At 42.4% G+C, this 230,793-nt stretch overlaps 5 protein-coding genes across 6 annotated transcripts; 4 read left to right on the top strand and 1 right to left on the bottom strand.

The window, feature by feature from the left end:
* Nucleotides 1–15,462: 15,462 nt before the first annotated feature.
* On the top strand, nt 15,463–105,153 carry LOC310932743 (protein sidekick-2-like; the record flags this gene model as incomplete). The annotated part of the gene is made up of 45 exons (XM_083896089.1): nt 15,463–15,520; nt 61,744–61,903; nt 64,174–64,280; nt 64,500–64,647; nt 67,706–67,839; nt 72,715–72,826; nt 73,244–73,434; nt 73,664–73,747; nt 73,889–74,083; nt 74,565–74,681; nt 74,842–75,009; nt 75,745–75,847; nt 77,420–77,596; nt 77,880–78,016; nt 78,663–78,810; nt 80,173–80,313; nt 80,678–80,859; nt 83,086–83,201; nt 83,407–83,602; nt 83,712–83,810; nt 85,047–85,238; nt 85,445–85,566; nt 85,693–85,802; nt 86,120–86,270; nt 87,296–87,533; nt 87,620–87,735; nt 87,843–88,032; nt 88,537–88,635; nt 90,082–90,276; nt 90,375–90,576; nt 91,465–91,568; nt 91,835–91,905; nt 92,388–92,523; nt 92,684–92,740; nt 93,370–93,471; nt 93,567–93,682; nt 93,788–93,974; nt 95,745–95,882; nt 96,499–96,660; nt 96,773–96,898; nt 96,997–97,161; nt 97,266–97,406; nt 98,879–99,023; nt 101,824–101,953; nt 104,728–105,153. Exons 2-45 carry the CDS (start codon nt 61,767–61,769, stop codon nt 105,151–105,153), a joined length of 6,513 nt encoding a protein of 2,170 aa, XP_083752215.1. The 5' UTR covers nt 15,463–15,520; nt 61,744–61,766.
* Nucleotides 105,154–122,592: 17,439 nt separating this feature from the next.
* cdc42ep4a (CDC42 effector protein (Rho GTPase binding) 4a) lies at nt 122,593–124,293 on the top strand (the record flags this gene model as incomplete). Its single annotated transcript, XM_083896880.1, has 1 exon — nt 122,593–124,293. One exon carries the CDS (start codon nt 122,593–122,595, stop codon nt 123,640–123,642), a length of 1,050 nt encoding a protein of 349 aa, XP_083753006.1. The 3' UTR covers nt 123,643–124,293.
* A 19,993-nt stretch (nt 124,294–144,286) lies between these two features.
* Nucleotides 144,287–147,138, top strand: LOC310932611 (peripheral myelin protein 22-like). 2 transcript variants are annotated; one of them, XM_083895937.1, is made up of 5 exons: nt 144,287–144,450; nt 145,214–145,304; nt 145,509–145,605; nt 145,692–145,832; nt 145,990–147,138. In XM_083895937.1, exons 2-5 carry the CDS (start codon nt 145,227–145,229, stop codon nt 146,145–146,147), a joined length of 474 nt encoding a protein of 157 aa, XP_083752063.1. In that variant the 5' UTR covers nt 144,287–144,450; nt 145,214–145,226; the 3' UTR covers nt 146,148–147,138. The 2 variants fall into 2 exon arrangements, with proteins under 2 accessions (XP_083752063.1, XP_083752062.1); XM_083895936.1 differs by having other exon boundaries at nt 144,287–144,439.
* A 25,944-nt stretch (nt 147,139–173,082) lies between these two features.
* Nucleotides 173,083–187,749, bottom strand: hs3st3b1a (heparan sulfate (glucosamine) 3-O-sulfotransferase 3B1a; the record flags this gene model as incomplete). Its single annotated transcript, XM_083897151.1, has 2 exons — nt 173,083–173,701; nt 187,247–187,749. The coding sequence occupies 2 exons, from the start codon at nt 187,747–187,749 to the stop codon at nt 173,083–173,085; spliced, it is 1,122 nt and encodes a 373-aa protein (XP_083753277.1).
* Nucleotides 187,750–204,851: 17,102 nt separating this feature from the next.
* Nucleotides 204,852–229,450, top strand: arhgap44a (Rho GTPase activating protein 44a; the record flags this gene model as incomplete). The annotated part of the gene is made up of 21 exons (XM_083895835.1): nt 204,852–204,904; nt 214,848–214,887; nt 216,536–216,655; nt 217,344–217,420; nt 217,590–217,701; nt 217,817–217,893; nt 218,003–218,117; nt 218,240–218,308; nt 218,491–218,572; nt 218,826–218,953; nt 219,977–220,088; nt 220,504–220,585; nt 220,786–220,866; nt 221,318–221,431; nt 221,515–221,606; nt 222,292–222,475; nt 223,256–223,276; nt 225,019–225,207; nt 226,278–226,784; nt 228,675–228,826; nt 228,924–229,450. The coding sequence occupies 21 exons, from the start codon at nt 204,852–204,854 to the stop codon at nt 229,448–229,450; spliced, it is 2,934 nt and encodes a 977-aa protein (XP_083751961.1).
* Nucleotides 229,451–230,793: the final 1,343 nt, after the last annotated feature.

Raw genomic sequence — 230,793 nt, forward strand, 5'->3', positions numbered from 1 at the left:
GCTTGTTTGCACGAGGAAGGCCACCTTTAATGACAGGAATGGTTCCAGATGAATACAAAGTGCCTCCTGTGGGTGGATATCACTCTCTTTGTAGCATAGAAATTTCCATTTGATCCCTTGATGAAGGCACAGGCAGTGCTGATCAGCGAATTATTGAGCAACCGACTTCTCTCAGACAGACCTTCAGCTAAATGCGAATGATGATTTCTGTGGAGCTTGTTTGATGGAGTCTCGCTGGAGGTGTACAGGAGGGGGAAAAAAAGCAAATAATGATTGGTTAGTAGGGGTCAGATGTGAATCAAACTTGGTGAAATGAGTGAAAATCAAACAGAACAGCAGCCAGTCAGTTCCTCACTGAATGGGAAAATGGCACCAGCCTTTTCTACTCCACTGTGTGAAATATGCATTCATTACAAATGAGTCTGAAATTTGTCATTGTGATTGAACTTTTTTCTACTCTCTATCAGGAGTACAAAGCATCCTGGGAAATCACATGTTATAATTAAAGTTCCATCACTTCACTTGTAAGGCTAACAGCGCTTGGCGCGATGTCCACAACGTTCCCCACAGAATGCCTCGAGACGATGGCCCAAGATGAGCATTGAGTAACAGTTAAAACAGTAAAAACAGTGAGAGATTTACTGAACCTGTCGGGGCACAATACGGCAGTGCACGGTGATATATGGCAGTGGGGAGGGCACAATGAGAAACAAGCGACTCCAGCATTTCATCGGCACTGGCAAGACACTTATATTTTACCTTAGCCATCCCCCGAGGGCTGTGCTCCAGCACCTCACATCTCTACATCATGCCTATCAACGAGGCGGGAGGCGAGATCTAATTGGCAGAAAGCATGTCCCATTCTGCAGCGACAAAGTGAAAAAGAGAGCAGGAGGGAGGAAAAGGATGTTTCGCAGGGAGGGAGGGGCCTCGGTGAAAGTGAAATAACTTGAGTCGTAGTACTTTATCGTAGGAACCATTGTGCTGTTTGTCATTAAATTCTGTACAGATATCTGAGATGAATCCAAAATAGTTCAGTGAAAAATATTCAACAAGTCAAACAGCCATATATCCTTCTCAGACAAATTGCCAACTTGGTCTGGGATAAAATCCGTACTCAAGGTTAGAAAAAACATTGTCATTTGGGTTCAAATTACCTCACTGACCTTTATCAACCATTGTAGTAGTGAGTAATTGATCAAGATTGGGAAATGCATTGGGGCTGTAAGTAGGAAACAAACAGCTCGTGGCCTCAGTATGGCTTAAGGTATGCAGGAGAATAAACTCTGGTTTGTGTATGCGCCTCAACCCAAATTTAAATATCATTCATCCTCACACAGCCTGATATTTTTAATCAGCGAGGAGCTGAGTCAGACCAGATGAAAGTTTAATGCTTTGCTTAAGGACACCTTTGAGAGTGTTTGTTGACAAGGGTAAGAGGTCTTCTCACTTACCTCGCCGCTAAGACCTCCTGCTTATCTCCAGATTTGTATGAGTGTTTGTAAATCCCACTTCTTTATCTTAGATGCTGCAGTCACTCAAGGACAGACTCTTTAGGGATTTTCGGCAGCACAGATATGACAAAACAGGCCTATAAATGGCCCAGTCTGAGTGGGACTTTCCATTTTAGACAGGCCAACCATGTCCACCGAGATACCAGTGCACGGAGGTTATCAGATTATACAATCACAGGAGTCACATCTCTCTTTACGGTCAACTTTACTTTAACGCATTTCTACCTGCATATGAGCAACTACCACGTACAACACTATACGACACTGCGGATGTGTTGATGCTGTTACAAGATAGATAGATAGATAGATAGATAGATAGATAGATAGATAGATAGATAGATAGATAGATAGATAGATAGATAGATAGATAGATAGATAGATAGATAGATAGATAGATAGATAGATAGATAGATAGATAGATAGATAGATAGATAGATGTTGATAAGAACACCAGGGAGTGTTCTGACTTCACACGTTGAAGACAGTGATGTATCTCTTTAAGTATGCTGTATGTTAAAGTGTCATTTATCAGCTCAGACAACAACACACTCCCCCCTCCCCCCCAGCCTCGAGTTTGCCACCTGGAAAGTGACTATAACATTTCCCTCCTCATCCGTGAAATATCAGGTCGAGTTGATGCTGTGAGTTGCAGAAAAAAGAGTTGCTATGACAGGTTCTTCATCTGTCACCCGCGCACTTTCATTTACTGTTCCAAGTGATGGACAAACGCTGAGAGTGTGCCAAGGGACTGTGTCATCAAGATGTCTTCTTTGAATGAGTGCTTCTGGCACTTGACAAGCTGGCAGGGCGTTACTGTCTCTTCCTTGGCCGCGGTGCAGCACGCCGATCAATTATGATCGGTTTATCAGAAATTAGTGAAGTTGACATGGAGCTCAACTGGGCCGACTCAAGCAGCTGGTTTGTGCTTAATTAACGAAGCACAACATAACGCTAGTGGCTGTGCAAGACCTTATTCCCCCAATTAAGCGCAACATTCACTGTCCTCTGCTCTCGTGCGGCAACAAACAAGTCTTCTGTAAAACCAAAGGCCCGGCTGTCTCACATTGTTACGGCAATTAGATGATGCACTGTCAACAGTTCAGCGAGGGATCTGATCTTCTGAGCTCGACCTTTTCTTCCTGTGAAGTGAATTACTTGAAAAAGCTGCCTTTTGTGTTATTGTATTTAAAGTGACGTTACCAGTTCGTTTGTACCCTGAGAAGAAAATAGCGCAGGTGTGGGTACTCTAATTTCCCAGGTTTTTGCAAAATAAACGACAAAAACATCGCACAAAATGATTAAATCGAAAAAAAAAGAACACGAACGAGGTCTATCCCTAGTGTCCAAGTGTCGATAACTCTGTATTGTTTTCTCCATTAGAGAGTGTTTAGGAGTTCCAAGGAGACAAGACAAATATGCTGCTGCTGACTTTAACATTGCTAAATCTACAGTGTTTGTGGATTTTGTGCTCTACTGGAGTTCACTTGGCATCCAGCACTTTCTGCTGCCCATTCATCAAAAGGACCAGTGGTCTTGTGAGTTAGAAGATTTATACACCATGGTAGAGAGCTGGAGAATTACCTCAGATTTATGAGCACAGACTGCAATGGCAAGACACTGGCAGCTGCTACTTGACATTTGAACAGAGAATGTGAAAGAAAATTGGAGACGGGGGGAAACAGGAAATTGGAACAGCAGTGAGGTGGAGAAGGACCGAGGAAGGAATGAGACATGAGCTGGTCCGGGATGTGGCATGTGATTGGAAAAGCTCATTTCTGGATGTGACAAAAAAAAAGACCATCCGCAACAACCGACTACATCATTAACTCCATTCATTTCATTTTCATCTGTTAAGTTACAGACAATAAACAAGAAGAAGAAAAAAAACCGTGGGCAATAATCTGAGTTTCATAATCATCTGTTGCTTTGGTTCCTTTGACTCCCATTGATTTTTGACTGATAGTTCAAGAACGGGAATTATGTATTTCCCTCTCATTTTCTTAATTGTGAGTTGGAGGAAGAAAATGCAATGAGGTGAACCCTTGAACCTGAAAGGCCTTTGTGATATTAGCTGTAGAATAACAGTGAAATAATACGTAGGTTTTAAAGCAAAGCCACTTGGCATCCTTCCAGTTGTATACGCTCCACTGTGAAATCAATTTTTCATATGATACAGTACGGTCGGATTCTTTCAGCAGTTCAAAGGCTACAGCGTTTGTTTTGATGCCTGGGAACTGTTAATACGGCGCACATCAGTGTTCAGGTATCACCTTTGCAGAGGTCAGGGTAATTACGACATTGGTTTACATGAAAGAAGAAATGTACAATGTGTAAAAGAGAACACAACCTTGTTCGGGGATTTATCGAAATAAAAAAAATGCTGTGTCACTCATAATTATTGTATATATTCTACATACTGTAACATCAGCTTTTATGCACACATAAACGGCTTTGCTTGGAGCGACAAAGAATCATGTGGGTTTCTGCAACAAAACCTGTGTTTTGTGTATTTATGAGCACTATGAAAGGAAATCAGCTCCTGATAAACCCATCACATTGAATATTGTAGAAGCTTTTTGCACCACATTAGGAGAGGTGGCTGTGAATCCACAGGCCTGGTCACAGGGTCAACTTCTTTAAACATACAACCTCTTAAAAAAAAAAGGTCAGTCATTTTGCCTTGCGGGAGGGAAAATAGTGACATGGATGGTTGGCAGCACAGTGGGAACCTGCCCTTCCCACCTGGGTGCAGAAGGCAAACCGAAACGGCTAGAAGATGAGACAGATGTGACAAAAAAGCACAGACAGGTCTTGGCCATGGTGTGCATGCAGTCACATCAAGTCTGAGTGAATCACTGTGAGGTGACACACCACAGAGGACAGTGGGCGTTTTGCCTGGAGGCACATATCCACATCTAAACCCAGAGTCAAAAATCTGACTCACAACTACGGCCTCGGCTCCAGTCTGCCGGTGGCTTTGCACATCACCTACCCAGCTACATCACGATAACCTGCAAGCATCAACGCGTAGAATGTTACTCCCAGTTCCTGCCACAAGTCGTGACTGTCCTGGCATGGATATGGAGCTCCAGGAGCAGTTAGCTGGCATTCATCTACACTTTTTCACCATCTGACTATGACTGCAGCCAGAATGTGTTTACTGCAGCTGATGGGACTGGAGCTAAAGTGGTCTACGGAGAGAGCAAGTATACAATATTCATTGTCACAGATAACAAACAGCAGCATATTTGTGCATAGTAAGTATGGTGACTTGTATCGGAAACAGAAATTGTTGGGTAACAAGATTCTCAAACTAAATTAAGGCCAAAGCCCTAATATTGAAGGTTTTTTTTCCACCTAAAAAAAGTTTTATTTCAGTTTACAAAAGGTTCTCTGTGTCCTTTCAGCATGATTTGAACAGGAACAGGAAGTATAAGTCAATTAAGACATGTCAGGGCAGGTGTGCAGGGACAGTTTTTCTATTCACTATTCAGCCTTTTTTTTGCATTTATAGTCATTTATAATAGATGTAAATACACTTGACTCAAGCTAATTCTTACTTTGCCTTATCTTAATTACTTGACATGAGCTGAGACAGAACTGTGTTGTTGTTTTTTGATATATTTTAATGAGTTGCTGTGTACTATGTGTGTCTCTAATATTGGAATGGGAAAAGATAAAGCTGTTTGTGATCTATGATCTCCTGACAGTGACAAACCCAAAGCTCAATCATAAAGACTTGGCCATTTGGGAGTTGGTTAGGCCTCAATTGTAGACTAACGAGACTGTCAAAGCCTGCGGGCGTCTTTGCTGCAGGTTTAGAGGCTGACTGTATAGACTGATGCAGGCTGTTGCACCAACAAGGAATCATAACTTACTCGCCACGCTTTGTGCCTGAGGGGGAAAAATACATGTGAACCTGAATCCCGTTCGCTCCAAGATTGTCGTCAAAAAGACAACCAGAGGCCTGCTTAGTGGTTAATGTTTAATGGACTTAAAGGACATGATTACCCACTGTATCAAATTTACGGAGCAGCCGTATTCAGTGCCAGCACAAAATGGGTTGACTCCATACTCCTAATGACAAAAATGACCTCTATCACAAGTGCCGTGCGCGCCTGCTTAAGTTATCGCAGCTGTCCAATTTCAAACGTGACACCCTGACGTCACAAGGACACTAATTATGCTCTTGACATAATCACTTCACAAGAGCGGTGCACGATTAGCTCAAGTGGCTTCTCTAATGAAAATGTTGTCTTGCTTTGTTAACCTTGTGCGACTCCAGCACTCAGGTGTTAAACAGAGGAGAATGTGGGTGGCACCGAGAATAAACCTTTCATCTAAAGAGCTCCATTAAATCTCATCAGCCCTGATGCCGTTGTAACTGGGTTATGGTTGGATGTACTTTATGGCCCACTTTATTGTTGCTTTATGAAAATCAATATGTCATTTTATGGTTTATCTTACAAATACCGTCAATAAACTGTTAACGGGTCATCTAATCTTTTGTGGCTGATTACATTAGATAAGAGGGAAGGAGTCATTTTTCAAGCCTCGTTTAAAGGACAGGATTGTGTCACTTATATTTTAATTGTCTCCATTGGGAATAATTTTTTTAATAGCAGTTGCAAGTCATCTGTGAGAAGCATCTGTCACTGCTTAGTGTAATCAGTCGTAAGGGTGTCAAAGCCATATGCTGTGATATATTTGTGTTGCCGTCTCAACAGTAATTAACGTCAGTTACTCGGTGTTCTCTAAACTCGCGCTGTGCGGCTAACAGAAAGCCATAAATGCTTTCGACTCGTCGCGCTTGTTTGGTAAAGATGATGCAACTCCATATTTTGTTTCATTCCCCGCTGAGATTGGGATGATAATAAGAGAAGGGAAGAGGGTGCAGATTGTTTGCCCTCCTAATGTTGTGCACACCTTGTCTTGTGCTTTCCAGACAGCCCAAACAATGCCTGAGCCACATGGGAGAACTCCAGCTCCAACACATTCATTTACATTACACTACAGCCCAAACTCCTGAAAACTACATTAATCATTCTGTCTCTGCTTAGCTACTTGTGCAATTCAATTGGCTTAAGTTTAGCCAGATATTATAGTATAATGGCATGCGTACTGTGCAATAACTCAAAACCATTGATCTGATTACAAGCATTCTGCCCCATAATTCACTGTGTTGCAAATGCAGTTAACATATGGAGAACAATCAGACAACAGTTTTGTCTCTTCGGATTCGACACAGCATAACTGCATGTTTTTGGGGTTGTTGTTGTTTTTTTTTAACATTCAGCCCATTGTTTACACACAGAAATCATTAGGTTTCAAAATCTTCACACTTGACTATGAAACTGAGAAGCCTATTATTATTAGTATTATTAGTAGTAGTATTCATTATTTTTCACACTGCAGCATTCAGTCAGGCTGTAATGAATACCAAAAAAAGGTTCAACCTTTTGAGAAAAGGACATCGAAATATTAATATTTATGATGATATTTCGCATTATTTCAAAATAAAAGTGTTTGTTTTGACACGTAAAATATAAAGTCGTGCTGGGCACGTTAATGGCGATTGTTAAAATGAGTCTCTACAGTAACAGAGGCACACATAGGCAGTAAACAGGTACGCTGGTTATTTGTAGCGCTGCTCTTTTTGTTTAATAAACAGACCGCTCCAGTTCGACTGTAGGCGTGCTAACGGCGCTAAAGAAGCTAACGGCGCTAAAGAAGCTAATGGAGCTAACTGGTAAACGGTGCCTGGACGCCATGAAAAACTGTGTTACTTTAGAGACTCATTTTAACAATCGGGAGTCACGTAAACATGACGTCACGCGGGTCTTTTTCAGGTCAGTCGCCATGGAAACGCACCATCCTTAATGACGTTAAAGTTCCCAGCACTAATATAAACCTATTTGTGATGCAAAATGATTCTATTAATAGACAAAAACCCATACAGAAATAACATTAGGACTTTATATTATGCGGTGTGCTGCATGAAATTGACTGTGGTGCCACCTGTGGCCCGCGGGCCACTTGTTTGAGCCCTCTGCTTTACATAATGTTATTTAAAAAATGTTAGGTTCCCACACACACACACACACACGCACACTCCAAGACTCCAAAAGAGAATTTCACAAGTTAATACCACGAGAGACCTCTGGCTCTTGTATCTCTGTTCATCCCACCTAATCTTTAGGGTGCCTGGGATATTTTATAATGCCATGATATACAGTACCATGGCAGGGTTTATGGGCTCAAGGATTTAGCAGCGTGATTTGATCAGGCAAAAGGCAGAGTCGAGTTGCTATTGGGGAAAATTATTTTACACTGCATGTAAATAGCTGCTTTAATTATCTTCCAGCAGCTGAATATGAAGATGACAAAGATGACCTTTATCAGCCAGTGATCTAAAATTACCACGGATATTCTCTCTAATCTGTTCCCTTTCACATTTTAGCTTTTGTTTCCACTGATCCAAACAAGTCTCGTGATTAATGAAATGCCTTTTTTCGTATGCAAGGAATAATTATTGATCAGAGTGAATCCATTTCGCTAAAAAGAAATCCCATACCTCCACAGTGCAACGTGGTGAACATCGATTGTTTCAATCTTTCGTTAGCTCGAAATAACATGTAATGAAAACACTGTTCTCTGTGTGCCGCGGGGGCCACAGCTCCACTATCCACTATCAGCAAATGAGATGGAGCCAACTAAGTGAGAGTAAGGGCAGGGAAACAAACAAACACAAGCAGTGATCTGTACAAGCAGCAGTTTCTTTTGCAAGCTATTCCTTATTTATTTTTATTTTTTTCCAACCAAGGACTTGTAGAGGAATAAGGAAACACGAAATTGGCAAATCACTGGGCAGAGGTCACTGGGTGTAACATGGGATGCAAGAAAAGTGGCAAATATGAAACAGGGACACGGCAGTCACTGAACAAATGCCAACTTGTCGGGTAACTTGTAAATTCCCGAAAAAGAATTGTTCTAATAAAGACCTAGTGCTGATTTACAGTTTAGAGTACAGACTGCAGGTTGATCTGCAGTGGCCTCCAAATGAAATATGTATGCATGAGTTGTTGGCCTATACCATTTCACACGCTAATGTTTGTTAGCGTAATGGCGGACAGGAATTGCCGCTGGCATGGCACAGAATCAATCCCAATAATACTGCATCTTTCGGGGCAGGTAGTGCCGTTCGTCTGACAACTTGAATGAAATGCACGCTTCACGTCTCCAGTTTAAGGCATTCAATTTCCAGATGCTACTTGGGGCAGAATTCTGCGGTGGGAGATCAATGCAAAATGACTGGAAAATTGCTAATGTTATTTAAATCAAAGTGAGACTGGAGGAGACCAATTATGCCATTGATTCAAGGCACTATTCCTAAGTGAGCCATCCCCTGGGCAATAACGGTTTATTATTTTTAATATTATTATTAATATTCCAAAGACCTTCACAGTATAGTTTTAAAACACCACATAAAGACATAAAAAATTATTTCACCACATGAATTTGATGTTGTGTGCGCGCCATTGTTTTGTGCGAGTCCAATTTGTTACAGTCAAATCCGACACGAACTTCTGGTTGCAAAGTAGAGAAGTGGCAGCAAAAAAAAACAACAATAATACACAAATTGGATGATGGTGTATGGAGAGAACAGATCTGAGAGACAATATATACAATACGCTGCTACCCTCTGATGTGGCTGTGCATCTTGCAGCAGCAGTTTGGTCGTGTTTTGCATGTTTTAATTACCAGCTCGAGTTTACCACTGTTACAGAAGAAGAGCTGTGAGATGATCGGTTGCTGGGAAGAAACACAAGTTACTCTGTGAGGACTTCTGTACACATGAAGCTACTGTATTTACTGTATGATTATATATATATGTATGTGCTGCCTAACACTTATTACAGAGCACTGTCGAAAACAAATACATGTTGGAAATGTAATGATAGCAAAAAAATCTTACTTTTGTGTTTGTAGCCACAGAGATTGGAAGGTACTTTTATTTTGTAGACTCTATGTCTACGTGCTAAATGGCTTGCATGTATAATTGAGGCAGCATAGGGCCAATGTCGAATGAAGCCATTTCAATCAAGGCATTTCAAATCAGGCAAGCTGATGGAAAGAGAACAGCTTTCAAAAGACCTTGGTGCGTTTTCCATCTCCCAGAACAACACCGGTATTTATTCAATTGTGATGTTGTCATTACAGTGCCACATGACTGGCAGTGACCCTGAGAATATGCCGGAACATTCGGATGTTAAAGCTGCAATGTGTAACTGTTCAGTATCAATGAATGTCAGTTACCTTCAAGTCTTTACCAAATGGGTTCACGCAGTGCTGAATAACTCTGTCGCCACACCGCACGCATCTCTGTGTTTATCAGAAGCAGCGTTTTGGTTTTTTTCGTGTTGCCCGGCGACATTCCCACGCCGTGCACAGGAAGTGCTTTTGTAAGTCACGACAGATGGAGGCAAGACCGAAGTATCCACGTTGCAGATTCTACTGCAGTGGCAGAGCCAAAAGGAGGTGTCTGGGCGTGGCTGCAGCCGCTTCACGCTGATTAGTGGCCTCCTCATGCAAACATTTTTCATCACAGCCATCAGTCCTCACTGCAAGCGCTGCACATCACGCCTTCCTGCTAAATGAATGAGCGGTGGAGTTCTGCTGCTAAACTTTCACACAATCTTTTATATCAACACGCTCAGTGCTTCCTCTATCATTCATTTGGGAGTAACACTTTCCGTTTAAAAAAAGAAACAGTTTTCATTTAGGTTTCTATGTGTTTGCAGGGCCCACATGGTTGGTGCAGTGGTCAGCACTCTTTTGGAGTGATCCGGCTTCGCGACCTGGTTGGAACAAGGGCTTTTTCTGCATAGTTTGTGTTGCGTGGATGTGTGGGTTTTCTCACAAGCGGAAACAGATTTGGGGATTAGGCAAATTGGACACTCTAAATTGACCATATGTGTATACCCCGCCTTCACTCTATGTCAGCTGGGATTGGCACCAGCGCCCCTGTGACCCTCATGTGGAGGATAAAGCAGTAGAAGCTGAGTGAGTGAGTGTGTTTGTAGCCTGTCTCACTGCCCTTTCCCCTCGCTCCTCTGCTCTGTCTCTATGAGCACAAAGTCTCACACGTGCACACACACAACATAATGCATTTCCCTGCTTCTCAACCATCACAGCATAACACTAAAGGCCACAGTATACTTCTCCGACTGCGTAATGCGTTATCCGACTGCGTAACCACGGAGACCCCTCGAGCCTTCATATTTCCCCGTCGTGGTGCCGGATACGCACCGCAATTTCTCGCCCCATCAGTAGGGGTCGCTACGCAATGTTGTTGTCCCTCTGGCTACAGTGAGCAATGGCGTCTGAGAGAGAAAGACTGTTATTGTTGCAGCTGAATAAAATTGAAACAGTGGCCGTTTCTAGCCTGAAATAAATATTTTTCTGTGTCCTGGAACGCAGTTTTAAGATAATTTGCAGTGAGGAATTTGCCATTTAGAGTCTAAACGTGTGGTTTGTGTATTAAGATATGACCTAAAAACAAGTTGAAAAACAACATTTAAAGTTGTTAGGACCAGGTCAAAATGACCTCACACAGATATGGACAAACACACACAGAGAAAGAGCTGAGAAGTCAGGGCAAACAATTTACTGTTTTGGTAGTATCCCAGAATTCCTCAAGGGGGCAACAGAACTTACACGCAGGAGCTTTAAAGATCCCATAGAGTGATCCTATCGCACACATATGTGAGTTATTGTTTTTATGGTCAAAAACCTCCTAGTTGCTGTAAATGAGCCGATAGAAATCTCTCCCCACTGAAGCTCTCATCAGCCGCGCTGTTTCAGACCGAAATCTCACGCCCAGAAGACAGACTGTGTTGTGATTGGCCAATACCTGGAAGTGACGTAATTAACAAGCCAGCTCTCGAAGCGCAGCTCCCCCTCTGGAACGGTGGATGCACTGCTACTCATTATCAAAACATTGTTTTAACAATGTTTAAAAATAGCTTGGTCACGACTCCCCGCCGCAGTCCTTTTTACGACTTTGACCCGGAGTCAGAAGACACTGCCGCTCGTGAAACACCTCCACAACAGACATTTTTCTTCTTCTTCTGCGGTTCAATGTACGCAAACGGATGTGCCCGGAGCAGGAGGATCTGCTGTTACGGAGACGGGATCCTTACGTCACGATTCCAGGCTTTTTCAGAGCGCTTGCAGAGCCTGAGATTACAATAAATCCCAGCATTCTCAGCAGTGGCTGAACTGTTTGTTTTGAAACCTTAATGCTTCATAAACAAGCTAATGGTGCAGATACACACCAAAAAACTGCGTTTATTGGAACTTTTTGGAAATATTTTAGGACGCAAACAGTAAAACGTGAATGATGCCTCCAAGACAGCTGATCTACAGAATTGATTCATGTTAATGACTCATGTTAATCCTACGCCGCAAAGAGCATCTGTCTTGACAAGCCATCTTATCCTCACTTCAGCTTCCAAGACAATCGAGGAAATTACACTTGATTGCGGACGGTTTTCGAAACAAGCCGCCGTCTTTTGTGCTTCGCATAAAGGTAAGACAAAATGGACTGAGATGTCTGAAGTCCATTACACTTGTCAAAGTTTACAGAAGGCGAGCTTTTACCAATCTAACCAACGTTTTTCTACAGATAAACTTGTAAAAATGCATTTTTTTTCCAGAAACTTGCTCTGTTTGTCAGTCAATATCACCAAAATAATTTGGTTTGACGGCGTGATACAATTTAGATGATGTAACTGAACAATTTTGCCTTAGAGGTAGACCAAGTTGTCTTTCAACTTGAAGGTTGTGGGTTTGACAATGAATGGTTTGAATGGGTGAATGGCAAAAACTGTGGTGTGAAGCAGTTTGAGTGGTCATCAACACTAGAAAAGAGCTATATAAATACAGACCACAGTTGTGATGTTAGTCAGTAAATGAACATAAGTAACATCCATCCATTGTAAATATATGTACTGTATAAATGTCAGCTGCACACGATGCCGTATTGTTTATTGTCCTCCAACACGTTTTGTAGCATGAGGAATCCTCCACTTCCTTTGCTGCAGAACAGCAGCTATAGACGCAGACAGAGCACCTGCTCTTGTGCCTGAGCACCGTTCCCAGCAGCTTGCTAATGTCAACCTGCCTGATACGCACAGCGGGGTGGGTGCTCCAAGACAGCAGAAATTTTCCACTGCATGTGAATGAGACTGGAGAGCAATCTCCTGGCCTAAGAGCCTCATAATCAGCACATCATTATCAGGAGGGGGCTGGCGCATGGGGTGGCAGTGGGCTGAGGAGAGAGGAAATAAAGGGAGGGAGCAGTGGATGACACCAAACGAGCCCCTGGCAGCAACGAGACATTATGAGACATGAAGAAAAGGGAGGCTCATATTTGTAGAGCAAAGGGCAAGGGGTGTAGATTCACGGTGGGACGATGCAAAGCACAGCATCAACGGGGACCGCAAGTGAGGTGGGCGTGTACATGTTTCACGTTAGGTCCGTCAATATTACTCACACACAGATTCTAGTGGCGCACATACGCCATTAGTTTCTTTTCAGGGAGAAATACTGTGACAGCTCTTTGAAGCTTCCTTTGACCCGCATGTATTTTTCAGTGGAAGTTCAAAAGGAGAAAAGACAACAAAGCTTACATATCGCAGCCCGTATGTATCTTCCCTTATTTTTTTATTCATAAGTGCGGGTCATATTTGTGTGTGCTGCTTATGCCGTGCCTTTTATCCTCCTTCCACTGGTGGCAGAGGAAGCAGACTGATGGGGTGAGTGTTTAAGAAAGAGGTCTAAAACCTGTGGCCCGCGGACCACATGCTGCCCTCCAATCAATTTCATGCAGCCCGCCACTTATAGTTAGTTATAATTATAAAGTTGTGATGAGTTATTTCTAATGCTGGGTGTGTTAAGGGCTTCAACGTTAAAGCATGTTAACGCATGACGCGTTTCCATGACGTCTGAACGAAAAAAAAAATTTGTGTGACGTCATGTTTACACTATCTTACGCTAAACTTAAAGACAGAGGCACGCGTACGCAGTACACAGGTACGCTGGTTATTTGTAGCGCTGCTCTTTTCGTTTAATAACCAAACCGCTCCAGTTCGACAGTAGGCGCGCTAACGGCGCTAAAGGAGCTAACGGAGCTAACTGGTAAACGGTGCCTGGACTCCGTCACGTGCGTCTTTTTCCGGTCAGTCGTCATGGAAACACGCCATGAGTTAACGTGCGTTAACCTAGTGCCTAGCACTAGATATTTCTGTATGTTTGTTTTTTTTAATTATTGTTAATAGACTCATTTGGCATCAAAAAAACGTTTATATCGTAAACTAGTTATCATCCCATATCAAAATAAGCGCTTTTATTTTGAAATTATGTGAAATATCATCATAAATATTGATAATATTGAGCCTGCTTTTTTATCCTGCTTCCCCTGGTGGCAGAGGCAGCAGTCTGATATGATGTTGAAGACATTGGTCTACAACCTGTGGCCCGTGGGCCACATGTGGCCCCCCTAATCAATTCCATGGGGCCCGCCACTTAATATCAAGTTATAATAACTTATTTCTGTATTTTTTTTTTCAACTAATAGATCAAAAATGTGTTGATATTGTAAACATTTCATTCTATATCAAAATAAGAACTTTTATTTTGAAAAGATGTGAAATATGATCAGAACTTACCAAACTAGACACTTGGCTAGTGGTCATTTGAGTTTGAGAGCCCTGGTTTAAGAAAACTAAACTGTCTGTGTGACATTCAGTCAAAGTCTTCTGGATCACTCTTTCAATTTGATGAAGTATAAGCTATTTCCTTGCTATTTATGTGTGTAATGCTTTGCTTTTTCCTAAGCAGCAAAAAAACACGCACACACACATAAAGAGCACCAGCAATTTTGAAACATCTGCTTGTGATCTGTTAATTGTGTCGTCCCCATTTCTGACGCGTCACTCATCAATCACAGCTGTCCAAGTGGGTGTGTCCTACCCCTCTCTGCCGCGCGGTGGCAATAGCGTACAGAGAGCACTTGGTTGAACGCCGTGGTTCAGGTTGCGCGCACTGCCACAGTGTTCCATACGTGAGGATCAATACATTCTTTTCCAAAACTGCTCGGACGTATAGAGAGGCAGAGAGAGAGAGACTACTGACAAACCAGGAGCACACACTAGACTAGAGTACAAGAAAATGTCTCTTTTCAACCTGTGAGGAGAGAAGTCTGTCACTGCTGCTCTGATGGTAATGTAAGGTAAATAAGTAGTGTAGTGAGGAAATAGGAAACACAAATAATTGTCTCTAACCAGTGGACAGACTTGTGACAGTGACGAATCCTGCTGTCAGGTGGACAGCATGCATCGTGGAACTTACATGCAGTCACCATCTCTTTTATTTATTTATTTATTGTTATTTCTTTATTTTATAATACTCATCCCTCTGTGATGCACCCAGGAGCTTAGTCGAGGGGCAGTAAGAAGATGATGTCAATATTCCGTCTCGCGCACTTGACAGCCGAGCAAATTCAATTGGACTGACTCCGCCTTTCTCACGCAAGACTTTTTTTTGTGTGTGTGTGTCTGTGTGTGTGTGTCCACGGGCTTTTTCTCACATAGTACCGCGCTCCTCCTGTGTGCACGCCTGCTGCTCTCTGCTCCGCTTCCTCCACATATCCACTACTCCCCCCCCCCGCCTTCTTTATTCACTCACACACACACACAGCAGCGGTACTGACACACTCTGACACACCGGGAACCAGCACCGGCACCAGCGGGGACTCTTCCTGGGAGTGTGTGGCCCACCGAGCAACATGTCCCCAGCCCGGAGACGGGGAAAGCGCGCCGGGCGCTCGACGGTGGCGCCGCGGACCGTGGGTACAGCTGGAGGGAGTGGACAGGTCGCACAGGTGTGGGTCTCCTGTTGGATTCTTCTCTCGGCTACCTGTGTTATCAGCGCCAGGGCTCAAGGTAGGACACAGAACTCAATTAAAAAACATGTTTTATTCACATCCATTGCTGTTGTTGGATACAACTAGAGGAGCGCACAAGAAAGTCTGTGATTGCAATGTATGTGATGTGAGGCAAAGAAAAAACTGTGCCAAAAGGTACGGCTGTACAAATATGTGCTTGTGTGTGTGTGTGTGTGTGTGTGTGTGTGTGTGTGTGTGTCTCATCCCTGGACAACAACGTGTGTTTTCACCTGCATCACATTCCACAGAGCAGCCTCAAGGCTCTTGTCTCCACACTCTCATCCCCAGTGGATGACCACCATCAGCCCACTGTGTTCAGATCTTCTCCATCATAGTTTCACATCTACACAAATCTAGAGCTATATATATATATATGTATAATATATGTACAAAGTATTTCGTGTTTATATCATCTGTGAGTCCTTTTTTTTTCAAAAATGCCGTATGTAGAGTTTCAGCACTTTTATGCTCACTTTTTCTAAGGGCTCGCAAATGTTTTTGTGCTTTAATGAAATAGGCTGAAAAATCCTGTGGCACGGCTGAGAAACCTCAGAATTTACTGCCTGTAGTGAGCCGCCCCTCCTTTACTGAAGGCCACCTTAATAGCCACAGGCAGTCATTAAGTTGTATGAATATGGCAATGGCAAAGTGAAGCAGGGTCATTATTTAAAGGCTGTATTACATTTGCCTTAATGTCTGCTACTCTCTTTTGCTCTTAATCACCAGCTGTGTGAAAGTAATGTGGTGCGGAATTAATAAATGAAAAACATTTAGCTCTCATTTGTGTCCGGCACAGACATCCACAGCGATAAAGCCGTGAAATATAATAATCATACAAAATAACTGCAGAATTGACGAGGCTCATCACTTGTCAGTCTGTCAGTCGGTGACCTCTACCTCTTGACCAGCACCAGTGTAAATCTCTCGTACCTCATAGGTAATGAGATACACTCCACATCCTTGATGGATTCACAAATCCAGCAATAGAAAATCTTCTTTGGCTTCATAATTCATCATAACAAAATTTTATCTTAGCAGACTTAATGCCTATTCGCATGGAATGGCATATAACTCTATGCCTCAGAATTCAACCACAAGGTCATGGTTTTTTAATGAATACTATTAAAGATGCATGTTTGTCTTACGAATTATCAAATAATTCACTTTTATAGGCCTTAAGGGGGAAAAGTCTCGTATTAGAAGTCGATTCGTGTGAGAAGTGGCTCCTTTATGCACTCCCCATCTTATAATCACAATGCTCTGTGCACCAAAGTGCTAAAACCAGCATAATCCCTTTGCTTGTTTGTCTTCGAACAGGTCGCATTGCTCTAAAGTGCTCCCTGCCTTATCTGAAAAGAGTCTCAGGCGTCTCTTATTATGCAGGGCACACTTCCTTTAGCTGTTATTACCATCCTTTTCTCTAGCTAACATGCCTGAAGTCTGTGAGGAACTGTTGAGCCCATTCTAGGCTACTTCACACGGCTTTACCTTTCCTCCCTAAACAGACCTCTTTCTCATCCTTGCAGTTGGCATTCATGCCCCTTGAATGTTCCCGGCTGCTCATTAGCATTTGTGAGAGATTCACCCCTCTGCCTGCTCGTTCAGTTGAGAAGAGCTTTCCTCTATGGCGCACGGTCGCTGCTGTAGGTTCTTCGGTGAGGACGCAGTTGCAGGCTTTGCGCGGGATCCACTCATCACCGCAGAGAGGTCACATTTCCTTCTGAAGAAGGAGGCAGTGCTCGTCCTCGTGGGGCATCCTTGTTTGTAAATGACTGACAGCGTGGCTGTGCCTGTGCATGAAGTTAGAAATGATGAAGTCGTTCCCCGAGGATGTCATAAATTTGGCGATACACAGGCACATTAGGCCCCCAAGGAAACCAGAGGTGACATGCACTTGTTTTTCATCAAGTTCCTACTGAGGCTCCAGCTGTGTTTAATACTCAAGGCGGCTCTATGGCACAAGGGGATACCTGATAGAGTCCACAGGGGGACCTTTCTTCTGCTGCAGGCTTCTCTAAAGAGAAAGAGCTGCAGCTCATCATCAAAATATAAAATAAATAAATGTGCGGTCTTTCTTTAGCTCATGGCTCCCTCTCCCCTCTCTCCTGAAAGCCCCTGCTCCTGAACTGTCTATGGGTCTTGTGAGTGACTGTGCATCTTGTTGTGCGTTTGCAATAGTATGTGTGTGTGTGTGTACGTGTGTTTGCTGACGCTCATGTTCCTGTCTGTTGAGCTTTAATCTAGGCAGCAGCATTGACATTCAGCCAACCGGCAGCTGCTATAATTTTCTGGACGCACGTTATTATGCGGCTTGACAGCTGTCAGCCATTTCCAAATCTTTAAATCTTATGATAATCCACCGCGCTTATGAAAAAGCATTTGTTTAAAACATCCCGAAATCTGCATGTGATTAAAACTCTCCGCTCTAATGCAAGCACCGGATCGTAATTCATCCACAGTGCATCCCGAGACACACAAACACGGCGCATGCAAACACAGCCTCGGAAAGATAGAAAAATCAATGGGTACAAGATTACACATCTCCATCAAGAGAAATATAATACAGTTTTAATAGAATCAAAGGCATCTTCTTTGTGCCAACAAAGACTGATGACGAATCCATTGGTGCACGCCCACGCGTGCAGCACTCCATCACAAATAATAGAAGGCTTATCCTGCCTGTAACTCCACAAAAGTAGAAGCACATACTGACAGTGCAGCCTGTCACATTGGCCTTAGGCATCTGATTTTTAGACATGATACTAAATCCTGATCCCTATGTGTTGAAATAATAATAGTTGTTTGCCTAAACGTAACCACTTTGATGCTACAAGTCACTATGAGGCATGGTGATGTGGCAGTAGGAGCACTGTAAACTTCACAGCTATAGCATGATTACAGACGGCGAATATTCATGACATATGCCCTGTAGTCCCCTGTTTGGTGAATTGTAGTCAATTAAACATGTTTACTCCTCCAGAGAGCTAACAGATGTCCGCTAAAAAATTTGGACTGATAGCTTGGTTTCTCTCTGCATCATGCCCAGAATGACCAGCTCGTGGCTCGCAGGGCCTCAGGTGAAACGCGGTGGCAGAGCGACTTCCTAATCAGACTCCTCGCGTGTCTTCGCTGCCCGCATCCCGTGTCTGGGCTGCTCGACTGCCTCTCCTTTGGCTGCCAAACCTCCGTCTTCGCATGTTTATTCATTTGGCCACAGGACGCTTTATTCACCAAGATGGAACATATCACAACAGAATTGGAAAACACACACACACACACACACAATACCGGAGCTTATTGCCAGTTACATTTGAAACAAATGAGCAGAGACACAATTTAAAACAAATAAAGAGTGGATGTGTTTTGTTATAAACAAAAGACGACGATGCGAGTGCCTCAATCATGTTTAGGTTGACAAATGATTATGTTCAACTTAATAGTTGAGCATCAAACTGCTGCTGTTATATCAATTTTTTTTTTTTTTTTTGCTTCAGGAGGCCTTTAATTGGCTCAGTCGAGCAGCAAAACTGTGTTTATGGTTCATAATGGAAATGTAATGAAATTAACTTGTACCACAGTGTTTTGGCATACACCCCTTGCCCAGTAATTGGCATTCGCCCATGGGGCTATGGTAATGGCTATGCATGGGACTCAGAATCCTATCTCCCACCATGTGTCTGTCAGGTTGCCATGTTAGAGTAGCTGAGTAAAATTGTTTCTGACCATGTGGCACTTGTCTTTTGCTGTATAGCTAAATACTTGATGATGAATGTTAGAATGCAAATTATTTACCTCACAGAATCAAGATCTGCAGACACGTCTCTGTTCACCACAGACAGCTTCTTTTTTTTTTTCTGTCACATTGGGACGAAAAAGAAACAGTTTGGGAAAACTACAGGCTACTCAAATTAGATTTTTCAGTAATAGCGGCGTTGACTATGGAGACAAGTCCCTCTTTTGGGGCCAATTTTAATCACACAGCTGAGAGAGGTTTCTGTGTCTCCTTGTTTACTGATGAGACTGAGGGGAGAATAACTGCAGGGGGAAGCAGACGGAATTCTTCACATATTAATTCTCCTAAAAGTCTAATCAATCTGACACATGACTGGGAGGCACCTCTTCAGCTATCAACAACACAAAGAAAATGTCTCAGAACAGGCCCTGAGCTGGGACAGAGACTGAAAGAGGAAATGACCTTGGATTCGGGGAGTGCAGATGCAAAGTGGCACTGTTTCTTTCATTTGTCTGATATCGTTTTTGACCAGGGAGTAGCGATGTTGCACGCTCTGCTTTATCAAAGTTCCATTCAATGGCGCCACTTGAAAAGCCTTCAGTATTGTGTCATCATCTCATCCAGGGAAAAGACGGATCGTGCTGAAGCAGTATTCTTGGACTATACATCTGTCTTGGAGCCCCAAAGCTGTTCCGTGTAAACATTTAAACACCAACAAAGGCACCTCACCGAAAAAAAAAAAACTGTGGTGAGATGCTTTTTTTTTACAGCATAATGTGTGCACTGAATCTCTGCTCTCATTCAGCTTGCCCCTCCTGGGGACTGACGAGTATATTCTTATGTTGTGAATAAATGGCAAAAGGGGCAAAAAACAGCTCGCCTACAAACAACAGGGGGAACCAATCCATTTTTCTTTGTGCATTCCCCCCCCCCCCGAATAATTTCACATCTTGACCTTCCAGCCCATAATTATGCTGACCTTAAACCAGCATTGCTACACACAGTGCTGCCCTGCACCACCTGCACCAGCATTCCTTGCAGTGAGCGGCGGCGTTGATAGATTTTGCGAAAAATATCCGTTTTACTCAAAACAGATAAAAGAGAAAGTAAAATACAAAAAAAAAACAGTCCCACAACACAGATATGAAGCAGCAAAAACAGAAATATGCTTTTTCTGGGCTTCTGTTTCTTTGCTGCCTGCTTGTGTGACTATTAAAGATGTGTTTTTCAGTAGCCATTGCAAACTTTTACCTTGCCGTCTGCTTTTTGTATTAGCATCGTGCATTGAATCAGGGGTCAGCAGGTTGGCCGAGCAGGGAAACTTACGCTGTGGCACACTTCCTGTCCACTGGCAGGGTCATCTCTGGAAAGATGCTCTCCATCTGCAGAGCTGAGGTCAGTGCTCTGCTCAGGCAAAGCTTGGCAGAAGGCCTGCCAGTCCCACTAGGGGGCCTGGCAAAATGCTTCAAAGCCGAATCTCAATGCCTTGGGCTCACTATTGATTAGGGCCAGAGCCGATTCTCGTTCTTCATTGTTCCCCTCTTGGCCACATGTGATCCAGTATCGTGTTTGATATCATCTTTTGTTTCGCAGCACCTGCCTTATCCCTCTTTTGCCAAGATAAGCAACACTCCGGTCACGTACTGACAGTGCTCCTCCCTCACTGTAAACAAATGGCCTGTAAAAACCCTGACTGCAAGGGGATGTCAGTGTGCGTCAAAAAACGTTCAGCGGAGATAAATCTTTAGAAATTCCCCACCTTAAATCTCATCCAGTGAAAGAGCTTTTGTTGGTGTGTTGATAAGGAAATTCTCTGGGTGTATGAATGGCGGAGGAGAGCAGTGCACACTGTAATGTACACATATCTTTGATCACTGTCCTTGCCTCTAACATCGACTGACTGTCAGCTCAAACGGGTGACAGTGATCGGAGCTGACAGCAGAACTGAAGGCTTCTGCTCGATGGCTCATGTCACATCTGGAATCCCTTTTCTCGGCCCCTCAGCTCAAGTCATGAAAGTGCTTCAGGTGCGAGGCCAAAAAAGCATATGGCAGGTTTCAACCTTGGATGAAAGACCAACAGTTTCCAACAATGAAAGACAGGCTGCTTTCAACTGCAAAGCCAAACAACATTGAGAGAATTATGTCGTAATAAATCAATATATTTTTTTTTTTTACGTCGTCATATTCATCCACATGGATACATTATACATTCTCTTTTATTTTACTTAACCTTTTTGTTTAATCAGGAAGTCACACAGTACTAAGTTCAGTTTGGGAAAAGCAATTACACTTTTCATCAGTTGCGCAGTTTATCGTGTGTGTTTTGAAATCACTCAGGGAGTCAAAGTCATTAAGCTTTAATGTGTTCTTAAGGTTATTCCATGACCATGTAGCGGCAATTGAAGGCTTCTCTATCAAGTTTCGAGGAAATCTCGAGTTAAGCGAGTTGAGCAGGCTCAGAGTTCACCGTCGAGCAGAATACCTGCCTTTGGTTGACTCTGCACAGTGAAATATTTCTCTGAAAATGTGAAATCTATTCAACGGCAGCAAACAATGGAAAGAGGTGATAGCAGCAGTCACATCCTATCTCAGAACATGGCACTTTTCAAAAGTATTATGGGATTACAACACTCTTGCGTACTTCAGATGCACTGTTTGAGCTTCTAGTTGGTTCTAATTCACCAACCAATCAATCAGCCTTTATTTGAATAGGCACTTAAAAAAACACACACACAATACAACTCAAAATACTGAATAAAAGCAATAAAACACTGCTCCATGCACAGAGGAAAACAATAATAACAAGGACTGAGGAAACACAATTGTCAATCTCATAAATTTGCAATGAGGAACCGCCAAACAAAGATAAAGATTAAACAATATAATACCGAAAGAGATGAGAAAATAATAAGATGCAATTATAGAATATTTAATGTCGAGATATACAGGTATACAATATATTTAATATTTAACATATAGTATAAATAATTGAGGCTTCATATTCCCGACAGAACATTTTAATTATTTGGAAAGATTGCCACTGCTAATAAAGTGCTAATATACTGTATTTGACCATAATGTCCCGGATCGTAACGTTTTAATTTTATGCCACCTAAATAATTAATGAGTGCTATTAAATGTCCCATGTACAATGAACAAAGGCTCCAGGAAAACAGGGGGTGGTCTGGGAGCTAGACAGCTTGAATGATACAAATTATGTAAGCCTACAGTACATACAAAAATCAATATGACCTAGCAGCTTCTATTGAAATCAACAAATTGAAAAACTTGTGGTATTCACTCTGCTCCTACATTCTTGCAGGATTAATAGGACCAGGCCCATGGAGAGTCAGTGTTTGACAATGAAGCATGAATCCGCCAATACTTAAATCAAGTCAGCCATGTGTTTCTGCCCGGAATGATTTAGGATCAGTTTAGGAGAGCTCCTCAGAGGTTAAGCGGGAAGTCTGCGGTGCATTGCCCCTGTGAGAGTAACCAATACTGACAAGGATAAAAGAGATCCTGCGCAGATGCATTTTGCCTATTTATGTTAATTTCCAAAGCGGCTTGACAGAGAAGGCTAATAAAAGGGCCTTTATTGCTGTAATGCATGTTCGCTGATTCACAAACATGTTCACAAGTTGCAGTGTTGGTCTGCACATAAAACGCAGTCCTTTCCTGTAACTTGCGTCCGTAAAGACAGACACACACACATGCAGATTGTTTCATTACCGCTAAATGGAGCTCTCTCTCTCTCTCACTCAAAAGACCAAACCCCGCGTTTGAATGCTGCTTTCGGCACAGCTAATGAAAGTGGGGCACCGCCATGGTGTCTCGTGTGAATAGACAAAATCAGGAGCATTTTATTCAGAGTGAAGCTTCATATTTGGACGGTCCTCTGTGCAAAATACTTTCCAATTTAACCTGTTTCCCTGCCACGCCGCAGTCACTGCCAACCGCAGTGATGTGGCGGACAGAGGGGAATAGAGAGAGAGAGAGAGAGTGGATGTGAGGATGGCAATGGGTGCGGGGTGTGGTACTGGCTCAGTGGGGTATTGATGAAAGAAAGAAAGGAGAGCGCTGCATCAGTGGGGTAGAGATTGCTGTTGTGTACGGTGGCACAAATCCGAAATTCTGAGCAGATCCGATGGTAGCCAGGAAACAGCTGACAGTAAAATGGGGGGGGGATCAAAAGGATTAGTGTGCCCAGTTTAAGCCCAAACAGTAACCCTTCCAATTCTCCCACTGCCAGCCTTTTCATACCTACACCCCTTTATTTCACTGCTGTGCTGTCAGACACAACACATCTCCCCTCCCTCACATCTAATTGTTTACTTTTGCGATTATCGTTCATCATCTTACATTTTCTCGCTGCAAAGTGTCGAATAAGGTCACGCGTTCAACCTTAAAAAACAGAAGCCGGCTGCGCACGCGCATGCGAGCACTGGCTCCACAAAAAGTGCAAATGCCTACACACAGAAATAATCCAGACCAAACAAAGACGTTTTATCTGATGAAAAAGGATGCACATGTCAGACTCAATCAGTGCTGCCTTTTGTGATCTGAGTGAGAATCCCTGTCAGTGGGGCTTGAGACGCAGCCTGTTTAATTCTGCAGGGGGCTGCCATGTCCCACAAGCCTCGGTCAATGTCTCTTCTTGTTTCAGAGCCCGACAGATGTACCTTTACTCACAAGCCCAAGCGTCCCCGGTTGGGGACATGCAATGTACTGCATCAGGACTTCTGACAAACGCAAGGCCGCGCGCCCCCACGCCGCTGATGCACTGGATATGCGAACACACTCTGGACTGACACAGAGCCTTTTCCCGAGAGAGTCAAGCCAAATCGGATCTGCATCACGACCGAGGAACATATGACGGTTCAAAACTGATTTGTGACGCTCGAATAAAGCGCTGGCATGACGGCAGCAACAAAGGCAGTGGTGGCTCTCGCGTGTGGACACATGACGGCTGCAGTGGCTTTGACTGTTGCAGAGGCCTTGGGAAAACATTTTCAATGTCATTGTCTTCGGAACTTTCGCACATTTGCTGGTCAGGCTATTTTAATTTGCAAGTGAGGGGCTCTTTCAAATAGTAATTTTCTTTCTATGTTCTGTGTGAAGTGTTTGAGTGCATATCTTATAGCAGCGCTAGACATGGTCTGTGCCTCTGGGGACAGCAGAAATGGGAGAGTTGGCGGGATTACATCAGTTCAATGAAGTTCCTCTGGCTGAGGTTAATTTAATGAAATTCAATTAAAAACATTTTTTTTCTTTTTCAATTGCTGTAATGACTCAAGGGGTTGCCGTCATTAAATTATGGAGTACGGATTGTGAGGGGGGGGGAGAAAAAAAAATCACCAATCAATGTTTTCTTTTTTTTCTTTGAGTGCTTGTTATGCTTCTCCGCCAGTGCCTTTCAAATGTTTCCCAGTGAATATACTGTGACTGTTGCGACATGAGGATTAGCCGGAACAGTTATTGTGGGATTTTTGAGGGAAAAGTGCACGGAGACCTATAGTAACAAGCACAGCTCTTAGAGGTAGACAATACGCGTAATAATCTCACCACAGCGACTACCTTTTTGCTCTTTTATCTTCCTTCGCTGGTTTTCTTCCTGATGCTCAAATTGTGGGTCCGAGTGGACGTAACATTCGTTTTGCCATTATTGAGCAATGGCGAGTAGCAGAAGAGGAGGCAAGGCAAACGACAGCGAGAGTGCGTAGTGTACCAGGCCCTCTTACAAACACAGGCTGCAGAGCTGACACATGCAAACTCAAAGGGTGGTGGTGTTTAAAAGCTTTAATCACACCACTGCTTGGAGCCCGTTGCACTCTGCATCATTGAAAGCTTGTTTTATTAATGTTGTCCAGAGTGAAGTACGGAGGGATAGAGGGGTTGGCTGGGGGTGGTGGGGATTGCATTGTGCTCTTGATTTAAAACTGGGTGGGGTGGAGCAGAAACAATGGCCATGAAAAAAACATGGCAAGTCAGTGAAAAAGCAGCCCACTTCCATTACTTTGGTAGGCACAATGCCCAAAATGGTGCATGAAAAAGTGGATGCACACAGCAGAGAGAATCAGTCACATATAAAGGGCCTCAGTGATTGAAGAAAAGCTGCAAACAGTATTTTCAATTGTATGGAATTAGATTTGTGTCAATATTTTTCAAAAGGCACTCTTCGCGAAAACAGTTTTTTTAAAGATGCAACTAAAATATCGATTCATTCACTCAAAATACTGTATTTTACTGTTTGAAAATACACTTGTTCTTTTGCGCTCCCTGATTTGTTCTTGGCAACGTGGTTTTTTGTTGTTGCGATTCTGATCATGGGGCGGGCCTTAGGAAGCTGCCTGCTGATTGGCTACTGAGTTTTGGACAGGAAGTAGTCATGGGTTTGGAGTCGATGTCTGCTTTCCCCGTCGACAATCTGACAAAATAATTGCTGTCCCGATTCTCAGAAAAATTAAGTTGAGGGCCAAGTTTAAGGGCTGTATCGCCCTCAATATTGAGATTTTCCGAGACCACCCTTGGGAGCAAGGGCTACCCAGAATGCATTGCTTGTTTTCACATTACAAAGATGGCGCCGAAGGCAGCGAAACGAGTACGCTACAAATTAAGTATTTTCTTTGTAGAGATATAAAAATTATGACAACCATTGTATTATCTCAGTATAGGCCCATATTATGGATTACTGACGTAATTGTTGCGTAACATTTATTTTACGATCTTTTGTCAATAAGCCGTGGTGTGTGGTAACTGTCAGCTGAGTATCATCTTATAACTAACTGACAACCTAATAACTTGACTGACAAACGGATCGTAATAAAAAATCGTGACGTAAATGTAATTTGAGGGCCAGTTAAGATTAAGGGTTGAGCTTGAGGGTTAAGATTGAGGGTTAAGATAGGAATTGGAATTGGCCCTAAGCATCTAACGTTTATAATCTGACAAACGTTAGATACTTTGAATTATAAGTTCCAGACGAACAGCGGCTCCAATCATATCGGTGCTGTTGTTGTCTTGTTGTAATGTTTATTATGTGTTTTATTGTCTTTTACCTCCCTGCCCAGGGATCACTGATGTAAATGAGCTATTTAGCTAAATATAGTTGAGACCCGGTTCTGTATATGGTCCCTGCCAACTAAACTAAACTAATGTAAGACATAGAGAAAAAAAAACCTTGCCTTGTGTTTGACTCTGCAGGATTACTTTATCATATGCTTCATGTGACACATACAAGCCAATCAAGGCAGTGCGTGCTGTCTTCAAGCGAGCGGTTGAAGTTAAATCTCGTGTGAGACGGTCGCCTAATTGCTCTCATTAGCAGCCGACGTTCACACCAGTTATTCTGCACAATTAACCGCCTGCCACCAAGATGTTATGAGGCGGAATATTGCGGCGGGTCAAGGGACAGAAAAGGATGTAATTAATTCTCACTTAAATTAATGATTTTTTTTTGATTTTTTTTATCATTATTATTATTTCAAAGACTGGTACAATGGCATTTCTGTTGAGATTCCCCAAGGGGAGATCACTGATGAGTGTTTTTCTTTTGTGTGTTGTGGAAATGAGGGGAGTGCACACAGTTGATGAAAATCAGGAGCCATTGTTGTTTGACAGTAGGCACCTTTTCAGTGATTGCCTGTGTTATTAATTTGTGAGATGAGAGGAGGCGGCCTCGTCCAGCCTCTGATGGTTACGCGGCGCGTTGAAGAACTGCTGCTATGAATGACACTCAGGACTAATGAATATGAATACATTTATAAAAATAGGCACAGGCTCCCCTCTCGCCGCAAATTGGGAGTGACAGTCACATTGGCTGGGCATGGTTGATGAGAGAGGGAGCTGCTGCCCCTGGAGATGGAGGATGTTGCAGGGATCAGACAAACATCCCCCCCCCCCCCCCACACACACACACACGTATGGTAAGGTCTCCAGCACTTAAGACTGACAATCTTGTCATCTTATGATAGTGTTTACCCACTGGACACAGCCATTAACATCTGTGTGTACTTCACTGGTGCGTTCCTGAAATAATCATATATCCATCATTGGGCTAATTGCTCCATTTGTGCGAGGAAACATCGAAAGGATCATTTATTACGTGTGTGAAATATTCAGCAGGTGGGTGGCTTGAAATATGATTTCTCTTACTTTTGGAAATACACAGGCTACGTATTTATGCTGCGGTGTACAATGTGTGCACGCATTTTACGCTGTTTCCCGTGGAACTCTGTTAATTATTGTCATTAACGGGCCATTCATTACATTCAGACTGATTTGGGGATGTGCCAATAAGTCCGTTTTTGTTCCCCCGGTATTTGTAGTTGCATTTAAGCACATTAATTACCTCACATGCATTAATAATAAACCAGAAAGGCATTTTGTTCATATACAATATACAAGGTTCGATGCTTTTAGCTCAGTTGTTTATTTAATTGATTCATTCTTGACGCCGCTGAAAAAAAAAATCCGTCTCTCCGGCAGCGGTGACTTTGTTCTATTTTATTACTCTTGACTTCACTATTTACTGTATATGTAATTATTCTTGACAATTTAAATAAAAACCTTTCACACGCAGTCCATCTCGGAGAGGTTTGTTTTTTCCGGAAAAAAAAAAGCCATTTAATTTTCATCAAATGCCCTGACCTCAAATGATAAAAAAAAAAGGGAAAAGAGCGACGACTCGCAGTCGTCTGAGAAATATTTTTCCCCGAGTGTGTTCTTCCTGTACAACAGATGAGAGATAATCCAAACAAGAATATGCAAATGTGTTCATCTGTTGCACTCGGTAGGCGACATTTTTAATTGATTAATTGAAGATGTTAATTTATTTGATTGGTTGCGTCTTAATAATCCACAGTGGGTTTCTTTTTTTTTTGCAGGCTGCTCAGTCGAAGTGCAACAGCATGACTGTTTCCCCCCCGCTTACATTATTTTACCTGATTTTTCCTAGCACAGGCATGGATCAAACCCTCACAGATTTGTGATCGTGATGAGTGGGAGACTCATTGGCGTTGACGGACGTAACCTTGTTTTCTGGCAGACACGTGGGCTGCATGGGAGAGTGTGAGTGGTGAACATTGGGCGTGACTGATACCGCGTTGATAACCTTGAGCCAGGTTCCTGTAGAGCAGTGGTTCGGTATTTCTTTTGGGCCCTGAGAAAACTCATTGAGCAGCTGACTTAACTGGGTTAGACTGCACACATGGACGCGAGCCATCAAACTGAACTAATTAACAGCTGAAACAACCTTGAAAGCAGCAGACAACAGAGTGTTAGCAGCATTTGCCCTCAGCCACTCTCATGCCCCCAACACTTTCTGGCGTCTGCGTTATGTGTAATGCTACTCAATTCATTTATTTTGCACTCTTGAACAACAGCTACTTTATAATATTCCCCTCGCGAGCCGAAATTAGGTTTGAAGTACCTTCACATCAAACTGTTCTGCTGAAAATTGGAGAGGCATGAAACACAGATAAAAGCAATACGTTTTGCCCCTGAAAAAAAAAAAACACAACGTGTTAGTTTGTGGGGCCGTCGATTGAAAAGAGACAGAGAGGAGAGACTGGATGCACGGCCATTTTAATAAAAGTGCTCATCACTTTCTCGGCTGCTCGTAAAGAATCTGCCGAATTGGATGACTCACTTTTCACGACATCGCACACATCACATGTCTGCGTTGTATACGTTCGTGTTGTTGCCCTAGAAAGGGGAATGCCTGTGCTTTCAATTTTGTGTTCCCATGAATCAAAAATCACGAGGAAAAAAAAAAGGTTTTATGCTCATCAAATTGTGTCAGATTTGAACTCTCATAACTCTGAGCCACAGGGATCCTGTTTGATTTCCACCTGATTCAGCAACGCTGCCATTTTCTTATGAGGGTAGTTTGGTGCGAGCTGCTGCTGCGGGTCAGGGGCCAATTCAACGTTATTGAATAATAAATAAATAGAAATGTGTTCCGGCTGTAGCTGATCCCTGTTGTTTCTTCTGCTCTCACTTATACCATGGCAGACAGACAGCAGCTGGGGCCTTGTATTTGCTGTAATGGCCTGTATATATGCAGGGTTTCATATTTCAATCAGCGCCACGGCAGCAGAAATAGGTGGTTTAAGATGAAGTTGAAATTGGAAAGTGGCTATCGTGTCCGCATGAGGAAACACATTTGAATCTCAGTGGAGAAGGTGCTTGGCAGCTGCATCCGCAGCCGACTGACAAGTCCTTAAGAGCAGAGTTAAACTTGCAGCCACAAGTGCTCTCCTGCGTCTTTCTAGTCTGAGCCAAAATGATTTTTCCAGCAGAGGTCGCATTGGGGACATGAGAATTTAGGAAGTATTTTATAAAAGCCTCATAATCAATGATTCATCAATAGAGATATTATGCGTTGGACTCTTGAGGTTTTTCGCATCATTAAGTGTCACAGGGCTGTTTGTTTATGCGATAATATATTTGTAATAATAACTGTTTTTGGATACTGTAAAGGAGGTCGATGTGTCTGTTTCACTTTTGCTGGATGTTGAAAATGAGTTAAAGACTTTTAACTTCCTGCTGTCACTTATTTCTGTTACCGTCTCCCACTTCATTAACTGAATATTCATTATGTGGCTAATGGTCGTGCCTTTGAAGAGAGGGAATGATCATATCTAATTTTCTCAGCTGAGAAAGAACATGTCAGCGAGGAGAGCGTGTAGGAGACGAGTGTATAAGGAGATAAAGGGAAGGGAGTGAGAGAATTAGATCAAGCAATGAATGGAGCAGCACAGGGGATGGATGTGTGTGTGTGTGGGGGGGGGGATGCATGGGTGAGATGAGTCTCCAGATTACAATATGATTATATCAGTCCATCTCCCTGATAGCATTGATTGACCTGCACCTGCGTCTCCACAAATGCACCATCTCTTAATGCCAGTTCAGTGCATGAGGGTACTTTTTTCTCTCCTCCACATTGTGCCTCCTGTATTTGCAGGACGATATTATTTTTTTTCTGCTTCCCGTACCCTTTTACTCTTGGCAAGAGGGGATCAGATTATGAGGGTAAGAAAAAAAAAACAAAAAAAAAAACCTCAACCAGTGGCCGCAGCAGTATTTCTTCACCCCAGCAGCTGCAATGCCTGCCTGCCTGTGTTTATCGCTTTATCGATTACCATCACAAGGCAGTAATTTGCTGGGACTTGCACGGACATGATTAAAGATGTGCAAGCGTTGCATGGAGGCTGAAGTCGGCGCCGGGGTGTTGTGTTGATGAACATGCGCCGACACACACACACACGCACACGTAATACACAGATACTAACACGCGGGCAAGCAGGAAGCGTTTAAGGGAGGCTGAGGAGTGCATTCCTGTCATTGTCATCAATGGCTTTAAATCTTCTGAGCTAACCTTTTAATGCTCTCAGATCCTTATGGCTGGCTGGATAATTGATTGTGTTTGGTCTAATGGGATTAAGAGGCAGCAGTGGCCTTGGGCTGGACACAGTGGCAGCGATGGCAGCAGTGGTAGTGAATTGGAAGATGGAGAGATAGATAAAGACGCGAGAGTGAATGAAGTGGGGGTATTGAATTGAGACAGAGGTGTGTGTGTGTGTGTGTGTGTGTGTGTGTGTGTGTGTGTGTGTGTCACAATGAGACACACAAAGAGTGTGATGGAAATGGACACAGAAAGAGTGAGACGCAGTGACAGGAAAGGCAGAGGCAGAAATTGAGCAGATCTGAAAAAAAAAAAAAGAATACTAAGAGGAGACAGGATAAAAACAGGGTGGATAGATAGCTGCAGGTCTGCTTCTCGGTCCATCCCTAATTAGCTGAGAGAGAAAACCAGGGAGCTGATGGTATCCCCATGTGAAAAGCTTGTTAGCGTAAGAGATGCTATCTGCCAGCTATTGGTTTTGGCTGTGTTTTGCTCACTGGGTGAGTCACTGAGTCTGTGGTGTGCAGTGAGATGAAAGCGGGCGAGAAAATTAGAGCCAAGGTGGTGAGGGCCATCCCCCCTCTTATCATCTGGGATAAAGCCTGTCCTATCTGAACTTATCAACAGCCCCTGTGCTCGAGCTTCTTCCCTAATACTCGAACTTGTTTGAATGTGTCAGTTTGCTCGCCCCCCCCCCCCCCTTTCTTCTCTGAATTATTTTTAACTTCCCTCCTCACTTGGGATGAGATAAAAGCAGAAGTTTGTGTGCGAGAGTTGTGAGGGATATGGCTGCATGTGGGTAGTCGTTTTTTTTTTTCTAGAGTTTTTTCACCGACTGCTTGTCAGTCTTTATATTGCAGTCGTGTGTCAGGAATCCCTCGTCTCTTTATGTTGCGCATGGCTCTATCATGAGCGCAATATGCAGTGCGGTGCTGTCATCATCAGTGCCAGTTTTTTTTTTTTTTTTTCATCTTCTTCGTTTTTTACATTTACTCCCTGTCTGGTACTACACGACAACACCTCCCGTTCTATTTACGTACACAACCAAGCAGAGGCTCATAGCATGCGGGTTAACAGGCTCTGTCATTGCTGGATTGTTGGCTCTATTCAGAAGTCTACTCAGCCAGATCATACCACAGATCCAGGTTTTGTCTCTGGTGAATAGACAGACTGCTGCTGCAGCCCACAGCCCTTTTATTCTGCTTGGGCTACATTTTTCTCTTGGTCCCAGAATATGCCAGGTCAGGATAACTGTTGCCCTTTTTTTTTGGTGAGTGGTGGAAGCATTTTGCCAGCTTCCCGTGATGGGCGTATTGAGGCTAGAATGTGTTATTGTGAATATGTGTGTCTGTGTACGCACCGGAGATCAGTGCAAGTGCCACTGAATGAGAGTCAGTCAAGAGAAAGCACAACAGAGAGGGAAGGCAAATGACAAATTTGGTGGGTATAGCGTGAACTATGTCTGCTTATGCTCTGGTGGGGATATGAGAGAGTACGAGTGGCTGCTTAAAACCGTGTTTGCTAGTTAGAGCAAATGTGTCACTCTGACCTGGCTGTCTGCCTTTTCTTGTCGAGGAGACGACAGGTGAGGGGTTGCCATGGTTACCTGGAGTAGGGGTAGGGTTGAAATGAGCGGTTTTTTTGTGTGGCGGCGTTAAGATTTCACATTTAGCACCTTTTTTATGCCTCGCATGTTCCAGTTTTGTTTTGGTTATGCACTATTTTGTTGTGCCATATTGGTGCAACAGGTGTTACTGGTAGCCGAGTGCCAGCCGGTACACATCGTGGGTGTTAGAAAGAGCTATCAGTCAGCCCCTCTCCTGCTCCGTAGAGACTTCCCAGAGAGCTGTGCTGTCTCTACAAGGGCCAGATGCTGCCTTGGTTTGCTCTGCTGCCCTCTTTCCTCTCTTCCCTCATTCCCGGGCCCACATCAAGCACATGCAGCCCATTTCCCCCACAGCTCTAAATCTTTTTAATTCCATCATCTGTTGCCCATTGAGGGTAGCAATTTAGTCTTTACGCAGCATTTTAGTGTGCCATTAAAAATTCTGTGAGGGTTGGTGGCCAGGCCCTGTAGCAGAGAGGTGTCTGGTCTTCAATTTGCATCCCTGTGTCAAACCTTTGCATTGTCATCTCCTGAGACACGTTCAACCATGAAGAAAGTGTTTGAACAGCTCAGACTCAGCACACAGAGAATATATCGCACATGCCCGAGCTCCACCACTGCATTTATGATGACACTATATTGACTGTAAGTATTTTTACAACAACAGAGCAGGAGGAACTGCGCTAGTAATTATCAAGTGGGCATTTTCGTTTCTCTTTCTCTGCAGTTAACAGCCTTAAATACATGTAGAAGTTAGTCACTTCAATATGTGGGGGGATCGTATAATTTGACCTTAATCAACATCTGGAGCGGTAGGTTGTAAGTGCTTCTGCCTGGATTTTACAGACACCAGTTTTGTAATTTCCAGCAATTTCACCATTACTTTTACAGTGATTGGAAACTGGCTGTGCTCGGTTAATGACTTCCCTATACCCCCAGATGGAGAGCAACACCCACACTCAAAACAATGACAGAACAGTGACTTGCAAAATAATTCTGTCTCACATACTGATACCAGCATGAAGTGTTTACATCATTATGGCAGCGGCAGCACTGTGGACTAACCTGAAGCTGCTCAGGCTTAATAATTAAACTGTTTTTCCCTATCTGAATTAAGGGTCTCCTGAGGGTCGGTTTCTTTGGGTTCACACCTTCCAATGAGACGGAGGGTAGAAATCCTGCAACCTGGGCAGCCATTCTCCTCCTCTAAGGTGACAGAGAGAGAGGCTGTGTCCTGTGTCCAAGCACTGACATGAAGACTGATTGGCCTGTCTTAATCAGTGGAGTGTCTTGCAGCACCCGGGTGTCTCTGTGCTTGTTATAGACCTTAAATGTCCTACAACCCTTGCACAAATACGTGTAATATCAACAATTATTTGTTATATTCGATGCTGCACATGGGGAAATTATTTGTGGAGGCAAGACAGCTGCAGACAGGAAGTATGACTGGAAAACACAAAGAAGCACCTGGGGAAAGTTTCAGAAGTAGATTCTGCTGGCTGTAAAAGCCTGGCCATTGTATTGCATCAGGGCAGGGTCACAGTGACCAAATGAAAGATCGGTGTCAAGTGTTCCGAGACATCATAACACGGGCACAATCAGTGAGCAAGTCCTAGCATCAAGATCTGTGCAATCAGCATACAGTGAGTCATTGGTTCATTCTATAGCACATACTCGTATTCACTAAATGCGTTGAACCAACTAGTTTCATGTCCGTTTATCACGTTGCATGTACCAGAATAGACGCACAACAGGGAAGATGTTTACCATTGACAAAACAAATTCGGCTGTTTGATGAGATTATTATCAGTCAATATTTCCTGTCTACCTATTTACTCTGGTATCTCATTGGCAGTGGCATCAGCATGTTTTTTTTTTTTACCCAGTATCTCATAGATAAAGACAAACATTGGTGTTGTTTACTGGTGAGCTGATGTCAACACCAGTAATGCCACGGATACCCACAAACAAAACCACAAAACAATGATACGGGATTAGCAGCCCGCCAATCAGGGACAGCCCAAGGGTAGCAAAGAGATAAAGGTCTGTTTGGCAAATTTGTTTTGGCCGTCTTGTTGACAGCTGTCTGTTAGCGAAACAGACCTAATCCAAGGCCACGTGGCACCTCATGCAAGCCACAGTGACAGTGACAGTAAGAAGCGCAATAACATCGCTCTTGAAACACGAGGTGCTGGATTATTCCTGGTGTGGCAGATCATCCGTGGCCCTCTCACCCATCCAGTCAGCCGCAGAGGTGGATTACAGGCCGCGTAATCTGACAGTGTGTGGTGACACATGGCAAACATAGGATGTCAAGAGAGAGAGAGAGAGAGAGAGAGGCGAAGTGGGATGAATTAGAAATGGCTGGTTAATCCAGGCTATACAGTCATTCATTTCTCAACCCCCACACCAAGCCATGCACAGACGCATGTATGTAGACACATATATATATATATATATATATATATATATATATATATATATATATATGTATATATATATATATATATATATATATGTATATATATATATATATATATACGCAGACATTTCTGTACATGGGCCTGTGGGCTTCCTTGACATTACCTCCCTGACATTACCCCCCTCAAAGCCCAGCCTGGGATTCCTGTCATATTTTTTCCAGGGGTAAGACTCACATTTTCAGTGGCGGCGCACAACCTTTTTACTCCCCTCTCCGTCTCTTCTTCATTACCACGTCAGTCATCGCAATATTGTCACTTTGAATCTATCTCTGCACTGAGCCGCCTCACAGCTAACATCCACACAAACTTGAGAGACCAAGGCAGACCGACTACTTATCAGAACACTTCTCATTTGAAGTTATACCAGCGTTTCACTCAACGCTGCCTCTCTTGACTAAGTTTTTTTTTTTCTTTTCCCATATTATTTTTTCCCTTTTTTTATTCAATGATCCAATTTGCAACATTTCCACATATTAGATGAGCCTGTACATGCAGAACAGAGTACACATGGCCAGGGAATTGAGAAGTGCAAATAATTCCCTCATGTGGAAAGGCTGCAATTAACTGGGGATGTCAGCCTTTGTAAAATATAATTGAGTTCAGGACGAAATGAACGTCTTTAATCCGGCCGACAGAGCACTGTCAATCAGCGTTCCTTGCATCCCCTAAACCAACTGCCATGCTTGTTTATGTCTGTCTCACTACTGAATTTTTGGACACTCATTCTCTGGCAGCTGCCTCTCTTTAATGCGTGGGTGACTTTGTGGCTTTGGATGCTGTAGTATTGGGAGAGACTGGACATCTGTTTTCTCTGTTTGGGCTGGAGATAACATTGTGCAATCAGGCGTAGTGTCTAACACCTGTGTGATTGAAGAAACATTTTCTCCATTACTGAGCGTCGTAAATCGCCTCATGTGACGTGTGCAATGATATCAACAAGGGAATGCGGCTATTAGCATGGCATGGCTTCACCTCAATTCTCAGGGTCAAATAACAGTCTACCATCCGTCTGTCTCTGGAGTCAATAGGCTTCTTCCTCTGTTGTAGATACTGCGTGTGAATTCACGTTTTCTCCAGCACTGCAGTGCTGTGCACGGGTGCCTTCAAGACATCCTGCTGGAAATGTCAACCATTTACAACACTCTAATGTTGTCTGTCATGGAAAAGATGAGTGGTTGACCTTAAAGTCTCTGGATAAACGAGTTCACTGAGAGGAAAATCATTATTTTGTCCTTTTTAATTCTTTCCCACCTTTTAGTGGTGACTGGTCCAGACGCAGATCTATGGCCTTTCTCTGATCAACCCCCCCCCCCCCCAGTACTAGAGAGCTAAAGTGTTGGGAGCACATCTCTCACATCCAGCCCTCTGCGTCTTTGTCTTATGCGTGTCACACAGCTCAGTTTTTGTGTGGCTAATGATTGCTTCTCAAAGGCCTCCTCAGTGATACCCACCGACTCCCAACGGGCTCCAGTGGAAATGGATTAATTACAGGGCGTCTGACAAATGGCTGCCCACAGTCCCGTCAGCTTTGTAAACTCTTCTGATTAATCAGTGAAAGACAGCATCCGGTCACTTAGCACGACCTTATAACCAGCTTGACACGGTAGCTGTGGCTGGAAGGGCGTCCACTCAAGAGATTAATTGCGTTGACCGCTTGTTGTTACTCGCCACTAACTGATGCTGTCTTCACCCCAGACACCTGAGGACTGGCTGTCTTAGAAATCTTTATCTCTTAAGAGTTTTACTTGTTTTGTGTGCGCCCCTGTTGTTCTGCTTTGCTTTCTCCAGGATTGTCAAACAGGTGAATGCACTTTGTTGTTTTGCATTGTGAAGTGACCTGGGAGAAATGTAAGTAGATGTTCTTTTGCAGAGGTGTCATACCACATTAATATGTTTGCCTGTGTAGGAGATATATAAAAAGTGCTTTCGCAAACAACTGATGTGCAAATTTCCCACTGTGATTTGTCTGCCCTGTTTATCATCCGTGTGCCTTCAAAGCGTCAGATAGAAATACGCAAGAAAATGTGCTTCGCTGTCTGTCGCCTGTTTTCTCTGCATATGCATTTAATATATTGAACATGTGCTTCCTTAAATAAAGATAAATATTTGTGTCATCGATTGTGTATTTGAATAAATCATAGAATACAACAGGGAATATAGAACAATACCCTCATGTACCAAACAGAACACATCCTTTTACAGTATACAGTCTGCTCAGGGTGGGGATTTTGTGAAGGGACATTCCCCAGCAGGATTGGATTAATGGAACTGAGACAGGGGATGCAGATGTTGCCGTCTTCAGCACCAGAAAGCCATCTCAAAATCACACACGGAGACAGCATTATACTACCTTTGTTTCATGCGGTGTTAACGAGCAAGGTCGGAACAATATAAGGTCTTCTGAACGGTAAAATATAACAGGCTCTCTGTCAGTGTATGTATGTGGGAGAAAGAGGGCAATGGATGAGAGAAGGTTGGTGGATTGTTGGGCATGCATGATCCCTCTGCACTGGGAGGCAGATCCAGTCAGGGAGCACTGAGCCCTCAGTCAGCACATCACATAAAAGCGCCGCGGCTTTGCAGGATTGCAGAGTTTATTTTTTGCCCCCCCCATTTGTTTTCCTTTTCCTCTCATTTAAGACAGGTTTTCTACCATTGTGAGGCGCACGCTAAAGAGTCCAACATTATCACAGCTGTAATCTGCTGTTATAGTTTCTCTCCCACTAAAGTGCTCAATAACTGCGGGACGAAAAGCCTCGGAAACAGACAGTGTTTTCTGGTGCAAACAACAGGGTGGATCATTATGCCAGCTTAAACCAACAGCTTGTAAATTGAATCCTGTGGCATACAGTCAAGTTTACCGTGTTCAGTGGAGCTTTGCCACTGTCAACCAGCCAGCAGCACCCCAAACTGACCCCGAGGATCAACAACACCTGGCTCTCCTCTTGTTAATCACGGGCATGGAGCCAATCTAAACAACATTGTCGGTGTAGCTATTTCATTTCATTTAAAGGGTGAGCCATCCCTATACGGAACATCATAATATTATTTTTTATACAACGTAAGGCTGTTTGTTCAAGTCTAAAGGTTTGTTGTCGAAGTCAGTCGTCCTCTATTGCACCTCTTTCAGGGTTAGAGTCTAATTCGCTGTTCTTCTCACCATGTCTGCATCAATTTGCTGATTTTGTTCCCTTTGTCAAAGCATATTATTGATGCTAATGGCCTTAGATGCCAGTACACAATTGGTACTGTTAGCCTCGCGGGAAAAAATAAAGTCAAGTTAAACACAGATAATGCAATGTTTTCAGGTGTTTGCCATGTGCGCATTCGGGGGACAAACAGTTGCCTTGTGTGTGCATGCATGCGACTTCACCTTCGCTTCATGGTGGCTCAGTCTAATGCCGCGTACGTGACAAATATCCACTCGTAGCAGAGAAATGATCACTTTACATTGCCAGTACTGAGCAGATGGAGCGTGATATACAGTGAAATAAACACACTGGTGAGAGTAGCACTAGTGAAGTCCAGCCAACTCGGGGGGGGGAAGGGGGTGGAAAAATCTGAGAAAACAACATTTAACAGGGCTTTGGTCAGGGCTGTCTACCCTTTTGATGGACTTAGGTTGGATAATTCGTCTGCTGATCAAAGTAAGATTTGTCCTTAACACCACGTTTATCCGTTTATTACAAACACATCTTTCCATCCCTCAGTCTGCTCCCCACTCTTTATGTGTCTTCCACTCTAACCGTGTTGTGGTCAAATAGGATTATTGAAGAACTGGACCACATATGGCCTGTGCTGGTCCCCATCCCTGTTGGGGGGACGTAATCCCATACACACCCTGTCCTGGTCACACTTATTATCAGATGGCCAGATGCCACATTCCAACACTTTCTAGTACAACCTAGTATAACTAAATCTCAAACTAGAGTCTTCTTTCTCCTCCATTATGTGTGGATGACAAAAAAGGTTTGATGTATTATATATGGAGGATTGGTGGAACAGAACGGACCCACAAGGAGATTACAGTGAGGGAAGTAGAACAACAATGCATGGATTACAGCCAGGATTTGTGTGAGGAACACATGATATCCTCTCTCATCCCTTTATCAGATTGTTTGTGATGGAGAGGCAGTCATGGCACCAGTAGTTGGTCCAGAGAGAGGAGTAGGTTGGAATTCATTAGGACAGAGCTACAAAGAAAATGATGAGAGCAGCTCATAATTCAACAGAGAATCATCTTGTATCATCTGACGAGCAATGTTAGAATGAGACTTTTTCTAAAACACTGAGAGTAAATTTGCCGGGTAGACTGGATAATTGCGAGTCTGTGATTCACTGTGACGTAATTCATCTAGTGCAGACAAGTGCAATGTAATTCACACACAACAGTGCTTGTTTCAGGTTATTTAAAAAAAAAAAAAAAAAAAAAACTATATAAAAGACTATAATGGTGTGTGTTTTTTTTAGATTCCTGAAAAACAACAGTGTGAACTAGGATAACATATTCATGTCAAAGTAAAGCAAGTTCTGAGGTTAGTGACTGTCATCACTGTGATGTTGGAGACACAAAAAGAGGCACACGATCTGTATCGAGAGGAGGTTTAAAAAAAAAAAAAATGCGGGACGTTGCCACAGGTGACAGCTGTTCTCTATTTTCCTGTTTCCCATATCCATAAGCATCTATTTCAGAGTTATTTAACTGTTTACAGAATGTCATTGATAAATTATACTCATCTGTCACTGGGAACATCAGAATCCGAAAATTTGCATTCTACAAAATATTTTCTGATTTAATGTGGAGGTTTTATTATGTATTTCATGTCACTGTTCAAGACAGGTCTTATTTCAACAAACTTTCTCAAGTTTATGTTTAAACAGAGAATTTGAGGCAACTCATTACATTGCTGACTAACCACTAGCATTTTTGAGTCTTACTGTGGGCAGCCAATGGAAAAGTGGACAGGACGGGAATCGGGCTTGTGACTGGCAAGTTACCCGACCCCCATTTATCCGTGGGCGCGGATAAGTGCCCACTTCTTCTGTGCCTGGTTTGTGTGTGTTCACTACCTGGTGTGTAAAAAGGATGGGTTAAATGCAAAACTACCAGAATAGTCCTTTACGGGAAAACAAGATGGGTATTTTTCTGCAGTGAAGTTGGCCACATACTTAATGGGAGTCCTGAATCACAGTGGTGAGGGAGCTATAATTTAACCTGTACCGACAGAAAATCTATTGTTTTCCTCCCATGAAGCTGTACGCAAACACAGAGCAATCAGCAACATGGCCTTTACCTATGGTTATCTTTACTTGGCCAAGGAGGAAAATGAATGCACTGCTCGCTGCCTTATTTATTGTCCGTGACCTGGTGAACCCGACTGAAAAACGGCATCAAAATGGCAAGGCCACAGGTCTGTCACGGTTCAAGCGGAGACACCTTCTCACAGTGCTGTCCTCCCACTCCCACACCAATCCCTCCACCTCTCCTCTACCTCTACAACTGAGGTCTGCGATTAAGAAAGCAAAAGGAATATTAGGGCCAATTCCTATCTTAACCCTCAAGCTCAGCTCAACCCTTAATCTTAACTGGCCCTCAAAACCAAGTGTTGAGGGTTATTTTGTCACTTAGAAATGGGACACCCCTTAAATGCAGATACGTCTTCAGACTGTGGGGGGCAGAATAACGCCAAAGCTGCGTCCAGTCTGTCAACTCCAAAAAAGAAGAAGAAGAAGAACACATTTACGTCACGATTATTTATTACGATCCGTTTGTCAGTCAAGTTATTAGGTTGTCAATTAGGTATAAGATGATACTCATACAAATACCACAACCACGGAAATAAATGTTACGCAACAATGACGTCAGTAATCCATAATATGGGCCTAAACTAAGACAATACAATGTTTTTTCATAATTTTTATATCTGTATTAACAAAGAAAATACTTAATTTGTAGAGTACTCGTTTCGCTGCTTTCGGCGCCATCTTTGTTATGACAAAACACACAATGCATTCTGGGTAGCACTTGCTCCCAAGGGTGGTCTCGGAAAAATCTCAATATTGAGGGCGATACAGCCCTTAAACTTGGCCCTCAACTTAAGTTTTCCGAGAATCGGGACAGCACTTGCGCATTATTGAGATTGAGGGTTAGGCAAGGAATTGGAATCCACCCTTAGAGTGTGAGGAATGGGGATGGAAACACATTGAACAAGAAGATGCCATGACAGAAACAAGCAGCAGAAGCGACCGAGGCCCTGCCGTTAAAGTGGAACACTGTTTCTGCGAGCTGTCTATTCCTCCGAATGTGAGACAGTAAATACCTTGTTTCTATCATAGCCTGCGCGTCATTGTGACCGTCAGTGCCACAATAGAAACTCTGATGAGGGGCACATGCAATTGCTCTCTCTTAATAAAATCTCACAGTTCCCATTACACCACTGCACAATAGGCTGCTCGCCTGGCCACTGATTGAGTTCCTACTCTACCGGAGCTGCAAGAGTCGCAAAGCTATACTCTCCCTCCCACCATCCTCACCCTCACCCATTCACCTTCTCCAAGCCTCCTGTCCGACACCTTCCCCTGCTTAGAGTTTGATTTTCTTGTTTTTTTATTCCCTCACTCAATGCCCAATTCTCTCCTCTCCTCTTTTTTTTTCTCCACCCTTGCAACATTTCCTCCAACAAAGAGGAAAAGAGTGACAGTGACCTGGTTTCTTTGGCTGCTATCGATCTGATCGATAAGTGGCTACTTTTAGAGTGTTATCCCGTCTGATTGATGTTAGGCACACCTTTATCAGGACAGCCTTAGTGGCTGCGGAAAAGGAGTCTGTCAGGGAGCAGTGCTGATTATGAGGGATTTCGGGGAGGTTTGCTGAAACGGTCACGAGGTGGGTTGGATTCGTTTCCTCAGGAAAAGGGAGCAGCGGCTCTCAGAAGTTGATCTTCGGTTGTGGGAAAGGGGATTTATTTGGTGCAATTGCACTTTATCTTTGAGTAAAAAATGTGGCCTTAAGCATTAATACACTCCAGAGTGGTAACATGGCTGACAACTGTCGTATTTAACACGCAACACCTGCCGAACATCAAGAATCAGACAGGTCAATTCAAGGTTAAAAACTATTTTAAAAAATGTATTCAAGCTCTCAACCCAGTTTGAGGACAATATTAAAATAAAAAATATAAGACACGACCTCGTCTGACCTTTGGCGTTCGCAGTGCTCGGGCTGCCGGTGTGTGGTTACTCGAAATTAAAGGATGAGCATGAAGCTGTGATTTGATTTATTAAAGTCTCACGCTCACACCCTCTTTGAGGTCCTTCGCAAGCACAGGTCGCATCCACTTTGTAGTGGATCAAAGAGGTAATTTTCTCCTCCGTGTTGACTTTTAATGATACAATCAAAACCCTATATGAGCGCGTTACACGGCAAACTTATGCACAGACACACATCCGCAGTCTGTGGCCCGCTCACGAGCACACATACGCGTCAGTAAACAGACAAACACACACACACACACACACACACACACACACACACACACACACACACACACACACACACACACACACACACACACACACACACACACGCACACACACACACACACACACACCTCCTCACAGGTGGTAAACCATTAGAGACCTTTTGATTAGCTGTTTTCAAGATGTGAGTCAGGTAAACTGAGGCACTCCCTGCTGCTGTGTGATGCTAGTAAAGGTCAGCAGCTGGTGGCTCCACTTCTGTTTCTGTCTACACCACAGAAACACACACACACACACACACACACACACACACACACACACACACTCACACACACACACACACACACACACACACATACTTTTATTCCCTGAGCAAATCTTAGACACCCCAGGAGTGAGGGCAAAAATAAATAAGTAAATAGAACCACTTGTATTCACTAGCTGGCCTCATGTGGAGCCTGCATATGTACTGTATGCTCGAGAGAAAACATACTGAATTCTAAGTGGATACCTTTAAAAAAGAGCAAAAATGGGCTGTGCAGTTTTGTGCCTTACACCACTTCCTTCAGATAAGAGTATGATTTTCACCTTTCTTTGGCAAGGACAATTTCCCATTTTGAAAGTTGGCAAAAAGTGTGAAAGCGAGAACCAAGAGAAATAGAGGAAAAGAATTATGTTCATTTTGCCACTGTCTGCTCCACTATTGAACTTCACTGAAGCTGTTTCGTGCAGGTCAGTGCTCTTAATGCAGGTTTTCTCTTTTTCTCATACTCCACAGGCCTGACATCCGCTGCCTATGTCTTCTTCGTTTCTTACGGACTATTAGATGAGCAGCACGAGACGTGCTTTGTATTGATTTCTTTTTTGTTTGCTGCTTATATTTCCTGCAGCTGTCTATAATGTGAGAGGACTGATTCCATAAAGATAAGGGCCACATCAGTCAGGTGCCATGCTTTATTTACCCCCTCAACAAATCTGCGCGAGTCTTCACATCTCATTCCCGCAACGCGGTGACAAGCCCGACAGGAGGGGGTCCAGCCTGACACAACGCACCGGCCGACAGCTCATGCTGACAAAAAAGCCACTGTTGCTCTCGCTGACAGGAGGCTATCCTTTCTTACTTCATTGAGATTGGGTGAAGAGGGGACGATATAGAGGTAGGGAGGGTGGAGAAAAAAAATGGTGTAGGCTGACTGGGATGCAGGCATGGAAGAAAAAAAAAAAGAGAGCAGTTTTTGAGCTCCAGACCGTATGTCACCACAACGGCAATTCTCCAGCAACACCCGTCTTCTGCTGTGTGGGTAGACTGTCAGAATCAAACACACACACACACACAAAAAATACTTAGACATGGATATCATTTTCCATATTCACGAGTAGAACCGAAACAAAAGTAATCACTCTACATAAAATAAAATGCAAAACAATGGATTTTAGTCTAATGGCATGTCATCAATTCAAACAAAAGAGCTCATATACGTGTGAGATTTGTTTAGTTTTTTTGTATTTTTGTACCCTGTGAGTCCTGTGTTCATAACAAGCACGCACATCTCATTTACACTCTTGGCTTGACTGACATTGTCAGGACAAACGTAAGCCCGCTCCACACTAGAGGATTTTCAAATCTGACTTGATTTTACAAAAACGTGGGCGAACGCACACACAAGAGACTTTTTAACTGGGTTTTTATATCTGAGAAAGCACAAACTAGACCAGATCCAGTCAAGCATGCAGGACCACACACACTTGGCGTTTAATTAAACGATTTCAGGGACGTGATACCAAGGATTTGGGATCTCGCAGAAACTCATGTGATGGAGGCGTGCATGACGGCGGACTGTTGGCGTCATCAGTTAATAGCTGTTGTGTGGTTATTGCAGGGGTTCTGCTCACGCCCCAATCGCTATTTAGCCGTAAATATCATTGAAAGCGAGAAGACTCTGATGTAGGCCTGTTTGATTAATCGTTTTTAATCGCAATTATTTAGTTAGGACAATGTTGAAACATGAAAATTGTAAAACACTTTTTTCTCACTTTAACTAGGGTATTTACGGTACAACCCCTGCACGTATCTCTATCTGCGCTGTGTTTCCGTAGTGACTTCCGCCTCAATCCTCTCCCCACAGATTGTAAACAAACATGTTGCCGTCGGATTTCGTCGCAAAGGGCAAGAGCAAGTCCGTTGTGTGGAAGTGGTACTGCTTCGACACTTTGGATGAAAAGCAAAAAATACTCCGGGTTGTAAAGACTTAAGTTAGATACCGTTAAATACCACAACACGACTAACTTATTTCAACACGTCCAGAAAAAACACGTAAAAGAATGGCAGCAGTGTGTTTTTACGTGGTGTACTATATGTCAAGATGGAAAGGCAAAATCTTACGGTTTTACATTGCAATAAACATGGTCCTGATATACACAATAGAAAAGGCTGGCTTCCGACATTAGCTTCATGTGCTGGACCCCCCGCTACAAGCTACCAGGCCGAAATCATTTTGGCGAAGTTGTCTTCGGAAATTGGGTTTTGAGGGAAGAAAATCTGGATTTTATGTTTGGGCAAAATTGAACAGCCGGAGTCTGATGGTGTTAAAATTGCATCTGTTAACCCCTCACACCACAGGATAATTTGTCCAAATTAGCCTAAAATCGTAAGGCACCCCCGGTTGTCGGAAAAGGGCCAGATCGGGACTGAAATCTGGCCAATTATCCTCCATCTATCTTCAATAGTCTCCACATTGGGAAGTGTTAGGGTAGAGTGTCTCAGTGCAGCTGGCTGTTTTCACTCACATCACAAAATCAGAAGAAAACAGTGTTCTCATGCTACACTGAAAGCCAAACAGTAATTTGCTGTGTGTGATATGAGTGGGTAAATCTAAGCTGCTCAAATACATTTCAATTCGATTTCTTCATCTGGGCCCGGACCCATTAATCCAATTTAAAATGTGAGCTTATGATAATTACTTTTTTTAGGCAGGACATACCATGATTTTATTTTTATGTTGTGCTATAATGACAAACTGTAAGAGAATTTTGAAAGAAATAATCTCTTTGCTCCAAAAAAAAAAACATGTTGGACATCAACGATGCACGGGAAGATCTAAACGTGGATTGGATTAGAGAGAAATGTGGAGGCAGGTTGGTGAGACGAGATCACCTCGATTGGAGAGGGATTTCTCGCACTTCTAAATGAGATATGGGCGTGTGTTCGGAGATAAGAAGCCACATATGAAAATGGGTCAATTGTTCTGAAGGTTTAAGCTCGTGATTAAGGAGATTATGTTCCACCAGTGAACAACAATGGCAAAGTCAGACAGCAGCCCAGTTGTACTTACCAACTCTGTCACTATAATGTTTGGAGCAATGAGACTTAAGTACTGAAGCTGTGCTTGTCAAACAGCAGTTTTTTGTTTGTTTTTTTTTCTCCTGGAACAGAACATAACAAAGCACGGTGTAATTTGACTCATTCTCGGACCACAGGGTTGTTTTGATGAAATTTTATGTTTCTGGCCCCACCACCTCATCCTCCCTTTTTTTTCGAGAGGAGAGTGATTAGAGCGGGGGGGCACTTAGGCCAGAGCTAGTGGACAGCCATTTATTGATCAAACCTGGCTGTTCAGTCCCAGAGAAGAGGGAGGAGGGTTTTCCACACGGTCCTCGATGCCTCTGTAATGAAAGGGAGGAAAGGCTTTCTGCCTCCTTTGATCCTGCAAGGATTAAAACTAGTGTTACTTATGGAAGTAGAAAGATCAAGGCTGTCTGTTCTGTCTGCGTGATTCACTGCTGGGGGAAAATATACAGCTACCTCGACTTTAACGCTGAACAATGAATCATTTTCTAATCAAAATCATAGCTTTATATTACGCAACCTGCAAATTAAAAGGCCTACAATATAATTGTTTTATTTTTTAATGTTCTCGGTTTTATTATTGTATAATGTTATTCATGAATACTTTTATATGGTTGATGCACTATTATATGAAACTGTAAATTTGACTGGAATTTATCATTTGACCCATTAACAATGTTAAATGTGCTGCTTTCTTTCTTGGCTTGGACGCCCTCGTGTTAAACAAAATGTCAATGTCAGCGAGACCTTTCCGGTTGAAATAAAGGTTAAATTATTATTAAATGTTAATTCATAAAAATGTGATACATACTGCAAACAATCCATAACGTAAAGGTTTAAGTCTTGCATTTATAGCAGTTGCAATACATGGAAAACTGAACTGGAGCTCGACCGCTAAAGAAAATAAATCACAAATCAAACGTGTCAGAAAAAATTTTAATTAGATATTTTCCCCAAATCACACAGACGTACTCAACCAACAAACCATCTGTGATTGCGATGCTTTGATTGTAAGAAATGGAATTTCATAGGTCTCTTGTTTCTATCTTTGATTCTCATTTCCTTCCACAATCCAATCTCTGTTTGCTGCTATTACATAATCCCCGTCTGTCTGCCAATCGGTTATCTTTGTAATGCTTTACCAACATTTCACTAAAAGCAAGAGATCTGAGGCGGCATTTGACAGTCGCTCTGTTTGCAACATGGGATGCAGATTAGAATCAAACGGATCATTTTGATATGCATAACAGCACCTTGGACAGCAATTTGCAGCCAGTCCCGAAAAAACACTAATAAACTTGAAGCCACGCTTTTAATTATTAAAACTGATTTTCTCGGAGAGAAAACATTTTTTGAGCAAGCTGCTGAGGCGGAAATCTTTGATACAGCCTAGAAGCCTTCATAAAAGTTTTAGATGTAGGGAGAGTAATTGACATTTTTCGCAAGTTAGCAGTCAGAACAACATATGCATTGCCAAGTGGGGCCTCTAGTTTTGGTCTGTTTCTCAGCCTCTCTCTCTCTCACACACACACACTCACACACACACACACACTCACACATGCACACTTAATGCCCAGTGCGTTTTCAGTTTGATCTGTTTCATGGATTTCTTACAGCTCTGTTGAAAAATTCAATTAATTGAGCTACGCCGTGAAATATCTATCAAATGAGGAGACGGTCAATTTTCCAAATGTGGACGCTGCATGATGTAGTGCAGATGATTCATGCCTCACACACACGCACACACACACACACACACACACAGGCACGCAGACACTTCAGGTGATGAAGCAGTCGTCAGGAACTGAGGTCAAGCTGGGCAGTTGACAGTGCGCTGTGTGTGACTCGCACAGACGACCGTGCACTTGTTGCAGGCCCTTGTGGAGCCATTGCTTATGTAGCCTTCAAGCTATTTAGAATGCACTGTTTATGCTAACGCCAGAGCACCAGAGGGTTTTTTTTTTTTTTATGTGGTGAGTTTGACACACGCAGTTTTTTTTTGTTCCCTCCACATGTATGTTAGCACAGAAGGGGAGGTGTGGAGGAGTTGTTAAAGAGACACGGACAGCCGCTGGCAGAAGCTGTAGCTCAGTATGATCATTCTCTCTGGGAGCATTGTGCATGGGAGTGCGAAAAACACAGCAAGTGCCATCAGAGAGAGAAAGGGAGAGAGCCACTCTCTCTGCTCTGAATTTCCCCCACTACCTGCTCATTAGGCTGGAGACCAGGGAGCTGCATGAGTCCTGTTAACTGCCTGACTGCCAGAGAAAATGTCTGACATTATCGACTATTTATCTGAAGTTGCTGGACTCATCAATGCACTACCAGGCATCAATACATCAATAAATCAGCGTTCACTCTGGGCGGTCTTGACTTCTATAGCTTACCGCCACCCCGACACACTTTTATATACTCCTTTTTATTCACTTTTTATGTGCTGGGTTGATGTATTTTATCGAGCTAGTTACTACAGAACATAAACTAGGGATTACAACCTTGTGCATAAAAAAAATCTACCCCCAGAGAGAAATGGAAGCAATCTGTTTTTAATATACCCTACTTCTCATTCTCTACAATGCTTCCACGCTTCACGTTTCCATCACTCAGTCTGCCTTCCAATATATGCAGAAACTGAGCAACATTGTTTTTATATTCTATTATCTGGAGAATTTGCCTGGCCCTGTGACTCCTCCAAACCTTCACCCTGCATTTTTTTTTTTTTTTTTTTTACCTTTCTACCTGCTAAGACTCCAGGAGCAGATGCTGTTATCTCCCAGGCTTTCAACAGCCTGTCACATCCTCTAGCTGCTCCTTTCTTCAAAAGCCATCTCCCTCTACCTTTGCTGGATACACTCCCTGCAGTTCCCGCTTCCTGCTGGGAGGCACAGCCAGCGATGTCAAACTTGGATGACTGTGGATAAAAGGGGGGAACCAAGACAAGGGTCAGATTGATGGAAGGAAAGAGAAAGCACATGAGCGAAAATACTCAGTGGCCCTGCTGCAATAAGGTTGATGCTTAATTTTTTCCCTTCTTTTTCTGAAGCTGACTTATTGATTTTTCTAACCTGAAACACAGCCAGAGTAGAACCTTCCATCGTCCTATAGATTGATATCGATTGCCTTGAGGCTTTCTTGTCCTGTAAATATTTGCGAGACTTTATTGATTCCATTAGGGGCTGCTGCTATTTGTGACAATGGTATAGATGGTTGCTGTTGGTAAGATTAAACTAATGCTGGGAGGCCTGTGCTGCTTTTTCTCTCTCTACACATTAAGGTTGTGTTTCACACTTGCATTGTTGTATGCAATCTGTTCTTGCAGCCATTACAAGGCAAATTGTCACCTGTACTCAATTTGTGTTCGAGTTTTTTGAAAAGCAAACTATAATGAGATAATCAAAGCTCACAGCTCTCCCTTGTCATTGGGGAGTTTATGCACTATAGAATGACAGAGGGGAAGTTTGCTGTAAGTTGTCAAGGGCACAGCCTTGGATGTGGCCCTTATTAGTACACTAATTACAGCACTGTGGAAAGACAGCCAAAAGGCTACTGTTTAAATAAAAAGCTTCCACTTGCGATATTCATATTGGGGTCAGTGACGTACGGAGGATATAGACTGTGGGTGTTTCATATAATCAGAGGAAGCAAGGGGCACAGAGAGTGCTGCTTTAGAGCACAGGGGAGCGCAAGGTGGCCCACGCACTTCTGCTTTGTTAATCCTCATCTCCTCAAACCCACCATCCCTCATCCTGCATATTCTACTGTTGTCTCAGGAACACAAAGACTATTTTCAGGCAGCCAATCCACGGCAGAGTGGGAAACTGCAACCCGGCATGCCCCTAAAAGCCTTCATGACTTTTTAATCGGTGGCTCCGGGCTCTGCGTCCAGCAGTTAGCGAGTGGACCCCTTCTGCCAGCGCTCCAATCCACAGAGGGATCAAATGCCCCCCACACCACCCCAGTTGAATCTCAGGCCTGTCAAAGCAGTCAGGAAAGAAGGCGGTGGATGACTGGCATCTATAGATGAGAGAGTTAGAGAAAGACAGACAAAGTTGGCAGGGGAAAAGCTGTTTGGGGAATGAGAGGTGTGGATGGTAGAAGGGAGCCAGGAGGGAATGTTTGTAAAGGGAGAGAGAATTTATGTGAAACTGCTGAGAGAAGGAATAGCCCTGCACCAGAATAGCAGATTGTGAGGTGAGAAGGAGTTTGTTCAGATGAGTTCAGGGAGAATTGTTTGTCTGCGTGTGTGAGCACATGGTGTGTTCAACATAGCATTTGGAAGTGATGGATTGTTACAGCATACCAAACAGAGCGAGAAAGGTGGGTGGTGGATTCTATCGGAGAGATGGAAAGGTTTTGTGATGAATAATAGTCGTGAGTGAATTGGTCATTGTCAGAACCCTCCAGAGCCTATTGAATCAGCAAGGCGAGGGTTTTACAATGAGCTTCACCCATGAAGATCAGCCTGTTTGGTCATAATAGTTGGAAAGCGAGTTGATGGAGGCAGGAGGTACAATACACAAGACGAGCTCTTCACCAATGGAGCAGCATTTGTCTGTGGGGAAATGGGCCACCGGAGAGACCACTGTTCCTCCCACACACTGTGCAGAGGTCAGAGAGCAATGCGGATGCATTTGATGATTGCCTACAAGCACACACACACGTACAGGTCCACGAATGCACACACACACAATACTACTCAGAGCATCGTAAACATGCTGCAAGGGTAGCATGCTGGCTAATGATGCCATGTTGACCTATCACTAATGACCCCCCTCAGCTCAACCAAGAACATGATGAGCTTTGATCTGCCTGTCATTACGTGCCTATGGAGAACATGTACATCTTTATAATCTGAAGATAGAATATAAACATCTTTCTGGAGACACACACACACACACACACATATATATATACATTTCAAATCTTTTCTGTTTGTGCAGATATTCTTCTTAGGAACACTGCATTGACTTCCATTCATTTGGACAACCCAAACAGTGTTATAACCTTAACCATAACGGGTCGTCAATGCCTAACCCCAACCCTAACCTGACCACATTTCAAATATTTCCCCTAATTGCAACCAGTATTTCAGAAATTAGGTTATGCCTAATTAAATCCAGATTTTGGTCTCCATGAGGACGACTGGTTCTGACAAGGTCAGCGTTATCCGAAAAGGTCATAAAGAGTTAACAAATGCAAGTAAACACGCACACAGGCCCTTTGCTCCATGACAGAGATTAAAGATGTCATTTTTAGGCTCCATGATAGGAGAGCAGTAATAAATAAATAAAACAGACCATTTATTAACATCCAGAGTTGTAATCCATTACATTATATGTGTATTAAAGCACATTACTTACCATGGCATGGCGAGCGTTAAAGTGCTTCTAATAGAATTCTTAAGTACCTACTGGCATTTCAGAGTAGCAGCCGATCTCTGCGCAGGATCTCCTCAGCGCCTCACTAATGGGACTGATGTAAATATGTTCATTTGTGAATCTTCCCTCCAATTTAGCGCTCTTCATATTGTAGACGCAGATTATCCAGGGATTATAGGGCTTGAAAAAAACATGCTATTTGGTGTGTATTTATGCATGGCTTACAGATGTAGTAATAAAGAATTAGGTCCCATCATATGTGTGTGTGTGGGGGGGAGGGTTTGAATGTTGGAAAAAAAAATGCCACTCCTACCTCTCCCATTTGGCTCCCTGTCAGTTGGTCATTTAGCAATTTTCATTTCCAAAAGTGGAATTTTATCAGGCGTTTATGATGCAAATCACAGGCTATAACTCTATGTGGCGTGGAGGGCCGCATTAAGCCTTCAAATCACTCATGCTGTTGCTTGGGCGCCAGTAACATTATGCCATATCCGCTTGATCATTTGCACATATTTCAGTGCGTGATTGCAGCCAACAGCAGTCAATGTCTCCACTTTGTAGGCCCGTAGAAGCAGAGACAGTCCAGAGAATTACCAGCATTTTTTTTTTGTTCACTGACATGTTAAAGCACAATGGTGGGAACGTTTCAATAGCTCAGCGGGAGGGAAAAATCCTTCCCAGGATATATTAACCTGATGGGAGATGATGTTCCTATTTAAATTTGTGTCATTTCCAACGAAAACCTGCAGGATATACCTGTCGTTGTGTGAAGACTGAAGTTGCTGTAGCTTTCCAAAAAAAAGGAAAAAAAAAAGCTCTTGCATATGAATAAAATTGTGTCAAAAACAGAAGCTAACCTTAGTTTTTGCTTCACTAAACCGCCTCAGACTTTGCTGTAATCCACACTGTCTTGCATACAAAATGGACATAATATGGGGGTGCACTGGATCAATGCCAAAATCACTGCAGCAATGCTGGAAGCTAGAGTGCAAGCTTAAGAACATGATTAGAAGAAACATCATTAACCTCATATATTAAATAGCATTTTTGGCTCAGGAGTCCGAGTTGCATTTGATTTGAGCCCGTGCTATGATAACTCTATTGATTAAGGGGTATGGTTTTCTTGTAAGGCATTTCACAATTTGTAGATCAAAAAGACACAGTGTTTGAAAGCTGAAATGTGGACTTGTTACAATTATCAGGAATGGAACAGATGGCCGGGGTTTTGAGATGAAGTGGGCTAAGTTTGATGGTGTACATGTAACAGATATGGAGGACAGATTTTCTCATTTGTTATCATTAAATGTGTATTCATCAAGAGAAATACTTATCTTTACAATTTTGGGGTGGTCTGAAAGAATAATGTGTCTAATCACTAGTCATTAATTTAATTTGTCAAGCATGCATAATTTCATATTATTCACAAAGGGTATTATTATGCATTTCCCACAAGTTGTGTTTCTTGCACTTGAACCATCCTACAGGATCATGTGGAGAGAGCACAGCTATTAGTATCTCTGACTGAGAAATGTTCCCGCTTTGTTTGAAGTGTAAGTTCCTCACTTAGCTCCCGTTACTGTATCTGATAATTGAGATGAACAATGTGGTGTGAAGTCATGTACGAATGAGCCAATGCTGCCATTAGCATAATGTCAGGGCGTTTAGATCTTTGTCTGCCTATAGTGTATAGTGCTGTCTGTCTGTCTTCACACAATGCCACCGAGCTATTCCTCCTCTGCCATTCATCCTGTTTGGAGGCTATGTGCTCTTCAGGAAACAGAAACAGACAAAGAACACTCACCTGCACGGATTCCTCAGAGGTCAGTGATGTGGCGATGGGATGTTAGATAGAAGGCTTGGCAGCTTTGAGGTTCTGAAAAGGCAGAGAGCATTTCGAGGGATGCTTGTTTGCGATCCCACCATCGCATTGCGGGTCTTGGTGCCCTGGCATAGATGATGGGAGAAAATAGTGGTCACGGGGTCTCACTGTGATGTCGTCGAGAGAGGCAGTTATGCGACGAGCTCAATTTTGTCATCTTTCACACTGTGGAGGGCCTAAATTAAGAGCAGGGACCCTGTGCTCCCACAGCCTGCTCTGATTGCAAAGGTGGCGATCCTGCTTCACAGCTATCCTGATGTTAACCACAATTAGTCAAAGCAGGCGGCGACGCCTTGATACCAAAAGAAGGTGTTTGGCTTCTGCAAAATAGCTTAATAAAGCGACACTGATCGCTGTTTGTGCACGGTCCTGCAGGAAGGATGGGGGACAGACAGGCTGGCTGTGTAAATGTAATGAAGGGATATAATAATTCTTTTCTCTGTCAGCTGCTCTCTACCATTAGCATTTACTGCCAGCCCCTGCCACTCACTGCTTGGCGCCTCTGCACTCTGCCACACTAATAAGAATCACAATCATCAGCCATTCCACACGCATATATTACAAAGGCAGATGCCCTAGAACCACGTACCTTGCAAAACATTAGCATGCTAGTGATAGCGCGCCCCATTCCGAGACTCAAAGAGCTCGGCGAACAAAAGTGTTTTTTTGAGTCGTTTTGAACCATGCAGTCTGCATTTGTAATATCCTGGTGCTCGTATAGTAAGTGCAACTTTATCCGCGTCTCGGCGATGGGACGGAAAGCGCCGGATTTTGTTTGGTGCATCAAGCAATTAAATAGAAAAGACCTGTCTGATCGCTACATCTTCATGAAGCTCCTCTCTGAGGTCCCAGGGTGGACGCGCAGCTCAGCGTTGCAGGTGCATCTGATAATTTCCATCTCAATGCGTGTGAAATAATGTTCCCCTACCATAGCATCTACTAATTAGGATCTAATTATCCTGCCTAGTGTAAACAATCACGGCAGATGGCATAGTGCACAGTATTAACTCTAATGACCCAAGGCCCTGTGGAATTCACATTTCAGCGCGTTTGTTTATTTTCCTCCATTAATCGTTGCCCTACTTTCTATATTCACTTACGTCTATTTTCAACCTTCTTGCGCCTTGAGAAAAAAAGCTGCCCGGTTCTTATTCCCGATGCTGCTCTCATTCATTGTTGTTGTTTTTTTTTTACTTCCGCTCACTACCATTTATCTGTTTTGTGTTGCTTCTCCTCCCTTTTTTTTTATTGTCAAATATGGTTTCATGAAGATCGATGAACATTTGTACCTGTTTCCTTTCCGCCTTGTGAAGTAGAAGAGAGAAAGCGTTGGAAAGAGACAAATACGTGATGTGGTGCACACACACACACACAAACACAAAAAAAAACCTTATTGTTCCTCCAAAAGGTCTGCTTCACCTGGGAAATGACGCTGAGATGCGAGTTACACATTCACAAGCCTGGATCGCCTCCCATTGAGCTGTCCAAACTATTTCATATATCATGTCCTTAAAAAGTAAGAAATCACTACAGTGTTTCTAAATTGAAACAGTGATATGTTGGCGTCACAGCTCGCTGCTGCAAGACATAAATCTTATGTGAGTGCCACAAAGTCAGACAAGATTTCCTGCTTTATCGTTTACAAAGCTATGACTATCCCATAGCGATCAAATACATAGGTTTCTTACATCTCGCGACAGTTGTTCAGATGTGGTTTTACCCGCTTTTCATTGGACGAGGCTGAGCTGACTAGAGACTGGATGCTGCAGAGGGCTTGTAATGGGTATGTGGGGTCTCATTAATTGACGCCAGGCTTGTGCTCCTTTTGCGTGCCTTGTTCTCTGCCAGGAGCTGGACTTGCTAATTAGGCTCTTGGATATCACAGACATGTCCCTCGGTGCGCTATGCGATATACTGCTGGTGACTCAGAAACAAGAGGGCTAAAGAGAAGAAGAGAGCAGGGCCAAACACGGATGGAACGAGGTGAAAAAAAAAAACAAGATGGAGAGAGACTGCTTGACGGAAAGCTCAGAAGTAAAGGAAGTGGAGAGAAAGTGTGAGCGAGACAGATGACAAGTGATGAAAGGGCAGCGAGAGAGAGAGAGAGAGAGAGAGAGAGAGTATGAACACGAGTGTACTGAGAGACTGCCACACCACATAGAGGAAGCTATTATTGTGGTCGGGAAAGAGAAAAGAGAAGCGAAAACTTGGGATGGGAAGAGAAAAAAAATGAGAATGGTATCAAAAAGATAGTTTGAGACAGGCAGAGCATAGCAGAGAGATGGAGAGCGGCTCTCAGAGGAGGAGTGAGGCACACACACACACACACACACACAGTGAGTGTGAGTGTGTGTGTGCGCAACTGTGAATATGTCTGTGCTGCCCACTGGAGTGTGTGTCCAGATAATTCAATCTACTGCCCATCGACTGGCCTCCCGCTCCGTCTTCACTCCTAATTAAATCCCCATTTGTTGGTTGGATGCTACTGCGTCTAATTGCGTTGCAGATAGACACACGGAGGGCACACCTAAATGCACACACACACACACACACACACACACACACACACACACACACGTGCACGCACACAAAGGCCCCCGCAGCAAGTGGGATCACTAAAACATCACCGCGGTACATTACACCTCAATTAATCACATCAATTACACATCAATTAACCCGTGACAATCCACTAAACACAGCCGGGATGCAGGCAGCATTTCATCTGCAGTGACCTGAGGACGTTTCCTGCGACATCAAAGCCAAGTCATCATCCCCCCAAAAAAAAAGGACTGATTTACATGGAAATCCATATTTCTATTTCATCTTTTCCTCTGAGCAGCGAACATGACATGTGCGACTGTACAGACTTTTTTAAGAGAGCGTGTAACTTGAACCATGAAGTCGAAATTGTCACAATATTGATACCCAGGGATCTTCTAATGTGCATATACTGAATGTCAGACAAACATGATTTAGGGACTATAAATACAAGAGGAGGTGTGGGGGTGAGAAACATCAAGCTGTAATGGTTTCCAGGATCTGCAGATGCTGATCCATGGGCCATTTCTTGAAATGAATGTCGGGTAGATGGTGTCTCTTCATCTCACAGCCCTGGATTCCTTGTTTGGCGTCTGTTCTAATGGGTCACTTCACCTTGCTGCCTAGTGTTGGAGGACGTTCCCTTCTCTCTTTCCATCCATCCTCAGTCCCTCACCTCACCCTGCCTCTAAATTGCTTCTCAATCTCTCTTTGTCCTTAACATTAAGTCTTGCCTTTCTCCCCACCTCAGTTTCACTGAAACTCTCCTCCTCCTCCTCCTCCTCTCTGTTTTCACTCTCTTTCCCGACCCCCTCTTTCGTGCCCACCTGCTTTCTCACTTGAATAAGTGATAGAGTGTAAATAGGCAAGGTACCTGTTGTCACGGTGACAGCAGCTCGTGACAAAGTGATAGATCAAGCCGACCTTCAGAATGGACAGTGTTTTCTCGAGGGAGAGGCGTGAATATTTTTGGGTGTTTGTCTGCCCGTTTATGTTTTCGTTGAAAAAAAACCAACAACCTCATGTCGTGACTCCGACATCCTCATCTCAACTTGTAGAGCAACAAATGGATTGTAAAATGTAAACTGTACTACATGTGTGTGTGTTTTCTTGTTGAGCATGTGTGAATCCCTAAGGGAGGTGTTTCATCCACTTTAAAGATGCTTTTAGCCCCCTCCCCAGCCCACATCCTTTCACCAACCCATTACTAGGCCAAGGTCACCGCCATGACTGTTGCATAACCCCCATCAAAGAGGCTAACCATAACCCATCTCACATGTTAAAGTCCAATTGAAGAGGCTAAATGACAGATCTAAATTTTCCAGGCTGACATGATGTGCCAGGAGGTGAACTGGAGGTGGTCGATGGAGCAGGGAAGTTATGTGCATATGCGTGCGTGTCTTGGAAGAGAAGGAGTCGTGACGAAAATGGAAAGATAGTAAACCAGAGTGAGTGAGAAATAGGGAGTCGGAGTGGATAACAAGAGTGTGGACCGACGAGGGTTTCAAAAGCCAGGGACACCCCTTTTATTGCTGAATATCGGTGATACTGTTGCATGAAGTACCACTGAGGATGTGGATGCATAGGCTCAAACGCATGTGTCAGAGGATTACTGTGAGGGCAGGGAGAGCTCACTGCTGCTGAAGCTGGGCTAAGGAGGTGAGGCATAAAATAAAGCAAGAAAAAAAGAATACAAGACAAAAGCCGAATGTGAATACTGTCTCTGTGATTGCATGCCAGCGTGGCGCAATGGGGAGCACAATGGTCCTTGGTTTCTAAAGCTGACCCAGTGCCCATTGTCTTTGTCACACAGCCATTAAAATTCTGTGTATGCAGCAGGGGACCCAACTGGAGCCATGCCACCATTCAACCTCAGCTGTCAAGGTTGGAATAAGGTGTTTTTATATCTGTGGTGAATGAGCTGTGGAGGGACAGCATGACTACTGGGGACAGCTGCTGTGCACAGCAGTCACATTAAAGTCCACCTGGACTTCGCGTGCGAGTTTTTCGGTCTTCTCTAGATCTGCTCACCTGTCTTGGTTGACTTTTATCTCCAACCATAGTGCTGTAGGAATCCCTGGTCCAGCAGAGCCGCCCTCTACCTCTCCATCTGGATTGAAAGCCTGCAGCCCGGCTGCGTGTTTGTTGATTATGGGCATGAAAGTAAATGACAGCCCTTCTTTGTAAACTCTCTTCTTTTTCCTTTTCCTTTATCTCCTCCACTTTATCTTGACATGGTGCAGTTGCAGGTGGAGACATTATCATCCATTCCTTAAGCTGAGGCCATGCTGAGATATTTTTATTGCACAGGCATGTGTCTGTAAATGTGTTACGCTTATAGGTTCCATTAAGTCATTGTGATTGAAGGAGATGACACTTGAGTCAAACATGGGTTGGATCAAATCAGCAAAGATAATCGACAGAGGAGGCAAACATAGTTACCTGACATCTAAATTACAGCATTCACGATGCGTCATCTGAACTGTACATTAACAGAGCGTTATTTCTGTAAATGCAGTGCACATAATGTATTGATGAGTAAAAACAGACATTTTACAGACATGTTTCTGTGCGGTGGCTGACGAGCACTCAAACACAGAGGAGATAACACACCTTAAAAAACAATCCAGCCACTGTCGTCCCACAGAGAACATCAAACACGTTTCAGCGGTGTTTGACCTTTAGAGGAAGAGGAGAATGAGGGTCAGACGCGAGGTTCACTGGTGCAAGACACAAAGGACAGTATGTGCAGAGGCACTGGTGCTGTCTTGTTTCAGCAGTAAGATCTGTTAGCAGTTAACAGTGAGCGGCTGTTCTTGCTTGGTCCTAAAGAGGAAAATCAACTTAGTTGTGCGTTCTCTGCAGAGCAAACTTATGGGGGTGGATGTCGATCCTGCACGGGATGTTAAACATTTACATTTCCCTTGTTCCATACACTCTAAATGTGAAGGGGTATTTAAATTGAGGCTTTTTCCATTGTTTTCCTTTCGTATGTGCAAGTGCCCAGAGCAGAAAATGGCAGGGTCAACTTTTAGACCGTAACTTCTATTACTTTGTGACATTACAAGGATGTGACAAACGCACCCAGACAAGGACATCTCCCCCTAGACTAGGCACGACCCCGCACTCGACCCAGACTGATCGGCCAACTCAGAGCAGTTTGGATGCTATGTCAAGGAGATGATGTGTTATTACATGCAAGGGCAAGGTCTCTCTTTAATCACTGCCACATGACAATGACAAGAGTTAAAGAGCAGTTAAAGAGTGTTGTTCAACAATACAACCCACGACCTGTTCACAACACTTCGTCGAGGACATTGCTGCGTTTGACCAATTACAGAATACAGGGGATTCGGGACCACAAACTGGGAGTATGCTTTATCATCATATATATATATATTATATATTATATATATATATATATATATATATATATATATATATAGGTGCATTGCAAACTGTTGCTTGCAAAGTTTGCATTCCACGTTTTTCTACCGTCATCTACTTTTGAAAAATGCTGCCACACTGCTGATGTCTTTGACATGGAATGCGACAGGAGGACTGACTGTAGCCGAAAAGCTCAAAATTCACGTCTAATTAATGGCAACGCTAAACTGTCTGTTGCTCATGAGCCACGGAGTGACAACAACCCACTGGGCTGGACTAAACCAAAATAGTGGAAAACAAAGGGGGGTGTTCTCTGAAGACAGGCTGTTACCTGCGAAACACCGGGGCTCTAAAACACCCCTATTATACTTGGTACTTTCCTCCCAATGAAATTCACCATGAAAATAATAATAATAATTAAAAAAAAAATAGTCGACCACTCACAATTTTGGTCGAGCCAGAGCGTGTCGACCAATTAGTCGACCAGTCGACTTTGACTTTACAGCCCTACTCTTAGCCCAGGCAAACGTTATTGATGCAGTTTACTGGTCTGTACTACAAATGCGAGCTAAATGACACTGGGCGTTTAGAGGCGGTGTGCATCTGGCTACGTCTTTGGGCTTTTTTCCTCCTCATTATCGGACTCCGGGGGGTAAAGTAAGTGTTGTCTGTTTCTTGTCATTGCTGTTAACGCAATTGTCTTTTTAGTAGGGCTGGGCACGCTAACGCATTAACGGCGGTTATCGGCACTGGAGTCCAGGCACCATTTACCAGTTAGCGCAGTTAGCTGCGTTAGCTCCTTTAGTGCCATTAGCGCCGTTAGCACGCCTACAGTCGAACTGGAGCGGTCTGATTATTCACTGAAAAGAGCAGCACTACAAATAACCAGTGTACCTGTGTGCCTCTGTTTTTAAAGTTTTGCGTTACTTAGAGACTCATTTTAACAACCAGGAGTCACGTAAACATGACGTCACCCTCGTCTTTTTTGGTCAGTCGTCATGGAAACGCGGCATGCGCGCTAAAGTGGCCGCTGTTAACGCCATTAACCGATGTGCCCTGCACTACTTTTTAGCAGGTTTAGAACATGGTGTGAGACTTCCCACAACCTTTTCAAGTAATGACCTAAATGAAGAATGCAAAACCCTATTCTATGAGTATAATATGTCAAGAGGCAGCCACAAATGTGAACAGGCATACAGCAAATATGGAATCCACAGTGGTGATTACACTGTGTTCAATTTATAGTCCCACAGTTCCCCACCGGTAACTTTTCATATTCATCTGCATTTGGCATTCACAGGTCTCTCTAATGGTTGCTTGTTGACATGGATGGATTTCGAAGTGCACATATAGCCACCAAGTCCCTGAACGACCTGGGATTGGTTTGGTGTTGCTGTGTGTGAATTTATCCAGGCGTAAGTGAAAGCTTTGGGATTTTGTGTGTTTGTATGAATGCATTCAGCAGTGGGTAGAATTACAGAAAAGCTACTCCAGCTGCTAGAGCCTGTGGATAGCTCCTCCATTTGGCCTCACTTTCAGTCGTCTGGTAAGTTTGACTGACAGTGTTTGTTTTTGCAGAAGTCCACACAGGGATGGTGGAAGGAGCAAATTAGCCAGCCGATGGAGTATTATTGTTGCCAAACAGGAAACATGTAAGGACTTTGTTTTTGGAAACAGAAAGCAACGAGATGGCTTTTTGTTTGCCTCGTTTTATTGTGTGTGTGCGTGTGTGTGTGTGTGTGCCGGCGGTGTGTAAGTGTGTCTTGTTATCTGTGTTTCTGTGTAGGAACACAGTGTACGCACGATCGCCTGTGAGAGATTTACAGTCACTCTTTTATTTACAGTTGCAGTCAGGTTTAGTTTTCTTGCATCCTCTTCCCTGCTCGACGACGCTGTCCTCACATTCAACCAGTCGCACGACGCCATCTCCTGCACTTACTGCTATAAATCTCTGGGGTGATCTTGCATATGGGGTATGGAGAGATAGGGAAATAGAGAGAAAGAGAGAGAGAGAGAGGCTTGAGAGTTAGTTGTGTGGTTGAGTTAGAACCAGGCATGCTGCAGGGCTTGGCGGATTGCTGCAACTATTAATACAGACTTTAATTAGCCCGCCACTAAACCTGGCACAATCGGCTCAGTGTCGCCCATGGCTGATGAGGCAGACAGATCAATAGGTCTGATCATGCCTTTTTCATCAGCTCAAATGAAAGCACTTTGTCTCCAAGCTCAGCCCTGGACCTTGCGTATCACCTTAAAGGCTTTCTTTGGCTGCACTGGCTGTGTGCAGTGTTGCGGACGGGGCCTGTATAATCTGGCTGCATTAGGGAACTATAAAGATAAATGAAGGGAGGCACAGAGCATAACTCATCCTGTCAGAGAAGGAGGTTTAAGGCTGGAAGACTTTGTGTTTTCTAAAGCAGCCCCCACCTCCTCCACCCCCATGGCTTCCTACTTTTCTCCCTCTCCTTATTTCCTTGAGTTCCTTTTTTTGTGTGTGTACAATCTGTGCTGTATTTTTCTCTGTCTACTTTTTGTCTACACCCCCCCATCTTCCCTCCTGGCGTCCACCTCCCTATCTCTCATCCCGATTGTCTTTTACTGATCTGGAGGTACGGAGCTGTTCATTTACACTTCTTGTGCTGCACAAATTGCTCTTCTACCTCTTTGCCAGCACATTTCAATTTAAAATAAAAGAGTATGCTGCTTCTGCAGTAACAACTTATTCCTTGTACTTTTTGGCAGGCTTTTCTGTTGACCTTCAAGTTCCCAATCAGAGCAGAAGAAAAATGGAAATAGCTTGTTCTGAGTCTTCATTTCCTGTGAATCGCTGGAATTGTGTTGTGTATCTGCTCACTGATTCCCTGCCTTTTTTAAACCTCTTGTCCAATTTTCTTTCTTTCTTTCTTTCTTTCTTTCTTTCTTTCTTTCTTTCTTTCTTTCTTTCTTTCTTTCTTTCTTTCTTTCTTTCTTTCTTTCTCCGTAGATGATGTTCCGCCATATTTTAAGATGGAGCCTCCTCAAACGCAGGTTCACCTGGAGGGGAACCGCCTGGTCCTGACCTGCATGGCAGAGGGCAGCTGGCCTCTAGAATTCAAATGGATCTACAACGGCACTGAACTCACAAGATTCTCTTTGGAATACAGGTAAGCAATGCAGCACCACAGCTAATTTTGTCGTCTTTTTTTTTTCTTTCTATTTCTCAACTATAATTCACTTACTACCTAAGGACATCTTAGTGGAATTTAATTGTAACTAATAGCTCCAATGTTCATTTTTATTCATATCTTAGATTCATTTTTATGGATTTATTCAGGACGGTTTTGGCTACATGTCTCCCTTAAGACACAGCATCTTGTGTCCAGGGGATTGTCAGATTCTTTCCTACTAGTATTTCCACTTGTACTCAAAGTTTCAGAGACAGTGTGAGCAGATATAGCTCCGACCATTTATATGCTGGATGCTTGTTCAACTCAATGTGGTCGTGAGGAAGCTTGAGCCTGTGCTAACAAGGATTCGGCGTGTATTCACATAATATGCATTTGTTTGCTCTGCTCACTTGTGAATGCGCTGTACACAGATCTCTGTTGAAAATCTGATCTGTCCCATGCCAGTATACTGTTCGTACCTAATGTATTCATATGAACACTAGAGCTGCAACTAGCGATTATTTTCGTAATCGATTAATCTGTGAGCCCACGGTTGGTGTAATGGTTAGCACTCTTGACTTTGCAGCAAGAAGACCCGGGTTCCTGGGTTTGAGCAACTTCGGAACAAGGGCCTTTCTGCAAGGAGTTTGCATGTTCTCCCCGTGTGTGCGTGGGTTTTCTCCGGGTTCTCCAGCTTCCTCCCACAGTCCAAAAACATGCGATATGGGGATTAGGTGAATTGGTCACTCTAAATTGACCGTAGGTGTGAGAGTGTGAGTGAATGGTTGTTTTTCTCTATATGTGGCCCTGTGATGGACTGGCGAACTGTCCAGGGTGTACCCCGCCTATCGCCCAATGTCAGCTGAGATAGGCACAGCACCCCCCGCAAAGCGGTAGATAATGGATGGATGGATTAATCTGTCGATTATTTTCTCGATTAACCGATGAATCATTTGGTCCATAAAATGTCAGAAAATGTTAAAAAAAAAGGGTTGATCAGTGTTTGTCAGAGCTGGAAATGATGATGTTCTCGAATGTCTTGTTTTGTCCACAAACCAATATGATTCAGTTTTAATGATTTCTTTGTTTATGTGGAGCAAAGAAACCAAGAAAATATTCACATTTAAGAAGCTAAAACAATCAGAATGAATGTTGTTTTAATCATGAAAAAAGCTTCAAACCGATTATCGATTATCAAAATATTTGGCGATGAACACATCATTTTTTTTCCGGTTTGCAAAGAAGTAGCGATGCACATTCTGTGCCCAGTCTGGAAAATGACAAAATAGAGATAGAGATCTATATTTGTTGTTGGTTGCAGGGTTAACCAGTGGTCTCGCAATATCAGCACTTTATGGACAAAGTTGGCTGAGTGTGGCCTAGAAAACATTCCATATACAACTCTTAGTTATTGTGGCCCTGACATGGCTCTCATGTTGTCCTTAACTATTTGTTGGGTTTGTTGTTGGGTTCTTATTGCAGGGCTCAGACAGACACTCTCAGCTGGCATTGACTGATGCCTGTCATTGTCCACCAACTCTCCACTGCCCCTCTTTTACAGACCTTTCCTTCCCTATCTGTCTTCCTCCCCTCTCTTACATCTTCTCTCCTCTCTGTCCTCCTCTTCTGCTTCCTCTCTCCTCCACATTTGGCTGTGCTCTCACATGGCTTCGTCTGTGTGTCTGCCTCGCAGGCCAGCCCTCCTCTGCTTGTTATTCTTCACCAGCCCTGATCAAAGAGGAGAACTGGAATCCATTTAATCAGACCCCCAGCTCCCCCAATCCTACCACCACCACCACCATCACCACCTCTTCTTCACCCCCATGCCACACACACATCCACACCCGAGTTGCAGTGCAGTGGGAACATACAGGGCAGACTACACACTCCTAAGTGGCCGTAGCAAACCAATTACAGGCGACTCAGCTCTGAGGTTATCTCGCTGGTATTTCACACGCACCATTTAATGTGAATGCACGTCAGGGGAGATATGGAGCTGTATGGCATGTAACATGTGATAGGTGCTCGTTTGATTTGACTCAACTGACTGAAGATTGAAGATGACAAAGTACTTTTTTTGTGTCTGCGCCCTGTCAATCACAGACTTTGGAGCACATTATGTCTGGCAGCTAAGTGCTTTGCCATTTAAGCTGTGTTTTAGGTGAAACATCGTCTTGAGAATGAAAGTGCCGGCATGATAAATATCACTGTTTGTGTGTGTGTGTGTTTTACGCTGATGATGACTCATGAAACTTCATGCTCATTAGGTACCTGATCACCTCACTGGACCGCTCGCACGCCGGCAACTACCGTTGCATCGTGAGGAATCGGGTGGGTGCGATTATGCAGTGCAGCACCGCAGTGCAGGTTGCCTGTAAGTGTTTCTTACATACCTAGTTCTGATAGAAAGCCTTTGAATGAATCACTCTGTTGAAAAGGGTACATAAGGTGTTTACAATGACATTTTTCTAATTTTTTCGTCTTTGTTGCTGGTATGTGTTTCCAACATTGTCCCCTGCAAGCATTCATTTTTCTTTTTGTCTAACTTTCCTTGGCTTCCTCTCCAACGCTGACTTTCTTTTGTGTCTGCCAGACATGGGTGGTTTTGTGGAGGGTGAGCGGTCTCAAACTGTCGCCCAGGGTGCGGGTGCTCTCATCCGTGTGCCACGGAGCCACAGCTTCCCCAAGCCGCAGATCACCTGGTTCCGAGATGGCCGTAAGATTCCCTCCAGCAGCCGCATGTAAGTCCACCCCGCTCACCTCAAGTGTGTCTTACTTGCGTGTGTCTTGTATGTCTGCGTGTATCTGAGAACGTGCTCTCATACATGAGCTGTTGGCAAACACTGAGCTGCCGAAGCGGAATATCTCTCACTTCAGAGAACTCTTAGAAGTTCAATACAGCTTAGAGATTTTCTCCAATCCCACCACACAGAGTGAAGTTGAGCAGAATAGTTGATGAACGAACATTGGCGCGGGCCCTGTGTTCATCATTGAATCACCTCTCAGTGATAAAGCGGGTTATTACATTGCCCCTATTGACTTTGCAGGCGGAATGATTGAAGGACTGAGATAGAGCAGGCAGCAGGGGAACCAATTAGACAAAATTGGACAAAAGGCCTCAATTGATGATATATTTGACTGACAGCGCTTACCCCTGCATGGAATAGTGTAGTTAAGGGTGTGAGTGTGCATGTGGTTAGAGTGTTTGTGAGGCTGTATGTCCAGATTTGGAGTCCTTGGGATAACTATGTATCTGCATAGGCTATGCTCTAAGTGTGAGTGCTTGCCTTTTTTTTTTTTTTGGATTCATGCCTGTTCAGATATGCAATTTTCCTGAAGAGATGCTGTGAAAGTAATCACGTGAGATTTATTGCGCCATCCCGACAAATGGAGAGAGACAGTCTACAACTCTTCAGAAACCACCCTCCCTCATTTATTATTCAGCAGCGAGCTCAATGTTGCAGCTGACATGAAGACTTCTAGCCTGACTTGAATGCTCTTTGCTTGGAAAAGAGATTGACGTGCGTCTCGTCTGCCTGAGGAAATCCAAAAGAAGCGCAATGCACGTACTGAGGGAAAACATCTAAAACAATCTCCATGAAAGTCCAGCCAATTCTAAAGTTGGTTAGTATTCTGCAGGTTTAAGAGCTGGCTCCAAAATGAGGTGCAGAGGCTTTGTTCTGAGAATGAGAGGCACTGACAGGACACTCTACAGTTGCTGCTTGTTTTGCTCACTTTGTGTCAGTCTTCACTTCTATCCACAGGTGTGTGTGTGTGTGATGGTGTTTGTATTACGTGTGTTTATCCTGCACCATTGAGACAGATGCTGGCAGATACAAAAGCCCTAATCTGGCTGCATGTTTAGCGTCACCTCTCATTTAAAGGGCCCCCACTCAAACATTCAACACCATCAGTCTAACCCGCATTTAGCTAACCTTCAAGGTTCTTCAGCTGCAGCGGTTTTAAAAAGACAAGGACTTTGAAGGGATAGGTCAGACATTTCAATCTGTAGCACTGGAATCGGTGAATTTGTTCTCTTAGCCATAGCTCATAATAATTACTCTTAATGTGGAGCAAGCAAACTATCGTATGACGAGGTTGAGGTTTGGTTGTTTTGTGGTGAGTTTACTATTCACTTGGTCTTTTAATATTTGGCTGGTGTTACCAAAATATGGATTTCATTGTGATCTTTGTCTTACAATTATTGTAAATGTAGAAATGATTTTCATATGATCTGCTGTGTTACCAGTTGTTCGTGTGGATATACCGCAGAAAAAGATAATAAAACTGAGCGTCATCTGAGCTTGCAGCCTATATACCCTCGACTATTTGTTTTAACTTGAACACTTAAACTTGCCTCTTATTTTAATAACTTCAGACCACACAGAGGAACATAGTAATGTCAAGCACGTTCATGAGATTTCTGAAACCAAACTTCTCAAACTATGCTGACTGGAAGCCTGTCCTTGGCTCTGTGATAAGCCACTGCCTCAGTTATGTCTTTGTAACGTTTAGCTTTGTTTTCATACGGCACTGTTGCAGAGGTACGGTCTGCGTATCTTCACATGTAGCGGCAGATGATGTTATTGGCCGTGCCGTACAACCCATGTCATCCAGAGGGTGTGAACGACAAAGATGGTAGAATAAGTTTAGTGATAATAAGTAATAAGCGCTTGGTGGTTACGGTCGTCTGGCGTAATTGGCGTGGGACTGAGTTTGTTGTTGATATCGCAATACATAATGTTACTGTATTATCGGCCAGCCTTAGGCCTATAGACATAAAATACATCAATCAATCAGTGGTCAGTCTGACGATGTCAGGCATGGTATCAGCTCAGCTCGCTTGGAACCTCGCCAGAGTAGGTACTAAAAAAAGCACCGGGTACAAGCTACTATCACTAATGGAAATGCAAAAATAACCGTACCGTGTCGAGGCGAGCCGTTCCGCACTAGTGGAAAAAGGGCTATAGTCTTCTTGTTTGAGGACAACCCGCAAGTAAGACTATATTGAATAGCTGAATGGAAGTCTATAGTAGAACTATCTTACTCACTTGATTTACGATGTATTCTCGAGGAGTTAGTTGTTTCAATCACTAGTTTTACGTTTTTCCACAGTAGCACATGCTGTCAGTTTCTTTTTAAAATGATGTCCTCATAAAGATGCAAACAGACAATAAACCACGCAACCACATATTCGTTGTTTGACATCAACGTGGCCAAATTGCAAATCTCTTTCTCCTGTTGCCAAGTGGATTTGTACAGGGATTACAATGCCAGTGAACTTTGCGGTTCTAGGAGCAGCCGTGGTACAATGGCAACATCAATTCTGAACTATTCCTTTAAGACAATGTGGTACCTTGTATATGTAAGTGCTCATAAAAATGGTTCTGCGCTCCGTTTTAGACATAATTTATGAGTATGCATGTGGGTGTTTGTGTGCGTCTGTGGTTTACCCTTAGGATTTATTGACTGTGAGAAACAACTACTCACTGTATAATGATATGAGAGTGTCTGTGCGCTGTGTGTTAATGTGTAGATGTGTAGATGTGTGCGCAGCCTGGTGTGTGCTTCGGGGACAAATTTTTTAAAAGCATACAAGTTGACGGGGGATGTCTGTTTAATTGGGGGTGGGGGTGGGTTGGCCCCAATTCAATTTAACTACATTTAACACAACCTGAAGCTGTTTGTGTCCTTACTGAAGTACGGAGAAAGTTAAGTGAGTGCCGTGGAAATGTATGAATATTAATAAAGTCTCCTTAGAATTATGATTTATTCATGTGTGTGTGTGTGTGTGCTCAGTGCCATCACGCTGGACAACACACTGGTCATCTTGTCGACGGTGACCCCGGATGCAGGACGTTACTACGCCCAGGCGGTCAATGACAAGAACGGGGAGAACAAAACCAGCCTGCCCATCACAGTCACAGTGGAGGGTAAGTACACATGACAACACGCACACACACACACTGGGGTGCACTCGGTGAAGCACAGGGCTCACCAGCGGATTGTTTGTGTCAGATTGTGTTGCAGATTAAAACGTATGTGTAATAAAAGGCTACGAATCCTTATATTAGGTTTATGCTCAACGTATCAGCACACATGGAAAAACAGAAAAAGGAATAGGAAATGGACCTCTGCCATAAATATTTTGCACAAGTATGATACAAAATATTTGAAAACCAACACAGTCTTGTTGTGGAAAACTTAAAAAGGCCTTTATTAGTGCAATTAAAACATGGACAAATTTTAGACAGACAGGAAGTGACATCATACTCATATAACAACAATGAATTTAGAGAGAAAGAGCATTACTCACATAATGATGGATACACCATAATACATACTACCATATATATATACATATTGTATATATATATTGTATTGTATTGTATTTGTGTCTTGCTTGGAACAAATAAATAAATGACAGATGAAAGATGAATATACATATATATATGTATATATATATTAGTTCTGTCAAACGTTAACGCATCAACGGCGTCAACATTAACATGACACGTTTCCATGACGACTTACCGAAAAAAGACACGTGTGACGTCATGTTTACGTGACTCTGGATTGTTAACATGAGTCTGTAAAGTAACGCTAACCTTTAATAACAGAGGCACACATACGCAGCATACAGGTACGCTGGTTATTTGTAGCGCTGCTCTTTTCCTTTAATAAACAGACCGCTCCAGTTCGACTGTAGGCACGCTAACAGCGCTAAAAGGAGCTACTTAATGCAGCTAACGGAGCTAGCTGGTAAACGGTGCCTGGATTCCGGTGTCGCGGCGCGTAAACATGAAGTCATACGTGTCTATTTCCGGTTAGTCGTCATGGAAACGTGTCATGCGTTAACGTGCGTTAACCTTTTGCACAGCACTAATATATATATATATATATATATATATATATATATACATGTGTGTGTGTGTGTGCTTTTCTAATAAAGATTTTGGGATTGCCTTGGTTTTCAAATCTTTCACCTCAGCAATTCATGCAACAGGTCAGGGTCAGCTATAGACAATGGAAAACAGATATAGCGCCCTCCACTGGCCTGCCCTGTCCTATCCTATCACTCCCCCCTCCCTCCTATCTCCTCCCTCTCTGTCATACCCATTATCCACAACAATTGTCCTCTTGTTCTGCAGTGCCCCTCTAACCTCTGGCTCTAGCAGTGAGTTACAGTTATAAGGTGTGTGCGTTTTAGGTTGTAGGTTGGCGCTCCTGCAGCAGCTCTACGCCTGGCCGTATGTACTGTATGCACAGCCCCATAAAGTGGAAGCTGAGTTTAATTGTGCCTCACAAAAAGCAGATTTATGAAAATGACACTGACAAACAGAGAACGATTAAACGCGTGCGCACCCACACAAGCATGCGCGGATTAGAAGGTCAACGTCTCTCATGAGCAGACCTCGTTCACAACCTAAAGATTGGCATCGCTCATGGGCGTCCTGTCAAAACATTTGGGTTTAGCCGAAAGCTGATGCTTCCTCGTCCTGCCACCCACTACCACCACTTTCCAACAAAACCAAATTGTTCCACCTGCTGTTGCTTACTTTCATGTGGAAAAGTCAGTATTTGTGCAGTAAAACCAAGTATTAGAATGCATTTTACAACTAACTGGCTCTGAGGCTAATATTGACTGTGTAATACCACTTTATACCACATATTATAAATCATTTCGCAAAAGAGATCCCTTATGATTTGTATTATTTATCTGGTGGGGGGTTTTTTTCTTAACCTGTTCATTTTGGAGCCGCTCAGCTTTAATATCCCAGCTTTTCCCGCTCGCTCCGGCATCTGCCCATCATATCGTTAATACTCTGTTTGTAATTCAGTGCTCAGAACGCATGACGCGGCAGTCTGTGGGGACCAGATACCGAATATCACTGAATCTGACCTTGTGGATCACAAAAGTGCATTCTGCATCTGAAAGTCAATAAGGTTTTTTACAGCTGCATTTGTTCATTTTAGCAATTCTGTGGAGACGAGGCGGGGGGAAAATATGCGGCAGCAGGAGCTTCTTGTTCCAGAGGGAGCATAGAAATGAGAGAAAGTTAAATCTAATAGTAAAAAGGAAACGGACATTGGGTAAAAATAAGTGTGCACTTTTCGCCCTTCTATTCCTCACACTGTGAAACACTCGGGTAGACTTTGGTCTTTGGACACAGACAGGTGTGAGCAGCGCTGGTGATATTCACAGGGTGAATTTGTGATGCAGGTCACCGCGCTGTTTACCTTCCCCTTTTAATTAGGAGATTACACACTTGAGGTATTCTCTACAATGAGAGTTTATGAACTGCAATACATGAATTAGTGTCTGCCCAAGAACCCATCATGTCCTCTGAAAAATAAAAAAACTAGTTAATTGACACAAGTCAAATGGATTTTTTTTCTTTTGCAGGTTATTTGCTTGTTTATTTCACACAAACCTGTAAAACATTCGGTGAACACGATGATGCCTCAAAAATTGCGTTAATGAAACAACTGACGACTTCACTTTTTTGTCATCTCATGCTCTTCTTGGTGGAAAATGGACATTTGTGATATTTTAATTCTTCCCTTTCTCTGTAAATGCACCTTTTGATCACTTAAATTAAACTTTCAAACTTCCTACACAATCTCCCTCACTAGCTTTTAGCCAATAACTTCAAAGTGATTGCTCTGCTTAAATCCTCTGGACTTCAGCAAATCGTTGCAGCCTGTTTAATGTTGTCTTTGTTACATTTGTGGAGTCTTCTCATGACTTAAAAGTGAGCTGTTCAATGTGGATTGACTCATCTCGGCTAATTAATAATTGTGTCAATAATGCTCCCGAGATGGTATTGCAGTTGTTGCAAGTTGTGAGTTTTACTTGTGTTTTATTTCCCTTCATTTGAGATAAGTCTCTCTCGCATTCATATTTTTTTTGGTATTTTTTTTCTCCGTTTTATTTGGCACAAATCCAATCCCATCAATATGTGTATTATTACCTTGGTATCTCCACTTGACTTCGGTTCACAATGCTTTATATGTTTCCCAGAGGACCATTCAAGGCAAGCAATGGAACAAGCAATAGTGCACCATGATACAGTTTATCGTGGAATAGTGAAGACTAAAAATACTGACAAATCTAAAAATACAAACCCATTCAGGAAATACAAAAAAAAAGAATACAGATGTTTCACTTCGGAAAATGCCTACTGGAGGATAGATTTAGTTGAAGTACAAGTGCATTCATCAAGATAAATTGACCATCTCTTGTATTTTTTTATTGTTGACCAGTCTGATTGTCTCTAAATTAAACTTCAAACACAGCAGATGGAAGTCGTTATAGAGCACATGGGTTCTGGTCATTAATAATCATCTGTTTGGAACAAGAAACCTTTGTGTTTGACCTTGTTTTGTTTGATTTGTGCTTGAAGCTACTCTTGTCTTTGTAGCAAGAAGACCCAGGTTCGCGACCCGGTCAGAACAAGTCTGTATGGAGTCTGCATGTTCTCCACGTATGTGCACCCAGTTCAAAAAAATGCAGATTTGGGGATTAGACTCTAAATTGACTTTAGGGTTAGGGATTTCCTAACTCATCTTCTACTGCTTTGTCCTCCACATGAGGGTCGCTGGTGCCAATCTCAGCTGACATAGGGCCATAGGCGGGGTACACCCTGGACAGTGTGCCAGTCCATCACAGAGACAAACAACCAGTCATGGTCACACCTACGGTCAATTTAGAGTGACCAATTCACCTAATCCTCAAATCTGCATGTTTTTGGACTGTGGGAGAAAGCCGGAGAACCCAGAGAAAACCCACGCACACATGGGGAGAACATGCAAACTCCATGCAGTCTCTTACCCGGGTCATTTGCTGCAAAGGCGAGAGCGCTAACCAGCAACACCAAACATGTTGCCCGATCTAGGAATCTTGATTTACTAAAAAAATCTAAGTAATTGTGAAGCCATATCCACCGCTTAACCTCTCATATTGTAGACAGAATGTACACTAATGGATCCAATTTCAAGAACGTTGAAAAAGAAAAAAAAAAAACGTTGACAAGTTATTGAGTAAAGCAAAAGTGCGTTTGCACAAATGTGATGAAACATCATGGGACGCGCGGTGATTGAATGAAGTAATCAAAAGTACAGCAGAGGCAAACGGCAATAACGCGACGTTCATGCAGGGTTCGTGGAAAAACGCTTTCTCATTACGCTGCTGAGATTCCACCAAACTGTCGGATGATTTGTAAAGGGCACGATTAACAATGAGGTGGCACAACGTGACAATAGTGATGATAAAAACGAGATTAGGGGCACTGTTAACCTGCTCTATCAAAGGGGCAACCCACAAATGAACACACAGATATGCAATATACGCAATTACACATATAAGGGCGCAGGCACACAGTCATACTCTGGGGAGGTGGGGAAAAATGAGATCAGATTCAGAGAGAGATCACTGATTGAGGGCAGGGAATCGATGGTTGGCTGGAGGCTCCGTGAAACCAGTGAGTGATGGGGCTACATTTATTCGCCTTTTCTGTTTGTCTCAATTATGCCACATAATGGCTTCTAACACCTGGGTTAAAACGCTACTGAGGAAATGCTGTATGCTTTAGGACCACGGTCTAAAGTAAAGACGGGGGGGGGTGTTAATAGCTGGGTTATTGCGTGTCGGCTACCTGCAGGTGAAAGTGACAGATTGACAGGCTCTGTGCGACGCCAGTCATGTTCAGTTCAGCCGCGTCAGGCAGATCCACAGGCTCAGTCTGAGGTCTGCATGTCGTTAATTGATTTTTTCATCTACCTCCATTTGCTTCCACGCGTGATAGATGTTGGAGGACCCGTGGACCCCATCGCCCCCGCGATCATCATCCCCCCCAAGAACACCAGCGTCACAGTGGGGCGAAATGAAGCCGTCATGGAATGTGTCGCCAATGCAAGGTACATTTATATATTTTCATTCAGTCATTGATACAGAGGAGAGAGAGAAACCCTAATACAGGCGTCCACACAGTGTCACTACACCCCCGCCTCCTCTCACCTACAGATGTGATATTTTTGTGATGTAAATGAGTCTTGAAATCCTTTGTTTGAACATGATAGGACAATGTTTTGCACATCTTTCATTTTGTACCTCTTCTCCATTCTTCCCTTTGATTCAAGGCTTTCACTCTGTTCTCACACAATCCCAGCCCTGAATTCTGACTATTATCTCCAATTCAAAGACTTAATCAGAATGACAGATGTATCCCATTGCTCCCTCAATGCTTTTTTAACCTTGAAACAGAATAGGAATCTGTATTAAAAACCACGCTTCCCTGTCTCTTGCACTCTTTTTTCCCTCTTTTCAACTTTCAGACCCCTCGTCAAAATGAGCATTACGTGGAGGAAAGACGGGGTTGTGGTCAGCAGAGGGATCCGAGATTTTGGCCGCCGGTTGGTAATCAGTATGCCAGCAGTCAGCGATAGCGGCTACTACGAGTGCGAGGCGTCGCTCCGCAGTAGCAGCATCCCTTCCATCACTGCTGGGGCCTTCTTGCATGTTCTTGGTAAATAAAACTCACACAGAGACAAATCTAAATTATAAATAATCCCAATGCTCCATCAGCACGCCTTCCCTATATAGAGAGAGCATTTATCATGTTATACTGTGGTAATTGAGTTGATGTTGTTATCTATAGTGGTGCAAATGCGCATTCACCGGAGGGGGAAAAAAAAAAGATGACGTGAGTTGTTTTTAAAGGCATTAATGAACCACTATCTTTGTCTTTCAAACAGAGTTTCCTCTGTTTGTCAAAGAGCCACCGAGTCACATCAGTGCAGAAATGGAAAAGGTGGTGGATATCCCCTGTCAGGCTCGAGGTTAGTGATGGTTGTTTTGTTTTCTTTGCTGTGAGCTACTGCATGTTTGAAAGTGCAAGAAAGCATTAAGGAATAAAAAGAGGGTCTCAATGACAAGGGCGGGGGGGAATAAATCGTGTCTCCCTCCTCCCCCTTTTGCAGGCACACCACCGCCAGACATAGTGTGGTATAAAGATGCAGTGCCCATCAGTCCGGTGAGGATCCCCAGGTACAGGGTGTTGGTGGGAGGCAGTCTACAGATCAACGGTCTCCTGCCAGACGACACCGGGATGTTTCAGTGCTTTGCCCGCAATCTTGCAGGAGAGATCCAGACGAACACCTACCTCGCTGTTACCAGTATGTCACCCTTGAACATTGTTCAAAGCTTGCATGTCTGCCGCTTTACTTTTCTCATCTTCCCCGCTTTCTTCCCTCTTTTTTTATTCTTGTATCTGCTGCTCCTCTGTTCTCATTTTTAATCCTCTTTTCTCCCCCCCGCCACCCCTCCATCTCTCTCTGACTTGCCTCCTACACCCTTCTATCTGTGTATCTCTTTGCAGTGACAGATTTGTCACCTTGGATGCTTGAGACATTATTGACTATTTATGAATCAGTGAATGTGCAGGAGAGGCAGAGATAGACGGAGGCCCCTTGTCAGGGATGCCTCACAATTGCCACCGAAAATGAGACCTGACATCCGCCAGTTTTGTCAAAACTATTAAGCTCTCAGCTGCCATCTGCTTTATTATTCGAGAGAAGGCTGTTTATGTCTCTCATTATCACCTCTCTCACTCTCTCTCTCTCCCTGTGTGTGTGTGTCTGACCCCTCCCCTCTCAGGTATCGCTCCAAATATCACCACCGGTCCTTCTGACTCCGCCGTGATTGACAGCATGTCAGTCATCCTGCACTGCGAGACGTCAGGAGCTCCACGGCCGGCCATCACCTGGCAGAAAGGTGTGTGACGTTCTGTGGGGGAGTGGTTCATTATTCTCCATTTGGATTCTTTACTAGCACTACCAATCAAGCCCCACCCCCCCTCCCCCCAGTTTGTTTTCCCCTGACATTTCTCCAATACCTTCAATCTAGCCATCAATCACTTCTCCCTTCGATGCAGGTGAACGTGTCTTGGCCAGTGGCTCAGTGCAGATGCCCAGGTTCACGCTGCTTGAGTCGGGCAGCCTGCTCATCAGTCCCTCTCACTTGTCCGACGCTGGTACGTACACGTGCATGGCCAGTAACTCCAGAGGCATCGATGAGGCTTCGTCCGATCTAGTGGTCTGGGGTAAGTGTAACAGAAGCGGGGGGCATTGATTTACTCACTGTGTTTATTTTTGCACCTCATCTAGCACCACCGAGCTAAAACACACCGTCCAGGATGACTATTTACCCACAGGCCACTTAGGTACAAGGAACACAAGTGGCACCTGTTGTTGTCCTGTAGCCAATTTGCTTTCAGGTTTGACGTGCTGTTTCGCTCCTTCAATGAGACATTTTCACCCAGCGATCTGCTGCTCACTTGATATTTTTCTCATTTTCGGGTGATTCGCTGTAAACCCCAGGGCTTGTTGAAAGATTGCGTCAAAAGCCCGGAGATCAGCACTTTCTGAAATACTCAGACCAGCGCCTGTCTGCCATGCCAAAAATAATTTAAATCACCTTTCTTCCCTATTCTGACACTTACTTTGAGCTTCACCATGTCATCTTGAACATATAATGTATACATGCCTGAATGCAGTTGAGTTGCTGCCATGTGATTGGCTGATTGGCCTTAACAAGCAGTTGAACAGGTGTGCCTCATAATGTGGCTGGTGAGTGCATAGTCAAATGAGTCACTAAGTGTATTTATTCATTTTTTTTCCCATTAACTCTCGCGTCCAGCTCTCGAGAGCCTCGCGGCACACAACAAGATTCTGCCTCTTTCAGAGAGACATTCATTAAAAGACGAGAGAGACCAAGTCAAGCATTTTCTCCTCCATTGCACAACGGCGGAATAACAAATTCTGTTTGTGTTTCGCAGCACGAACGCGCATCACCAAACCACCGCAAGACCAAAGTGTCATCAAAGGAACCAAGGCTGTTATGACCTGTGGTGTGACCAATGATCCCAGTGTCACTGTTAGGTAATGGTGATAAATCTATATGATTTTTTTTTTTTTTTTATGTGTTTGTTTTTTTGTCTTCTTTTGTTTTGTTATGATTCATTTTATATCACATTTTAGTAGTGATATAAAGCAGCAATAATTCTGCAGAAATCACAAAATAGACTGTTTTTTATTTTCCTTTTTGTTCATAAAAATGAGCCGAGTGAACTTTGAACTGTGACATTATTTCCAAATTCCACATATTCAATTTGATTTTAACATTTTGAGTTATTTTTGCTCAGGTGTGCTTATATTGTTGGTGAATGAAATGAAAATGAAATTGTCTTAAAGGAGACCTATTGTGCAAAATCAACTTTTGAATCATTGTCATACTTATATTTGGGACATTGCGGTCCTCCTCAGTCTAAGTACAGGAGATAAAACCCGCGATATTGACTTCTGCGACCTTGCTACATCACAATGAGACATTGCTGGACTTGTTGTTTCGGAGAACTCTGCTTTTTCCCTAAAAAACGCGAGAGTGCAGTCGAAGGCAATAGTATCCGGAAGAGCGGAAGTCTGCAAAGTGTTCTTTTCTTGGCTGCACAGTGCAGCACGGAGTTCTACACAAACTTCCAGCCTCAGAGGATTTACGTGTCCAGTGGATACATTTTATATATGACGCAATGTGCCGGATAGAGTCGGTAAAAGATCGCTTTTTCAAATGCTAACCGCTGTTAGCTCCCGGAGCCTCAGTGACACTGACGTAGTTTTCTGTGTCTCATTTGCATTTAAAGAGACAGGCACTGAAAACCGAGCTTTTTGAACAGGGCTGTTTCGTCAGGGTGACTAAAGCATGTCACACACATGTTTATTAGGACACCAGGGAACTACTTTAACTTGTAGAAATAGGGTCCTTTAAACACATGCAATTGTAAAATGTGAGGGACCTTGTTGTGTTTATGCCGTCACATTCTCCCATGGCAAAAAGTTTGACGCTTTTCTGAGTCAGACTGACGAATGAGGCCATCACTTTTCCTCGCTTCTCAGTCAGTCTTGAGCGTGATAGAGTGTGCGCACATGCATCTGTCTTAGAGGGACTGGAATTATGTCTATGGAGCCCAGTGATTAGAGTGCCTGTCACCTGTGGGCCCATCGCATTGATCAGATCGCGGGGTAAACAGATGAATATGTAAACAGCATAATAACTTCAGACAGCGCCTTTAATTAAACACAACACAGTGGAGATTAGCTGGAGAGCTCGAAAAAGTGGCAATTAATCACAGCCACAGTGTGTGCATGCATACTGTATGTGCATGTGCATGTGTATGTGTATGTGTATGTGGAGGTTTGTGACAGGGAGAGAAATGCACTGAGGAGAGGTTCCTTACTGTGTGTGTGTGTGTGACAGTGAGAAACAGTTTTCAGATTCCAAACCATCAGCCTCAGATGCCTTTTCATCCATGTCAGCACCTTCTATTATTTTGGTCCATGAACCTGACACAAAGCAAAAAAAAAAAAACGATTTACTGACGCAACACCAGGAGATACAGTGTGCGTTTGTGTGTGTGTGTCCATGTTAACACTCACACGTACACACCTCTACTGTAGGCATGTTTGGGAGAAGAGCGGCTCGGTGATTGACGTGAACACGTCGCCTCGCCTGCGGCTCGATCCCGACGGGACGCTGCACATCTCCCAGACGTGGTCGGGTGACATCGGAACATACACCTGCAGGGTGACATCGGTCGGCGGCAACGACTCCCACAGCGCCCACCTCAGAGTCAGGTCTGCTTATTTTCCTCATGTCTCCCCCTGTCTTATCTGTATTTTTTTTCTCTTATTTACATCTGACCAGGGAGGACATGATGGATGGGTGTTTTCTTCACTGTTGTGGTTTATCACTTTTCTCCTTTTTACGATCTATCAAACCCCTCCAATATTTACAATGCAGGGCTCTCTCAGTGTGGCTGTTTAACTCGGTTATTTGCTGCCTCTCTTGTCTGATTGTATTTGCCTTTATCACTTTTTTTCCTCCCTCCTCCGCTCACTCACATACATTTCAATGCAGGCAACTGCCCCATGCGCCCGAAAACCCAATAGCGGTTCTGAGCACCACAGAGAAGAGGGCCATCAACCTCACGTGGGCCCCGGCCTTCGACGGAAACAGCCCCCTCATCCGCTACATCCTAGAAGTCTCGGAAAACAGTGAGTGTTTTCGTGTTCAGCACTGACAAAGCAGCGCTGTTACTGTCGATGCAAAATATTCAAAATGGATGCATTTCATTGTCATTTTCAAGGAAATGTTGTGACTTTGCTGCCATTCCCCTTGAAGCGCTCATTTGCTCCCCTCTGCTATTAAGTCACATTTTTTGGCAGCTCTTATCTCTGCAGTGGCTAAAACTTAATTGCCTCACCTTCCTCATGAATGATCAGGGGAGCCGAATTGTGTTGATGTCCAATACTCCTCGCTATCTTCCTCTCATTTGATAAAATCAAAGAAATGTGAACGCTCACCCGTGGAGAGTGAATTGTCAGCCATTTCTCAAAGAAGCTCACGCTAACAGAGAAGATGACAGATCATTAAGAGGAAAATGAACAGAGAATGCAGATGGGATCTGTTTTTTTTTTTGTTGGGGTAATTGAATTTCAATCTGATATTTAGAGAGGGAGTACACAAAATAAATGACCTGTTCTTTTTAGTGGCTGCAATATTATTACAGAAAATGGTGTGCAATAATAGTTGGAAAGAATCATTTACAAAGTGATTTGTATCAAGAAAAATGTTAAGGCTCTTACAAGGTCATTTACCATGCGCTCACTGTTGCTCACAGCTTTCTGTGTGTTTTCTCAGATGCTCCGTGGACGGTGCTGCTCGCTAACATTGAGCCCGAGTCCACAGGAGTCACTGTTGGTGGCCTCATCCCGGCGCGCTCGTATCAGTTCCGCCTGTGCGCTGTCAACGATGTGGGCAGGGGCCAGTTCAGCAAAGAGACTGACCGGTGGGTACTGATGCACGACATCAGGGCGTCTCAACTCCTGGTCCTGGGGAGCCACTGTCCTGCATGTTTTTAGGTGTTTCCCTGCTCCAACACAGCTGATTCTAATAAATGGATCATTATCAGGCTTCAGTAGAAATAACTGATGAGCTTGACCATTTGAATCAGGTGTGAAACGTCTAAAACATGCAGGACAGTGGCTCCCCAGGACCAGGATTGAGAAACCCTGCACTACATCTACTGAATACTAAAATGCAAGTCAGGCTCTGTTTTCATAATATGTACACTGGCCACACATAACTTTGTGGACCTTCAAAACCCTAGAACAACCTGTTCCACCCTGCTCTGAGAAAAAAAAAAAATTATTAATGATTATTTCCGATGAAGTCCATCCACATTTTGGCCGTCACTCCTCTCACAGTGCAGGAGACGAGCCAGTTTTTTCGGGACAGGCGTTTTCAAGATAAAACTGCGAATGAGCTGAAATTGCACTTTGTGAAGACTTGATTTGTGTGCTGACCCGGCGCCGTCTCTTACCCTCACATTAACTGTCTCTGCTGAACTTCATGACTGAACTACAGAGAGGCTTTTGAAAGAGGCAGAGGAAGGGAATTCTCTTGACTGCGAGATGAAAAGGTCATAATCGTTCCTGGCTCATCACAGCCACGTGAACCCTTTTTCGCCATCAAACCCAGCCCCGTTTTCTGCTTTTTTAAATATATTTTTTTTGGACACCAGCAACGAGAAACTCCCCCGCAAAATGAAAGCTGTCGCTACCGACCGTGCACCTTTTGAACCGCACACTCATCCGCAGACCTGAGTTTCTGTGTGAATGTGCCCAGACAAGTGTACACCACAGGAGGGTGACTGAGTGTCAGTGAGAGTACAGGGCTTCTCTGAGGCATCTCTCCGGCACACCTCTTTGATCCTAAACACTCAGCTTTATCTCCTCCAGAGCAGTGCTCTGCTGCACTGGGAAGAAATCAAGATGTCATCTTAAATTGACTTAAGGGAAAAGTCTGCCTCAATCTCTCTTTCTTGTTCTTTTATATCTTTCTCTCGCTCACACTGTCTCTCTATTGTGCTGCTGCTCCATTTTTTACCAATGCCTCTTTGATCCTTGTTATGCCACTGCAAGATGTCTCTCCGTGGACAGTGTTATAGAGTATGTTTTGGACAAAGACGCAGCCCCAACTTTTCTGTATGGTGGAGGAAAAAAAAAAAAAAAGTGGAGTTAACTATGATTCGATGTCGATGATGTAATGTGATAGAAATATGCGAAAGTCACGATAATTAATGCATAGCTTCACACTTTGTCTCTTTTATCATCGCACTCTCCCTTTCACTTCCTTCGCCTGCGCTTAGACTAACTCTCCCCGAAGAGCCTCCCAGTGCCCCCCCTCAAACAGTGCTCGCGAGTGGACGCACCAACCAGTCCATCATTATCCAATGGCAGCCACCCCCGGAGAGCCATCAGAATGGTCCACTCCAGGGCTACATTGTCAGGTAAGAAGACCATGACAAACTGCCTCATTTCTTTGCAATGGGTAGGTGCCTGTCTATTCAAATGTGATAATAACTGTTATGTCAGCTCCTTTTCTTGTTTCTCCATTTCGCTTCATTCTCACTCACCGCTGCAATGGAATAATTGGTGTCAATTAAATGCCTTCCTCTCTCCTCCCTATTCATCTGTTGTCACCTCTCTTTTTGTAACTGCTCACCTCTCGTTGCTTCCCCCTCTTCTTTTTTTTTTAATTATTGAGGGACTATGTGTTTAAATATATTTGTATTGTCTGTGCGATTTTAGTGTGTGTGTGTGTGTGTGTGAGTCCCAATTCTTCTATCTGTCAATTACTCCCTGTGTTGCCAGGTACTGCCTGTCTGGGCTTCCAGTGGATTGCCAGATGAAAAACATCACCAACCCAGACCAGACCAGTCTGCTCCTGGAGGACCTCATCATCTGGACCAACTATGAGATTGAGGTAGCGGCCTATAATGGAGCTGGCAGAGGCACGTACAGTCACAAAGTCACTGAATGGACCCTGCAAGGAGGTGAGGAGCTAATTGGGTTTCCCTAAATACTATTTATTACCCGCAGCCTCATCGCGATGGATCTGTCGATATTAAAGCTGCACTTTAAAACCTGTGAATGACATTAAGAGCCGTATATATATATAGTGCTCCATTTTGCATGCATAGCTTATCTTGAAAGGGTGATTCACACAGATTGCTAAGACAACAGCAGAGGTCCACAGCCATATAAGTGCTATTTACCTTCCAGCACGGCTCATTTTTTCCTATGCGGTTTAATCTTTCATTAAATGCCACAGTACTCAAGAGCAAATAATGTGCAGACATTGAGCCAATAGCTTCACCACCTTTCTTTTGTTTTCCTTTCTTTTACTGTTTTAATTCCCTGATCTGAATCATGTCACTTATTTTTGTCTCCTCGTTTTTTCCCCTGACGACAACACACTTCAAGCCTTGAGACATCGGCAGCTTCTCTGTGCACACATTTAACTGCTTCGGCACATGAATCACCAGGTGATGATGTGTGTCTGACTTGTGACATATCTTGTTGCTGGAGCAAGCTGCCTTTGCTCATGCTGAGTAATATAATTAGAAGACATATTGTGAACTTTACACAGTGTCACAGCGACGCATTTCCGTCTAGATTTCCACACCTTATGTTCTCCCATTTTCCATCGTCTCCTCTAAATCTTCAGAGGATGTGACTGCGCCATCTGGGTTACGATCAAATTCTGAGTTATGACAACAAGGGATTGTATTAGTCTGTCTAGGAAAGCCACATTTACATGAAATCAATGCACTTTTGTTACACACCACCCATTTAAAAGCTTTATTGCCTAAATAGGCTATAACTAATGCATCAGCATTTTAAAAGGTTAATCAATTTTTTTTATTGGAGGAGGATTGGATCATTTTCTCTTCCCTGGCTTTCCTAAACAAAGGTCAGTTCATAGATTACAGTTTTAAAAATGCTGCAGCTTCACTTTTACAACAAAAAAAGGACATCTCCTGGTTTAGCTGTAGTGTGCTCGCTACCATTTCCTTTAACTTGTATCTAAAGCTTTGTAAGGCTTAACACACTCACATATCTCAGAATCCCCGTCATGTTGAATCCAGCTCACGAACAGAGATCCTCTACACCAGACTCACTACATATTCTCAAGAGCACTTGTAAGAAAAGTGAGTGTTTCCTCCTGCACTTTTGAACTCCCTGTGCCGATGCAGTCATTAAGAGAGGCGGGTATTTTGTCTGTCAATTGGTTACAAGTGTAAGTTCATTTATACGTTTAATTATATCTATATATATATATATATTTGTCTTTTTGTCAGTCTAAAATGCTTTTTTGTTATTCTGTTTCTGTCAGTTTCATTCGGTTGAATAATTACAAAATACTTTAGCAGTGGATTCCGTCTTGCATGCATATAAATATTAAAATCTTCAGCATACTGCCGCTATCTTTGATGCCTGATTGATCAACAAAGTGACAAATGATTGAGTCCAAATTAGAGACTGCCGCATCTGCAAGTAAACTAACCATTTATTATAATCGCATTGAAGAAGAAGAACTGCAAATATTTTTTTTTCTTTTGCATTCAATCAGCAAAACTTCCTGCAAAAAAAACCTGCAAGGAATGGCAAACATCACCATTTTACCTCCGTCTGGCTTCCCTTGCAAAAAATAATTATTATTTCATCACCCCAGTCACACTCAGTGAAAAGTGGCAGTGAACACGGCATTTGTGTTGTTAAGCTCAGCTCTCATTAATTAGACGTCTCCATCACTCACACCATTAAAGGCACGAGAGCGATCCATGATTGGAATTTAAATACGTTCAAACAGGATCAAGGACGACGCAGGTTTTTTGGGAGACCAAACCCCGGCCAATCAGCGTCATTATTGTGTGACTCCCTGACTGTTTTCCGGCGTTACATCAGAATGGCACTGCTCACTTCAAACAAACTGCTGCAGGCAGCACCTGGAAACCGCCTGAGGCAACTGCTCTCACACCCTGTTTGATTGGCATATTCTTCCCTCCACAAATGAGCTAAAAGAAAAAAAAAAAGCTGCTTTAGCCTGGTTCTCACACTCTAAATGAGGCTGTGTGAATTGAATTTTTTTTTTCTTTTTCTTTCCCATCTCATCACTAGTTGTCTTTCAGTCCCCCACCCTTCTCTGACTGACTGTCCTCCCTCCACCACCCCCCTCTCTCTAACTTTCTCATATCTTTGTCCTTGCTCTGGATCAGTGCCCACTGTGCCACCAGGAAATGTACAAGCCGAGCCTGTCAACTCCACCACAGTGCGTTTTACCTGGAGTGCTCCGAGCCCTCAGTTTATCAATGGAATCAACCAAGGATATAAGGTGAGCAGCAGCCCCCACCTGTCAACCAGTGCACTCTAGTGGTCAGAGGTAAAAGGGCAGTCTGTCATCAAAATGAAGTCACAAGTAGTTTTCATAAACTTGTAGAGTTTGTATGCCGAGAATGTGTGGAGAAGAGTAAGTTAATAAGTAAAACATTACAAAAATACTTTTTTTTTCAAACTGTGCTTTCTCACGTCATCTCCAGCTGTTGGCATGGGAACCCGGTCATGCTAATGAGGTCGCCATGGTTACGGTGCGCCCCAACTTCCAGGATAGCATTCATGTCGGCTACACCTCTGGCCTGAAAAAATTCACAGAGTACTACACGTCAGTGTTGTGCTTTACTACCCCAGGAGACGGGCCCCGCAGCTCGCATCAGCGGTTACGCACCCACGAGGATAGTGAGTTATTCTCTTCCAGGATATTGTGTGGTTGGTGCAGAAAAAAAACATGAGATAATTATGTGTCAGTCTGATCTTTTTGTTAATTATTGTCTTTTTTTTTTTAAAGCCCCTGGTCCTGTGGGACACCTCAGTTTCACTGACATCTTGGACACCTCGCTAAAAGTCAGCTGGAAGGAGCCACAGGAAAAAAACGGTTTACTCACAGGTATCTATTAAAGATGTAAATATGTGCACAGCGTTGTTGTCACAAGGCTGTTACTGTCAGTAAGTTTACATGACATTAACAAAAACCGAGTTATTGTGTTAGTCTGACGAAAACTGGACTGTTAGCATATTAATCCACACTTAGTCAGACTAACACAACCAGATAATGTGTTTGGATGTTGAGCTACAGCTGTACACCTTCATTCAGACCAGAGTTAGACTCAGTGATCTCAAAGTCAAATGCCCTTAAGGCTAATGAGCATCTAGTCTGGTCTGCTCACCACAGGTGGGTGATATGAGCTTAAAATTATAATCCAATTTTGTCAATATTTTTACAGAATTCACAGGAAAAAGTGTTTTGATATGGAATGATATAAAGTTCACAAAAAAGACATCATTTTGATGCAAAATGAATCTACAAATATCAGAAATAACTTTATATTAAAGGGGACATTATGCAAAATCAACTTTTTAATCATTTAAGTCCTTATATTTGGGACTCTCCTATCAGTCGGCAAAGTGTGAAAAAAGACGACTCACTTATGTTTTTGTGGTGCTCCTCAGTCTAAGTACAGGAGATAAAACATGCAATGTTGACTGCCGCGCTCATTAGGACGTCACAATGCTCTAAATTCCTGGAATTGTTGTCTCGCGGATCTCCGCTTTGTCCTTAAAACAGGAAGTCTGCGAAAAGTTCTATTCTTGGCTCCACAGTGCAGCACAGAGTTCTACACAAACTTCCAGCCTCAGAGGATTTATCTGTCCAGTGGATACATGTTATATATGACGACAATGTGTCTGCTAGAGCCTGCAAATGATCACTTTTCCAAATGCTAACTGCTGTTAGCTCCCAGTAGCCTCTGTGGCTGATGTTATTTCCTGGTTTCATTTTTTTTGTTTTAAAGACATACTACTAAACCGAGCGTTCTGAACAGCTCTGTTTTGGCAAGGTGATTGAACTGCATGTGGTTCATCCTTATGGTATTTTGACCAAAGCATGTCACAGACATTAGAAAACTTGGAGAAAAAGTCTACAATATGTCTTTAAGGGGCGGGCCGCATGAAATAAATTGAGTGGCGGCATTTGGCCCACGAGCCTCGAGTTTGAGACCTCTGCTCTCGTGAGTCTAGATTCCCCTCTCGTGCCTGTATACTACTTGAGCTGCATGTGTTTTTATACCCGTCGCTTGACGACACCATGTTGACTACTACGTTTGGGATTTGACTTTTCTTCCAGGCTATCGTATCTCCTGGGAGGAGTTCAACAGGACCAATACTCGAGTGACCCATTATTTGCCCAACCTGACTCAGGAGTATAAGGTGACAGGTCTTACCGCCCTCACCACCTACACCATCCAGGTAGCAGCCATGACCTCCAAGGGCCAGGGTCAGCTCTCTGCCTCCACCATCTCCTCCGGTGTTCCACCCGGTCAGTTGTCAAATGAGCATGAGAGCCATTTGACTTGAAGTTAAAAATTCGATTTAGCTTTAATTAGCGGAAATATCCGCTGACTATGTTAGATGGATTTTAAATTAGTCGTTTCACCTCCTGTGACTCAACAGATTTCTATTAAGTATTTCCAACAGCTGCAGTGCTTTTGGATGTCTTTTTAATTTGTCTTTTCTCTTCGACAGAGTTGCCCGGTCCTCCCACTAATTTAGCCATCTCCAACATTGGCCCTCGCTCCGTCACTTTGCAATTCAAACCCGGTTATGATGGCAAGACATCCATTTCCCGTTGGCAGGTTGAAGCTCAGGTTAGACGCTTTGCATCTACTTTAATATAATTAGAACGTAATGTTTTAATATTGCTCACCCGTTTGAATAGCTTAGTTGTTTAATTGATTTAGTTACTCACATAGCTCCCTCTCTGTTTATTTCAGATTGGCATAATAGGAGAGAATGAAGAATGGCTGACGGTTCATCAGCTGGCTAATGAACCTGATGCTAGAATCCTGGAGGTCCAGGATCTAAACCCTTATACTTTCTACAGGTGAGCACACACAGCAATTTACACATGTATAATGAATATAATATGTAATTAAAATAACATCAATCCATGAAAGTGCTGTGTGTGTGCCACTGAACTTATTTTTTTATTTTTTTATTTTTTTTAATCTTCCCACATAAATCCCATTCTCTGCCAGTGCAATGACCTGTTTTCCCCTTGGTCACCATTAAAGTTTCATCCAACCTATTTTAATCTAATCTAATGTAAACTAATCTAATCCTTTCTCATATTACCATCTCATTGAGATTAAACAATGAAAGCTGGTTTTACGACAGCGGGGGTTTTTCCTCTCCCCCCAGGTTTCGAATGCGTCAGGTGAACATCGTGGGCACCAGTTTGCCCAGTCAGCCCTCCAGGAAGATCCAGACCCTGCAGGCTCCTCCTGACATCTCCCCCGCTAATGTCACCCTTCGCACCGCCAGTGAGACCAGCCTGTGGCTTCGCTGGGTGGTGAGTTGTCACAGCTCGTTGCACATTAGGTCTGACTGTGTAGAAGTTTGTGTTATGAGATTTTCATTAGATTTAAATATGTATGTCTGGGTTTGGATTTAGACAAATGGACGTGCATGATGTAAATTATCCAGAGCTTTAGCATGCATAATGCATGACTTATTTCTTCTTTTTTTTTGACCCTCTCATTGGTATGGTGGACGTTCGTGCTCACGAAACTCCCTTTACATGCAATTTGAATGCTAAATATAACTTGGGTATTAATTTCCCGATTAAAAAACACATTTAATTAAAATCTGTAAATGGGGTGATACGTTTCTCTCGTCGGTTCATTTGAAGTATTGTCAAATGTGTCAAAGAACCTCAAATTAGACTTTATCACACTATTTCTATGTATTCTTTTGTGCATGACAATGCTGCTTATTCCATCCTGTTGTATTCTGCTCAGTCGTTCTCTTGCAGCTGCTGCGTGATGAATACAGATTGCACTGATAATATTTTGGAGAGGTGCACTCTGTTCGGTTTTTATTCTCGCCTTCTGCATTTGTATTTGGCCGAATGTATTCTTTGCCACATCTGTCCATTATAATCAGTGAGCTGTGCCAGGCCGTGCGAGACAGCAGCAGAATGTTCCCGCAGCTCCTGCAGGATTAAAAAATGGTACACGTTACCTGGATTTTACGGCTGCGTGGTGTCAGCTGCGTGACACAGCGCGGCAAATTAATGGAGTAGCTTGATCGTGACGGTGTCTCCTCTCAAAAGCTGTAGTAAAATTTTGCGATCCGCTTAATCGCTATTGCCTCGGAGGTCTTGAAGACCTGAATCAAGTCCGGGTTAATGTTAAGAAAAAAACAGTACATTTTGCATTAGGGCGCACGCATATGATGTTCAATTACGTGTATCAGTGTTATATAGAGTAAATGAGTACATCTAATCATCTTTTTTATTCTTATAGGCTTATGTTAATAGATCAGGGTGCTGTTATTATTTTATGAACTGTGGAGATTATAATTAGTTTCTCTCAGCCTCTTCCAGAATGGGAGTACAACGGGAATCCAGATCTGGTTGGCTACCGGGTCCAATACTCCAAAGCTGGGTCTAAAGGGGGAGTTCTTTCCCATGTCATCATGGACAGGCTGGAGAGGGAGTTCACCATTGAGGACCTGGAGGAGTGGACCGAGTATGAGGTCAGAGTTCAGGCCATCAATGGTATTGGATCAGGACCTTGGGGCCCACCAGTCCATGGCAGGACCAGGGAGTCTGGTGAGGAAGGGAATACATACACACTTTAAAAACCAGAGAGATATATTTAAAGTGTTCTAAACTTTGACCTTCACCTCCCTCTGCAGTGCCCTCCAGTGGTCCCACCAATGTGTCAGCCTTTGCCACCACCTCTAGCAGCATCCTGGTCCGGTGGGGAGAAGTCCCCTCAGCTGACCGTAATGGACTCATCTTGGGCTATAAGGTCAATCTAGTGATCCACAACAGTCATAGTAATCCAGCCATGGCTGTAAAGCAAAGTCAAGAGCATGAAATGTTATCTTTTCCAACATTCAACTCTTTGTCTCTCAGGTTGTGTTTAAAGAAAAGGACTCAGACAAAGCTCCCGACTTCTGGACAGTGGACGGCAACACCAGCCACAGTGTCCAGCTGAGCAGTCTGGGCAAGTACGTCCTGTATGAGATCCAGGTCCTTGCATTCACACGGATTGGAGATGGAAGAAGTAGCTCACCGTCCATTCTCGAGCGGACGCTGGATGACGGTAAACAGACCCACTCACTGAAACCATAGACTTTATATGGAAAGGGATGTAGAGGTTCGATTGGAAAACTGAAGCCAAGAAGTACGACGAAAGTAGCATTTAGCCACCAGGGGGTGACACGGCTGGTTAATCTGTCTGAATAGAAGTCTATGGGAAAATTAGCCTCTGTTTTACTTGACTTATAACATCAGTAAACATTTTCCTGGTGAGTTCGTGGTCTCGGTTTCTAGTTCCAGTTCTTCTTCAGTCGAGCATGATCTACATTTTGTAGCTTATGTTCCTATTTAGAGTTAAAGAGATAATAAAGCTCAGCACATAAGTGGCCACCAGTGTAACTCACAGTTAGTGCAGTCCAGCAGGTGGATTTTATACAGTTTATGAAAGACACAGTGGAAAAGCAGTTCACTCGTTTATCTTGTATTTTTTTTGTTATTTTTAGTTTTAGTTTTTTTTATAAAAGGCTGTATGTGACAAATAGTATTTTGGTGTTTTGATGTGCGACAGTGCCAGGACCTCCAGTCGGCATCCTCTTCCCCGAAGTCAGAACCACATCAGTCAGGCTCATCTGGCAGCCTCCTGCACAGCCCAATGGAATTATCCTTGGTGAGTAAACAATATACAGACTTTCCTCCAACGGTCAAAATAAATGATTGGCATACATATCTAAGTCTAAGTCAGATCTCCTTACATAGATTGCCCAGTAGGAGTCCTTCAAGGATCTATACTGGGACTTATCTTATTCTCACTGTACATAAACAATCGAATAAAGTAAAAATGCTGAACTTGCTATACTGTTGCACTCTCATCAGCTCTGACACATGTTCAACACTGGCTCTCACTGAATATATAAAAAAAACAACAACACGCGTTCTAATATCTGCATTGGAGGAGAATAATTAAATGTTGTCAAGGAATTCAAATATTTGGGTGGGATTTTTGACTCTAGTTTAAGAGCCATATCAAACAATCAAGTTTAATCTTTACATTTTTAGACACATTTGAAAGTTGCTCATTAATAGAGCCACCATGATGGGTTTACACTCTATGATCTTTTTGCATATGAGCTATTGTTTTACCAACTGGTCATTGGTGGGGGTGGAGACCCTCAAATCATTTAAATCACTTCCTTAAGAAGCACTGAAAACCTTAGATTAAAAAAAAAAAAAACAACTTACAATAGAGATTCCACTGCAATATTCTACCTAAATATAACCTCCTAACTTTGAGAATTTAGACTGAGTAGCACCTTGTGTCAGACAAAAAAAAGATTATTTTCATTTCACTTCCTGTCAGCTTTGTCACCTTTAAGGTTAAAGTGAAGGAGTGGCTCATATCCTCCCAAACCTGTGAACATGTTTCAACACTAAATGAGCAATGTGCAACATCTTTATTTTCTTCTTACAATGAACAATTCTTGCAATTTAATACCACCCCGGAGAAATGTGCAATCAAGTTGCAACGTCTTTCTTTGTTATCGTTGTATTAAGTGTCTTTTTATTTTTGATGGTTCACCAACCTGCCAGGGGACTGCAGATGGAAACTACAATATAATCTGACAAATGTATGTCCATTAATATGTGTTGTCCCTATTTCTAAATAAATTACCTTAAAAATAGGCAAATCAAGGCAATATTATTTGTCTGGTACCTTTCCCTAACGAGACAGTTTAAAGTGCTCTTAATACTACATAAGAGGCATTCAGACAACATATAAATGAAATATAAGGCAATATAAAATATACAAGGATAAGATTTAGAGAGTAGATTAAAGAGGAAGATAAAAATAAGATGAGTAGCGTGAGATGGGATGCGGTGCAGCTACAGTGAAGGGTTGGATATGAATAGTTCTACATTAAATCTAATAAAAGACAGAGGCAAAAAGAGAAGTCTTTACTTTTGATTTAAACAACATGTTTAAAGCTCCAAACTATTACTCTGACAACTTTCTCTGTGGGCTACGCTTGTGATGATGAAACGCAGCGGAGATCTTTCCTCTTTGCTCCCTGCTTTGTTATGCATGACTTTGTATTATATGAGTTTGTCTGTCTAGCTTATCAGATCACGTACAGAAGAAACTCTTCAAACAGCAACGCCGCCACTGTCGACGTGCTGAGCCCCAGTGCGCGGCAGTACACGGCGACTGGACTGAAGCCAGAGACGGTTTACGTGTACCGCCTCACTGCCCAGACACGGAAAGGTTGGGGGGAGGCTGCTGAGGCTTTGGTGGTCACAACAGAAAAGAGAGGTAAACACCGCAGCTAAAGTGTATTTGTTAAATATTCCTCTTTAAATACAAAGTTTTCCAGTGACCATATGTGTGTGTGTGTCACCCGGTCAACGTAGCTCGACCCCAACCCACAAGTCGTCCTGTAGTGCCTCAAGAGGAAGTTCAGGCTCGCCGAGTGCTGTTGTCATGGGAACCGGGCAGCGATGGCCTGTCCCCCGTTCGTTACTATACAGTCCAGTACAGAGAGCTGCCAGACAGCAACTGGACTGTCCAATCTGCATCTGTGAGCCATGAGATGCACGCCTACATGGTGGACAGGTAAATATAAATCCACTCTTGAAACTCGCTGCATTTAAAACAATTACATAAGACCTCGTTTGATGAGGTCATGAAGCAGTGTGGAATCATGGCAATTGCTGCCAGTGAGAGCTTCAGTAGCAGAGCAACGGTGCACTCAGCAATGAGTTGTTGTGATCAGTTAGTGATGATTACACACAGTAAAATGAAAAAGCAGAATATTTCGTTACTCACTCTGATGTTTTATAGGGGGGGGAGGGGTTACACTGGAGGTTATAGCTATCGCTATAGCTAGTGATTTACAGTAGACTCAGTGGTAACTGGACGTCATGCAGCAAACACTGTGGAATACACAGGAGATCGAGCGCTTTTTCACTTTTCATGTTATTGCCTGTTTCAGTGATCATTCACAATTTATGCAAAGTTTGCACAAGTGTACGTTGCATTACTGTAAACCAACGTGTGGTTATTACGGTAATTTCACTTGCTCTTTTGCAGAAACCGGCGTCTTTTTCACCAGAGAGGAAAGAGTTGAGGAAAAAATGCCTGTACATAGTTTCCATTTTTTGGCCTGTTTTGGGACATTGATACAAAAACTCAAACAAATTATATTTTAAATATGTTTTATGTTCAAATTTAACACGCAAAATCTGGTGTGCATGTACAACTTTCTGTTTTTCTTCATTTTAAATTGTTAATTCACTATTTTGGAAAAATGGGCAAAAGCACTTAGTCATAGGATCATATTATGGCCCTTTTTTATGGTCAAAGTAAGACCAGACTGACATTTTGAGGCTCAGGTGTTAAAATGTTAAATTACATTTATGTTTCAGATTGTATCTTCAAATAAGATTTAAAAATCATGAGGGTCAAAATACTCTCATAATCTTTTCCTCTCTCTCTTTAAAGGTTAAAGCCATTTACTTCTTACCAGTTTCGCATTAAAGCCACCAATGACATCGGCGACAGTGAGTACAGTCAGGAGACTGAGGCCATCACTACTCTGCAAGATGGTAAGACCTTGTGACTGCTGTAATTAGACACGGACCCAAACGTCTGCGTCATTCTCTGTTGATTCTCTGTGAAGTCAACACATGCCTTAACATCCATGTGTTGACTTGAGATTCTCACAGTGACTCGTCAGCAACAACGGTGCTTGTGTTTACTTTCAAGCTGTACTCTTTGAGAATGTTTAAATTATATATCACCCTCTGCATCTGTTTTTGGTTTGCTGACACTATCATTCATCTTTTATTTTTTTTCTTTGCCTGTCTTCTAGCTCCAGACAAAGCCCCAACAATTCTATCTCTTACACCTCACACAACCACATCTGTTCTGGTCCGGTGGCAGGTAAAGTGCTGGATTACTTGATATTCTGTTGTGGAGGAAAGAATGGCGAAAGTGAAAAAAATATTGTCGCGTTTGCTTAAAGGTGCATTATGTAATAAATCTAAAGCAACTGGCCATAAAATCCTCCTAATATGTCACAGAGACTCAGGAATAATGTTCATATAACAAACTGAACTCACCAACAACAACAGTACAGTCAAAATATTTGCATTAAAACATTTTTTTTGCAGACTGCAAATCATGTTTACGTTTTGAAATCATGTTTTGGCATGTGGCGCCACCTGCCGCCATCTACCAATCATTGCAGTCAGTAGAGTCTCAGCTGCTGAGCAACCACGGGTTGCCAGTTACGTCAGAAAACAAAACCTAAAAGACCTCGGTATTTTGAATTTGAATGTAGTAACGTTTTTTGGCCACATTCTTACATATGGCACCTATAAATGTTAAGCGAACCTTAAGCAGACTCCTTCTTCTCTTTGTAGCCTCCCTCTGAGGATCACATAAATGGAGTCTTGCTGGGGTTTAGGGTCAGGTTCCGTGAGTTGCACTACGACCGCCTACGCAGCTTCACGGTCCGCACGATTAACAGTCCTTCTGTCGACTGGGCCGATCTCACCGGTGAGTCAATCTTTTCGCCTTCAGTCTTGGCGGTGTTCATATTGAAGTTGTGTCAGTGTGTGATCATTAAGAGTGTGTTGTTGCATGCAAGTCTCCTAATGGTGCCACTCTTTCCTGATCCTGTCGCCCGTTGTTTTTTTTTCCTCTACCTTGCCTCCAGCTCCTTACAGTGTCAGGAATTTGACTGAATCCTCACTCACCCAATATGAACTGGATAGTAAGTGTTATATACTGTTCAGTACATCCTTTTTATGTGCATCTTCCACCACCCTGCCCCCCTCTATCTGTACCATTGCACCTGCACAAAAATATGCTGTTTGTATGATAATTCATAGCAAGTGTGCATTCCACGAAGGAGTCTCTTCTGATTCCTATGATATTTACTGTATATGGCTTTAATCTACCCTCGCTGCCCTGTAATTGTTTCACTTTCCTTTTTTCTAATAAGATAAGATAGGATAGTCCTTTATTAGTCCCGCAGTGGGGATGACATTTACGATGTCACAGCAGCAAAGACAGTCAAGATAAAGGAAATAAATAATAAACCTGCATTTCCACATAATGTGAAAGTACAATATAGAAAGATATTAACAATAAGGCTATAAAATTGTAAAATCGAAAGTGGTACATCTAGAATATATACAGTATGGGCTTGATAATCACTGACAAATCTTCTTCATGTCCCCACAACACCCCCCCACCTCCCCTCCCCTCATTTTTTCTTCTGTTGCATCTACAATATTGCCTTGCCATGGGCATCGCCGTGACTGTTTGCCTCTCCCTGGGATCACTTTTCCATTGCTTAACTCTTCTATTATAATAATGCTTTACATTCTCCTTTTGCAGATTTGAGTAAACACAAACGCTACGAGATCCGCCTCAGTGTGTATAATGCTGTTGGGGAGGGGCCGAGCAGTGCACCGCTGGAGGTGTTTGTCGGAGAAGCAGGTATGTTTGTGCTCTATTTCCTAAATATCAAGTAATAATAGTCATAATAATAATGCTGATTATATATAAAACATACGCACTCTGCCCTATTCTAGTCCCAACTGCCCCTCCCCAGAATGTGATGGTCCAGTCCTCAACAGCAACGCAGCTGGATGTGACGTGGGACCCTCCACCTCTGGATGCTCAGAATGGAGACATTCAGGGTTACAAGGTGTCAATTTGTATTTTCTTTCCAACTAATTAACTCGGCTTACGTTATATATTTTTTTAATTTGTTATGTTGATATGTCTGTGTCAACTCTCGCTCTCTTCGTAGATCTATTTCTGGGAGTTTCAGCTCCAGAACGAGACAGAGCGCCTGCGCACTCTGTTCCTACCCGAGCTCGGTGTGAAGCTAAAAAACCTGACAGGCTATACCACCTACATGATCAGTGTGGCCGCCTTCAATGCAGCAGGGGATGGACCTCGCTCCCTGCCCACCAGAGGGCGCACTCAGCAAGCAGGTTAGTTGCACTGAATCCAGAGGCGCAGCTTGTGAACAGGCAAGGCAGGCAACTGCTTGGGGCCCCCGAGCTGATAGGGGGCCCCCTGACACTTGGAGCCTGAGGGCTGTTTTTACTGAATTGTGCAGTGACCAGCCACATTCCCATCCCCCTTAAAAAAAATGGCCGATTTGCAATGACAGGAAACTTCCCTAAAGGGCCCCCACCTCACGTTAACCTGTGTGAAGTTGGAAAATGGAGAGGATTATCATTATTAACATATATTTTTTACTCAGTTTATATATTTTTTTCAGTTATTTACAGTATGTTATTGTTCTATATATGTATATGGTTTTATAATGTGGGTTCTTTACAGTGTAATGTATTTTTTTTACTAAGTTTATATATTTAAAAAAAAAGCTATTTACAGTATTTTATTGTTCCTTACCTACTTACTTAAATGTTCAAATACTTTTTAATTACAAGGTTTTTCCATGTTATTTCATTCATTTAGAAAAAATATATATTTTGTTGGTGTCAGATTATTTATAACATAATGGTGATGAACACTGGTTGGAAGGGCCCCCTGGGAATTTTTGCTTAAGGCCCCTACAGACTCTAGAATCGCCTCTGACTGAATCCAGATGTTGACAGTCACTTTTCTTCCAACTCAAACCATATACCAATACCATGCAGCATTTTAAAGCCTGGGGCTTAGTGTATCTTAATATCTGTCTCTTCCTATCACTTGCACCATCAATGGTGGTGCTTCTCATTATTTAGCATCATTGTTGGTCCATGTGCAGAGTACAGTAAAGCTCTCCCTTCTGAAGCAAAACTACAAAATGCAACTAAAGCACAAATGAGAGCCCTGCTCCTCCTGTTCCCCGAGAAACAGAGCATTTTCATTAAATAGTTTAGCTATAGCATGAGATACAGAGTCCTTTTGGCACCTCCTCCGGGACAAACCATGGAGGTGGAATCCCAGTGACAGTGGAGGAGCAATGAATACAGAGCGCCTGAGACACATGTAGATTAGTTTTTTTTTTTAGCTGCAACTGCACAAAGACGTCTGTGTTTACCAGCTCGTGAGAGTCCCTCCTCTGCCATTTCAGCACAAAAATGGTTTACAGTAGAAATTTCTTCCGTCTGTTCCGCCCCCTTGAAGGCCACGATATTGGTGAGGAGTACAAAGTGCTGAGAACTTAAAAACAGAGGCAGGAATTTTGGCTCTACGCACCACAGGGTACTGGGAAGTCAGCCAGCACAGGCTTTTGTGAGTTTTATGCAGAATTGTGGCTAAATCCTGACACTTAGCTGGATATGTGTGGGGTCAGCAGACAAAAACTCTCACAGCTCCAGCTCAAGGTCACAGTGTCAACGATTAGTTTGCTTCATGAGTCACTCGTCGAATCTGGCTTTTTATTTGTTAGCGTGATAATAAATGATGGAACTTCTTAATCTCATAATATTAGCCTTTTAATGTCATCCAATTTATTTTTCATTAATATGTCAAATTGCCTTTCATACTTGTCTTTTGAATCCCCTCTGATGTATTTCTGCAATGTTATTCTGTCTCTAGAGAAGTGTCAGAATGAAGAGAAATGTTGCTAAGCTTCAAATTGCTTCATTGTCGTTCGATTACTTCAGTATCAATCACAGATATTTTACAATGGTGGCATATCTAAGTCAATGTAACTTAGCATTACAGCTTTTAGGTATGTAGTGTGTGTGGTGTTTTGTCTCCGATCCCGCTGTCATCACAACTTTACTACTTTCTCTACCCAAAAGCACCCAGTGCTCCCAGTTTCATCCACTTCAGTGAGTTGACCACTACTTCGGTCAACGTGTCCTGGGGAGAGCCCAAACAGGCCAACGGCATCATTGAGGGCTATCGTCTGGTTTATGAGCCCTGCACACCAGTTGATGGTGAGAAACTCTGCCTGGAGTCTAATAACTCTATCGCTATGTTTTGACATTCCTCAGCTGGCTTTCTCAGACAGTGATTTACAGCCTCTGGTCACATTACTATGTTCTTCTTTTTTAGCCCACTCTGCTTAAACTCATGCTGTAATCTGCTACATGAATAAATATAGACCATGTATGGCATGGCTGATAGAAAATGTGTCTGAATGTGCTCGCGAGCGTTTGCACGAGCTGCTTTCTCTCTCAACAAGAGAAACGTGGCTAATAGGTAGCTGAGTGAAGTTGCCTGGTCCAGATTGTCAAGTAATTGAGAGCAGAGGTGGAATGCTGAGCTGAGGCTGTTGTGGTCCCATGGCTCTCCACTAATGGGCCCAGAACACAACAGCACAGAGTCGCGAAAGGCGGGGAATACTAGTTGGTCTATTATTTAAAAATGAAGTCCCGTTGTATCTTCCTGTCTAGTTATCTATGAGTCTGCTGGCATGGTTCATCGTTTGTGTTGAATATGCAAAGATGTGTGTGTGTGTGTCTGTCTGTGTGCACAAAGCTTTGTTGCTCATAGAAAGCAGCGTCTAGAGTCTTAGTGTTTCTTGTACAGACTCCTCTGCTCGCACTCCAGGTGTCAGTAAGATAGTGACAGTCGATGTGAAGGGCACCACTCCCCTGTGGATGAAGATCAAAGATCTGGCCGACGGAGTCACCTATAATTTCCGCATCCGCGCTAAAACGCTCACTTATGGCCCCGAGGTCGAGGCAAACATCACCACTGGGCCCGGAGAAGGTGAGCACTTTTTTTTTTGTTGATGTTCATGTCAGTAATCAAATAATTTTGACAGTTTTTCTAACTATTCCTTTTTTTTTTTTTTTTTTTTTTTTTTTTTAATCTACCTCAGGAGCCCCGGGCCCTCCCGGAGAACCATTTATTTCTCGCCATGGAACTGCTCTCACGCTTCACTGGACAAGTGGGGATCAAGGTCGTGCACCCATCACAAGATATGTCATTGAAGCCAGACCCTCTGGTGAGCCACGTCCAATTAAGACATCATGACTCTTTCTTCCGTGATGACCGCGGCGCCTGATGTATTGACGTCTTTTTTTTATATCATCTCGTCTTTAGATGAAGGACTGTGGGACATCCTAATCAAAGACATTCCCAAAGAAGTCACATCCTACACACTTAACCTGGACATGCTGAGAGAAGGGGTCACTTATGATTTTCGAGTAATTGCAGTCAACGACTATGGTTATGGGTCTCCTAGCGCTCCCTCCCCATCCATATCAGGTTAATAGTCCTTCAAATTGTAGAATTAATGCGAACTTGTCATGATTATGTGAAGCGTATTTTATCCAAGTATTCATTGATTTCTGTCATTTTTGCTTTTTCAGCCCAGAAGGTTTCTCCCTTCTATGAGGAGTGGTGGTTCTTGGTGGTGATTGCTCTGGTGGGCCTCATCTTCATCCTCCTCCTTGTTTTTATCCTCATCATCCGAGGCCAGAGTAAAAAATACACCAAAAAAGCAGATGCAGGTAGGAAATACAATTATCTGCCGCACTTGAGTGTTAAATTTTCTCTGTCTGTGCATGCAGCCTTAGCTATCGACTGATGTTTGCCTTCAGTTTAGACAGCTTTGCTGTATTATAAAGTGGAAGTGTCAAGGCTCACACAGTAAGATGAGTTACGGATATTCACTTATAATTTGACTCGTGGGCAAAAGTTGAAAGTAAAGGTTAGCAGCAGAAACGGGCAGATGAATAAACATTGTCATTCACGTTGAACTGCGGGAAGGATCAATACCGGGATAAATGTCTTGGCAAGCGGCTTAATGCTGCGGCCATTAGTCAGACTGAGAGTAATTATATTATAACTACAGCACGAGTGGCTCTCACAACACTGTATCAAGAAGCCAATTTTCATGATTGTGAATTATCCCAGGTGACACCGCTGCTGCTCTATCAGTGGTTCTACCCACACATCTCCGAAGAATAAGACAGGGGAAGTTAATCAACATTAGTGGACGCATTGTTAAAAACTTTGCAATCGGTAGGGCAGCTGATCACAATAGAGATACAGGACATGTTTGTGGATCACTCTGAGTAGTTGGTTATGGAGATTGTTGTGGTTAAAAGAAGAAGGAGGAATATTTGGGGGGAAAGAGTGAAGGATCAGGTCAGGCCTTCCTAGCAGTGGCTTTTTTAGCTTTGTCAGCTTTTTTTCGCATGGTGCCAGGGTTACCAGTGTCACCAAATGGGGACTTGGCAAGACCAGTACAGAGAACGACTGTGTTTTTGTGTGGGGATACAAAGAGGGTTTCTTAGCCCCTCTCAGCCCCTCCTCACTGTTCCCAGCCTTGGAGATGCATTCTCCCACTGACTGCTGTTTGTTTTACTTGAAGCCATGACTAGACAGTGATGATGATGATAATCATCATCATCATCATCATCTCCAAATGATGTCAGAAAAAGCATTTGAAGTTGTTGTGACACGTCATGAGCAGCACTTTCTCCTCCCTCATTATATCACCTCAATCTTCTTGTGTGTAACGCAGATACTTTGAAGGGTTCTTCTTCCTTCTCCTCCTTCATTTTTGTCTCCTTCTTCTTCTCCTGCTCATCCGTCACCTCCTTCTATTTCATCTCCTTTACCATCTACTCACCATAGACAAACTGTAGACGGAACTTTGATTGTGTTTGCACATTGCAGCAATACCTTGTTATGGTCAAGTCCGTCTTGGAAACCAATACAAGAAGACCTGGAAACTGTGGTTCTTCAAAATTTGTACAAATTTGTATATTTATGATAGCATTTCATGGTAAAAAGCTCAATGGCTACAGATTCTCTTGGATCTTATGCAGTGACGTGTTTTTCGTTCAGGTTCAAACGTGCAGTTTCATCGTGAAAATGTTACTCTAATGACTGAAGTTCTACATTTAACTGCAGATCACAAATCACTTGTTTTATTCCACGACCCACGCAGTGTCGCCCTCATACCCCTGTCCAGGCAACCACTCCAACTGCACGGCACTGCCCCTGACCCACGGAGAAATGGTGCGTCTGGACGAGGGACGCTTCCCCTCCCTGGAGCTCAACAACAGACGCCTCTCCATGAAAAACTCATTTTGCCGCAAGAATGGCATCTACACACGGTCAGTGAAATTAAATTATTAGTTTAGTTTAGTTATTAGCAATGATATGTAACAGCCACTAGGGCTGTTCAAAAGAATATTGTGTGACACATGATTCGCAGACAAACAAACTCCAGCGATGTCACATGATGACATCGCTGGAGTTTGTTTGTCTGTCTGTCTGTCTTTTAGCAACATAACTTGAAAAGTGACAGACAGATTCGGATGAAATTTCAGGAAATGTCCGCAATAGGACCAGGAACAATTGATTCAATTTTGGGCGTGATCCGTAGACGCTGCATGTCGGCAGGGTTTGTACGCACTGAGCTGCCTTTGCGGAGATCTGCGCTCTCCGAGTGCTTTTCTAGTTCCTTCTAGGATGTTCAAATATAAAAAAATTTATTGTTACACTTACTTTTTGTCACACTCGGTCTTCTAAAGCTTCACTTTTGTGGAGCAAACAGCTAAGCTAACAAGCCCAAAATACTTCCATGTGGTGCTTTTATGGTACTTTAGTGTCTTGATTTTTTATTTGCTTTAGGTTAACCGTGGTTCTGATAACATCACTGTCTTGTTTTCCTGATGGATTCAAAGTGGATTTTAGGCCAAGCTGTGCTTACTGTGACACCACCTGGGTCCCCCTGTGGACCCTGCTGTAATTACTTCAGAAGATTTGTATCTAAACTGTGGATAAAAAGTGACAGCCCTAATAGCCGCCACTCATATATTCACAGAAAACCTGCATGATTCTGCTTTAATTCAGTCTTGTCAGAGATTCCTCTTACGGTTGAACGCGCTATTTATGATACTGACAGAATTCAATAATGTGATACGTGTCCACCTTCTCCCCTCACAATGGTCTGTTGTTCTTCAGAGAACAAACTAAGCCTCGAGGAGCACAGCTGCTGATTTCAGCCTCCTTCCGCTCCCTTGTTGATATTCAGTGTTTGTGCGAACCAACAATTTATATAAGGGGACAGCACAATACCAGCTAATTAGCATTCATGAGCTTCTGTGTGGGCTTTTTGTCTGTCCATCACTGCTTCAGACAAAGGGTGCTTATGGGTCAGAGCCCGCCATTTTCCTGTGGCCTTCATCCCGGAGTTTCTCTCAAGTGCTGTCAGTGTGAGAACTCCTATCTCGAGCCAGCAGCAGGATTTTGGCAAACGTGCACTTTGGTCATGTTTACGCACACATTCGATAAGAGGAATTTCACAAACGAAAGGGAACGTCCTGTGCAAGGGGTCACATATTTGGTCACGTGGTTGCGCTGTGAGATGGAGTTTTTCAAAGTCTGCTTCATGTCACTGCAAAGAAAAGAGGGAGAAAAAAGATGTTGGTTTTAGTGTGTAAATTCTTGTTGAATGTACTAGAAAGGTTGCTTTAAGTGCAGGGGGGAATCGCTGCTGCTTTTCTCCTTGACCAAGGAGGCCAAGACAGGGATGAAAGGGCCTTGAGATCCTCTTTCTCTTTGAAGGGCTGCGATCTGGTTCTGTGCTCTTTACTAATGATCTGAAGAGTGGGAGGGCTCCCTATGGGATTTTTTTTGAAAGGGCGAGAGAGAGGAGGATGAATTAGACAGATAAGGCGAAGGGAGAAATGCAGTGCTCCTAAATAATTAAAAGATCACTGGCAGTATTTTGTGCTCGGGTGGCCCTATATTTAAAATGTATGATTTAAGCTTTCCTCTCATAGTTGGACTATGACACTTTAACCCAGAGCAGAAGTCCCTTTGTTTCCATGCTTTCATAAACGCTTCTTGGCAGCCCCAACTCTTTAGTTATTGCTTATATCTCTGTACATATATTCATTTATTACTTGAGAGGTCATCATGGCTGGTTGCTCCACTATTACCTTGACACACCCCCCCCCACACACACACACTTACACAATGTTACTGTGATGCCATTCCATCCATGTTTTTCCCCTCCAAAACTAAAAAGCAAAGTCTTCCCTGTGTTATCCTGAGGTACAGGACATACTGAGCCCGCTGTCCATCCAACTCAGTCTCCGCAGACCTTGAACGCAGCAGCAATCTTTACTGCAGAAGAAGAACAAAATAATTGCCTGCACAGATGTTTCTTGCTACTTCTCTTTTACGGACTTAATGACTTGAGCCAAAAGAAGCTAGAAGTCTATTTACTTGACCTGCACACTGCAAAAGAACTTTATACCACTTTGAGTTCAGAGTCATGCTTACTTACACAGCTTTACTGCAGGAGGTCTAAAGCCAGGAGTTACTCCATCTGAATAGTCATTCAGCTCTAATCACCACAAAGGATCCTTTCATGAGGATACTCGTGTTTTCACAGATTTGTGCATCTCATGATGGCTGGAGTGAGTTGAACTTGTGCTCACCTCCTGCCAGGGTTCTCAACAGATATTTGGCAAATACCAGGATCAAGGAAATGGCAAAGGAATAAAACCATATATAATACCTCGGCTAAATTGTCTGTGAGTGGCTTTTCAGAAATGCACATCTGAAGTACTGTGGCTATCGGAATCAGTCTGCGCTGAACCTCTGCGTGAAAACATACCACTGAACCCTCTGTGGGATGTGAAGTGTCTTCATTTTTCAGAGCAGTCGCTGGCCTTTATTCTGAATTCTGATCTCATCTCAAATTCTCAGGTGAATGGTGTCAGGACAGAAACGGCAGGGCTATTAACATTGACTCAGTTGTGTTCTCAAAGGAGTAAGAACTTTCTCAAAAGGAAATGCCATGATCGAGTCAAACTGTTATCCTTCCTCTCGCTCAATTTTTGTCTTTTGAATTCTGACTTTCATAGTCACTCCGTCTCGCTGTTTTATTCATCTGCCCAGGTCACCGCCAAGACCCAGTCCTGGAAGTTTGCATTACTCAGACGAGGATGTCAGCACTAAGTACAATGACCTGATTCCAGCAGAGAGCAGCAGTCTGACTGAGAAACCCTCTGAGATATCTGACTCTCAGGTAAGCAGTGTCCTGGCTCTCACTCAATGTCCTCTCCCCGTCTGGAATGTGCAATGACCTTGACTTAAAAAAAAAGTAAATTTCACTCTTCTCATATTCCTTCAGGGCAACATTCAGACTACACCGTTTTCATTGCATCCATACTAACACGCTTTAAAAAATGTGACCATGCAGATAAACTGGACATGTGCACGGCTGATGTAAACAGGAAGCTGATTCTCTCCTCTGAATTTGTTTGCTTATTTTCAGGGAGTATTACAAACTTGAGTGAAAATTAACCACAGATATTTTTATGAGGTGAAACTGTAAGTCAATTTTAACTGTTTCTTTTTTTTGTTTGTTTTTTTGCAAATAAGAACCAGTCTGGCAGTGAATGTGTATAACTGCATCATCGTTTCCAAAGGTCTCTATTTTTGCCCACCCAGACTAAAACACAGCTGCAGGGTTTTCCAACTGAATTGGAGCCAACAGCATTTTTAAATGTCTCTGTATTTGGAGCTCCAAAACGGGGATAGTGTGAAATATCCAGAGCAGAATTTACATATTTATGTAAAAACAGAGTGGTGTGGATTAGTTAAAATTACCATCATCATCTTCACATAATTTCCCGTAACTATTGCTTTGCTACAGTCAAAGAGTCTTATTCTGAAGCAGCGTATATAACAATAAATTATGGCTATCTGCCTCAAGTGGATCTCATTAAATGAAATCCTCTGTTAGCACAGGCCAATGGACCTGAGATTGAATGCAAACTTCTCTCATGGGAAGAAACTCTGAGGCCACTTCTCATGTCTTATTATTCTTCAATTATGTGTACAACAAATTCATTTTCCTCAAACAGGAAATGTCGTGTTAATCTTCTGAGTCTCGGGCTCGTCATGTGATGATCCGCACAGTGTGTGTAAAAGGCAGTTCCAGTGAAGTGGGGAGGGGGACAGGGAGTTCTGACGTGTTGATGATGATGATGATGGATACTTAAGGCATAAAAGCCGATTACAGCAGATTCTGAACATCTGTATTCCCACACTTGCTCCAGGTCTCCCTGGCCAATTTATCTGGTACCCGCACAGTTAAATCATTGTTCAATCCCATTTGAGCAAACGCCGCTCTCCCACGAGACGCAGACGGGTGTTTTTCTTTCCCTCTGCGTAGCCTCAACTGTTTACCTGCCACTTGTGTAAATAAATGGTGCTTCAACATCTGTTTGGCTGCAGCGTCTCAGCAGAGCTGTGGATGGGCAGGCACTTGTCACACACAACAAATGTGCCAAGTGTGTGATGTTTTCCGCGTTGGTAATGTGTTCGCTTTTCTTTCGACTGTTTGCGTTTCTCAGCCAGTACAATGTGCCGGAGCTGTGACAGGCCTCAGTCACACAAACATTTGTACCTTTTAAGACTTGATTGTTCAATATTACAACACCAGCGAGTTAATCCTGTAAACATTATCTCTGTCGAATTCCAGGATGCTCTGGTGTGCGCTAAGCAGAGCTCCTTTTTGTAACAAAGGGATGATTTTCTGCCCCCCTATAAAGCTGCATTTACATTTGTCATGTCTGTAGATATTTCCTGCTGTGTTATGACTCGGTGGCTTCATCCACACTAATACATTTCAGCTTTAAAACACTTCACTTTTGCTCTATTTAAACGCCTTGCATCCACAGGGCTCAATCTCAAACCTCTTACATGGACGGATCTCTAAACACAGCTGTCCCTGTGTTTAATTTGAAAACTGTGTTGCGTTTTAGTGCTTCAGAGGCAGAAAATGGGACATTTTAAAAGAATGACGGTCATATCCGCTGCATGAATGGGTTTTAACAGTCACAACTCGAGCGGCGAATCCACAGCATCGCTAACCACTAACTCTCAGTTACAGATCCACCGAGTCAAATTATCTTACCACCGCAGTGAAGTGACTGAGGGGGCTTATAAATAAAGTTAATCGTTTCACTATGTTAATTAATTTGAGCCCTGACAAACTAAATGCTAAATATTGTATGTGGCATCGTACGTCACAGCTTTTTTCACTCTTGCAATTTGCTGATTGTCACTTTTCTTCCCTGGAGATGTGAGCAGAAGTTAGTCAGTAGTAGTTTCAACAACCACGGAAATCAAGCAGGAAACCTCCACATTTACTCTTACACTACACATTTAAATACGACCTATGGTCCTATAGTCACATACTGTTTACAGTATATACACTACCAGTCAAAAGTCTCTTTTTAATGTTTTTTTCTTTATTTTATTACATTGTAGATTCTCACTGAGGGCATCAAATATGTATGTAACATATGGAATTATGTAGTAAACAAAAAGGTGTGCAAGATTCCTAGATTCCTCAAAGTAGCCACCCTTGGTTTTGATTACTGCTTTGCACACGCTCTGCATTCTCTTGATGAGCTTCATGAGGTAGTCGCAATGAAAGGTTTTCCAACAGTCTTGTAGGAGTTCCCAGAGACTCTGAGTACTTGTTGGCCCATTTGCCTTCACTCTGGAACAGAAAACCCCACGGACAGAGGGGCAAACCCTCATGGCACCGGTTCCACCGTTGTCCCTTGTTCATAGCATTTTCTGCAACAATGCAAGTAGAAAATCTGCTTCCTGTTTACACCAGCATGCATATATATGTGAATAGTCACGTTTAAGTGTGTTAATGTGGATGGAGTTCCCTTCTTAATGTATTGCATTTTGCTTTTTGTCAGTATACGGGTGCTGCAGTATGGAATTAGCACCGGTTTGTGAACATGCTGTCATTATTCTCTGTCTCTGTTCTTGCAGGGCAGCGACAGCGAGTATGAGATGGATCAGAGCCGACAGAAGACCCACTCCTTTGTCAACCACTACATTAGCGACCCCACCTACTACAACTCCTGGCGGCGGCAGCAGAAGGGCGTCTCCCGCCCCCCAGCGTACGGCTACTCTCAGCCCGAGCCCCTGGTGGAACAGGAATCAAGGCAGCACCCCCCGCCCGTGCCTCCTCTGCCCCCTCTGCCTCCTCTCCTCCCCCAGAGTGCCCCATCCCCACAGCCTCAGTGCCAAGTCCAGGGCCAGGGAACTCTCTTCAGGCCTAAAGGGAGCCGGACTCCCACCCCATCCCTGCTGTCCTCTGAACCTCCCAGCCAGCACAGTACCCTCTACCGCCCCCCCAGCAGCCTGGGCTGTGCCACTCAGGCACCGACCGCGGGCTTCTCCTCTTTTGTTTGACACACAGCTCTCCTTCCAATAGCAACAGGACCTTGAGGAGGAGTCTGTGATTTTTTTTTATGTTGGTTTATTTGTATTTTGCACTTTTTTTGATTGTTGTTTTTCCCTGAACTTTGTTGCTCAGTATTAAGCATTGCAGGCATCTTGAGAAGTGAGTTTGTGTGTGCGTGCGCGTGTGTGTGTATGTGTATTTGATGAAAAAGACAATCATTTGAAAGTTATTTTATGCGTTGCTCATGTACATTTTATTTTAAAGGTTTTCGAACACGAACAAGTGAATGGAAAAAAAGAACCTGAAGTTCTGAAAAACAAATCATTGTTTTTAAAACGCTGTATTATTGTTTAATATGAGAGCTTTATGGGAAAACAACCACCTTAGAACCATAGATTATAGACCACTTAGCTTGCTGTGACTGAACAGTGAAAAAAATAAGTAAAATCTCTTATGGAAAACTGTGATCGTACAGAAAGTGAGAAATGGACTCAACAAATGGTCACTGTGGCTGTCTGCTGCCTTTGACTTTGTCACTCTGCCTAATCATCGTTGCCTCTGCCAAGGGGGTTATGTTCTCACTTGTGTCTGTTTAATTGTCAGCAGGATTATGCAAAAACTGATGGGATGGGGCATGAGCCAGGACAGAATCGATTACATTTTGGGACAGATTTGATTCTTTTGCTCGCGAAATGAGACTTTTTTTGCTCTGAAGTCTGGTGTATGTTGTTGTGACATTGCTCTCAGCAGACGTACACGCTCTGTTGTCGAGGGCCATTCTCGTTGGAACTGCGTCATGTGTTTACTGTATGTACTTGTATTATATTGTTTACCAGATATTTATATCGATCGGCTTCAAGCTCAACGTTTTCAGAACATCACTAGTGACAATGTTACGAATCACATTAAAGCATTGTGGCACCTTTTTAGTAGTCCGGAGAATGTGTGTCAATCGTGCGCTGGTATACTCGTGTCGACAAACTTCGATGGGTTTCTGAACATGCGGTGGTTTCCTTTTATGTTAGAACAAAAAGCACAAATGTCGTGATCACAGTCACATTAAAGAAACTCACTATGATCAGGCTAAAAATGTGATAAATTAGATCTATACATCGCTACCAATGTGTACATGCTTGATTTTAGGGTGACGGAACCGAAAGCTTTGATATTTTTTTTCAACAGCGCAACTGAAAGGACTGTAAAATTGGACATTTTACAGACGGTAAACATTCCAAGAAAGGAAGCTTTTACGTATTTGTCTCAGTTTCTTTATGAGGCTGAGGAAGAGGTTGGTTTAATTGTGTATATATGTTTATATATATATATAAAAAAAAAAGAAAAGCTTTATATAAGGATGAACAGCAAGACACGTGATGTGCATCATTATAAGGATTGTGTTAATTTGTGTACAACATGACGAGAATGATGATTGAAACTTGTGTTTTATGCTCCCCCCGCACACATGTATGTTACGGTGATATGTTTTCTACGGCACCTCTGACTATTCCATTTCTCTCAGCTATATTAAAGTTGAATGGTACTTTGCTGTACGTATAAACTTAAACAGTTGCTCTTCGTAGTCCAGAATTATCACCTGTCAGATTTCCAAATATAAACATACGTGTGCATCATGGAGAAAACATCATGGACCTATTCATGGTAGCTCTCAAAAATAAAATATTCTATTTTGTAATGGCTTTTTTTTTTTTTTTTTTGCTCATGCCTCCTCTGAATATATTAGAATACTATATATGGGTTAATATACATTGGCAAATGAGAATGTGATTTATATTTCCTGGAATTGAGAGGATTAGGAAAGCTTTGAATTTCTGACCATTCAGGCTGCTCTTTTACACCGACAGGCAGCCCGAAGTAGACCAATTTGCATCGTCTGGAAGACAGAGTGATTATAGGTGACACTTGATCCTTACGGTGCTGAAATAACCTGATTCTCTCAGCCACAACAGATATCTAATTGGGATGCATAAGAGCATGAGTTACAGGGAAGAATTTGAAGAAGAACTTGATCTGGTGCATGCATGCCGAAAAGCTGGGGGGATGGTGGAGGAGTGTGCCTGGTAATCTCCTTATTTCAGGCCCCGGAAATCTTAAGCAAAGCAGAAGAAAAACAGATCAGAGTGGAAAGCTTAAGAAAAAGTAATGGCAAGTCTTATAGTTTGTCTTGAAACATCTTAACATGAAAAAAACAACAACTTAAAAGAACAACAGAAGGAAAATGGTTTTGTTTAAGATTATCAATACATACATGGCAATAATGTGGAACTGTTTCCAGAGCTATTCGCTTCAAAGTCTCTCATTTTTCAGTAACAAAAACTAAATCTCAGTTTAAAAAAAAAACAACAACTAAATATAACACGTTGCTTTGCAACAACTTCTGCCAATTCGCTGCCAGGAGAAACACAGTGTGCTCTTCAACTCGCACACAACACACTGACAGACACGGCTTCACATCAAGAAATCTGTTGCATTTTTTGTTTGCTTCAGCGTGTCCTCGTGGGACCGACTTATACGCACTTTGTCCTACTTCCGACTGTGCCTGTTTGGAGTGCTGCAGGGCTCATTTGCAACATATTCGCCGCATATTATGACTAGGACAAACTCGTATGAGGTACAGTGAGGGTGGAAACTGGGGGAGGTTTAGATATCCAAATGTTATGATGAACAAACGCTTTAGTTTTCAGACTGTTAAATAAATGTGCTTGATCGTGTTTCACTCGCACTGTCACGTAGTTTTCATCACATGCACCGGGATCATCAATGACAATACAAATGTGGTTTTGTGAGCCCTTTGACGCCCTTCTGCATTCGCTTCTGCAAGGCTGAGAGTAGAAATGTGCTTGTTCTGGTTCCACCTATCAATCCTATTCCGACCTTCAGCTTTCTCACACAAAGAAAAAGGTCCCAAGGACAAAAAACGATCAAGCTCAAAAAGTCAAACTTGTTGATTGACATGACTAAAGCTGCCTCTTATATAATTTATTTAGCAGTGATGCCTGTCCACCCTGTGCTTTGAAGGAAAGAAAAAAAAAGTTTGACACTGAATCTGTCACATGAGTTGGGCCTGTAATCAACTTTCACATCCTGAGGATAGAATGAAATAGAACGAAATTCACAGCCAACACCGTCAAATCTCCAGAATGTGAAAGTTCTGCGAGGATAAACGTAGGAAACCTCAACATTTGACACCATAACCATTAAAGCAGCACCAGCAGATGATGATGAAATCACAGGGGTGAAACAAAGGCCAGATGTCGTGAGATATTATTCCAAGTTCAAAATGCCAATGACACTTGACATTTTGAAATATTAAAGAGCATCAGCTATAGTGTAGAGGCAAAGCGAGGCTGAGACAAAGATTCTCCTCTGATATTCCACTGAACAGCGCTGTCAAAACCTGGCAAAGATGAAAACAATAGAAGTGGCATGGCTCCAGCAGCCGCACGAGAAAAAATTAATGAGCCAACTTGGGTTTGACATGACATCATCCACACATTATTAAACAAAGTCGCGTCTCCTGGCGCTGGATATTATTCCTTCACTGTTTGCTAAAGAAACTTACCTTCACCCCCAGCTGCAGGTAGAGTAAAAGCAGAATTGCATAGAGTATTGCAGTGTTTGAAAATGTATTTTCACTTGGACTTCAATGCCTGGAAAAAGTGGGAGTTGCCTTTTTGAGATGAGGTTAAAAGTATGTCAGCCGTTTTTAAAAGAGTGTGGTAAATGCAGCCGTGTCGGGTTTGATATAATGCAGCTTGAGCTCGGACAAAAGGCCACTGCAGTCACATTCTCACCATTAACTGTCCTTTCCCTCCATCAGCTGGTGGGACAGATTGTACTGGGAACACAGCCAGAGGCTGGAAAAGCTTTAGATTGTGTAGGCTATATGTGACACTCAGTCCATGTCGGCCCCTGAAGTTGTGAAATAACAAATATTTTCCGACAGACTAAAAGTCAATAAAAGTCCCTGTTTTTTCTCTAGGTGGTGAAGCAAGGAGACTTTTGCCCTTTGATAGCGATCAACCATTCACACATTCCTGTTTCTTTCGCCCTGGGTGAGCATTCACAGCTTCGGCTGCTTCCCACTCATTTCCATCTCAAATGGTACTAATGACCAGTCACTTTCATAAGTGCAGATGATCAAGCTGGAATACACACGGTCATACGCATACGAACGGTTCAGTGACCGCATCTCGTCTTAAAGTGAATTTAATTTGAGTCGCAACGTGAAGCTATTTTCAAACTATCACATCTATCCCATTAAAAGAGAATTTCTCCCATGAAACCGTGACACATCCTAGTGGATCGCCCCGGCTGTTGTGAGCGACCACTTTTTAATGAGTGAAGTGAAGCAAAAGTAAAGTTTCTAATGGTGTAGAAGTGTGCGCAACTGTCTACGCTTAACACACTCCGCACTCACATCCGCGTAAAAATAAGTGAGATATCACACCTTTTAAACAACAAATAATCAAACACATAAAGAAATAAGATGCTAGAGCGTCCATCAAGTGAACAAAGTACACTTAGATGGTTAGAAAGGGAAGAAGTATGAAAACTCTATTATTAGAAAGAAAACGTGGCTCTGCAGTTTTAGACTTTTTATTACAAGTCAGTGTGTGCTTTCTGAATGACAAGTGCTAAGATTAGATAAGATAATCCTTGATTAATTCCAAACAGGGGAATTTATAGTGTTACAACAGCAAGTTAAAGATAGTAAGTAGTGAGCATTCATAATAAATAACAGGAAATATATATATATATATATATATATATATATGTATATATATATATATATATATATATATATATATATATATATAAAACAAAAAGATAATTCAGGCTACTAAGACATAATAATGATAATAATAATAAAAAAACACAATAAGTACAATGTGTGTAACAATATGTAGCCAGGACATATCTTAAAGAGCTGAATCTTGAGGGTCTGGTCTCACAGAATGTTTTTAATTTAACTTTGACTAAGTCATGTGAATCTGGTTGTAATTGAATTACATTGAATAAGTAAAGTGCATGGTTTATATTTGGACATTTGATCAGTTATCTGTTTTTTTTTTTCTGGTCAGCCTGTGGTGGGCCTGCCTCAGCAGAGAGTGTGTTGTGTTCCAAAGGCCAAATTCCAAATAATTGCGCTGTTTTCTACGGTGGCCTGGAAGTGCAAACCATGTTTACAAAAAAGGGAAACACTTTTACAAATTGACATTTTTGATAAATTTATGACATTTTCCTTATATCAGAAGTTTGCCGTAAGGTTAACTGTATCAGTTAATCATATAAAATAAAACATTCACAATGTCAAAAACATAACATAATGTCACTCCACAAGCCTCGTCTTGGCAGATTGTATGTTAAAAAGCAGAGGTGGAAAAAGTACTAAAAATGTACTCAAGTAGAAGTAAAAAGTAGTTCATTTGAAATGTACTTTAAGTAAAAGTTACTTAGTTACTTTGCGTGGGGTGTGAGGGTAGTAGAAATATGACAAGGGGCCAGAAAGTAACAAAGTACAATACTTGAGTCAATACGTACTCAAGTAAAAAACAAAATCCTGATTTTAAATTTTACTTAAAAAATACAAAATACACAAAATACAGTAGACTTGAGTAAATGTATTTTGTTACTTTCCACCTCTGTTAAATAGTATGTTGAATGTTATGCATCATACTGTAAATTGTTTTGGGATTTGTAAGTGTATCACATTTTATAAATTTGTTTTCGAAAAATAGGTAAATTAGTTTAAACTCTACTTCAATTGTTTTGAGATTTATACACGTTTTCACATATTTTACATACTTTACAAAATGTGAAATTGTCTCAAGTCTGTTCATTTTTTGAGGGATTTGTAAAAGTTTTCCCACATAATAGGTTATTTTTCAAAAATGTAAATTAGTTTCAACTTCAAATTGTTTCACATTTCGTGAATTTTTCCACAATTTTTCCAAATATAAATTTGGCTCAAAATTTTGTAAAAAAGTATTTCACGTTTTGCAATGGCGGTTTGCACTTCCAGGCCACCGTACTTTTCTACATAATGACAGTGACCCCGCCTCTCTTGTTGAGAGATTATCACAGTAGTGTGTGAGTGGCCTCACGCTGTCAGTCTCTGTGTCTTTAAGGAGCCATAGAAGAGGGCGTGTCCACGCTCACGACACCAGGCAGCAGGAGGCATCGTCACTGTGGCGTTGTGAAAGATTACAGAGCAGCAGCAGCAGCAGCACCAGCCTCTCCTCTCCTGTGAGGATGCGCTGACCGCCGTAACAACATTTATTCACGTTTCTCTCACAGCGTTTGTGTTTTTGGAGTCGCCAGTTGTTTTTTTGACCCGAACCGTTTTTGACCCCATTTTTGCTTTGATGAACGCGCCTCCCACCGTCAACCTGCTGGGGGCCTAACAGTTGGAGCAGCACCCGGCTTTTATGAATGGGATGCTCGGTAAGTGTGTGCGCTTTTATTACGCTCGTGCTTTCGCCAAAGCTTGAAATAAATGTATGTTCTACATATATATATATATATATATATTACACATGTGGCTCAAATGTGTGTTTAACGGCCCTGCTTTTATTGAAAGGAGGAGACCACAGGCAGCAGCTGACGCTTTTGTGGTCAGCTACTTTATTGTTCTCCTGCCAGTGACCCACCCACAGCCACGGCGTTATTGTTAAATGGTCGTTTATCGGTGCTAAACGCTAAAGGAAAATAAAAAAAAAATCGTATTTTTTATCAATACAGCTCCTTTAAACGCACACGAATTCACTCATTAATAGCGTAACATCAATGTTTATGTTCACATTTGAGAGGTAGGCGTTCCACGTTTTCAATTTCTCACACAAAACGCTTTAAAGGCCTGAACACGAGGTTTTACAATCTTCACTAATTAGGCCCAAAACTGTGTCTTTGAAGACGTATTGACGTAATGTGTTGTAAATGCACGTTTTTGCAACACTGATATTGACACACTTATTATTCTAGAGTGAGTGAAATGTCAATTTGGGCAACAGAGGAAGTGAGTGAAGTTGTTAAACATTAACTTGGTGCTTTCTGTGAATTTTGTCTTGATTTGATGACTAAACAAAAAAAAAAACATTTCGTCTGTGTCCCAGCATGCTGTGCACACCTGAGCCTGTTTATTTTGCTTGGCATTGGTGTCACAATGGCGTCTGGCGAGTTCATTGACTGGAATAATAAAGTGATGTGAGCCTCGGGTCTGTAGGTCATCACTCCATCACTGCCATGTGATGCCTTGTCTTTTCTTTGAGGAGATAATAATGTCCTCTGTGAACTGTTTTTCTTTGTTCCTGCAGGTTTAAATGTGACATTTGACCTGACTTGAATACACACAGGTTCTGTGAGATGTCAACTTGTTCTGCCTGGCCGCTAGGATGGATTAAGGCTGACGACACAGCAAACAAACAAGCCTTGTTGCCAAGATTTATGTCACTGGCTTGACGTATTTGCTTTCCCCCCCCTAGAAGTGGCTCTGAAAATCCTTTCTGAATGGGCAACACATTTTTAACCAGCCCGCACAGGCTCTGTTCCCTCTACTTTCCTCTGTTTCTTAAATTACAAAGCATCTAATTGCCTGCAGGAGACATATGCTTAGTGCCTGAAGGTGAAAGTTATTCTTCCTCTGTGTGGTGTTGGACACTGTGCCAAGCACTCTGTTATTGGGCACGGCACAGTGTCGACGGCGTTTGCTGGCTCACAGCCCAGGAAAACCCAACCTGCTCAGGTTTCTTTCCCTTCGACCAAAAATTAACAAGTTTATGGGCCTTGCTTTGGTGTTGAATCCGAATCTCTGTTTTTAGTGTGTTATTTGTGGCCAGTGAGGGTATAGTCCTTCATCCGTGTTTGAACACGTCTGACGTTTGTGTGCTCGTTTGAGGCAATGTGTGTGTGTTCTGTCCAGCCCCTTCACATTCCAGGAAATACCAATATAAACTGTACGAGCATAGTGATAGTGAACTACTACATTATTACAGACTGCGTGACAGGTCTGGAATGATATGCAGTTTTTAAACAGTAGGGCATAACTTGATTACTGAGATAAACTGTTTTGACAATCAATTTATAGTTTTGAATGTTGTGGTTTTTTTTAATATAATTAAAGCCTGCCTGTTTGAGTTTTCAGCTTCTTAAATGTGAATATTTTCTGGGTTCCTTGCTCCCTATAACAAAGAACTCATTAAAACTGATTAATTTTAGTAAGTGGACAAATAAGACGTGTGAGAACATCATCTTTTCTCGGTTTGGGGGAACACTGATCATTATTTTTCAATATTTTCTGAGCTTTTGTGGACCAAACAATTAGTTTACTCATTGAGTGCCTGTTACATTCAAACACTGACTAATGGCTCTTTTCTGCGTTTTTTTTTTGCTTTTCCATTTGCGATAGTACCTGGTTCCAAGCGAGCTGAGTCGATACTTAACGTGATGTTGACAGACTGCTGGCTTCTGATTGGTCAGAGAGTGTCATCACCGGCAGAGTCCCGGCACGGGAATCAAGTCGAACAATGGCAAACTGTAGATCAGTTAAAAAAACTTTTAAAAAACAAAACAAAACACGGAAAAACATGCACTAATCTCCAGCATTTGGCAAGGACATTTCGAAAATCTCAAAATTTAACAGTGGATCAGCATCACAACCCAACTGATTCAGTACACTGAAAAAAACAGCTTTGCTCATCACTAGTTTCTGTTGTGCTTATTCGTGCAGGCATGGTATGATGACTCAGCCCCCGCTTAGGAGGTTCTAAAGTAATGGAAAACGATATCAAACAGTGCTGTGCGGAGCGGCGCTTCACCTGTATAGTCGAAAAGAGCCGTAAACTTATCAGCTTCCTGATTCCACATGACTCACTTCCTGTGCTGCATGCAGGATGTGATTCTGTCTCGATAGATGGAGGCAACAGCAACACAAAGCAGCACGCATGAAAAGTTTCAGAAGTTAGACAGTATAAGTGCTTCTTGCACCTGCGCTGCTGCTGTACACACAAACGCACTCCCTCAGTCAGGTCTGATAGTATTGCTTGACAGAGCCCACAAACAAAGTTCTATCGTCTCTGCTCATGGAGACCAAACGCAGGCAGAATGATGATATCAACAAGAGTTACACACTTGAGCTTTAACTACCATGTTGGATTGCTGTCATCTCTTGTAGTTACTGCTATAAAGCAACACAGTGCAAGAAAAGCCCACATCAATGGTGAATATGAAACCTGCATGGAGAGGGTTTGACAGGTGATCTAAGGAAGCAAAATTGTTAGTGTTCTGCCACCTACCGTTTTATGACACCGAATTCTAAGGGCGCCTCACGTGTCACTGTTTGAATGCTGTGTTTGTTCCTGTCTCTCTTGTTTGGGGGCATTGTTTTCTGTTCGCATTGTGACCTGGTATGCTGGGGTTGGTACCAGGGCTTGAAGGAAATACTTCATCCCGTCACCAGTTGTAAATATTGTTTGAAGTGATGTCACTGTAGCAACAGACAGAAACCAAACTTATTTTAGAGTTTAAGAAGTTGGGTCTATTTTATTGTACCTTTTCTATTAGTGATCTAATAAATAAAGTTATATTAAAGAACCTCTAACAACAATACAATACTTTGTTTATAGAGCATTTTTTTTCAAATACTTAAGGGTTTGAGTTAAGCCTACGTAAAACTAATTTGGTGTAACAAAGGCAGATATACTGGCTTTCTAATAAAAGTATGTCCTCAGAAGGGACTTAAAAGGAAGTCATTGGTGGTAACCAGTGCCACTCACTCTGGACAAAATTTTCGTTTGAGTATTTTCTAAAAACAAACTCGTATCTTTGACACAAAGCCCTCACTGTTTGAAAGCTGCATGTTTGGCTTCTCTCCAACCTGTCAATTTTGTTTCTTTTTTTATGCTCTTTTGACCCTGTAATTATAGCACCCTCACACTTTAAAGCAAGATTCTCCGAGTCCCATAATTTCCCTGCATTCCTACCATCCAGGAGCACAGGTTACCACTTGAGTGTGTACTTTAAAAACTCACTATTTGTTTCTGCAGTTCTGTGAGAGGTCACCTCACCACCTGGGTGACGGTACAGACACCTGGGCCAGAGGTGACTCAGCTGTGGAAGGAGCCGGTTGAATAAAGCTTCTATTATCTCAGCCTTAGGTGCTTCATGTACTGATTCATGTTGCGTGTTCTATTGTGAGGAGCTGTATAACACACAGTCCCAGCACTGGCCCCCAAACCCTGGTAGGTTATTAAATCTGAGTGTTGATGGTGATATATGAGCTGTTTGCTGATGTCAACCAATCAGTAATGCAGTATGATGGAGGACAGCCGTGTTTATTTTACGAGTGGTCAGGAAGGGCAGGCTGTGTAGATTTCCGGAGAGATGGGAGGGTTTAGTGCCTCGTTTTCTCCCTGCCCTTCCTGTGGACCCCCGAACGTGGCGACATGTTTCTCTGTCAAACACTTCCTTCGCATGCAACTATGCATGTGAAATATGTGCTTTGGGAAGCCGAGTTGGATCGCGGTCGTCGGGTTTAGGTTATTGGTGTCGGTCACTTATCTCAGTGGTAATATTCTGTGGTGTGTCATTTAAACGGCTCAGACATCTTTGCGGAGACAGCGATATTTGACCCCTTATGTCCAACTGAGAATGTAAAAGCTCAGAGATTTGGCCACATCACATGACTGAAAACATTCAGTAGGGATAAAGCTGAATGGGCAGCCATTCAACAGCAATTATTATTTCTTAAATAACAATATAAGAGAAGTTAATTTATATGGACATAATGTTTGTGCACTGAACAAATTCGTATGATCACTTTGAAAGTTTTACATCAGATGAGATTAACTTTTTCTGTCTATGGAGACAACTTCCATTTTAGTTTGAACACTCAGCAGTTGCCTTTTACTTTCTGACTGGTTCTTTTCCAAAACTCTTAATTTGCGTTTCATTTCATTTTGACCTCACCATCGGTCGAATTAAAGGAGTTCCTGCTCTGACCTTTACCATTATAGTCTCCTGTTAGCAGTACTTTCTGAATTTAAGCAAATAACTACAGCTTCCTGTTTACACAGACATGAACTGAACCCATGACACCCATGGACACAGATTATGGCAGCCCATGGCCGAGCAGAATTGAATTGGACTTGCAATTGGGTTCAAGTCCAGTACCAAGTCCAAAAGACAGTTTGAATCCCTGCCAGGTCAAGGGCAAAGGTTTTCCCTTGAGCAAGGTACCCAATTCCCATTGCTCATTGTCAATTAGACACTCTAAATTGACCCCAGCCATAAGGGGCCACATGCAGTGAACTCTTAGTGTCAGTGCCTAGCCTGTATGAGTGATAGAGTTGCGTCATGAAGGGCATCCAGCTTAAACGTCTCTGCCAAATTGGAAATGTGGATCATCCGACCCTAAGAGAGGAAGAAGCTGAAAGTATGGACACATATTACTTCTGATATGGCACTGAAACTGCTTGGCTGGAAGCAGATACTTTTTATCTGTGAAACACTATTTTTAAATGAAAACATAGTAGTATGCATGTGTCCTAAAACTACAATTAACTGTTTTTTGATATCACAAGTTTTTTTGTGTGTCTCTCCTATGTTGAAACACTGCTGCCAATGTGTGCGGACTCTCTGCCACCTTCCATGTTTATTTAGATGCTATGCCCAGTGCCTTGATAATGATGATGTTGAGCCATGCTGGCTGAAATATCAGAAGCATTGTATTCTGATCAGACATAACAGAGTCCGGAATGGACAGTATGAAAGTCATGTTCATCAGTCTTCTTTTTTTGTTATTTTTTTTAAAGCCCTGAAGTGAATACTAATCGTATAGCGTCCTTATTTGTGTGCTGTCGGCTTGAAAGCAGAGAACAGGGAGATATAGATGAAGTGTCATGTCTGCAGGCGGTGTTGGCTGTAAATGTAAAAGAGACAAGTCATCTTCTCTGTGGTGTCAGAGGTCAGCTGGTACTTTTCAGGATGACTGGCTTCTTCTTCCGTCTGCCAGGAACCAGGCTTGTCTATCACCTTTCCTTCTTTTCACTGCCTTATTTAACTAAAATAGTGACTTAAATAGGCAACGTATTTGCGATTGTGATGATACTTGCAAATTTAAGTTATCTAAACAACATAATAATTTACCAGTGGGTGAATGCGGTTTTTGAACACTGCTGAATTTCGTATGGTTGTTCTTCCAGTGCAAGCTGCTTATACTTCAGATATGCCACTCACGGATCAAAGGATGCAAAGTTGTGGGTGTGAATTCCAATTCCCAAAACCTGCAGGGACTTCATTAGATGGAATCCTCTAAAAAATCTGTTGTGCTTTGATCCTTACTAAAGCACAGTGTCCTGCTGAGTTAAGTGTCACATTAGCATAACTGACCATCCCGCTCACATCACCTCATGGTGCTTCACAACAGCTCGCCAGGTACAAGTGGAGAGGCAGAAAACACTGAGGTGTGTTTGTGAAATACACACAAGCGTGTTTTTTTTCTCCCCGTCTACTCTGAGACAATACTTGTTCTGTGTGTTCCCTGTTCCTCTTTTTATAATGTAATGGTCTTTAGAGCTGAAATTGTTAATCGATTGCTGAATTAATCGTCAACAATTTCGATAATCGATTTCAAAATTAGTCGGAAACAAGATTTTGGATTGTTTTAGCTTCTTAAATGTGAATTTCTTTGTTTCTTTACTCCACATAACAAATAAATCATTAAAATGGAATCATTTTGGTTTGTGGACAAAACAAGACTTATAGAACATCATCATTTCCAGGTTTGACTGATCAACGTTTTTTTTTAACATTTTCTGACATTTTATGGACCAAATTAATTACGAAAATAATCGTTCGTTGCAGCTCTTACTGATAGTAATCCACGTTCTATAGTCTGATGAAGTTTATAGATAAAATAGTGCCTTGTGCAAATTTACACATAACACCAATGCTGACGATGTTAATTATTATTTGGGGCAACTAAGTGCAGGTTTGGAGTGAACAAACACTTTCTGGAGTTTACATTAGCAGGTTTTTGATTATTACCTTGCCGTTTACACAGCAGGATATTGACACTTTAATCAACGTGACTGCCTGGCTCTCTGGCTGTATTGCAACTGCCTGCTGTAGAATGGTATGGGGAATGGGAAACGTGATAGCAGGGCACTGAAGATGTACCAAAGGTCGACAACTCGATCTGACTTGCATGCAAGTCCAGTAAATCTGGCTCGCATGTGCGCCTCAAAGGGCTCTCTTTGTAAATTGTCATTAGATCAGTGTGTTTTCCCATTGCTGCATTTATTTGAGAGTGCAACATCAGTTTTGACGTATGCTGTTCTCAGACCGTGCGATTGCTACATAATGTGATTTCCACCTTTTCGTCCTGGGGCTGCTGCTCCTTCCTAAATGAGAGATTCAGGCCTGCTAACTGAGTTGCAAGGCAGATACCTATCTATTAGTGGCCATTTTGTCTGGCTAATTACTGGAATGTGTGTGTGTGTTTGTTGTCCTATGACTGCTGTGTTGCACTTAAATGTAAGAATAAATCATAGTTTGCAAATGGTGTGATTAAGTCATTTTAAGTTGAAGGTGTCGGCCAGAGAAAACAAGCAATTTTGCTTTATGTGAATATTTTTCACATAGATTTGGTCACATGAGGCTACCGCTCCTGAATTCCATTTCACCCTCGGGTTATTCAGTTGTCCATTCAGGTCACTGGATTCAAATGTGGTAGACGGACAGCCCTCACCGACACCATCACAGCAGCAGTCGTCCTCTGCCAGACAGTTGAATACACACTGATGAATTAAGCCCAAAGAAGGTACATCAATACTCAATTAGGGAAATGGACCATTAGTCCTGTGTCTGTATCTGAGAGGGATCTCTCACGTATTAATGTTGTCTGACCTGCTGTGAGAATATTGACATGAGGTGAAAATGGGTTCGTCCTAAACACAAATTATCCAGGAGATCAATATTTCACTCTCATGCTTAACAGGAGTATAAATTCACAGTCACCTGACTCTGTGTGTGTGTGTGTGTGTGTGTGTGTGTGTGTGTGTGTGTGTGTGTGTGTGTGTGTGTGTGTGTGTGTGTGTGTGTGTGTGTGTGTGTGTGTGTGTGTGTGTGTGTGTGTGTGTGTGTGTGTGTGTGTGTGTGTGTGTGTGTGTGTGTGTGTGTGTGTGTGTGTGTGTGTGTGTGTGTGTGTGTGTGTGTGTGTGTGTGTGTGTGTGTGTGTGTGTGTGTGTGTGTGTGTGTGTGTGTGTGTGTGTGTGTGTGTGTGTGTGTGTGTGTGTGTGTGTGTGTGTGTGTGTGTGTGTGTGTGTGTGTGTGTGTGTGTGTGCGTGCGTGCGTGCGTGCGTGCGTGCGTGCGTGCGTGCGTGCGTGCGTGCGTGCGTGCGTGCGTGCGTGCGTGCGTGCGTGCGTGCGTGCGTGCGTGCGTGCGTGCGTGCGTGTCTGGCTCTAAAATGTAATAGATGCATGTTAATTATGAGTGATTTCTGAGTCACAGCCCGAGCTTGCAGCTCTCATGTGCTCACTTCCTCTGATGTAGCATCTGTGCACGCCGTTAAGGGACGACTGCAGCATTTCCTGCGAGTCGCAAAATTCTCCTAGGTGAATAGAGAGTTTATTTTTTTGCTTCCCCCCCCCCCCACAATCAGTAGGAGTAAAAGACATTTGTATGTGTTACCTTTTCTTTTCTATTTATTTTTCTATGTGCTTTTCCCTCAGAATTGGGTGTGTATTTTTCTTCCAACAAAGTAGTAGCTATAACCATATGGGATTTAAACAGATTTAGAACCCTCATGAAGTCAACCTAGCTATTTAAATTGATAATTGAGTTTTGTGATCTTTAAACCGAGCCAACATTTGATTTTTTGTTTTTACCCCCATAGTAAATATACATTTGGGTGAACCGGAGGAAAAAAAAAACCTTTACCATAACATTTGGACATGATTCTAGTGTGTGCATGTTTATGTTTCTTTCTCTGTGTGTGCATGCAATGTCGAAATCTCTATCATTTCCAGGGCTGATGGTCTTGGTGGTCAGGGATCCAGTCCAGCTGTTTGTCAGTTTTTGAACAGTTTCTGATTTTGGTGTCAAATTGAAACAATGCAGATATACGTTATTCTCCTGCTTTGTCGGCTTCTGTCCCACGTTATGTGTCTCTGCTGCAGCCAGACCCGGAGTGAAAGTCTGTCTATTTATAAAGTCCATTGACCCCAAGCCCCCTCCTCCACCCGCCCGACTGTGACCTTGTAGTTCCCACGCTAAATGCTGCCTTCTAAGGCCCTTTTCCACATTTTCATTCGCATGTACAGCCTCGCATGCGGTGTCCGCACACATAATGCAAAAGAACCACAAAGCTATAAATAAAGCAGGACTGTGAATTAGGATTAATGGACCCGTGCCACTGCAGAGGCTCTGGGATCTGCTTTACATTGAATTGATGAAGAACAGTTGTCCAAGTATAGGACGAAACAAATTTCTGCATCATTGCGGCAGTCACCACCACTGAGCTTTTCAGCTTGAACCCAGCCTGGGGTGGTTAGATGAAGGAGTGGTAGGCAGACTTCTACCATCTCTCCTTGTTTGATCTGTTAGTTGTTTTTCTCCTCTGTGCTTATGCCACCCAGAAGCAACCATTCAACATTTGTTTTAGGGCGGACGACTGGGTGTGAATTATTTTCTTCCCCCAAAAAACACAAATCAGTGCATGCATCTAAAATAATAAACATGTTTCTGTAAAAAAAAAAAAGGTGACCTTTTTTGTGTATTTTGGCACCAAACCATTTGGAGTTTATGGAAATAGTCAGAATACCAGCACTTGGACATATGTTTCATCATATGGATGATTCTGAATATATATCCTTGTGTTTAGTGTATATATATATATATATATATGAACTCACGTTACATTTTTACCAATAAAAATACCCACAACGTGGTTGGAGTGACGGTGAAAACGCAGCAGATGGATAGGGGGAGCATTGTCTGGGCTGTGGATTGACACAGACGGCGGCCATGTGTTTGCATGCTTACATGAAGCCTGTGGCCCCAGACAGGAAGCACTGTTTTGCTTGCAGGAGGGTGTTTCTATGGCAACTGAAGCAGGTGAGCGCATTAACAGGAAGTATAATGACTCCGCTGGTAAAGATGGGGGGGAGGTTGAGACAGAAGAACGAGGTCAGTGAACTAAGAAGTGCCTGCTGCATTAAACGGCAAATCATCTCCCAAAGGCGCTTCTGTCAAAAACAGAAGAAAAAAAAAGAAACTCTGTAAATATCTTTTTAAATGGGTGCCTGTAAGAAACCCAAAGTCAAGGTTAAGTTGCTGACTGTTTTCTTTTACAATGAGTAAACAGAGAAAGTGGCGCTGTGTGAAAGTGAGAGAGGCAAACGTTTAAGACGGCAAGGTAAGCACTTTCCTCAGGCGCGCTTACATGCAACCATGAAGATTTTCCACGCACAAGTCAGAAGTGCTTGTGTTTTTGATGTCTGTCTGTAGAAGCCGCTTGTTCTTCATCCTGCAGACCACCATGACGGTTCTTTTCATGTGTGTTTTTTAGCTGTTGGGATGTGTCGCTAATGAGGCGCCGTGCTCTTGTCCTCCAGTGGAGCACCTGAAGGAAGCGGCAACTGACTAGTTTTGCAGTTGCCGCTGTCTGGGCCAAATGTTTCTCGAGGGCAGAAATATGTATTTGTTCAGCCGTCAGTCACAAAGCTTGTGATGTCTGAGGAAATATTTCTTCATTTCATTAACATTTCATTAACTAGACGACAGGTTTGCAGTCAGATGCCATGCTGTGGAGAGGAGCCCCGTAGTAGAAAATCTGTCAAACTTCAGCCCTCCTCCCATTCGTGTTGGCCTGTGGTTGGTGTTTTGCTCTCAGTTATTATGCAGTTTTGAAGCAGAATCCTGTGGCGTTCCATTTCTTCTTTTTTTCAGAGCGTTTTCGAGGTCATCGCACAGATGTTTCAAGTGTGTTGCTAATCATTATGGAGTTGTATAATTGATGGCTTTGACTCTTGTAATTAGTGGGCAATTTGAAATTCCTAGAAATGTTTTTATTTACTTGATGGGATTAAACAACCAAATCTAAAGCTGTTTGGTAAACAGATAGGGTTTTCTTATTCGGTTCATGTCACAATTGATTCACGCTGGCTTTTTGTTTTATTGTGCAAAATTTCAATTCCAACTACTGTTTTTCTTTGATAAATACTAATGCAATTACTGCCTTTTTATATTAAAACACAAGCTCCCTGATGCTGAACTCTGTGTAATTTACTGTTTTCTTTCCTTTTTCAGGTTCAAAGGCTGACTGAAAAACGGAGGGTCAATATTCATTCTACAGTCAAGATCTGGTAACTCATTTCAGAGTCTCTTTTTTTTTCCTTTTTGTGCAAGACAAAGACGCCCATCAGCTGCTATGCCGATCTTAAAGCAACTTGTGTCCGGCTCCTCCCAAACTAAACGCCGCTCACGCATGGACCTGACCAGAGAGATGATCAGTGCCCCTCTGGGCGACTTCCGCCACACGATGCATGTAGGTCGCAGTGGTGATGCATTTGGAGACACCTCCTTCCTCAGCACGCGGTCAGGAGAACCTCCACCTGAGACCAAGTCCTTCCCCCATTCTCCCCGTCCTGGCCTCCTGTCTCGTACCTTCAGGAGCAGCAAACGCTCTCAATCTGTGACCAGGGTTGATCAGCAGACAGACAGCACCCTGGCATTCACAGCCGGGTCACCTACCTATGTGAAAAATGCCATGTCCCTGCCTTTTCTCAACGATGAAGACAGAGATGACAGCCTGGTGGCAAGGAGTCTGTCCTCGAGTCCGTTAAAGCAGCAGCATGGGGAGGTGGATGGTAGAGGCGCAGCTGCAGCCTCTCACTTCTTGGAGTTGGAGGAACGAAACTTTGGCGAGTTGACTGAGCTTCCAGAGAGCAACTTCCTCTGTGGAGGCGGAATGAAGCACGCTGTGTCCGTCATGTCCTTTCACGTCGACCTGGGACCCTCCATGCTGGGCGAAATCCTGGGGGTGATGGAAAAAGAGGATGACGATCTTGGCTACGAGGAGGGCAAAAGCAGCGAGGGCCATGCCTCGCCTTCCCTCAGCACACACGACGAGGAAGAGGATTGCGAGAAGAAGGGGGAAGATGAAGTGGAGGAGGAAGAGGAAGAAGAGGAGGCTGAACTGCAGCTGCCTCACTGTATACCCCCGGCCAGCTCCCTCGACCAGCAGCCTGAGAACGGAGGGCTCTACACTCCTGAGTACACACCTGAGACACGGCCCAAACACTTTCAGCATCTCGACAGCTGCTCCATGTCCAGCTCTGGCTCTGCTGCCCTGGAAGAGAAACCAAACAGTCAGACCTATGCATGTGATACAGACAGCGCCACCTTCAGTGCCCCTCCAGAAGAGGAGAGCAACTTTTCTTCTTTCTTGGAGGATGAAGATGATGAGATCCGTGTATGAGATTTCAAAAAAAGCCTGCTTAAAAAAAACTAGGAACTGAGCTCTGGGTGGAATTTATAGTAAAAATGTGCAAGTCCCATTTGACAATGTGGATTTGCACTGGGAAGACACTTTATTTGTCTACTGTGGGAATGGGGTGGTGATGGAGGACTCTTACTTTGTACAAAAAAAGAAAAGAAAAGAGTGTGACTGCTCCTTCAGGATTTGCCGTTCGTTAACTGTCAGAGGGCCTTACCCTGCACATTCTGTCTGTCAGTCCCTCCATCCCTCCCTCTTTTAACACTGAAAGAACTGTCATAGAGGAGCAGCTCCTTCTGAATAAGGGACATTCCAGGTGTATACAGGGAGGGAGGATGGCTTTAGGAAAGAACTTTTGGAAAGTCGCTCTCCATAACTTAAGTTTAGTTCACACACCCTCTTCTCTCACTCGAGGTGTCACATGTGCTTTTTTTTCATTCAGTTTGTCCTTCTTGTTTTTGTTCTCTCTCTCTTTCCGTGGGGCATCATGAGGCCTTAGCTGAAGAGAAGGTCTCTGTCACCACAGGACCACTGGTGGGTTTCTTGTCACAATAAAGGGGGCTGTGTTTTGTCACTGGAGTGTGAAATCCTGCCTTGAGCCTCTTGTCTTGTGAGGATGTTACACTAAAGTACCATACATTCGTCAGTATTCTACCTTATGTAACCCGGGGTCCTTGAGACGCTGCACAAAGCCTGCCATTTCCTGCTGTAACGCTAGACCGCAAAGCCCAAACCCAAATTCTCCTCTGTTTTTAATTCAGCTTTAGTGCCGCACAGGCTTAGATTCGCTGTGAATTGAAGAAAACAAAAAGCTGACTGAGATACATTATGCTGGCCTGCATTAACTATGAAACGTGGCGTTACTACTGGGAAGTGAAGCATGGAGAGCGCATCACCGTTGTCTCTTGTCGTTGAACCGATTCTTTACTGTTCTCTGAAAGTCTATGAATTTCCGTGAGCTGAAGTGATTTTTCGAGCTTCGTTCTGGTTATTTGTCTTTTCAGATTAGAACTGAGACGAGTAAAACCACTTCCTTCCTGGTATTTCCGCAGCTGTGAGTGGTTTATGTAAAGGGGTGACGATCCTCTATAGCTCGGGGGTGCCTTTATTTTCACCACTATTTAGAGTTTGGTTGTCTTGTATTGAAAAATAAGATTTAACAGCGCACCAACTGGCACAGTAAACCTCACACTATGTCTGTTTGGTGTCTAATACCTGGTGTTTTTCTATCTTTGCCAGTGTTCACTATATCTGTTTTGAACGAATGGATTAAAAAGAAGACACAGCCACTGACAGACGCCAGAGCGTGTAGAAGAGATTGCCGTTTTTATACGTTGTTGCAGCTAGACTGGTATCTCTTGCATCATGAAAAAAAGAGCGGTGGCCAGACATTTTGAGGCTCGGTTGCGCTGATTGATTGATTGATTTCTCTGCCTTAACTGAAACTGACATGTGCCAAATGAAGATTTGCCATCAAAAAAAAAAAGAAAACAAAATTGTGCAGCTCACTTTTCGTTGAGCCTCGTTCGTCATTTCTTTTTTATATGTGGATAATCACTGTTGAATTTAAATTCAGCTTCAGCTTGAACATTAAAAAAAAGAAACATTTTTTAAAGATCTATCATGCAGGAAAAAAAAAAGAAGAAAAACAAGGTCTGCACAAGTGGATATTTATATTTCCAATCTCGCACACTACGTAATATATTCAGGTTTTTTCCATGGTTAATTTAGTGTGAATGGGCCGTAGTCTGTGTTGCTTTGTTTCTATTGTCTGTATATATAGTATATGATTTCTTCTGTTGTCTTCTTTGCAATATGTCACAGCCTTTTTACTGTATTATTCAAAATAACCTATATTTTTCAATAAAAGAAAGCCTGAACTTCTTTACTCCCCACGCATTGTGTTGATTTTTATTGGGATGGTACATACTCTGGGTGTCTGCGGGGTCTTAAAAAGCATTAAAATTTGATAAATCAAATCAATTGTGGGAAAATTAAGGCCCTTAAAGAGTCTTAATCACAAATGCATGTGGTATTAAATTTTGTCCATAGAGTTTGACTGCAAAAAGTATGCATGAATGTATTTATTTTCCTTTCCACGTTTGCTAAGAACAACGATGTGCAGGCATGTTAGCTGCAAGATCGTCTCGGGCGCGCATCTTGCGAACTGGCACAAAATAATACACGGAAATTGCACTTTATAGATTTATTTGTAAAGAAACACTGTTTTATATGTTTCCCTGATGTAACTTGTACCCTCATACTGTATGCATGTGCTTCTTAATCAGCCTCATTAACAAATGAATTCCTTGAGTGCCTCCTCTCTTTCCTGTCACTATTCTTTGGCTCTCCCAGAAGAGGAAGGAAGGAAGCAATTGAGGCTTTAGTCGGTTGTCTCTCTTAAGTATTGGCTGTAGAAGCTGAGAGCAGTGCGATGTCTCATGAGTAAATGGGTCTGTTTTTTCCTCGCGTATAAGTGAAATTGTGAAAACCTGTGTTTTATTCAAAAACAGAGCAGCTGTATTCTTATCTGTACATGCACTACTCACAAAAAGTTTGGGAGATTCGACGAAGTTCATGCGACAGTGATATTCTACCATGAAAGCAGGACATTTAAGTAGAAGGATGCAATGGGAATTTCTTTATCGCATACGAGAGCTAACAGTGGTGGCTATACCACATTGGTCTCATGATGTCAACATTTGAACATGATGAAGAGGACTAAATACAAATTGTCATTGAACCAGAACTTTCAGTCGTTCAATTACGATTGAGACCCTACATCAGACAGTTGTAGTGAATCACATTGTTAGAGAACAGCATGTGATTCAATAAGTACTGAAACATTGAAAAATTGGACATGTGCATTGAAAAGTTTAGAGAAGGTTATTGTAGTGGCCGTTGTTCCTAAAACAGGCCACTTGATTTGCAGCGGTTTTCTTTTTTGACTCGTGTCCAATTACTCTTGAGAAACCCAGTGTCACTCACAAGTATCAGGAGGCAGGTGAACGTTGGTGTCGATTTTATCGAAGACAAAGAACAGAAAACAAATACCAGGTCCAATACCAGCATATTATATTCCAAATTACGAACACTTGCAGAACGGTAAAAACTTATTTCAAACCACGCGTGCAAATTCCTCCATAACCTAGTGACTACTGTCCACGTGACCAAACTGCCTGAAAGCTCCCTAAATTGTCGTAAAGCACAACATGCTTTTACACTTGAGTGTATTCATTATTATATTATTACAATGTATTACACACACTACACCACCTAATACTAAAAACACTTCAACATTTAACGTCACAAAACTACTTTGCGTGGCTCTCACAGTTAACTTAAGTTCAGCTGTAAAGTTTCTAGTGCATTTTAGGTGCATTCTGAAGTTGAATCCAAAAGCCAAACATGCCTAACTTTTTGTGAGTAGTGTATGTATGGACGATGGATGGAGGTGGAAAGGAGCCTCACTGATGATAGGAGGTGTTCCGCACCCTGATTGAGGGATGGATGAGTGTGGCAGCCGCATCAGAATAACATACTGCTTTATCATCATGGCCCCAGAATTGTTCTGTCATTTTTGAGTTTACAGGCCACGCTTTGGTTTTCCACACATGGGTGAACCGCTTATGGCTCAGTCAAAGTTCAGTGCCCTCTGTTTGGTAAACACTCACAGTAGACAGTTCATGTTCTCTCCTTTCGTCGGTCCACCTTTGAGCTCCATCCCTTTTTTTTTTAATTCTTATATATTTTTTTTATTTCCACTTGTTCGCCAAGTGCTCGCTCCCTGGCAATGGTTTGTTTTTCTTTGTAAAATACTGTAAGCACTATACTCGGGTTAAATACCTCAAGATGATGTCTGTTGGGATTTGGCAGTATACAAATAAAACTAGACCAGGATTTAATTCATCTCCTTCCACTTTCACTTTTTCTCAGTCACATATTACCAGTGTACAATCAACCAGAGGGCAAGAACAAGTCATTATTCCAAGACTTGTGGTAGAAACAGACCATTTGTATTGATCGCTGAGATCAATACAAACCAGCAGTGCTATTGATCCTTCTTTTCACTGTCTGTATGAAGTCATTATTCTTCTTTGAGTTTGTTGATTTTTAGTTTGTTTTTGTTTGTTTGAGGAGGGGGGAAAAAAACAAAATGTTAATGAGTAGCCTCGTTTGCATTTTGCTTTTTAACTGAACAGAATTATAAAGCTGTTGTGGTGCAGGATGGGACAAACCCACTCCCAAATGTTATTCTCTACTGCCATCTAGTGGCTGTGGAGCTCAAACTTGGTGATTGGTGTGTCGGTGTAATGGTCGATTTGACTTTGAGATAGCAAATTGACTGTTTTTAATTCCTCCGTTTTATCTCACACCTGACGACAATATATGGATTGATGATTTGGTTTTATTCTGTTCATGTCTCAGACTTCTAAACCACATTTCACCGGGTCTAGACAAATTGCCCCCCCTCCCCCCCTCTCCCCGAAAACAAAACCTGTAACTCATCACCAACGCTGTCAAAGGAGATTATAGTGTGTGATTTGTCGTAAGAGCTGGGATGTGAACACGACTGCCCCAAAGTTGTCTTGTGCATTTAAAGTTGACACTGGAGATGGGTGATGATGGTGTTTGGGAGGCTCAGCTCAGCTCAGCTCAGCTCAGCTCTTCCCCCTCCCTCACAGAAACTCATTGTAACGTGAGTCTGTCTCGCAGCTGTTTCTTCCTCTCAAACACCCTGGATGTATATTCTCATCAGCTTCAGAGGCTGTCAGATGTAATTTCCCTTTGGTTTCCAACTCCATTAAAAAAAAAAAAAAAAAAAAAAAAAAAAAAGTATACCTCTTACTCAAGCCACCAATGGGAGGCGCTCATTGCCTTCGGGTTTGTTATGTCAGGAGCCCCTGCCTGGACCCACCACCTTTTCCACCAAATTCCATCAGCAGACTTGATGCTCTTCCAGGAGGCCAAAGGCATGCTGAAATCTGGAAAGTATTAAACAACCTGCTGGTGGAGGGGGGTGGTGGAGAAGAGAAGGGAAGGTGGGGCGGTGAGGAGGAGAACAGGAGAGGGGAAGTGAAAAGTGGGGGATGGGGGAGAAAAAGAAACAGAATACAAAATTGTTCATATACCGCCCTTTGCCTTTCTCTGTTCCCTTTCCCCTCCCATGCACACGTGATATTGTGTGCAACCCCCCCCCCCAAAAAAAATAAAATAATCCAGACCACTCCCCAAGCAGCTCCAGCATTTTTCTTTTTATGTTGGCAGCTGTAGTTTGAAAGTTCCTTTTTTAAAATGGCTCATAAACAAACAGCCATTTCTGCTGCTGCAGTTCTTCACTGAGTAAGGGGTGGGGGGGGGGGGTATGAGGAGTGTGGAGTGGTGTGAGGAGTTGTTTGCTGGCGCAGAGCTCGAGGGCAGAGTGCCATGGTTCGAAAGCCCCAAATGTGCTTTTGTTGTTGCAGGCAAAAATGAGAACGCTGGACGCCTTCCAGACATCCTTTTCCCATGCTTTGATACACATATCTCTGACCATATGTGTCGGGGGGGACTGGGAGTGGCGGTGAAGGGGAGGAGAAGGGGTGTGCGGGGGCGAACTGTACCCCAGTGAGAAGTCCCACCCACGAAAAATGTATAGCATCTCTCAAATGTGCCAAGTTGAGTTTTCCCTGCACGCACGGGAGGAAATTCCTCTTCCAGAGAGCGAGCCGTGTTGGTGAGCGTATTGACGTTTTCGTTCAGAAGGCTCAATAAGCGCCTGAATTGACTTTGCTTCAATTCAAACAAAGTAATGATCATCGCTTAATGTTTGTCAGTCGTTAAGTAAAGTGATTCTCCTTGGCTTGTGTTTTTTTATTTATTGATTATGTCTTAACACTTATTGCCAGAGTCATTCATCTTTGCCTTTTTTAACTGTCTACCCTTCCTGCCAAGCAATCAAACTAAGTATAAGTATATATACCAAACTAAACAAATTGTTATCGTCACAAATTATTGTTTCCCTCTTTGTGTCCCAAAAGATGGGCTGGGGCCATTCCTCCATGAGAACAAGACACAAGAGTACGGTTATTGATGTTAACAGGAGAAGCGAGCATAAACATTCCAGTACCCAGTGTTGACCCGCTGACCTCTAAACCCGGGAACTGCACAGCCAGCAGCAGGAGACCACACACACACACACACACACACACCGATGATGGGGGGAGGATTGAGGGTCTTCTCCGGTGTCCTCGCTCTAAACATCTTCAGATGCCTGTGCTGACTCCTATAAGAGTCCTCTGAGCATCAGTGCAGTCGTCCCTCTCTGGGATTGTTGCAGGTATGTCAGGATGTGGGTATGGTTTTCTCTCTGGTTTGGAAAAACTTCTTCCAAAGGGAAACACAGCTCTTGTTCTCCCCCCCCAGTCGTTGTGCAACGAGCGGTTTCCTCTATGCATCTGCAGATTGTGTCATAACGTCTTTGGACTGGACCCAGATCGTGAGCGCTGAAACGTGTTTTCCCATCTAACAAAACCACAGTTGACGAATGCACTTTCACCTCGGCAGACTGGAACGACTCTGCGTTTGTGGCTCTTTCTGCCACGAACGAACAAACAAACAATTAACCCAAACAGTATATGCGAGTTTTGATGTGTTTTTGTCTCAAAGTCAAGATTTCAAAGCTTGACTGTCGATCACAGAATCCGAATTCAGCATGTAGCACTAAACTGAATGGGGGGGGGGGGTCATAAGTTGCCATAAGATGATTCATCCCCTCATTTTCCATTCTTTCCTTCTGTTTGAGCAGTGCTGAGCTAACACTGTCTCACTCAGCTGAAGAGAAGCTCACTTCTTACAGCTCTCAGGAGGTCTGGCCTGGCTTGCACTCATCCATGACCACAGGGGATGTGGCGGGGGGGCTCTACTGTTCTCGGCCCCCTCATTTCTGCCAGAGGCTGCTTCTCTTCCAAGACCTGCCCATGACTGGTACTGATGCACTCATACATATTCACTCGCAGACCACTTTATTAGGTACACGTGTTCAACTGCTTGTTAACGTGAATGTCTAATCGGTCCATCACATGGCAGCAAATCAACACTTAGACAGTCGACACACGGGCAAGACAACCTGCTGAAGAGCGAAGTGAGCATCAGAGAGGGAACCACAGCTGATTTAATGTGACATGTTTGTTCAGTATTTCAGGAACTGCTCATCTACTGGGAATTGCATGCACAACCGTCTCTAACTTTAACACAAAAACCCCCGAAAATATCACTCAAATACCCTGAATGCAAAAGTATCATTATAGTTATTGTTGCTATTATTATTATCTTTATTTATATCGCACATTTTGAAGATGCAGCTCAAGATATGATTTGTCTACTAAAATAAAATAATAAAAAATAAAAATTTCACACTCGCTAATCCACTGCCGCTTTATACTCTTTAACCGCTGGTGCTGATCCCAGCTGACATAGGGCAAAATTAGAATTAGTCAGTTTTTCACACACCAATAGTGATAGTGAATTTATTTTTTGTCCTGCTGCTATTTTAACCCATCCTTATTAGGGCCAGGCTCTTTCAGTGGTCAAAGACAGGTCACCACTCTCAACAACCATCCACTCACTTATGGTCAATTTAAAGTGTTCAATTTGCTCAATCCCCAAATGTTTTTGGAATGTGGGAGATAACCGGAGAGATTTTCCAATTTTACAAACATGACATTTCTCATAATTGGAATTAATGGATTTACAACTACAGAAAATGTCAATTCACCAGTGAACCCAGGATTGATCAAACAAGGCCTTTAGATCTTTATCGCACACTAAAGGCCACATCCTTGCCAACACAGTCTTGGTGGCGCTCCAACGCAGGCGGCATGTTCGTACAATGCACTCCTTGTTCTCTGGACACTGCATGCCCACTGTGGAGCGAAACACCCCGTAGCTGACCGGGAAATGGGGGATCACAAAGGGTCATCTCCCATAGGCCAGCCTTAAACTTTGACCTTCTAGTCCTCATTCAACTTCATCTCGTCTCCCTCTCTTGACATAATGACTAATACCAGTGCCACTCATTCACTCGGGAAGCAGCTGAAGGGCAATCTCACAGTTTTGATGCCTTCAAATAATTATTAGCACTATCTGAAAATAAGTGTGTCTTTCCATACAATGTGAAGTTTTGTTTATCTTGCATTCACATCTTTTTATTTATCTATTTAGGATTAAAGGCAACATCGTTTTAAAGGTCAAAGTCTTTTTGCTCTTAAAATTAAAACATGTGGCAACTCTGTAGCCATGACAACACCTCTAATACTTTTGAACTCATGACAATGCATCTTTATATATATACATAATTCACTTATTTCTCCTTTTCTTGTGCATGCCTCACTTATTTTTACAAAACTATCTACTGCTCCTGTGGTGTAAACCTCAGTGATTTCATAGGGCGCCCCTTTAATATCAGCACCGGTCGAGCCAATAAGACAGACTTTCCATTACAGTGCATCACCTTCCTGTTTTCATGCGACTCTATTTACGCAAGCCCCATTCCACTAGTGGAAACAACTGCAACAGCGTAAAAAAAAAAAAAAAAAAAAGGCTCATTCACTTTCCCCAACTCTCCAAAGCATCATAAATCAGGGTGTGGCGAGAGATACAAAACAACACTAGGGTGAAGAATCCCAGAGCTCCATGTGAGATGACTTTGAAACACACTGTACTGGGTGTTGGTTCCTCGAGTTAACTACTTTGTCATCCAGTTTCTGCTCTCCTCCCTCTGGTCATGGTTCCCTCTGGGCCGAGCTGGAGAGGAGAGGGGGAAAAGTCCGGCTGATGCTGGCTCACGCTGTCGTTGTAGCAGCCAGACGCTGACTCGCTCTCCTCCTTCTCTGGGTTTTACACAGCCAATCAGAGCCAGCCGAGCATAAACAGTTTTGTATGTGCTTGTGCTTGTTGTGTTGGTTTGGGTTGACTTGTATTTATTTTATTTTCTCTGATTATTTGGGTGATTGAATTAGGTTGGATTTGCATTTCAGCCGAGTAAAACAAATGCTTCGTTTCATGCATATTTTGACTGCTCTGCTGTCAGAGGGAGTTCAGCATAATGTTATTTATAGACAAAAATAGGGGCTATAGCCTATATATATGCTGCTGGAGTTGCAGGCACTGCAGTACAAATAAAGAATACTGCAGGGCATTATCCTCCTTTCCCCTCCTCACCAGAGACTTGAGGTTGCCAGGTAGTTTAAGGGAACCAATCCCACACAACTTTTAAATGGTGACTAAAATATCTGTATATCTATTTTTATTTAAGACATTTGCTTAACCTGTGTTGGCATATCATGGACTTAATTATATACATTCCTTAAAGGGGACATGCTATGCAAAATCAACTTTTTAATCAATTTAATACTTATATTTGGGACTCTGGAGGCCCTATGAGTAGGCATAAAAATGACTCGCTCATGTGTTTGTGGTACAGGAGATAAAACAAGCAATGTTGACTTCTGCACCAATTGTTACGTCACGATGAGACATTCCTGGAATTGTCTCACGGAGCTCAGCTTTGTCCCTAAAAAAAATTATTGGCTGCACAGTGCAGCACAGAGTTCTACACAAACTTCCAGCCTCAAAGGCTTTACAGGACGCATTTTATATATGACAACAATGTGCCGGCTAGATTCGGCAAATGATGGCTTTTCCAAATGCTAATTGCTGTTAGCTGCCGGAGCCTCAGTGACGCTGACGTAGTTTCCTGTGTGTCATTTGCATTTAAAGAGACAGGCACTCAAAAGCAAGTGTTCTGAACAGGGCTGTTTTGGCAGGGTGATTGAACTGCTATGGTGCTTCATCCTTTAGGTTTTTTGACCAAAGCATGTCACAGACATGTTCATTAGGACACCAGGGATAGGTTAACTTGTAGAAATTGGGTATATTATGTCTACTTCAAATACAGCTCTTTTAACATATGAATGCTGTTGCGTGACAGATGACGGTGAAACACTTTCACCACCACATGTTCTCTAAAATGACTTCAATGCACAATCGTTTGACCGCTCCACAACCTCGACATCTTCACGTGATAATTAATCATTTGTCCGCCCCGGTGGATCTCGGCCTAACATTTGAATCGGTGTTTATTATAAACGTAAATATTCAAAGCACCTCTTTGCACGTGGCGATGGAGGCCATGTCTGGGCTGAGCTCGGAAGATCCAGCTGAGCGTGGTCTCCTGGCTTTTCTTTATCAGACAATTGCCTTTTGGCAGTGTACCTTACATGGCAAAGCTGAGTTAAATCTCTCTCCACCCTCTCCATCTGTAAGTGATTGCTTTGAGTGACAGCCCAGAGAAATGCTCAGAAAAAAAAGGAGGGAAGGGAAGAAAAGGGTTGCAGGGGCTACATCTCGAGCAAAGCGCTGCATGACTAATTCACACGGCAATCTCCAGAAAATGACGACTGCGAAAAAACCTCAAACTTTATAGGCGTGGGGTTTTGCATATATGTATTGTTTATGCGTTTCGGAATGTTAGCGTGGGCATGTGATCGACTTGGTGAGCAAGAGGGTGGTTGAATACAATTTGAATCAGAGCAGAGTGGAACAAATTGAGTAGGAATGGTGAAGTAATCACTTTTCCTTTTTTTTTTTTCTTTCAGTATTCTCTTGCTGCATGCTCCAGCTGTGCTACGACTTTGGGCCAGCCAGGAAGTCTTGGAGGGGGCGTGTGCGGGGCGGAGGCTGGGTGAGGTCACCGTGCTGGTGGCCCTAGGGATGGGAGGATAGATGAGCAAAGAAAGGGGCAGACACTTGGCCCACTGTTACTGCTCAATCTACTCGTGCTTAATCTTATTGTCGACTTCATCGGGAGCATATGGTGGCTCTAGAAAAACCTCCAGCACACACGCAACATGTGGAACACAACACAGTGCTGCCATTTTTAACACTGTCAAACACTGACCCCCCCCTCTTTCACACATGTGCCCATGCAAACACAGGCGCTCATAGTAAGAGTGAGTCACCCAGAGACCCATAGACATATTTTGAGACCACTGAAAGAGCCTGGCCCTGCGTGCCTGGGATGCCTTGGGTGTGACCAGAGTGGCCTGCACTGTGTGTGTGTGTGTGTGTGTGTGTGTGTGTGTGTGTGTGTATTATGGTCACTCCGGCTGCCTGTCATCCGCGGCCTTTAACAGCGGGAGGACAGCCAGCCAGACGGCAACTCAAGCAGACACCACACACCAAAAGAAAAGGCTAATCTGTGGAAAGAACTACTGTACAGTTTTTTTTTTTGTGTGTCACCAGGAAATCGAGCGTTGGTCATTTTCTTGACTGTGACGCAGCGACACAGTTTCAATGCAGTGGTAAAAAGCGCAGTAATGAAACTGAAAGCGTTGGCATTTATCTGTACATGTCGCCGCCTGATATTTGGATACAGTTTGTGAAAAGTGAAACAGTTTTACCGTCACAACTGAGTTTCCAGTTTTTCAAGAACTTTCCAGTCATCCGCTGTGCAAAATAAAAAAAAAATGACATTGTAGATTGTCTGATGATCCTCAGGACTTGGCCGGCACAGCCTCCTCCCTCCTCCCTCTGCAGATCTACAAACCCAACCATGACCTCAGAGAATTAAATGCTCTCCCTGGAAAACCCCCACATCCCCTAAGTGGCATTTTAGGCTGTCAGCTACATTGTGATTTTTCTGTATGTGTACGTAAGAGAGAACAAGACTGCGGGGACATTTTGTTTGCGGCTTTGAATATGGGACTGTTTTCCATGTGTCTCTCGACTCCAGCATGCTCTGTGTATGTGTTCAACACATGCCTGCACTTGTGGTATTTACTCTAAACGTGCGTTATTAAGCCCACAAGACTGATATTAAATCATGCAGAAGTCCAGCAATTTTTATTTTGTACCAGGAGCTGAACTTGTAGGCCCACTGTAATGAGAGCCCACCTAATTGTTTTGAAAGGGTAACTTTATAATGGAAAAAATATAAAAACAATGTCTGTTTTCAGTTAAGCCTCTCTCCTTCCCATCCCCCCACAAAGTGGAGAGGTTCTGTCCCAGCTGCCATGCTATATTCTCTCCTCTAACTTTAACACTTGCTTAAACCATATGACCAAGCATGGGTTTTAATGTCATTTTTTCATTTGCACGTTCTAAACCTCGGTTTCTTTCATCATGGAAGATGCCTGAAGGCCACATTTAAAATAATCATGCCAAAGCCCCCTGTGCCCTAAAAGAAAATCCGAGAAGAGAGCTATATTTAAAAAAAGAAAAGTAATTGTAAATGAAAATGCAAAGATGTTTCTTTCTTTCCTCGTCGCAGCGCTGCCTGTTGTTTTTGACCACACCCAACTTCTCTTTAGTCATGCGAGATTGAAATGCATTACATAAAAGGAACCGAGCGGAACACATGTTTTGAAACAGTTGTATGGGTGGAGGAACAGGCTAAGGTCTCATCTGGAATGCATAAAGCACAACAATACATCCCAACATCTCTCATCGTGCCGGGTCAAGAGGTTACGCTGGGAAGGGAGTGGGTGGGATCTGCTATGTTTTTAGTCCTGATGGAGCAGTATAGGCTGATGCTGTAGGCATTCAAGTGTTCTTCCTGTGTCGCTTTGCATATACGTGGAAAAACACATGTGCCTTTGAATGAGGAGACTTTTAAAGTTGATTTTTAAGACATGTTTCTCATGATCAGTGACTGATTTGCTCCATTTCACAGATATAATCAAACAATGTGGCTGGTTCAGTTATGATTCTTTTTTTTTTGGTTTCTGTGCTTAGTCACGAGCTCTGTGTGGCTGTACTTGGAGCTTATTAGAATTTGCTAAGAAGCACCATAGGGTTTCTTTTAACCCGTTAGCGGACAAATTAAAATTTGACCCGATGATGCCCTCAAACCAGAATTCATCCTGTGGAGAGTATCAGCGTTGTGTATAAATGGTGATACATCCAATAATATTTAGAGTCATTTCCCACAAATTTACAGCAGTGCTGTTTGTGAAGGGAATCAACAAAGTTATTTGTGTTCACTCTCTAGAGACAAATGTCCGTATGAAAGTCTTGCCAGAGCGTCCTCGATTTGTTGAGATATTTCAAGACTGGAATGATGATGGTGATTAACCCTGCCACCAATACCTCGGTTAGTATAAAAATATCTGTATAATTAATATCGCAGAAATGATTGCTTCAACATCAGAGAGAGGCATTTTACAGAGAGGAGTGTTTGGGTTGATCTTTGGGTCAGGTGACGAGCTATGAGAAAAATGAGGCTGACGAATTTGTGGATTTTTCCAAGTGTGTGCATCATTTATGTGTGGATTTGACGCACTTTGCTTGTGAACTGCTGCATTTGCCAGAGGTTTTCCCAATCCATCCTCACCTCTTCCTTCGCTCTGCCACTGAGAGGAGCTGTCAGTGGGTTCGCTTCGCTGCAGATCTTATGTGAGTGGCTGCTCCGGGCTGCAGTCCAGACCGATGCCGACGGATGAGCACACACAACACAGATTCTCTGCTCCGGGGCCAGGCTTTACGGCATGGCCACAGCTTCCTCTGCCCAGACCACTATACAGTCACTAGGCCATCCATCACATACTTATGTGCATCATCACATTCGCCAAAACCAATCAAATATGACCTGTCATGTCCTGCTGCAAATACCAAAAGGATGAGTTGTAGTGGCCAGTGTCATCTTCGTTGCTTTGTTGTTGGGATTTTGGACAAGGGGACTTGTCCAAAATGGAAACTAACATGTGTTTCTGAGGTCAAGGTGTTCATGGAAATGAATCTCCTATATGTTAAATACATCAAAATAAATGTTCCTCTGAGTGCATCACTAAATGTGCCTCTTAGATAATACGTCATTTTCTTGTGGTTTCATGTAGCAACAGCCAGACTCATAACTTAGTAAGTAGATCAAGACAGAGATAAAGCTAATTGAGTAACCGGCTTAAGAATGAATGCATTCATGGTTGTATTTGGCTCCCTTCTTTCCCCAAAGGCTATCCCTACATACCCCAAAGTAAGTGCAAATGTGTATTAGTATGCTATTAATAGGTATACATGATTTTTTTTTTGTGTGTTAATTATACTCAGTTCCAAATATTATATATGCAAAACCTTCCTCATGACCTCAAATGTACTTACCAACAACAGCCTTCCAAACACATCTTACCTAGTAAATGGGCTCAGGTGCTACGTATGTGTTTACTTTGGCCAAACATGACTTCTGACCCCAGAGGCTGCACTGTATATCATTCAGACAAAGCTAAAACAAATGGGTGTGCTAATAGCCAGTTAGAGCCATTTGCTCTTCGCTGGCAGAGCCGATCTATAAAAGCCGCAAAGTGCTGGCAACTGTCAAGGAAAGAAAAATATTTGCTGGTACACACCTCATTGCGTACAGCGTCTGAATTGGCAGCCTGCAAAGGAAGCACTGCACTGTTAGCTGTCAAAGGATCACACATACGCACTGCCTGGAAAAGATAGCACAGCAGCAGGAATGAGAAAACCACAGATAACAAAGTAGACAAGAATTATTTTCTTCCCTGGGAGCAGAGGGGGATTTTAGTCGCAGATCTCAAAGCGAATGAATCACACGACCAAGAGTGTTTATTCAGACTGCAGTGATTGGAATTAGAGGTTACTAGCATGTAGCGTGTCTGATGCAGTGTGGATATTTCTGCTTAGATCGCATATCTGTGAGAACTGCATAGAAATGAGAGCAATGAGCTATTAAAATGGAATTCTTTCACAGTTTTCATTGCTCAATTCCAAACCCTCGAGGCCACTATCGCTCCGATTCCAAGCAACAGTTTGTATGCTGGTCTCGCCTGTTGGGATGTGTGTGCTTATGACATCGACCTCAACAGGAAGCCAGGGGCTAATGATTAGCACATGTTTAGTATCACTTGGGTGCCACAATCTGGAGTTTGTCATGCTGTATGTCTCTGATTTATTTCGTTGTTGTTGCTGCACAGAGAGAGAGAGAGAGACAGGCATTTCTAAAGGGAAAGAAATGAAGACTCTCTCCCATGCTCAAACATTTCAGCCGACTTTATCTGATTTAGATTTAGGCCAGTGGAGCCCTTTAACTCCGTCACGGTCCATTTTGCAGCCTCCAAACTCAAAATGGGAGAGGTGAGACAAGGCGTGTGCAGCACAGATGACCTAATGAGATCGTGCTTTATGCTTGTGCACAGAATGTCATCATGTGGCACACAGTATTTGTATCATAAATACAGAGGCGATTCTAGAGTCTGTAGGGGCTCTAAGCAAACATTCCCAGGGGGCCCTTCCAACCAGTTTTCATCACCATTACGTTACAAATAATCTGACACCAATGAAAAATGTTTGAATTGTATTGTGTGTGAAAATAGCTTTTAAAAAACTATATATAAACTTAGTCAAAAAGATATGCATTACACATATGTAATGCAAATAATATGATAGATATGCAAATAATCCTCTTCATATTCCAACTTGCAGAACGATAACTTCACAGAGGTTATTATAATAATAATAATGCATTATATTTGAAGGCGCCTTTCAAGACACTCAAGGTCGCTGAGACACTCAAGGTCGCCGTTAAAGTGAGGTGGGGTCCCTTTAGGGGAGTTTCCTACTGAGATGTCATTGCAAATCGCCCATTTAAGGGGGACAGGGAGGCGGCTGGTCGCTACACATTTCAGCAAAAACAGCCCTCAGGCTCCAAGTGTCGGGGTCCCCCTATTTGCTCGGGGCCCCCCATCGGCTCGGGGGCCCCAAGCAGTTGCCTGCTTTGCCTGTTCACAAGCTGCGCCTCTGCATAAATGCACTATAGGCTATGCTACTGCATTGTAAGGCCTGGTCATCTGAAGCGTGTGAAGCTATAGATTTGCATGAATGTATAAACTTGAGCATCAAATGATATTACAAACATGCATATTATGTTAATTTGACACTCTAAATTGACCGTAGTGGTTTGTTTGTCTCTGTACGTTGGCCCTACGGTGGACTGGCGACTGGATGGACAAACGGGGAGACGCGATGTCTTACAGTTGTCAGTTTGAATCCCAGTTCAGTCAGGGCTGTGTGGCTTTTCTCCGGATCAGCTTTCTCTCACAAACATGCGGATAGGGGAAGGTTAATTGGAGTTCCTAAAATGACCATAGTTATGTGTGTGAGTACCTTGTCTTTTGCCCAATGTCAACAGGTATTGTCCTCAGCTTGTCCCAGAACCATGAAATGATAATCTGTTCAGATAATGGATGGATGGTTTGTGTGTGTGCGTGTGTGTGAACAGTATGACCTTTACGAGTATTTTACTCCAGGGTCTAGGTCTCCTCCTGCGCTGTATGTGGAAGGAAGTCATCTGATACTCACTAAAGAGGCAAAACATAAACTCCAGCCAGCGCAGCCCCGAGGATCAGACGACAAAAGGGAAAGAGCGCACACATCCTGCGAAGCAGACAATGTCCCTGTTCAGGAATGTCACTATCATTTGACACAATATCGGAGCAAACTAGGCCACAGCACCGAAGGTCCAGTTGAATCCTGCTCAGGTCACACAATGGTTTCCCCAGCTGTTACACGCAGGTGTCTGATGAGATGATCTAAGGACTTTTTAGATGACGTGTGACCACATTGATTTCAGAACTTTGGTGTTTCCTCTTTGCTTTGGCAGTGACTTCCAAAGGTGAAGGAGCACTGGGGCGTTCCATTATTCCTTCATATTCCCACATGTGAAATAGCCGATCCAGCTGTTCCACCAAGATGTCCCTCAGATGGCCAAGTCGGGGTAATTTCCAAAGCCTAATCCCTAATTCTCTCTCCCCCTCCCCTCGGTCCCATGTTAGCTATTCGTGCTGGAGCAATCCCAAAGAGTAACTTGGCCACTCCTTGAACCGGGGCTGAATAATTCTCTCACAAAACAACACACGATAACAGCATTACACCCCACGATTCCTGCTTTAACACTTTTTGGTTTTACATTTTAATTAGATAAATTCACGTTTTGCTTTTGGAGAAAGCCTAAACTTGGTACTTGCCATCATTTGTCACTGAAGTCCACTGCTGTAATTGTATCTGTATGCAGCTTCATTGCCATATCAAGCTAAATCTAGAGGACCACTGGAGAAATATTTGAAGAATTATATAATTCATTCTCAAACCACAGTAATCCTTGTTGTAATTGATGTGTCATCTTCGGGGAGTGTTCCGATTAAAAACAGATTTTTCTCAACATAGTCACAACATAACAAGTTTTTAGTACAACAGTGAAATCGCCATTAATCTCTTATTTTTCCGTTTTATTTGAGGTACTGTAGCTCACAAGGAGAGATAGCCTAATCTGGTTATTCGGCTTTTTAAAGGTACTTTCTAAAGTAGCTCACCTGTGTCCTGGTAACGCTCTGAATACAGAGGGGTGTGACCGGTTTATATTTCAGCTGCAGCCTCTTCACAATGGCCGTGTCTTTAGTTACAAGCTGTGAGCTTCTCTTCTCTGCTCTCTCCGTGCCGTATTCCCTTCACTTTCAAAAGGAGAGGAGCTGTGTTTTTCTGATAATGAGCTCGAGGGAGACTTGTTTTTTTTTTGGACGGTTTTCAGTTTTCAACCACGTGAGAAAAGATCACAACTCTTCACGATTACGGTTCAGCCATTTTCTGACAACACAGAATAATCAGTGAAGACTGTTCTGAAATAAAGTGAGACGAAGCAAACCCACATGCTTCACAGTAATTATTATAATTTTTTTTTTTGTCAGTGGCAGGGTTTTACACTGAAATGTTTGCACCAAAACCTCATACAATTATTACATACAAGATCCATTTAAAATGGCAATATGGTTGTTGTTTCATATTATTAAGTATCTAAACACGTTCTAATGAAACATTGATTGTAGTCCCACAGCGTTTTTGAATGTAATAATACAAAAAAAGGGTGGGACGCTGTGCGGCTTGCTGCAGTGAAGCTTTATTTTCTGTGGAATGTATCACAGTTTCTGGATTGTGTAACTTTAAACTCAAACTTTATCATTATTGGGGCAATTCTTTGGATGTGTTTGTTTACATTAACAGCAAGAAACAGATCCAACCCTTTAATGCATGTGAGTAATGATGCAATGGTGACATTTATAGTCTCCATGCACCTGCTCTGATTGGTGCGGCCAGGTCTGACTCCTAACTGTGCAGCTGCTGCTGCTGCTGCTGGCACTGCCTTCTCCCCTGACCACTGCACCAATTACGTTTTTCATAAACAGCGGCGGGTCCAGCTGAGTGGTCAGCTGATTGTCAAAGGGCTCTCCCTCTCTCTCACTCTCTCTCCATTTTCTGCACTTTCTAGCTCTGCCAAAGCGCATGGCACTGCCTCCCACGGCGTGCAGGCAGCCCGCAAGTTCCTCCCCTTGCATGTTTACAAACATCGACCACAGGAATGATGGGCCAAAAACAGTTTGGGAGACGAGAGAGAGAAACACACGGCGCTGTGTTCCTGACACCCAGCAGCAGTCATGTTTCAGCTGCTAAACAACAAATGTGCACTTGTTGTCACAGTTGTTGTTGTTTGCGTCCTGGCTTTGTTTACAGCTTTGTCGCACGGTGAGGAAATGGCCTGAGACCACCGTGTAATGAGGGACGCAGAGGCATGGTGGGCAGCGGCAGGCAACACTTTTGTCACTCATCCATGGATCTAATGTGCACAGAGAGCCAAGCTGTTCCGTCAGTTTAGCATGACCGAATCATTGCACTGTGTTCACTCCCTTTGGCACTGGACAAACCCTCCCTTTTCTCCACAGACGCAGGAGTAAACAGGAGGCCTGCTACACACATACACACACACACACACACACACACACACACACACACACACACACACACACACACACACACACACACACACACACACACACACACACACACACACACACACACAGAGAGAGGCATTCTGGGCATACCGCGGGGCCTCCGGAGGGCTGGTATGTTCACATCCAAACACACACACACACACACACACACACACACACACACACACACACACACACACACACACACACACACACACACACACACACACACACACACACACACACACACACACACACACACTCACACACACTATCTGGACAGAGTACTGCTGGCCATGTGTGTTTTGTGAAATGTGCACAAGGCTGCTCAGCCAACATCAACCATCTGGAACAAGGTAGAGTCACCCTGACTGTCCTGACAGCTACGGCTGAAAAAGGAGTGTAGATTTCAGGTGTGGCCCGCAAGTGAAAAACCGAACACAAACACGAACGAGACACACTGTGGGATACTGTGCAGATTCTCAATCCAAACTGTGCCAATGCATATCAATGTTTTCTGAGGAGCAATAGAACTATACTCGATAACGTAAATCTAACAATAAGAAATAATAATACACCAGATTTCTATAGCGCTTTATTTACACACAAGTAAAAAAAGGTGAAGGTGTGTTATGAGTCAGAGTTCCTGATGTGTGAGGGGCAGCGGTGAAAGCTCGGTCCCCCAAGGTTGGGTGCTTGGTTCTGGTGATGGAGGTCAGGAGGTCATCATTGGAGATGGCGGACGGGGGGAACGGGTAAGAAGGTGGCAAGGTTATTGAGGGATTTGTACATCTAATAAATTTTTTTTTTTGCAACATAAACGTTGAAAATGTCACTGTCTTCTCTTCTATGTTTTATTTATTTCTTTTTGCTTTAGGCAAAGCGCCTAAAAAAACCAAAACATTTGCTGCCTTAAGCGAACCACAATGTGGATATTGATATGCACTCGTACTGTTCATATTTATTGTGCATCATATCAATTTTAAGAATCACTGCTTCTTCTCTGAGCCTAACATGTGGTCATAGGTCAATATGGGGATTAGGTAAATTGGACACAGATTGACTGTAGGTGTGACTCTGGATGGGTGTTTGTCTCTATGTGGCCCCGATCTGTCCAGGGTGTGACCCCGCCTATCACCCTATGTCAGCTGAGATTGGCACAGCATGACCTGCGACCCTCATGTGGAAGATAAGTGGTAGATTATGGATATATGGGTAGATAAGACAATAATTTAAGATCAGATTTGTTGACAATAATTTAAGGTCACCAATTGCTGGCCACTGCTCTATAAACCTTTATTCCATTTTTTTTTAATGCAAATATTTTGGCTGTACTGTTGTTGGTGAGTTCAGTTTGTTATATGAACATTATTCCTGAGTCTCTGTGACATATTAGGAGAATTGTATGGCCAGTTGCTTTAGATTTATGACATAATGCACCTTTAATGAATGAAAATCGTACTTTTTGAGTTATATGCTACTCCCAGACGGAAAGACAAAGTCAGTCCTTGTTGCATTGACTCAGTAAAAAAATGATATGTGGAACATATAAATGCGTTTTTATTTAAGTCATAAAAGCAGAGGCTGCTTACATTTGCGGGCTTTAGATTGTGCACAATAATACCTTAGGATGTTCCTTACAATCCCTGCAGACTTTACTATAATCCAGACGATAGGCTACTGAGGGAAGAGGGGAAGGTGCGGTGGGGGGAAGGGACAGGAGGGAGGAAAAAAAAAAGTTTTGGAGCGGGCCTCTGGTGACGTGCAGGGCCTGCAGGGCGGTGTTCTCTCTCAGGCGGAGAAAGAAACGGGACTGGGGTGTGTGTGTGTGTGTGTGAGAGAGAGAAAGAGCCACATCTGGAATAGTAGCTACAGAGAAACAGTCGAGAGAGGCAGAAGCTGCTTGGTGATAACTTTCCCCAAACTCCCTTTTTTTCACTCAGACGAACCTCCTGCTTTGCCTTTTCGTAAGTTGGACGTATGTGTTGGAGCTTCTTCCTCCTTTTTTTTTTTTTGCCACTTTCGTTTTGACGTTTTCATTGACTTTTTTTTTTTTTTCTTAACCTCACACTCCCCTGGACTTTAAATGTGAAAAAACGACTCTGGAGTTACTTTTACGCAGCTACTTTTACGCACGACAGTTGAAAGTGTTTTGCGCTTGTATTTGTTGCCTCGCTCTGTTTCGGTGTATGTTTAGAAACGTAGTGCGGATCAAATGGCTATAACAAGCTGACGCATGGCGGGGCGGCACTACTACATGAATGTTTTCTCTCTTTCGCTCTCTGTTTCCACGCAGATGGATTGCGTCTGTTTTCCAGCAGCATGCATCGATTAGTCGTTCGAACGTGTCCGCTCATTTTCGCAGTAATCCGCTAAAACTCGTTGCTGAAGACGTGGAGGAAACGATCTGCACGGCGAAGTAGATTCAAAGTGACGTGAATCAACTTTAAAAAAAAACAAAAAACGATTCTGTTTCATTATCACGGCGCCACACGGAGCTTTCGAGCTCATCGGGAAGAAATTAGAGTTCCCTCTCTTTTTTTTTTTAACGTTTGAATGTAAGAGGATACTTTCACACTGAGGTAAACATTGCGGTTTGTTGCAGAAGTGAGGGTGTAGCGCCATCTGGTGGCGAGACGAGCGGATGCTGTGGAGCTGGGTTGGGTTTTTCCTAGAATGGGGATTTAAAAAAAAAAAAAAAAATATGGATTGCCTCATTTGTGTCTTGTGTTTTCCTCCAGATCTACTTGAAAAATGCTGCTCATTCTGCTCGGAGTGCTCGTCTTGCACTTAATCATTCTCATTCTCCTCATCGTGTCCACAGCAGCCAGTGTAAGTTCATTTTATTAACTTATTTCTTTTCACTCTATCTTAGCCATGATGTGAAGAAGAGAGCACAGACTCTACATCTAACTCTTTATCGCATGCATGACTGCATATTATTATTATTATTATTATTATTATTATTGCTGTTGGATATTGTTTCCTTAGACGCTTCAGTGTATTTAAATGTCTCTGTGTTGTTGTGTTTACCAGGCGTGGTCTGTAGGTGGGGATAGGAGCACAGATCTATGGTACAGTTGCCTGATATCGTCAAGCGGAGGCTACCACTGCAAGCCGTCCAGCAATGAAGGTTTAAAAAAAACACACACGTTGTGCAGTTATTGTCACGGAAAAGTTTTCCACAATTCACGCTTTATCGTTTTTTTGTCTTTCTAGACTGGATCCAGGCGGTGCAAGCCCTCATGATCCTGTCGGTCCTCTTCTGCTTCTTTTCCCTCCTCGCGTTCGTGTTCCAGCTCTTCAAACTCGTCAAGGGCGGACGCTTCTACTTCACCGCCATCTTCCAGATCTTTGCGAGTGAGTATGACTTCATCACACGCTGACCGGTCACACCCTGAGCAGATGCGGGAGGAGGAGGAGTGAGGAGGAGGAGGAGGAGTGAGCTCATCCTGCATTCCCCTTCAAATTCCTTCAGATCGCTCCTCACCCCTGTTGTTGTTGTCGTCTCTCCTAGGTCTGTTCGTGATGTGTGGGGCGATCATCTACACTGTGATGTGTCCCGATGACACCCCGCACACACAGTTCGGCTACGCCTACGTGCTGGCCTGGGTAGCTTTCCCTCTCAGTCTCATCAGTGGCCTCATTTATATCGTCCTGAGGAAGAAGGAATGAGAGGAGGGCGAGGAGGAGACAAGAGGAGGGGTCGTAAGGAAGACCCCCTTACTACAACATCGCACTGTGCCTACTGCCCACAGACCAGAGACTGACATCCCAACAATATAACAAAAGTGCATGTGTCACTAACAGTTGTAAAAAAAACAAAAACAGACAGGAGATACTTTCTCGCAGCTGCGAATCGCTGTTGCCGTTTGCTGTATTTTAGCATCCATTCATCATATGCTGACAATCGTCGCACACGTTTGCTGTGTGCGTGAATTCCAACACCCTCGTACAAAGCGATTCCCGTGGCGACAGTGTTTCCTCGAAGTACGTTAAGCAATATGTTGGTGACATATTGACTTTAGTTGCATGCTGACACCCAACACCTCCACGAGTCCATCGCGTGTGATAACAACGACGAACAATCCCGCCCTTTCTTTAATAGAAGGATGTACATAGTGTCTGTGGTTTTTAGACATATTTATAACAATTCTTTTTTTACATACATTTTTGTACATATTGTTGTCAACGTTAACATTGTCATCCTCGTTTTGTGAGTCTGTGTCTCTCACAAGTCATGCAGCTGTGCCAAAGAGATGCCGCTTCAACTGCCAGAGTACCAAGCTTTTCCCGTTTGTGTCGTCTCTCCCTTTTTTTCGTCTTTAATTTGCTTTGAACAACGTGCCTTACTTAGAATAATGTGTGTTCTTGAAGGAAAATGAGTAAAATCCTCAGAAATAAACAAAAAAGAAAGAAACAAGTTTTTTACTAAACTTATGAAGTTTTTTGTCTGAATTATCATTGTACTTGATATGCCAATTGCATTTTGTAATCTAGTTTTTAAAAATGGTGCTTATTTTTTACCTACTATTCTTGAAATGTATAGCCTACTTTGTGTTGCCTGTTGTGTTGTCGTACGATTAATTTGCTTTGTACAAACCTGTTTCCATTTTATGTGTCAGTATTCTTCAAAATAAACCTTTTGAAATAAATCCTTCTTACTGCAGAACATTTCACCGAGTTTCTTTTGTTAACACGAGTCTGCCTTTCTATTACAGGGTGTCCGCGGGGTCTTAAAAAGGATTAAAAGTTGATCAATCAATTTTGGGCAAATTAAGGCCCTTAAAAAGTTGCGATTTCATTATATTTTGTCCATAGAGTTTGACTGTTAAAAGTATGCATGCATGTATTTATTTTCCTCCTCTTGTTTGTTAAAAACAACGATGCGCAGGCATGCTAGCCCTGCAAGATGGAAGCGGGGCCACATGGGCATATTTTGCTCCTGGCGCAAAATAATACCCGAACTCGCCCGAAATTGTGCTCTATAGATTTAATTGCAAACTAAAACTGTTTTGTAAGTTAAATATGTGATGCTGATTACAGCTTGAAGTGGCGATAAGGTCTTAAAATATTTTGAGAAGGTCTTGAAAAAGTCTTAACAAAGTCTTAAAGGTGCCATATGTAAGAATGTGGCCAAAAACGGTTACTACATTCAAATTCAAAACACAGAGGTCTTTTAGGTTTCGTTTTCTGACGTAACTGGCAACCCGCGTTTGCTCGGCAGCTGAGAATCTACTGACTGAAATGATTGGTAGACGGTGGTAGGTGGCGCCACATGCCAAAACATGATTTCAAAACATAAACATGATTTGTCTGCAAAATATTTTTTTTAATGCAAATATTTTGTCTGTACTGTTGTTGTTGGTGAGTTCAGTTTGTTATATGAACATTATTCCTGAGTCTCTGTGACATATCAGGAGGATTTTATGGCCAATAGCTTTAGATTTATTACATAATGCACCTTTAAAAAGGCATTGAAATGAACTCAAGGATTCCTGCATGTACCCTGTTACATCAGTCTTCTCTGGACTCATTTTGGGTGTCAGCTCCATTGTAGTAGCTACATTGTACCACAAGGTGGAGGTGTGGGAAAACATTGTAATATTGGTGGTCAATCTCATGTGTATAATGCAGCCAGATAAATACAGTGAGTATGTGTGATGTTTAATTGATGCAACTTTATCATACACCATCAAAAAAAAGTATAGACATTGAAAATTCTATTTTTCTCTGTGGACAGTGGAGCTGAAACAATTAATCGATTATTAAATGAATCGTCAAGTCATCGGTTTGAAGCTTTTTTCATTATTAAAACAAGATTTCTGATTGTTTTAGCTGCCTCAATGTTTTTTTTTCTTCGCATCTTCTCTCCACATTACAAAGAAATCATTCAAACTGAATCATTTTGGTTTGTGGGAAAAACAAGACATTCGAGACCATGGTCATTTCCAGGTTTGACAAACACTGATCAACGTTTATTAAAATTTTCTGACATTTTATGGACCAAACGATTAATCAAGAAAATAATCGACAGATTCATCGATTGCAAAAATAATCCTTAGTTGCAGCTCTAGTGGACAGTGACCCTTATCCCAAACTAACTTAATCCAGAGAGAACTCCATAGCAAGAACAAAAACATAAGATATTTATTAAATTGTGTTTGAAAAAAGACTATAATAACACAATCGAATAAACATAATACAATTTAACTCTGTTACAACTGGAAGCAGATGAGCAGGCAGTGAGAAAATGTAATGTGACCGTTGCCTGTATGTAATAGATTAAGTCTAATAATGTCTGTCAAGTTCATTTTAATATAATCTCTAGTTAAAAAAATCACTTCAGGGAGAAGTTGGATGTCATTTAATTGTTTAGGGGCCTATTACTTATTATTCCACTAGGTGGTGATAGCGACACACTTTTTGCAGTGCAGTGAGACCAACCTTTATGTGTTTGTTTGTTTGTTGTTCAAAATGAAACTCTGTAGACTGCTATTTCAGACTTATGGTATTTTTAAAATAAATAAATAAATAAATCACAGCAATTTCTTCCATGTCAAGCAAGCAACTCTTTTTTTTTCTTTTTTTTTTACTGTTTAAAGCTTATACAATGGAAACATGACACTAATCTTCTCTCACGCTCCCTCTCAGAAGTTGACACCGCAGTGGATTATTGAAATAGGATTCTGCCTTTGATCAAAGGAATTTTATTATATACTTCACAGCAGAAATAAAGTTGGGAGCTGCCCGTGCTCTATATATACGCTCAATATGCACACACTATGTTTCACACACATATATTAACAGATTCATTCACAAGGTTCACCATCTTTTTGCACGTACCGTAACGCACACGTGCACAAACACGGGTCACACATCCTACGCGAAATGTGCACATTGTGTCACGCAGCTCATTCTGGGCTGCTCAACCTGCAAACACTGAATTACAATCTCAGTCTCACATGTTTGTTGTTGTTGTTGTTGAAAATAACTTTTCCTTTCATCGGTCCTGACACAACAGAGAGACCAGTAAATGTAGCGGTGGTAAAAGTCCCTGGGCAAACAGATAACATATTGGAGATGTCAAGAAAACTCTGGAGGCCTATAATGGCCTCACAGCTCCCTTTCAAACATAGTTAAACTTAAGGGTTATTTATCACTGCCAGGGTCACTGGGGGCCACTACTATTTACTACAGGACATGCACGGTGGGGGAGAGGGGACTGAGAAGAGGCCACCCTCACATCGACTGAGTATAGGCTACTTACCGTGGTGTCTGGATTCATATCAACACACTGTCTCGGTAAAGTAAGATAAAGATCGTGAAGCGGATAAAGAGCTTGACATCATTTTCGATTCTCCTTAATGTGAAACATGTCCAACAGCACAGCTCTGGACGTTCACATGGATGCAGTTAAATGCTTCCCTGGTAACCCATGAACACACGAGGATCATTTACATGAGCCTACTGTTGGGAATTCTGTCGAGGGGACGCAGTAATGGTCGTGAAGCAGCGCATACAATGGGCTGCGGCCAGCTGACGGTTCCCTGAATGGGGCATGTGAGGACTTCAGAGGAAGCTGAGGACCTCCTCTAGTTTTCCTTTTTTTTTCTTTTGAGATTTGTTGCCTTTTTATGCAGGGTGTCTGTCACCCAGAACAAACCCCAGAGTCTTCAGATGTGGCTAAATGACAGCGAAAATAGGCAAACCCAGTTTATTCAAAGCTGATTTCATCACGCCCATAAATCTCGGAGAAATCAAAGCCCATCTTCGCCCACCCCTCTGCTCTCCTTTTGTCTTGCTAATTCACATTAGACTGTGGCTGGCTGCCCACTTTGACAGCGGCCGGGGACAGGATCTGGGCAAAGTTGCAGATGTGGAACCTGGAGGCACCTTTGACCCATGACTCCTGCCGTTAAATCCTGCTCCTCGCATCCTCCTCAGACCCCTGCTATGCACAGGAATATCCCAGCACAATTTCCTGCCTCAACCTCCCAGGAGATGTGAAAACATATAGGTGGAATAATAGTTGGTTCACCATTACATATTTATGCATGTGCTGATTCCAGCGTTTAAGTACTTAAAAGCTAATGGCTGCACATACTGTATGTATCTGCACACACCCACGCAAACTCAAACAAACAGAACACAAAGGCATTATATCTCTAACTATGAGTGTAAATAGAAATCCCCACAACCACATCACCAAACTCTCCTGCTTTTTATAGCATTTTTTTTTTTTTACAGAAAAGAGCAGAACACAGATGTGAAACATCTCCCTCCAGCAGTGAGCTGTCAGGAGCACGGAGAAGTCAGAACAACAATTGAAAGCAAAACTGACAGAAAAAAAATAAGAAAAATACTATTAACTAATCCCAAGTGTCCGTGAATAATATTTGATTCAAAACATGATCCCGTAACTTGAGACTTAATTTAAACAGTTTGGCATTAATTATTTACTGCCAGCAGCGGCAGCATGATTCAAACAGTCAACCTCGCTGGGTAGAACGAGAGCATGTTGCATGAACATAAAACAGATGAGGAAAGAAAATAAATTATTCACAGCTTCACAGCTTTTCTTTTTTTAATTCACATTTTATCAGGTTCCATACTCACAAACACACGTACACACACACGTTTGCACTTCATTCATAGTGAGGACACTCATAGACATAATACATTCCCTTGCCCTTTACCCTAAACCTTTACACCATTACAACTAGATGCTTAACCCTAACCCTGAAACCAGGTCTCAACCTCCAAAAAGTCCTTTAAGGAAGTAAAAACCACCTAAAATGTCCCCACTTTGCCAAAACGTCCTCACTCATTATGGATTATACGATGGTCCTCACAAAGCAACAAATAGAAGAACACACACACTTAGATTAATTTCATGGAGACCTGCTCTAACCTTAACTGTAACTCCAGCACTGGTCTAACCCTAATAATTTACATGATGATAACTTGTTTTTTGTCCCCATAAGGAACAGAAGTCCCCATAATGTGACAGCAGATGTATGTCCCCACACACACACATACACACACATTCTTGTACAGTATTAGAGAGGACTTAGTGAGTGATCTAAAGGCCTAATCCTAACCCTTAACCTGATTTTGATTCTAATCCAAACCAAAAGGACCAACTGTTAGCCCTTTTAACTTGTGAGGACCTGCTAAAATGTCCTTGCAATGTCCACATAGTCTCACAGTAATGGTTGCGCTCGTAAGAAAGACAATATATGGACTCACACATACAGGACCTCTCTTGCACATAAGGACACTCAGACTCAGTGTGGCCAGCAGCCAACAGCGAAGACCTTTTAGACTTTTTAATCCAGCCCTAGTGGCTCACCGGGGTTTCCATCCTGGTGTGACGAGGCCACTGCGGCAAAAACATTTTTTTCCTTTAATTATACCACACTGAGTCAGAGAATGCCTCGCTTCTCTCTGGTGTTTTCAGGCCCGAGCAGGGCTCCTTCCAAATTAGAGAGCAGCGTGACAGTGCCGAGATGCATCACTGTGGCAAAAACACGGAGCAGCGGTTGCACGGACGCTGATCCATTTATGGGTTTTCAAATAAGGCTTCCCACATTTGAGATTGTGATGAAAATATGCAGATAATTTGAGAGAGAGAGCTTGTGAGAACTTGCGCGCACAGGCACACGAGGATAATTACACAAAGTGGCACAAAAAATGATTTGAAAACATTGGAGTGGAGTGGAGTGATTCTCTCCACACATTAATAAGGTTCAATGGTTTAAAAAACGGGCTATATTTAACATTAGATGTTTGGTTGTGCATATGAAAAAAATTTGTCTTTGATTAGTCTTTCATTAAAAGTCCAGTATGTAAGAATTAGTGACATGTTGCTATGCCAGGGAATGGGAACTATTGTGGCCTTCACATAGCAGAAAGGTTGTTGCACTTCTTTGTTTGCATTCTAAACTTATTTTTCCATATGCAAAATGCAAACACTGGTGATAGCAGGCTAAAAAAGGCTTAGTTCTATGTTACACACTGCACTTAAAACACAAAGAACCTTCTTGAAGTTTCAGAAATACCTGCATTTATCCGTTTCTGCTGCACACAGATCAATTGATTGAAGCAAACCCAAAATGCTATTTTTCATATTTAATATCCAATGAACACAGTAACTATTTGTGACTGTTTTGAACAAAACCTGTGAACATGTAGAACTGATCATCCATTTTCTCTAATGTGCACACATATCATTTTGCAGCCACTCATCTGTCAGTGAGCTGAATACGCCTGAGTGGATGATATCTACTGGCACATCAAATGAAGGATGGTGGTTGCGGCCTAATCGTGGGGGTCAAATTGAAGTAGCTGTGTTATTTCAACCTCTCTGACCCTGGTCAGTGGCCCCAGTCTCCCTGGTGGATTATAGAGAGGATAGGGAATTGAAACTACCCAAGCTGGAAGTGTTTGGAGTGGGTGGCTTTTGTTTGTTTTCCCAGCCTAGACGCCCCTCATCAGTGACTGATGATCAGAGGCCTGTTGAAGCGATGAAGTCTGGAATAAGGAAAGCTAGAATTACACCTTTAGCAAACAGTCCACTGGCCAATGTTAAGAAGAAAGAAAGGTGTATGAGATTTGCTTACAAAGGGTCACATACTCAGGCTTACATACACACAGGTGCTTAAAGAGAACCGCCTGACTTTGCTTGATCACATCATGAATCACCTGCATGTCTCCTGGTTAAATTTGAACAATTGCCTCGTGATTTTTCATGATCTGAAAAACATGAATAGGGCTACAAACATAGAGAAACTCAGTTATTGTTCACTTTCCGTGTTTTTTTCTGTGTTTTTAATCCCAACTGACAAGGACAGAATGAAAAGGCTAAATAGTTACATTGACGTCACAAATGCCTTTATTTTCACAGAAAATCAGTGTATCTTTTTATTTTCATGAAGCAAGGAGATTACTTTCTATCTGCATATTCAGGTTCAGGAATGTATGAGTAAGAATACCCAATTAGGGAAGGAAGAAGGAGTGTTGATGTGATGGGAACTGAGCAATGTAACCAGAATTCCTCTTTAAAAGCTGCCTGCATAAACATGTAAATACAAGGCATCCTACTTAACAGCCATTTTAAATCTTGTAATCCCATAGTTAACACTGTCGGTGACAATGTTTAGACAAAAAAAAAGAGAGGAAAGCGCTCAGAGTGTAGATCCGAGGTTCAGACGGGGTTAATAGGTTCCTCCTTTAGATCTGCGTAGTGCAAATATTGACTCCATCGTCTCATCTCATGACCTGACCCATGTCCGATCGCTCCTCTGGTCACATTACCTACAGACTGAAGAGTCCAAACAGCTGCTCTGTGATCACTTTACTTCTTACCCTGAGCAAATCCAGACCAGTCTGGATTTATCAGGACCGGCATCACTAATGATTACCCAGACTGCCTGCGGCAGATAGCAGATGTATACGCAAAAATCAAGTCTGCTTTGTTGTTTATGCAAATGAAGGAGGAAGGACGGCTGCCTATCCTGTTCCAATTAGATGTTTGTAAAACTATCTTCCAGTATTCATGATGATGAAATTGTCTATTGAAAATATATGATATACACACACACACACACATATATATTTATATATATATGTTCAATAGACAATTTCATCATTATTACATTATCTACGTATGAATCATTTGATGGTATGTTGATATTAGACATAATGCAATGTTGATGAAATATATGATATACATACATACATACATATATATATATATATTGAATAGACTATTTCATCACCATATATTTTCAATAGACAACTATTATTTCATTATCTACGTATGAAACATTTGATGGTATATTGATATTAGACATAATGAAATGTTGATGAAATTGTCTATTGAAAATATATGATATACATACATACATACATATATATATATATATATATTGAATAGACTATTTCATCATCATATATTTTCAATAGACAATTTCATCATTATTTCATTATCTATGTATGAAAACTTTCTACTGCTCAAAAAACATGGGATCACTGCTTCTTACTCCCTCCCACTCCTGCGCTGCCTCTGTATACACACAAAATGCCCCCTCAGTCATGTCTGATAGATGCAGACACAGCAAACAAATAATGTGACATACTTTCTTGTTCATGACGACCAAAACAGAGGCACAATAATAACGTCGTCAAAAAAACTAAAACAAATCCCCAAAAGTGACACACTTCACTTTTTTAGTCTCTGATTCACCACTCACTTGAAGCTCTTCAGAGACGTGATTTGTTAAAAAAAGCCTCTACTTTACTCTTGGGAAGTGTTTCCCGCTTCCTTCAGTAAATAACACATTTTCTTGTTGTGCCACTTCTGTCAAAATAATAGCTCACTGAGACGAGCCATGTTAATTCAAATGTGCAGCTAAGTGCCTCTTTTCCCAATTCCTCATTGATGGTGTCAGGCAGAGAAACTGCCCCCAGGCCTATAACACAAGGCAGTGAACCCTTTAAATGTGTTTTGGAAAAAGTCTGAACTGGTGAGTGAATCACAGTTGAGCAAGAAAACACTTAAGATGCTTTTCAACAAATCACGCCTCCTCCTAAAAAACAGGCACACCCTCGGAACAGCTGGCATGTTCCTCATCTGCCTTGTGCACACATTTCTCTACATCTGTAAACAAGTGCGATTCAGAGATATATTATTTATAGAACAACAATTATACAGATGCAAAAATATTCTCCCGTGAAATCAAACCATGTCAAACTCAATTGTTCACTCTCACAACATGTAAGACTTCAATAGGAATGTGCAGCCTTCGCACAGGATCCCTCAAGTGGCGAAAAGCAAACAGCAGCGATCATTATCATCATCTTCTAATGAGCCAGTTAACCTCTCAACCTGCAGACGGAGTTTCCTGATTGGGCCGGTGAAGTCAAGCGCGGCGCCTCGTGTCATCTCAATCGCACAGGATTTCTGTGGACAAACATTCGCCGTAATGTTGTCTCTCTCTCTTGTTGCCAAGTCTATAATTGGAACGAGTGTTTTCCCATGCGACGCGGACACATGTTCACCACAGATTAAGAGCGGGACATTACAGTGGTTACATCTCTAAATCGTGAACTGTGGGATTAAAGAAAGAGTTGGTTGTGCACTTTTTGTGTCATTGCAAAACTAACTGTCATATGGGCATAGTCACCTGGTTTGTTCCCTGAGGCCAACCTGGAAGCAACACCAGGGGGAGACATGCAGGCTGCAAAAAGAGCTCTATGGGAAAACAAACCTAATTCTTACTTGATTTACAAGGTCAGTTAACATTTTCCTTATGGTCTTCCTAGTTTTGGTTCTTTTTCTATAGCACATGATGTCTATTTTATAAATATAAATTCATACTTAAAGCTCACATAGAGTGGTCCTGTCCCATATATGTGAGTTATGGAGGTCTACTTACACACTTCTACATACATTAACTTGTTTTTTATTTTCAAAATCCTCCTAGTTGCTGTAAACGAGCCGATAGAAATCTGTCCTTATTGAAGCTCTTGTCATCCGCGGTGTTTCAGACATAAATCTCACCCCAGACAGAGTGTGTTGTGTTTGGCCAGCCAGCACAGAGCCTTCCCAACTGTCTTGTGATTGGCCAATACCCGGAAGTGACATAAGCACCACACCCGCTCTCAGAAGCGCAGCTCCCCCCTCTGGAACGGTGGATGCACTGCTACTCATTATCAAAACATTTTTTTAACAATCTTTAAAAATAGTTTTGTCACGACTCCCCGCCGCAGTCCCTTTTATGACTTTGGCCCAGAGTCAGAAGACACTGTCGCTCGTGAAACACCTCCACAAAGGACGTTATTCTTCTTCTGCGGTTCAATGTACGCAACCGGATGTGCCCAGACTAGCGCCCGGAGCAAGAGGATCTGCTGTTCAGGAGAACTGCTGTTTACGTAACCGGACCGGGTTTTTTCAGAGATCCCGAGCCCGAGATTACAATAAAACACAGCGTTCTCAGCAGTGGCTGAACTGTTTGTTTTGAACCTTCAGGGTTTCGTAAACAAGGTAATGATACACACTAAAAAAACAGCGTTAATTGGAACTTCCGGTCTAGGTCCGCTTTAAGAGGAAAATAAATGGCACATAAGAATGGACGCCACTGTGACCGACAGCGTCAGTTTCTTCAAAGGCTGCATTACCAGCTGCAATGTTCAAACGCCATTCAATGCAAATTAGATTTGGTGGTTGTGCGGCCACTGGGTGATGAAGGGGGAATATAGGTACGATGTTACGCAACTTCATTGATCCCACACATTAGATACATTTAAATATGGAAGCTTTTGCAGTGGATTTGTGGGTGCAATTTAGCTCTCGAGGACTGTACTCTCCTGCGTTGTTGTTTGATGTTGCCAGGTTATTAACGTCATATGTATGGGCAATGGGTTCTGAAATGACTGCTCTCTCTCTCTCGCTCATGCGACATGGGCATATATTTGACATACATGTAATCTGTTAGAACACACACACAATCTGGCTCTGACAATTTCTATGTCCACACAGCCCTGAAAAACACATCAAACAAACCAAAAAAAACTGATATGTGTCATTAAATATGAATGTACGCAATAGATAAGCAGGACAGATGGATGTTTCGTCTCATATAGTGGCAAATATTGATGGCTGTGACAGGCTTGACTCTTTTTTGCCGGCATCTTTTCAAGAAAGCACTCTTTTATTGATTCAGCCGATGAATAAATAAACAACAAGCCCACACCTCTCAGTGTTCTCTGAGCAGGGCACCTACAGTCTATGTGGCACTAACAGTAGATAGTATAGTCTTTTAATTAACAGTAGTAACCCTAAATCCTCAACATGCTGACTATGAATAATATAAGAGCAGAAGGTGAAAAAAACACGTTAAATATGCAAGCGGAAATAGCTTTGCTCACAGCTCCACTGGTATCTCTTCAAGTGTGCATGTGCACTGTAACGGGACTGTTCCATCTGTGGCTGTCAAGGTGTTGAGAAGCCTTTTGATAGCTTTAAAGCTCACACCATGTTCTTTTGTCAAGTTCACACCCCTGCCACCCCCCCCCCCCCAGAGGTGAAGCAAATATAAACACTGAACTCATGGGTCATCAAATGCATGATACATGGGAGGAAGCTCTGGGTTTTCTTTGTTCAAACTCTTCATTGACGACAGAAGAAATGAGTAGAGTTTAATACATAATGTGAGCACACAACAGCGTTCTTTTTTCCATCCCAGCATCACCTAAATCTGACAATGTCATTGTTTCCCACTGTGAGATAAGGCTGTTTGAGGACAGCAATGCATGTCACACGTTCATATCTATGTGCCCCTGTTCTGCACCGGACAGAGCAAGGGTCATAAATCTGGCCATAAAACTTTAAACATTTTAAACCCTTAGACCACGTCCAGACATAACAACCAAAATGTTCCTTGTAAAGATGTCATCGTTTCAGGAAATGTCTCCGTCCACACGGAACCCCGCTGAAACGACTCAAAACGCTGCAGTACACATGTCAGAACTGCAAGTTGCGCTGTAACGTTACACCAAAAAACAGAGAAGAAGACGTTGTAAACATTGGAAAATTAACCGACTTTACAGACTCCAAGTTAAACTAGTTCCCTGGTGTCCTAATGAACATGTCTGTGACATGCTTTGGTCAAAATACCATAAGGATGAAGCACCGCAGCAGTTCAATCACCCTGCTAAAACAGCCCTGTTCAGAACACTCTGTTTAGTAGTATCTCTTTAAAAATAAAAAAAATTAAGTAAAACAAAACTTAAGGGATAGGAAATTACATCAGCCAGAAAGGCTACTGGGAGCTAACGGCAGTTAGCATTTGGAAAAGTGATCATTTGCAGACTCTAGCAGGCACATTGCTGTCATATATAACATGTATCCACTGGACAGATAAATCCTCTGAGGCTGGAAGTTTGTGTAGAACTCTGTGCTGCACTGTGGAGCCAAGAATAGAACTATTCGCAGACTTCCGGTTTTCAGATACTGCTGCCATCGCCAGCACTCTCGCATGTTTTACCGACAAAGCGGCGCTCCGCAACAATTCCAGGAATTTAGCATATTGTGATGTCCCAATGAGTGAGGAAGTCAACATCACATGTTTCATCTCCTGTACTTAGACAAAAAACATATTTTTTCACACTTTGCTGATAGGGCCTACAGAGTCCCAAATATAAGGATTTAAATTATTAAAAAGTTGATTTTGCATTATATGGGACCTTTAAATAACACACAAACCTAAAACCTAAAAAGCAAACAGTCACCACTAAATTCATTTGAACACAGACAGGCTCGCCTTCAAATCTTCTTCTTATTTTATCTCTTATGAATATGACTTCAAACTGACTCGTAAAGCATCTTATAACTGTTTAGCCACAACCGTTCTACTTGAACCTTACATGTAAAACCTGGCATTCAAGGCCAGCTTCTCCCTCACTGGTGTTCATGTCTGCTGTCCGGGCCAGATGGCCGCACCACAGCAGCCTGATGTGAAGCCTGTGAGAGTTCACAGGTCCTTTTCGACCGCTGCCGTATTAAAGTGGCGTGTGGTGCTCACCAACCCTGATGGCTGTGGCTCACCAGTGTCTGTTTGATCTCTGCTAAAAAAACGCTCTATAAGACAGGACGCCCGTTGTGAAGTTAGCGTTGGCACTCGAAGACATTCACGAGGTTAAAGGGGAGTGATATGTTCATATTTTATTTGATGTTATGCTTATAGATTTTTAACCCATATACTGTAAATCTAGAAACTGCCTGAAGAGCACATACTGATGCTTTAACCAAACAACCAGCACCTTTTTGCTTTAAGCTGTTTTCCCACATATTCCGCCAGCACACAGACATAATAATAATATTTATAATGATGAAACCCTGAAAAATAAATACCTATTTAAATCACAAAATCTGGATCCTCATCCATAGCCACACCAAATTTGACTTGCGGCTGATTTTTTTTTGTACACTCATCTCTCTGAATTATTTCTTGCAATATTCTCCAAATGATGAAACACACCGTATTATCTCGCAACGTCAAGGGGTGCACAATCCTGCTGAAAGACAAAATGGTGAGATATAACCTTGTTACGGGTAAAATTGAACATTGTTTCAATAAAATAAAGCCATTAATTCTCATGGAGAATTATATGCATTCACTCCCAGGCTCTGACTGAACTCTAATTTGGATTTAAATTTGTGTTTTCCTCGAGAAGATAGTGGTGAAGATGATGATGATGATGATGAGGAGGACAGTGCAGCTATGTCAGCGACTGTACTGCATTCACTAGAAGTTAGGAGAGTGTTCATGTGCACTTACTTCCTGTTTTAAGAGGCTTTCTGGAGGATTAATTACTACATAAGGCGGATTTTAAAATGCAGGCCAGATATTGAGTTTTATTTTAGTAATTAATTTGGTCATTTATTATATTAGAAAAGAAGAAGAGGGGAGTGGAGCGGAATAAAAAAAGAAGAAAAAGGAGGAAGTTCTTTGAAAGGCGCAAAGTACCTCTGAAGCCTTAGAGCTACAATCATGCTGCGTGGAAGTTGAGATCTTGACGAGCTAAAAGCACTTTTTGAACGTTCCTGGGGCATGGAGCCATCTTTAAATCTGGCAGGTCTTGGATTCTGTGGTTTTTCCATGATTTGTTACTGATTAATGTGGAATTTGGAACTTTCATACAACGCGCACGCATGAAGCCGTTAACTCCACAGACCAAGAAAAGAGAAAGAGACGCCAACACACAGCTGAGTGCATCCCAGCACAGTAGGGAACACTGCCTGTTTTCCTGTGGTTTAAATTGTTAGGAAAACAAGGAAAGAAAAATGTCACCCCCAAGGCAAAATGTTAGGGAATTAAACACAAAACAAGAAAAAAAGACGAGGAAAGAATTTGCTAAATAACAAAATTAGTGACTAACATTGGGAAAGAGTTTATCATAAATTAGAGCTCAAGTCTGGTTGAGTAATGGAGGATGTTTGAGGTACAATAATACAGAATTATCTATAATATTATTTAGCTTCAAATAATAATAATACAAAAAAATGCTTCCCTGCAGGGCGAGGAGAACAATCATCAATCTGAACTCCAAAGTCTTCACAGTCACAACACGACAGATGAACTTTGTGCCCTCCCTGTCTTAGTTCTGTGGAAATGGAAAATGGATTTAACGCCAAAGTCCTGAGCCTGACCTGGGACAACCCTCCAGTTCTCTTCATCCATCCATTATCAACCACTTGTCCTGAGGAGGTTTCTCCTGACAACAAAGCAAGCTCCGCACATCCTTCATCTTGAAATTCTTCCGGGCGGCAGGTCCTGCAGTGTCCGCTCAGGCGGCGCTGCCAAAGGTGTCCAGTCAGAAAAGCTCAGATCCTCACTCCATGATGTAAAGAAAAAAAAAACTTAGCGCCAAACCCAAGACTTTTGACATGGTACATTAAAATCTTTATTATTCCAACATCATGTCAGTATTACTGCACCACAATCTACAAGGTTGTATATCTTCCGTCACTTATGAACAACAACCTGAACACAACATGTCTCCTCTGTGCAGTTTGCTTCCCTGTTGTGGACCAAGCAGTCAAAGGATATGATGTCATAGGAATAATAATATTTATTGTCCAATAAATATTGCAAATATTGCAAAAAATATAACACTAATTCAATGACCTGACCAAATGAGACAAAGGTGGGGGGACAAATTATGCTGTCTGACAAGACCATTTTAAAACAAGAGGGGACACTCTGTACAAGTTAACTCAAATCCCCCCTTTGCTATAAAGTTCAGCACTTGGTTTGATCCACTTCCAGGGTACCTCTGTATTTAGCCAGGCTCCACCCTCGACCACATGTTTGGCCAAACCAGGAAGAAAGGACTGGACTTCAGGCAAGGTAACCTAAAAATGAAACAAAAAACGGTTTAAAACAATAATAAATGACAATACAGAGTAAACTAAATGTGCACACTGCATTTAGAATACAGTGAAGTGTCAAATTTAGAAAGGAAGATTTTATAAACTGTTGAAATATAGTGAATATTACCAGCTATCTCATTCCATTTGAGTGTTTTAGTCACATGACATGAAACCTCAAACTAAAACTGTCTTAACTTGAAAGGAAATCATGTCTTATTAGATATTTTCTGATAAATTAAGTGCTAGGGTCGTCTTTAGTTTTCAGAAGATTTTATTCTTGGCTGAGTCGGATAAAGTCTATTCACTGTCTACAATTTATCATTACAATGATTTTCTTTTATTGATGTAACAATGACAAAGTTGTTACTGCAGAAATAATTGAATTGCTCTACTCTTGTCTCTACTAATGTAGAGCGAGTCCCAGTCCTTGCAGTTATGGGTCAGTGGTGGGTGGAACAGCGTTAACAACCGCAGCGAGAGTGTTGTTGTTGTTGTTGTTGTCTGACTGTATATGTGTGTTAAAGCGACGATGAACTGAGTTGCAAAGCTGCACCAACAAACCCACCCACTGTATTATTCCCCCACCCTTCCTTTAATGTCTGTGTGCTGCTGAAGGTTGCAGAAGAGCTGGATCAATTTTCCTGATGCCGTGCAGGTTGTGAATTCTTATCAATCACTTGTTCCAATGATTTGTCTTTATTGGATTTAAAGAATAATTGCAAGGCGATTGTTGAGATTGCGGCTGCACACATTAGCCACTTCATTGCAGTAAAAGCGCAACAACATAATATGATAATTGACTTAACGCAATGATAACTTGACGGTTGTCAGTGCTGAAATGTACCCTAAAGCTGCTTCGTCTTTTCTCAAACTAACACTTTCGGTACTTAAGTATAAGCTGACACCTATAGGGAAACCGCAGGATAATTAATAATAATAATTATGATTTTACACGTTAAAAAAGGATGTAATTACTCTGAGCTGCAATAGCTTTAATTAGCTGATGAATTAATGCATAATTATGACTGCCTTGTGCTTTGTTTTTCATAGAAATTAGTTGCACAGGTATTGTTTTGTGATTTTATTTGTTGTCGTTAACGTGTTTGTACAACTTCACGTGTGTCTATGGCCGTAGGTTTCACTTGTAAAAGAGATTTTAGTCTGAATGTGACATAAAAATCAAAGATTCTGCCCGGTCGATTGTATGATTGACTTAAAGGTGCATTATGTAATAAATCTAAATCAACTGGCCATAAAATCTTTTTAATATGTTACAGAGACTCAGGAATAATGTTCATACAACAAACTGAACTCACCAACAACAACAGTACAGACATAATATTTGCAATAAAAAAAATATTTTGCAGACTGCAAATCATGTTTATGTTTTGAAATCATGTTTTGGCATGTGGCGCCACCTACCGCCGTCTACCAATTATTGCAGTCAGTAGAGTCTCAGCTGCCGAGCAACCACGGGTTGCCAGTTACGTTTTGAATTTGAAAGTAGTAACCGTTTTTGGCCACATTCTTACATATGGCACCTTTAAATAAAGCTCTCTCTTGTAGTGAAGGCTGAAATCTTTGCAGAAGTAGAGGCGGAGGTGACGTAAGGGTGGGTGACCGTGATCGGATAGCAATAGGATATTGATGTGGACACCGGACATGCATGTTAATACCAGGTGTATGCATGTGGTGAAGCGCTATGTGAACACCATCTGATCCCAACACATTCTATTGAAAAAAGGGGGCCACAGACAATGGAAGCATCTCTTTGTCCAAGGACTTGTAGTCGTCATCAAGGTTGTTAGTAAATACACACAGCTCCATAGATACTGTAGATGTTGATGCTACTGTGGAGCAGCACTCGTGTTTGACGATTCAAGTAGATGGTAAACAACATGCAGTATGTACTAAAAAAAATGCCACTCTGTGACACGGCAATAATAGTGACGAAAGCAGTGGTTGTTGCAGGTCAAGCTAATTTCAGACCCAGTTATTCATACATAAATAATAAAAAAAGGGCTATATTGCCGAGCTAATAACACACAATGACCAGCTATTTGTCTACAGACTGAGGCAGAAAAGGCTCTGCTATCGTGTATGTTTCTGGAAACGCTGTCAGTCACAAACAGTTCCTCCAAGCATCGTGAAGAAGCCCAGCGTCCACCCACTGCTCCATTGACTCAGAGAGAAGCTGAGCTTCCACGGAAGTGACATTTTGCTGCATTATTATGATTATTATTATTACCCCTATTATGAGCTGTTCCAATTCCCACAGTGTATATGGATAAAAAACTGTCCTGTGCTTCCATAAATCTATCTTTTTATATTGTACTTTTCTTGTTAATGCATGTTTATTATTTATTATCCTTATCTTTACTGTCTTGCTGCTGTAACCCTGTAAATTCCCCCCACTGCGGTACGAATAAAGGACTATCTTATCTTATCTTAAAATCAAAACCAAGGTAATGTTTTTAGCTATTGCCTTGTTTTCTCTTTTTGATACCTGGTGAGTCATCAGGAACACGATCAGGTATAGCTGCTGACTGACCTGAGGAGACACAGTAATCACAGTCACAGAAGTAAAGTAGAAAACTATTGAGCATAACGATAGTTAGATCTTCTGGTAGGTTTCCCGTATGCAGTCGGCCAGTGGCTGGATTGTGACGCGGTGACAGAGCAGCTTCACTGAACAAGGAAGGAAAGAGAAGATCAGACAAAGCTGTGTGATGGTTACTCGACATAACTTCCTCCAGCTGTTGTGCACCCACAGAATGGAAAAAAAAACTGGGCTTTGGGGTTCTGCCTGTTGTCTCACAATATGAATAAATAAAAGCCATCAAAGACAGAAACAGTGGAGAGTGAGGGTTTAAATGAATTAAAGGATAATTGCTGAAGCTTTTAGATGTGGTATAATGAAGCGCAGGGTTGGATGGAGAGGGAAAAGAGGAGGAAGAGCAACAGATTCCTGGTAGTTTGGAGGATCCTTGTGTGGGGGGAAGCTTGACTTGGGAGACATTCTTTGGCAGCCCGACTGTTTGGATAAATTAATGATTAGAGTTTGTTTGCTGGTATGCAGATGAAGTGCCCGTTGCCATCTACGTCTGAATTTCCTGCGTGTTTTTGGTGCAACAACGCGTCTCAAAAGAGCAAATATAGTCGCAGGAAAAGAGATGAGAGCTTGTCATCTCAGTGACAATGAGTGAAAGCACTCCTGAAACCATGGCAACGCAAGGAATTCTACTTAATAGAGCCCGTGACGAATCAAGGCCTTGATGTTCACTGCTTTCCAACGAGGGTGCGGCGGAGCGAGAGGAACGTCAAGGACAGAACTACTTCTGAACAGTTTGCAAGCTTTCCATAAGAAATGAAAAGGGATAGAGTGGATATCATCCTTATTGTGAGATGATTGGAAGCGTGCGATGATGACGTTTAATTGCAAGCATATTGCTGACAGTGTAAAGTGTGCGTTAAGGCTGTAATAGGCAGGATCGATGGATAACTGGTGGTTGCTGAATCTCACCCACATGTCATGACATACTAACATTCTGCTTTAAGATTAAATGTGTTGATTGCTCAGAGACAGTCATCTCCATAACTTGGTCATGACAAAATATGATTTGAGTCATTCTACTCTGACTTCTGGAGAAGATCAGTGATTTCTCAAATACTCAGACGTGACCCAAACCCCAATGCTCCTTTCAAAGTCACTTAAATCACTTTTCTTCCCCATTATGATGCTTCATTTAGACTTAAGCAGGTCTTGATGACCATGTCTAGATACCCAAATGCCTTCAGTGATTGCCTGATTAGAAAATAACAAACAGATGAACATGTGTACCAAATAAAGTGGCCAGTAAATGTGGTGCGTTAATCTTGCTAGGGGGAACTGAGAGCGGAGGAAAAAAAAAACAAGCATGAAATGTATTTTATAATTCAGTTTAATGAGAAAAAGTTATGCATTCAGCATGTTTCTGCTGTGGCTAACATTAACTGTTAATGGGTGATGTTAAACACCAGGATATGAGGTAATTTTGGTAGTTTCTGCAATATCTGGTATATGGACTTCGAAGCTTTCGCAACTTCAAATGCAATTGCAAATACCTGCTGGAGCTGTTTAAATTGTGGCACTGTTTTCTACAAAACAATAAATATAAATGAAAATATTATGAAATATTATCTTTCATAGTTGACATAGCCACACAAACTTGCGGCCTATTACTCAAGGAGAGATAAGTGATGCTTGTGCTTGTGCTTGGGTGGAAGATAAACAGACTGGTGGGGGAATCATCTTGGGAAATTCCCAGCTCCGTTCTGGCATTGCTTTAATTTCCGTTTAATCCCAAGAGCAGGAGTTAAACGAACCAATTAATTGCAGAATCAGATTAAGTCCCCGACAGCCTCGAAATTATCCGTGTGAAGTGGTTCTCTCTGCTCAAGGCACAACATACTGCAATATTGATGCCTGTTCATTTTTATTGCACGATCTCTGTCATCAATGCGCTCTGTTTGTTTTTGATTTTTTTCACACAGTCATGATGAAATGTATCCCACAACATAACTTAATTGTTATATAAAGATGTGTGTGCTTGTCTCTGCCACGGCCAGAAGGAGATATTGGTTTTAAAAATAACCTTATCTTCAGTGCACACACACACACACACACACACACACACACACACACACACACACACACACACACACACACACACACACACACGTACAGATAAATGTGACCGTCTGATCCTGGGGCCAGCTCAGACAGGGCAATGCCCGACACTTCAGATTAGCACCAGCAACTACAGGGCAAGGAAGCTACTGCTCAGCCTGTGTGTGTGTGTGTGTGTATGTGTGTGTGTGTGTGTGTGTGTGGGGGGGGGGGGGTTATAGACAGACAACAGACCATGGAACAGACAGTCCAGTCAGTAATCCCACTGAGAGCTCCACAAAAACCTTCACCCCCTCAAGGTCCAAACCTTGGATTAAGGTGACACTGGTCCATAGAGAGTCGGGGGGCTGCACACACCTCATTACAGAGAAAGCAGGATAAGCCTGGAAATGCACTGAGATGACTGAGCTCAGTGAGTTCATAGGTGGTAAAGCCAGGGTGCCGGATTCTCTCTTAGGGTGAATTCCAATTCCTTGCTTAACCCTCAATCTTAACCCTCAATCTCAAAAATGTGTGCTCCCTCTAGTGCAAGTGCTGTTCCGATTCTCAGAATAATTAAGTTGAGGGGCAAGTTTAAGGGCTGTATCGCCCTCAATATTGAGATTTTCCGAGACCACCCTTGGGAGCAAGGGCTACCCAGAATGCCTTGCGTGTTTTCACATAACAAAGATGGCACCGAAAGCAGCGAAACGAGTAGGCTAAACATTAAGTATTTTATTTGTTAATAGAGATATAAAAAATTATGAAAACCATTGTATTATTCAGCCCTATATTATGGATTACTGGCGTCATTGTTGCGTAACATTTATTTTAATTTTACGATCTTTTGTCAATAGCCGGCCGGTGCGGACAAGCGATCGTTTGCTATCGTTTACTTTTCAATAAGCCGTGGTGTGTGGTAACTGTCAGCTGAATGTCTGTGGTTGTGGTATTTGTATCATCTTATAACTAACTGACAACCTAATAACTTGACTGACAAACAGATCGTAATAATTGTGACGTAAATGTGTTCTTCTTCTTCTTTTTTGGAGTTGACAGACTGGACGCAGCTTTCGCGTTATTCTGCCCCCTACAGTCTGAAGACGTATCTGCATTTAAGGGGTGTCCCATTTCTAAGTGACAAAATAACCCTCAACACTTGGTTTTGAGGGCCAGTTAAGATTAATGATTGAGTTTGAGGGTTAAGATTGAGGGTTAAGATAGGAATTGGAATTGGCCCTTAGTCCCATATGAAAAATGTAATTTAAAGGAATAATGTAAATGTATACAATGATTTGGAAAAAAGCAATATGTAGATTTGAACATTAATCGGTCCATCTTCTATGGCTTACGATTGTCCACAGAGTAGAGCGCTGCATCACATTTACACGCACGGTTGTGCTCATACTAAAACAAGAGTTCATGCCGGAATAGTCAGTATTTCTCACCAAATTATGTCCGTGCATAGCCTCAAGCAAGTGTCCATGGTTACAATCGTCTGGGCAGGTCTGCAGTCTACCGTGGTGCAAGCCGTCAGACACGAGCATGAATTCACATTCACGTCACACGCCCTCAGTCAAACAAGGTTTAGACCTTGCTGCGAGGCGACGATGACAATCACCGTGGCTCGCGCCATCGACCCGAGAAGTCGTACAGAAAATGACTTTTGTGCTGAGCCATCTTTTCAGAAATGTTTTTTTTTTTTTTTGCAATCAGGCACTAGATGAGTGTCTTGATAACAGCCGTTTAAACGGCATGCCACTGGGATTTGATGAGGACTGAAATGTCCCATAACGGAGAGTTCAAAGTGGTACCAGGCAGTCACGTGCACTGCAACACAAACGGCACTGGGAACACCACAGAAACGACATTAACAACACAAGCGCTTGTACTGGTTAGCCGGCACTTCTCACTGCCTCCAGGGATTCTCTATGTACAAACATGGATTGCACTGGTGGTGATGCAACTTTCAGTCTTCACAACATCACGCTGTGTTTGTTTGTCCTGAAAACAACGCAGAGATGCGAGGTCTCAAAGAGCGAGAAATCAAAGATTTTATTAATGGCAAAGCTGAGTGCCATATAGAGTCTCAGTGGACAAGAGCAGAAGATCCAGTTCTTAGTGGGTCATGGTTATTGATCAGTGTTGCATGAGTTCAATAATTTAAAAAGAAAGGAATGAGAAGGTTTTATTATGTGGAAAGTAAAACAGCAACGGAAGAATCCAAAGTAAACAAACTTCCTCCAGGAGCAAGATGAGAACATTTTTTAATAGCAGTTTACATAACAGTTTGCGGCACTAAAACAGGCGTATGACGAAGAGCAACGCAAATGCACGGAGGCAAATCAGAGTCAACGCAATTACTTCATCAAAAATGTGATTAAAAGGGGCCTGATGACTGTTCAGCAACCTTTATGAGCTATAAATAAGCCACAGATCAAGAACAGTGTGAACACAAGGAGCATGACAACCTGATGAGGAGGTTTGATTGAATTCATTACCGTCACATCTGTGAAACAGCGTCAAGACCAAATAAATATAATGAAGCAAATGTAATGGTAATGGTGTTCATTTTACTCACTTAATTGTTTATGTTATGATGCATCTCCAATAAATGGAAATGTATTTTCATATACTGTTTCCAGAAGCCATGATACTGAAAGATGTCTTTATTATTGTGAGAACAAACTGTTGAGTAATGTTTACTCCACAGCTGTCCAATTATAACGTGACCACAGTAAATTTACCACTTTGATTTGACTTGGCAGGCACAGGGAGCGGATGTGTTTTAAGTGTTTGCAAAAATAATAATAAAAAAAAAAAAAAGAAGAAACATCCGCTTCATCCTCAGATGTGAATTCACACCGATGTTGTACATGTTGAAGTTTCATAAAACAAGCTGGCACCACGTAGCATTATGGAAAGCCCTTCTGGGAGAGGGATTACATTTGGATTAGCTGTGTCAGCACATACATGTCAACGTCAAGTCTACTGTCTCAGATTATTGCTTGCCCTTCCTATCAGATTAGGATTAGGGGTTTTGACAGTGTAGAATTAATGTGTAAGAGCCAGAAAGGAAGGCAATTGTCGCAGTAACCTCTGAAACAAAGTTTGCTTGAGGGTGATCATCTCCTGGTTCTGTTCTTCCTGATTTGTTCTGTGGGTTTTTATATCCGTTTTGTCCTATAGATGTCAGGCTTTCCCGAAGCATACATGCAGCGATTAAAGCTAGGGTTTGACGGTTTGTGTGTGGAAAAACTCCTCCAAACTGTTTAAATCCCTTGTTCGTTTTAAAAGGGATAGTTCGGAATTTTGGACATAAGACCTATTTTCCAAATCAGCTGGTGTGATGGAGACGTCTGGAGACGTTTTCAAGAAATTTCATTCAGTTCTTCTAGTCGCCGAGTTCGCTGGTGCTATGGCTAGCACAAGTCAATTGTTCAAGTTAGCATGGCATTAGAAACACTCATACCAACTCCACAGTGCACCCGAGGCAAATCAATTGTAACAGCAGCATGTCATACTTCCAATTAGGCACGGTATGTGTGTTTCTAATGCCATGCTAACTTGTACCATTGAACCAGAGAACTCTGCAACTAGAAGAACTGAAAGAAATTTCTTTCTCCAGACGTCTCCATCACACCAGCTGAGTTGGAAAATGTCCAAAATTTCGAACTATCCCTTTAATAGCCATAAAAAAAGGGAGTATCTGTTGCACAAGTACTGTAATAATTGCAAGAATTCATTTTTATTTTGACATCAAGTGATGATTGGTTGGATTGGAAGCAACCTGCCTACCTGCACATACTTTACCCCTTGTTGCCAGTCCTTGCCGCTCGTCAGAGGAAGTTCTACATTGTTGAAGCAGAGATGGAAGCCAGAGGTTAGCACGCACAAAGTGGCAGCCAAAATTCCCAGTTCCGCAAGAGACAACAACTCCCTGTGTTCTGGGGATGTGGCCTTGACGAAGAAGGCTGACAGGAGGGGATGATGTGTATCGTTTGAAATACGTCTATTCCAAGTGTTTCCAGACTTGCATACCGTAGCTTTAACAAAGCTTGCACTCCGCTGTAACTTCCAACCAAATACAGCCTTTGTTTTTTTTTAATATTTCTTATAATTTTATAAATATGCTCAAAATTAAGGAGAACAATGATTTAACATTTAAAGGGTATTGGTGTCTTTAAATGCACCTTACAAATAAATGTATAGTTACGATCCAAATATTAAAGTGCGCATCCAATTCCTGCAATAAATGCATTAAGAAATCAACGCTGTTAAATTGTTAAGGATTCAACTTCATCAGTGTTCTGTATAGCACTGTAAGTTCATGACAGTATAACAATCATTGATTTCTAATTTTCTTTTCATTTTCATTTTTGTTTGTGTAAACCTAGGAATAGACTTTGTATCCATGGTGCATGTTGTCGTAATAGTCTGGCACCTTTGCTTTGCTTACGTCATCGCTCCCTTCTCTCTTGTTGCATCGACTGTATTCTTAATATGTCACATGAAGGCTTAGTTGTTCATAATATGACTTTGGAGAATCACTGACTGACTTGACAGGACAGAATCCGCACTGGAGATGAAACCGTAATGAATGAATGAATAACTTGCACACCTTTCCGGAGGCAAAGACCAAACATGTTTAAATCACTCTGCATGACAGACAGCCTGGCAGAATACTGAGACCTTTCATTGATGCTGAGATGAGGCTTCATTTCATCCTGCTACCTTTGCCTTTAAACTCTGAATTTATGTTCATCTGTTCTCTAAACTTAACAGTGTGCTGTTTTTGGATATGTTATTTTCTTTCACTTTTATTCAGCAGCTCATTTCCCTTGTGGTGGCTGCCAAGTGAATGTGTGAAGTTGCTTGATGTTCAAGGCTGCCAGGTGCCTAGTTTCTTTGTCTTGCCAACCTTCAAACAACAGCAGCGTCTTCTACAACAGCCTGCAGGGATGTGTACTAACAACTATTCCCCAGTCGGGAGCCTAGCAATTACAGCATCCCTACTCTATCCCTGTAATTGCAAAGGGAGTTGCTTCCTGAGCGATCAGACTGCTCGCCTGCCACCAGGGAGACTGGCTTCATCACATCTGGCAGGCCCAGGTAAATGAGAGTGTTTTGCTGGAGTGTTAAATAAAGGTTGTTCATTAATAGAGCAGGGTGATTCATATCTCACTTGAACCATAACCTTTGCTCAGCGGTTTGCTCTGCTGCTCAATAGATGCAACAAGTCGCTCGAGGCAAAGAGCAACGTTTGCTATGGTTTTTTTCGGTAATACGTGGCAAAACGTTGGCAGCAGATTCTGAGACTTTCACGTGATTAAAATGTGCAAGTAGAGTCAATCTTCAGGGGCAGACTATTAGAACAAGTACGCTCGCGCTTCAGGTCATGGCTGAATAAATAGAATAAAAAGAAGATAAAAAATAAAAGAGAGAATGTCTCATGTCTACATCTATCAAAAAAAGTGTCTTGAAACCTGACCTCACACTGTATTGTAGAGTGTGGAGTGTTAAGTGTCATCTGGGGACATGAAGGAATTCCAGTGTTTTTCATAATATGACACTTCTCCACCATATGAGACACCTGACACTCTTGTTATGTGATTGTTGGGCTCATAGCAACTAACCCCCCCCCCCCCCCCTCATTGGTGGCAGCAGGAGGCTGAGGCAGCTAAATGTAGTTAACAGACACAGTGCTAATTAGTGTGATCATTGACAAGAAGGTGAGTTTGACTCAGCGTTACACTTTTGCACGCGCGGGATCCAGAAAATCTTTACAGGTATGACTTTGTAACGCGCTGAAGGCTGACACATCGTTCACATATCCAGCAGGTAAATGAGGAATTTGCATTATAATAATAATAATAATAATAGTCAAATAGTCACGCTTCTGGTAAAACATTTATTTCTTGCTCGACATGACAACATCTCTTCTCAGTCAAACCTGCTTCTCATGTTTGTAAAGCAACATGTACAGCAGTACAGAGTAGTGCCTCGATAACAACCTGGTCATTATGAACTGATGTGTGTTCAAATGATGACAAATAAACAAACAAACAAACAAAAAAAAGGTTGAATAAAACTCAACCCTACATGAAAATTAAATATTGACTGAAGGTAGGTTGGTTGCTGCTATTACAATACAAATATGTATACTGATTTTCATGTGGTAATATCTGAGGCTGCACAGAAACACCCACGTGTCGTTTCAGTACCGAGTCTTTCTACTTGTATTCTGTTTGGGGGAAGGGCAACGAACACTTTGGATTTTTTGGAAAAAAGGATAAAAACCATCGAAGGAACCCATCGTGACACGAGTCTCTATTGGATCCTAATCAACATTCCTTCGTAGAAACAGTATAAATAGTGGTTAAGTCCAAACACTGCAGTGGAAATTTACCATGTATTATTATATTAACTTGAAGTTGGCTCAAGGGTCAACCATAAACTTGCTGTCATTAATGGATCCCCGTTTTATTGCGGCGCTCGGGAGATCAAGGCAGTGCCATCACTCAGGTCTAACTGACATGATTAGGAGCTATTACTGTATTGATCCACCTGCAGTGGCACTGGATCAGCTGAGGCCCGTATCGACCTGGCTAAGTGGGTCCCTGGACCTCTGAGGGTCAGGCAAATGTTAAAGGGATATTATTGGTTGTTTGTGAAGTTGGATCGCTTCCAGTTTGAGGTGAAGCTAAAGCGAAATTTAGGAATGTATAAGTAAGGAAACTCACCCTGATCTTAATACCCGTAAAAACGTTGTGCTTTTATAAAAAATGTATTTATGTAATGAGAATTGGAACGGGATGTTATTATGAATTAACCTCTTTAGGCAGCTCAGTGAGTTAATATTTTCCATAATAAATTATCATAAAATAGACTTCTGACTTTTTACATATCCACCAAATACTCTATATACACTGTATAACAATATCTCCAGCATGGTTTGAAAATAAAACAAGACACACACACATACAAGGGACCAGCAAAAGTCTGTCGTTGTAGTTTCTATCTCAGTTCCAGCCAAAGTCATGACCGGTCATCTTGTAAAATTTGCTGTTAAAGGGTTTATAAAAATCCCTTAGCTTCTGAACCACCTCAGGGTTAATATTAGGATGGGTCCTGCCTTTGGTTTTGCCCAGGCAGTGTGGCTTGCTGTTTCCCTCGGGTCTCTTAAGGCAGGGAAAGCCTTTCGCTGGGTTAAAGTGGAAATGCTTCTCCGTCACCACCCTCCTGATCCTGAGAAAGTCCTGAACCCGAGTCACCTCACCTGCGGGGTCGCTAATCAAACGCTCTCCACTCACAAACAGCAGCTGCTCCATCGGAAAGAACTGGAGCCAGCGCTCGAGGTGCTTGGCGTACATGCCGATTTGAACAGCGCTCCACGTCGTGTCGATCAGACCGGCTGACATGTTCTTAAAGGTCAGGCTCTCGAACGATGGGATGTCTGGCTTCTTGGAGCGGGTCTGGGTGTAGTCTGAGATGGCTCGTGTGACCGGATCCCGAACGACTACGATCAGCTTCGTGCCTTTAGACATTGTGTATATTCGAGCAGGGACCTCCTTGGTGACATAGTAGCTGGGGGTCTTCTCCATGGTCAGCTGACCCTCTGATGATTTGGGCATTAATTCCCTGCCAAAGACACAAACATATGGATTTGGATTTGCTTTACAATCACTGTTCCACATTCCCACGCCCAGGTTTAACACCGAAAGTAATAGAATAAGCTCAAAAACAGAAGAGTAAGACAACAGCAACAATATATGGCATATTTTTAAGTTCATGGATGCTAGGAAGGTGCTTGACATGGATGACTTAATAAATCAATGCCCCACTCATGCTTGAATACTGGGGCAAGGGAAGTAGATCAACACAACGACATCATAGCTCAATTTAACTATGTATGGTGGTTATGTACTTATTGCCATTATTTGATAATGGCTTGAATGTAACATACACTTGTTTACATTTAAAAGTAGGGCTGAACGATTTTGAATAAATATCTAATTGCGATTATTTTTGACAGGAAATGCGATTGCGATTCGAATCGCAATATCAGAGGGAATGGTAATTTTGACATAATTATTCTCATTTTAATTCAAAAAAACATATTTAAAAAAGGATTAATGTGTGATATTTGTGTAGCTCTGAGAAACGAAGATGTTCTCTTCAGTCTTTAGAATAAGATGTGTAAAAATAATTAATCTAAAATGATATTTTGACACACATTTTGGCTTGAACAAATATTGCATCTCCCTTGATTTGAAAATTGCAGTAAGCTGTATTGCTTGCACTATTGTTCAAAAGTTTGGGGTCACCTCTAGAATTTTTCCAAGTTTTCCATTTCATTTCCAAAAGTCACACTTTTTCACACAGTTGCAAAATGAATAGAAATTATAGTCAAGACATTGACAAGATGAGAAAAAAATGATTTTAGAGAACCAGCAAAACTGTTTTCAGCTGTGCTAACATAATTGCACAAAGGTTTTCAAGGGTTTTCTCATCATCCAATAGCCTTCTAACGCGATTAGCAAACACAATGTACCATTAGAACACTGGAAATGGGCCTCTATACACCTATGTACATATTCCATTAAAAACCAGACGTTTGCAGCTAGAATAGTCGTTTACCACATTAACAATGTATAGAGTGTATTTCTGATTCATTTAATGTTATATTCATCGAAAAAAAAGTGTTTTTCCTTCAAAAATAATGACATTCATAAGTGACCCCAAACCTTTGAACGGTAATGTACATACTGTAATTGTACAGTTTTTTACAGTCAGGATCAAGACTTGAAGACATCCCAAGCAACATCGATAGTGTTAAAGGAGCGCATCTAAAGTGTCAAGGACCGGTAGGTTGAGTGTGAGTGCCATCAGTCATGTGTGATTGCGTGTGAGGACAATACACAGTTCACGACATGCTTTAAGTACAAAGCCTGGAGGAAGCCGTTCATCTCCTGGTGCTGCATTTAATCAACCTTAAGACCTCGATCCTCTTTCAAAAGCCTAAAAATCCTCACATTGAAACATTCCACACCTTCATTACATTATACAAAAGATGGTTTAACTCTGAATAGGCAGCATTATGACTCCTAATGTCATGCCAAGACATAGGTCTATGACTACACTGGAAGAAGATTTAGAGAGGTGTTACATTCCTGAGAAGAGAAAAAATGCAAATCTTTGGAGCGGCGTATTCCCGTAACTGCATATTCTTGTTGACCCTGGACGTCACAGCTTGATCATAATATAGCCTGTTAACTGCAGCCCTGACTGGATAATGGCTAAAGTGAGCCAAGGGGGATTAGGGCTAAGCCAAACACACCACAGCATTAGAGGCTGCTCCGCTGCCTTGTTGGCTGACTGGGTGGCTGGCTTGTCTTTGGAGGCAGTGAGTGGGAAAGAGAGAGAGGAGAACAAGAGACATAAAATGTTGGGTCACAATGATGACAGTCAGTGTTATCTATGCAGCAACACCGACAAAAACCTTGCTTTGAACACAACACAAACTCCACAAGAGTCAATCGTAGGAACTGGTAATATAAATGACATCCCTATTTGTGTTCTGAGACTGTTTTAGAGAAATGTACAGCACAGAGATGTGGTCCTGGAGCTTCAGAGCATCAACCTCAAATAGAAAAACTAAATATCTGTGCAGCAAGAAGTCCCGGGTTCGTGATCCGCTCGGAACAACGGCCTTTCTGCATGGAGTTTGCATGTTCTCCACGTGAGTGCGTGGGTTTTCTCCGGGTTCTCCGGGTTTTTTCCCACAGTACAAAAACATGCAGATTGGGGGATTAGCTAAATCTCAAAGTGTAAACCATTGTAATGGTTGTTTTTCTCTATGTGGCCCTGTGATGCACTGGCGACCTGTCCAGGGTGTGACCCTATCACCCTATGTCAGCTGAGATTGGCACCAGCGAGCCCCGCAACCCTCACGTGAAGGATGAAGCTGTAGAAGATGGATGTATGAATGAAATATCTATGTGGACTTATCTTTTCTATGCAAGCTTTTGGTTGGAGACCATCTGCAGGGCAGAGATGGGGAGCAAGGTTGCTGTAGTTAAATGTAGTCCACATATTACAAGTCAATCCCATAAAGCTATTTCACAATATCTGTCTAAATGAAGAACATATAATGCCAATAAAAATGTAACAAGCAGGAATTCTGAACAAGGAGTTGTCACCACTCTCCACCATTAACTGCTGTTCACATTAACCTCCCACTGGTAACAAGCGTCACCGCGAGGAGTTCAAGGAAGTAGTGACGCGAGTGATTTAAACTGGCAAGGACAATCTGTGGAGAGTGCTATGTTTTTTTTTAAAATGAAAATCAAATCAATATTTGATGACAGTATGTCAATAATCATGCCTTACAAGTCAGGACGAAACATATATTGCAGTATCTCTTTTCTTTCACCACTACATTACTTGTAGTGTACTAAATACGACATTATCAGAATAGTAACCTTTATTTTCTGTATGTATTCATGTATGTAGCCCCATTTATACACATGGAGTTACATAACCCAGCTATGAACACTTTCTTGCTAAGAATAGAGTAGGTATAACTGCTTGATCTCTTTACTAATATTCTCAGACATTGAGAATTTCTGATGCTGGAGCTTAGGAGAGTAGCTCGGTGTCTGGGATGCAAAATCAGAGTTTCAGATACAGCTTATTCTGCTGCACTGTATGGGAGCCATGCTGTGATGTCACGTGTTCACAAGTGGGTTTAAGTCAGTTAAAATGTCAAACCCAAATGGTTACAGTTATCTCAGTTAAATTCCACAGAGTTCTGTATCAAACAACAGCAAAGCAGAGGAGTCATGACGGTAAATTGCTGCCATAATCTCCCTCCATCTGTTAATGCATGCACAAGGAGCCTCGATATCCCTCTCCAAACACAGCAGTTTTCATCTCATAAATAGGTGTAAGTGAGCAGAAAAGGGTCTACTTGATTTTTGCCATGCAAAGCAGTATAAGGGAAAAGCTTTAGTGATTGTGGGTAAGGTAATCATCTTTACCCATGCACCAGTAGTGCCACACAGACGCATCTGCTTACTTGTGCGATTTCATCCCCTAATATCGCCTCCGCTTTCCTTCTTTTCTGTGGAGACTTGACTCATTTATTCCACTTTTCTCTCGCTAAGAGCCACAGCCACTATTGTACGCAGTGGAAAAACCCCAAACTACTTGAGGTAATAGGTGCAACAGACACTAACATCTCCACCAGGAACCCCCCTGCAATTATCAACTGCATCTCCTGGATACACACAAACTATACACCTTTCTCTGGGCCTCGAGGGACTCAAAAAACCTACCACCAACCAAACTTTCCACTTAGTCGCCGAGCAAAACAATCTGTGTGAGAACTAAATACATTATTCATCACGGAAGAGATAGAGAACATCTCTGAATGAGCAAAGAGTGAGATAGTGGCCTTGGGTGTAGCAAGCTTTCACAATTTGTTCTGCTTAATAAACAATGTTGCTGAGAACCAATAGGTTTCTGTGCATCCTCGTCTATCAATCAGCCATGCAGAGGCAGCATCATTCAGCTTCAAGACAACAAGAGAAAAACAAAAAAAAAAACTGCAGCACAGCTTGTCAACTTTTGCCCCTTTATGAATTTTGCATGTTTCTATGCTGGCTAAAAACTCAGCTTTAGTCACACTTGTCCTCGTGATGAAACTTAAAGGAGTTTCTTCATATAATTGCCACAATTGACATGAATCTATATTGACGGTTGCACTTCCACATACACATCATGTGCCCTTCAACCTGTCCTGCTAAACTCACAGGAGAACGGCGCACGGCCGGGAAGATAACAGACAGCGTGGTGTGGGTGAGGGATAAGGCAGCTAAGAGAATGAAATAAAACAAGAGACAGAGGAGGAGGAGGAGTGAAAAGAGGATTAGATGGAATCAGGTTTGAGGATGGAGACTTGCACGGGTTGACAGTTCCGACCTTGAGGCCGAAGTGTAACTTTTATGTCGGCTGCGGCATCAGATGCAGTAGCAGAAGATAAATCACACCAGCTTCAACCTACAGACAGATATCAATGCATGATTGGTGTGTTTTTTAACTTGTGTACATAAAACTGAACATTCAGTACGTTTACAAGATGGTAGAAAAACTGAATTACTGTGTTGGTCTGACTAAAACTGCACCTTTTTTCTTATACATGTAAACATGACATTGCACTGAATCCAATTTCTCTTGGGAGGCTAATTGCCACTTCATGTATAAGTGTTCAGTTATGGCGCTTTTCCACTATACAGTTGTAGCACGGCTTGGCACAGCACAGCACAGCACAGCACAGCACAGCACAGCACATCTCGACTCGACTTTTTTTTGCTTTTCCATCAGGGATAATACCTGGTACCTTTTTTAGTACCTGCTCTGGCGAGGTTACAAGCTGAGCTGAGCCGAGCCACTATTAAATGTAGCATCAAAAAACTGCCGGCCCCTGGTTGGCAGAATTGTCACTGGACGAGTCATGAGCGCGGCGTTCGACACAGAAATCTAACCTAACAATCCCGAAATGTAGATTAGTTTAAAAGTCGCAAAAAAAATCTCGAAAACGTGTTAATCTGCAACATTTAGGAAGGTTTGTTTAGCAATTGTTATATTTAACAGAGGAGTCTGGTGTATTTAGCGACAGTAATGCCGAAAGCCAGCAATCGCATCCCCTTCCGCCATATTTGATTCAGTAGAAGGAAAATAACTGCTTTGCTCGTCACTAGTTTGTGTGTTTGTGTTTTCGTGCAGCTTTTTCGTGTGGCTTGACTCCCACGTTGAGGCGGTACACTACAATAATGGAAAAACGCCATTAGACTCACGCTGCCCTTGACTCTCTGCACATGCTTCCACCCTCCAGCTTTGACTCTATATAATAGATAGATAGATAGAAATATAATAGAAGAAGCCAGTGCACGGACAATGAACACGACGGCAACAAAAACATGGCAATAATCACTGATAAAGCAGGTTTAAAGGTAGGGATTTACAACACTGTGGCACATGGCTCCTGGATTATGCACTCACTAATGAGTTCACCAAAGTAAGGAAAAAGTACAGTGCAGAAAATCCGAGATAAGATTTCTTTATTTTTATTTTTTTATCTTGCAGTTGTCTGCTTGACTGGCTCTAATTGGCATCTATAGTTCAGCTCTTCAAACCACTGTGACAAGGGACTTCTCCAGAAAAAAAAAAAGAAAAAAAACAGGATTATCTGTTTATGAGTCATAATCTTAGACTGCAGCTCTAAGGCTGTTTCGCGCTACTGTGGGAATCGTTCCCCTTCTCAAGCGCAGGATGAGAGGTGGTGGTATGCAAGCACTCAGAATAATCAGACGGATTTACCGTGAGACAAGTTCCAGACAGACGTCAAAGCGGAGAGCAGCTCCAGTGAAGGTGCACTGTGACCAACGCAGCCTGTCTTATCATCAGTATGAAAGTCAGTGCCATCGTGCTTTACACTCAGGACTTATAGGATGACGCTAAACAACACTCAGCAGCAGCATTCCTCGACAATGACAATGGCTTTTTTCACTTCCTCCATTATTACTGCCAGGGTGCAAAATTGAAGGCCTCCTGGCTGTCTAATGGAGACCGGCCCATTTTGAAGAGAGTGGGGGGAAGAATAGGAACACTGTGTGAATTAGTCTGGCTTCCCTCACACAAATGTCAACCTTGCATTAACACATAAAAACTCTGACAGTTGGTTGTTTACAGAACAAGAGAGCACTTTTTTTTTCACGGTGGCAGTCGTGGAAAAATATGAACTGCTCACAGTGGTAATAGAGAACATAAAACATACTCAGAATTGGGAAAATTAAAAACACCACCACTGTTGCATGCTGCTATAGCTGCTGTGTTATTGAGTAATCATACTGAGGGGTCACGTGACACTGACTGGAAGATGGCCGCTTAGATTGAGAGCCCCTGGGATCACTGTGTAATTAACAGTCATCTCCAAACGACTGGATAACTCCACGGGGATGATGCAGAGGCCCTAAGGCTGAGCCTCCAGTCGCCATGTTTCAGATGGACCAAAATGTGTAAATGGGCTGATGATTTATAGACACGAGGGCGAAGAAATAAACTGGATTTTCGAGGGTTTCCGGAGGGCTGTGAAGCCGGGAATGCTGTCGAGTTTCTGGATAAAATGCTACTAGAACTCCTAGGAATCGTCTTCCTGGAGGGGGTTGTCATTGGACAGGCATATCACACACTAAGGGCCAAGTTCCTGTGTTTCGGGACATCTCTCTGATGGAATGGCCACAAAATTGGGATTTTCCCTGACCATACCAGGGTGGTGGAGACACAAAGACAGAAATTCAATGAATGCAAAAAAAAAGAAATAAAAGCTTCAGCACGGCGTGAAGTTTGCCTTCATCTACCCAGGAAAAAAAAGCCTCTGGACTTTATCTATAAACAGAACCTATAACATTTTCTGATGGATGATGCAGCAGAGTTGGATATCTCTGACCAGACTTTTTCATGGAAATACTGGACAAAAAACTGGACTCTCTTTACAGCATGTTGCCTGTGCTTCATCAAGCAATTATGTCATATTTAGGGTTTCCAGATCACATCAGATTGTACTTATTCTTTTTCCGAAATCCATTTTGGTCAGTATGTTTACATGCATGTTCAAAGTCTGATTTTTAATCTAAGACACAAATGTGGTTTTCTTGATGTTAGTCCGACTAAAATCAAGCTAGTCTTAGTCGGACTAACATACTTTGATAACGGGATTCCTAGTCCGATTACTCCAGCATGTATTATGGTTAGTCGGACTGGAGTCAGACTTTCTACCCGGAAGTAGAAGAAGATGACATATAAACTGCAGTTCTGTTGCCAGAAATCATACGGCGGCAGTGTCTGTCTTCGGACAACAGCTATACCTAATCTAATTTGTATCCACAGCACGATCCATCTCACCGTCCATCTCGCCGTTTGTTTTTCTGTGACGTAAAGGTCAACAGGAAACTGATTCAATACTAGCTTATAGCTTATAGAAAGCTACAACAAATTGATTTTCTCCTCCGCATGTATGCTCGGACTCGGCAAGTTGTCCGATCGCCTGTCTTTGACAGACTACGACCTTAGCTTGATTAAACTGTGCATGTAAACGTACCGAGGCCAATATCAGGACGATACCAATACTGAGTATCACATCAGCTCAGCATTATTGGGGATATTAGGGAGATCCGAGTCTGTCAGTAATAGAAACTTAAGCTAACAGTAAACCATTAATAACTTTTCAAATTTAGATTTATCAAATACGTTAGTGGGATTGCACACTGAATAACAAGCAGCATTAGCCTCATATCGAGTGCAAAGAAACTTGAAAAACAAATTTGAATAGAGGTCAATGAAACAAACAAAGCAGCTTTTGTATCGATGTTAATGAAAACTTGCTTTAAAAAGGCAAAGCCACTATATAATTATGTGAGCTCCCATGTCGTTTCTTGGAATGAAGTGGTGAAGAAATATAGAACAAACAATAGAAGTGACACAGCCTCTAGAGACAAAAAAAAAAAAAACAGTGAAACATCTACAGCCAAGAAAAACAGTATAGTATTCAATATTCATACCAATAGAGGATACTATAATGTATATAAGATACTGGATCATTTATGTTAGGTGTTTTTGAAACATTTCAAAAGATATGAGCATTGCTTACTTTTTTTAGGGTTAGGGTTAATGATGATGTGAATCGAATAAGAAAATTCATTTCATATGCATGTTTTGCAGCTTGCAGCGGTTGATGCAGTTACACAATTGCTGCTCTGAAACAGTTCCGAGGACACAATGAGATAGATACGATCGTTCATTACATTCAGGCTTCATCCACATTCAAATCTCGTGAATTCTGCTCTCGATACACCTGCTGTCCACACTACCCCCAAAACAAATACATTTAAAAACAAGTATGTCCGTGTTGTAGTTTGATAACTCCAGGGCTACATTTTATTCTGGAAAGGTAAGAAAAAGACCTTTACCTTGACATTCACTTCCTGATTGGTTCTTATCAGGCAAACTCGACTATCAGCTGTGAGCACAAATCTCAACACTTACTTTCAGTTTCACCTTGTTGTTGGTCGAATAGAAGAAATCCCTTTCCTCACATTTGTCAACAAGTAGTTTCCTGTTTACACTATCGCACACATACCCAGATTTTTACTAGGCATGTTTGTATCAACATGAATAACTTTTTTTGATACTGTGCTGAAATGCTATTCTGAACACAGATGTTTTTATCTTAAAATTCTCTTTTCAAATAAAAATGTAGTCGTGTGGCAGTAGCTTCCTGAGCCACTCGTGCAGTACGTTTGCATGCACAGTTTAAGACAACTTGCCGAGTCCGAGTATACACGGAGAGGGGGAAATCGATTTGAATCAGTTTCCTGTTGACCTTTCCGTCACAGAAAAAACAAACAGCGAATGCTGAGATGGATTGTGCTGTGGTTCTGTATAAAAAATATCGTCTCTTTGTCAGTCCAAAAGTGAGTCTCCGCCGTAGCTTTCACTCCATCGTGTTGATTGTTCTTTTCTTGCAACAGTACTGCAGTTCATACATCATCTCCATGCAGGAGTGATCAGACTGAAACTCATTATCGAGGTATGTTAGGTAGACTAAGGCAAGCTCGATTTTAGTCTGACTAACGTGTTTACATGACATTAAGAAAACCACATTATTGTCCAAACTTTCCAATTCCTATCTCAACCCTCGTTCCGCTGCTTTCGGTGCCATCTTTGTTATATGAAAACACGCAATGCATTCTGGGTAGCCCTTGCTCACACGGGTGGTCTCGGAAAATCTCAATATTGAGGGCGATACAGCCCTTAAACTTGACCTTCAACTTAATTTTTCTGAGAATCGGGACAGCACTTGCACTAGAGGGAGCGCACATTTTTGAGATTGAGGGTTAAGATTGAGGGTTTAAGCAAGGAATTGGAATTCACCATTAGTCTCACTAAAATCGGCCTTTTAAGACAACCTAAACACTCCCTAAACTGGCTGTGTCAACAATGTACAAGAAGATTCTACAGAGATGCGAGTGCATGAATCATCTCAGTCGATTTGTTTTTTCTGAAACCCACGAGGGACAAACCCCCAAAATGTGTATCTCCTTCTTTAATTTCCGTTGTACTACTGGGCACCGCTGCCATCCACTGCTTAAAAACCAAAAACAACACATCAGCTATTTGCAAACTTGAAAATGATGAACATGTCTATTAACTTATCAAGCAGAAAAGTGAGATCCAATAACAAGCTCGACACTTGCCAGGTATGAACTCTGACAAACCCTGGGCTGTTCACTCGGCTATCACGTCGTGTTAATGCCAGGTATGAACTGAGTCTAAGAAGATCGGTAAAAACAAACAAGACTTCAAAGAAGCAAAAACAAAGATGGCTGAGACAGACAGACAAACAGACAGATGGTGTCTACAGAAAGACTGACTTTGCTGTCAGAGAGTACAAGACAGAGGCAGGAAACAACACACTCTGAGGAAACTGGAGAGAGGAGGAAGTCAACAACTCAAGGGGATATAATGGAGTGAACTTGCTTTATTTCGGTGTTTACAAAGTGCTGTAATAAGTGCTGCGGTTTGACAAATTGCCTTGAGAACAAGCCCAGGGGATTGTTGGAGCAAATTAAATCCTCAATCTCCAGAATGGAGAGGGGGGAGGGGGGGAGCAGGGGGAGCAGGGGGGTTCACATTACCATTATTGACAAGTTCGTTGACTTATCCGTGGTACACTAGGCTCATTTTATTCTATTAGGAGAAAAAATCAGATTAAGTCTAATATTTTCTATAGAGTTCTATAGACGCTTTTTTTAATCAATACAAAACCCGTGTGACCTCCTTCAATGCTCCATCTTAGCATTGAGATTATTATTTTCCTGTCAGTGAGCTGACGCGTTAGTTTAAAATCTCAATGTTCCAAACGAAAAAAAAAAAAAAAGCCAAAAGTGTTGAGTAAGCAAAACCAAAACCAATGGACTCAAATGATCCCATGTGTTGGGAAATGCATCTTTACTCACAAAGCATTCTGAAAGTCAACTTTCCGGCAAAAAAAAAAAAAGCTTCAGCGTAGCGTTTGAGTCTTTTCTTGGGCAGGTTCCAATGAATGCTCTCTCTGACGAACTCCTGCTGGGCTCCGTCAAAGGACACTTTCACCCTTCTGAGCACATTTGCATACAAAGTGAAGGGAGAGAAAACATGTTTCACACTAATTGTCTGCTCCTTTATTGTCGGGGTTAATGCAGACCTCAGGGGTTCTCCAGAATCCCCTTTCATTGAGCTCCATAATACTGTTGCTACTTTCTAAAGACTCACTTTAAATTTACTGCCCTCTAGCTGCCACTGGCCTGCATCTAAGCTGCCCTGGGGCTCTGAGGGGAATAAAGCCATCATCTCTGACACCCTCAGTAAGTTAGTAAGAAGGCCACTCATTGTTCTATATATGGATCCTTAAGAGGAAAAACACATTTGATGATTTGGTCATAGATTAATTGGATGAGCTGTTTAACCAACACAAAAATAAGAGGAAGTCAAAATTGTGCTGGTAGTGGAAAAAAAAAGGAGGGAGCGTCAAGGAGGAAGCTGTTCCCACGGATTCGGGGAACTGCTCAGTGCAAGAAAGTGTGCACAATTGTCTTCCCCGTTTTTCCTCTTTTTCTTCCGTGACTGAAAAAGTGCTGTGTTGTGGTCGCCGTCCCGCTGTGCGGGGGCCTCTCCTCTATCTGGGGCTCCGTCAGGATGGACACAGTGGTCCTCCTCCAGGATGGACACACCAATCACAACAGATAAATGGTGTGGGCACAACTCAATGCCACCACAGGAACTGATAAGCCCACCCAGAGAACAGCCCCCTCTTTTCCCCAAGCTACTGTTCACCATTGTTAGTCTGGGGCACTGGAGTGAAACATATGGGCAAACAAATCAACGACATCTTAGCCTAGTTATATGTTACAGTTTTACCACCTCTTGGAGCGTAATAGTTGGCAAACGGCACAAGATTGTGTAAAAAAAATAAAATAAAATGTTGTGCAATAATGCATGTGCTTCTCCATAAACTTAGCGTGAGTTTCTCTAAACTCCACAAGACCTGAAAAGTCTGGGATGTGTTTGTATGAGGTCAGCGCTCTTACTGTGACAACTCAAGCCAAGCTGTTTTAATTAGCCAGATTAACTTTGCAGGAGACAATCCTTCACTATACATGTCCAGAGAAGAAATGCTTCTCCCCCCAAGGTTAACAAGAAGCTAGCATCTCAATTATACACATCTGCTTTTTGATTATTTATTCAGTATTGTGTTTTTTTCTACTCCTTTCTACTTCGACAGCAGAAAGACTTAGAAAATGACATAAATGGCACAACTCCAGTGTGTTCTTGTTGCTCAGACTGTAGAGATGGACAAAAAGACCACTCTTCAAAGAATGATCATTGAAAACAAAACAAAAAAAATCTCTTGAACCTGCCCGGAAATTCTTAAAAGGAGCTTAAGCGAGAACTCCTTTGAACAATGCTTCACTTCCCCTATTGTAGCGTCATGGAGCCAACTTTGAAACGGAGTGTAGGTCCTTTGACATTTCCTGTTAATCCCCCGACTCAGTCAAATGGACACATGAAACAGCAGAGTATCTCTTACTAACAATATGGTTGCAAGGCGTTCGCGACCGATTCCATTTATGAGAGCATAAACGATGAATAATATCTGTTGATACTGTCTTCATCTATAACAGCTTGTATGTTGACGTGTAGTGTATGGTGTAAGGGCAACGCGTTGACATAAGTGCTCAAAGTGGTTTTTGTTCCGACGTTGCAGATCAAAACAAATTACTGCCACAGAATATAAGTCATATTCTTTAATTAATCTCCCAGTTGATGAAAAAATTCCCAACATGATGTAACTTGCCGTCTTCTAACCATAGACTAAATGCTCTTAGTTTGAAATGCATCCAGAATTCAAGTTGTTTGTTTCTTTCTTCTTTTTTCCCCCCCTCTGCCTGGTACCACCACCATCCTCGTCACATTCAAGGACACATGTAAGTTCCAGGAATGAAGGAGTGAAGGTCGTGCAAACAAACAGGAAATTGACTGTTCTCTTCTGAATAAACATGGCAGAGAGGAGTTGCCAAAAAATGGCTTAAACTTAAAGTTTTAATCTATTTTAGCAGAAACGCACGTACGTGATGGATGTGGTTGAGCACAGTGACCTGTGGTGACATTATGGACTGATTACGCCTGACAATTTGGATGAAATTGACTGATTTTGACCCGTTTTAACAGTTAATAAGGTATTGAGAAAATGTTTTCATCTGAAGTTACTATTTTATCACCAGTTTTCTGTGCTTTTCTCCAGATTTGTTTTAACTTTTATAAATAACTATACACTCTTTTACATGTAACTGTATTATTCAGAAGCAGCTATACATGTAGCGTGTATTTTTTCTGTTTCACTCATGTGTCGTTAATGCAGTGAAATTAGGGCTGAAGACTTGATTTAACTCCATTCTCCTTTTGAAACCAACTCACAAATACCAGCACATGCTGCATTTATGGACATACTGTTATTGTTGTTTTTTTTTCTTTTATTCTCCAAATATTTTTAGTTTTCACTGTTTATTGTTATTGTTATGTTCTCACTTTCATTGTAACTTCCACCTTTTATACACACATCTTCCCTGAAAAAAAGTGGAAAATACAACTTTTTTAAAAATGCTACAAAAAATGTCATGGAAGTTAATAACGTTTACACTTCACTTAATGAAGACTTAAGAACACAGGGAGTCTTTATTTTAAATACATGGGCTTACTTTAATGATCACAGAGATAATACGCAATTATATTTGCTTAATTATATTCGTGCTCATGCTTGTTACTGTCTTTGTGGCTTTAGTTGAATCACATAAAAGTTGCGTGAACTGACAGAGGCAGTGTTTGTTTGTTCAGTCATGGCATACACCACACATACACCACACAACCATGAGTTATGACTTCCAAAGCCATCGTAACGATGCGCAATTACGCATGGCGCGTATACGCTGCAGAAAACAAGTAAACATTACGCGCGTTAGATAACCCGACACCATCATCTCTCTTCTGTTCAATAATAATAATAATAATAATAATAATGTGGTGTACCTGTACCACTCCAGCCCTTTGTCGTAGTTGCGGTCAAAGAAGTGCGGCTCGGCTCCCACCGCTCTGATGTCTGGATGCAGGCGCAGAAACTCCAGCAGCGCCCGGGTTCCTCCTTTCTTCACCCCGATGATGATCGCCTGCGGCAACTTTTTACTTTCCGACTCATTGAGGAAGCTTGACATGGCATTATCATCCAGCGCCTTGGTCTCGCCTCTAATGTCGTCCCACTCCTCTCCTCTGCTGTCCAAATCGTTGTCGTTATTCAGTAAGTCCCTGGACGCGCCTAAAGAGGAGCCCGCCTGGCTGTCACTCACCTCTGCGTCGCTCTCGTGTCTGTTGCTCACGGAGCCGTACGTCGGGTTTGGCATCGTCGAACAGTAGCCGACACAACAGTAAATCATGTAGACCCAGAGGGACAACATTATGCAAAATACGAAGAGTTTGTTTTTCACGTGGGGTGATGGCACAACATGTAGACTGTGTAGATTCGGACTATATTCCATAGGACCGCCGTGAAAAAGTTATATTCCAATTAACAGGCATTTTGGCGAAGTCACCTCACTCCTCTGTCATGGTTCAGATTCTCTGCGATCGGTGCGTAATTTCCCAAACATACATTAGGCAATACTCAATATTGTCATTGAGCCGCGCAGCGAGTCTCGTCTTCCACTTTTCAGAGTTCTGCATTTAAAAAAAAAGAAAGAAGTTAATTCATTTTATTCTTAGCACAAAAAACAACGGAGAGGGGAAAAGAAAAAAGACTCGGCGGTGAATGAAAATATCGCTGAGTGAGCGACAGGCGCAGCCACCGAGTCTCCCATCACACGCGCTCAGTGTGTGAGCGCTCATACAGCAGCACCAAGGTATTTACGCCGGGCAACAGAGGTACGTCAAGTCAGACAGGAGTAGGCCACGGAGGATTCCAATTCCGGTACGACCTTTCGAAATAAAGATGTGATGAAACAGGGACAGGAAGCTCAACTACAGAGGTTATTTCTCTTTCCTACAAAATAAAACCTTACGTATTTTTTCTTAATAATACTAAAACATTTATTGAAATAATAATAATAATAAATATACAATTGATTGAAACTTTTTTTGGTTGATTTCGCCTTCCCTGAGAAGTCAGACAGTAATAAGGCATTACATTCAACCATTCAAACATTTTTTTTTTCTGTTGGAATGCAAGTAAATAACTATAATTTGACATCTTAATCAAGAATTTTCTGTTTGTGTTTTTCTTTTTTTTTTAAATCACTACATTTGAAAATTCATGGATAATAATAATAATTAAATTTTAGCATTAAAAATATACTTTTGGTTAAAGAGCTTCTACATACTGATGTATTAATCATTACAGATACATAACAAATTATTTTGATAATTACCAATGCTGTTAGTTTAGGGCAGCTGTGGCATAAACCCTACATTAGGTGGGGGTCTGATATGACAGGTGACAAGATTTAAACCCAAATTAACAGATAGAGGAAATTTTGGATCAATGACTAAAATAGTGATGAGGTAATGCATGTCACATCAGTAGATAGTTATTGGAATCAGAATCACACACTTTTTAAATGAAATACACAATTTCAACCTATGCTACTCTAAGCTGTTTCACATTTAGCTTCAACGACAGCACACCAAAATCAAACCAGCTGATCATTTTCAACAATTCCTGAAAAAGTCTTATGAATATCAAAGCCTAAATTCACTTTCAGTGTGATTTTTCAGGAGAATCAAAACATGACATTGGTTGTAAATTTGTGTCACGTGGAAATATTTGTGTCATGGATCAGCTGGTTTTTATTTATTTTTTAACAGCTTCCAGTCAGTCACAGTTTATTGGCCTCATAATTCTTCATAATTGCCCTCGTAATCGTTCCCAACGATGTTAACATGCGATAACGTAAACAAATGCCTCAGCAGATTCTGCGCAACCGTAAAAGTTGATAATCTACACCGTGTTTTGGTGGCGCTGTCACGATGAAGCCGTGTGACTGTGTGAATTGTGAGGTGGGAGTTTTAGTTCGTGTCAATGTGTGTGTGTGTGTGTTTACACCTCTTCGTGGTGCAAGGTCAAAGGCCCCCTGGTCCAAGCACCCCCAAGCCAGCAGAGGATTAGCAGGATTACCCAGAGCTGCCAGAGTTGGTCAGAGTTTCACCAGAGACACAAACCCTGCGCCCTTCATCTAAGCCCCTTATCTCATCTCTCAGACACTATTATAAATGATATATGTTGTGTGTATGTGTGTTTTCTAACCCAAACAGTGCATGAGCACAAGATAACCTGTTTGGAAAAACACGGCAGGCTTTAGTTAGAGGTGGTTTGACCTCTCCGCTCCACGTATGTCTGTGTACAGAACGTGTTTGTTTGTCTCCGCACTGTGTACCGACGCTCTCGTTTCAGGTTCAGTTGTTCAACTATTAACTTTAATAGTTTCTCTGAAGTCCCAGAAAACTCTTTCTCCGGGTCGTGCAAATAGAAGATTATATTGAACCATTTATTTGATTTGAATTGAATTGAATGACTTTATTCCTCCCCCCGGGGGGGAAACACACATTTACAACAGTTCAATTAAGGCGACAAGAGGTGCAGAAATGTGCAAGGGCATAATAAGACAACGTAAAGATAGGTTGAAAATAAAATACAATATGGTAAAAAATCACACTCTAAATATAAGTACTAAGACTCTAATAAAATAGATTTAGGTAAAAATTACGCTCTAATATAAGTAAAAAGAAATAAAACGTAAGATAAGAGTAAAAATAGAATAAAATAAAATACAATATGTATTCTCTAATGTAGAGTAAGTAATAAGGTAGAGATAAGAATAAAAATAAGATAAGAATGCACAATATCCAAGTTTATCGCCATACTGTGGCCAACTTGCGTCTTTCACAACACGTTATTTCATTACCGTAGCGCACAATAGGAGAAAGTGATCTGCTCCTTTTGTGACGAACACAGCCATCAAGAGTCTCGATGAAATGTCAGAAACGAAGGTCGTGGGTGAAATAACAAATGTGTACAGTATCCAGAGTCGTATCCTGAGTGACTCACTCACACTCACCAGGATCCAAGAGAAGGAAACTGGACGCACTAAAGCCAGTTCTTGACTTGTTAACACGTTCTCAATATAATTACGTCAAGTGAGCCATGTTAACACACTCCTCTTCCACAGCCTAAACAGATGACATAAACTGCCCTTACCTCATACATAAAAACCAGACAGTGCACACACACACATTTTGCATTCAGGCATATTGGTGTATACCATCTACTGTTTCCTCACATTTTCAAAAGTAGTTAATGTAAAAGTGTTGTAAAGTGAATTAAGTGGGAATTCGGCGACCAGGTGATCCCTGGGCATATGTAACGCTGATGCATGGATGTGTGCACATGCATCGGGGATATACAAGACAGTCCCTGGTAAAGTCATCGTGAAAAACGCAGTCAAATACCCAAATAACACACTAACGTCACCCTTGGAGCCATCTCCAGATGTCAGAGATCTGAGCCCATTAGAGGGGTAAAGTGGCCCGATGGATGATCTCATCCACCGCTCTGTCCTGGAAAGAACAAACAAACCCAAACAACAGTCAGAGTGACTGAGATAGTACACATGCAAAGCCCTCAATCTGATGACAGGGTTATTAGGTGAGCTGAGAGGCAGCTCAAGACACTCCTCTGGCTCCTCACGTCATCCTTCAAGGCTTTTAACTGCAGCTAAGGCCATTTAAAATGTCTATAAATTCTCTGAAGCCCTGCTAGAGACCATCTTATCCTCAGTTAAGGAATAGCTGTGTAGCCTGAGCAGATTTCCTCCCTTGATCCTGTAGAAAAGGTCTTATCCATCACTGATGTCCTCCTTTCCTAGCATGTGGCAGGTCACAAAGCTCGGGCAAGCTTATACTGTACGTGTGCTGCTCCTGCCAGGTCTTTGCATAAACTACAGTAAACGGTATCTCAGTGTGGCTGCGCTACTTTAAAGAAACACTGACTTTCATTGTATTAATGAATGTGGATTTTCTTTCTTTTTCTTTTTTTTTTTTTTAAAGGAATCTGGCATCCTGTTTCCAATACTTTGAAAAATGAGCAGGCTCTGTTTCCTCTTCTCAAACTGCTGATGGCAAATCTGATGTTGTTCATCATTTCAGTTTAAAAATATGCGTCCAATTAGACAAAAGAAATCTGTCCAAACACATGTAATAAGAACACTACCTCATACTGACATGTTTGTTTTGCCCGTCCTTTTACCATATAAGGATATGCAGTTTTTTTTTAATTCTACACAGCACTAATGTGTTCTAGCAAATGTTTGGGCTCATTTAGTCATTATCAAAAAGTTGTTTCAGGAGTATGCAAACAAGTTGTGTGCTTCTTTTTTATACTGGTTTTCACAATATCCATGTGGTTCACACATTGACAGTATTGCTTCTGGTTGCAGTATCAGGCATTATACAAATGTATCACCTCATTATCAGCTCTATTTTAATTTAGTTGGTGTTCTTCCACTTTCAGCAACAAGCTTCCAGGTAACAACTTGCATTGTTTAGTCAAATGAAGTGGTGCAGTAACTGAACATCGCAGAGAGACGTGGTGCGGTTCTGCAGAAGAAAATACAATCTCACGTAACTTTACTGTTACTGAATGTTTCGTTGAGAAATAGTATTCAGCGTATGGCATCTGCTGGCACCGGTGGAAACGAGACAGCCTTAAGCAAACTAGTGATTATTGTTTATGGAGTTAAGATGGACAAAAATAAGAAAAACATTTCCCTAACAGCTTGGTAATTGGTCACATGCAGGAGTGTTATGAGCTGATCACACTATTATTTTATTCTAGAAAATCCGCTAGAGTTGAATCTTATTGAGTTTTTATCCACGTTACTGGCATATTAGGAACATTGAAATGCTATTTTTAGAAAACAGGTTCCCAAAGTCTCAAAATGCCACCCTTTAATTACGTGTTTACAACCAATAAGCTATTTTTGCTTTATGATAACTTTTATTTTCTTTCCCCCATGTGATTTTATACATTCTAATGTAAACTTATTTGTATAATTCTGTCTCAGCATTATAGTGCCGTGTACAGGCATAATATAGTAGACTAATTTTGAGGGGTTTCATGTGGATGAAGAAAGCTTTTTTAAGAATGAACAAGAATAACATTGTATGTTTCCTTGTGGAAAAGGCCCCAAGTTTAATACATAGACTGTATATAAAATGGACATTTTCCTGAGGAATAAATTGTTGTTGAATAAATTATTTTCCAATATAGAAGAAAATAGACATTAAAGCAAGGCATTTATGAGTGGACACCAGTACGACTGGTTGCAGGTGACGTCTGTAAACTTCTGGTTTGGTGCCGGTCAAATTGTGACTCTCCAGGCTCAAAAATCTGATCTTATGGTTATGGTTTTTGCCTTTTTATATGCTTTTAATTGATTGTATTTTAACTTTTAAGTTTCTTTATTTTACCGTTTTGTATCTGTTGTGCAGCACTTTGGCAACTTTCTAAAATGTGCTATACAAATAAAGTGGATTGGATTGGATTGAAAAATGGTACTTACCCTTGTAACCCTAACCCTTTTGCATCTACAAACCTACAAAGTTACAAAAAGTATTTCAGGTGTATAACCAGATTTTTTAAAAATCTTTATTCCGTAGTATTTATTGTTCAGTGTGCAAACTCATGCATGTAAGCAAAACTCTGGGGTAACCAGTAAGCAATAATTCTCAGTGAAGCTGTGTCTGGTTGGAAATCCTCTTATCACATTACGGTCCATGTTTGCCACGTTTCTGCTTCCCTGTGCTTTTCTTCCAGCATTCCTGACATGTTTCTCCTCTCTCTCGCTTCCCTTTCATCTCCGTCTCCATCTCTCCAGATTACAAGAACTTGCAGATCTCACTACTTGCATAATCGGGAGCATCTCTTGAGTCAAGTTGCTTCTAAAGCCTCGTCATGCGGGGTCAACTACCCGGACGCACTCTGCCTTTTGCCACCCATGGTGTCGATCCAAGCCCATGCTCTCTATCTCTTACGCTTTTGCCACACCATCATCAAGGGCCTTGGCTTCTGTCTTGCCGGAGCAGGATCCCTTTGATCTGGGCTGAGATGACAAGGCTGTGGGGTCCTTGAGCTGCAGGTCTCCTCTGTCAGGGGGAGGAGGGAAGACCTCTAATCACATCACCTTCTATCTACCTGTTCAGCACGGTGCCTCGATCATCTTCTGGTGTGCTGGTTGCTGGACAACTGCCAGGTTGCCAGGTTGCCAATTGTGCTTGAAGCATGGCAGACTTTGGGGAAAGACTTTCATTAAGACCTATTTTTAATTTACAGTAATTTACAGTACACAGGATGTACTTAACTAGACTATAGCTGCTCCTTGGAGCCTCAGCGTTGCAAAAACGTCATAGTTTAAGGTTTAGAAAAGCATGCAATCACAGCTCTGACTAAATAAAAGTAACCAACCCGAGACACTCCCACACACTTCTCGTCTCTAGATTACACTCATTAGAGACAGATACAGTCATTTTCCAGATTTCCAGTTTGTCTTTTCCCTCAGCCACGCAGTTGCCATGCCCACTGAGTATGTTTGCTGTGAGGAGTCAGTTGAAATGAAGTAAATCTGGTGTGGGTGAAGTCTTCCCCCTCCCGAGGAAGAGACAAGACAAACATGATAAGAGGCTGCTGGTTAAATTACAGACTGCAGGCAGCCCTTAATGGAGTTCAGCTCAGGGTTGAGGGAAGTATAAGGTCAGTCAGTCTTCGAAGCTCCCTACACTCACGTCGATGCTCCCGACATTCCTAAACATCAGCGTCAACAAATGAAGAGACTTACTGTTGCATTAACTTTTAACCTCTTGGATGCAACTCCAGGGAGGAGCACGTTTGAATTCATTGTGCTTTGTCCACAGACCGCTCGTTTTAATGATCATATGCTGATCTGGTATTAACAAAGCACAAAGAAACCCGTACGTGCCGAGCCAATACAAACAGTGAGTCAAAGATTATGAACTCTCTCTCTCTCTCTCTGAAGGGGCTAATCACGCTCATTAGCATTAAATAAACATAACTCAGCACTGGAAAACTGTTTAGCGTATGCATATTTTATAGGGCTGGGACCGTCTATTGAAAAATCCCCCTGTACATGCTGTAACATTAAGTTTATAAGTAATACTTATAGCCACAGAAGCCACTTTTATTGAAGCCAAATATACATTATAATAAGAGTCAGGAATTCAAAATCGCTCTGGAAAAAAACAATGTATTTATTGAGCATTCATAGTCCAGGTTGGACATTCTTGATCCAAGTCTCCAATGTTTCAGGGTAGAACAAGTGTGGGACGCATTAATTCAGCTAACAAACCAACTGCAAGGTTTTTAGTATGTGTGTGTGTGCTCTTTGCACATTTTCCTTTTCCCATGGTTTTGTGAGTAATCAGCTGTAATATCCTGCCTATAAATCTCTCTATCTCAAGTGGCTGCCAGCCAGGGAGGAGTTGGCTTGTCCCTCACGTTTGCTCGCCTCACACCATAAATTGTGGAACATCTGAGCTTAATCTGTGTTTCAGATCCGTTAAATGCCAAGGCTACCTCAAGGCCTCGGTTTCCACAAGCGCTGGTCTTGTATCAAATGTGGTGCGGTGAATGTTTGCGCTTGAGTGAACGTGCTGCGGTGATTTCATTCTCACATTTTCTGCGCAGCAGATGTTCCGTCTTCACCTGCAACAACACAAGGCGCAAGAAGAAAACGGCTCTACTTTGTCTCATCTTGAGTTGATCATACAGGTACAGCAACAAAATACTTACAGCTGCTGTTACATATGTTTTTTTCTTAAAATATGTATTAAATAGCTCTATATTGCGACAGTAAATCTATGAGAAACCTTTAATATCACACAATTCCATGTCTATAGAAGCAGTGCTGTCTGTGGTCTCTATAATGTTTTTATATGCATTTTCCTCTTCTTCTCTCTGGTAAATCACTATTCTATTCTGGCTTTGGTTTCGGGCACCGTCACCTTGTCCTGGTGTCCGATTGGCTCGGGGGTGCTGAAATTGTCGCAGCCTCAGATTATATTTCCAGCAGGCTGAAAATACATTTGCGGTTTGCAAAGCAGGAATTTGGCAGTTTACTGAATGAAGTGTGTGTTAACCTATTATTTACCACAACCACTTTACCTGGCAGCTAGTTAGTACATGTTTGTTGTCTTCTTCTTCTTCATCTGTGTGCTGGCTCCTTACTGTATATCATTTATTTGTCAAACGCTGGGATGGGAACTGTTGTGTATGCACAATTCTGACTTTGAGAAATTCAATATAATACAATTTCAGACTGTCACATTCATTTTAAATGTCCAGTTTTAGTTACAGTAACTCAATAACTCTATATATTTTTTCTAACATGACATCGATGTACAGCCTGCCCCACACTAGAGGTTATATGGCCAGTTTTAAGTCCCGATCTGGCCCTTCCGACAATCATGGCTTGATATTTTAGGCTGATTTGAACAGATGCTCTGGCCAAATCATCCTGTAGTGTGAGGGGTTTGCAGATGCAATTTTTGGGGGCGTTTCATGGGCGGGAACAGAACAACGCAATGACCAATGAGAGCAAGATGACCGGGAGACGGACGTTGCACATTCTGTGTTGAACCCTAACTTGCACAAGCCAAGTCGATTCCGTCTTCACAGCCATGATTTCATCCAAAGGTTTTTTGCGTTTCTCAGCACAAAACATCGCACGTACACACACAACAGCTATTAAAGCTCACATAGAGTGGTCCTGTTGCACATATATGTTAGTTATGGAGGTCTACTTACATACATTAACTTGTTTTTATGGTCAAAAACCTTCTAGTTGCTGTAAACGAGCCGATAGAAATCCTCTTTTCTGACGCTTTTCTTCAGCCGCGATATTTCAGACTGAACTCTCACACCCAGAAGACAGAGTGTGTTGTGATTGGCCAACCAGCGTAGAGCCTTCCCAACTGTCTTGTGATTGCTCCAATACCCGGAATTGACATATCAGCTCACCCGCTCTCAGAAGCACAGCTCCCCCCTCTGGAACAGTGGATGCACTGCTACTCATTATCAAAACATTGTTTTAACAATGTTTAAAAATAGCTTCGTCACGACTCCCCGCCGCAGTCCCTTTCATGACTTTGACCCGGAGTCAGACCCAGAATCGGAAGACACTGTCGCTCGTGAAACACCTCCACAACGGACGTTATTCTTCTTCTGTGGTTCAAAGTACGCAACTCGATGAGCCCGAATTAGTGCACGGACCAGAGGATCTGCTGTTAAGGAGAACCGCTGTTTACGTAACCGGACCGGGTTTTTTCAGAGATCTCGCTGAGTCTGAGATAACAATAAACACAGCGTTCTCAGCAATGGCTGAACTGTTTGTTTCTAAACTTCAGGGCTTCGTAAACAAGGTAATGACGCAGATACACACTAAAAAACAGCGTTAATTGGAACTTCCAGTCTAGGTCCGCTTTAACTGACGACGCTGAAGTCATTTTATGTTAAATCATGCAAGATCCCAATTCGCTGGAATCTCCTCTGAAATCGTTTGATCAAGTGTGTGCTTTGAGCGTCTTGACTGGATTCTCACAATTAAAACACCGAAAATCGCTAACAGAGTATGTTGTGTATGTTGAGATTTGGAAATCTTTTAGTGTGGGGCAGTCATTAACCCTTAGTGCTCATGTGGCATGGATCGGCTGTGGGAATAATAAACAACTCCTTATATGGGCATCCTGGGGGTGTGTGTTTATACATAGTCACCTTGTGCAGTCAAAGTTATGATTTCTTTTATATCGCATTTTTAGTTGTGATAAAAGCAGTAATTGTGCAGAATAAACAAAAAATAGACAGTTTTTCTTCTTTATTTTTGTTCATAAAAACGAGCCAAGTTCCAAATTTCGCAAATTCAATCCGATTTTAAACATTTTTTGTAATTTTTGCTCAGGTGTATTATAGAGTTGGTGAAAATGAAAGACAATTTTCAGCAGGTTGTGCTGAAAAAAGGATAAAAGACATTCTGTATTGCACATACTTATAGCCTCTATATGTTTCAACATAGTAATGGAAAAGGGTTCTAAGTTCAAAATAAAACTTTAGCACCAGATGAGTCACGACTCCATGATCGATCCATGTTTCAAACTCTGCTGAGTTCTTCTTTCATTGAGCCTCCTCTTTGAGGCAGAACACCTCTGTTTATTACATGTGAGCCTGCATGTATACACACGCTCAGTCTTTGAGTACAAATACACTCGTAACATACTGCAGTGGCGGCTCACCACTCCACAACAAACAGTTATTGAATTGTGTGTTGTTGCTTTTAAAAGAAAAAAAGATGAGGTAGCAGAGGGTAGACTGCCAGGGACATCGCATTATCATAAGACTTCACGCGTCAGTGAGTTTGCCTCGGGCTTGTACCTGTCACCTCTTTCAACTACTGACTGTTTATGTGTTAAGGGCTGATAATAAACATCATCATTGTCCATTGTGTAATATTGAGCTGTTAAAACATTCAAAGCATGAAGCGCACTATAATGACGGGTTTAATTATAATAACTGTTAAAGATTGTTCTGTTTGATGACCTGTATTGAAGTATGTAAATGCTTCATATGTGAGGGAATGACTTCTGAAGGTATTTACTGTGTCTTTAATGTTATTTCTGTGCTGTTCGCACCTCACTAATTTAACTCACACTGCTGTTGGTGTTTCATGTTCTGCTTCCTCCTTATTAAGTATACGTTGGTATCATAATTGCAGACGGTGTGTTTCATGTCGATGCACGTGGAGATGACTGTGGTTTGTGGTGAACTTGTGCTGCAGAGACGGTAACATGCGTGTGATTGTTTATTTACTGCGGTGAAGTGGCAAAATGTTAGCCAAGGAACTCAAATTCAATTTGCATTTTAATATTTTTTGGAGAAAAATTCCATCATTCCCATAATGTATTTTAAGGTCAAATCCTCCTAATGATTTCATTGATTGCCCTCTGTACGCAGCGAGGTCTCGGTTACACTTATCTTCTCTTACAGTATGTTTGTGTCCCGGAGAATAGGTGATGAAAGGTGCACTGTGAAAGATAACACCTCGGCTGCTGATATGAAAGCACCGCGCTCTCAGTTTTATGTCCACACCTTACTGTATTAATAGAATCCATGAGATGACCTGGTGAGGTGTAAAAAAAATTAGTAAAAAAAAAACAGTTTATGATTGGATGAAATTTAGTGAGAGATGATGAGAACATTTGGCAGTTGGAACAGTTGAATATAGGAATGTTTGGGGTGGAAGGGTTTGACTCCCCAAAGAGTCTGGATTTCAACCAGAAAAATACCACTTTTCAAGGACTCGGCAGTAAACATTTTCAAAATGTCTCAAAATGGTGCCAAGTAAACCCTTCTCCCAAACAAAACAGTGAGAGATATCTGGTTAAGATTCTGTTTTTCCCCCTGCTGCTAAAACCTCCTCCCAAACCCAAATCATAAAATATCTCTGGCTGCAATTTGATCTGTCAATTCAGTTGTTTTCTTCTACCTTTGAGCACTTGATTTCTTTGTGCATACATGACTGCATACATATTTTCCTGCTTTGCTAAGGTCTATAGTTTGTTGTTGGAACAGGAGAGGAGAGGAGAAGAGTAACTTTAACAATGAACAGGTAAAAGTATAGACTGCTGCTGCTGCTGCAACCAATGTTATTTTCAGTGGTATACTGTAAAAAATGATACCACATTAAGATCTATGACATTATTTCTGACCTTTATCATTTATTATGACAATTTCTGTGGACAATTTTGACCTTGTAGTCAACAGTCAGACATGAAGTCATATCTGTAGGGTTTGAGTTGGATGGTGATGGTGATGGTGTTAGGGGTGAGTGTAAAGGGCAGGAGAATAGTGTCACATGGTCAAATAATTTGTATTTTTTGAGCAAGCAAATAAGTTGAATGTTGATTCTGTGTGAGGTTAGGTCAATTAACAAACTTGCAATTAAGGAAGACATCTGAGGAAAATCTGTTATTCTTTATTAGGATCCACATTAGCTTCTTGATTTTTTAATTATCTTCTCTTGAACACTGTAAACTAGAGCGCTGACTTACAAGATAACTAAAGCATATTATCATCATGTTTTTAAGGCAGCGGGTGAACTTTTGTCCCCAAGTCTCTTCCACTTCAACATTTGTTACAGAGGACAACTTCTTGTCAGGTGTAAATACACACTCAACACTTGTGATTTTTGCTAACTTGTGTCAACAGTGTCTCATGTAAAGATAAAGATAAGATATTTCTGTATCTATCCGCCAGACAGGTAGCTGATGAAACCTGCACACACACTACACTCACACTCACACATTTGCACATTGATATACACTGCTCATGCAACAGTTAACTCACTTTTTAAAGGTGCCATATGTAAGAATGTGGCCAAAAACAGTTACTACACTCAAATTCAAAATACCGAGGACTTTTAGGTTTTGTTTTCTGACGTAACTGGCAACCCGTGGTTGCTCGGCGGCTGAGACTCTACTGACTGCAATGATTGGTAGACGGCGGTAGGTGGCGCCACATGCCAAAACATGATTTCAAAACATAAACATGATTAATGCAAATATTTTGGCTGTACTGTTGTTGTTGGTGAGTTCAGTATGTTACATGAACATTATTCCTGAGTCTCTGTGACATATTAGGAGGATTTTATGGCCAGTTGCTTTAGATTTGTTACATAATGCACCTTTAAACTTCAATGTAGCTCGAGTTGGTGTAGAAGCCAACAATATACCCGTTTTCCAATTCCTTCAGTGTCCGAAGAACACTCAGCATTTCGAGCTCTGCTTGCGTCTCCAAACTTCAGGCCCACTCACCAGCAGCAGACCTACATTTAGTGTCTGAAAGGTGTTTGAGATGACCATAATTTTCTGCCATTTTAAGCATGTCAAAACAGCCCCCGCATTTTAGACCTGTAATATCTTTTCCCCTCAGATGTCCCAGCGTTTTTCATTAGGCCTGGTACTGGGTTTGCTGTGCTTGCTCATTATGGCCCTGAAGATAACCCTTTGAAAGACGGAACAAAAAGTCTGGCCACAGCACACGGGCTTACACCTGAAAGGCTTTTAATGCCTATGGTGAGCTTTGGTGCAACACACCCAGTCTTCAAGAGATCAGTACAGGCCCTACAAAGAAAGGTATACATCTCTACCTTTAGCATTTAAAATGGTTACTGCAATCTCTTTTGTGATGCATTCCTATCCAGCATTTGCAAGTTTGGCGCAAATCTGACTTTTAAGTTTTTAAGTTAAAAAACGGATCCTCATTTGTAGCCTCTTACAAACTTCCCTGATGAATATGTCACACTTCTCTTTAATGACAGGCCAAGGCCTTGAAGCAACCCACCCCTCACACCCAGACTGATTGATCTGCGTAATATGATGCTATGTGTCCAAAGACAAAAACACAAGCATGGACTGCATGGTAATCTCACCAATCTTCCCTTTGTTTACTGGGCAGCTTTTAACCTGAGCTCAAAACATGCCATTAGATCCGTCCTAACACCCTGCCCTTGTTTGTTTTAAGCAGTGCTAACGCACAGCACCACCGTTTTGTTTCCAGCGAGACCTAACCCATCTAATCATGGCATGCACAGGACGTGTAAGTGTAGCTCTGCAGCACTCGCCAGTAGCACCACGCCTCTGTGAAGGAACCACAGGGCATCCGTCTGACCAGGTCACTGTCAAAGTGCACCCCACATATCAGTAGCAGCAGCGGGTCATCAGGTGGAGAGGTTATGACCTGAAAGAAAGGTTTCATTAGGCGAACTGGGAGCCAATTAGTCCCCAGCTGCCAAACAGAGGAGCATTAGTGTGAGGAGAGGAGCGTTCGGTCATTGCACACACTGACTGGAACAGCAGGAGACCAGATGATGGATTGTCATTCAGATGTTTCTCTTGTTCTGCTGTCGTGAGACATATGCTGCAAACAGATCATTAACCTGGGGGATCTTCTGTGATATTTGAGGCTCAAAATGCACGTCCATTGACTTTCTATCTGCCATTTCCTGTTTCTCTACACAGAGCGTGCAGTTCATCGTGCAGGGATCATCGGTGAGATAGTCTCTGAACAGGCAAACGGATGTGAAGACCATACAGTTGCCATACTGATTTAGAAGAGCTCAGAGACGCACTAAGTTTAGGGGGTTGGGTCTAGAGGACCCTGGAGATGCTTTCAGAAATGTTCCCTGCTTTAGGGGGGGCAGGAAGGGTGTCTGGACTGAGACCGGCCAGTTTTTCGGAGTGAGGACTAACGAAAACAAATGATCTGACAAGGTCAAAAGGTTGAGATCAAGGCTTGAGGATCCCCCCGCCCCCCTCTCAATTTCCAACTTAGGAGATTAATGAGGGCAGAGAACAGCCTTCTCTCTGTATCATTTACTCCCTGGGGCCATTGGCCGTGGCGTGCAGCCCACCTGTTGGCCTATCAAGGCCCTCTGACACTGAGGCCATCACTGCTGATTAAGAGCTGTAATGACTGTGTCGTGTTCACATATTGTCTTTTCATGGCTCTATAACCAAAGCCACCAATGCATACCAATTGCGTCAAATTTGACTCATAGTGTGTGGGAAAAGCATTGGTTTGAAAAGGTTCCAGTGTAGAAGTCATGTGTGCTATAATGACGATGCTTCATGATGTCACCTCGGTTGCAAATACCATGACGCAATTCGGAGTGGGGAAAAACACGATATATGTGGAGACAGATGCTGAACACACAAGTGTGATGTTGAAGATGTGCTTCACTCTTCAGTGACACAGGCTGAAGAAAACAGCAGTGGTTTATAAGACAACACTGCACCCTTCTGGACAGTAAACCTAAAAGCAGCATTGAATCACAAAATATGTCACAGCACAGTGAGATTGTAAAATACAGTCTCACGCAGAGGAATAACATTAAACACACTCTCAGCTATTTATAGCCATTGGCTACTTAATAAGGTGCACAGGACATTTAGTAAAGTGGTTTTGCTCATGAGTTACTGTTGCTTTTTAGTCATTTTGTCCAGATAACTGCAGCTCTCTGGACATTTTTTCTCTTTCAGACAATTATCTATTAACCATAGTGATGTCTGTGCACGAACAAACCCAGTAAATGTTCAAAGAATCACATTTCTTCCTTTCAACTTCAGCAGAGCAACCTGACCATAAATGCACTGAGTTGCTGCCCTGTGATTGGTTGATATTTGCAGTTAAATAGCAGTTGAACGGGTGTACCTAATAAAGTGACCGTTGGTGTATTTGCTCGAGTGTAAATGATCCAAGTCTCAATTTGAAACTTGTTTATCATTTTCAATGTGAAATGAGGTTGCACCACTGATCTTTAATTGTGCAGTGGCGCATAATAAACACTAGATGGAGATATTTGAAAGGCTGACTGAGCAATAAGGACTTAGTTACTCCACTGAAGAAGTGTGAATACAAATATAGGCAAAAAGTAGGGCTAAGCTAAATTGAAATTTCTCTTTAATATTCATATTTCTCCCTCTCCAGGGGTCACCGAAGCGGATCACCTGCTTTTCCAGTAATCCAAATATTTCATTTGGCAAAGATTAACCCTCCCATTTCACTGGGACCAGCACTAGGAGTTCACTGAATGTGGACCTATGTGGCTGATGGAGTCAATTAGTGTTCAATTATGAGGATTGGGTGCCGGTGCCGTTTCTAGCTCTGTAGGGGCCCTATGCAGGATGCTGTTTGGGGGGCCCTAGATGGAGAGATTCCTGATGCTTTAGATCAGGGGTGTCAAACTCATTTTCACTGAGGGCCACATCAGCATTATTGTTACCCTCAAAGGGCCAGATGTAACTGTCAAACAGAATAAATGTAACTAAATGTAACCAAATATAATGTAAAATAAAGGTAGCTACTTGTCACATGATGCATATACAATGATACACTGTGATCTAGTGGCGGTGCCGTCTCTTTGCTGGTCACACAATCACTGTGCGTTGTGTGAAATGTAGTTTATGGTCAACACACGCCTTAAAGCAGCATAGACCTATTTTAACACCGATTTTTAAGACCAATTAATCACTCACGGGTCACATAAAATGAGGTGGTGGGCCACATCTGGCCCCCGGGCCTTGAGGTCCACAAATATGCCACAATTCATGAGCAAAACAGGCTACAGTCATGATAACTTCTCATACTGAAATTAAGTTGAGCCATGCAAGCAAGTTACAATGATATGGAAAACAACAATCCTCAATAGATAAAACATATAGAGATTTTTAAAAAATGTTAACTTAAAAAAAAATCACCACAAAATGAAATGTGGGTCAAGATCAATGAAAATACTTAATAAAGTTATTTTATTGCATATTGTTAAGCATCCATAACAATATGCAAACATAAAAACAAGAAAGGAACTTTACACCAAGCCACAGGTTATCATTGCAGCTTATTTTATTTATATCCTAAAAAGCATATAAGAACACAACACACGAGACAGATACAGATAAAAGCAGTCATTTTCTCCTCAGATGAGGCTGTGCATGCAACTTTGGGGCCCCCTAGTGGCTTGGGGTGTACTATGCATCCATATTACCTTCATTATAGCAAGAAACTGCTACCTTGCTCAGAGGTACCCCAGACCTGTTGGGATTCGAAACCGATACCCAGAGGGTCATGATCTTGAACTGTGCAAACACACTTTGACACACAACCCAACCTTTCTGATAATAACTGTGCCTCAGATTTGGGCAACGCGTCTGTGTAAAAGAAATGTGTAAACACACAATGAACTTAGTTTGTTTCAACTTTCATTCAGGTGCAAACCTCAATCTCTAACTATAACTACTGAAACTAAAATGATTTTAAAACATTAAACAAACCCTAGCATGTCATATCCATTGGCTGCAAGTATACTCATTTTTTTAATGGTTATTATTCTGGCAAAACAAAAAAAGACAATAAACACAGTTAGAATACCTTAGGTCATCTCTAACAACAATAAAACCAATTTGTTTCCACACAAATTGAGATTTTTTAAATGTGTATTTTAATAAGAGATTCATTGTTTCAGCAACGTGTTATTGCTACAACCAAAAATATAAAATAAACATCAACATATTTATACACACACACTATATATACGATATATACTACATTGATTTTTGTCCATGACTGTCTGATCACGACCAACAATCCCACTGAATTCTTTAGTGAAGACCAGCCTTGGTTGACTACATTTCCCAGATTGCATTGCTGCGCAGCCGCGAGGGTGCTCGTCGCTGCTGTCGCTCCCTGCCTGTGAGTGGGAGCCCGCGGTGAATGGGTCGAGCATCCTTGCGCAGGCAATGGGGCGACTGTAGATGTACAAAAAAAGGAAAAAAAAAAATCCCTTTTAAAAAAAACACTTCAACTCATTGAAATCGCAGTGTAAGTTTTCGGCGTTGGCTGCTTGCGATGAGGGAAGGAAAACATGCCAGTCTGGATGTGGTTTTGCGCCGCTGTGCAGCACGGACCGTTATATTGAGAGAAATAATGCGGAATATTCCCCCCTGTAGGTGTTAACGCAGAAAATACAAGATGAAGAAGCAATTCAATCGGATGCGACAGCTCGCCAACCAAACGGTGGGAAGGTAAGCGAACCCTCTTCCGTGCACGATCCCTCGCCGGGGCAAAAGGGAAGAGAAACCCCTTTTTTGGCCCCGATTGGATATCATTAATATGCATGCATTGGTTATTTATATTATGTGTTATTACTGTAAATGCACGAGTAGAATACGGTCAGTGGAGTCGAATAAATTCAGAGGAATATAAAGTACGCTCATCAAAACGCCTTTAGTGCTTCTATGCGTAATATTTGGAAGAAGCTACCGCATAGGTAGCGTGTAGGCGCATTGCTCCATTATAACCTGCCCACGGAAATGCATTGTATACAGACAATCACTCACCACCTCTCTCTCTCACACACACATACACACACACACCTCTTCTTTTAAGGCACCAGCAGTGCACAGAGTGGCAATGTGCCTCCTGTCACTGAACCTGCCGTAGGTGAGCGTGATGCAGGCGGATGCGTTGTGCGCTCAGACGTGAAGGAAAAATGGGGAAAAGGCGCAATGTTTTCATTACGCAGTAATATCAGCTGTGAGGAGGAGGGAAGCACCTCCATAGGCGTGGGTTATCTCCACTGCGTGGTCCTGAAGGTCGTATTCCTTTGAATAATGGCATTACATTGTCTTCTTATCAAGTAACTAGTAACTAGTAATGCATTTGAAATACACGCAGCATCCCTAACACACAATAAACTGATTAAGAACATATGTTTTCTGTCGTGTGCTTGGGTGGTACTGCAACTATCTTTTCAAAATAGATGTTTTGAGGTTGTTTTCTCCCACCCTGTTCACCCACCTCCTGAGCCTGAGCAAGCAGCTCTGTCCAGCAGTGATGGGCCAGAGGATGTTCTCTGCCCAGCAGCTGGGAGATTAGGGTCCAGAAGTTCTGCATGGGTATATATTATTATTATTATCAGGCAGTGTGAGTGGCGTGCATCATTGTCATGAAGCCCCTTGGTTAAGACTGATTTTTCTTCCAGATCCACTCTTTTTATGATAATTTCCTTGTGAGTCAGTCAGTGTGTGTGTGTGGGTGTGATTTTGTTCTGAAATGTGTGTGTGGGCAAACAAAAAAGCAAAAAGGGTCCTTTTTTTGCTTCTTTAAATACAGTCTTGCTATGTTATGAGTATTGTGTCCTTCCCACATTGTGCTGCTGTCTGTATTAGTGCAGCAGCAGTAGCCTGCTGAGGTGGTCCACCTGCACCACTGAGCCATAATGAGCAACACTATTCTCCCAGTACAGTGTTGCCCCTGACTAATGGCTCCTACTGCTCACACACAGCCAGAGCTGCCATTCTAAAGATCCATGTTTTTGAGTTCTGGAGGACCAATTGCAAAAAATAAGTATCTGGATTGACCCTGTAGTGACCTTGAGCAGGATCAAACTGGGGCATGCGTACATTTTAGTAAAGAAAGGAATGACCCAAGCTGTACAATTGAGAGCATCATTGTCCAGCAACTAGCTGAATTAAATGACGAGAGAGGAAACGATCGCAGAGCAATGGCGCTCAGCCTCCGAGTGTCAGTGCACTGGATCTGTATCACCACCTTAATTGAATAATTTCTCCAATGTAGGCCATAACCTACATTCCCAGAAAACTTTTATCCATTTCTGTCCCTTTACTTCTGGAGTTATGTTGCTCACAGACAGTCACAACTTTGCAATAAAGGAAGATGATATGAAGCTTATGGACGAGAACTATTAAAGCTTACACTTCCTGGTCTTTTTGTATGTCATTAAACAATGTTTCCTCCTCTAATGAATCCTCTAATCCATTTAAGGAGTCAAATAGGAGTCAGTATGTGTCCAGGAAACACCTAACCATTAAAGCTTTTGATGTCTTATGACAGCATGTCCCACCCTTCAGGTTAATCATTCTGCTGACTCCAGCTTTGGCCGCGTAGGGAGTGGATTACCGTTACTCTTACCGTTGGTTTGTGCGTTTGACCTTCCTGAACCTCTGTGGAGCTGTTAGCAGTCCTGACCAACCCTGGTCCATTCATACCGACTCGACAAACCCAGAGGAAGTAGGCGGAAATAACCTCGGTAATAAAAGAGTGCACGTATTAGCAAGAGCGGGTCTTCATTTAAAGAACAAGATTAGCTGTTATCATTGATTTCTAATGTACTCATCTTTTTTCTGGCATGCCTTTTCTGCACTGACAGTATTAGCATGTGTGTTGCATGTGAGGGAGATTGAAGGTCTTCTTTCAGTGGGGGGCTGGTGACCCAGGTGTGCTGTGTCAGCATCTCTGTGGCTCTCCGAGGCTGCAGCTTCTGCTTCTGCTGCTGCTGCTGCTGCCTGGGTGAGATCCGTGTCATGTGATCTCCGGCTTGACCAATCGCCTCAGTGGAGCGAGACACTTCATACTGGAAGATTGTGCAGCCATGCATACTCTATAGCGTTAAAATGCGTTGTGGTACAGGAGAAGAGACAGCAGTGTATCACAGCTGCAGGAGGCGGCAGAAATGATTCTGTGACGATGACTGAGGGCGTCAGTGTTGAGATGCATTTACAATGCTATTGAACCCCACTTTGGAATATGCATTTGTCTAGAAGCAGCATTGTGAATGTTGGTGCCCTCATACTCACTGAGAGAAATATTCATTTTCTTCAGCCAGCTCCCACCCTCCATTTCTTTTGACCCACTTTTCTATTCCAGGCTCACTACCCTATCTAGGTCTAAGGTGGCCTGGTAAAAGAGTCCACGCTTGTCTGTCTATATAAGTGTATGTTGTACACGATAGTAAGTGACGGTAATGTAATACGAAAACATGAATTGTCATTTTAAAGGTGCATTATGTAATAAATCTAAAGCAACTGGCCATAAAATCCTCCTAATATGTCACAGAGACTCAGGAATAATGTTCATATAACAAACTGAACTCACCAACAACAACAGTACAGCCAAAATATTTGCATTAAAAAAAATCTTTTGCAGACTGCAAATCATGTTTATGTTTTGAAATCATGTTTTGGCATGTGGCGCCACCTAGCGCGGTCTACCAATCATTGCAGTCAGTAGAGTCTCCGCTGCCGAGCAACCATGGGTTACCAGTTAAAGTCAGAAAACAAAACCTAAAAGACCTCTGTATTTTGAATTTGAATGTAGTAACCGTTTTTGGTCACAATCTTACATATGGCACCTTTAATACTTACTATTAAGGTACCAATGTTTCTCTCCCTATAACCTCCTGACCTCGCAACAACCTGTACGATGTTCTCCAATACCACAAGTGTATGGTGATAGCATTCTGTCTCCTCATGCCTTTAGGATAGGCTTCAGCTCACCACCTCACAATGCAATTATTATAAAATGGCAGCTATTTGTGAGCGGGCAGTTAAGTGGTGCTTTGTCTTTTCCACGTTGTCTCTCTCTCTCTTCCCAGGTTTCTCTTTCTCTACCTCCTTTTCACAGTGAAATATGGAACAGTACACATGTTAGTGATGTGCTTATTTGAGCATGCCATACACAGAATTGTAGAATAAAAACCATACAGGATAATTTTATATGCATTATATTAGACATATTTATGGTATGATGGAGCAGTAAGTCAATTAAAGCCTTTCAGCGTAATGTAAATCAAGTGAACTGGGGGAGAAGTATACTTCAGCACCTCATCTCGGATTTGGTTTTCAGCCTTAGGGAAATCTGGACTTTGACTTTGCCCAATCGCATGTTAGTTTAGAGAGGAGAGTGTTCCTATTGGCTGCAAGTACTCATCACTTTGGCTGAATGGTTGTTATTCTGGCAAATGGGGAAGCCACGGGCCAAGTGGAAAGGGAACTTGGCTTGTCCCCACCAGGTCAAGGGGCTGGGGTACCCCTGAGCAAGATACCCAACCCCATTGCTCCCCAGGCGCCCGGGCACTGCTCACTGGCTGCCCTCTTGCTCTTAATTCGAGGAAGGTTAGTAGATGATGGGTTAAAAGCAGGGAAAGAATTTCCCTTAGGGATTAATAAAGTAAAAGAGGAAAAAAGAAAAGATAATTGTACAATAAACACAGTGAAGATGTTTCAGAGATGGACAGATTGCCTTAGGTCATCACTTGCGTACAACCCAAGTGTATCTGTCTGAGTTCAAGAGGTCAAGGGATAGAGTGATGGATGGAGTGGTGGCGATCCCAAAACATAGCTGACCTCGGGATGAGACTCATTGCACAACTGTACTTCTTACACTCTTGCTTATTAAAGCGTTATGTGAGAGGTTTGCTTCGAGACCAACAAAGGGGCCAGGAAAGGAGAGACCATGCATGAGATCACAATATCACATCGTATCATTATATGAAGCTTGTAATAAAGATTCTTGCTCGCATAAAAAAACAACTGTCCTTTTACATCCTGCACAGCATTAGCACATGTGCACTTCTTGGTAACAATGTGTGCTGGACCCAAAGAACATATGGTCACTGACAGTTAACACGAGATGTAGGAGGCAACCCTGTTGCATGCCAGTGTAGCATCTCCTCCTCCTCCTCCTCCACTTTATTGTCCTGATTCGCTTGCTTGGCAGATGAAGCTAAAACCGAAGAAAGATCCCAGAACACTGATCTTCTAGTTGTGTAGTTGGCTGGCTGTAAAAGTACACTCACAACATATAACACAATGGCAAGAGCTGCGAGCCATCAACAATCTCAAACACAAGAAGGCTTGTGTTCTAGATTGTGCATCTTTACTCAAGCTGTTGCGGTTTTTGCATCATGCCTTTCAGTATCAAAGGTCCGTGTTGATAACCCCGGCGTAACCCCATCAGTGCCTCGCAGAGACAGCAGGGTGTAGCGTTCGTCAAAAAGAGTCTTTGTCATTCTGGCCATCAAAAGAGAGATGATGTAATAAAGCACCACTTCTCTGTCTCTCCATGTCACTGCCTCTTAAAGAGCCTGTATACCGGTGGGCCACTCAAACTTCACACATGCAGTGTATAAGCTCAACACTTGAGGGTTTTCCTTTGATTCTGTTGTAGTTCTGATTGGCTGATACATAGTAAAGTGGGTTCAGTCATGGCTATGATGTGTCACGGGTTTCCGCGTCAAACTCACATAGCCTCAATTCCAAACAGGAAGTGACCCCAGGGCCCTGACTGAAACACAGCACATGAAGATGCTGCAAGAGATTTAGGGGAAAAGATGGAGCCTTAAGAGCTTCTAATACAAAAGGTAAAGCTACTGTAGCAGCTGACATGTAATATTTCCATTGACTCTTGTTCAAAATTCTGCCAGATGCAGACAGAACTGTTTTTGCAGTGTGAAGGTTCCACTTGAAAAAATGTAAATGTTGTGTTCTGGCTATATCTTCACCGTTAAGATGACTACCATAAAATGCATTGCTGTACAAACATTTAAAAAGCAGTTTCACCCGTCACAGTGCTCTGCACACTGCTTCTAAATGTACTCAGGGAATTTTGTGGAGTGCAGCCCAAGGTCTTGCTACACTATATGCACAATTATCTGCTGCATAATTTTGACTAATAAACAACAACAACACCAACAAAAAAGAAGAATGAAGGCAGGTAGAGGGGTGAGTAGTAACGTGTCCTTGTTGTTAGAAGTAACTACATTCTCCTCAGGAGGCAGGTTACTCCCTATCAGCATACCCACTTCCTCCCATTCAGGAATGCCAATGAGCTCAAAACAGGAAGCACTGATTCCACTAATAACAATTTCTTGTTTTGTTTACAACTAGAGTTTTTTCGTATTGGAATTATAGGAAACTTGTCTCGTCTGAAAACCCTTATTTGGTATTAGCCGTTCTATCGCATTCATTTGACTTTGACAATCCACTAGTTAAAAAATGGGACAGAGAGGGAAAAAAGGACTGCATTAATAGTGAGCGATGGCTTAATAATGTGTTTTGGCCTGATGGCTAAGCAGAATGCCCCTTATCAAGATTAGACACGATAAACAAAGTTATTAGAGATAACTCACTGCTTGTGCTTCTATGAAATGGTGCTGAATGCTACAGGCTCTCTGTCTTTCTCTCTTATTCACTCCCTTTCTGGACATGTGATGTGTATGTTTTATGTATGTGTGTGTGTGTGTGTGTGTGTGTGTGTGTGTGTGTGTGTGTGTGTGTGTGTGTGTGTGTGTGTGTGTGTGCACTCCTCCCACAGTTATTCTTGCATACTTAACAGAACTGTGACCTAGTTTGCTGGACAAGTACGATAAGTGTGTTTTTCTGTTTTTAGTGTATCCCATCAGCCCCTCCGTCTTTTTATTTGGGAGGAAACAAGAGTTCCCCCTGCTTTCACTGCAAAGCTCTGCGGGAATAAAAGGAGAAAAATCTAAATCAATAGCTCAATATTCGTCTCTAGCGTGTGGACACTACTGTGCATTCGTGTGTGTATATGTACAGTATGTACTGTATGAGTGTGTGTGGTTGACTCTAGATCTCATGCCAGTGCTCTAGGCTGTGCAGAGCCCTTCTGAGGCCCAGGGCCACCATTCTGCTCCACTACCCTCCGCTAGCAGCCCAGGACATAGCATGTAGCTCAGCTCCTCCAGGCCTCAGTGTAAGTGCTTTTTGAATTTGGTGCGAGCAAACCAGAGCATGGCCACTCAAACAGATCTCTGCAAGAAAGACCTGTAGACTTCAAGTTTTGCAGCACACAGTTGCGACTAACTACCAAAGTGATGTGTTCGCATGTTATTTTCTTCATGTTTTAATTTTGTCGACATGGATTATTCATGCTTTTATAAGCCGTGCACAGTGCTACAGGGGGAACATCCAGCTGTCCAACATTAACATATCCTGAGAGACATTATTTGAATGGAATGTGCAGCTGAACTGGTCAGCTGGGCATTTGGTGCACGTTTGACTCCCAACTTTATGGAATTACAGTCACTTAGGATGTCTGGGAAAATATGCACAGTAAATTTACATTTCTTTAAATATAGGTATTTAAAGTGTGGTTGTTGATCCCTCTGTTTAAATACTGTCTCATCTTATTTGTCCTCCAAGTTTCTGCAGTCTTACATGTTTGCATTGTGCACATTTGCATTTAGACGTATCTGCGGAGCAGAATTTTGGAATGATTTCGTGTTTGAAAGCTCTTGATACATTTTTTTCACTCAAGATGTTTGTTCACGTGATCGTGTGAGTGTGTATGTGCCTGTTTGCATTGAGTCATCGGCAGCTCCAGGTAAAGGAGTGCCTGTGAAGTGACAGATGGTTGGCATCAATCTGGCAAAGTCTTCTTCCTCCTCCATGAACGCACCACCCACATGGCTGCCAGCTCTCCCTCGTGTTTTCTCTCCTCTCCAGGAGTCTCTTTGCATTACATTTGCTTATAGGAATCTCTCCCTGCTCACCTCAAGAATTTCCATCTCCCTGATGTATTCCCATATATTTCACATTCTATAAGGCAAGGCTATTACAGTAACTGCTGTTTTCCAGCGTATGTCAGTGTCCACACTGGCTGATGATGTCAAATTGTTTTACTCACAGGAAATGCCACTGTCTGGAAACAAACAAGCACAAGGAACAAGACAAGTTTGCTGCTTTTGAAGATAGGCTTTGGTCTGTTTGATGTGTCGCTCGCCTTTTTTTAGGCCTTATCCACACAGAATTGGAACATTTCCTATATGATTTGTCTCTTGAAACGTTTTCTGTAAACAGTGCAGCAGAAATCGAGAAGATGTGTGAGCATAAAGCTCAGGAGGACTATTATCTCATAATATCAAAATATCGATTGGCGTTTTTAAGACATTTTCCCCCCAAAGAAATTGTGATTTCGGACTCCCTAAACGCTGGTTCCGTGCGGATAAAAAGCCAATACATTACAAAACTTTTGCGGGTTCTCTTGAATGGACACCTTCAGCCAGCAAAGTCTGAGGCCAGAGAAGCAACGATGAGCTCACAGCTGCATTGCAGACCTCCAGGCTACACACTCATACATGTGAAAATCTTGCCTGTGAGGTCTTTTTATAGAACATGGAGTGTTAGAGTTTTTTTGGAGGCTGTTGGAGTGTTGCAGCAAACCTGCGCCAAACTTCAGGGCCCTGCCTGTGTTATTTTTGTCCCACTTTGTTATTTAGTCAACAGCCTACTGCAGTCATGCTTTACCCTTAAAAATCATGCCAGATTTACTCAATCATACCTCACTATTATACTCTCTCTCTGCATGTGTCTCTGAGGGATGTGATGCACAACATAAACACACGCACATGCAGTGTAAGCACACACACTTGTCTTTCTGTAGTTGTGAGGGCATTCAAAAGTGCATTTCCTAGCTCCTAACCCTAACATTAACCAGCTCAACTACCCTGACACCAACCAAGTCTTAACCCTTAAAAAGGCCTTTATGTTTGTTAGGACCTCCTAAAATGTCCTCATACTGATGGTTGTTGAATCTAAATCTGTCCTCACAGCCCAACTCCCTCTGCTTGAGTCTCTGTGGGATGTGCTACACAAAACACACACATCCAAGCACACACACTCGTCTTTTTGAGGTGTGAGGACATTCATAGGCATAATGCATTTCCTAGCTCTTAACCCAACATTTAACCATCTCAACTACATGCCTCACCCTGAAACCAAGTCTTAACTTCCTTTGAACCGAAATCTGTCCTCACAGCCTAATAAAGACATTTTACACACACACACACACTCATACATTTCCTGTATTTTCCTCATTGCTCAATGGACAGAGCACTTTTCCAGGAGGCTGGCTCTGATTAGATCCATTGGTACATGTTTTGACCCAGTTCCCATGGCTCCATGCTCACATCTTGGCACTTAGACCAGAGATACTAATAAATGCCATGATTGAAGCTCAGCTCTCTGTTGTTGACAACAATGCATGGAATATGTTCATACAAGTGCATGTTGATGTTAAACAGACTGTACGTCATATACTCTGGATTTTCTTTACCATGGTGGCACTGGACAATGAGCTGTTATTCTATGTTGAGGGAGACTTGAAAAGAGCGTTTACACATGAAGAAAGAAAAACATGAAAATACCATTTTAGTTGCGTGCTGCTGATGTATTTCTGTCCGGCTGATGAATAATAGATCACAAACAAAGGTCTTTTCCTGTTCACATTGTCAATGAAAAGAGATTATGTTCAGATGCTGTTTTTAAATAAATGATACCAACAACAAAAAAAAGCTATTATTTTGTGACTGGCGGTGGCACAGTTGGGGCACAATAGCAGGAAGAGTTTGTGCAGACAGGAAGAGGAAGTGATGAAAGCGTATGCACAGCACTGGTGTGGTCGCCAGGGGTCTGCAGGTCCTTTTCAAGAGGTGAGAGTTTCTGACACGGCAGCCCCTCCTCTGTCAGACTATAGCCATTTTTGCTCTGCGTGAGTAGCTTTATCTGTAGCATCGTCAGTGCAGCTCTGCCCTTTTCCTGCAGACTGCAGAAGCACACGGTCTGCTGGATACACAGTGGGATGTGATGCTCCTCAGTGGGGTATGGCATATTTAAAATCGGTGGCCTTTGCTCAGCGTTGCTCTTAGATTACTGTAACTCCAGCGGGTTTACAGCAAATGAGTCCCCGTGTATTGTCCATGATCACACGGAGATGCGTGGATGTGATTCACCTACTTATGATGTTCAGAGTGAGATGTCTAAGGTCTGCACTGCAAAACAGCTGGGTCCTTATTTTGCAACTGAGAGACATTTTGGCGGAGACACAACAAGAGACGGTCCTTCCTTGAATCACAGTGAGAAATACAAACCAGCAGCTTATTATAAACTTATGAATAGTGTTTTATTATGTAAGATTTGATTACTTTGCGTGTTCTACAGAATATTTCTGTTGTCAACAATGCCATTAGAAAACAAAATGAGAAAATAATCTTTATGGACACAATGAGAATAACAGAATGTTGGGTTTTTTAAGGGGAAGAGGAAGGAACTTCAATGTTTGCAGTTTAAATGTTCAAGCATCAGCTAAAATATCTGTCTTCTCTTTTTCTGTATTCTTTAACAGTTTCTCACTGTCTTTTTTTTACAGGGCAGAAAAAACAGAGGTGTTGAGTGACGATCTTCTACAGGTGAGATTTTCTTTAAAAATAAACTATGTGTGCTGTGCATGTGCTGTATGTGTGTGTGTGTGTGTGTAAGAAGGGGGGGAACCCGCTGTGGACCAGGTGCTTTATGAAATGACGGTCTGTTAACACTGTTCATGCCGTGTGCAAATGATGTGATGATGGTAATGGCTGTGTTTAACCAGGAATTTGGGCTTGCAATTTATTTCTGGTGCAACAGTCATGGTTTTAAAAGTATTCAGAGGCACTCAGGTACTAAAATACTGCAGAGAGGCACAAGCAAAAAACTAATCGAACAGCTTTTGGAATTAGTAAAACCGCTCTGTCTTCCTATCCCATCGATCATCTCACACTGTCTCTAATTGCAGTATTTACTTAGCCAGAGTCTGGGCTGGAACCATTATTTTTTTCCGCCCTATTTTTGTTGAATCAAGTAAATGCCAGACATATAATGATATATTTCCACCATAAGCCACGCCAACCCTAAACAGTGTCATATATCACTTTGGATGACCAACAAAAAATATTAAAATACAAGATTGGCACATTTGTATTTGCTAGCATTGAAACAGGGAAGTGATTTTTGATTTGTTTAATATATAATAATGCCTTTAATGCAGGGGTCTCAAACTGGAGGCCCGGGGGCCACATGCAGCCCCCCAATCGATCGCCCCCCACTTAATATCATGTCACAATGAGAACATGGCTCATGACCTCACCATCTTATAAACAGTGTGTAGCTGAGGCACAGCTGCCAGCGAGGTGATAGAATATAATATTGCAAGTAATGTTTTTTATAACAGTAATAATAAGACATTTGGTCGTTATTATCCCATTATTAAATACAACATTCAATTACAAATATAAATACACTTGTTAGGGCCCGAGCCACGAATGGCAATGGCCAAAATGGCTCCTGGTAATTTTAATTACAGTTGTCCACACTATTATTTATGTAATTTAAAATAAATGTCTGTTTTTGATATTACATTAATTACATTAATTTTGCATCATAAATAGTATTATTAAGTATACTTGTGATATCATGATGCAATATTGTGAACAGTTGTTTTTTTTCCCACTTTTTGTTCTCTAGGCCGGCCCCTCTTGACCATAATAGATGTGCATTGGCCCCCAGGTCATTTGAGTTTGAGACCCCTGCTTTAATGGTTCATTGAGGTCTACATAACTTCCAGCCTCATGCATCAAAAACCAAACTTTTTTTTCTGTTTAGGACTTTAGGTTTCATTCCACATTAAGTCCTGTCTTTCAACTGAGAGTTTTAAATCAATCTTATGTGTTGTAGCATTATCTATATTACACAAAACAAGTGCACACAATTAGGGGGAAACAGGGGAAAAAAGTCAAGTGAGAATCAATTCTCATTGACGGAAACAGGACAATATTACACCATTCATAGCAATGATCTGCTGTGGCAACCCTCTAAAAAGAAGAAGACTCACAGCCTGAGCTGACAGACCAGCATTAATTAAATCATCTATGCATGTACTTACTTTTTGTCATGTTTACCTTGCACATCATTGCATGTTGAGCTCTATGGTGCCATATGGGAGATAGCAACTATACTGATGAAGCACAGTGTTGTGTTTGTGCAGGACAAGCAGTGAATGTGTGTTTGTGTGTGTTTCTCCAGGTGGAGAAGCGTCTGGATCTGGTCAAGCAGGTGACACACAGCACTCACAAGAAGCTCACTGCCTGCCTGCAGGGTCAGCAGGGGACTGACGTGGAGAAGAGGTCTGTCAAGTCGCCTTCAGTAAGTGTATGCAGTAAACGTTGCATAGCAAATATCTGTCAACCCTAAAAATAATTGGGCATTCTGCTGGAAATGGAAGGCATTTTAACCCTGCTGTTACCATGCTGTCATCGCCGACAGGAATTGGCATGCATACTTCTCAGTACCGTAACTCATGAACTGTTTGTGATATGTAGAAAATTCACTACTAACTATGGACCGGCGATCTGTCCAGGGTGTGACCCCGCATTTTGTCAGCTGAGAAAAATTGGTAGAAGATCAATGGATGGATACCGGAAAGCAGGGAATTAGAGCTTTGCGCCCCCAATCCAAGTTTCACCTTTGTGTCACATCTTTGTGATGTCGGCTTCTCAGTCCCGTAAGGGGCAGAAATACTCACTCATTGAACATATTTTGGCAATTCTACAGCCATAAAATCTAAATAAATCCAGACAGTCTGAATATCATGATGGTCATAAGAGGGTTAAATCTGTAGGGACCTACACAGACACGTATTGTGTTTTAAAAAGAATGAATAAAAGTAATTAAAAGAATTTTGGGATGATCGAGAATGTGGTATACTGTGTCTTTCAACATTGTGCCTTGATACTGACTCTTGGATGTCAAGTGTAAAGCAGAGTGGTTACTGCAGTGAGCAAATCCACAGACTAACCAAAAACTCTATTAAAATTATCCTTTTCTCTGATAGAAGAAACTACCACTCACGATCCTGGCACAATGTTTGGTCGAGGGGGCGACAGTGTTGGGAGACGACTCTCTCTTGGGGTAAGTCGCAGTACAGGTAACACCTGCCAGTGCTCAAACACATTCCCATCACTTACTGCACATGTGCACGCAGTTGGCTTCTGAATACTTATGTTTCCTCATTACCCTTGTCTGCATTTTAATTGTGTTTTGGTGGCATCTCTGACTGTGTTTGGCTGTCGCCCAACAGGAAGATGCTGAAGCTGTGTGGGGAGACAGAGGAGAAGTTGGCTCAGGAGCTCATCCAGTTTGAGTTCCAGATAGAGAGAGATGTGGTGGAGCCTCTGTATGTGCTTGCTGAGGTGCGCTTACTTATTGCACCAATTATACACCATCCTGATTCACTCTGTTATCAACAGAAAATGACACTGGCTGCACTTAAGTGCTCTGAGCTGACCTCTTTATTGTCTTCTGTAGGTGGACATTCCCAACATCCAGAAACAGAGGAAGCACTTAGCTAAACTTGTCTTGGACATGGACTCTGCACGGACAAGGTGAAGAACGTGCTCCTGCTCATGCATCTTTTAATAAAAATAAAGGCTCAAAATCTTTTTAATAGTTTGTGCAGTAAACGTGACATTTTTTTGTTGTTGTCCCTCATAGATATCAGCAGTCGTCCAAGTCATCCAGTCACCCAAGCACTCTGCAGCCTGGCGCCAAGTCCGAGTCCCTCAGAGAGGAGATGGAAGAGGCAGCCAATCGGATGGAGATTTGTAGGGTGAGTCACCGATCAGAGCGACTTTAGTATACAGCACTTTTCCCTCCTCCACTTTTTTTGTTCTCCATTTGATTTGGAATCCCATCTTGTAAAGGGTGCCTTCACTCTACTTTCTGTTTCAGGATCAGTTGTCTGCAGACATGTACAATTTTGTGGCCAAAGAAATCGACTATGCAAATTATTTCCAGACAGTAAGTATATTATATCATATATGTATCGTGATTGTATGTAGGAAGGTAAGAGAACACATCAAATACTTCATTTATTTGCTGTATCTAATACCTTATTTTGTTTGCATTATATTATATTGTATTGCATGGTACACACTTGGTCATGGATTGTTTGTTATAATATCTGCTTTCTCCCTCTGCAGCTGATAGAAACACAGGCAGAATATCACAGGAAGTCATTAGAGATTCTTCACAGTGTCCTGCCCCAGATTAAAGCTCACCAAGGTGAGTCATGCTGTGTGTGTATGTGTGTGTGTCTTTGTGTGTGTGTGCATCTGCTCCATTTCTCCGCTTCAAGCAATAAAAAAGGCGAGAAGAAAAGGGATTAAAACTCTGACTTGTCACAGAACAATCCCATCAACCCATAATTACTCGCCTTCATATTTCAGATGTGGGTGACTTACAAGCTCTGAACCAAACTCGGGGCTTGTTTGTTTTTGCGCGCGTGAGAGACTTGAGCTGCAGCTTTGTGTTGCAGAGGCGTGGGTCGAGAAGCCATCATTTGGCAAGTCTTTGGAGGAACACCTGAATATTAGCGGCAGAGAAATCGCCTTTCCCATCGAAGCGTGCGTCACCATGCTGCTGGAGTGCGGCATGCAAGAGGAGGTAGGGGACAACACACGGAAATAGACCCTTACATCCATCATTCGTCCGTCATTCATCCATCATCCATCCATCCGTCCACATGAGGGTTTGTCACGGGAGCCGATCCCAGCTGACACAGGTTAAAAACCCTGGACAGGTCACAGACACAGAGAGATTCTCTCACATTCACACCTACAGTACGGGCTGTGTTCAATTAACAACTGCATGTTTTTGGACTGTGGGACTAAACGGCAGTACCCAGAGAAAACCTACACACACACACACACACACACACAGGTAGAACATGAAAACTCCATGCAGAAAAACAAACATCACACATATACATAGATGCAGGCATATACACGTTTACATTTAAATTTAAATGAATGCATGTCAACATATTTTGTGTGTCAAGGTCCCACAATCAAGGTCTTGCCATGCCTTATATTTTAGAATTATGATATTCATAACTTAAGAATACATTTGTTTAAATAACAAACAGATTGGTCAGGGTTACCCTTTTTATTGTATCCTTGATTTAGCCAGGAATAAAAAAAAAAAAAAAACTTAAAAGGAGGTAATTAAAGGAAAGTAAAACAGAGAGACATAATAAAATAAAGTGTAGGATCCTTAATCCGAACCCCTCAAAAAGGCTTTGTAAAACAACAACAAACATGTTTCTTTCATGATTGTCCTTAAAATGTCTTTGAATGTGTTCAAAGAAGGTCTGTAGTGAAATTGTGTTTTGCAGCTCATTCCATGTCCATGGTGCATAGAAGGAGAAAGCAGTTTTACCGAATTCTGAGTTCATTCTGCGAACATTTAAAAAAAAAAAAAAAAAAGTTGAGCAGTTGCTCGAGGCTAGAAATATACAGAGGTTGTTTACCTTGATAGAAAAAAGCAGCATATGCATATAATATTGCAAATAAATTCCTCTGGTATGCTTTTAAAAAGGCGTGGACCACAATTTATTGCAATACTGCACGTATCATGTTGGAGCTGCTAATTACACCTGATTATGTGTTTCCTGTGTGTGGGCTGCAGGGCCTCTTCAGAGTGGCTCCATCAGCCTCCAAGCTGAAGAAGCTGAAAGCCTCCCTGGATTGTGGAGTTCTGGATGTGCAGGAGTACTCCTCTGACCCACACGCCATCGCAGGTGAAATACACACCCACACACAGGCTTTGTTCAAAGCCCATTTCCATAACAACAACCCCTATTGTGTCACTTGAAGTGAGGGAAAAAAAAACTACATATGTAAAAGTAAATGGTTTTTACTCAACAACAACTGTTGAACAACATTTTTTTTTTGTATTCATTCTGCAGGTGAGTACTTATTAAACTCTTTTTCACCTCTAGCCTCATGCTGTTTTCCTGATCACTTTCTGCTCGGGTGCTGCTGTTCAGTTCACACATTAGCATGAAAATCTGTGTTGATCTTAATCTGACAGCTGCACTGGCTGCAAGGGTCTGCTGCAGGGCTGTGGCAATCCGCGGCCTGGTCTCACACTACGCGGAAGAGAGGAAACGGTTCTCTCACAAACAAAAACTGTCCCTATTTTTTCATCCACAGGGGCTTTGAAATCATACCTCCGCGAGCTCCCCGAGCCACTGATGACCACTGAACTTTATGATGAATGGATTCAGGCCTCCAAGTGAGATGCTCTTTTTCTTATTTCTAAGTATTTTCTTGAATTATACCACTGGTCACATGAAAAAAAATGAGAGAGAGAAAGAATTGTCTAAAAGTCTTTATACAGAGGGGCTTAGCTGCCAAAATGAAAAATGGCAACATTTATTAGAAAGTGGGGCAACAAAAAAACAAAAAACGTTTTGTTTTTTCCCCTCTCTGCAGCATTCAAGATATGGACAAGAGACTCCAGGCATTAATGTCGGCGTGTGAGAAACTCCCCACAGACAACCTGAACAACTTCCGGTCAGTTGAATTCTTTGATTTTCTGTCTCATCCTCTGTAAAAAAAAATATCAAGCAACAATTTACAATGCCATCAGTTCAGACGGCACCACCTACAGGTCGAAAAAAGAGAACATCAGCAGCAGGTATGAAATGCAGATTCACATCAGGAGCAATAAGCTATAAATGTTTATATACTGTATATACATCTTGTATATAGTTGTAGTGGTAGCCATTATGTGCAGATTTGACACTACCTGGTGTGAACTGCTACTGCAGTTTATTTTCCTGTGCGGTAACTAGCACATGTTAAGAGATGTCAGACGGTCACACTGCACAGCATGAGTAGTGAATGAGTAATATATGGAGAAACAGCTGCTCATTATTACAAATTCAGCTCTGCTAGTGCAGTGAGTATAAAGGGTAAAACAAATGCATTTTAAGGTGCAATCATTTCATTGAAATCCCTACAGATATTTAGTCAAATTCTTAGCCAAGCTGAGTGACTATCAAGACGCTAACAAGATGACTCCCGGCAACATGGCGATCGTGCTCGGCCCTAACCTGCTCTGGACGCACACTGAATCGTATGTGTTCCTTCCTTCAAGTTATATATATTTTTTTCTTTAAATTTCACAAAACTTAGTGAATAACCTAATTTCTTTCTCAGGAACATGACAGAGATGATGACCACCGTGTCCCTGCAGATCGTTGGAATCATTGAGCCCATCATCCAACATGCGGACTGGTTCTTCCCTGGAGGTGGGCATCACATACTGACATACAGGGAATCACCTGGTATAGTGAGAGAGAAACCGCTATTTCTTTCTTTACTGTGATTATTTTGATTCTGATTTTATCTGCGTTTTCGTTAATAAAAGTTTAAACTTATCTTAGGCTCAGTGAATTATTTTTGTTTAGCGTGTCAGACAATCGGGCCCGACCTCAGCCTCTCAGCGGCTCCTTTGTTCTTTGACGTTACTACAACCGTAGTGTTACTTTAATTAAAGGGAGACGTAGTCATGTGTTGCTTTATTGTGATTATTGTATCCCTTTTGCTCTGCCCTACACGAATATGACAATTCCTTCTAATACCATAACTAAAGTACACCATAAGTGTACAGCAAAATGCAGTGCATGCAGTAATAAAGTGCTGCTGAGTGCGGAGGATGTGATTGAAGCGCCGCACAATACAAATGAATGAGAGTGTTGTCAGCTCATGTGGCGTTTTTTCCTTGAACAATGTGTCCTGTCATCCACGGTAATTATTAACATGTCATCATTTTATCTCTTTATTTGTAGCAATTTCCTTCTATATGGAAGGAAAATATGCAACTGAACTGGATTAAATTGAATTGAACTGAGTGCTAATTTCATTCACACACACACACACACACACACACACACACAGTGCTGTATGCTGATGCCGTGTTTGCTCTTCCTCCAGAGATCGAATTCAACTTGACGGGCAGCTACGGCAGCCCGATCCACACCAACCACAACTCCAACTACAGCTCCATGCCCTCGCCGGACATGGACCAATCCGAACGCAAGCAGCCGCACGACCAGAGCCGACGCCCACTGAGCGTCGCCACCGACAACATGATGCTGGAATTTTACAAGAAGGATGGGTATGGTGCCAAGCGCGTCCTTCTGCTGCCCACCTCTCACTCTCTCTCACACGTTCTCTTTCTCTCGTTCCACCCACGCCTCCTCTCACGCATCTGATATCGAGTTCTTAAATTTAAATAAAACATAATTATTACCATGGTGGCGTAATTTACCCGACATGTGCTCTAAAGGTTTTTGATTGAGTGAATCATAAAACCTGTGTTGGCCTCAGAGGTGGGGAACTTCTTGCAGACGTCTGCAGTAACCAGCAGTGATAAGGCTTCATCAAGAAAGGAGACAGATGATTCTTAGTACATATATTGAGTGGCATTGTTGCTATGGCAACAGGTCTCTGACAGAGGGCTGCTGGTTACCTCTTTTTTTTTTTCTTCCAGTGTTATCTTACCATCCTCCCACACTAAGCTCCTCCCTTGCTGTCTGGCTAGCACGTTGCCTGGCCTGAGTCATTCATCCAGGCGGTGGAAAATCACAAGTAGAATTAGAACTAATGCCTGTAATATCCCCCCCTCATTTAAATTCAGAAACAAAGACCATAATAGTATACCGTAGGAATCGAAATCTGTACATCTCAGCTGTCAGCAGTGTGCAATGATAGTAAATACACTTGTATCTGTTTAGAGTAACGAGCAGCTTCGTAGCATATGCTCAAACCAAAATAGGTTTAATTAGAAAAAAATCAAAACACTTTGAGTGATGATGTTTAACTGTGGTGTTGTGAACCATCTCATGCATTTCTTCTGACATCATATCCTGTTTGCTTCTCTTCTTTCCTACTAAAGCAGCATTAGGAAGATACAAAGGTACCGTATCTTTTTTCCACACTTCTTTCCTTGTTTTCCCCCACTCACCTCATATTATTGCTGTTATGAGAAATGCACCGATTTATCATCTGCATAGTATGAACCCATATTCATAAATAACACAACGTTTGCAGATGCAGACACCAGCGTTTATCAGTGCTATGTATACTAGTACAAACTGTACTTGAATAAGAAGTTCTAAACTTGTTGTTTTTGTGATTGAGGATAGTATTAACGGCTATTTTATGTTTATATATTAACTGTAGTGCTTAACTCAAAGGGGACATATTATGCAAAATGAATTTTTAATCATTTAAATCCTTATATTTGGGACTATCAGTCGGCAAAGTGTGAAAAAAGATGACTCATGTTTTTGTGGTCCTCCTCAGTCTAAGTACAGGAGATGAAACACGCGATGTTGACTTCAGCACTCATCGGGACGTCACAATGCGATAAATTCCGGGAATTGTTGTCTCGTGGAGCTTCGATTTCTCCGTAAAACATGCGAGAGTGCTGGTGAGGGCAACGCTATCCGTAAACCGGAAGTCTGCAAAAAGTTCTGTTCTTGGCTCCACAGTGCACCACAAAGTCCTACACAAACCTCCAGCCTCAGAGGATTTATCTGTCCAGTTGATACATGTTATATATGACGGCAATGTGCCTGCTAGAGCCTGCAAATGATCACTTTTTCAAATGTAGCTAACTGCTGTTAGCTCGCAGTAGCCTCTTTGGCTGATATAATTTCCTATCCCTTTAGTTTCGTTTCACTTTTTTTTAAGGTGGACTTAAAGATACTACTAAACCGAAAGTTCTGAACAAGGCTGTTTTGGCAGGGTGATTGAACTGCTGTGGTGCTTCATCCTTATGGTATTTTGACCAAAGCATGTCACAGATATGTTCTTTAGGACACCAGGGAACTAGGTTAACTTGGACAAACAGGGTATAATATGTTCCCTTTAACAACTCCACATTACTCTCTCTGTGTTTCCCACTATATCAGTGTTTCCCACTATATCAGTGTGTAGCTGTTGTTCCCCAGCTGCATACAGGAAGTGATTTGTTTCATGTCAAGCTATGTCAGCTAGTAAAGCGAGACGGCTGCAAACAGGTCGGAGTACGATCGATTTGTACTGCCCAGAAAACCCAGTCATTGAGCAGGGTTGACGGGATGAATCCCTCTTATCTCAGACCTCCCCTGCCCTGCTGCTGTATACACACAAATGCTCTTTCAGTCAGACAAAGCCAGTTTTGCAGATGAAGGGTGCAGCACTGTCACACTGAGTTTGCATGTTCCCCCCGTGTTTCTGTGGGTTCTCTGTTTTCCACCCACAGTCCAGGGATTAGGCACTCTTTTGACACACTAAATTGACCATAGGTGTGAGATTGAATGGTTCTTTGTCTTTATGTGGCTCTGCGATGGACTGGTGACCTGTCCAGAATGTACCCTGCCTTTCGTCCTATGTCAGCTGTGACCCTCATGTGGAGGATAAAACGATAGATGATGAATGAGCGTGTGAATTGCAATCTGCAGCTTTAATTGTAGTTCAATAGTGTGAAGACTACTCAGTTTCACTCAGTCGTGATCCAGATCACCACCAAAGTCTCACTTTCTATATCTTCCACATGCTCGGAAAGGAATCATTCAAATCCATCCTTTGCTGCTCAAAGACAGACAAACGTATTTGTAAATCATGAGCTGTTATTAACATCATATATGACTCTGTCTCCTTATTTGCCTTCAGTATGGGCGTCCGCGTCATGGACACCTCCTGGGTGTCTCGGAAGGGTTCGTCCACTCTGGCACGCAAGACGTCCTCCACCCCTCCAGGCATGCAAGGCCCCAGTTCTCCCGCAGACACACTCATCCCAGAGCAGCCCGGAGAGCTCGTCACCTCGCCTTCTGCAACACCACCACCTGCAGAACGATTTTGGTAAGTTCACCGTGGAGACCACTGTGCCCTTCCTTCTTCTTCTTCTTCCTCCTCCTCACGCATCCTTTTCATTTTTTACTGTCATCGCCATCATCGGCTTCTCAGCTCTGTGATTGAGATCGTTGGCTTTCATTCATTTGCTACACATATTGTACATGTTTCTGTCAACACCTTCATGTTTGATTCTGTTTGTTTTATTTTTGGTTCTCTCTACATGTATCTTCTTTGTCAGTGAGGTTTCACTGTGGGTTAAATTTTCAGCAGGATAATTCTTTGACTGTGACTCTGCAGTGTTTTAGTGGAGATACTGTGTGGAAGTGTTGTTTCTGTACATTGGACTAAGCTGCAAGCATGCTAATATTTCCAGTATCCCATTGTTGTGGCTTGGCTTTCTCTGCTTTTCTCTGATTTGCTTTTCTGTTCACACTGATTTCCTCATTTATTTTTTTCTGTTTGGTATTTATGATTATCACAATTAAACACATGGATACTCACCTCATGGTAGCCGGCTCTGCCCCGCGTGGCAGCGGAGAGATAATCTATCTTTTGGTTTGACTTGGTGTCCGCTCTTCTACTGTGGCTGTGGTTTTGTGTCTGTTTCACTCACACTGGACGGACTGCAGGACCTGCAATGCAAACAAGTCTTACAGGATTAGTGCAGACCGGGTTTTTCCATATGCAGCAGTTGAGAACTTGATAATAATATTGTAAGCTGCAGAGCCAAACACGGCTCCATGCAGTGTGCAGACACAAGGTGATCACAGAGGGAGTTGGAGACACTTGATTATTTTCCTTTGGCAATAAACTTTCATTTTCCTTTGCTCTTTCTTTGTGCTTGTCTTTGTATTTGCACTAAGCTGACTATGTGCTAAGCTCAGTGCCCACCACCCGCCCTAAGATGCAATTCTTTAATTTCTCTTCTTTCTTTTTTTTCCTTTTTTTTTGGCTACGGACCACTTAACACACTAACACCCTAATCATCAAAACAGCTTATCCTATATATCACGTTTGATGCGTCTTCAATCACTAGAGCTGTTTTTTTGTGCTGTCTATTCTCTTAATATCTACAGCTCAGACAACGTGTCGCCCAATCGGCCGGACACCTCTCATACCCATCCACCCCCAGGGGAGGACCGGCCACCCCCCCCTTACCCCACTTCTTCATGCCACACTTTGCCCCACCTCTTCTATCCCAAACCCCCACCCTGCGCTCGCCCTGTGGCACCGGGTCCAGAGTCCCAGCCCCCCGCCTCACCCCCACCCCCAATGCGCTGGTCTGGCTTTACTCCCCCGGCCCCGCCCCCTTCCTCTTCTTCCTCCTCGTCCTCCTCGTCACTTGACATCAATTCGAACCCCAAACCCAGCTGTCTGCACTTCCCCAAGCACAGTCCGCCCGGTGACTTGTCGCATGCCCCCCCGCCAGACATTAACGCTTCTCCACTCTACATCAAAACCCCCTTGGTACTAACCCGCCACGACCAGTCCCTCGGCAACCCCCCTAGCCTCCCTTCGTCTGCACCCCCGCCGTGGGCTGCCTGTCCATGTGCCAGAGAGAGAGGACCCCCCAGGCTGACTAGGTAAATACAACACACCCATGGCCACCGTGGATACATCACAGAGTGGCAGCTGTGTCTCTCCTCTCCTCTAGCTCGCTGGCTCATATTTTCTTTTTGCTTTTTTGTCCTCCCCCTTCAAATTACACATCTCAGATTGTGTAACATTCAGGTTGTCCAGGGACGCCTCTCATGGGGGTTGCCTAGCAACTGAGGATGTTACTGGCTTATAAAGCGCTCGGTTTGATGCTGGTATTGAGTAGATGATAAATACATGAACATTGCTGCATACTGCTATTAAATAGCATATGAATGTATTTATTCTACACTGCAGTTTTTTTTTTTTTTTTACTAACCAACTGAAGAAACCTCACCTTTTTTGGGGGGAATCAACAATTTTAAAGGATTTGAATGTAGTGCCTTTTTTTGCAGTTAAATAATAGAATACAGTATATACAGAGTGCTGACCTTGTTCAGAGAGATATTAATAGTTTCCACAGTGTCACACGTCTTTGCTGTGACAACCACACAGGACAGCGTGAATCATTACAGCGTGAATCATTACAGCAAATCTTCTCTGGCTCATTTGTCGGACGCACGCAGCTCAACTCCTGACTGCAGGAGATTGCAGTTAATTAGACGTTGCGTAATCTTAAATGTAACAAATACACTGAAGTATGGATTCTTGTTGTGGGCGACACTTCAGGGGCTGAGTGTCGTTATTTGCAACTTTAAAGCTCATGTGAGTGAGAGTGCTTCCTCACTGCAGACGTTAATTAAGGATATACTCAGTGTGGAGAGACTACAGAATGTCAGAATATATATTGTTTGTGATTATAAATAAGAAGAATTTCTCTGATCTCAAATCTGATTCCCATCAATGTGATTTTAAATTAGAATTTGTAACATCTATGAAGTGAAGACAGATAATGCCGTTAATTCAGAACGTTAAACTGAATCATAGTACGGTTTGGCTGCAAACACGCAATTTAGGTTATGTTTGCACAATTTGTGTATTAAATAGTTTACATATTGTTTTCAGAGGATGAATTAGGTTCCTGATGAAGCACTTGTCGTCTACATAAAGTAGGTGTAGATGTATAGTATGTTGTCACATGGTGTCTCCTTTATAACTTCTCCTGAAGAAAGTTGATTTAAGAGCTTCTATTCAAAAAGCATTAGTTGGTCCCACTTCTTTTGTGAATATTTATACCTGTTTACTAACGCTGGAACACATTCTCGGGTGTTTTGGTAAGGAATTATCAGTTCAGAGCCCATCTGAGCTGTTCCAATTGACTGAAAACACACTATTTTATGATACCTGTCTGATACTTTTAAATAATAATGGTGGTGCAATGTGATTCAGTTTGTCTGGCAGCATCTGTCTGTTTCAGTAAAAAAAAAAAAAAAGCTTCACTGATGTTCTCTGTCCCTGGGTATTTGGTGGCATTTTCATTTAAAAGTAAGATAACATGCTCAGGATTCTCTGTGGTGTCAACGAGCAGGAACATTTACAACTTGAGGGGACTTTCGACTTTTTGCGCTTGCATATTTTTTTTTTAGATTCAAAATGGTGACACACTCGATGATGATACTGGTGAAGATGATGTTGATGGTGGTGATGGTGGTGGTAGCACTGAGGTTATGTTCATGAACAGTGGTTCTCAAATGGGGGTCTGGGACTCCTGGGGCCAGGAAGTTTGTGAGCAGTTTCCTAATTCATCTACAAAATCATGTGATATATTTTCATTTTCCAATCTGAAATACAATTATTTTTTTTCCCCCTCTAAGGAGTCTTTGGCTGAGCAATATTGAGAACCTCTGGGCATGAGGACAGTTGCAGAATGTAAATGTGCTCTCAGACAAACTGTGTCTGATTTTACTGGCACACTAATGTCTGTCTGTCTTTTTCAGTTCATTGAAGAGTAAAGAGCTTTCCCCTGTAATTGGACACAAAGCCATCCAGGTGGCAGGTCCAACTGTCCCCCCCAGCTGCAGCAGCAGTCCTCAGAGCAGCAGCCAGTCCCCCCACTCCACAGAGCACAGTCCACACACCCTGCGCAAAGGTCAGCGTCCTCTCTCAGTCACAGCTTATGTGGACTCACTTGAGTTCATATTTACATTTTGAACATGAGACATTAATATAATTTGTTGTGTTTCCAGGTTCCAAGAAGTTGGCCCCTGTGCCTCCCAAGGTCCCGTATGGCCAGTCTGGTGGGATGTCCGACCAGTCCACAGGTCAGCCGTCACCGGTCAGCCTGTCTCCCACACCTCCTAGCACTCCCTCCCCTTATGGACTGACCTGCCCTCCAGGGCAAGTGCCCCCATGCTCCCCAGGGCAGACCCCATTTGGGGCGCCCCACTCTCTATCGTCCCCTCCCTCCCTGACCGGAACGCTCACCAAGTCTCGACCAACCCCTAAGCCCAGGCAGAGACCTAGTCTGCCCCCTCCTCAGCCACCCACAGCCCCACCTGGGTTCACTGGCCCGGGCATGGCCCCAGTCCCCCAGCCCCTGGAGCAGGGCCTCCTGGATGGACTGTCTCCTGGGGAGAGCATGTCTACAGGTAAACATCAGCCCTTGATAACAACACCCCCACCGCCACCACCACCACCACCACAGGTGGAGCTGCAGCGTCCCTCTCTTAGACTTGCTGTGGCTCTATCCAATGGAGACGGTGGAAGAGTGTAGGACTTGTCACTGTAGATATGACAGATATAAAAGTTGCCTTTTAGACACAGATGCCTGACAATGCTACAGTGTAAATATTAGCATTTTTGTGCAACTGCAGTGAAGCAGAAACCCCCCCCTTGACCGATTGTATTCATTGCTTGTGTTATGTGATGATGTTTCTGGGTAATGTGTGGAAACATCACAGAAGCATAGCGTGTCCTGCTTGTATGGATGGAAGTTGCCATTAGATTCATCATGTGCTCTCTGTTTATCTGTGTTACCCAGACCCTCACTCGGCAGAGGTAGGTCAGAGGCTTGCACAGTTCACACTAGCCTATAGTCTCTGTTATTGCGTAGCAGGCACGGAAAAGCCTAGCCACACGAACGCCACAGTATATCTACAGGATGATGTTCTGATGATGAGGTGTGCTGTCAATATCTATACCAATCATTCTGTCACGTTGTTATATTTATCATTTTCTTGTTCCCCTGCTACTATTGTGTACCTTGCAGCTGTGTGAGGCCAGTGATTCAGTGTGGGCTAAGTGTGAGGGGGACTTTTAGGGTAAGCCAGACCGCCCCCACCCCATGCACTCCATCTCACTGCCTGGCCTCGTGCTGTGGCTGCCTCTGGGGTCTCCTGCAGCCTGTCTCAAACATAGTCAAGTACTTACAGCTTGCAATGACAACATTTAAGTTATTCCCAGGTTGTTATTAGTCACTCTGTGCATGGTACAACCAATGCATGGCCTAAGGACTTCCCAGAGTGCACCACACTGCACTCACATTGCAGACGCCGTCGCTTCCAAAAGGTCCATCTTAAAGTCCCTCTCCTTTCGTTCCCCCATTCCCAGACTTTTACCAGCAAACATCCCCCCCTCTAACGCTCCTGCCACCAGTATCGGGGGGGCCACAGGTAACCCCACCTCCTTTGGCAGGTTCATCGCTTCTTATAACTTCTGCTCCTTCTTACTACACTGCCACTCTCCATCTCATTCCTACACAGGAGTAGTCATCAGTCTCTGCTTGGTCCTGTTGCTTTCAGTAAACGCAGCAGCACTTTAGAGATATGCCTTTATTTAAAAGGAAATGTCCAGTCCACATGAGATTTCCATTGTTACTTCAAGCCCACTCGGTGTCTCGGTCCCATTCCCCCCTCCCCCCCACAGAGCTCCACACACATCTTGTTGCCTCTGTGTTGGTTTATCTGGCCGTTGTTGTACAGTAATGTGTCCTTGTGCAGTAATCTTTGACCTGTTTTTGTATTTTTGATCTGATAAACTATCTGTCGCTGTCTCAAAAGGCACAAAAAAGCTGTGACATAGTCACCAACACGTCTGTTGGGGTGTGACTAACAACAC

Source organism: Microchirus variegatus, assembly GCF_963457635.1.
Source record: "Microchirus variegatus genome assembly, chromosome: 10".
NCBI classification, from domain to species: Eukaryota; Metazoa; Chordata; class Actinopteri; order Pleuronectiformes; family Soleidae; genus Microchirus; species Microchirus variegatus.

Coding starts and splice junctions, on each gene's coding strand:
- LOC310932611 (XM_083895937.1), top strand. CDS start 145,227: ATGCTGCTCATTCTGCTCGGAGTGCTCGTCTTGCACTTAATCATTCTC. Junction 145,606..145,691: donor CAAGCCGTCCAGCAATGAAG/GTTTAAAAAAAA, acceptor TTGTCTTTCTAG/ACTGGATCCAGGCGGTGCAA. Junction 145,833..145,989: donor CATCTTCCAGATCTTTGCGA/GTGAGTATGACT, acceptor CGTCTCTCCTAG/GTCTGTTCGTGATGTGTGGG.